The sequence below is a fragment of the Hevea brasiliensis genome, chromosome 10 (assembly GCF_030052815.1).
Source record: "Hevea brasiliensis isolate MT/VB/25A 57/8 chromosome 10, ASM3005281v1, whole genome shotgun sequence".
NCBI classification, from domain to species: domain Eukaryota; kingdom Viridiplantae; phylum Streptophyta; class Magnoliopsida; order Malpighiales; family Euphorbiaceae; genus Hevea; species Hevea brasiliensis.
This window is the reverse complement of record NC_079502.1, coordinates 38,187,361-38,475,718: the sequence shown is the minus strand read 5'-3', so window position 1 is coordinate 38,475,718 and position 288,358 is coordinate 38,187,361. Positions and strand designations below refer to the sequence as shown.

Here is a 288,358-nt window from a genome sequence, read left to right as displayed (position 1 = left end):
ATGCGATATATAAATCTTTTATTGACAGTTCACAAATCAAATGATTCACAATTCCATTTCATAATTTACAAAATTCACCAAACACAAATTTGATCTAGTAATTGAATAATACTGTTTTGCAAATCAATAACACAATTCGATCAAATAACTGGATAATATCGTTTTGCAAATCAATAACACAATTCGATCAAATAACTGAATAATACCGTTTTGCAAATCAATAACACAATTCGATCAAATAACTGAATAATACAATGTTGCCAATCGATAACATAATTTAGGCCATAACACAATTTTTCCACACATGCCGTGTTGTACACCACGACAAGACACACTCACCCCAATAATCAAAATCAATGAGGGAGGAAGCTAGCTGAATAATGAGTACTCATCCACACTCACCTCAGACTGGGAAGTCAATGAGGGAGGAACATAATCACACTCACCCCAGACTGATAAGTCAAAGAGGGAGGAATATATCAACAGTGTCATGCCAAATGTGAATCAAAACAATTTCAAATCACAATATTTCAGACAAACCATAATTCACATTTTATCTCAAAATTTCCATTTGCAAAGTTGGCAACACAGTAATTTCCAAATAATATTCCCAAAACCAAAGCAATCAAAAATTATTAATAACTCATTTCTCCAAATAAATTTGCTAGTAAAAGCAATGACTATAAAAGTATTGTGCACGGACACAATTTAAAACTATAATGTTCAATTAAATTTTTAAGTAGAAAATGAGAAGTCAAAATTATTGTGCACAAACACAATTTAAAACAATAACATATAAATAATCATAATTTATTTCAATTGAAAAATTCAAAAGAAATAACTATTGTGCACAAACACAATTTAAAATAATAACATAGAAATAATCATAATTTATTTCAATTGAAAAATTCAAAAGAAATAATTATTGTGCACAAACCTCTGATAACTGCCTCTTGGCTCTGACTCAGTATTTCCTTCCCCTCCCTGAGTCTTTGCAAACTGAGAAACACAATTTGAAGTGTTTCAGTACTCATTTAAACTGTCTCTAACGATAATGCTTGATAATTAATTCACTGAATTCATTTATTCGCTTAGTCTGTAACACCCCTAAGTTCGGTAGTGCGTTCTACTGTTCGGGTGACCAGTATTGTCCGGACAGCTAGGATGCCTAGAACTACACTTCAAAATGAGTGAGGAGACATAAAATAATGAAATACAAGAAAAGAAAATACAAGAAAAACAAAGGAAAAATAATAGCAAAGAAAGGTAACCAAGTTAAGCGAGCCGAGAACCCTAGCGATGGGTGACCGCACCAGGAAGTCACGGCGTGGACCGTTGACTAGCCCTGGACCGCGGGGAACCCTGGAAAATATTTTTAGGACTTAAAGAGACATCAATTGAAGTAGGAATATCATTAGAAATATCAAAGAAAAATTAAATTATTAGTACAAGGAAAAGTGAGAAATCGAAAAACAGACAAAACCCGGTGTTACCGAAAAATCGGGAATGCAACCCGAACAGGGGCATTATGGTTAATTAACATCCCGAATTATCTTTTGACCTAAATTTCCATTAAAAATAAATAATATTACACTTAGATAATAAAATGAAAAATTAATTTGGTGGTACCTAAAGTGAATAGCAAGAATTAAGGGTTTAATGTGGAATAAGTGGGAATTTAACTTATTAAATGATTAAATTGTGTGAGTGGGCCACTAATGAATAAACTAAAAGCAAAATGGGGCAGCTGTAATTCCATTACACCATCAGAAACTTCATCTTCTCCAAATCACCAAACCTTGCCGAAATGAATAATTAAAAGACCTCCATTGCCGTTTTCTCTCAAGCTCACCTAACCTCCTCATTTCACTTTCAATCATTTAGGGCTCTTCATTAAAGATTGTCTACATATCATAAGGAAGAGCTTGATACCAAAATCAAGAAGTTTAATCAAGGTTTAGCAAGTTCCAACCATAGGTAAGTTTACATTTTTGAATATTGCTTTGTTAAACTTTGTGTACATGTTATGGGTGTTGGATTTGTGAAGAAAATTTTCAAGTTTGAGGAGTTATTGATATGTCCATTTTGGACAGCCATGGAGTTATGTATTTAATGATTTATTATTACATATATTTGATGTAAATTCATGTTGAGTAGAGGGATTTAATATCCTAGTAAGTTATTTCCATGAAAATGTGGTGATTGTGCACTTAAATTGGAGATTGACGAATTGTGGGACACTTTGGCATTGTAGAACATTTCGGCAGCCTTGGGACACTTTGATAAATGTATGAGTTCATGAAGGTATTGGCAGAATATTGACATTGAGGATTGATGGATATGTATATAGGTTGGTTGTGTAAAGTGTATGTAAGAATGAGTAATGTTTAGGTGTATATGTGATTGTACTTAGACTTTGTAAATTTGAGTTTATTTGGTGTATTGAGGATGTGTGTAATCTGCCCAAAGTGACTTTAAAGTGAAGTGGTATATGGTTTTGGTAATGTACCAAAACAGAATTGGTAAGGGAAGTGGACATATAGTAAGGTGAATGTGTCATTGATGTATGTTTAAGCAAGGTAATTAAGGGCAGCATGCATTTTAACCTATAACTTTAAATGTGTAACTTCAATTGGTATGAGACCAATTGGAGGTGAAACTAGGCACAAAATGTGCCAACTTTCATTAAGAAAACATACCAAAATTCTGCTTGCAAGGTGACATGAAAAATGACCAATTCGGATTAAGTGCAATTGAAACCTGAAAACTGACCAATTTGGCAGCAGTTAGTGTTTAGGCCATAACTCACTCAAAACAGGTCCAATTGACCTGAAATTTTAACCATGAATAGTTAAGACCCATACCTATGAGTCTTATGAAGACACCAAAGCCCAGAAATGACCATAAGGAAGTCAAACAGCTTGCACAAGTTCAGGTCAAAAAATTGGCCGAACCAAAGTTGACCAAATTGACCTAAAATGACCTAATTTGATGCCATTTGACCAGCAATAGTAAAATGACCATAACTTGGTCTACATAACTCAGAATGACCTGAAATTTTGTCCCGCATGCAATAAGACATAGATCTACAAGTTTGTAGTTTTGACCGAAACCCGAAAACTGAGGGAACTAGGTCGTCCGACTAGGTCAAACTAGTATCCCGGAATCCAGCAAGTTGCATTAAAATGCACTAAACAAGGAAATGAGTTTGGTAAAATGTACCAACCCTAAAACCCTATCAAATGTGACATATTAATGACACAAAAACCTAATTTACCTAAAACGCATCGAAGGTCGGTATATTAGGTGATTAAGCAAATAATAGCCTTCAGTGAATTACTTATCGAACATTATCGTTAGAGACAATTTAATTTAGTACTGAAACACTTCAAATTGTGTTTCTCAGTTACCAAAGACTCAGGAAAAGGGAAGGAAACACTGAGTCCAGACTAGGAGACAGTCATCAGAGGTTTGTGCACAACTAGTTTTCAACTGATTTTACTCTGAATAAGATTTCATATGATTAATTGCATGTTATTGATTTAAATTGTATTTATGCACAACAGTATTTCTTTTGAATTTTTTAATTGAAATGAATTATGACTATTTGTACATTATTGTTTTAAATTGTGGAAATGTGTTTGAATGGATATTTATTGCTTGAAAAGCATTGTAAATGATTTGATGGATACTATTGATTGAAAAGCACTGTAAATGGTTTTTGTGGAAATTAAAGATAACTATGAATTGTGTTGTCATTTTGTGAATGAAATTATAACTTTGGAAATGTATTGGATTCTCACGAATCATTTGAATAAAATGTTTGGAATTGATTTTGTGTTCACACTTAGCATGACAGTATCATATCATTCCTTCTCCATTTATGGGGTTGTGATCATTTATTTTCCTTCTCCATTTATGGATTCGTGATCGTTTATTTTTCTCCCTCTCTGGTTTACCAGTTGTGGTGATCGGATGAGTACTCATTATATAGCTAGCTCCCTTCCTCATTGATTTCGATTAGTGGGGTTGTGGTTGCTTTGTCGTGGTGTACAACGCGGCATTGATCGGAAATTTGTGTCATGGCTTAAGTTGTGAATGAATTGGCAACACTGTTTTCTTAAATTATTCGACTAAATTGTGTTGTTATGCCATTTGGTAATTTGTGAAACGAAGTTTAAATTCTTATTGACATTTACTGTCTTTTGAATTTAACTATGTTTTGATTTCGGAGATTTATTGTGATATTGTGTTAAATTCCTTATGACAGTATTGTCTTGAATTTAACTATGGTTTTTAAATATCCACCATTTATTTGAATTATGAATTGTGATTTAAATTTGTATTTGGTTAATGTTGTGCACCACTGAGACATTGTCTCAGCGATAGTTTTTTATTGCTGTCGCAGGTAGACAGACAGACAGGGCAGCAGACTAGGCTACTATTACCTCCAGCGAGAGATTTTCGGGTATAACGAGTATACCACATTTTGTATTTTGTACGGTAATGTATGATCACTGTATGTACATATTGTTTTGGTTTTGAGCAGTTGTAAATTAAAATTGTACATTGACATTGTGAAGTAAATTATGAGTTATTTTGGCTTGTAAAAATTGTATTATATTTCTTTTATCTCAGTCTTTGAAAAATCACTGCAGATTTGAGTTGAGAAATATGTTGTGTTGAGAAAAATGTTGGATTTGAGATTTGAAAAATATATTGAAGTGCTTTTTACAGGTTTTCTGAAGAACTGTTTTATCCAAATTACAGATGGCACTCTGCCAAAATTTTTACAGAAATTCCAAATAAGTCAAATGTGTCAGTTCTATCACTTCAGTTAAAAAAAAGTTTTTAACACCTGTAAATAGTGCTCACCACTATAAAAGAAGTAAGAAAAGTTTTTAAAATCCCTTGTAGTGTATTTAATGGGTTATCGATGAGACGAGTTGGTAATTCATTAGGTATACTACGGGATCATGTTATGCCTTACAGAGGGGTAGGGTGTGACATGTTTTAGTGGTATCAGAGCTAGTTTTTAAATTCTATTTTCACATGTTATTTGAATATTCTTTCTTCATAGTACAACTGCTCAATATCATTGTTTGATACATACAATACATTACATTATAAATATGCACTAACGGGAGGAAATCTCCTTGTGTTATTTGTTTAGGAGGTCTAAGATCCTCGCATTGACTATGGAAGAGGGTGATCGTTCAGTCGATCAATCTATTGAGGCTGAGGTGCAAGGGGATGCCCCAGGCCTACATAATGTCAGTGGTTGATTGCACCACCGCAGCATCGCAGATTTCTGCTCGATTCGCTCAGATGGTCGCAATGTTTCAACAAATGGTCGGTAATGTACCCATCAAGTCCCAATATAGACACGATGGTACAACCACGCCTCCTACTAGCAAGATGACAAATTGATGAAGTATGGGGCTACAGAGTTTAAGGGGACAGTAGATCCTCTAGAAGCTGAACAATGGTTAGAGAGGATGGATAGGGTGTTCAAGAAGCTACATTGTACAGAGGAGCTCAGATTTGAATACTCAGTGTCCTTACTACAGGGGGATGCTTATGACTGGTGGAAAACCATTCCCCACAGTCTAGTAGAACCTGCAGTGCTAACATGGAATGACTTTCAGTGGAATTGCATGAAATATGTCCCTGATGCTTATGTAGACCAGAAGCTACAAGAATTCCTAAGTCTGAAACAGGGGAGCAGATCAGTGGCTGAGTATGAAAGCGAATTTTCCCGTCTGAGCCATTATGCAGTGAGTTTACTTTCTACCAGCAGGGAGAGATGCAAGAGGTTTGAAACCGGCTTGAAGCCCAGTATCAGACTACAAGTAGTCAGCTTCAAACACACTAACTTCTCTGAACTTATTTCTCAAGCTCTAGAGTTAGAAAGAATTGAGTCTGAAGCTGCTCCTGAGAAAAAGAAATCAGAGAAGACAGAGAAAGAGGGAAAATCAGTAGAACAGAGTTCCAGTGGTCCTACTGGAAAGAGGAAGAACTATGAGGGACATAGCAGAGGTGGCAAGAAGTCTGGTAGGGGAAGACATTCAGGATAGAAACCTCCTCTATCTGGTCAACAGAGTACCGGAGGTTCCTACCATTCCCGCCAATGTGAAAATTGTGGAAGATATCATGGTGGGATATGCTATAAGGCTATTGGAGCTTGTTATAACTGTGGAGGCACAGGACACTTTGCCAAGGACTGCACCAGTAGTCGTAGAGTTGGACCACCTCCTACTACTGGAGAAGGGTCAGTCCAAAGCCCTGTCACTAGAAGTTCACAACCACCCAGCAGAGGTAGAGGCAGGGGTAGAGGTAGCCCAGCAGGCAGCCAAGGTACAATGAAACATTCAGAGCAAGACAGTGCTCCGGTCAGAATCTATGCAATGACACGAGGGAAGAGGCCGAGACATCTGATGTTGTGGCTGGTACCTTCTCAACTTTTAACCAAGATGTGTTTGTGTTATTTGATCCGGGTTCTACCCATTCTTATGTGAGTGCTAGCATCATTGATTGCATTGCTATTCCATGTACAAAAATGGACTTTGAGGTCCTAGTAACAAGTTCCCTAGGACAGGAGGTCAGGGAAATAAATTTTGATGCATTAGTGATTAGTCCTTTAGGATAGGGATTGTGATAATAAGTGAAATTAGTTTTGGAAGAGTTTATCGGCGAAAAGTAATTCCTGACACACCATAAATTATAAAGCTAATTGGCGAGCCTATTTAATGTAAAGCAAGAGGACGTAAAAGTAAGTTCTGAGAATAGAATTGCTCTAGATGAAGGCAGAGATGTTACTGTTAGTAATTGTTAATGGATATTGTAATCAGAATAAGTTCGGATATCAGTGAATTCGAAAAGGATAAAGGATAAGATAGTTTGATCTATTGGGATGTATTGTAGTAACTATGCAATGTTCTTGATTGTTTATACTATAAACTGCGGATTATAGTACTAACTTGAGATTATTGTGTAGAGCTACGTACTACCTGATAGTACACCTAGATGAGGATAGTTGCCAACAGCATCTGTTTTTGTATAGTTATGCCAGGACATAATTTAATTGTTAGAAATAAGTTTGAAAATCCTACTTAGGGATCTAAAACTCAAAAGTTAAAATATCGAAAGGTTATAGTCCGGTACAAAAGAAAGTAAGTTATAAAATATTGACAGATAAAAAGAGTTATGGAAGTAGAGATTTGAATAGTTGATTCATATATAACAAAGAAATATTACGAATGTGAGGAAGACTATGGACCAGAACGGTCAGAGGACCAATGACTGATGAATGATTCTAACATGAACTCAAGGGTCATTCAAGAAGCAACGTGAACCGAAATATTAGACAGCATAATAGTAAGAGGAGATTGGTGTTATCCAAACAAATTAAACATTGTATTAGATTATTAAAAGTCTTATACAAATTTGAGAAAAAAAAAGATTATACGATCATATAGAAAGGAGAAAATAAATGTATGACTATTGTAAGATGGCTATTGGGTAAAATTTTGTGGACGAAATTTATTTAAGGGGGGGAGAATTGTAACACCCCTAAGTTCGGTAGTGCGTTCTACTGTTCCGGTGACCAGTGTTGTCCGGACAGCTAGGATGCCTAGAACTACACTTCAATATGAGTGAGGAGACATAAAATAATGAAATACAAGAAAAGGAAATACAAGAAAAACAAAGGAAAAATAATAGCAAAGAAAGGTAACCAAGTTAAGCGAGCCGAGAACCCTAGCGATGGGTGACCGCACCGGGAAGTCACGGCGTGGACCGTTGACTAGCCCTGGACCGTGGGGAACCCTGGAAAATATTTTTAGGACTTAAAGAGACATCAATTGAAGTAGGAATATCATTAGAAATATCAAAGAAAAATTAAATTATTAGTACAAAGAAAAGTGAGAAATCGAAAAACAGACAAAACCCGGTGTTACCGAAAAATCAGGAATGCAACCCGAACAGGGGCATTATGGTTAATCGACATCCCGAATTGTCTTTTGACCTAAATGTCCATTAAAAATAAATAATATTACACTTAGATAATAAAATGAAAAATTAATTTGGTGGTACCTAAAGTGAATAGCAAGAATTAAAGGTTTAATGTGGAATAGGTGGGAATTTAACTTATTAAATGATTAAATTGTGTGAGTGGGCCACTAATGAATAAACTAAAAGCAAAATGGGCAGTTGTAATTCCATTACACTATCAGAAACTTCATCTTCTCCAAATCACCAAACCTTGCCGAAATGAAGAATTAAAAGACCTCCATTGCCGTTTTCTCTCAAGCTCACCTAACCTCTTCATTTCACTTCCAATCATTTAGGGCTCTTCATTAAAGATTGTCTACACATCATAAGGAAGAGCTTGATACCAAAATCAAGAAGTTTAATCAAGGTTTAGTAAGTTCCAACCATAGATAAGTTTACATTTTTGAATATTGCTTTGTTAAACTTTGTGTACATATTATGGGTGTTGGATTTGTGAAGAAAATTTTCAAGTTTGAGGAGTTATTGATATGTCCATTTTTGACAGCCATGGAGTTATGTATTTAATGATTTATTATTACATATATTTGAAGTAAATTCATGTTGAGTAGAGGGATTTAATATCCTAGTAAGTTATTTCCATGAAAATGTGGTGATTGTGCACTTAAATTGGAGATTGACGAATTGTGGGACACTTTGGCATTGTAGAACATTTCGGCAGCCTTGGGACACTTTGCTAAATGTATGAGTTCATGAAGGTATTGGCAGAATATTGACATTGAGGATTGATGGATATGTATATAGGTTGGTTGTGTAAAGTGTATGTAAGAATGAGTAATGCTTAGGTGTATATGTGATTGTACTTAGACTTTGTAAATTTGAGTTTATTTGGTGTATTGAGGATGTGTGTAATCTGCCCAAAGTGACTTTAAAGTGAAGTGGTATATGGTTTTGGTAATGTACCAAAACAGAATTGGTAAGGAAAGTGGACATATAGTAAGGTGAATGTGTCATTGATGTATGTTTAAGCAAGGTAATTAAGGGCAGCATGCATTTTAACCTATAACTTTAAATGTGTAACTTCAATTGGTATGAGACCAATTGGAGGTGAAACTAGGCACAAAATGTGCCAACTTTCATTGAGAAAGCATACCAAAATTCTGCTTGCAAGGTGACATGAAAAATGACCAATTCGGATTAAGTGCAATTGAAACCTGAAAACTGACCAATTTGGCAGTAGTTAGTGTTTAGGCCATAACTCACTCAAAACAGGTCCAATTGACCTGAAATTTTAACCATGAATAGTTAAGACCCATACCTACAAGTCTTATGAAGACACGAAAGCCCAGAAATGACCATAAGTAAGTCAAACAGCTTGCAAAATTTCAGGTCCAAAAACTGGCCAAACCAAAGTTGACCAAATTGACCTAAAATGACCTAATTTGATGCCATTTGACCAGCAATAGTAAAATGACCATAACTTGGTCTACATAACTCAGAATGACCTGAAATTTTGTCCCGCGTGCAATAAGATATAAATCTACATGTTTGTAGTTTTGACCGAAACCCGAAAACTGAGGGAACTAGGTCGTCCGACTAGGTCAAACTAGTATCCCGGAATCCAGCAAGTTGCATTAAAATGCACTAAACAAGGAAATGAGTTTGGTAAAATGTACCAGCCCTAAAACCCTATCGAATGTGACATATTAAGGACACAAAAACCTAATTTACCTAAAACCCATCGAAGGTCGGTATATTAGGTGATTAAGCAAATAATAGCCTTCAGTGAATTACTTATCGAACATTATCGTTATAGACAATTTAATTTAGTACTGAAACACTTCAAATTGTGTTTCTCAGTTACCAAAGACTCAGGAAAAGGGAAGGAAACACTGAGTCCAGACCAGGAGACAGTCATCAGAGGTTTGTGCACAACTAGTTTTCAACTGATTTTACTCTGAATAAGATTTCATATGATTAATTGTATGTTATTGATTTAAATTGTGTTTGTGCACAACAGTATTTCTTTTGAATTTTTCAATTGAAATGAATTATGACTATTTGTACATTATTGTTTTAAATTGTGGAAATGTGTTTGAATGGATATTTATTGCTTGAAAAGCATTGTAAATGATTTGATGGATACTATTGATTGAAAAGCACTGTAAATGGTTTTTGTGGAAATTAAAGATAATTATGAATTGTGTTGTCATTTTGTGAATGAAATTATAACTTTGGAAATGTATTGGATTCTCACGAATCATTTGAATAAAATGTTTGGAATTGATTTTGTGTTCACACTTAGCATGACAGTATCATATCATTCCTTCTCCATTTATGGGGTTGTGATCGTTTATTTTTCTCCCTCTCTGGTTTACCAGTTGAGGTGATTGGATGAGTACTCATTATATAGCTAGCTCCCTTCCTCATTGATTTCGATTAGTGGGGTTGTGATTGCTTTGTCGTGGTGTACAACGCGGCATTGATCGGAAATTTGTGTCATGGCTTAAGTTGTGAATTAATTGGCAACACTGTATTCTTAAATTATTCGACTAAATTGTGTTGTTATGCGATTTGATAATTTGTGAAATGAAGTTTAAGTTCTTATTGACATTTACTGTCTTTTGAATTTAACTATATTTTGATTTCTGAGATTTATTGTGATATTGTGTTAAATTCCTTATGACAGTATTGTCTTGAATTTAACTATGGTTTTTAAATATCCACTATTTATTTGAATTATGAATTGTGATTTAAATTTATATTTGGTTAATGTTGTGCACCACTGAGACATTGTCTCAGCGATAGCTTTTTATTGCTGTCGCAGGTAGACAGATGCAGGCGTGCAGACTAGGCTACTATTACCTCCAGCGAGAGATTTTCAGGTATAACGAGTATACCACATTTTGTATTTTGTGCGGTAATGTATGATCACTGTATGTACATATTGTTTTGGTTTTGAGCAGTTGTAAATTAAAATTGTACATTGACATTGTGAAGTAAATTATGAGTTATTTTGGCTTGTAAAAATTGTATTATATTTCTTTTATCTCAGTCTTTGAAAAATCACTGCAGATTTGAGTTGAGAAATATGTTGTGTTGAGAAAAATGTTGGATTTGAGATTTGGAAAATATATTGAAGTGCTTTTTACAGGTTTTCTGAAGAACTGTTTTATCCAAATTACAGATGGCACTCTGCCAAAATTTTTACAGAAATTCCAAATAAGTCAAATGTGTCAGTTCTATCACTTCAGTTAAAAAAAGTTTTTAACACCTGTAAATAGTGCTCACCACTATAAAAGAAGTAAGAAAAGTTTTTAAAATCCCTTGTAGTGTATTTAATGGGTTATCAGTAGACGGAGTTGGTAATTCATTAGGTATACTATGGGATCATGTTATGCCTTACAGAGGGGTAGGGTGTGACATAGTCAACCTACTATGTCGACCCTTGGTACATTCTAGGTAATTTAGGTTTTAATGTCATTAATATGTCACATTCGATAGTCTTTTAGGGTTGGTACATGTTACCAAATTCATTTCCATGTATACTGCATTTTCTTGAGATTTGCTAGATTACGGGATACTAGTTTGACCTAGCCGGACGACTTAGTTCCCTCAGTTTTCGAGTTTCAGTCAAAACTACAAACTTGTAGATCTATGTCTTATTGCACGCAGGGCAAAATTTCAGGTCATTCTGAGTTATGTAGACCAAGTTATGATCATTTTACTATTGCTGGTCAAATTGCACCAAAATTGGTCATTTTAGGTCACTTTAAGTCATTTTAGGTTCGGCCAGTTTTTGGACACGAACTTGTGCAAGCTGTTTGACTTGCTTATGATCATTTATGGGCTTTGGTGTCTTCATAAGACTTGTAGATATGGGTTTTAAATATTCATGGTTAAAATATCAAGTCAATTAGACCTGTTTTGAGTGAGTTATGGCCTAAAAACTAACTGCTGCCCAAATGGTCAGTTTTTAGGCCTCAATTGCACTTAATCTGGATTTGGTCATTTTTCAAGCTACCTTGCAAGCAGAATTTTGGCAAGCTTCCTTCATGAAAGTTGGCACATTTTGTGCCTAGTTTCACCTCAAATTGGTCTCATACCAATTGGAGCCACACACTTAAAGTTATAGGCCTAAAACACAAACTGCCTTATTGAAATTCTTGCATACACATCAAGCATCACTTTTAACACTCACCAAACTTAACATTCAAACCAATTCTGGTTGTACCACAACCTAAACATAATTTATAACATATTATAGGTCATTTTTGCAGCTTACAATTACATTCAATGTCCACCAACAAGTGTAGAATTTGTCCAACTCAATTTATAACGATTCAATCACCAATTCATGCTCATTTACATGCCCCACTTCACACCACCATACATACACTCAAACTGCCATAACAACCAACAAATTTTAACATCATTATTCCATAAACCAAGCATGAATTCCAACATTCCTCAAGAGTTAACAAACTGCCACAATGGTACACTTACATCCCATTACTTTCCAAGCTTTAAATTTCATTTTACATTTACATATACTAAGTATACATCACCCAAATAATTTCCTACACACATATATATTTAATCAATCCTTTAATCTACCATTTAGAAGCAAGAATAAGCTGTCCTCAAAGTGTTTCCATGGCTGCCAAAAATACAGCTCTCCCTTTAAACATCAAACCTCAAAATTCTTTCCATAATTCAAGTACCCATAACATCCACACAAACTTTAATGAAGCAAGTATCAAAAATACATACTTACCACTTTTGAAATTCTTCAAAACCTCACCAAAACTTAAATTTCTTGCTGCCTATCTACTGCCCAAGTTGTATAGAACAACTTTAGTGAAGGACTCTTGAAGAAACTAGGGCTTGATCATGGAGGATTGAAGCTTCATGCATGAATGGCCATGGAGTTTTCTTTGGGATGCATTCGGCTGGTTCATTTGCTGGAGGTTGAAGATGATGTTCAGCTGTCCAAAGTGTCTTTTATAGGTGGTCCAAGCTGCCTTAGTGGAGCACTTAATTTATTTTAATGTTTAATTATTCAAACTTTCTCAATTTCCATTTTTATGCCCCAAACTTCCATCATTTATACTATGTACCACAATTTTAATTTTCATGACATTTTACAAATATAATATCATGTATTTTTAATGGACATTTAGGTCAAAAGACAACTCGGGGTGTCAAATGACCACAATGCCCCTGTTTGGGTTGCATTCCCAATTTTTCGATAACACCGGGTTTTGTCCGTTTTTCGATTTCTCACTTTTCTTTGTACTAATTAATTTATTTTTCTTTGATATTTCTAATGGTATTTGTACTTCAATAGGTGTCTATTTTAAGTCCTAAAAATATTTTTCAGGGTTCCCCGCGATCCAGGGCTAGTCAACGGTCCACGCCGTGACTTCCCAGTGCGGTCACCCATCGCTAGGGTTCTCGGCTCGCTTAACTTAGTTGCATTTCTTTTCTATTATTTTTCCTTTATTTATCTTGTATTTTCTTTTCTTGTATTTCATTATTTAATGTCTCCTCACTCATATCGAAGTATAGTTATAGGCATTCTAGCTGTCCAGACAACACTGGTCACCGGAACAGTAGAACGCACTACCGAACTTAGGGGTGTTACAATTCTTCCCCCCTTAAAATAAATTTCGTCCACGAAATTTTTCCCAATAGCCATCTTACAATAGTCATACGTTTATTTTTTTTCCTTTTTATACGATCGTATAATCTTCTTCTCCTCAAATTTGTATAAGACTTTTAACAATCTAATACAACGTTTAATTTGTTTGTATATCACCAATCTTTTCTTACTATTGTCCTGTCTAATATTTCAATTCATGTTCCTTCTTGAATGACCCTTGAGGTCATGTTAGAATCATTTATCTAGTCATTGGTCCTCTGACCATTCTAGTCCATAGTCTTCCTCACATTCGTAACATTTCTTTGTTATATTTGAACCAACTGTTCGAATTTTTACTTCCATAACTCTTTTTATTTGTCAATATTCTATAACTTACTTTCTTTTGTACTGAACTATAACCTTTCGATATTCTAACCTTTGAGTTTTAGATCCCTAAGTAGGATTTTCAAACTTATTTCTAACAATTAAATTCTGTCATGGCAAAACTATACCGAAACAGATGCCGTTGGCAACTATTCTTATCTAGGTGTACTATCGGGTAGTACGTAGCTCTACACAATAATCTTAAGCCAGTACTGTAATCTGCAGCTTACAGTATAAACATCAAGAACATTGCATAGTTACTACGATACATCCCAATAGATCAAATTTTTCTATCTTTTATCCTTTTCGAATTCACTAATATCCCGAACTTATTATGATTACAATATCCATTAACAATTACTAACAGTGACATCCTTGCCCTCATCTAGAGTAATTCCATTATTGCATCTTACTTTTACGTCCTCTTGCCTTACATTAAGTAGGCTCGCCAATTAGCTTTATAATTTATGGTGTGTTAGAAAATACTTTTCGCCAATAAACTCTTTCAAAACTAATTTCACTTATTATCACAATCCTTATTTTAAAGGGCTAATCACTAATGCATCAAAATTTATTCCCCTGTAAAGGAATAACAATAGAATATATAGTTCTAACACTAACATAAAAGTATGCAAACTCTAGGTCAAATAATACATATACAACTCAACTCAATTCAACTAAGCCTTTATCCCAAAAATTTGGGGTCGGCTATATGGATTCGCTTTTTCCACTCTGAACGATTTTGGGTTAAATCCTCAGAAATGTGTAATGCTTCTAAGTCATGCTGTACTACTCTCCTCCAAGTCAATTTAGGTCTACCCCTTTTTTTCTTTCTATCCTCTAGCCTAATGTGCTCTACTTGTCTAACTGGAGCCTCCGTATGTCTACGCTTCACATGACCAAACCACCTCAATCTACCTTTTCTCTATATATATATCTTAGTTACTATTGAGAAAGTACCAGCAATAATATCAAAAGTCTAAGTCTCTTCTCTCTGCCGTATAGCGTATACTCCAGCTGGAGCATCACCCTGTTCTGGCTGATTCACAGTACTCTGACTTCTAGGTGTACTACCCCTACCTCTACCTTTGCCTCTACTAACTGATGGTGAACTCTTTGGGGTAGAAACTTGGGTTGATCCCTTTGGTGTAGTAAATGATCCAAAACGACCTAGATTTACACAATCCCTAGCAAAATGGCCAGTCTCTCCACAGTTAAAACATGCCCCTACGGCTCTATAACATAGCCCACTATGTGGTTTACCACAAGTTTCACAAAGTCGATCTGACAGCGCATTCCTGGGTTTCTGTTGAGTTTGCTGATCGGATCGAGGTGGTTTCTGTCCAGAAGATCTATCTCTACCGGACTTCTTACTATCTCTATTGTATCCCCCAAAGTTTTTCCTCTTTCCAGTAAGACCACTAGAACTCTGTTCTACTGACTTTCCTTCTTTTTCTGTCTTCTCTGATTTCTTTTTCTCAGAAGCTGCTTCAGATTCAATTCTTTCTAATTCTAGTGCTTGAGAAATAAGTTCAGAGAAGTTGTTATGTTTGAATCCGACCACTTGTAATCTGATACTAGGCTTCAAGCCGGTTTCAAAACTCTTACATCTCTCCCTACTGGTAGAAAGTAGACTTACTGCATAATGGCTCAGGCGGAAAAATTCCCTTTCATATTCAGCCACCGATCTACTCCCCTGTTTCAGACTTAGGAACTCTTGCAGTTTCTGATCTACATAAGCATCAGGGACATATTTTTGTCTGAATTCCACAGAAAGTCACTCCAGTTAGCACTGCAGTTCTCTGGCTGTGGGGAATGGTTTTCCACCAATCATAAGCATCCCCCTATAGCAAAGATACTGAGTATTCAAATCTGAGCTCCTCTGTGTAGTGCAGTTTCTTGAATACCCTATCCATCCTTTCTAACCACTGTTCTGCCTCTAGAGGATCTACTGTCCCCTTGAACTCTGTAGCCCCCTATTTCATCAATTTGTCATACTGCCTTGCAGAAGACCGTGGTTGTACCACTGGTGTCTGTATTGGGACTTGAGTAGGCATGTTACCAGCCATTTGTTAGAACATTGCAGCCATCTGCTGAGTGAACTGAGCAGGGAAGCTGATGCTGCGGGGTCTTCTTTGAACCACTGACATTTTGTAGGGCAGGGCCATCCCCTTGCACCTCAGCCTCTATAGATTGATCGACTGAACGATCACCCTCTACCATAGTCAATGCGAGGATCTTAGACCTCCTGAACAATTAATACAAGGAGATTTCCTCCCGTTAGTGCATATTTATAATGTAATATACTGTATGTATCAAACAATGATATTGAGCAGTTGTACTATGAAGAAAGAATATTCAAATAACATGTGAAAACAGAATTTAAAAACTTTGCTCTGATACCACTAAAACATGTCACACCCTGCCCCTCTGTAAGGCATAACATGATCCCGTAGTATACCTAATGAATTACCAACTTCGCCTACTGATAACCCATTAAAACACTACAAGGGATTTTCAAAAACTTTTCTCACTTCTTTTACAGTGGTGAGCACTATTTACAGGTGTTAAAAACCTTTTTGAACTGAGGTGAATTAACTAACACATTTAGACTATTAGTAATTTCTGTAAAAAAATTTTGGCAGAGTGCCCTCCGTAATTTGGATAAAACAGTTCTTCAAAAACCTGTAAAAAGCACTTCAATATTTTTCTCAATCTCAAACTCTAGCATAATTCAACACAACATATTTCTCAACTCAAATCCATAGTAATTTTTCAAAGACTGAGATACAAGAAATATAATACAATTTTTACAAGTCAAAATAACTCATAATTTATTTTACAACTTTAATATACAATTTTATTTTACAACTGCTCAAAACCAAGAACAATATATACATACAGTGAACATACATTACAGTATAAAATGCAAAATGTGGTATACTCAATATACCCGATGATCTCTCAATGTAGTACTAGCAGCCTAGTCTGCTGCCCTATCAGTCAGTCTACCTGCGACAGCAATGAAAAGCTATCGCTGAGTAAAATTTACTCAGTGGTGCACAATAACAATTTGAAATGCGATATATAAATCTTTTATTGACAGTTCACAAATCAAATAATTCACAATTCCATTTCACAATTTACAAAATTCACCTAACACAAATTTGATCAAGTAATTGAATAATACCGTTTTGCAAATCAATAACACAATTCGATCAAATAACTGGATAATACCGTTTTGCAAATCAATAACACAATTCGATCAAATAACTGGATAATACCGTTTTGCAAATCAATAACACAATTCGATCAAATAACTGAATAATACCGTTTTGCAAATCAATAACACAATTCGATCAAATAACTGAATAATACAATGTTGCCAATCGATAACATAATTTAGGCCATAACACAATTTTTCCACACATGCCGTGTTGTACACCACGACAAGACACACTCACCCCAATAATCGAAATCAATGAGGGAGGAAGCTAGCTGAATAATGAGTACTCATCCACACTCACCTCAGACTGGGAAGTCAATGAGGGAGGAACATAATCACACTCACCCCAGACTGATAAGTCAAAGAGGGAGGAATATATCAACAGTGTCATGCCAAATGTGAATCAAAACAATTTCAAATCACAAAATTTCACACAAACCATAATTCACATTTTATCTCAAAATTTCCATTTGCAAAGTTGGCAACACAGTAATTTCCAAATAATATTCCCAAAACCAAAGCAATCAAAAATTATTAATAACTCATTTCTCCAAATAAATTTGCTAGTAAAAGCAATGACTATAAAAGTATTGTGCACGGACACAATTTAAAACTATAATGTTCAATTAAATTTTTAAGTAGAAAATGAGAAGTCAAAATTATTGTGCACAAACACAATTTAAAACAATAACATATAAATAATCATAATTTATTTCAATTGAAAAATTCAAAAGAAATAACTATTGTGCACAAACACAATTTAAAATAATAACATAGAAATAATCATAATTTATTTCAATTGAAAAATTCAAAAGAAATAATTATTGTGCACAAACCTCTGATAACTGTCTCTTGGATCTGACTCAGTGTTTCCTTCCCCTCCCTGAGTCTTTGCAAACTGAGAAACACAATTTAAAGTGTTTCAATACTCATTTAAACTGTCTCTAACGATAATGCTTGATAATTAATTCACTGAATTCATTTATTCGCTTAGTCAACCTACTATGTCGACCCTTGGTACATTCTAGGTAATTTAGGTTTTAATGTCATTAATATGTCACATTCGATAGTCTTTTAGGGTTGGTACATGTTACCAAATTCATTTCCATGTATACTGCATTTTCTTGAGATTTGCTGGATTCCGGGATACTAGTTTGACCTAGCCGGACGACCGAGTTCCCTCGGTTTTCGGGTTTCGGTCAAAACTACAAACTTGTAGATCTATGTCTTATTGCACGCGGGGCAGAATTTCAGGTCATTCTGAGTTATGTAGACCAAGTTATGGTCATTTTACTATTGCTGGTCAAATTGCACCAAAATTGGTCATTTTAGGTCACTTTAGGTCATTTTAGGTTCGGCCAGTTTTTGGACCCGAACTTGTGCAAGCTGTTTGACTTGCTTATGATCATTTCTGGGCTTTGGTGTCTTCATAAGACTTGTAGATATGGGTCTTAACTATTCATGGTTAAAATAGCAGGTCAATTGGACCTGTTTTGAGTGAGTTAAGGCCTAAACACTAACTGCTGCCCAAATGGTCAGTTTTCAGGCCTTAATTGCACTTAATCCGGATTTGGTCATTTTTCAAGCTACCTTGCAAGCAGAATTTTGGCAAGCTTCCTTCATGAAAGTTGGCACATTTTGTGCCTAGTTTCACCTCCAATTGGTCTCATACCAATTGGAGCCACACACTTAAAGTTATAAGCCTAAAACACAAACTGCCTTATTGAAATTCTTGCATACACATCAAGCATCACTTTTAACACTCACCAAACTTAACATTCAAACCCATTCTGGTTGTACCACAACCTAAACATAATTTATAACATATTATAGGTCATTTTGACAGCTTACAATTACATTCAATGTGCACCAACAAGTGCTGAATTTGTCCAACTCAATTTACAACAATTCAATCACCAATTCATGCTCATTTACATGCCCCACTTCACACCACCATACATACACTCAAACTACCATAACAACCAACAAATTTTAACATCATTATTCCATAAACCAAGCATGAATTCCAGCATTCCTCAAGAGTTAACAAACTGCCATAATGGTACACTTACATCCCATTACTTTCCAAGCTTTAAATTTCATTTTACATTTACATATACTAAGTATACATCACCCAAATAATTTCTTACACACATATACATTTAATCAATCCTTTAATCTACCATTTAGAAGCAAGAATAAGCTGTCCTCAAAGTGTTTCCATGGCTGCCAAAAATACAGCTCTCCCTTTAAACATCAAACCTCAAAATTCTTTCCACAATAACATCCACACAAACTTTAATGAAGCAAGCATCAAAAATACATACTTACCACTTTTGAAATTCTTCAAAACCTCACCAAAACTTAAATTTCTTGCTGCCTATCTACTACTCAAGTTGTATAGAACAACTTTAGTGAAGGACTCTTGAAGAAACTAGGGCTTGATCATGGAGGATTGAAGCTTCATGCATGAATGGCCATGGAGTTTTCTTTGGGATGCATTCGGCTGGTTCATTTGCTGGAGGTTGAAGATGATGTTTAGCTGTCCAAAGTGTCTTTTATAGGTGGTCCAAACTGCCTTAGTGGAGCACTTAATTTATTTTAATGTTTAATTATTCAAACTTTCTCAATTTCCATTTTTATGCCCCAAACTTCCATCATTTATACTATGTACCACAATTTTAATTTTCATGACATTTTACAAATATAATGTCATGTATTTTTAATGGACATTTAGGTCAAAAGACAACTCGAGGTGTCAAATGACCACAATGCCCCTGTTCGGGTTGCATTCCCAATTTTTCGGTAACACCGGGTTTTGTCCGTTTTTCGATTTCTCACCTTTCTTTGTACTAATTAATTAATTTTTCTTTGATATTTCTAATGGTATTTGTACTTCAATAGGTGTCTATTTAAGTCCTAAAAATATTTTTCAGGGTTCCCTGCGGTCCAGGGCTAGTCAATGGTCTACGCCGTGACTTCCCAGTGATGTCACCCATCGCTAGGGTTCTCGGCTCGCTTAACTTAGTTGCATTTCTTTACTATTATTTTTCCTTTATTTTTCTTGTATTTTCTTTTCTTGTATTTCATTATTTAATGTCGCCTCACTCATATCGAAGTGTAGTTCTAGGCATTCTAGCTGTCCGAACAACACTGGTCACCGGAACAGTAGAACGCACTACCGAACTTAGGGGCGTTACACCTATCTACATGCATTGCTGAGGAGGTGACAACCTTGAACGCTCTACAGATCGATCAGAACTCCAAAATCTCTGTTTAGTATTCGCTGGGCTTTAACTTCAGTACCTGCGCGAGGAAACAATTCCATCGCGCTAAGCATTGCTGCTTAGTGGTGCAATAATATAACAAGAAAATAAAATATACAAATAAAGAAAGAACTAAGCATAATTTGAATATTTAAGAATCAATTTAATTTAATACAATGTGTCTAATATTAATTATCTTTTGTTCTAATTTGTTCCGCTTTGGAAGCGTTTAATTCCGAAATTCACAGTGATAATGTACAATATACAAAATTAATAAAAATACTCAGTTTATATTCATATGGCAATAGAAGGTACATTTAAAATATTTAGTTAAGCTATACCTATTTTTGCAACTCTTTTATCATTTTACCTAACAATTTTTATGTGGTTTGGATCATTTCATAATTCTAACTAATTCTTTTGAAGTCTTATTAACTCATTTATTTGATTTCTAATAATTTTAATTACCAATAGTCTTAATTTATTTCAATAAATTACACTGCCCAAGTAACCTACGACAGGCTGACTAAACTGGATAATGGGTCGTTGGCACTGGACACCGCGGTGCCTCGGTTCGTCATACCATGGGACGCACAACGTCAACCACGTATGCAGTCAGTATGGCTAAAAAGCCATGATAATACATAATCGGGCATAAGAGCCATGAATACGGGCATAAGAGCCATGAATACGGGCATAAAGCCATGAATACAGGCATAAAGCCTTTTGCAGTACTGCTAAAACAATACCCTATTGGCATGCCAAACTATCCAATCTGACACACATGTCTAGGCAATACAAGGGCACACAATATCATTAAACATTAATATATTGTATTTTATGACTTTATTATTTCATGATAAATTTTATAATTTATACATTCATCATAATATTCATACATTCCTTACATCATTCATATTGATCACAATTCACAACAATGGTGTTCATATACCATTGTACTCAAAATATTTTTCCTTTCTCTTATAAAGAAAACTAATGTTCCATTCATATTTTCATGTGATTCATTTATTCATTACAATATTTATATAAATTCATAACTCATACAAGGTGTTATTATCTTATTTGTAATGGAAACATAAATCCTAATGTAAACCTCATCCCATTTATACTCAGCAATCCATCTAGGTTAATGTCAATTTCATATTCAAGTGGTATTACTTATGTTTTGTTAGACCTACTAGTAATGGAAATAAATCTTAACTATATACTCACATAACTTAAATGTTCATTAAGCCATTTAGATGAATTACTATTTCTATTCCAAATATTCCATGAATGTTTCATGGATTCCAAATTTCATACTTTAATTTCCTCTACCAATTTAGTTATTATACTTTGTGTCTTTGTATTACTATTTACATTACTATTCACTCAAATTGTTGACTTTTTAATACATAATAAATTTATTGAACCTAAGTTCACCAAGATACCACATTTTGCATTTTATTTTTGTTGGTAATGATTTCCAATACCATTTCAAAGCTTACCTTATGTTATTCAAAATTTTCAAATTTCATGCCCTAGGTTTACTATTCTATTAATCATTTTTGAAGTGAGAATTTGGAAAAATGTTCAACAAGAAAGTTGTTCCTTATTTTGTCTAGTTGAATTTCCTTTTTTGAATCACTCCATTTGGAGTTTTGTAGCTCAAGTTATGGCCTAAAAACCATGACTGGCCGGATTAGGCAGAACCCAAAATTCTGGGTAAAATTGTTTCTGCCAGATTTGGTAACTCAAGTTTGGTTGGCAATTTGACTAGGTTATGGTCATAATTTGGGTTAGGTTTCTTCATGAAAGTTGTTGGTCTATATCTCAACTTGTTTCTGGTAAAAGTTCAAGTCAATTGGACCTTGCTACATTGAGTTATGGCCAAATGACCAAATACTGTTTATTTGGTCATTTTGCCTAGGCAGATTGCAGGTCACCCGGATTAGGGTAAACTTTTGGTCAAGTTGGTTTGGTTTTCTGGGCATGGTTTCTTCACCAAAGTTGTGCCATTATGTGTCTAGTTTCACCTCCAATTTGTCTCATACCAATTGGAGTCACACAACCTCAGTTATAGGTCAAACAATACCCTGGACTCATAGGTCCAAATTTCTTGCATAAGAGAAGCACTCCCAATTTTCAATTTCACCCAACTTCCAAACTTCAATTCACATTTATAACACTTCTAATAGTCAATAATCAACCTCAACATCATCAAATTTAGGTCACAACACAAAATTCCATATTTGAGCAAACCCTAAATCAACTTGCATAAATTTTAAATTCCAAGAGAATTTCTAGCACTAACCTTATTCCTTAGCTTCACTCAACTTCAATTCAACCTTCTAATCAATCAAAAACTTGAAGCTCCTTCTTAGTCCACCTTGGCTGAAATTCCTCTTGCCCCAAACTCAATTTTTTTTTTTGGTTTTCTTGAGTGCTTTCTACTAATTAGGCTTTAGTTTAGGGTGGGCTATAATTTTTCCAAGAAAAAATTTGGTTGTGACTTAGGGTTTTAAACTTTAGATTTTAGGTTTTAATGGAAAATTTTAGAGAAGAAGGGAATAAGGCAAGTGGACAGGAAGAAGAAGGGAAAAAATGCAGATTTTTGTTCAATAATTAACCTATATAATAATTAAATATTTAATGGCAATATGGTAAATAAGTAGAATGTCAAATTTGAAATTATTTTGAAGTTTATAATCATTATAATTTGACTTTTCAATAATTATTTTTAATTTTCATAATTTCAATTAATTAAATTAATTTAGCTTCATTAAATTAATAATCATTATTTTTTGTCAATATTGGACCCTCAAATTTAATTGACCAAATTTTGCTGTTACCGAGTTATCGGTTTATCTTTCTTTCTTCTTTCTTTTACTCATTTTTAATTTAATTTTCATCAATATTTATTCCTACTTTATGTCATAATAATTATTTACTTAATTGGACAAGTTGGTCAAAAATCATCTCCGAAGACGAAATGACCAAAATGCCCTCAGTTTGGCTTAACAGACTAAAATTGTCTGTACCGATTGAAAATTTTTTCTAAACCTTTTCTTGGCATTCTAATGCCATAAAACCCTCAATGACTCTTCTCTGGAGTCCCAAAAATTATTTTATGAATTTTCTCCTGGGTCTAGGACTCCTAGTTGCGAGAACCGCAACTTCCCACTGGGTTACCCATCGCTGGGGCACAGGCTCATTTAACTTGGTTGTATTTTATTTCTAAAATTTTTCCTAAATTTTTCTTATTAATATTTGAGTTATTTATGACTCCTCACTCTAGTCTAATTATTTTTCCAGACGTTCTAGCTTTCCGGACCGACACCGGTCATCGGAACAGTAGAATGTACGTAATTGCTACAGTGAGGGTGTTACAATTCTTCCCCTCTAATTTAAATTTCGTCCTCGAAATTTACAAGGTGTTTTGGATTCTGAGATAATTCTTTTACCCTTCTATCGCTCCCTCTGTCTACTTCTTTTATATATATGGTACTATTTAGTTTTTTTGAATCTATCATTATACACTTGGCCATATCATAAGGGAAGGATACTTTACCTCAAATTCACATCTGGGGCTTCTTGCTCCTCTCCGGCTTGGGTGACATTAAGAAGTGGTGTTACTGTTGTACTTGGTCCTTCCACGACCTCTGTCTGGGTCCGTGGTAAATTCCTCTTTGGACAATCTTTCAGACGATGGTCTATGGCCCCACATCTATAACAGGCTCCAGTCAATCCCCTACATTCACCTTTATACCACTTGTTACAATGGCCACATTTTCTTGCTAGTCTTAGCGCACTCACTACTAGTGTTTCTGGTTGATCTCTTCTGGGTATAGGCCTGGGTCTGGATCTCCTACTTTGATCAGATGTCTGACTTAAATGTTCTCTCGGCCTCTTATTACTAGACTGTCCAAATCTCCTCTTTTGCTGATCACCACTCCTCTTTTGTTCCTCTTCATGAACACAGCTAATATATTTCTTTCTGAACTCTATCAGAAAGAATTCCCAAGTTACGTCAGCTGGTGGCACTACCTTGGTTATAACATCCCACCACCGATATGCAGCTTTTTGTAACAATGAAACTGCACACTCCAAACTCTGTTCTGGTGTGCAATGGAGCTACTGCAGGACTCTTTTAGTCCTTTCTAACCAATAATCAGCCGTTGCAGAATCGTCTTCCTTTCTACCATTGAAATCTACAGCTCCATATTTCCAAATTTTTCCTAGAGGTGATTTTCGTTGAGGCGGTGGTGCAATAACCCCAGTCATCTGTCGAAAGAATTCAGTTATCTGCTCAAACAAGGCCGGTTAGGGTTGTACAGGCACCTCTTGCACTGGTGAAGCAGGATCTCCCCGATTTCCAATATCACTCCCAGTCGAGATACGACTTACTACTTCTTCTTCCACTGCCCTCTGCGATTCTGAGTCCATACCTTAACCTAAAATAACCAAGAAAACAGATCTGCATTAGTGTCACCTCGACTCATATGAATGCAATGCATGTTATGCACACTATCCCCTTCCATCTATCTATGCCTAGGAATGCCTAAACCGTGCTCTGATACCAATAAATGTAACACCCCTCACCTGACTACAGTGTAGCCGAACAAAGCGTGCTACATTCGGTGCTGGAGCACCCTAGTGATATTGTCCGCTCTGGGCCGAAGCCTTCACGGTTTTAAAACGCGTCACTAGGGGTTACGAACCACCAACTTATAAACTCAGCATCTCTCCCGTGTTTTGCCGATGTGGGATTTGGCTAGGGTGTTACATTACATGTCATGTATCAAATAATATCTTAAACCTTTCTTTAGGTCCAGATTTAGTGTCATATATTCTCCTAGCAAATTGGCCAAGATGTGGCTACTGTTTGGCCATACATCCTTCATGGGAATTGTTCCTCTATGTGTTATCTTTGTTTTCCTTTTTGAATCATGTCATTTGGAGTTTTAGAGCTCAAGTTATGGTCAAATAACTAAAATGGGTCCTTAACTCACTCAAGTTCCAGAACCAGACAGATTCTGGAGTCAATTTTTTCCTAATTATTTATAGATGTTACAGCCACTTTTAGGCCTAATGTTCTTCATAAGACTTTTTACCCTATGTCTTATGATCACCCAAAATTTTGAATTACAATTTTTCAGATATTTTAGAATTAATTATAACAAATTAATTGGCCTGGACTCAGGTACCCTGTGTCTATAGGATTCCAAGTTCAGATCAGTGGCTTTGACTTCTATTTTAGGGTTCTTATGCTCATAATCTGAGGAAATTTTCTAAATCAATGTTGAAGCCCTATCTCTTAGGTTTCCAAAACAATTTGGCTCATCCCATTTGGGATTTTCTAGTGGAGATATGCTATAAATACTGTTATGGGGTCCAATGGTGGTTTAGTCGAATTTCAGATTTTAATGTGCTGAATTGTTCTAGCAATTTGGCCTAGTTCCCTTTAGTTCTAGGTTCTAGTCAAAACATCAATATTGTAGATCTATGTCTTATAAAAATTTTAGCATTGGTTTCATTGCATTTGAAATTTTGCAGACCAAATTATGGCATTTTTGCCAAAACTGGTCGGGTATGCCTAAGTTCAGAATTTCTGGGCCGTTTGGTTCTAGACAGCTTTGTTAACCAAAATTGAATTAGCAATTTGATTTGGTTAGAGGTAATTCTGAGTTCTATGTTCTTCATAAAAGTTGTGCTCCTATGTCTAACCTTTCCAATGGTTCAAGAATCAAGTCATTCTGATCTTTCTAGACTAAGTTATGGCCAATTGAACATTTACTATTCATTTGATCATTTTTCCAAGGCCAGCATTTGGTCACCCGAATTCAAGCAATCTTTAGGTTAGGTTAGGGACAGTTTTTAGGCATAGTCTCTTCATGAAAAATGGGGCATTATAACCTTAGTTTCATCTTTAATTGGCCTCATACCAATTGGAGCATCATAACTCTACTTATAGCTCAAAAACTACACTGGACTCATAGGTCCGAATTTCTGCATGAAAAATTAACACTCCCAAATTCAATTTCTCCAACTCCCAAACTTCAATTAGCATTCATAGCACTTCTAATAGGCAACAAGTCATCTCAACATTCTCAATTTCAAGTCATACACAAAATTCCCAATTGAGTCAAAACCCTAACTTCAATGTTCCCTACACATGCAATTTTCATCCAATTTGGTTTTTTACCATATTCAAACTCATCAACAACACTAATAAGCCAATTAATTTCATCAAAAATCTTCAAATCCCAACTCATTTCATGGCTGCCTAAATTTAGGGTTCCCATTTACCCAAGGTATTCTTTTTAATTTGATGAAATTTTGACTTAGTTTTGTATGTTAATAACTATAAAAGGAATAAGGAAAGTCATATAGTGCACTAACCTCTTTGGAGCCAAGTTTGGTTTTGACTAAACTTCAATTTTCCTTCACTTCTTGGCTACCCCTATCTTCCTCAAGGTGTGGGATTAATTATTTGTGAAGAGATTTAGGGTTTTGGGGTGAGAAAAGCATGGGAATTCAAGCTTGCTATTAAGAAAAATGGTGGAAGAAGATTACTCCCATGGTTCAGCCAAGATGAGAAAAATTGAAGAAGATGGTCTCTTTTTGGCCATTTAAGTTAATTTGTCTCATTTACATATGCTTGTCCAATTTTAATTAGGTAGAACTTTTAATGATGTCATTTTGACATCATGCTCATGTAATAATTCATTTATATTTTGATTTTCTTTCTTTTCTTTTCTTTTAATTTTTCCATTCCATAATTCATGATTTTAATTTATTTTATGTGTTTTAATCTCTCTCATTTTAATTGACATTTAGGTTGAAATTCAACTCTAGGGTTGAAATGACCAAAATTCCCTTCGTTATACTCATCGAGTTATTTTTGGTCTGTACCGATAAATAAATTCTCTTGAATTTTCTTTGGTATTTCTTATGTCATTTATGCCTTAGTAGACCTTTAATTAAGTCCCAAAATTATCTCCTAAGGTTCCTTGTAGGTCTGGGACCGGTAACTAACTTCGCAGTCGCTTCCTAGCAGCTTGGGGAAGAGAAAAGATTTTGGGGGACCTCATGCTCATAGGTATGACAGAAGCAAATCTTTAGGGCAGAAGCCACCAAGATTCAGTCAGCAGACAACTAGGAGTTCCTTCCCTATCGGTACCTATGGTGCTTATGATAAATTATATGGGGGTATTTGCTATAAGGCCATTGGAGCCTATTATAATTGTGGTAGAATCGGGCATTTCGCCAGAGGTTATACTAGAGCACGTCGACTTATGCCATATACTACACCAGAGGGATCATTCTAAGGCTCTGCCCCCAAAGGTTCATAGACAGTTAGTAGGGGTAGAGGCAGTGTTACTGGCAACCAAGGCAAAGTGAACCAGCCTGAGCAGAGTAATGCACCAGTCAGGGTGTACACCATCCGCCAAGGGGAAGAAGCAGAGACTTCAGATGTGATTGCCGCTACATTCTCAATTTTTTAGAGGAATAATTTTGTACTATTTGATTTCGGCTCTACTCATTTGCGTGCTAGTGCTAAAATTATGTGTTCTGCTGCTATTCCCTAGCATGGAAATGAATCTTGATGTGTTGGAGACTAGTCCGTTAGAATAAGAGCTATGATAATAAATGTGATTGGAATCAGTTTTGGAAGAATCTGTTAGGGAAAGGTATTTTTCTAGAATAAGTTTATGATATTAGTGGATTTGAGAAAGATAAAATATAGGAAAATTTGATCTATTGGGATATACCATAGTAACTATGCAATGTTCTTGATGTTTGTGCTGTAAGCTGCAGATTACAGTACCAACATGGGATTATTGTGTAGGGCTATATACTACCCAATAGTGTACCAAGATAAGAATAGTTGCAAATGGTTTCTGCTTTGGCACAGTTATGCCAGAATAGAGTTTTATGACTGGAAATGAGTTTGAAAATCCTAATTTGGGATTTAAAATCCTAGAACTAGAATATCAAAAGGTTATAGTTATAAGGTAGATAGAGTCACTAACTTAGTTATCTAGCACAAACTTAGTTATCTAGAGATCTCAGTATAGTCATAAATTAAGTCATAAATTAAAGGTAACACCTATACGGTAAAGCCATCCAGTCTTTGATATGGGGTTTTGCAGTTGTTTTGGTATTGCAATGGACCTTTTGCCTAAAGTTTGGTGAAAAATAGTATCTTATTGGTGTAGTAATAAGGTATAAGGTATGATTTTGTTCCCCTTGAAAGAGACAGGATGCTATGGATGATATTCACAACTCATAAAATAATGCTTTAAAGGATTTACAATATGAAAAAAGAGTAGATAGTTTTATACAGTTGTGGAAAGGCAGTAGATATAGTATTCTATTGCAGTCAGTTATACTACAAGAGTATAGTCATATTTTCTTACAAGAAATTGATGTGTACCACTAATAAAATGATTTATGAAATAATGTTCTAACTGAAATAGTAGTGTGATAGTAAAGAGTTGGCCCAGGTATTCCTTAGGGAGAGCATAATTGTCACTGTGAGGATCATAAGGATAAGATTATGATTGGTGCAAAACTTCGGAATGGTATGGGAAAAAGGAAAGTCCCGAAGACTTCCTTCTTAAGGTATTAGAGGATAGTTTATAGTTAAGTAAAAGGGGGAAGATAATGATTGCAAGTCAGTGAAAAATAAGTCCCAAAATATCGATAGATAACAGAAAATGAAGTAGTGAAAATTTGAACAGTTAGTTTAAATGTAATAAAGAGATGCCACGAATGTTAGTAGATGTGCTGACTAGAATGGTCAGAAGACTAATTTAGAGTAACATTGAAGTGTAGAGGATTTATTAGAGGTGACCTAGTTCCCTCGGTTTTCGGGTTCCAGTCAAAACTAAAAACTTGTAGATCTATGTCTTATGGAACGCGGGGCAAAATTTCAGGTCATTCTGAGTTATATAGACCAAGTTATGGTCATTTTACTATTGCTGGTCAAATTGCATCAAAATTGGTCACTTTAGGTCATTTTAGGTTCAGCCAGTTTTTGGACCCGAACTTGTGCAAGCTGCTTGACTTGCTTATGGTCATTTCTGGACTTTTGTGTCTTCATAAGACTTGTAGATATGGGTCTTAACTATTCATGGTTAAATTTCAGGTCAATTGGACCTGTTTTGAGTGAGTTATGGCCTAAAAACTAACTGCTGCCCAAATGGTCAATTTTCAGGCCTTATTTGCACTTAATCCGGATTTGGTCATTTTTCAAGCTACCTTGCAAGCAGAATTTTGGCATGCTTCCTTCATTAAAGTTGGCACATTTTGTGCCTAGTTTCACCTCCAATTGGTCTCATACCAATTGGATCCACACACTTAAAGTTCTAGGCCTAAAACTCAAACTGCCTTATTGAAATTCTTGTATACACATCAAGCATCACTTTTAACACTCACCAAACTTAACATTCAAGCCAATTCTGGTTGTACCATGACCTAAACATAATTCACAACACATTATAGGTTATTTTGACAGCTTACAATTACATTCAATGTGCACCAACAAGTGCAGAATTTGTCCAATTCAATTTACAACAATTCAATCACCAATTCATGCTCATTTACATGTCCCACTTCACACCACCATACATACACTCAAACTGCCATAACAACTAACACATTTTAACATCATTATTCCATAAACTAAGCATGAATTCCAGCATTCCTCAAGAGTTAGCAAACTGTCACAATGGTACACTTACATTCCATTACTTCCCAAGCTTTAAATCTCATTTTATATTTACATATACTAAGTATACATTACCCAAACAATTTCCTACACAATATACATTTAATCAATCATTTAATTCACCATTTACAAGCATAATTAAACTGCCTTCAAGGTGCTTCCATGGCTGCCAAAAGTGCACATTCCCATTCAACATCAAAACTCAAAAATTTCTCCATAAATCAAACACCCATAATATCCTTATAAACTTTAACAAAGCAATAATCAAAAACTCAAACTTACCTATTGTTGGGACTTGCTAAATCTTCACTAAAACTTCTTAATATTGGTATCTACTTCTTCCTTGTGAAGTGGGGATAAACTTTGATGAAGAAACCCAGATGTTTGGAGGTGAAATGAAGAGGATGATGAAGCTTGCATTACATGCGGCAATGGAGGTTTTAGGAGCTCTTCATCTACGACAATGGTGATTTCTAAAGTTGAAGATGAAGTTTTAGTGGAGCAATCTGCCCACTTAATACATATTATAATCCTTAGTGGTCCACTCACATAAAATCAATCATATTTTATGTTTTAAATGTGTTAATTACCTAAATTGAACCCCATTTTTGCTATTTATATTAGGTACCCCTAAATTAATTTTTCATTATATTTTCCAAGTGTAATATTATTTATTTTTAATGGACATTTAGGTCAAAAGACAATTCAGGATGTCAAATAACCACAATGCCCCTGTTCGGGTTGCATTCCCGATTTTTCGGTAACACCGGGTTTTGTCCGTTTTTCGATTTCTCACTTTTCTTTGTACTAATTATTTAATTTTTCTTTGATATTTTTAATGATATTTATACTTCAATAGGGGTCTATTTAAGTCCTAAAAATATTTTCCAGGGTTCCTCGCGATCTAGGGCTAGTCAACGGTCCACGCCGTGACTTCCCGGTGCGGTCACCCATCGCTAGGGTTCTCGGCTCACTTAACTTGACTATATTTTTTTGCTATTATTTTTTCTTTGTTTTTCTTGTATTTTATTATTTTATGTCTCCTCACTCATATCGAAGTGTAGTTCTAGGCATCCTAGCTGTCCGGACAACACTGATCATCGGAACAGTAGTACGCACTACCGAATATAGGGGTGTTACAATTCTCCCCCCTTTAAAATAAATTTTGTCTCAAAATTTTACCTGGCATTAGTCTCAGAACAGCTGTGCGTGCTGTCTTCTCATATCCTCTTCACGTTCCCAAGTAGCTTCCTGGCCTGACTGATGGTTCCACAGCACTTTAACCAGGTGTATCTGTTTATTCCTCAGCTGCTTCACCTCATATGCCAGAATTTTTATGGGTTCTTCCTCATATGAGAGGTCTGGATTTACCTCAATCTCTTCAACCGATAGTACATGAGATGGGTCAGATCTGTACCTCCTTAACATGGACACATGGAAGACACTGTGTATCCTTGCTAGCTCTGGAGGTAATGCCAACCGATATGCCAAAGGACCCACTCTTTCCAGAACCTCATATGGTCCGATGAAACGAGGACTCAGTTTTCCCTTTCTGCCAAATCTCATAATCCTCTTCCAAGGAGAAACTTTGAGGAATACCTTATCACCCACTGCATATTCAATATCTCTTCTCTTCAGATCAACATAGGACTTCTGACGGTCTGATGCAGCCTTGAGTCTATCTCTGATCAATCTGATCTTTTCCTCTGTCTGCTGAATAATCTCTGGCCCAACCATCTTCCTTTCACCTACTTCATCCCAACATAAGGGAGTTCTGCACTTTCTGTCATACAAAGCTTCATATGGAGGCATCCCAATGCTTGATTGGTAGCTGTTGTTATAAGCAAACTAAATCAAAGGCAAGTGTGTATCCCAACTACCTTCAAACTCAATCACACAAGCCCGTAGCATATCCTCCATTATCTGAATAACCCTCTCGATCGCCATGCGTCTGCGGAGTGGAATGTCTTTGAAGTTCAATTTAGTTCCTAGGGCTCTCTGAAGACTACCCCAGAATCTAAAAGTGAACCTAGGATCTCTGTCAGACACAATTGATACTGGCACTCCATGCAATTTTACAATCTCATATATGTACAATCTGGCCAATCTTTCTAGGCTATAGTCCATCCGAACTGGTAAAAAGTGAGCAGACTTGGTCAATCTGTCAATTATAACCCATACTGCATCATGATTACTCTGTGTTCTTGGAAGTCCTGTAACAAAATCCATAGTTATTCGTTCCCATTTCCACTCTGGTACTGACAAAGGATGTAACAAACCAACTGGAACTTGATGTTCTGCCTTTACTTGTTGACAAGTTAGGCACTTGGAAACAAATTCAGCTATATCTCTCTTCATACCCATCCACCAGTAATGCTCTTTCAACCCTCTGTACATTTTAGTTCCACCAGGGTGCATAGCAAAAGGAGACTCATGTGTTTCCTTCATAATGATCTGTCTCAAATCAGCATCATTAGGAACGCACATTCTGCCCTGATGTAGTAATAAACCATCATCTTTCACAGAAAATTCAGGTTTCTTGCCTCTGACTTCTCGCAAGAGCTTCGATATTTTTCATCACTCTGAGCAGCCATTCTGATCTGATAAATCAACACTGGCTGTACATGCCATGCAACTACTGTCTGTCCCTCATCATCAATCTCTAAACTTGCATGCTGGGCTTTCAATTCATATACCATGGACAAAGGAGAAACTCTGAGACTTGCCATAGTCTTGCGACTTAAGGCGTCAGCCACCACATTTGCTTTCCCTGGCTGATAGTCTATTAAGCAATCATAATCTTTAATGAGTTCTAACCATCTCCTCTGCCTCAAATTCAATTCCTTCTGGGTGCCCAAATACTTCAAGCTCTTGTGATCTGTGTAAATGTGGCATTTCTCTCCATACAAATAGTGTCTCCAGATCTTCAGAGCAAAAACAATAGCTGCTAGCTCCAGATCATGTGTTGGTTAGTTCCTCTCATGCGGTTTCAGCTGGCGTGATGCATAAGCAATGACATTCCGATCTTGCATCAGTACACAGCCTAACCCATTGTGAGAACCATCACTATAAACTGTGTATTCTTTACCCGGAGTAGGTAAAGTGAGGATTGGAGCTTCAATTAAACACCTCTTCAACTCATCAAAACTTTGCTGGTATTTATCTGTCCACTGAAATTTTACATCTTTCCGAAGCAGCTTAGTCAGTGGAGAAGATAACATAGAAAACCCCTTCACAAACCGACGGTAATATCCAGCTAAACCCAGAAAACTACGAATTTCTGTGATGTTCCTGGGCGGCTTCCAATTAAGGATAGCTTCTACCATGCTGGAATCTACCTTGATCCCTTCAGCTGACACAACATGTCCCAAAAAGGAGATTTCTTTCAGCCAAAATTCACATTTCGACAATTTGGCGTATAGCTGTTTCTCCCTTAAAGTCTACAGTACAATCCGCAGATGTCTATCATGCTCCTCTGCATTCCTCGAGTATATCAAAATGTCATCAATAAACACCACCACAAATTGGTCGAGATATGGTCTGAAGATAGTGTTCATCAGATCCATAAAAGCAGTTGGGGCATTTGTTAACCCGAATGGCATTACTAGAAACTCATAGTGGCCATAATGAGTTTTGAAAGCAGTTTTTGGAATACTCTGCTCTTGCACCTTCAACTGATAATAACCAGATCGCAAATCAATTTTGGAGAATACAGTTGCACCCTTCAACTGATCAAACAGATCATCAATGCGAGGCAACGGATATCTGTTCTTTATTATCACCTTATTCAACTGCCGGTAGTCAATGCATAAGCGGAGAGTACCATCCTTCTTCTTAACAAACAACACTGGTGCTCCCCAAGGTGACACACTAGGGCGGATGAAGCCCTTTTCAAGTAATTCTTGCAATTGTATCTTCAACTCCTTCAACTCACTGGTGCCATTACGTATGGCGTTATGGAGATTGGATCCACACTGCATAACATTAATTTCAACCGCACTTCTTCTCGGAGGTAATCACGCAATTCATCAGGAAACACATCTGGAAAGTCATGTACTATAGGGATGTCCTTCAATGCTGGACTCCCCACTTGGGTGTCTACCACATGTGCCAAGTAGGCTTCACACCCCTTTCTGATCATTTTTCTGGCTAGTGCAGCCGAAATGATGTTTGATGGCAACAATTGCCTCTCCCCATGTATTACGACATCAGTGTACTGAGGGAGACCAAAAGTGACTATCTTCAGCCTACAGTCAATCATAGCATGATGCCTAGCTAACCAATCCATGCCGAAGATGATATCATAATCTCTGAAGGGCATTTCAATGAAATCAGAAAGAAAAGTGTGTCCTTGGATCACCAAAGGACAATCCCTATACATTCTATTAACCTTGACCTCCTATCCTAGCGGACTTGTTACTAGCCCCTCAAAGTCCATTTTTGTACATGGAACAGCAATGCAATCAAAGATGCTAGCACTCACATAAGAATGGGTAGAACCCGGATCAAATAACACAAACACATCTTGATTAAAAGTTAAGAAGGTACCAGCCACAACATCAGATGTCTCGGCCTCTTCCCTCTGTCTCATTGCATAGACTCTGAATGGAGCACTATCTTGCTCTGAATGTTTCACTGTGCCTTGGCTGCCTGCTGGACTACCTCTACCCCTGCCTCTACCTCTGCTGGGTGGTTGTGAACTTCGGGTGACAGGGCTCTGAACTGACCCCTCTGCAGTAGTAGGAGGTGGTCCAACTCTGCGACTACTGGTGCAGTCCTTGGAAAAGTGTCCTGTGCCTCCACAGTTATAACAGGCTCCAATAGCCTTGTAGCATATCCCACCATGATTTCTTCCACAAGTTTCACATTGGCGGGGAGGGTAGGAACCTCTGGTACTCTACTGACCAGATAGGAGAGGCTTCTGTCCTGAATATCTTCCCCTACCAGACTTCTTGCCACCTCTGCCATGTCCCCCATGGTTCTTCCTCTTTTCAGTAGGACCACTGGAACTCTGTTCTACTGATTTTCCCTCTTTCTCTGTTTTCTCTAATTTCTTTTTCTCAGGAGCAGCTTCAAACTCAATTCTTTCCAACTCTAGGGCTTAAGAAACAAGTTCAGAGAAGTTAGTGTGTTTGAATCTGACTACTTGAAATCTGATACTGGGCTTCAAGCCAGTTTCAAACCTCTTGCATCTCTCCCTGCTGGTAGCAAGTAAACTTACTGCATAATGGCTTAGGCGGGAAAATTCTCTTCAGACTCACCACCGATCCGCCTGCTTTGAGACTTAGGAACTCTTGTAGCTTCGGTCTACATAAGCATCAGGACATACTTTTGTCCGAATTCCCGAGAAAGTCATTCCATGTTAACATGCAGCAGTTCTACTGCATCGTGGGGAATTATTTTCCACCAGTCATAAGCATCCCCCTATAGCAAAGATACTGAGTATTCAAATCTGAGTTCCTCTGTGTAATGCAGTTTCTTGAATACCCTATCCATCCTCTCTAACCACTGTTCAGCCTCTAGAGGATCTACTGTCCCCTTGAACTCTGTAGCCTCATATTTCATCAATTTGTCATACTGTCTAGCAGGAGACTGTGGTTGTACCATCGTGTGCAGTATTGGGACTTGAGTAGGCACATTACCACCATTTGTTGGAACATTGCGACCATCTGTTGAGCGAATCGAGTAGGAAATCGCAGATCTGCAGGGTGGTGCTCTTGAACCACCGACATTATGTAGGCACGGGCATCCCCTTGCACCTCAACCTCAATAGATTGATCGACTGAACGATCACCCTCTTCCATAGTCAATGCGAGGATTTTAGATCTCCTGAACAAATAACACAAGGAGATTTCCTCCCGTTAGTGCATATTTATAATGTAATATACTGTATGTATCAAACAATGATATTGAGCAGTTGTACTATGAAGAAAGAATATTCAAGTAACATGTGAAAATAGAATTTAAAAACTTTGCTCCGATACCACTAAAACATGTCACACCCTACCCCTCTGTAAGGCATAACATGATCCCGTAGAAAACCTAATGAATTACCAACTGCGTCTACTGATAACCCATTAAATACACTACAATGGATTTTAAAACTTTTCTTACTTTACTTTACAGTGGTGAGCATTAGTTACAGGTGTTAAAAACTTTTTGTGAACTGACTTGAAACAGTTAACACATTTAAACTATTAGTAATTTCTGTAAAAATTTTGGCAGAGTGCCATCTGTATTTTGGATAAAACAGTTCTTCAGAAAACCTGTAAAAAGCACTTCAATATATTTCTAAATCTCAACTCCAACATATTTCTCAACACAACATTTTTCTCAACTCAAATCCACAGTGATTTTTCAAAGACTGAGATACAAGAAATATAATACAATTTTTACAAGCCAAAATAACTCATAATTATTTTACAACTTCAATGTACAATTTTAATTTACAACTGCTCAAAACCAAAAACAACATGTACATACAGTGAACATACATTACAGTACAAAATGCAAAATGTGGTATACTCATTACACCCGATAACTCATTGGATGTACTAGCGACCTAGTCTCATCGTCTGTCTGCCTACTGCGACAAAGAATAAAGCTATCATTTGAGACAATGTCTCAGTGGTACACAACATTTACCAAATACAACTTTAAATCACAATTCATAAATCATATAAATAGTGGTTACTTAAAACCATAGTTAAATTCAAGACAATAAATGTCATAAGGAATTTAACACAATATCACATTAAATCTCAGTAATCAAAACATAGTTAAATTCAAAAGACAGTGAATGTCAATAAGCATTTAAACTCCATTTCACAATTTCACAATACATATCAATAAACCACACACAGCTTAATCATGTTCCAAAGTTCAATTCGTCCCAAAAGCCGATGGCTAATGAGGTATTCAATTCGTCCCAAAAGTCAATGACTAATGAGGAATAACATAGCTAGCTAGCAAAAATATGAGTACTCATCCAATTCGTCCTCAACAAGCACACACCTCAACACTTCAGCCAGAGAGGGAATTCAATTCGTCCCACTAGACAAGCTAGCGAGGAATACAATAAATATACATGATAGCTGTGGTTTCAAACCATTTCCAGTGCTTTTCAATCAATATGTATCCATCAATATCATTCAAACAATTTCTCACAATTTTAAACCATTTACAGTACTTTTCAAGCGATAAATATCCATTCAAACACATTTCCACAATTTAAAATAATAATGTACAAATAGTCATAATTCATTTCAATTGAAAAATTCAAAAGAAATAGTTGTTGTGCACAAACCTCTGATAACTGTCTCCTGGTCTTGACTCAGTGTTTCCTTCCCTTTTCCTGAGTCTTTGCTAACTAAGAAACACAATTTGAAGTGTTTCAGTACTTATTTAAACTGTCTCTAATGATAATGCTTGATAAGTAATTCACTGAATTCTAATATTTGCTTAGTCAACCTAATATGTCGACCCTCGATGCATTCTAGGTAAATTAGGTTTTAATGTTATTAATATGTCACATTCGATAGTATTTTAGGGTTGGTACATGTTACCAAGTTCATTTCCGTGTATACTGCATTTTCTTGCAATTTGCTAGATTCCGAGATACTAGTTTGACCTAGCCGGACGACCTAGTTCCCTCATCTTTCGGGTTCCAGTCAAAACTACAAACTTGTAGATCTATGTCTTATGGAACGCGGGACAAAATTTCAGGTCATTCTGAGTTATTTAGACCAAGTTATGGTTATTTTACTATTACTGGTCAAATTGCATCAAAATTGGTCACTTTAGGTCATTTTAGGTTCGGCTAGTTTTTGGACCCGAACTTGTGCAAGCTCTTTGACTTGCTTATGGTCATTTCTAGGCTTTTGTGTATTCATAAGACTTGTAGATATGGGTCTTAACTATTCATGGTTAAAATTTCAGGTCAATTGGACCTGTTTTGAGTGAGTTATGGCCTAAAAACTAACTGCTGCCCAAATGGTCAATTTTCAGGCCTTATTTGCACTTAATCCGGATTTGGTCATTTTTCAAGCTACCTTGCAAGCAGAATTTTGGCATGCTTCCTTCATTAAAGTTGGCACATTTTGTGCCTAGTTTCACCTCCAATTGGTCTCATACCAATTGGAGCCACACACTTAAAGTTCTAGGCCTAAAACTCAAACTGCCTTATTGAAATTCTTGTATACACATCAAGCATCACTTTTAACACTCACCAAACTTAACATTCAAACCAATTCTGGTTGTACCATGACCTAAACATAATTCACAACACATTATAGGTCATTTTGGCAGCTTAAAATTACATTCAATGTGCACCACAAGTGCAGAATTTGTCCAATTCAATTTACAACAATTCAATCACCAATTCATGCTCATTTACATGTCCCACTTCACACCACCATACATACACTCAAACTGCCATAACAACCAACACATTTTAACATCATTATTCCATAAACCAAGCATGAATTCCAGCATTCCTCAAGAGTTAGCAAACTGCCACAATGGTACACTTACATTCCATTACTTCCCAAGCTTTAAATCTCATTTTACATTTACATATACTAAGTATACATTACCCAAACAATTTCCTACACAATATATATTTAATCAATCATTTAATTCACCATTTACAAGCACAATTAAACTGCCTTCAAGGTGCTTCCATGGCTGCCAAAAGTGCACATTCCCATTCAACATCAAAACTCAAAAATTTCTCCATAAATCAAACACCCATAATATCCTTACAAACTTTAACAAAGCAATAATCAAAAACTCAAACTTACCTATTGTTGGGACTTGCTAAATCTTCACTAAAACTTCTTAATATTGGTATCTACTTCTTCCTTGTGAAGTGGAGATAAACTTTGATGAAGAAACCCAGATGTTTGGAGGTGAAATGAAGAGGATGATGAAGCTTGCATTACATGCGGCAATGGAGGTTTTGGGAGCTCTTCATCTACGGCAATGGTGATTTCTAAAGTTGAAGATGAAGTTTTAGTGGAGAAATCTGCCCACTTAAAACATATTATAATCCTTAGTGGTCCACTCACATAAAATCAATCATATTTTATGTTTTAAATGTGTTAATTACCTAAATTGAACCCCATTTTTGCTATTTATATTAGGTACCCCTAAATTAATTTTTCATTATATTTTCCAAGTGTAATATTATTTATTTTTAATGGACATTTAGGTCAAAAGACAATTCGGGATGTCAAATGACCACAATGCCCTGCTCGGTTGCATTCGATTTTTCAGAATAACTGGTTTTGTCCATTTTTCGATTTTTCACTTTTCTTTGTACTAATTATTTAATTTTTCTTTGATATTTCTAATGATATTTATACTTCAATAGGGGTCTATTTAAGTCCTAAAAATATTTTACAGGGTTCTCCGTGATCCAGGGCTGTCAACGGTCCACACCGTGACTTCGCGGTGCGGTCACCCATCGCTAGGGTTCTCGGCTCGCTTAACTTGATTATATTTCTTTGCTATTATTTTTCCTTTGTTTTTCTTCTATTTTCTTTTCTTGCATTTCATTATTTTATGTCTCCTCACTCATATCGAAGTGTAGTTCTAGGCATCCTAGCTGTCCGGACAACACTGGTTACCGGAACAGTAGTACGCACTACCGAATATAGGGGTGTTACAGGATTAAATAGGAGTAATGAAGCACAAATAGGTTAAACGAGCCTAAAGTGCTGATGATGGGTGACTGACTTAGGAAGTGACTGCGAGCTCAGTTGCTACCCTAAATTTGTGATGCCCCTTACCCGTTTACAGTGTAGCCAAGCAAGGTGTGCCACATTCGGTGCCGGAGCACCCTATCTTGTCTTTTCATGTTCATTGTAAATTTTTAAACTCCTTTTAATCATATTATCCATGTGTGGAAATTTTTTTTGTCACAATTTATTTCTGTGGAAACCAGTCCAAAGCCTCCTCTGTTTTATTAGCCTCTGACGGGTTCCACCATTCACCTGTTAACAAAATTATTATTCATTTGTATCATGTCAATCATAATTGCTTATGTAAATTTCCAAGAAAATAATATACATTTCATTATTGTGGAAATTTATATACAAAAATTTTCAAGTTTTATTTACAACTCAAAATATAATTACATGATGTTTATGTACAATAAACCAAAATACAAAATCTAACACAAGGGCCCTACCAATAAATTACAAATAGCTAAGGTGACTAGCAGACAGTGGTAGAACAACTATCTCAGACATTTGTTGTCTTTTGATGATCATTCATGTAAGCAGTACTGCAATATGTAGTTCCTAATTGGCATCCAAGTTGTATACATAAGTCTAAGTATACTTTGGGCAAATTAAACATTTTTACTTAATTTTGGACTTATTATTTCATGTCATGTATCATTATGTAATGGGAAATTAGGTTCCACTTGCACTTTCATGTAGTTTATGCATTAGGCAATTTATTAAGGTTAAGTCCCTACCATAAAATAAATTATTTCAATAACCTTTCTTTAGGTTCAGTTTCAGTGTCTTAACTTTAACTATGAATTTAATAAATTTGTGGCCACTATTTGGCCACACTTACTTCATGGAAATTGTTCCTCTATGTCTTGTCTTTGTTTTCTCTTTTAAACCATGTCTTTTGGAGTTTAAGAACTCAAGTTATGGCTAAATAACCACAACTAGTTCATTTCCCTATTTTGATTTCATAACTAGGTAGATTTTGGAGTTACACTTTACCTAATTAATTGGTTAGGTTGCAGCCACTTTTAGGCCTAGTGTTCTACATAGAAATTGTTACCCTATATCTTATGGTTACTCAGAATTTTCAATCACAATTTTTCAAGTTTTTTAAAATTATTTATAGCCAATTAACTGGCCTAAACTCGTGTACCCTATGCCAACAGGATTCCAGTTCAGGTTAGTGGTTTGGACTCAACTTTTAGGGTTCTTACATTCACAATTTGAGGAAGATTTCAAAAACAAAGTTATAGCCCTATTTCTTAGGTTTTCATAACAGTTTGGCTCATCCCAATTGAAGTTTCCTAGTGGGAGATATGCTCTAAAAACTGTTCTGGGGTCAAGTGATCAATTAGGCAATTTCCAAAATTTATATGCTGACTTGACCTAGTCAATTGACCTAGTTCCCTTGGCTTTTGGGTTTTTATCAAAACAGCAATATTATAGATTTATGTATTATGAAAATTTTGCCACTGTTTTCTTTCCATTTGGATTTTTTTAGACCAAATTATGGCCTTTTAACCAAAACTAGTCGGGTAGGCCTATGTCCCGCAAATTCTGGACAGTTTGGTTTTGGAGAGTTTTATGACTTAAATTGTGCAAGCAATTTGGTTTGGTTAGAGGCATTTTTGGGTTTTGAGATCTTCATAAAAGTTGTGCTCTTATGTCTAACCTTTCAAAAAGTATAAAAATCAGGTCATTTGGACCTTTCTAGAGGGAGTTATGGCTAAATAAACAAGTATTGTTCATTTGGTTATTTTTCTAGGTTTAGGATTTGGTAAGCCGGATTCAAACAGTATTTAGGTCAGTTTATGGACAGAATTTAGGCATGATTTCTTCATGAAAAATGGATTATTTTGGCCCTAGTTTTATTTTCAATTGGCCTCATACCAATTGGAGCAACATAAATTTAGTTATAGGTTAAAAACCACACTGGACTCAAAGAGTCCCACAACCTGCATAGAAAATACACTCCCAATTCATTTCCTCCAATCTCCCAAACTACAAATTGGCATTCATGGCACTTCTAAATATCATCAATTCATCTTAACAAAGTCAAATTCTAGCAATTACACAAAATCCCCAATTCTTGATCACAAACCCTAATTTCATTTATCCAATTTGTGTAAACTCAATTCATTCAACTTCTAAAGCATATCAACTTATCAAACATCATCATCGAACCAATTTTCATCAATTAAAAACATCAAACCTAAGGAATTGCATGGCTGCCAAAAATAGGAGTGATCATTCCCTTAGTGATTTCTTTCAATTTAATGAAATTCTAGCCTAATTTGGCATGCTTACTACACCTAAAAGTGGAAGGAGAAGTTATAGTGCACTAACCTCTTGTGACCCAACTTCAAGCTTCTGAAAACTTCAAATTTTACTAGTAGATTCTCCAAGGCTTAAAATTGAGTTTCAATGAAGGACTAAGAAATTTTATGGTAAGAATTGGTGGAATTTGAAGCTTAGAAGGAAGAGCATCAATGGAGGAAGTGAAGAGCATGGTTCGGCCAACTCTTGAAGAAGAAGAAGAAAACGATTTTTAATTAAATTTTGTCTCTATTTAACTCTCTCTTTATCTCTTATGATGGTTGTCAAACTTCCATTGGTCACAACTTTTATTTAAATTCATTTTATGACATCGTAATAGCTTATGTCATAAATAAATTTCCTTTTCTTTTCTTATTTCATCTTTTTCTTTCTTTTCTCATTTCCATACATAAATTCATAATTTTAATTTATTTTAATTATTTTATTCTCTCTTATTTTAATTTACATTTAGGTCAAAATTCAACTCTGGGATTGAAATGACCAAAATACCCTTCGTTATGCTTATAGGGTTATTTTTATCTATACCGATTAATAAATTTTCTTGAATTTTCTTTAATATTTTTAATATCATTTATACCTCAGTAAACCTTCAATTAAGTCCTAAAAATTATTTCCTAGGGTTCCTCACGGGTCTGGGGTCGGCAACTGTCTTCGCAGTCGCTTCCCAGTACGATCACCCATCACCATGATTCCGGCTCTTTAACTCATTAACATTTCATTTCTTATATTTTTTCTATAATTTTTCTTAACCTTTATTCCATCATTTTATATTTCCTCACCCTAGTTTAACTGTAGTTCCAGACATTCTGACTGTCCGAACAGACATTAGTCATCGAAACACTGAAATGTACGGACTACCCAGAGTGAGGGTGTTACAAAATTCATATGGAACCCCATGACATTTTTAATTGAGGGTTAATAGCGAAACTTTAGGGAACTAGAAAATTATGGAAATAAAAAGGGAATAAGTACGAATAAGAAAATCAAAACCTTAGGACTCATCGGGCATTATAGAAAAAGAAAGACTATAACCCGATGAAGGGCATTTTGGTCAATTTACTATGAGAGGTGACTATTGACCTAAATGTTCATTAAATTGTATGAGATTTAAAATATTGAAAAAGAATTAAAAATATAGAATGTGTATAGAAAGAAAAGAAAAGGGACTAAAAATCCAAATTCTAATTGATTTATGACATCATCATAACCTTAGCATGATACAATTAAAATTATAATCTTAATTATTTAAATTTTGGGGATAATTATCACCTTAAAAGACAAAAAATTAAACAAAAACAAATTGTCTTCTTCCTAGTATTGGCCAGCCATCCTCTCTTCTCTTTCATTTTTCTTCCATTATTAAGTTAACTCAAGCTCTAAAACTCCTATTTCTTCCATAAATCCCATACTAAACTAGTAGAAAACATCCAATTGATGCTAGATAGGAAGATCTAAACAAGAAGAAATAAGAAAATTGGGAGGAAATTGACGTTGGGAAACCATCAATAAAGGTAAGCACTCCTCCAATGATATTTAGTTATATACTCTTTGAATTGAAGTTGAATATGGGGATTTTGTTTGAAAATTATGAAAATGATGCATGAATCTTTATGTATGAATTTTGTCTAGCTTGAGGGAACTTAGGGTTTGAAGTGTTTGATGAGATTAATGATGAATTCTAGCTTGTATGAAGCTATATGTATATGATTGGAGTAGTGAGTTGCATGAATTTGCATGAATTGGGAATATGGAGAATTAGGGTTTGGTGAAAATTAGGGTTTTATAGTATGCTATGTAATTGATGTTATGAGGCCTAATTATGGTCATTTGGCATACTTTAGTTGAGAATTTATGTTGAATTAATGAAAGGAATTGATGGAATTGTAGCGTGTTGAATGGCCAGAATTCTGGACCCTTGACTCCAGCATGTTTGAATAAGTATAAGCTGAGCTACATAGCTCTAATTGGTATGAGGCCAATTGGAGACGAAACCTAAGACATAATTCTAGAAATGTTATGAAGACACCATGTCCAGAAACTGACCATAGGTTGCCCTAAATTTGGCTTGAATCCGGATTACAATTCTAGACCTAACAAAAAATGACCAAATGAATAGTACTTAGTAAATTAGGCGTAACTCACTCAAGAAAACTCTAAATTAGGTGATTAATGAACTAATGGAAACCTGAAACATTAGAGAACAATTCTTATGGAGACCATAGAGCCAAATTATGAACTTAAGTTGATCAAATTGCTAGACAAAATTGGTCTAACAAATCTGCCCTAATTTTGGAAATCCTGGACAATGAGCCATCCAACTAGTTTTGGCAAAATTACCATAACTTGGGTTACAAAAAGTGAAACTTAGGTAATTCTAAAGCCATAATTCTCATAAGAAATAGAACTTAAAATTTCATGTTTTGGCCAGAACCTAATTCTTAGAGTAAGATAGGGGAATTGTTGAGATAAGTTAGAAATCCTAAATCTAGAATTCCTGCTCCTTGGCAAATTTGCCCTATGACCTCTGAATTGCTATCAGGCCATAACTTCCTCTACAAAACTCCAATTGAGGTGATTTAAAAAGATTTGGAAAGCTAAGATAAAGACTTAAAACATTTTTTCGGGGACTAGTGCTAAATTATGGGCTTAAGATGCCTGACTCTGGAATGAAAAGTTAAGGTATAAATCTAGAAACCTGGAATCTCAGGATATGGCACTTGGAACAGTGTTTAGTAATTTGACCATAACTTGAGATCCAGATGTAACACCCTCCCCGTAGCAACTCCGTACATTCTACTGTTCCGGTGACCGGTGTCGGTCCGGACAGCTAGAACGTCCGGAAAAATATTTAAACTAAAGTCAGGAACCATAATTAACTCAAATATTAATAAGAAACATTTAGTAAAAATTTTAGAAATAAAATACAACCAAGTAAAACGAGCCGATGCCCAAGCGATGGGTAACCGGAGGGAAGTTGCGGTTTTCGCAACGAGGAGCCCTAGACCCGGGGGAAAAATTATAAAATAATTTTTGGGACTCCAGAGGAGGGTAATTGAGGTTCCTATGGCATTAGAATGCCAAGAAAATACCTAGAAAAATTTTTCAATCGGTACAGACAATTTTGACCCGTTAAGCCAAACGGAGGGCATTTTGGTCATTTCGCCTTCAGAGGTGATTTTTGGCCGACTTGTCCAGTTAAGTAAATAATTATTATGATCTAAAATATGAATAAATATTGTTGAAAATTGAATTGAAAATGATTAGAAAAGAAAAGGAAAGAAAAATCCATAAAAAGCAATTTATGACATCTTTATGATGTCACTTACAAGTCCCCACCAATTGCATTCAAACAAGCATTTTTAAAACACTTAAAAGAGACTAAAAAATGGACTAAAGGGAAAGAAAAACGTGAGCAGCAGCCATTCTTCTTCTTCTTCACCAAAACGTGACTTTCCCCTCCCTCCATTGATGAGCTTGGCAAGCTCATGAAGCCCTAAACTCCCACCATATTTCCTCAAGTTCTCAACACAAAAATTTATTCTAGAAGCTTGCTAAGGTGTTTGGGAGCAAAAGGGAGAAGAGAAATTAAAGTTGGCAAGCTTGGAGATTCTTCAAGTTGAGGTTAGTGCAACTATAAACATAAAACTCTTAAATTTCATGATTTTGGACTTGAAATTTAGTAAGACTTATAATTTAAATGAACAAAAACCTATGTGTATGAGCTCTTGAATGTTGGCTGCCCTAGAAAAGGAATATGTAGGAGTATTTGATGAGCTTAGAGTGAAATAGAAACCATGTTGAGGTTATAAACATATAAGCAATGCATTGGTAGTTACTAAGATACATGGCATAAACCATGAATTTGAATTAGGGTTTGGAAAGGTGAAAATGTGACTTGGCTTAGGAAATTATTAGAGATCATTTTAATGGTCAATTAGTGACCATTTTAGGTAATTTGAACAACAAATGGACAGAAAAATGAGATTGCAAAGTGAGGATTGCAGGCTGCCCTTGGACAGACATAGGGACTGAAAATTCAGTCCCTTTGCACTGCCATAACTTGGGCTGTGTTAGTCCAATTGATGTTTGGCCAATTGGACATGAAACTAGGCTTATAATGGCACATTTTTGCTGAAGAAACCATGCCCAAAAGACCAAAGCAAGAGGACCAAAACTTGGCCCCAATCCGGAACCCTGAAACTGCCTCTGCAGAATGGACAAAATGAACAGTAACTGTTCATTTGGCCATAACTCACTGTAGATTTGGTCAATTGGCCTGAAATTTTTACAGCAACAAGTTAAGACATAGACAAACAACTTTCATGAAGGAACATACCCCAAATTATGGCCAGAACCCATTCAACCAAGTGACTCAAGTTACTGTTCATGCACTGTAGATATGGTAATTTTCTGCAGAATGCATATCCGGACAGCTTGGGTTTTTGAGCCATATCTGGAGCTACAAAACTCCAAATGGAGTGATTCAAAAAAGTAAATTCAACTAGACAAAATAAGGAACAACTTTTATGTTTTACATTTCTTCAAATTCCAACAGTAACAGTGTCCAATGGAACAGTGAATTTGACTCACCAAAACTGAAAATTCTGCTTGTGTTGGTTTAAACTTAGAAATGGTATTAACACTTAATGCCAACAAGTTTTGAATGCCAAATGTGGTATATTGGGAGTGCCAAAGTCAATGTACATATTTTCTATCCAAAAGTCAACATTTTTGTTGACCAATGAGGTGAATAGTGACACCAAAACCAAAATTGGCAATTTTGCCAAAATGACCTAAGCTTTGAGAAAGTGACCAAAACCAACAAGTTTTGAATACAAAATGTGGTATGTTGGGAGTACTAAAACCAATGTACCTATTGTTTATGCAAAAGTCAACATTTTAGTTGACTAATGAAATGAATAGTGACATGAAAACTTGAAATTCAAAAATTGTGAAACTTAAAAGTGCAAAATGCCCTAGTAGGCCTAATGTGATTGGTTTGGATAGATTGGCATGCCAATAGGGTATTGTTTTAGCGATCTTGCAAAGGAAAGGCTTTATCCTGTATTCATGGCTTTATGCCCGTATTCATGGCTTTTATGCCAATTATGTGATATCATGGCTTTTAGCCATCGATCGCATCGTGGTTGGCGTTGCGTCCCATGGTATGCGCGGTGTCGGTGCCAACGACCGTTATCGATCGATCGTCAAAGATAGGTTACTTGGGCATGGAAAAGTATAACTTTAATTGAACTGATTGATAAAGAAAATACGAAAATTAAGTTTGGGAATGATTACGATAGAATACAAAGAAACTCAAGGTCATGAAGAAAATAAATAAACAAAATGCATGAAGAAGTTAATATCATAAAACGTAATTAGCCCTCGACTAAACATTAAGTTGGTAATTATTCAGTTCTTATGAACACAATGGCTAAGAAATTATGATTTTTATTTGCATATTATTTCTTTCTATTTTATTATTTGCACCACTAAGCTTTATGCTTAGCGCGTCGCTTTTGCAACGCGTAGGTACTGAAGATTGGACAGAGGGCCAGTAGACCACAGATTCGGTAAGACAGTTCACGCATAGTGTGCGTGTCACCTCGTGATGCATTGGTAGGATGCTAGATGTCATTTTAGTATTTTGTAATTGATTTTATTTTCTCATATGTATTTAAACTTATATAATATATTTTGATATTCATGTAAATAAGGTAAAGTGTGGTTGTAAATGGAAAAGTGAATGTTTATCTATGATATATGCATGGTATCATATGAGATGGATGAATGATTGAGAAATGAATGGTTGACAAATGTTGAGAACTGAAATTGAGAAATATTGATGAGATTTTGATATTGGAGTTTGGAAATGATTGAATGTGAATATTGGAAGTGTTTTTAACGAGTTCAGAAGCAGTTTCTCCATTTTTAGCCGGTACTCCGCCGGATTTTCTTTAAAATTTTCGGAACCTCAAATAAATTATAATTTCGATAAATGGCTTAAATAAATTATATTTCACAAGCTATATTCAAAAGGAAGAATAAAAATGAATTAAGATAAAATAGAGTGCTCGGCACACTGAGTGGCATAACTTGTTCTGCTTGTAGTCGGATAAGGGTGACACATTTAGTGGTATCAGAGCACGGTTTAGGCGTTTCTGGGCCTAGATTGAGTCCATACCATGCATTGCATTTGTAAGAGTCGAGGTGACACTAACGCAGATCTGTTTGTCTTTCTTATTTTGAATAGGATATGGACCCTTCATCTCAGAGAGCCGTTGAGGAGGAAGTGGAGAGTCATGCTCCACCTGCAGCAGCTGAGACTGGGGGCATCAGAGAATCTGGTCCGCCAGCTAAAGCAGAGCTTGCTCAGCCTCCACAGGCCATGTTTCAACAAATGGCCGACTTCTTTAGACAGATGGCTGGGGTAATGCCACCACCACCACCACCACCAGCTCCACAACAGAAATCACACCTGGAAAGGTTAAGAAAATTTGGGCGGTGGATTTCTATGGCAAGAGAGAAGATGATTACATTGCGGTAGAATTGGTTGAGCAGAGCAGACGAGTTCTAAAACAACTCCACTGCACTGAGCAAAATTTAGAGGCTGCCATATCTCTGTTGCAAGATGATGCTTATGAGTGGTGGGACACTGTGTCCAGTGAAGTGCAGCCAGAAGTTATGACATGGGACTTCTTTCTCTCCGAGTTTAAGAAGAAATATGTGGGTAGTGTATACCTGGAAGAGAGAAGAAGAGAATTCATTAACCTGAGGCAGAGAATATGAGAAGGAATTTGTCCGATTGAGCCGTTATGGAAGGGAGATAGTCCCTAATGAAGCTGAAAGGTGCAAGAGATTCGAAGAGGGACTAAATGACAACATCAAGATCCAGCTCACTGCCTTGGGAATCACAGATTTCACCAAGTTAGTGGAAGCTGCATTAAAAGTGGAGAAAGTGAGAATAAATGAACAAAATAGGAAAGATAGGCAGCGTAAGAGGAATTTGGATCGGATACAGTCAAGTATACCAACCGATAGTAAGAAGTTTAAGGGTCCTAGTTCACAAGATCAGACACAGGGCCATAGAGGCTAGATGGGAATATCTATAGCTAGTTCCCCGGGCACAATAACAAGGGGATTAACCCCAGTGCCTGAATGTATGCATTGTGGTAGAAGACACAGAGGGGAGTGTCATTGTTTAATCGAGAGTGTTTCAAGTGTGGGGCTACGGATCATTTCATAAGAGATTGCCCTCGGAGGAGTGGTTCAATAGCTCTGTACAAGTTCATAGACCTTCCCTGTAGTTCAAAGGGTAAAAGACCGGAGTAGAGCGGCTTGGTGACATTTCAAGATTATTTGAGACCGTTGAAAAGCCGAAGTTAGGGTGGCACCACAAGTATATGCAATGGAAGCTCGGGAAGAGCCAAACCTGGATAATCGATGAGGCAATACAAGGAAGTGAAGAAACAAGGAGGTAGTAACTCCCCGATTACTTAAGTCAGGTAAATTTCGAGGACGAAATTTAAATTAGAGGGGAAGAGTTGTAACACCCTCCCCGTAGCAACTCCGTACAGTCTACTGTTCTGGTGACCGGTGTCGGTCCGGACAGCTAGAACGTCCGGAAAAATATTTAAACTAAAGTCAGGAACCATAATTAACTCAAATATTAATAAGAAAAATTTAATAAAAATTTTAGAAATAAAATACAACCAAGTAAATCGAGCCGATGCCCAGTCGATTGGTAACCGGAGGTAAGTTGCGTTTTTCGCATCGAGTAGCCCTATACCCGGGTGATAAATTATAAAATAATTTTTGGGACTCCAGAGGATGGTAATTGAGGTTCCTATGGCATTAGAATGCCAAGAAAATACCTAGAAAAATTTTTCAATCGGTACAGACAATTTTGACCCGTTAAGCCAAACGGAGGGCATTTTGGTCATTTCGCCTTCAGAGGTGATTTTTGGCCGACTTGTCCAGTTAAGTAAATAATTATTATGATCTAAAATATGAATAAATATTGTTGAAAATTGAATTGAAAATGATTAGAAAAGAAAAGGAAAGAAAAATCCATAAAAAGCAATTTATGACATCTTTATGATGTCACTTACAAGTCCCCACCAATTGCATTCAAACAAGCATTTTTAAAACACTTAAAAGAGACTAAAAATGGACTAAAGGAAAGAAAAACGTGAGCAGCAGCCATTCTTCTTCTTCTTCACCAAAGCGTGACTTTCCCTCCCTCCATTGATGAGCTTGGCAAGCTCATGAAGCCCTAAACTCCCACCATATTTCCTCAAGTTCTCAACACAAAAATTTATTCTAGAAGCTTGCTAAGGTGTTTGGGAGCAAAGGGAGAAGAGAAATTAAAGTTGGCACGCTTGGAGATTCTTCAAGTTGAGGTTAGTGCAACTATAAACATAAAACTCTTAAATTTCATGATTTTGGACTTGAAATTTAGTAAGACTTATAATTTAAATGAACAAAACCTATGTGTATGAGCTCTTGAATGTTGGCTGCCCTAGAAAAGGAATATGTAGGAGTATTTGATGAGCTTAGAGTGAAATAGAAACCATGTTGAGGTTATAAACATATAAGCAATGCATTGGTAGTTACTAAGATACATGGCATAAACCATGAATTTGAATTAGGGTTTGGAAAGGTGAAAATGTGACTTGGCTTAGGAAATTATTAGAGATCATTTTAATGGTCAATTAGTGACCATTTTAGGTAATTTGAACAACAAATGGACAGAAAAATGAGATTGCAAAGTGAGGATTGCAGTGCCCTTGGACAGCATAGGGACTGAAAATTCAGTCCCTTTGCACTGCCATAACTTGGGCTGTGTTAGTCCAATTGATGTTTGGCCAATTGGACATGAAACTAGGCTTATAATGGCACATTTTTGCTGAAGAAACCATGCCCAAAAGACCAAAGCAAGAGGACCAAAACTTGGCCCCAATCCGGAACCCTGAAACTGCCTCTGCAGAATGGACAAAATGAACAGTAACTGTTCATTTGGCCATAACTCACTGTAGATTTGGTCAATTGGCCTGAAATTTTTACAGCAACAAGTTAAGACATAGACAAACAACTTTCATGAAGGAACATACCCCAAATTATGGCCAGAACCCATTCAACCAAGTGACTCAAGTTACTGTTCATGCACTGTAGATATGGTAAATTTCTGCAGAATGCATATCCGGACAGCTTGGGATTTTGAGCCATATCTGGAGCTACAAAACTCCAAATGGAGTGATTCAAAAAAGTAAATTCAACTAGACAAAATAAGGAACAACTTTTATGTTTTACATTTCTTCAAATTCCAACAGTAACAGTGTCCAATGGAACAGTGAATTTGACTCACCAAAACTGAAAATTCTGCTTGTGTTGGTTTAAACTTAGAAATGGTATTAACACTTAATGCCAACAAGTTTTGAATGCCAAATGTGGTATATTGGGAGTGCCAAAGTCAATGTACATATTTTCTATCCAAAAGTCAACATTTTTGTTGACCAATGAGGTGAATAGTGACACCAAAACCAAAAATTGGCAATTTTGCCAAAATGACCTAAGCTTTGAGAAAGTGACCAAAACCAACAAGTTTTGAATACAAAATGTGGTATGTTGGGAGTACTAAAACCAATGTACCTATTGTTTATGCAAAAGTCAACATTTTAGTTGACTAATGAAATGAATAGTGACATGAAAACTTGAAATTCAAAAATTGTGAAACTTAAAAGTGCAAAATGCCCTAGTAGGCCTAATGTGATTGGTTTGGATAGATTGGCATGCCAATAGGGTATTGTTTTAGCAGTACTGCAAAAGGAAAGGCTTTATCCCTGTATTCATGGCTTTATGCCCGTATTCATGGCTTTTATGCCAATTATGTGATATCATGGCTTTTTAGCCATGCATACGTGGTTGGCGTGCGTCCCATGGTATGACGCCCGAGGCACCGCGGTGTCGGTGCCAACGACGTTATCGATCGATCGTCAAAGATAGGTTACTTGGGCATGGAAAAGTATAACTATAATTGAACTGATTGTTAAAGAAAATACGAAAATTAAGTTTCAGGAATGATTACGATAGAATACAAAGAAACTCAAGGTCATGAAGAAAATAAATAAACAAAATGCATGAAGAAGTTAATATCATAAAACGTAATTAGCCCTCGACTAAACATTAAGTTGGTAATTATTCAGTTCTTATGAACACAATGGCTAAGAAATTATGATTTTTATTTGCATATTATTTCTTTCTATTTTATTATTTGCACCACTAAGCTTTATGCTTAGCGCGTCGCTTTTGCAACGCGTAGGTACTGAAGATTGGACAGAGGGCCAGTAGACCACAGATTCGGTAAGACAGTTCACGATCGCATAGTGTGCGTGTCACCTTGCATTGGTAGGATGCTAGATGTCATTTTTGTATTTTTTAATTTATTTTATTTTCTCATATGTATTTAAACTTATATAATATATTTTGATATTCATGTAAATAAGGTAAAGTGTGGTTGTAAATGGAAAAGTGAATGTTTATCTATGATATATGCATGGTATCATATGAGATGGATGAATGATTGAGAAATGAATGGTTGACAAATGTTGAGAACTGAAATTGAGAAATATTGATGAGATTTTGATATTGGAGTTTGGAAATGATTGAATGTGAATATTGGAAGTGTTTTTAACAGGTTCAAGAAGCAGTTTTCTCCATTTTTACTCATGGATTTTCTTTAAAATTTTCGGAACCTCAAATAAATTATAATTTCGATAAATGGCTTAAATAAATTATATTTCACAAGCTATATTCAAAAGGAAGAATAAAAATGAATTAAGATAAAATAGAGTGCTCGAGTGGCATAACTTGTTGTAGTCGGATAAGGGGTGTCACATTTAGTAAAGCGATCGATTTGAGTTGCATCGCCTCTAGAGGGCAAGATGGCCACCCATAGAGGGGCTTGAGTCGGGCCCACTAAGCGGGTGTGACAATAAAGGCGCTTTTTATTGTCGGCGATGCGACTCATCGCTAGTGGAGTTCAATCCTTCGCCCTGCAGAGCTAGGATTCGAACCCATATCACCTCACGGGTTTGCTTCGCCTCTTAGCTCTGCAGGGCGAAGGGATTGAACTCCACTAAAGCGGACAGTACCTTGTGAGTCGCATCGCCAGGCCTCTAGGGGGGTACGCCGGCAAGATGGCCACCCAATGAGGGGCTTGAGCTGGGGCCCGCTAAGCCGGGGTGTGACAATAAAAAGGCGCCTTTTTATTTCTCAATTGGTAAGAGGCGAAGCAAACCCGTGAGGTGATATGGGTTCGAATCCTAGCTCTGCAGGGCGAAGGGATTGAACTCCACTAAAGCGGACAGTACCTTGTGAGTCGCATCGCCAGGCCTCTAGGGGGGTACGCCGGCAAGATGGCCACCCAATGAGGGGCTTGAGCTGGGGCCCGCTAAGCCGGGGTGTGACACCAGAACTCCAAATTGAGTGATTCAAATTGAAAAATAAAACTAAGACATAGAGGAATAATTTTCATGAGGAACATTTTATCAAATTATAATTGGAACTAGGTTAAAATAGGGTTGCAATGTCAGGGTCCAAAACTGCCCTGGACCCAAAATACATTAAAATTTCAATGTCTACTTAGGGATGTATTAGGCATTTAGTTGATTAGTTATTGAAGATAATTGAAATGAGTATTGAAGCTTAGTAATTGTGTGATTTCAGAGGACAAAAAAACTTCGAAGGAAGGGAAGGATTAAGTCAAGAAAAGAAAAGTCAAAAAAGGTTTATGCACAACTAACCCTTTTTTATTTGTTTTTCACTTTGAAATTGACTTGAATAAGCCTATATGAATGAACTATGATTTTTATTGTAATGAGAACTTTAAATTGTTGAATGCAATTGTACGAATCAAATATGATTTTTCCTATGCATCTAAAGAATTATTTACATTGTTTTGAAGATTGTGAATTTGTGAAATGAATTTATATTATGGAAAGCCAGATGTTGGCCCTTAATTTCAATATAGCAAGGGGATGGGAGCAGTCCAGGAGGGACAAACAGCGTAAGAGGGGTTCTAGATAGGGCTAGTCTAGTACATCTGTTCCTGATAGTAAGAGGTCCAAGGATTCACAAGGCCAGGGCTAGACATAGAGGTCTCAATCTACTTAGAGGGGAGGTCAATCTAGAGTATCAATGGGGAGTTCTCCAGACACAGCAGTAGGGGGATTAGCCTTAATACCACTATGTACCCACAGTGAGAGGAGGCATTGAGGAGAGTGCCGACTGTTGATCGGGCGATGCTTCCGATTTGGAGCTACCGATCATTTTCTGCGAGATTGTCCCCACAGGAGTGTTTCCACTGCCCCATCACAAACTGAGAGATCTGCCCCCGCGGTCTAGAGAGGTAAACGACCTGCGAGGCCAAAAGTGGCAGGTACATCACAGAGACTTACTTCTGAGACTATTGAGCGGCCCGAAGCTGAAGTAGCACCCCGTGTATATGCTATAAGGGATCAAGAGGAGCCGAATCCAGATATTGAAGAGGCAACATGGAAAAGTGGAGAAGCAAGGAGATAGTAGTTCCTCGACTATTTACACCAGGTAAATTTTGAAGATGAAATTTTTATTGAGAGGGGAAGAATCGTAGCGCCCTCACTTTAGGTAGTTCGTATGTTCTATTGTTTCGATAACTAATGTTTGTTCGGACAGTCAGAATGTCTGGAACTACACTTAAACTAGAGTGAGGAGACATAAATTGATTGAATAAAGATCAAGAAAAATTAAAGAAAAATAAAAAAAAATGAAATGTCAATAGGTTAAAGGAACCGAGGTTTCGACGATGGGTAACCTTATCGGGAAGCGCCTATGAATACAGTTGCCAACTCCAGACTCATGGGGAAACCTTGGTGAGATAAATATTTAAGACTTAATTGAAGGATTTAAGAGGATTAATGACATTTAAAATATCAAGGGAATGCAAGAAAATTATTGCCAATCGGTAAAGACAAATTATGATCTAATGAAGGGCATTTTGGTCATTTCACATGAAGAGTTAATTTTTAGCCAAAATGTCAATTAAGTTAAGTGAAATTAATATAATAAATTATGAAAGAATTTAAATAAAAATTTAAAATGAAATATGTAATGGAAAGAATAAAAGAAAGAAAATGAAATTTTAATTGTTACTAATGACATAAGCATGACTTAGGGATGATTTAATTAAAATTTAAAAGCTAATTAAGTTAAGACATATATATAAACATAAGACAAACTAAATTAATTCATTCCTATCAAAAACAACTCCATCTTCCTCCTTCAATCAAGTTGGCCAAAACCCTCTCCTTGCCATCTTCCTCCATTTTTACTTGCTTAAGCTCATCAAACCCTAATTTCTTTCCATATTTTTTATAAGTCCCAACACTAAAAATTACCCTAGAACCTTGCTAAGGTGATTGGTAGCCAAGATAGTGAGGGAAACTTGAAGTTTACAAGCTTGGAAAACTTGCTAAGAAAGGTTAGTGCAATTTCTAGCTTTCTCTCTTCTTAAATTCTTGAAACTAGGTTGAAATTTTTTAGGATTGATTAAAATTTGAAGGAATTGATGCACAATTGAAACCCTTGAATTTCAGTCAATATTGATGGAGGGATGGATTGATATGTTTGAGGGCTTTAAGCTTGTTTATGTGTGTTGATGGATGTATATACATGATTTATAATGGAAGTTTGAGTGAATTGAATGAATTTGAGAAGATGACCAATTAAGGTTTGGAGAATTAGGGGATTTGGTGGTATGATGCATAAATAATGTTCTTGAAGTCAATTAGTAACCAATTAATGTGTTTTAATGGTGAATTGATGTGTTGGTTGGGATGAGATAATAAGTCAGAAGTGTTGCTTATGTACTGGATTTCTGGACCTCTGAGTCCAATGTGCTTACATGGTTATAAGTAAGGCTAGACAGCTCCAATTGGTGTGAGGCCTGTAACACCCCTATCTTCAGTAGTGCGTTCTACTGTTTAAGTGACCAGTGTTGTCCGGACAGCTAGGATGCCTAAAACTACACTTAGATATGGATGAGGAGACATAAAATAATGAAATACAAGAAAACAAAACACAAGAAAAATAAAGGAAAAATAATAGCAATGAAATGTAACCAAGTTAAACGAGCCGAGAACCCTAGCGTTGGGTGACCGCACCGGGAAGTTACGACGTGGACCGTTGACTAGCCCTGGACCGCGGGAAACCCTGGAAAATATTTTTAGGACTTAAATAAATGTCTATTGAAGCATAAATACCATTAGAAATATCAAATAAAAATTAATTAATTAGTACAAAGAAAAGTGAGAAATTGAGAAAACAACAAAAATGGATATTACCGAAAAATCGAAAATGCAACCCGAACAGGGGCATTGTGGTCATTTGACACCCCGAGTTGTCTTTTGACCTAAATTTTCATTAAAAATAAATAATATTACACTTAGAAAATGTCATGAAAAATTAAATTGGTGGTACCTAATTTAAATAGCAAAAGAATGGAAGTTAAATGGGGAATTTGAAATCTTTAGAATATTAAATACTTAAATCTCCACTTAGTGGTCCACTAACACCTAAAGTGGACCATTAATCTTCATTTTGGACAGCAGAAATTCACTTTCTTCAACCTCTCAAAACCCAGCCGAAAATGGAAGAGAGAAGAACCTCCATTGCCGTCCACCTTGAAGCTTCATGCAAGCATGATCCAACCATGGAAACCTCAAGCTCCCTTCACTAAAAGTTGTCCATACACCTTGGGCAGTAGATAGGCAGCAAGAAGATCAAGTTTAGACAAGGTTTTGAAGAGTTTCCAAAGTGGTAAGTAGGTATTTTTTATGCTTGCCTCATTAAAGTTTGTGTGGATGTTATGGGTAGTTGAATTGTGGAAAGATTTTTGGAGTTTGATGTTTTAAGGGAGATGTATATTTTTGGCAGCCATGGAAACTCCTTAAGAACAGTTTATCCTTGCATGTAAATGGTAGATTAAAGTGTTGACAAAGTGTTTATGTGTGTAAGAATGAATGAGGTGATGTATACTAAATGTATATGTGAATGTACACTTGACTTTGAAAGCTTGGAAAGTTAATTGAGAGAGATGTATGAATCGGCAATTTGAAGTGTGGACCAAAATATGTTTTTTTATGGTTTGGTTTATGAAATTATATGGTTGAAATATGGTGCTTGTTATGGCAGCTTGTGTATGTGTATAAGGGTGTGAATGTGGACATATAAATGAGCTAGGTTATGTGGCTAAATTATTTGTAATTTGAACTTGGAAAATTCTGGACTATAAGGTGCATATTGAGTATGATTACAAGCTACCAAAATGACCAACAATGTAAAGTAAAATGTGTTTAGGTTATGGTACAAAATAGAATTGGCATGAATGTATAACTTGGTAATGTTAAATGTGTCCTTTGATGGGTGATAAACAATGTGCAATAGGGCAGTGTGTGTTTTAGCTTAGAACCTTAAGTGTGTGACTCCAATTGATATGAGACCAATTTGAGGTGAAATTAGGCACAAAGAGTGCCAACTTTCATGAAGGAAGCTTACTAAAATTCTGCTTGGAAGGTAACTTGAAAAATGACCAAATCCGGATTAGTGCATTTAAGGCCTGAAAATTGACCATTTGGGCAGCAGTTAGTGTTTTGGCCATAACTCACTCAAAACAGGTCCAATTGACCTGAAATTTTTACCATGAATAGTTAAGACATATATCTGCAAGTCTTATGAAGACACCAAAGACCAAAAATGACCATAAGCAAGTCAAATAGCTTGCACAAGTTCGGGTCCAAAAATTGGCCGAACCAAAATTGACCTAAAATGACCTAAAGTGACCAATTTTGATACATTCTAACCAGCAATAGTAAAATGACTATAATTTGGTCTGCATAACTCAGAATGACCTGAAATTTTGCCCCGCGTGCAATAAGACATAGATCTACAAGTTTGGAGTTTTGACCGAAACCCAAAAACCGAGGGAACTAGGTCATCCGACTAGGTCAAATTGGTATACCGAAATCCGACAAATTGCAATAAAACGCAATATACATGGAAATGAATTTGGTAACATGTACCAATACTAAAAGGCTACAAATGTGACATATTGGTAATATTAAAACCTAATTCACCTAGATTGCATCGAGAGTTGACATCTTAGGTTGACTAAGGAAATAATAGAATTCAATAAATTAAGTATTAAGTCTTATTGTTAGAGACAATTTAAATGAGTACTGAAACACTTCAAATTGTGTGTTTCAGTTAGCAAAGACTTAGAGAAGGGGAAGGAAACACTGAGTCAGAGCCAAGAGACAGTTATCAGACGTTTGTGTACAATAGTTATTTCTTTTGAATTTTTCAATTGAAATAAATTATGACTATTTGTATATTATTGTTTTAAATTGTGGAAATTTGTTTGAATGGATACTTATTGCTTGAAAAGCATTGTAAATGGTTTGAAATTATGAGAAATTGTTTGAATGATATTTGATGGATACTTATGGATTGAAAAGCATTGTAAATGATTTAAAACCACAGTTATCATGTATATTGATTGAATTCCTCGCTAGCTTGTCTAGTGGGACGAATTGAATTCCCTCTCTGGCTGAAGTGTTGAGGTGTGTGCCTGTTGAGGATGAATAGAATGAGTACTCATATTTTTTCTAGCTAGCTATGTTATTCCTCATTAGCCCTCGGCTTTTGGGACGAATTGAATTCCTCATTAGCCATTGGCTTTTGGGATGAATTGAACTTTAAAACATGATTAAGCTGTGTGTGATTTATTGATATGTATTGTGAGATTGTGAAATGGAGTTTAAATTCTTATTAACATTCACTGTCTTTTGAATTTAACCATGTTTTGATCTATTAAGATTTATTGTGATATTGTGAAATGGAGTTTAAATTCTTTATGACATTCATTGTCTTTGAATTTAACTATGGTTTTAAGTATCCACTATTTATATGACTTGTGATTTATGATTTAAAGTTGTATTTTATTAATGTTGTGCACCACTGAGACATTGGCTCAGCGATAGCTTTTCATTGTTGTCGCAAGTAGACAGACTGACAGGGCAGCAGACTAGGTTGCTAGTGCTTCAGTGAGAGATCATCGGGTATATTGAGTATACCATATTCTGCATTTTGTATTGTAATGTATATTCACTGTATGTATATAGTGTTCTTGGTTTTGAGCAGTTGTAAATTAAAATTGTACATTGAAGTTGTAAAATAAATTATGAATTATTTTGGCTTGTAAAATTTATACTATATTTCTTTTATCTCAGCCTTTGGAAATATTGAAAAATTATTGTGGATTTGAGTTGAGAAACATATTGTGTTGATTAAATGTTGGAGTTTGAGATTGAGAAATATATTTGAAGTGCTTTTTACAGGTTTTTGAAGAACTGTTTTATTCAAAATACGGCTGGCACTCCGCCAAAATTTTTACAGAAATTACTAATAATTCAAATGTGTTAGCTGTTTGCTTCAGTTCAAAAAAATTTATAACACCTGTAAATAGTGCTCACCACTATAAAAAGAAGCAAGAAAAGTTTTAAAATCCCTTGTAGTGTATTTAATGGGTTATCAGTAGACGAAGTTGATAATTCATTAGGTATACTACGAGATCATGTTATGCCTCTCAGAGGGGTAGGGTGTGACAAGGCCAATTGCAGATGAAACTTGAGACCTAAAGCCAAAATTTTCATGAAGGAACCTAGCCCAAAAACTGCCCATAAAATGACCTAAAATTTGCTTGAATCTAGGTAACCACCTGCTAGACCTGGAAAAATGACAATATGAACAGTAAATGTGCAAATGGGCATAACTCACTCTAGGAAGGTCAGAATGACTTGATTCTTAAACCAATGGAAATGTTAGATATAGAAACACATTTTTCATGCGGAACACACAGCCCATTTCTGACCCTAACCTAACCAATTTTCTATACTAAATTAGGTTAACAATTCTGACCAGAACCAGAACCAGAACCTAACCTGAAATTCTAGACTTTGACTTACACAATCAGTTTTGCTAAAAATGCCATAACTCAGTCCACAAAACTGAAAATGCAGTGATTCCAAAGCTAAAATCTCCATAAGACTTAGAACTACAATTTTGGTGTTTTGACTAAAACCCAGAACCTAATGCAACTTGGAGAATTTGCTAGAACAAGTCAGTTCACCCAATTCTGAAAGTCATGAACTTGAATTAAATAGCCACTTGACCCCTGGATAGTAGTTTAATCATATCTCCCACTAGGAAACTCCAATTGAGATGGAAACCTAAGAAATAGGACTCCAACTTTTATTTAGAAACTTTTCTCAAATTTTGAGTGTAAGGACCCTAAAATGGGAATTGAAGACACTGACCTGAACCTGAAATCCTGAAGGCATAGAGTTTAGGAGTCCAGGTCAGTTAATTGGCTATAACTCACCTTACATAACCTAAAAAATTATGATTATTGAACTTGACTGACCCTAAGACATAGGAGAACAACTCATAGACATTAGGCCTAAATATGATTGCAACATGTCCAGCCATCAGGACAAAATTTAACTCTAGAATCTGCCTAGTTTTGGAACCATAAAGGGTCAATGAACTAGTCCTGGAAAATTGACCATAATTTAAGTTCTAAAACTCCAAATTGAGTGATTTAAAAAGAGAAATCAAAGTTTAAACATAGAGGAACAACTTCCAAGAAGGAAGTATAAATAGACCCTACATCTTAGCCAAATTGGCAGGCAAAGACAGGGGACAAAATCTGAACCTAAAGAAAGGTTCAAGGAATTATTTGATACATGATATAAAAATTACCTAAATGGTTTGCCAAATACATAAGTTACATGAAAGTGAGATTGGAACTTATTTTTCCATTACAAATGACATGAAATTGCTATAAAGCACTAATAGTGTATAAAATGAAATAATAAGTCTATAAGTACTTAATAACACTAATTTGCCCAAAGTATACTTAGACTTATGTATATAGCTTGGATCAATTGATATACTAATTAGGGACTACAGATTGCAGTATTGCCCACATGAATGATCATTGATAGACAATATCTGTCTAATATGGTTATTCCTCTGGCTTTATACCTGCCCGTTTGCCATTGTGCCTGATATGATTTCTGACTTTATGCTTGCCCGCTGGCCTTGTGCCTGACATGACAGATGTATACATGATAGATATACGGATATCTAACTAGTATACTCCCGTGTATCCAATCTTTATAGTCTGTTATAGGTTACTTGAGCAATGTTATGAATTTAATAACACTGAATATGGAATAAATGAACAGAAAAGATCATGATAAACTTATTTGCTCCCAAAGTTCAATAAACATGTAAATGACTCAAAATTCATGAAATCTGTATTTCTTTATGAAATTATACGTGGAATAATTATCCTTAATTATTTAGTTATTTTTACTTTAAATTATGCACCATTAAGCAATTCGCTTAGTGTGTTGGTTTTTCCATGCGTAGGTACTAGTTAGTAGGACCAGTCCAGACAGTGAGTTATAGCAGATTTGCAGTAGTGTAACATGTCACCTCAACAGTCTATTTTTGATAGGGCCCATGTGTATTTAGCTTTTGTATTTTGATCATTGTACATAAGTGAGTGATATAATTAAATTTTGAGATTGTATAATAGTTTGTAAATATTGTACATGATTTTATATGAATGAAATGAAATGTATTTGCTTGAAATGCATATGGGAGATTATATAAGTAAAATGATGATATGATCTGATACATGGAAAAATGAAATGGATATGAAACTGTTTTTAACAAGTGAATAATGGAACCCGCTAAACGCTAATAAAACAGAGGAGACTCTGTCCGATCTCCATAAAAATAAAATGTGATAAAAAAAATTTCAACACATGGGATAATATGAATAAATGGAATTTAAATTAATAATGTACACGACAAGACAAGATAGGGTGCTTCGGCACCAAATGTGGCACGCCTTGCTCGGCTACATTGTAGATCGGGTAAGGGGTGTCACAGCTATACAAATCAAAAGGTAGTTCAAATTCACAGTTCAAAACTCATTTTAAAAACATGCTCTGATACCACTAAAACATATCACACTTATCCTTTAGTAAGGCATAACATTACCTCATAGTACCTAATAAATTATCGAACTTCACTTACCGATAATCTATTAAATATACTACAAGGGGTTTTACGTATCAAATTCCTATTTAAGTTTGGCGTGGTGAGAAAAACAATGTTAAAATGTAATTGGTTCAAATTGATGTCATAAAATTTTATTTAGAATTAATTTGGTATTTTTAGAATTTTACAAAAATTTGGCATGGTGCTGGCTAAAAATGTAACAAAACAATTCTTCAAACCTGTGGAAAAACAAATTATAAAATCATAACATTCACAAACTGATCTCAATCAACCCAAATCATTTCTTTCTCATTCCACAAATACCAAGAAAATGTGCTCATCATATATATATATATATACAAATCAATTAAATATTCATATACAAATTTTACAACCAAAAGATATCAAAGTTTTATTACAATATCATTTATACAACTGCTATTCTATCTTTTGATACATAAGGACAACTTTACATCAAAAATTAATTATAAAGGGTATAACAAATATACTCGAGGATAGTCCAAAGCACTGCTCTCACTACTACTATAAGTAGCTCACTCTGCTACTTTATCTATTTCCTTACCTGTGACAGCATAAACAAGCTATCACTGAGTGGTGAACTCAACGGTGCACAACTTAAAATTTTAAAACTCAATATAAAACATAATTTACCAAAACTTAATCAATCATAATGTCAAACACATGTAAAATATTATAATATTTCTAAAACGAGAGAATCATTTAATAAAATCACATTTTATTCCAAACAATCATAAAACACAAGTTTGCTGAAAATCACACAATTTAGAACATGATATAAATTTCCAATTCATCCCAATAACCAAAGGCTAATGAGGAATATAAGGGCTAGCTAGCAAATATGAGTACTCATTCAATCTGTCCTCAATTGACAACACACCTCAACACTTTAGCCAAAGAGGGAAAACAAATCTAATTCATCTCACTAGGCAAGCTAGTGAGGAATACAAATCACATAGTCATATCAACTGTGGTTTCAAACCATATTCACAATCACATTTCATTCAAAATAAGTACCCAAAAGGGTTAGCAACATACAAATTCTCAAAATGTAAGGGGACAATTCAAACTCATTCATAATAACTCATTTTAAATTAAGTTCAAGTGAAAAACAAAGCAAATGATTAGTTGTGCACAAACCTCAAATGGATCTCTTTATTTGTCCTAAGCCTTCCCTTCTTTAGAAGTCTCTGTCTACTAAAATCACACAATTATCAAATTTTAATACTCATTCTAAGTCCCATTTACAGTTAACTAAATAAAATTCTAATGACTTCCCAAGTTGATTAAGGTTCCTAAACAAAGTATCAAATTTTAATACTCATTCAGGTCAGCCTTTTCATTTAACATTTAAGGATTTTGCATCCAGAATTTGATTAAGGTTCCTAAACAAAAGTTGGAGCTCTGATTCTTAGGTTTTCAGATCATTTGGGCTCATTCCATTTGAAATTTTCTATTGCAAGTTATAATATAATTATTGTCTTGGGGTCAAATGGCTACAATGATTCCAGTGCAGGAATTCCAGATTGGGAAGTCCTAACTTCTCCTAACAATTTCCCTAAGTTACTTTAGCATCTAAGTTCTTGTCAAAACACAAAAATTGTAGTTCTACGTGTTATGAACATTTTGGCTTTAGAATCACTACATTTGCAGTTTTGTAGCCTAAGTTATGATATTTTTGCCAAAATTGGTCGGATAGCCATTTGTCTAGGATTTCTAGGTTAGTCCAAAATCAGGCATTTTTTATGGACTAAATTTGCTTAGCAATTTGACCAAGTTAGAGTCATAATTTGGGTTTATGATCTTCATAAGAAATGTTCTACTATGTTTTACGTTTCCATTGGTTCAAGAATCACCTACTTTGGAAGTGTCTAGAGTGACTTATGCCTAATTGAAGATGTATTGTTCATTTAGTTATTTCTGGTCAGGTCTAGAACACAATTCCGGATTCAAGAAAAATTTAGGGCAACTTATGGTTAATTTTTGGACAAGGTCTCTTCATGAAATTTGTGGATTTAGGTCTTAAGTTTTATCTCTAATTAGTCTCACACTAATTGGAGCTATGTAGCTCAAATTATACCCAATCAAAGCTGCTGGACTCAAGGGTCCAGAATTCCAACAACTCACACACTATAATTCCATCAATTGCTTTCATTAATTCAACATCAATCCTTATCTCAAATATAACAAATGACCATAATTAAGCCTTATAACCATCAATGGCATAACCTAATATAAAAGCCCTAAATTTCATAAACCCTAAATTTTCCATCTTACTAATTCATACAAAGTCATGCAAGCTTAACACCTAATTCATGAATACCACTTCACATAAGCTCAATTTCATGCTTTATTCATTTAAAACACATCAACACCATAATTTCCAATTGCTGGCCGAAATTCCCTTTCCCCCATACAAGTATGATTTCTTTAATTTCTTAACTCGATTCTTCAAAATTAAACTTAATTTCAAGAAAGGAAGTAGAAAGAAGGCTAAGTAGTTCACTTACCTATAATGGAGTTCTTCCAATCTTCAAAATCTTTCACTTCCTTTGGTTATTTTTGCTCCTAAACTTCCAATCTAGGGCCACTTAGAAATTTTCTAGGGTTTGATCTTAAGAATTGTGAAAGAAATTTAAGCTTTTAAAGTTTAAATTTAGCTAACAATGGAGGAATTGAAAAGAGAGAGAGAGTGAGAGTGAAGAAAGGGCCGGTTGCCTTGGGAAGAAAATGGGTGTTTTTAATTAATTTTTTTGGTCTTTTAAGTTAATAATTATCCCCACAATCATAATTCAAAAATTAAAATTTTTAATTATGTCATGCTTGCATCATTGTGATGTCATAAATCCAATTTAAGTTTGAATTTCTTTTCTTTCATTTTCTTTCCCTTACACTTCTCTATACTTTTAATTACTTTTCATTATTTTAATCTCACACAATTTAATGGATATTTAGGTCAAAAGTCACCTCTTAAAGTGAATTGACCAAAATACCCCTCATCGGGTTATAGTGTATCATTTAATAATGCCCGATGAGTCCTTAAGTTCTAATTCACATATTTGAGCTCGTTCTCTTTTCTTGTAAATGGTTTTCACATTCCCAATAGGTTCGCAATTATTTCTTGACCTAGGATGTCATAGGGTCCCACACAAATTTAGGGTAGCAACTGAGCTCGCAGTCACTTTTCGGGTCGATCACCCATCATTGGGACCTCGGCTCATTTAACCGATTTAGGCTTTACTTAATTTATTTTCTTCCTACTATATTTGATCTTTATCAATTTTATTTAGAGTTTCTCTATATGATCTAAGTATAGTTCTAGACATTTTAACTGTTCGGACAGACCTTAGTCATTGGAACAGTATAATGTATGGACTACTTAATATAAGAGTTTTACAGGTTGTAAATTTTTTTCCATAAAAATACTCATCCAATTTTTAAAAGAAATTAGCAACCGAAGATTGGTTGCTAAAATCGATTATTAATTCGCTTATAAAAAGCACTACTTATTTTTTCTCCATTACTTATTTTCTTCACCATTACTTTTTTTTTTCTCTTTCTTCTATTTTCTCTCATTTTCTTCATCATCTTTTTTATTCTTATATATTTTATTCATAATCTTTTTCTTTCTAACATATTTTATTAATCATCTTTTTATTTCTCATTTATTTTTTATCATTTTTTTTCTCCTCTATTTTCTTATTTTTCATCTTTTTCTTTCTAATCAATTTTCTTTATTGTCTTTTTCTTATCATCTTTTTTCTTCTTTCATCATCTTTTTCTTTCTTATCTTTTTTATTTAATTTATTTTCCTTTAGCATAAAATAAAAATTTTTGTACAAATATATTTTTTGTTAGTGAATTATTTATAGTAGATGTCTTTTATGGAATGTGCTAGAATAAAAGAGGATATCGATTAGGCACATATAAGTGTTTAAAGATATGTATTAAGGAGCAACTACTATTGTGCGCACAGTGGGAGGGGACAAAAGATTTTGCGATCTCAATTAGATTACACCAAGGATTAGCTATAAGCCCTTACCTTTTTATATTAGTTTTAGATGAATTAACGAAACACATACAAGAGAGTATTCCTTGGTGCATGATGTTTGCGGATGATATTGTTCTGATAGATGAGATGTGAGAAGGAGACAATAGAAAGCTAGAGCTTTGGAGAAGTACTCTAGAGTCAAAGGGCTTTAAGTTAAGTAGTACGAAGACAGAATACATGCATTGCAAGCTCAGTGAAGGCAAAACTAGTGATAGGGAAGGAGTTAGTTTGGATGGAGTGGTACTGTTCCAAAATAATCACTTTAAATTTTTCAGCTTAGTCCTTCAAGTAGATGGGGGATGTGAGGAAGATGTTAATCATAGGATTAAAGCCAGATGGTTGAAGTGGAGACGTGCTACGGGAGTTTTATGTGATCGCAAGATTCCCAATAAATTGAAAGGAAAATTTTACCGTACAGATATACGACCGACTATGTTATATGGTAGTGAGTGTTGGGCACTGAAGGAGTCGTATGCGTCTAAGATAAAAGTTGCAGAGATGAGAATGTTAAGGTGGATGAGTGGCCATACTAGACTATATAAAGTCCGTAATGAGAGTATTAGAGAAAATATAGGAGTGGTGCCAATTGATGATAAGTTGAGAGAAGGAAGATTGAGGTGGTTTGTTCATGTGAAGCGTAGACATACGGAGGCTCCAGTTAGATAAGTAGAGCACATAAGGTTAGAGGATAGAAAGAAAAAAAAGGGGTAGACCTAAATTGACTTTGAGGAGAGTAGTACAACATGACCTAGAAACATTACATATTTCTGAGAATTTAACCTAAAATCGTTTAGAGTGGAGAAAGCTAATCCATATAACCGACTCTAAATTTTTGGGATAAAAGTTTAGTTGAGTTGACTGAATTATTTATAGTATTAATTTTTAGTAATTTTTTTTGTCATATATATATATATAAAATATTTTTTTAGTAATTTATCTTATAAATATCTTTTTATATTTAATTTTTTGTTAATATTTTTTTATAATAGTTATCATTTGTATTTTATAATATTTTTATATTAATTTTTTATTAATAATTTTTCATTAATTGTTTATTATTTTAGTAATTTTTTGAAAATTTTATTTATTAGAATTTTGTATTTATTACTTCAAAATTTAATTTTTTTAATAATTTTTTAAATTAGCAATCGATTTTTTTGTTGTTAAATTAGTTGTAAATAGTAACAATTTATAAAATAATTGTAAAATTATAAAATTAAAGACACAAATTTTTTTTTATAACTGATTATATTTTGATTACTAAATGCTACCATTTATTTTTTATAAAAAATTTTATTTTTTTAAATTTAATTAATCTACTAATCGATATATTTGTAATTGATTTAATTTTTAATTACTATTTATAATAAGCCTCGTTACAACTAATTGAATTGAAAACTAATCTAATTTTTTTTAGTTTAATGATTTGAATTATTAATACATTACAAGTTTGTTTCTACGATGTAAATATAATATTTATATTATTATAAAATAAAATTAATGTATTTTTAATATAACTATTTTCTTATTTATTAATTATATTAATAAACAAATATAAAAAAATACATCCAGCACTGTGCGGGGTTTAACGCTTTTTTTATTTCAGAAGAATACAATACAATTTAATCTTTTTTTATTTTTCTTAATTTTAAAAAATCCTAATTTTAAAGAAACAATTTTGAATTGTTTGAAATTGAAATTCAATTGAAATCAAATTCTGAATAGCTTCCGATCCGGAGTGGACCAAAATCTTTAAGAACCCAAAAACTACTACGAATTGATACCCTGTCATTTGATTCAAATCTCCAGGCCCAACGCAACCGAACCGAGCGAGCCCAGCACATCTTTATATCAGAAAGGACACTTCAGTAATTAGCTAAAACTCCCTCAAATCGGCGGGAAAAAAACCCTCTCGAAAATCACCAATTCCCAAGCGTATTTCCCCATTTCAAAAGCTTCTGAAATCCCCAAAATTCTCCATCACCGGCTATGATCAACGTCTTGAACGTCGCGGAGAAGCCGTCTGTGGCGAAATCGGTGGCCACCATACTCTCAAGGAACCAGCAGCATGGGATGAGAGTTAGGGACGGGCGGTCCCGCTACAACAAGATCTTCGAGTTCAACTACGTGATCAACGGGCAGCCATGCCATATGCTAGTGACTTCCGTCACTGGTCATCTCATGGAGCTCGAGTTCGAGGATCGCTTCCGCAAGTGGCATTCTTGCGATCCCACCGATCTCTACCATGCCCCCGTCCGTAAATTCGTTCCTGAGGTCTCTCTCTCTCTCTCTCTCTCTCTGTCTCCCTACACTTATATGAATATTAGTGAAACTAATTACTTAAAATGCATGCTCTTTTTCGGTTCAATGGTGAACTGTGTGATATATTATTTCAATTATGAGTTGGCATTGTGAAGTTTGAAGGGTTTTTATTTATATTCATATTCTTTACATAAGCAGTATAAATATAGTTTCACGACAGATTGATAATGATAATCTAATTATCTAAATTAACAATATTTGAACATTTGAAAAAGAGTTTTAAATATTTGAATAAAAGTGTAAAGACGAGCTTTATCCTTAGGAAGTTGTACAAACCATTTAACTTTGCTGTAGTTTTTTAAGGAGACAAACTTACATAGACTAAATTATAATTTTTCAAACTTTAAAGATTTATTTATATAAACTCTAAAGTTTTAACCATGCTTTTGTTAGAATTTATATAAATAAACTTTAGATTTTAAAAAATTATAAGTTAGTCTATGTAAGTTAAATGGTTTGTACACCTTCTGTTTATTTTTTATGACATGAGTTAGGATGCACCGTTGGAAATGATTTAACTAGTTTGGTTACAATTGTACAGGTGTCATTTCACAAATTCATTCAACAAAAATGGGAGCCATGTGGCTGTAGCCACTGTGATTGGTCACCTCTGTTGATTGCATTTATACTATCATTGTCATCACTGTTTCAGCTAGTGTTGTACCACTACATGGGTGTGGCCGCCACACCGTTGCTTTGTGTTGCCATTACTGAACCACCATCACCATCACCATCATGATTGCAGCCATGTGGTCAAGATTGTTGCTTTTGCCACCACCATCACTATAATCACGTGGCTACAATATATTGTTATCACTGAATGATAGAGCCATTAGTTAAAATTATAATACGTGATTAGGTATTGTTATCACTATCATAATGCTGTCACTGCTACTGCCAATATGCTGTCATTATTTAACCTTTCATTTTTTTTTTCTAAAATTTCCATTACCATCCTTGTTATCGTATTATCTATCATTTCATCAGCACTGCCACACTTATAGTGACATTGTCGTAACTATCCCCACTGCCAGGATCATAATGATGAATTGATACTATTATTGTCCTATTGTTGCTACAGTAATCACTATCATCACATCATCATTTTATTTTGCAATTCTTTTGTATTATCATCCAATCTATGGAACTTACAGATTTCATTACATGATCCAAATAGTGGAATATTTAAATCCCATCTTTTCATAAATTCAGTAAAAGTGAAAACTACTGCATACAAATGCACTATAAACAATATATGATTCAAATGAGTAAGGTAGTTGTCACCTTCAATGTGGGCCTTTTTTTTGATCCTGATGGTCAAGCAATACATGTTTTTCTATTATTCGCAAGTATGATTTGCTGAAATATCTCTTCAATTGGTTTTTGGGTAGGACAAGATAGATATCAAAAGGACATTGGAGGAGGAAGCAAGAAGGTGCCAGTGGCTTATTCTGTGGCTTGATTGTGATAGAGAGGGAGAAAACATTGCATTTGAAGTGATGGATGTTTGTGGAGCAGCAAATCGCCACCTTACTATATGGAGGGCTCGCTTTTCTGCATTAATTGACAGGTTTTAAAGGCTAATATTTCTTTTCTTGATTTATTTCATAAAGAGTTCATTTCTCCGTTATTGTCGTTCTGAGTTCATGTTTCCTTTATTGTCATTCTGACTTCATGTTTCCTGATGGTTGATTTTGTATATGCCAGGGAAATTCATGAGGCAGCCCAAAATCTTGTTTCTCCTAATCAGTGGTTTTCTGATGCTGTGGATGCTAGGCAAGTAAGTATTTTTCCTCGTCCAGTCTGAGGTCTTCCAATTTTGTTATGGTAAATATGAAGCTAGTTTTAATAACTTCCAGTATAAATTAGTACCACCTGAATGTGTAAAGATGTCCTTACCTGTTCACATATTTTCTGAATTCTATTTGAGGACTCACTTTATAAGATAAAAAACTATGGTAAACTGTGTTTCAATTTATTATTATTATTATTATTATTGATATTTTCTTTTGGTTACATCTACAAGGAACGAAATAGAATTTTTAATATTTTGCAGGAAATTGATCTCCGCATTGGTGCGTCTTTCACAAGGTTTCAAACCATGCTGCTGAGAGATAAGTTTGTTATTGGTTCTGCTCAAGATGACAGAAATCTTGTTCTAAGTTATGGGCCTTGTCAGGTGTGATTCTAGTTACAACTTAAAAATTATGCAAATATAACTAATATGAAATTGAAACTGGTCGTGCAGTGTTATGATTTAGTCATTCTGCTTCCTTTACAAATGTAGTTCCCTACGCTTGGCTTTATTGTCGAACGTTATTGGGAGATACAATCACATGAGCCAGAAGAGTTTTGGACTATTAATTGTTCTCACACAACAGATGAAGGCATTGCAACCTTCAGTTGGATGTAAACTGTGAAGGCTTGGTTCTTTGCATTTCCCTTTTGAGTTATAAAAGTTTTGCAATGAACTTTTACTAATAATTTAGTTTTTCAGGCGTGGACATCTTTTTGATTACACTTCTGCTGTTATACTTTATGAAATGTGTGTTCAGGAACCAGCTGCGACTGTAAGTCATGGAAATCATATGCTTTATATATTTCAAATTTTGATATGCTTCTTTTGAAGCTTGAATCTTTTATATTTCTATTACCCAATCAGGTAACAAAGGTTCATCAGCAGGAGAAGCGAAAGTACCCTCCGCATCCTCTGAGTACAATTGAGCTTGAAAAACGTGCCTCAAGATATTTCAGAATGAGTTCTGAACAGACCATGAAAGTAAAACAGCTGGATATAATACTTTTAGTGATACTTACCTGTACTTATTTACTCATTTTTTGTTTTAGATTTATTGGCTTGTTCTATTTGCTGTCATGATTTTTTCAAAAATTATATCCTTGCAATTACTTTGAAGTTACTGAGCTAATGATAAAGAATCTTTGAATTAAATGTTGAAGCAAAGAGTGATTTGATCATAATAGATGATAATGCACCTCAATGCTTCAGTTGCTTCAAAAATAGTCGGGGGAGTATATATTGTGCATTTTAAATTGCAATATCACTGTCATCTCTACTCACATATTTTTTTTCCCTCTGATTTCTTTATATGTACTTATGTAGCCCTTGTTCCCTTCTCTTTCTTTTATAATAGAGATATATTCTGTCATTTGACACACTTTTACAGATTGGAATTTTTTCAATCTCTAGACTCCTTTATTCTTTTGTTGTTTATAGGTGGCAGAAGATCTATACCAAGCTGGTTTCATTAGTTATCCTCGTACAGAGACCGATGGCTTCTCTAGCAGGACTGATTTGCATGTTGGTAGCTTTGGTTCTTATCATATGTTTGGTTTTGGTGATAATTTCTACTTATTTCATTATACCTCATACCTCAAAAGGAATTATTTTTTGAAAACTAGAATAGAAGGGGAAGAAACATATGAACTAAAGAAAATTAACTTCATAAGTGATGCACAGTACATGAAATAATTAGAGGACGTATAAATATTGTCACTGTAGTAGGCATTTAGCTATGCAAATGGTGTTATTCTCCCCCTTTTGTTGCAAGAAAATTGTTTCTGTGGTTTAAACTTTGATCTCTGGGTCATAAGAGAGCAAACTTAATGTTGCACTAGGGCTCATCCTTTAGTCATAATGTATGTGTGTGCGACTTAAAAATGTTTGGTAGTCTGAGGTTTGTCTCTTTCATGGAATCATATTTAACTCCTGTTTAGAATTTAAATCAAGTTGCTGTCAGAAGCCACTTAATATAACACGTGTGGTTCCTAACTGTTAGCAATTAGCATGAAAAATTGCAGTCCTTTCACTCTTTGATTTTCTTTTTCTTGGAGTTATCACTTATTTTCAGTTTTAGTCAGAAGCCACTTAGCATAACAAGTGAGGCACCTAACTATTAGCAATTAGCATGATAACTTGTTGTCCTTTCACTGTTACTTTGATTTTCTTTTGCTTGGAGTTATCACTTATTTTCAGTTTGTATGGACTGGAACTTCCTTCTGTCTGTTAGCATCACTTTTGAAACTGGAGGTGCAAATGACTTTTTTCCTGCTATTGACATTAATTCGTTTATACATCAGCATTCTTATACTGCTGTAAATAGTTTCTGAAGTAATTTCAGGATAGTGATTGTCCATCCTTTGTGGCATATATAGCGGAGGTAGCAGATTTGTTTTGTGAACCCTTAGGAATTTTCAGGGGATCTATTATAGGTCATTTGGATAGTAGTGAGTGAGTAAGCATGATGCTTAACCCCCAGTCTGTGCCCCTCCCAAATGAATATAAGGAGCTTTTGTTTTTATTTTTTATACATTTCTCAATGATCTATGTAATATGATGTAAAGTGTTTTTAGGATCAATGGAAAATGTTTTACTCTCTTTCTTTCGCTGCACACATGCACATAATATTCCATATATTTATTTAGACTAAGTTTTATTGTTTCTGTCAATAATATGCTCACATGAAATTAATTTTTTAATGAGAAACTTCTTGATTGTCTCTTTCCAACCTTAGTAGAACTTCATTTTTACCACAATGCCCTTTAGCCAATTGGGCAAAAGTGTAAGTTTCTCTAGTCCTTTAGGGTGTGCTTGGTTCAGTGGATTGGAGAACACAATTTCCCCATATAGGTACATTAGACCTCTGGTTAGCCATGCCTCTTGTAGGTTCATTTTAGGTTTAAAGGTTTTATGATTGGGTTTTAATTTCACATTTGTTCACTTTAATTTTAGTGCAATCGTTTAAAAATAATGTGGTCACTGAACTTCGTATCGTATCAGCAAAATTTCCTAATTTTAGGTTCTGTTTGGCATTTTTGTTCGATTTGCAGTTGGGAAAAAAAAAAAGATCACCTTGAATATATTAGTTAGATGTGATAAAAAAATGTTTTTAATTTGGATTTAGCATGTTTTAGCATTAGGAACTCTAAAACAACTAAACAACAATTTCAAGTTGCTTTTTTTTCTTTTCTTTTTTTTTATTTTTATTTTTTTCATTTAACATCTAAAAGAGTTCTTTTCCAATAAGGAGGTTTGTACCTCAATCCCAAATAAGCTCTTAGTTTTGTTTTAATAAGGTCATTGTTGCTGTGTTTCTGTAGATATTTTGTTAAATTTTTGATATGTTGACTAAGTTAAAAAGCCCTATAATCTATATTTAAAATTATAAAATAGTATAAAAATTTTAAAAATTTGGTTACAGTTCTATAGAAAACTAGCAATAATGGCCTTACTGAGATAAAAACAATGTTGAAAGGTTTGTTAATACCTATGAACTTAATGACTGCTGCTGAATCAATAATAATGACTACAAATGATTATCCTCCCAATTTTGTTATGAAATTCAAGCTTTAATAACTATCAAATATTTTGGTTATTGAAATTATTTAAGCCCTAATCCTTGATGATGTCTTTCAATTTTTCCATAAAGATGCTGTTCATAAATGCTAGTCTATTGCTCCATTAATATCTCCTCTTAGTTTATTGAAATGTTTTGTATGTTTTATATTTTTGGCAAATTAACAGTTAATGATCTTGTGCCTTATCATCTCTGCATTTTATTAATTTTCTAGCAGCAAATTTATGCATGCACCTTTTGTTTGTTTTTCAGCCACTATTGTTTTGACAAATTATTCTCTTAACCTGATGCAGACAATTGTGCGAGAACAACAGGAGCATCCGGTATGGGGTTCATATGCTCAACGACTCTTAGATCCTGGAACAGGATTATGGAGAAATCCCAGCAGTGGTGGACACGATGACAAAGCACATCCTCCCATTCATCCAACAAAGTTTTCTGCTGGTGAAATTGGATGGAGTCAAGATCATCATGTAAGTACAGTTGTTGTTACCACTCTTCAAGTATATTCTATATGTATTTTTTGGCAATTATTTTCTGGGTCCAAATTAAGGATTGTGGCCTTTATTGTGTTACTGAAATTGATACTTAAATTGTTTGTAGAGAGTGTATGAGTTGGTTGTTCGCCATTTTCTGGCATGTGTTTCTCAACCAGCTGTTGGGGCTGAAACTATTGTTGAAATTGATATTGCTGGTGAACAGTTTTCTGCATCAGGGAGGGTGATATTAGTTGTAAGTATCCTGAATCTTCTAAGATTCTTATAAGCTATGTCAAGTAATATATTTTTTTCCTCTTATTATTGATCATTAAACACAAATTTGCATTCCGTTTGGTGTCTAATTGTTGAAGTTCTTGAATATTTTTATAGAAATCTCTAGTCAACTTGAATTTATTTAATTTGTGGTTGGACTTATGACTTATCCTTATAAATGCTGTCCATGTGTCAATTATGATCAAATAATTCAAGAATTTAGTAGAGTTATTAGTCTGAAAGTTGCTTTCTTCCTCTTTCTTCCCACATAATGCTGAGTTATGCTTGGTTCTTTTATGACTACTAGTATTGAATAAAGTGGCTGATGCAAAACCAAAGTAGAGAAAGTGAGAGAAAGATTGAGGAGAGAAAAAGAAAAGACCATAGGAATGAGAAGAGAGGGACTGAGGGAAATTGGGAAGATGGATAAGAAAGAGCTGAATAGATTAGAGGAGGTAAAGGAAGAAAGGAGACAGAAGAGACGAAATCTGAAAAGGAGGAGAAAACTCAATATTCATTCAACTTTTATCTTAAAACTGAAGGAACATTTTATTAAATAATAGAACATGACTTCAAAGAATTTGTGGTTACCATAAAAAATTGACGCTAAATATTATAGGAAAGTACTTTAAAAGCATAAAGCTTTTGTAGATTTAAAGATTCATAGTTGTAAAAAAAATAAATTAATAGTTTGTGTTTGCAATCCTTGTGAATGGAAAATAATGTGAGGATCTCAATAAATTTGGTGAGATAAAAGTTGTCTAAAGTAGGGGAAGCTACAAAAAGGAACCAGGAGACATGGGGGAGTTGTTGGTAGTTGGAGAATGGGAAGAAGTGAGGAAAGTGGGGAGTTGTTGGTGCCTTAATAGAATTTTTGTAATTATTGGTGTAATGCCTGTTACTTCCAATAAGGTACCATTTCTTTGTGATTTGTGAATCAAAGACAGTGATTTGTGAATCAAAGACCTAAATAGCAAATATTGAATTGGTTGCCTATGTTCCTAATACATAATATTAATGCCTTATTTATAGAACCTATACATTGTCGAGATCAAACTTGTTGAGTCGAGTTGCTCGAGACTCGGTTTAATAAAAGTTTGGCTCAATTAGCTCTAGCATTATTTTTAATTTCGTTTAATGAACGATTTGAACTCAAGCTCAATAGTATTCGGCTCGTTATGATTCATGAGCCTGCTTTTTTACAGCTTCACAAGCTGGATCGTTTAAAGGCTCGTTAAACAAGCTCATTAATTAGGTTCATTCTCGTTAAATATGTTAGAGAGTGAGCTAATTAAAATTAAATAGGTTCGTGAGCTCGCATATTTGCAAATTTATTTATATTAATTATTGCACTTCCTAATGTTGTAAATATATTAATATTGTTTATAATTATTTTATAAAAGATTATATTAATAGCTATTATTTGAAAATATTATGAATTATTATGTGATTAAGTTATATAAAATATACTTGTTTATAATATAAGTTTAATTTTATATGAAAATAAAGTTATTTTTATATGATAAATAAATTTAAAATGTTTGATGATAATTTTTCTATATAATTTTTCAATATATATTTGGATTGTAAGAACATATTTAAATCATTTTACGTATATAATTTGAATAAAAATATGTAACCATAAAGTGATACATGACATTTGTTTATATTTAATTTTTTTCATTGATTATAGTATAAAGTACAACTAAAAGGGTTGTCATTTATTGTAAACAATAAACGTATAATTATATATGAACAAATTAGTGAACTAATATATTAGGTGTTTAAAATAATATATAATAATTAAATCAAATTTTACATAAAAAAGTAATTACACCTTTCTATTATGCCTTCATTTCCAATTTATCTACTATCCCAATACCTAAGACTGTAATAGAAGCAATGTCCTATCCTGGCTGGCTTAATGTTATGGTTGTGGAAATGACTACTTTTCATGCTAATGGTACTTGGGAGATAGTTCCACTACCACATGGTAAAACTATAGTTGGCTGATGATGGGCGTTTACAATTAAGGTACATCTTGATGGGAAGGTTGTTCATCTCAAAGCCCAACTTGTTGCAAAAGGGTATACTCAGGTATTTGGGTGAGATTATAGTGACAGCAAAAATTACATTTGTTCGCGTTCTTATATGTATGGCTATCATGTTTCGCTAGCCACTTCATTAATTGGACAAAAAATGCCTTATTACATGGAGAACTCGCCCAAGAAGTCTATATGGAGCAACCTTCAGGGTTTGTTACTTAGGGTGAGTTAGGCTTAGTTTATTGATTAAGTCGATCTCTTTATGGTTTAAAGTAGTCCCTAAAGGCATGGTTTGGTCTATTTAGTATTGTTATCTAGTAGCCTGAATAACAAGTGTGTTTATTTGATAGTTTATGTTGATGACATTGCCATAACAGGTGATGATCATGGATCTATTACTCAACTCAAATAGCATCTTGTCAATCATTTCTAGATAAAAAATTTGGGAAAACTTAAGTACTTTCTTGGCATTAAGATAGCATAGTTTAGCACTGGAATTGACATTTCACAGAAGAAGTATGCATTGCACATATTGGAAGAAACTAGTATGTTAGAATGCAAATGTGTTGGTACTCTCGTGGATCTAAATGTTAAACTTGTTTCTAAATAGAGGCAACCATTGAAAGGCCCTGGTCAATATTGAAACTTGTTAGCAAGCTTAACTACCTCACAATCACACATCTAGGCATTTTGTTTGCTATAAGTGTAGTTAGTCAGCTTTTTCAAGCTCCTTGTGATAGTCATGAAGTGCAGTAATTCACATTCTCAGATATATCAATGGAGCCTTAGGACGATTGTGATGTATAAAAGTAGAGGATACACACAAATTGGTGGGTACTTCGATGCATATTGAGTAGGTTCTTCCTTGGATAGATGATCTATTTCAAGGTATTGTATCCTAATTGGGGGAATCTAATATCTTGTAAAAGCAAAAAGCAAAATATATTGGCTAGATCAAGTGTTGAAGCAGAGTATCGAGCTATGGCCTTAGCCACTTGTAAGTTTATTTGGTTAAAGCTGCTTCATTAGGAGTTGAAATGTGTCGGAGACAAACAAATGAAGCGGATTTGTGACAATTAAGCAATGTTACTTATTGCCTCAAATATCATGTTTCATGAAAGAACGATACATATAGAGATAAGTTGTCACTTTATCGTGTAGATGATTGAATAAGGAAGCATTGCTACTAGTTTTGTCAACTCAAATGACCAGTTAGCAAACATTATTACTAAATCCCTTATAGTATTTATAATTGAGTATATCTGTAACAAGTTGGGTGCATACTACATATATGCTATAGCTTTGGGGAGGTGGGGAGGTGCTAAGATACTCTTTCAGATTGTGTCTTAGATTAGGAAGTTATATTGTAATTAGGCAGAGTAATTGTATGGAGTGGAAGCGACAGGGTTTGGTAATTAGGCAATTTTAATTTTAATCAATCTAGATGTCATGCAACACATGCAATCAATATCATTTCTATGTTAATTAATATGCCCAACATATAGTTATAACACTTGTGATCCCAATTGGCCTTTAAGCTTATTTTGCCATCAAGAGACTTAAAGATTAAGAACAACCCAAGAACCTAAGCATGGGTTGAGGGATTTCTTAATGGATGGGTAGCATAATCAAATTCCACCCTCCGGGAAGCTAGATCTCCATGTGTAGATCCTCTGGTCTGTTCACACGAATCATGTGATCTCAATTCAACCCTTGAACCACAGCAAACTCCTTGTGCTTCTCCCTTGTTTGGTCAACAATACACAAAAGGTAAGTGTAATGACCCAACTAGGGGGCTGATACCAGTGCTGGGGAATGGGTTAGTTTAAGGTTGCTAAAACCCATAATAAGTCTAAAACCTGGTAAAAACAACTCATAAGCAACTGCACTTCAACATTTTCATTAAAGCATAGAACATTTCTGTTATGGAAAGTCAATCACTATGTTATGGAAAGTCAATCACTATATTATTTCTCTGTATATTCTGTATTCTGTATTCCTATTTAGGATTTCCTATTTAGGATTTCTTATTTAGGATTTCTTCCTAATTAGTAGAACACAATTATAGGAATCAATTGTATATATATACCCATGTACAGATTAATTGAAATCAATAAGAATTATCTCTTTCTACATGGTATCAGAGCAGGTCATCAATCTAGGGTGACTATTTGTTCTCACTACCCAGCTCAGAATAGATCTTGGCCGCCGATCGGCCGTTTCGACCCCGATCAACATCTCCGGCGTCGCTTTAACCCCCTCATTCCACCACTGTGTGCTGTTGCCTGATTCAGTATACCATTAAAGGACTTCTGAGGTTTGGCTCTCAGATCCTATTTCGGTATTTGCTTGATTTGTGATTTTGGGTTATTTTGCTGCTATAAGCACTTTGAATTAGCGTTTCGGTTAGTTTTCTTTGTCTCAACAAATGGCAGACAATAAGAATGTTATTTCTGATGTGATTCCGGTGATGACTAAGATCACGGAACACAAACTTAATGGTTCGAATTACCTGGAGTGGAGTAAAGACTGTTAGGGTCTATTTGCGTAGCATTGATAAGGATGATCACCTTACTAAAGATTCACCCACTGATGATACACGACAAACTTGGTTAAGGGAGGATGCTTGGTTGTTTTTGCAGTTTCGGAACTCGATTCATAGTGAGGTAATTAGTTTAATTAATCACTGTGAATTTGTTAAGGAATTGATGGATTACTTAGATTTTCTGTATTTTGGTAAAGGGAATATCTTCCGTATTTATGATGTTTGTAAGGCATTCTACTGTGCTGAGAAAGAGGATAAGTCTCTCACGGCTTATTTTATGAATTTTAAACGGGTATATAAGGAACTTAATGTATTGTTGCCTTTTAGTCCTGATGTGAAAGTTCAAAGAGCCCAACGAGCAAGCTGTTATGAGTTTTCTTGCAGCCTTCCTTGATGTATGAGGCGCTAAATCTCGATTCTCTCGATTCGAGATTTTCTCTTTGCATAAAACGTTCACACGGGTCCTTCGTACAGAGAGTACTCAATCTTCACAGCCTGCCAGTAGTGCTCTTATTGGCCGTAATCCAAATGGACAACAGGGTAATAGAAGAGGAAGTAGAGGAGGAATTATAGGCAACAGAAATAATCAGCGTAATGGAGAGGCTAGTTCTAATAAGGACTCAAAAGGAGTCATTTGTTATTATTGCCATGAGCCTGGCCATACAAAATATAATTGTCCGCAACTTCAGAGGAAAAATCTACTGCATGCCTTGTGTCTTCTTCATCCAAATGGGTTATTGATTCTGGTGCGACAAATCACATGACAGGTAATTCTAGTCTTCTATCTGCTTTTCAGTCTAATCTCACTTCTTCTATTGTTACTTTAGCTGATGGTTCTACTTCTTGTGTCATGGGTTCTAGAATTGCAAACCCGACTTCATCAATTTCTTTGTCTTCTATTTTGTGTCTACCAAAATTCTTTTTTAATCTACTTTTTGTTAGTAGACTTACTCGTACCTTAAATTGTTCTGTTTCCTTTTTTCTTGACCAGTGTTTGTTTCAGGATCTTACGACGAAGCAGATTATTGGTAGAGGACGCGAGTCAGGTGGTCTCTACATTCTGGAAAATCATGAACCGCGGTCGCTTGTTTGCTCCAGTACTTTAACACCTCTTGAAGCTCATTGTAGATTGAGTCATCCTTCTTTGTCTATCATGAAGAAGCTGTGTTCTCAATTTCAATCTTTATCAGTACTAGAATGTGAGTCGTGTCAGTTTGCAAAACATCATCGTTGCCTTCTGTGTCTAGAGTCAATAAACTGGCTTCATTCTCTTTTTAGTTAGTTCATTCTGATGTTTGGGGTCCTTGTTCTGTTACATCTAAAACTGGATTTCGTTATTTTGTTACTTTTGTTGATGATTACTCTCGTGTTACCTGGTTATATTTAATGAAGAATCGTTCTGAGTTATTTTCTATCTTTTGCGCTTTTTGTAATGAAATCAAAACTCAATTTAATATTTCTGTGCGCATATTAAGAAGTGACAATGCCAAAGAATACTTTTCAGCACAATTTCAGCCTTTTATGACACAAAATGGCATTCTTCATCAGTTTTTCTGTGTAGATACCCCATTCCAAAATGGCGTGGCCGAAAGAAAAAATTGGCATCTTCTTGAGATAACTCGTGCTCTTCTTTTTTAGATGAAAGTACCTAAATATTTTTGGACGGATGCAGTTTCTACGACATGTTTTTTGATCAATCGTATGCCGTCTTCTGTCCTTAATGGGGATATTCCTTATACTTCTTTGTTTCCTACAAAATCTTTGTTCCCTGTTGAACTCCGTATTTTTGATTGTACCTGTTTTGTGCGTGATGTTCGTCCACAGATTACTAAATTGGATTCAAAATTTCTCAAATGTGTCTTCCTTGGGTACTCCCGGCTCCAAAAAGGGTACCGTTGTTTCTCTCCTACTCTTAATCGTTATCTTGTTTCTGCAGATGTCACATTTTTTGAGTCCACTCCATTTTTTCCTCCATCATCTGTGTATGAGAGTCAGGGGGAGGAGGATGATCTCTTAATATATACTGTCCAACCAATGTCTAGTCCTCTCCCATAGCCTGTTCCTTCTGTCTCTAGACCTACTCGACCTCCCGTTGTTCATGTTTATTCCAGGAGATTGGAGATTCCTGACTCAGATCCTCCACCAGCTACTTCGTTGGGAGATCCTGTACCTCATACTGATCATGATTCTGATCTAGACTTACCCATTGCTCTTCGTAAAGGTAAACATTCATGTACTTATCCTATCTCTTCTTTTGTTTCTTATAATCAATTGTCTTCTTGTTCTCGGTGTTTTGTTACTTCTTTAGACTCTGTTCCTATCTCTAATACTGTTGGTGAGGCACTGTCTCATCCTGGCTGGTGTGATGCTACGAAAGAGGAAATGGAGGCTTTAGATGCTAATGGTACATGTGAACTATTCCCTTTGCCCACTGGTAAGAAAGCTATTGGTTGCAAATGGATATTTACGGTAAAGGTAAATCCTGATGGTTCTGTGGCTAGGTTAAAAGTACGTCTTGTAGCAAAAGGATATGCTCAGACATATGGAGTTGATTACTCTGATACTTTTTCTCCTGTAGCTAAACTTACTTTTATTCGCTTGTTTATCTCTTTAGCAGCTACATATGATTGGCCCCTGCATCAATTGGATATCAAGAATGCTTTTCTTCATGGTGATCTTCAGGAGGAGGTGTATATGGAGCAACCACCTGGGTTTGTTGCTCAGGGGGAGTTAGGTAAAGTTTGTAGGCTTCAGAAGTCTCTTTATGGCTTGAAACAAAGTCCTAGGGCATGGTTTGAGAGATTCAGTGAAGCAGTACAAGAATTTGGTATTCAAAAGAGTAAGTGTGATCACTCAGTATTTTATAGGCAATCTGAGGCTGGTCTAATTCTCTTGGTAGTCTATGTGGATGACATTGTCATCACTGGGAGTGACTCTGCAGGTATTTCATCTCTTAAAATCTTCCTCCAAACTCAGTTTCAGATCAAAGACTTGGGATTGTTAAAGTATTTTTTGGGTATCAAAGTTATGAGAAGTAAGAAGGGTATTTTCTTGTCTCAAAGAAAATATATCCTCGATCTATTGACAGAGACAGGAAAATTAGGTGCTAAGCCTTGTAGCGCACCAATGGCTCCAACTTTACAACTGTTAGCAGGGGATAGTGAGTTGTTTGAAGATCCAGAGAGATACAGGAGATTGGTAGGAAAATTGAACTACTTTATAGTCATTCGTCCTGACATTGCTTATGCCGTTAGTGTGGTAAGTCAGTTATGTCTTCCCCAACTGTTACTTATTGGAAGCCTTGGAACAAATCTTGTGTTATCTGAAGGGCGCTCCAGGAAGAGGTTTGCTATATGGAAGAGGTTTGCTATAGATGTTAATCATGCTCAACTTGTTACAAATGTAGTCAATCCTAACTCCATTCAGAGCTTTTGTGAAAATATCTCCTAACTGCTCTCCAGTTTTGATGTGTCCTGTTGAGATGATCTGTTGTTGGATCTTTTCACGAACAAAGTGACAATCAATCTCAATATGTTTGGTCCGCTCATGAAACACCGGATTAGAAGCAATATGGAGAGCTGCTTGATTATCAGACCACAATTTCGCAGGCAGGGAGGTCTTAAAACCTGTTTCATTTAGTAATTGAAGTTTCTACTTTACCTCACATATTGATTGTGCCATGGCTCTGTATTCCGATTCAGCACTAGATCGAGAAACTACACTTTGCTTCTTGCTTCTCCAAGACATCAAATTTCCTCCAATAAAAACGCAATATCCAGTAGTTGACCTCCTGTCAACCTTAGATTCAGCCCAGTCGGCATCTGAAAAACATTCAACATTCAAATGCCCATGATTATCATATAACAAATATCTTCCTGGAGCGCCCTTCAGATAACACAAGATTTGTCCAAAGGCTTCTCAATGAGCAACAGTTGAGGAGGACATAAACTGACTTACCACACTAACGGCATAAGCAATGTTAGGACGAGTGACTGTAAGGTAGTTCAATTTTCCTATCAATTTCCTGTATCTCTTTGGATCTTCAAACAACTCACTATCCCCTGCTAACAGTTGTAAATTTAGAGTCATTGGTGCACTGTAAGGCTTAGCACTTAATTTTTCTGTCTTTGTTAATAGATCGAGGATATATTTTTTTTGAGATAAGAAAATACCCTTCTTACTTCTCATAACTTCAATACCGAACAAAATACTTTAACAATCTCAAGTCTTTGGTTTGAAACTGGGTTTGGAGGAAATGAAATAGCTGCAGAGTCTTTTCCAGTGATGATAATGTCATCCACATAGACTACTAGGAGAATTAGACCAGCCTCAGATTGCCTATAAAATATTGAGTGATCACACTTACTCTTTTGCATACCAAATTCCTGTACTGCTTCACTGAATCTCCCAAACCAGGCCCTAGGACTTTGTTTCAAGCCATAAAGAGACTTCTGAAGCCTACAAACTTTATCCAACTCCCCCTGAGCAACAAACCCAGGCGGTTGCTTCATATATACCTCCTCTTGAAGATCACCATGAAGGAAAGCATTCTTGATATCCAATTGGTGCAGGGGCCAATTATATGTAGCTGCTAAAGAGATAAACAAGTGAACAGAAGTAAGTTTAGTTACAGAAGAAAAAGTATAAGAGTAATCAACCCCATATGTCTAAGCATATTCTTTTACCACAAGGCGTGCTTTTAACTTAGTCACAGAACCATCAGGATTTACCTTTACTGTAAATACCCATTTGTAATCAATAACTTTCTTACCAGTGGGCAAAAGGCAACAGTTCCCATATACCATTAGCATCTAAAGCCTCCATTTTCTCTTGCATAGCAGCACACCAGCCAGGATGAGACAGTGTCTAACCAATAGTATTAGGGATAGGAACAGAGTCTAAAGAAGTAACAAAACACCGAGAACAAGAAGACAATTGATTATAAGAAACAAAAGAAGAGATAGGGTAAGTGCATGAACGCTTACCTTTACGAAGAGTGATAGGTAAGTCTAGGTCAGAGATCGTCCTCCTCCCCCTGACTCTCATACACAGATGATTGAGGAAAGAATGGAGTGGACTCAAAAAATGTGACATCTACAGAAACAAGATAACGATTAAGAGTAGAAGAGAAACAGCGGTACCCTTTTTGGAGGTGGGAGTACCCAAGGAAGACACATTTGAGAGACTTCGGATCCAATTTAGTAACTTGTGGACGAACATCAAGCACAAAACAGATACAATAAAAAATGCAGGGTTCAATAGGGAACACAGATTTTATAGGAAAAAAAGCATTATAAGGAATATCCTCATTAAGGACAGAAGACGGCATACGATTGATAAAAAAACATGCCGTAAAAACTGCATCTGCTCAAAAGTGTTTCGGAACTTTCATATGAAAAAGAAGAGCACGAGTTACTTAAGAAGATGTCGATTTTTTTTTTAGCCACGCCATTTTGGGATAGGGTATCAACACAGAAAGACTGATGAAGAATGCCATTTTGTCTCATATAAGATTGAAATTATGCTAAAAAATATTTTTTGACATTGTCACTTCTTAATATGCACACAAAAATATTAAATTAAGTTTTGATGTAATTACAAAAGGCACAAAAGATAGAAAACAACTAAGAACGATTCTTCATTAAATATAACCAGGTAATTTGAGAGTAATCATCAACAAAAGTAACAAAATAACGAAATTCAGTTTTAGAAGTAACAGAACAAGGACCCCAAACATCAGAATGAACTAACTCAAAAGGGGATAAGCCCGTTTATTGACTCTAGACACAGAAGGCAATCGACGATGTTTTGCAAACTGACGCGACTGACATTTTACTACTGATAAAGAATGTAACTGAGGACACAGCTTCTTTATGGTAAACAAAGAAGGATGACCCAATCTACAATGAGCTTCAAGAGGTGTTAAGGTACTGGAGCAAATAAGCGACCGTGATATATGATTTTCCAAAATGTAGAGACCACCTGACTCATGTCCTCTACCAATAATCTGTTTCGTCGTAAGATTCTGAAACAAACACTGATCAGGAAAAAAGAAAACAGAACAATTTAAGGTACGAGTAAGTTTATTAATAGAAAGTAGATTAAAAAAGAATTTTGGTAGATACAAAACAGATGAAAAAGAAATTGACGAAGTCGAGTTCGTAGTTCCAGAACCCATGACAGAAGAAGTAGAACCATCAGCTAGGAAGTGAGATTAGACTGAAAAGCAGATAGAAGACTAGAATTACCTGTCATGTAATCTGTCGCACCAGAATCAATAACCCATTTGGATGAGGAAGACGCAAGGCATGTAGTGGATTTACTTGACTCAGTGATCACGGTGACAAGGGAACTGATAGGATTTAGAGATGCCTGATATTGGAAAAACTGTGCAAAATCCTTTGCAGATACTAAAGCAGTTTTCTCAGAGGAAGATACTGTAGAATCCTCTGCTGCCATATTTGCCATCTGTGATTACTGATTTTTCCTCTGAAGTTATGGACAATTATATTTTGTATGGCCAGGCTTATGGCAATAATAACAAATGACTCCTCTTGAGTCCTGATTAGAACTAGCCTCCCCATTACGTTGATTACCTCTGTTGCCTGTAATTCCTCCTCTATTCCCTCTTCTATTACCTTGTTGTCCATTTGGATTACGGCTGATAAGAGCATTACTGGCAGGCTGTGAAGATTGAGTACTCTCTATTTGAAGGACCCGTGTGAATATTTCATGTAAAGAGGAAATCTTAGAACTGGAGAGAATTTGAGATTTAGTAGTCTCATACTTTGAAGGAAGGCCTGCAAGAAAACTCATAACAGTCAGTTGCTCCCGTTGGGCCTGCTAAACTTTTACATCAGAACTAAAAGGCAACAATACATTAAGTTCCTTGTATACCTGTTTACAATCCATAAAATAAGCTGTGAGAGACTTATCTTTCTCAGCACGGTAGAATGCATTATAAACATCATAAATATGGGAGATATTTCCTTTACCAGAATACAGAAAATCTAAGTAATCTATCAATTCCTTAACAAATTCACAGTGATTGATTAAACTTATTACCTCACTGTGAATCGAGTTCCGAAACTACAAAAACAATCGAGTATCCTCTGTAACACCCCTCACCCGACTACAGTGTAGCCGAACAAAGCGTGCTACATTCGGTGCCGGAGCACCCTAACTTATCTTACTTTATTTCTTTAAAAATTTTATTCTCGTTATATTTAATATTGATTATTTTTTGACGGAAAAACTAACGGAGTTTCTTCTATTTTATTTTCGTTTGACGTGTTTTACTATTCATCTGTTTGAAAATTCACCAATATTTTCTAAGTATAATCTCATCCATGCTCATATCATCATTTGAAAAATCATTATGTAATTTAAATTTATACTTATTTGTACAAATTCATTTATGTTCCATTCTTACAGCAAAATTCTCAAATTTGCTTTAATTTACATCATTTGCAATAATTAAATAAATCCTTAATTTACATGATATACAAATTAATTACAATTTACTAATTTACATGTCAATATAAAAAATAAATAACATACACAAAATATATGATATGCTTAATTTGAGCCCTATCTACATGCATTGCTGAGGAGGTGACAACCTTGAACGCTCTGCAGATCGATCAGAACTCCAAAATCTCTGTTTAGTATTCGCTGGGTTTTAACTTCAGTACCTGCGCGAGGAAACAATTCCATCGCGCTAAGCATTGCTGCTTAGTGGTGCAATAATATAACAAGGAAATAATATAGAAATAAAGATAAAAATAAAACATAATTCAAATAATTAAGATTTATTTATACTTCACATGCGGTTTCTAAAATTTAATATGTTTTATCTTAATTTAGTCTTCTTTGGAAGTGTTTATTTTGCCAATGTACAGTAATAATGTACAAAGAAAAATGATCTAAAAATGATAAATTTATGCTTATATTATTATGTAAGTCACATTTGCAATATTTATGTATGTTATAATTTTCTTTGCTAATCTTTTAGCATTTTCTCAATACTTTCTAGGTTATCTCAGATTATTTCATAATAAGTAAATTTTGATATCGGTCCAGTTCATTTCGATTCTTTGTAATAAATAATTATTCTAATTTATTTTAGGTCATCTTACTCATTTATTTTATTTAATTTCTAATATTTTAAATTGCTAATATTCTTAACTTATCTCAATAAATTTCACTGCCCAAGTAACCAATGACAAGCTGACTAAACTGGATAATGGGTCGTTGGCACTGGACACCGCGGTGCCTCGGGCCGTCATACCATGGGATGCAGAACGTCAACCACGTATGCAGTCCGTATGGCTAAAGAGCCATGATAACACATAATCGGGCATAAAAGCCATGAATGTTGGCATAATGCCATGAATGCGGGCTCAAAGCCATGAATACGGGCACAAAGCCTTTTGCAGTACTGCTAAAACAATACTCTATTGGCATGCCAAACTATTCAATCTGACACACATGTCCAGGCAATACAAGGGCATATAATATCATTAAATATTAATATATTGTGTTTTATGACTTTATTATTTCATGATAAATTTCATAATTTATACATTCATCATAATATTCATACATTCTTTACATCATTCATATTGATCATAATTCACAACAATGGTGTTCATATACCATTGTACTCAAAACATTTTTCCTTTCTCTTATAAAAAAAACTAATGTTCCATTCATATTTTCATGTGATTCATTTATTCATTACAATATTTATATGAATTCATAACTCATACAAGGTGTTATTATCTTATTTGTAATGGAAACATAAATCCTAATGTAAACCTCATCCTATTTATACTCAACAATCCATCTAGGTTAATGTCATTTCATATTCAAGTGGTATTACTTATGTTTTATTAGACCTACTAGTAATGGGAATAAATCCTAACTATATACTCACATAACTTAAATGTTCATTAAGTCATTCAGGTGAATTACTATTTCTATTCCAAGTAATCTATGAATGTTTCATGGATTCCAAATTTCATACCTTAATTTCCTCTACCAATTTAGTTATTATACTTTGTTTCTTTGTATTACTATTCACATTACTATTCACTCAAATTGTTGACTTTTTAATACATAATAAATTTATTGAACCTAAGTTCTCCAAGATACCACATTTTGCATTCAAAATTGTTGGTATTGGTTGCCAATACCATTTCCAAGCTTAATGTTAATTGGGCAAAATTTTCAGTTTTCATGCTTTGTCTTTACTGTTCCATTGGTCATTTTTGCAGTGGGAATTTAGCAAAATGATCAACATGAAAGTTATTTCTTATTTTGTCTAGTTGAATTTCTTTTTTTGAATCACTCAATTTGGAGTTTTGTAGCTCAAGTTATTGTCATTTTACCATAACTGGCCGGAGTGACCTGTACCCAGATTTTCTGGGCAATTTGGTTCTGTCAGATTTGGTGACCTAAGTTTGGTTGGCAATTTGACTAGGTTATGGTCAGAATTTGGATTTGTGTTCTTCATGAAAGTTGTTGGTCTATATCTCAGCTTGTTGCTGGTAAAATTTCAGGTCAATTGGACCTTTTTACACTGATTTATGGCCAAACGACCAAACACTGTTCATTTGGTCATTTTGCCCAGGCAGACTGCAGGTCACCCGGATTAGGGCAAACTTTTGGTCCACTTGGTTTGGTTTTCTGGGCATGGTTTCTTCAAAAAAGTTGTGCCATTATGTGTCTAGTTTCACCTCCAATTGGCCTCATACCAATTGGAGTCACACAACTTCAGTTATAGGTCAAACAATACCCTGGACTCATAGGTCCGAATTTCCTGCATAAGAGAAGCACTTCCAATTTTCAATTTCACCCAACTTTCAAACTTCAATTCACATTTATAGCACTTCTAATAGTCAATAATCAACCTCAACATCATCAAATTCAAGTCACAACACAAAATTCCATGTTTGAGCAAATCCTAAATCAACTTGCATAAATTTTAAATTCCAAGAGAATTTCTAGCACTAACCTTATGCCTTAGCTTCACTCAACTTCAATTCAACTTTCTAATCAATCAAAAACTTGAAGCTCCTTCTTGGTCCGCCTTGGCTGAAATTCCTCTTGCCCCAAACTCAATTTCTTTTGGTTTTCTTGAGTGCTTTCTACTAATTAGGCTTTAGTTTAGGGTGGGCTATAATTTTTCTAAGAAAAAAATTTGGTTGAGACTTAGGGTTTTAAGCTTTGGATTTTACGTTTTAACGGAAAATTTTAGAGAAAAAGGGAAGAAGGCAAGTGGACGGGAAGAAGAAGGGAAAAAGATGCAGATTTTTGTTCAATAATTAACCTATATAATAATTAAATATTTAATAGCAATATGGTAAATAAGTAGAATGGCAAATTTGAAATTATTTTGAAGTTTATAATCATTATAATTTGACTTTTCAAATAATTATTTTTAATTTTCATAATTTCAATTAATTAAATTAATTTAGTTTCATTAAATTAATAATCATCATTTTTGGTCAATATTGGACCCTCAAATTTAATTGACCAAATTTTGCTCTTACCGAGTTGTCGGTTTATCTTTCTTTCTTCTTTCTTTTACTCATTTTTAATTTAATTTTCATCAATATTTATTCCTATTTTATGTCATAATAATTCTTTACTTAATTGGACAAGTTGGTCAAAAATCATCTCCGAAGACGAAATGACCAAAATGCCCTCCGTTTGGCTTAACAGACTAAAATTGTCTGTACCGATTGAAAAATTTTTCTAAACATTTTCTTGGCATTCTAATGCCATAAAACCCTCAATGAATCTTCTCTGGAGTCTCAAAAATTATTTTATAATTTTTCCCTTGGGTCTAGGGCTCCTAGTTGCGATAACCGCAACTTCCCACTGGGTTACTCATCGCTAGGGCACCGGCTCATTTAACTTGGTTGTATTTTATTTCTAAAATTTTTCCTAAATTTTTCTTATTAATAGTTGAGTTAATTATGGTTCCTCATTTTAGTTTAAATATTTTTCCAGACGTTCTAGCTGCCCAGACCGACACCGGTCACCGGAACAGTAGAATGTGCGGAATTACTACAGTGAGGGTGTTACATCCTCCCTTAGCCAAGTTTGCCATGTATCATCAGTAGGTGTGGGTTTAGTAAAGTGATCATTCTTATCAATGCTACGCAAATAGACCGTAATAGTCTTACTCCACTCCAGGTAATTCGAACCATTAAATTTGTGTTTTGTGATCATAGTCATCACCGGAATCACATCAGAAATAATATTCTTATTGTCTGCCATTTGTTGAGACAAAAAAAACTAATCGAAACGCTAATCCAAAGTGCTTACCGCCGCAAAATAATCCAAAATCACAAATCAAGCAAATACCGAAATAGGATCTGAGAGCCAAACCTTAGAAGTCCTTGAATGGTGTACTGGATCAGGCAACAGCACATAGTGGTGGAATGAGGGTGGTGAGGCGATGTTGGCGATGCTGATCGGAGTAGAAACGGCCGGCTGATGCGCCTCCATGCGTCGGCGAGTGAAGAAATGGCGAGAACCTGAGTTGGGCGCTTGAGCCTCACGCGCTTGGATTCCGGCGATCGGATCAGAGGGGATGGCCTGTCGGCTGCCAAGGTCTCTCCTGAGCTGGGTGGTGAGAACAAATAGTCACTCTAGATAGATGACCTGCTCTGATACCATATAAAAAGAGATGATTCTACTTAATTTTAATTAATCTGTACATGGATATATATATACAATTGATTCCTATAATTGTGTTCTACTAATTAAGAAGAAATCCTAAATAAGAAATCTTAAATAGGAATACAGAATACAGAATATACAGAGAAATAATATAGTGATTGACTTTCCATAACAAATACATAATATGACCAATGTGCCTGGTTCATAAAGAAGCTGTTCGGGTCTTCCTCTATCATAAATAGTGAGCTAGGGACTTATTAGGCCTCACCTAATCTTACCGCATGATATCATGCATGATCATAAAATATTTATAACACATTCATATGATAGAAAAAATCAGTGGGTCATTTAACATCTATCGAGCATCAATAATTAATTATGCAATAATTTAGTATATTCGTGTTTTAAATACATGCAAAATCATGAAATGATGCATGTGAATGATTATGAATTTAGTTACAATTAATTAAAAAGATTATTATTATTAGGGTTAGTGTTACTCACCTCTCATACCTTATCAACACCAAAAACCAAATGGTAGCTATATCCTTAGTTGTAACTTTTCGGGTTCTTCACGTCTGATCCTATAAAAGACGGACTATAATGAGTTATTTGGATCTCTAATACTCTATAAACACATCATAACATCAATTCTACGTCATTTCTTTAATTGGGTTTTGGAGCCTTAAAATGAAAAAGGATAACGGGCATGTAGAAGCGACTTCAGCTGTCAAAGTGGAGAACTTCAGTTGCTTGAGTCCTAAACTTCAAATGTTCGAAGAAGCAGTAGCTACTTCGGTTGTCGAAACAATGGTTTTTAGCGGCCGAACATGGGAATTTTCAAAATTCTCAGTGTGCATTCTATTGCACTTAAACAAACTCAAACATAAACATTTCATTTCTCAAGCTCAAAACTCAAAATCAACCGTGCTCATAGACTTTAAAACAACAATTCACTCTAAGAAACTCAAAAATATCAACATGCATCCATAGATCTCTTAGCCTTTAATAATTCTTAATTCAAAAATCCTAAAAGAAAGAGAATTCCAACCCAAACAACTATTCCTTTGCTCATGGCTACAACTCATACACATAACCACGTAACAGAACTCAATGAAGATTGGAAACATTTACAAGTAAACCTCACGTGCAGACAAGAAAAACTTACCTTGAAACTTTAACTATATCCTTTGAGTTAAACCCTATTAGGATGGGTTCGAGTTTGAAGAATAGTATTTATTTCTGGTTCGAGTTTTATACTTTAGGTACCCGTAACCCGAACCTGCTTATGTAAATAAATAATTAAGTATAAATATTATATTTAATAATAATATTTATAAATTTTGAGAATATTATATTTAAAATAATTAGATTCTAAATATTTTTATAAGATTATTAATTTCTTAAAATATAAATTAATAATAAAAATATTTTTTCTATAAATTACTAATTACAAAAATATAAAATTAAATATATTCGGGTAATATTCGGTAATGCTAATCGGGTTTGGGGTGGATATGGGTAGTTTAAAATGAATTTTAATTAGGTCTGGGACAGATTCTGGTATTATAGTTATTGATTGGGTTAGGGATGGGGGAGGGTGATTTTCGTCGGTAACCTACCTATTATCATCCCTAGGCCTTGCTTTCAAACTTTATATTCTTCATAACATACAAGAATTATTCAACCTATGACCAAGTAATTGAGCGAGTTATTAGAATCATGATTTTTCTGCATGTTTGTGTTTGTGTTCATTTGACTCAAGATCTAATGCAATCAGGGGACATCCCTTATTAGTGCTTTGGGACAATTTCTATGATATTTCTCGCATAAATAAAGTATTTCATGTTTCATGTAAACCATATTTCTCCTTTTATTTAGTTTGATTTTGTAGTTATTTTATATTTGATTCAATTATATGTTTTTTGATCAGAAAAATTACTTGGATGTTTACCATTTTGAATCATGGGGTGGTTTAATGATTCCAACCTATCTTCAAGGCCAACAGGTTTGCGTCTTATTGTTAAATCATGATTGGTAAGCCTTTTTTTTTGATAGCTTCAGAAAATCTGTCTCTCTTATTTGAATTTGTTTCTGCATCATTATAGAAGGTGCTCTGTTGGAGTTGTGCTCTGTTAAGATATATACCATAAATAGCTAGGATATGTGTGTCTGTAGTGATTGTGTGAATATATTTAGGTGTTAGAATCGTGACTATAATTACATATTTAATTAGGATTATATTTCCTATTTAGTTGTCCTGTACAGATTATAAATTAACACCATTGGCTTGAAAGAATTATCAAGCTCTTTAATCATTCTCAATATTCTTCTTCTGTTCTGTTTTCTCACATGGTATCAGAGCCCTCGGTGGGTTTGATTTGAAATCTGAAACAAAGTCCTCATAGGGAGGAACTTGCCCTCTTTTTCTGATTACTTTCTGGGAGTCCGTGGCTGTCACAACCTAGCTTAGTGGATTACCCAGCCTAGGATCGCCCTCTCAACTGATCGCCGATGAAAGACTCCGGTACACGCGCCTTCACGCGCTTTTTCCCGTCGACTCGCTGGCCTCAGGCGACCTCAACCACGTTGGTCCTGCACCTGTTTTTCACTTTTTTGTCACTACCTCTTTGTACAGTAGGCTTGTCTGATGTATTTCTAAGCAATATTTCAGTGTGCTTCTCTTGCCAACATGTTTGAGATTGGGGAGTACTCCAATACAGCCTCCAACACAGGTTCTAAGATTCTCACACCCATATCCAACACAGGTTCTGAGATTCTCAAATCTATATTTTCTGCCATTGGTAATTTACCAGCTATTACGACTGTTAAATTAATAGGAAGTTAAAATTATACGTCGTGGGCTGCATCAGTGGAATTATGGTTTATGGGGCAAGGGTACGATGACCACTTGGTTAAAAATGCCATAGATATAGCATTAACAAATAGAGCTAATTGGACTAAGATTAATGCTCAATTATGTAGTCTCTTGTGACATTCTCTAAACCCAAAATTACTTAATATTTTTTAGTCTTGTAAAATCTGTTGCAAAGTCTGGGCTAAGGCGAAAACCTTATATACAAATGATGTGCAACGCATTTATAAGGTAGTATCAGATATGGTTAATTTGTAGCAAATTAACAAGATATGTTTAGTTATTTGGGATGGCTAGAATCACTGAAAGATGAATTTAATTCTATCATGTCATGTACTGATAATATTCTTGAGCAACAGCGTAATAGGTTCTTCATGGATTTGGCATTGATTGGGCTAAGACCTAACCTTGATTCTGTTAGAGACCAGATATTAATTAGTCCGATTATTCCCACTCTAGAGGATGTGTCTGCTAGGCTTCTACGCATCTCACTCAATAAGAATAATTTCTCCGGAATTGAATATTTAGTTTTATTTGCACAAAGTGGAAATCAACCGAGACAGGGTACTTATCAGAGAGGTAAGGGTAAAAGGCTCCATTGCACTTATTGTGATAAGAGTAATCACACTCGAGACACTTGTTGGGCCCTTCATGGTTTACCACCATGCCCCATGCAGTCAAATAATGTGGGCTGATCAACAGCTCATAGGGCTCAATCCGGTGAAAATTGCATTTTTCCATTACTTGATGGAAATGATCAAGTGTCAGATTCTATTCTATTAACTAGAGCTGATTACAAGGAGTATTTACAATATCAAACAGCCAAACAACAATCTTTTAGCATTGCTTATTCTGGTAATTCCTTTGCTTGTCTAACACAGTCTTCGCTCACTGGTGCATGGATCCTAGACTCTGGTGCATGGATCCTAGACTCTAGTGCTTCTGATCATATATCTGATAACAAAAGTCTTTTCTCATCTCTAATTTCTCCTCCGGTTTTGTCTAAAGTTACTTTAGCTAATGGTTCACAAACTTTAGTTAAGGGCATAGGAGAAGTAAAAATCTTTCCATCTATTCCTTTAACCACAGTTTTGTTCGCTCTAGAATGCCCATATAATTTAATCTCCATTAGTAAATTGATTAAAAATTTCAATTGTTCTGTCACCTTTATAGCTGACTCTGTTGTTGTGTAGGACCGGAGTACGGGGAAGATGATTGGAGTAGGATGTGAGTCACAAAGGTTGTACCATTTTTCTACTTCAAATTCTCCAGTTGCTCTTGCCTCCACCACTTCCGCTGATCTTCTTCACAATCGTCTGGGTCATTCGAGTCTTGTCAAATTGCAAAAATTAGTTCCTAGTCTTTTTAGTTTATCTCCTTTTGAATGTGAGTCTTGTCAACTTGGGAAACAAAGTCGTATTTCCTTTCCCAAGCGAGTCAATAATAGGGCTAAGTCCTTGTTTGAAATTGTCCATTCAGACATTTGGGATCCAAGTCGTGTCGGTACAACTTTGGGATTTCATTATTTTGTTACTTTTGTTGATGATTATTCTCGTTGCACTTGGTTATTTTTAATGAAGACTCGTTCTGAATTATTCTCTGTATTTCAAAAATTCTCTACTGATATACGTAATCAATTTGGTGTTTTTATTAAAATACTTCATAGTGACAATGCAAAAGAATATTTGTCTACTCCCTTTACTCATTTCTTATCTTCTCATGGTATTGCTCACCAAACTTCATGTGCTTATACCCCTCAACAAAATGGGGTTGCCAAACGAAAGATTTGTCATGTAGTTGAGACTGCCCGCACTTTACTCATTGACAATAATGTTCCTTTTCGTTTTTTGGGAGATGCTATTTTTACTGCTTGTTACTTAATTAACTTAATGCCTTCTTCTGTTTTGTAGAATCAAAGTCCTCATTCCATTTTGTTTCTCGACCAAGATGCTCATCAGTTGTCTCTGCGTGTATTTGGTTGTATTTGTTTTGTTCATGATCACACTCCTGACAAAGACAAACTTCAGCCCAAATCAATAAAATGTGTCTTTTTGGGATATTCTAGACTTCAAAAAGGTTACAAATGCTACAATCCACTTACAAATAAATACTTTGTGTTAGCTGATGTAACATTCTTTGAAACATCTCCCTTTTTTTCCTCTAACACCGCATTCAAGGTTTTTATTCCCACCGCGTTACCAGTTCCTACTTTTCTTCCACCACCAATCAGTCCATCACCTCTATATGTCTACTTACGTCGTCCTCATCCTCTCACTAGCACCATTGATGCTCCTTTGCTTGATACAGGTAGAACATCGGCTTGTGATGACTCTCGCCCTCCTCCATCTTCACATATTCCGGTCTCGTCTTCAACAAACGATGCTACTCTTCTCATTGCCATCCGAAAAGGTATTCGTTTGTCTCGAAATCCTCATCCTATTTATAATTTTGTGAGTTATCATCGTTTGTCTCCTTCCTACTATGCTTTTGTCACCACTTTGTCTAATGTATCTGTACCTAAGACTATTAGAGAAGCTTTGGAACATCTAGGATGGTGTAATGCAATGGTTGAAGAGATGACTGCTCTCCATAACAATGGCACTTGGGATTTGGTGCCACTACCGAAGGGAAAATCTACTGTTGGCCGTCGATGGGTTTATACAGTCAAGGTGGGGCCTGATGGCAAGATTGATAGACTTAAAGTTCGTCTTGTTGCAAAGGGCTATACTAAGATCTTTGGCCTCGATTACAGTGATACCTTCTCTCCTGTGGCTAAGATTGCCTCGGTTTGCCTTATTATTTTCTTAGCTGCCTTCCATCACTGGTCACTTCATCAACGGGATATCAAAAATGCCTTTTTACATGGCAAGCTAGCTGAGGAAGTTTATATGGAGCACTTAGGGGGAGTCTAGTTTGGTGTGTCGCCTATGACGTTCTTTATATGGCTTGAAACAATCTCCGAGAGCATGGTTTGGACGGCTCAGTACTGTAGTCCAATAATTTGGAATGTCTCGGAGTGAAGCTGACCATTCAGTATTTTTTCACCATAATGGCCATGATAAGTGCATTTAGCTCGTCGTTTATGTTGATGACATTGTTATTACAGGAAATGATCATGTTGGGATCTCAAAACTCAAACAACACTTGTCCAGTCATTTTAGACTAAGGATTTTGGGAAGCTAAAGTATTTCTTGGGAATTGAAGTTGCATAATCTAAGACAGGTATCACCATTTTTCAAAGAAAATATGCTTTGGATATACTGACAGAGATGGGCATGTTAGACTGTAGACACACAGATACTTATTTTGGATCCAAATGTCAAACTTGTTCTTCGACAGGGGGAGCCATTGGAGGATCCTGGTAAATACCGGAGATTGGTTGGAAAACTCAATTATCTTACAATCACACGTCTAGACATCTCATTTGTTGTAAGTGTGGTCAGTCAGTTCCTTCAAGCACCATGTAGTAGTCATTGGGATGTAGTTATTCGAATACTCAGATATATTGAAGGAGCTCCAGGACAAGGCCTATCATATGAAGATAGGGTCATTCACAAATTATTGGTTACTCAAGTGTAGATTGAGCAGGTTCTCCTTCAGACAGATGGTCTACTTCAGGATATTGCGTTATGATTGGAGGTAATTTGATTTCTTGGAAAAGTTAGAAGCAGAATATCGAGCTATGGCTTTGGCAACTTGTGAACTTATATGGTTGAAACAACTTCTCCAAGAGTTGAAGTATGGGGAACTTAAACAAATGCAACTAATATGTGACAATTAAGCTGCACTTCACATTGCCTCTAATCCAGTGTTTCATGAGAGAACGAAACATATAGAGGTGGATTGTCATTTCATCAGACAAAAGATTGAATTTGGGTGTATTGCCACTAGATTTGTTAGCTCAAATGACCAATTAGCAAATATCCTGACAAAATCTCTCAGAGGCTTTCAGATTGAATATATTTGTAACAAGCTTGGAGCATATAATTTGTACATTCCAGCTTGAGGGGGAGTGTTAAGATTTGTACCATAAATAGCTAGGATATGTGTATCTGTAGTGATTGTGTTAATATATTTAGGTGCTAGAATCGTGGCTATAATTACGTATTTAATTAGGATTGTATTTCCTATTTAGTTATCCTGTACAGATTATAAATCGACACTATTGGCTTGAGTGAATTATCAAGCTCTTCAATCATTTTCAATATTCTTATTCTATTCTATTTTCTCACATGCTCTGTGTTTTGCAGAGCTTTACTATGATTATTACAAGAATTATTTTGAGGAAATTGTTGGGTCTTTCTTATGATTGAATGCCTAAAGAAATTTCATGTGCAGGAAATATAATTATATACGGTGGTTATTTCTTATTGTAGCGGCACACTTGTTGGGCCAGAGTTCTCTTAATTTCATTTCGTTGTATTTCTTCTTATTCAGTAATACAAAGCTTTGTTGAGCAATTAACTTTACATTTTCTCTCTTTAATTTTTCTTTTCATTCTCCTAACTCTATTAGTGAAGCTCTCAAGTTTCACCGCCAACCTAAGAAGCAGCGATTTGTGCTTAACTCCTAAAGATTAGTGCCAGAAAAAGGAGTGTGTGAGGCTCACGCGCCAGCTTTCTCCTCAAGCTCTTGCTCCACGTGTTGGTGCATGAGGTCACCTTTGGCTACAATTTCTTGCTGAATTCTCTCCAATGAGGTCACTTGAGTTTGGTGACTTCATCCTGTTGCCCAATCTCACCTAAATCCAACTAGAGAGAGACCCTCCTTTAAACAGTAGTTGTTTATAATTATAAGAAAAAAAAAATTTGGGTTGTTGCTTTCTTTCATTACCTAAGTTCTTTAAACCTTTGGTTATTTTCTTGTAATTTAGGCCCAAACTTGAGCTTTTATGCTATTTGACTTGAGATTTTCTTTTCAAAGGTGGAGAACTTTACTTGAGATTGCTATTTTCTTTCTTCATTTTACCTTAATTTATTATCTTTATATAAATAAAAGGAAAAAAAGGAAGCTAGTAAGACAATTACCTTGGTTGGAGTTGACTATGAGCAATACTAATAGTATTAGTATACCAAACATCAGTCACCCTTGTCTCTGGTAAGTGCTTCATATTTTGGTAATTTCTTCCCTTGCCCTTCGAAAGGAAGTCATTCTTGTCACAACCCTCACCCCATCTATAATTTCTTTTTTGAGTTATCATTGTTTATCTCCTTCATATTAGTCTTTTATCTCCACTTTGTGTAATATCTCTATACCAAAGCTGTCAGTGAAGCGGTATCTCATCAATGGCTATGGAAATGATTACTCTCTATACTAGTAGAGTAAATTTCTTTTGATTGTTGTTGAGTCTATACATTCAAAGTTGCTCCTAATGGAAAAATTAATGGACTTCTTGTAGCCAAGAAATATACTCAAATATCTGGACTTGATTATGGTGTCATTTTTTCACTAATGGCTAAGATTGCTTCTGTTTATGTTACATGTGCCAACTCTAGTTTAATAATTAAAATAAATGATTGAAAGGTCAATTATTTTTAGACTCCACATTTTTTTTCTTGATTTTGACGTCGTCTTTTTTAGCTGCTCTTGTTCTTTTGCTAGGCTTCTCCTTCTTCTCCTCCTCCTTAAATCATTCCATCTTTTTAACTGTAATTTTTGATGATTTGCCGTTGCTTCATCTTTTTCTTGACTCCTCCTTATTCTTCCTATTCTCATCCTCCTTAAATCCTTGCCTTCTTTCCCTTTGATTTTTTATGATTTATGGTTCGCTCATTTCGGTAACTTAGATTGTGTACGCTAGCGAATGGGGACGCAAAAATCAAATCGCAGAACCTAGGGTGTTGTAGCAAATCTTACATGGCTAGATGACAAGTTAGCTAAGGATTTTTCAAACTCCCTTGTTTTGTATACAAGTTTCTGAGTCACATTCTTCAGTAATTCCAAATACTGTAGCATCCTCAAGTAATTCAGTTGCATTTCAAGGTACTGCAGCGCCCTCAAGTCCTTATTCAGTTGAATTGCGGTCATTATTGGATCAGTATCATGGGATTTTTGAGGATCCAAAAGGCTTGCCACCTTTCAGAAGTCACAACCATTCAATTCCCTTGGTACCTTCAGCATTACTTATCAATATCAGGCCTTATAGGTACCCAAATTTTCAGAAGATAGAAATAGAGAAACTTGTGGATGAAATGTTACAAAATGAGGTCATTCAGCCTAGCGCTAGTCCATATTCTTTTTCAGTACTACTTGTCAAGAAGAAAGATGGCTCTTGGAGATTTTGCATTGACTACAGGAAGTTGAATGATCTTACCATTAAAGACAAGTTCCTAATTCCTATTATAGATGATCTTCTAGATGAGCTTCATGGTGCTTCAATCTTTTCTAAGATTGATTTAAAGTTTGGATACCATTAGATTAGGATGAATCCTTATGATATTCACAAACAACTTTTAGAACACATCATGGGCATTATGAATTTACTGTCATGCCCTTTGGGCTAACAAATGCCTCTGCAACATTTCAAGCACTCATGAACCACATCTTTCAGCCTTATTTGAGGAAGTTTGTATTAGTGTTCTTTGATGATATTTTAATCTATAGCTCATCTTGGGAACAACATTTGCACCATTTGAAATTACTCTTTCAAGTTTTGTAGCAGCAACAATTGTTTGCAAAACTCAATAAATGTTCATTGGCAAGGCTGAAATTGATTATTTAGGCCCTATTGTATCAGGGGAAGGTGTAGCAACAGACATACCAAGGTTATAGCTGTTTTGTCTTGGCCAGTACAAACTTCAGTCAAAGAGTTGAGGAGTATTTTGGGATTAACTGGGTATTACAGAAAATTTGTTCAACACTATGGTATTATTAGTAAACCACTCATTAACATGCTTAAGAAAGATGCTTTTTCAGTGGGGTGAGACAGCTCAAAGAGCATTTGATCATCTCAGAATAGTCATGTCTCAAGCTCCAGTTCTAGCACTTCAAGATTTCAATAAACCTTTCATTGTTGAAATTGATGCTAGTGGGTCAAGTATGGGGGCAGTTTTGCAGCAGAATGGACATCCTATAGCCTTTATCTCTAAGGCTTTTGGTTCAAGAACTAAAGCACTGTCAGTCTATGAGAGCTGCTAGCCATTACTTTTGCTGTCTCTAAATGGAGACATTACCTAGAGCAGGGGCAATTCTTTATTAAGACTGACCATGAGAGTATTAAACATTTACTGGAGCAAAGGTTGCACACTAATTTGCAATTGAGGGGTGTTCCAAAATTATTGGGGTTGCAATATAAAATTATATATAGAAGGGGGGATTGATAACAAAGTTGCTTTTTCCTTATCAAGGAAACCTGTAGTGGATGGTCAACTTTATGCTTTACACTCTTCATTGCAGCCTACTTGGATGGCACAATTGATTCATAGCTATGAAGGGGATGTTAAAGCTGCTGAATTCATCTCTCATCTGTCAATAGATGAGCAAGCCCACCCTGATTATTCCTATAAAAATGGATTGCTATTCCATAAGGATAGGTTGTATGTGGGCAGCAATGGTAATTTGAGAGAGCCCACCCTGATTATTCCTATAAAAATGGATTGCTATTCCATAAGGATAGGTTGTATGTGGGCAGCAATGGTAATTTGAGAGAGCATTTGTTGGTTCTTTATCACAATTCTCATCTGGGAGGCCATTCTGGAATTAATGCTACTTTTTTCAGGTTGAGCAGACATTTTTACTGGCCTGGTATGTTGAAATCAGTGGTGGATTGGATTAAAAGCTGTGTTGTGCTAGGTGTAAAACAGAAGCATGTGTCTCTCCAGGGCTTTTACAACCTTTACCTATTCTAACTCAGGCATGGCGGCATGTTACAATGGATTTTGTGGAGCAACTACCAAAATCTCAAGGCAAGGATACAATTCTGGTGGTGATTTGCAGATTTTCAAAGTATGGGCACTTCATTCCATTACAACATCCTTTCACAGCCTCAACTATTGCTAAATTGTTTTTGGATACTATTTTTAAGCTCCATGGCCTTCCTATTTCTATTATCATTGATAGAGACAAGATTTTTACAAGTTTATTCTGGAAAGATTTGTTTAAAATGATGGGGACTAAGCTTGTTTATAGTACAGCCTATCATCCTCAGTTAGATGGCCAATTTGAGAGATTAAATCAGAGTATGGAAGGGTATTTGAGGTGTCTTTGTTATCAAGCACCTCATTCCTGGGTTAAATGGCTTCCTTTAGCTGAGTGGTGGTATAACACCAGCTATCATAGTGCCTTGAAGCTGTCTCCATTTGAAGCTTTATACGGTTACAAGCCAGCTCCATTGACTTTTCTGCCCCTTGAGAATACTTCAGTAGATGCAATGACTGATTTTTTGCAAGATAGACAACATACTGGTGTATTAGAGAAAAGGTAGGAGTGGTGCCAATTGAAGATAAGTTGAGAGAAGGGAGATTGAGGTGGTTTGGTCATGTGAGACGTAGACATACGGAGGCTCCAGTTAGACAAGTAGAGCACATTAGGCTAGAGGATAGAAAGAAAAAAAAGGAGTAGACCTAAATTGACTTGGAGGAGAGTAGTACAGCATGACTTAGAAGCATTACACATTTCTGAGGATTTAACCCAAAATCGTTCAGAGTGGAAAAAGCGAATCCATATAGCCGACCCCAAATTTTTGGGATAAAGGCTTAGTTGAGTTGAGTTGAGTTGAGACAACATATGTCTCAGCTTATTAGAGATAACTTGCTAGCAGCACAAAATAGAATGAAACAATATGCTAATAAAAAGAGATCAGAAAGAATTTTTGAAGTGGGGGATTGGGTGTATCTCAAATTACAACCCTAAAGCAGAGTTTTATAGCTTTAAGGAAAAACTTCAAGCTGGCAGCAAGGTATTATCGGCCTTTTCAGGTGGAAGCTAAAGTTAGTACTGTGGCTTACAAACTGAAACTAACGTTATCAGCCCTTCAGATAACACAAGATTTGTCCTAAGACTTTCCAATGAGCAACAGTTGGGGAAGACATAAACTGACTTTCCACACTAACGGCATAAGCAATGTTAGGACGAGTGACTGTAAGGTAGTTCAATTTTCCTACCAATCTCCTGTATTTCTTTGGATCTTCAAACAACTCACTATCCCCTGCTAACAGTTGTAAAGTTGGAGTTATTGGTGCACTACAAGACTTAGCACCTAATTTTCTTGTCTCTGTCAATAGATCGAGGACATATTTTCTTTGAGACAAGAAAATACCTTCTTACTTCTCATAATTTCGATACCCAAGAAATACTTTAACAATCCCAAGTATTTGGTCTAAAACTGGGTTTGGAGGAAGGTTTTAAGAGATGAAATACCTGCTGAGTCACTCCCAGCGATGACAATGTCATCCACATAGACTACCAAGAGAATTAGACCAGCCTCAGATTGCCTATAAAATACTGAGTGATCACACTTACTCTTTTGCAAACCAAAATCTTGTACTGCTTCACTGAATCTCCCAAACCATGCCTTAGGACTTTGTTTCAAGCCATAAAGAGAATTTCAAAGCCTACAAAATTTACCAAACTTCCCCTGAGCAATAAACCCAGGTGGTTGCTCCATATACACCTCCTCCTGAAGATCACCATGAAGGAAAGCATTCTTGATATCCAATTGATGCAGGGGCCAATCATATGTAGCTGCTAAAGACATAAACAAGCGAATAGAAGTAAGTTTAGCTATAGGAGAAAAAGTGTCAGAGTAATCAACCCCATATGTCTGAGCATATCCTTTTGCTACAAGGCGTGCTTTTAACCTAGCCACAGAACCATCAGGACTTACCTTTACTGTAAATATCCATTTCTAACCAATAGCTTTCTTACCAGTAGGCAAAGGCAACAGTTCTCATGTACCATTAGCATCTAAAGTCTCCATTTCCTCTTTCGTAGCAGCAAACTAGCCAGGATGAGACAGTGCCTCATCAACAGTATTAGGGATAGGAACAGAGTTTAAAGAAGTAACAAAACACCGAGATCAAGAAGACAATTGATTATAAGAAACAAAAGAAGAGATAGGGTAAGTACATGAACGTTTACCTTTACGAAGAGCAATGGGTAAGTCTAGATCAGAATCATGATTAGTATGAGGTACAAGATCTCCCAACGAAGTAGCTGGTGGAGGATCTGAGTCAGGAATCTCTAATCTCCTGAAATAAACATGAACAACGGGAGGTCGAGCAGGTCTAGAGACAGAAGGAACAGGCTGTGAGAGAGGACTAGACATTGGTTGGGCAGTATATATTAAGAGATCATCCTCCTCCCCCTGACTCTCATACATAGATGATTGAGGAAAAAATGGAGTGAACTCAAAAAATGTGACATCTGCAAAAACAAGATAACGATTAAGAGCAGGAGAGAAACAGCGATACTCTTTTTGGAGCCTGGAGTACCTAAGGAAGACACATTTGAAAGATTTTGGATCGAATTTGGTAACCTGTGGACGAACATCACGCACAAAATAGGTACAACAAAAAATACGGGGTTCAATAGGAAATAAAGATTTTGTAGGAAACAAAGTAGTATAAGGAATATCTCTATTAAGGACAGAAGACGGCATACGATTGATAAAAAAATATGCCGTAGAAACTGCATCCGCTCAAAAGTGTTTAGAAACTTTCATCTGAAAAAGAAGAGCATGAGTTACCTCAAGAAGATGCCGATTTTTTCTTTTGGCCACGCTATTTTGGGATGGGGTATCCACACAGGAAGACTGATGAAGAATGTCATTTTGTGTCATATAAGATTGAAATTGTGCTGAAAGGTATTCTTTGGCATTGTACTTCTTAATATGCGCACAGAAATATTAAATTGAGTTTTGATTTCATTACAAAAGGCACAAAAGACAGAAAACAACTCAGAACGATTCTTCATTAAATATAACTAGACAACACGAGAGTAATTATCAACAAAAGTAACAAAATAATGAAATCCAGTTTTAGAAGTAAGAGAACAAGGACCCCAAACATCAGAATGAATTAACTCAAAAGGGGATGAAGCCTATTTATTAACTCTAGACACAGAAGGCAAACGATGATGTTTTGCAAACTGACACGACTCATATTCTAGTATTGATAAAGACTGAAATTGAGGACACAACTTCTTCATAGTAGACAAAGAGGGATGACTCAATCTACAATGAGCTTCAAGAGGTGTTAAGGTACTGGAGCAAACAAGCGACCGCGGTACATGATTTTCCAAAATGTAGAGACCACCTGACTCGAGTCCTCTAACAATAATCTGCTTCGTCATAAGATCCTGAAACAAACATGGGTCAGGAAAAAAAGAAACAGAACAATTTAAGGTACGAGCAAGTTTACTAACAGAAAGTAGATTAAAAAAGAATTTTGATAGACAAAAAACAGAAGACAAAGAAATTGACGAAGTCGGGTTCGCAGTTCCAGAACCCATGACACAAGAAGTGGAACCATCAGCTAAAGTAACCGTAGAGGAAGTGAGATTAGACTGAAAAGTAGATAGAAGACTAGAATTACATATCATGTGATCTGTCGCACCAGAATCAATAACCCATTTGGATGAGGAAGACACAAGGCTTGTAGTGGATTTACCTGACTCAGTGATCGCAGTGACAGGGCAACTTGTAGGCTTTAGAGATACCTGATATTGGGAAAATTGTGCAAAATCCTTTGCAGATACTAAAATAGTTTTCTCAGAGAAAGATACTGTAGAATTCTCAGCTGCCATATTTGTCATCTGTGATCATTGATTTTTCCTCTGAAGTTGCGGACAATTATATTTTGTATGGTCAGGCTCATGGCAATAATAACAAATGACTCATCTTGAGTCCTGATTAGAGCTAGCCTCTCCATTACGCTGATTGTTTCTGTTGCCTGTAATTCCTCCTCTACTTCCTCTTCTATTACCCTGTTGTCCATTTGGATTACGGTTAATAAGAGCACTACTGGCAGGCTGTGAAGATTGGGTACTCTTTGAACGAAGAACCTGTATGAACGTTTCATTTAAAGAGGAAATCTCAGAACTGGCGAAAATTTGAGATTTAGCAGTCTCATACTCTGAAGGAAGGCCTGCAAGAAAACTCATAACAGCCAGTTGCTCCTGTTGGGCCTGCTGAACTTTCACATAAGGACTAAAAGGTAACGATACATTAAGTTCGTCATATACCTGTTTAAAATCCATAAATTAAGCCGTGACAGACTTATCCTTTTTCTCAGCACGGTAGAATGCCTTACAAACATCATAAATACGGAAGATACTCCCTTTACCAGAATAGAAAAAATCTAAGTAATCCATCAATTCCTTAACAAATTCACAGTGACTAATTAAACTAATTACCTCACTGTGAATCGAGTTCCGAAGCTTAAAAAACAACCGAGCATCCTCCCTTAGCCAAGTTTGTCGTGTATCATCAGTGGGTGGATCTTTAGTAAGGTGATCATCCTTATCAAAGCTACGCAAATAGACCCTAACAGTCTTACTCCACTCCAGGTAATTCGAACCATTAAGTTTGTGTTCTGTGATTTTAGTCATCACCGGAATCACATCAGAGATAACATTCTTATTGTCTGCCATTTGTTGAGACAAAGAAAACTAATCGAAACGCTAATCAAAGTGCTTATAGCAGCAAAATAACTCAAAATCACAAATCAAACAAATACCGAAATAGGATTTGAGAGCCAAATCTCAAAAGTCCTTTAATGGTGTACTGGATCAGGTAAGAGCACACAGTGGTGGAATGAGGGGGTTGAGGCGACGCCGGCGATGTTGATTGGGGTCGAAACGGCTGGTCGGCGGTCAATGTCTCTCCTGTGCTTGGTGGTGGGAGTAAATAGTCACCCTAGATAGATGACCTGCTCTGATACCATGTAGAAAGAGATGATTCTTCTTAATATCAATTAATCTATACATGGGTATATATATACAATTGATTCGTATAATTGTATTCTACTAATTAGGAAGAAATCCTAAATAGGAATACAGAATACAGAATATATAGAGAAATAATATAGTAATCGACTTTCCATAACAGGTTGGGCAGTATATATTAAGAGATCATCTTCCTCCCCCTGACTCTCATACACAGATGATTGAGGAAAAAATGGAGTGAACTCAAAAAATGTGACTTCTGCAGAAACAAGATAACGATTAAGGGCAGGAGAGAAACAGCGGTACCCTTTTTGGAGCCTGGAGTACCCAAGAAAGACACATTTGAGAGATTTTGGATCCAATTTAGTAACTTGTGGACGAACATCACGCATAAAACAGGTACAACAAAAAATACGGGGTTCAATAGGGAACAAAGATTTTGTAGGAAACAAAGCAGTATAAAAAATATTCCCATTAAGGACAGAAGACAGCATACGATTGATCAAAAAATATGCCGTAGAAACTGCAACTGCCCAAAAGTGTTTAGGAACTTTTATCTGAAAAAGAAGAGCATGAGTTACCTCAAGAAGAAGCCGATTTTTCTTTCGGCCACGCCATTTTGGGATGGGGTATCGACATAAGACTGATGAAGAATGTCATTTTGTGTCATATAAGACTGAAATTGTGCTGAAAAGTATTCTTTGACATTGTCACTTCTTAATATGCACACAGAAATATTAAATTGAGTTTTGATTTCCTTATAAAAGGCACAAAAGATAGAAAACAACTCAGAATGATTCTTCATTAAATATAATTAGGTAACACGAGAGTAATCATAAATAAAAGTAACAAAATAACGAAATCCAGTTTTAGAAGAAACAGAACAAGGACCCTAAACATCAGAATGAATTAATTCAAAAGGGAATGAAGCCCGTTTATTGACTCTAGACACAGAAGGCAAACGATGATATTTTGCAAACTGGCTGATTTTTTACTCTGAAGTTGCAGACAATTATATTTTGTATGGCCAGGCTCATGGCAATAATAACAAATGACTCCTCTTGAGTCTTGATTAGAACTTGCCTCTCCATTATGCTGATTACTTCTGTTGCCTGTAATTCCTCCTCTACTTCCTCTTCTATTATCCTGTTGTCCATTTGGATTACGCTAATAAGAGCACTACTGGCAGGTTGTGAAGATTGGGTACTCTCTGTACGAAGGACCCGTGTGAACGTTTCATGCAAAGAGGAAATCTCAGAACTGGAGAGAATATGAGATTTAGCAGTCTCATACTCTGAAGGAAGGCTCGCAAGAAAACTCATAACAGTCGGTTGCTCCCGTTGGGTCTGTTGAACTTTCACATCAGGACTAAAAGGCAACAATACATTAAGTTCCTCATATAGCCGTTTAAAATTCATAAAATAAGCTGTGAGAGACTTATCCTCTTTTTCAGCAAGGTAGAATGGCTTACAAACATCATAAATATGGGAGATATTCTCTTTACCAGAATACAGAAAATTTAAGTAATTCATCAATTCCTTAACAAATTCACAGTGAGTAATTAAACTAATTACCTCATTGTCAATTGAGTTCCAAAGTTACAAAAACAACCGACCATCCTCCCTTAGCCAAGCTTGTCGTGTATCATCAGTGGGTGGATCTTTAGTAAGGTGATCATCCTTATCAATGCTACGCAAATAGACCATAACAGTCTTACTCTACTCCAGGTAATTTGAATAATTAAGTTTGTGTTCTATGATCTTAATCATCACCGGAATCACATTAGAAATAACATTCTTATTGTCTGCCATTTGTTGAGACAAAGAAAACTAACCGAAACGCTAATCCAAAGTGCTTACAGTAGCAAAATAACTCAAAATCACAAATGAAGCAAATACCGAAATAGGGTCTGAGTGCCAAAGCTCAGAAGTCCTTTAATGGTATACTGGATTAGGCAACAGCACGCAGTGGTGGAATGAGGGGGTTGAGGCGACGTCGGTGATATTGATCGGAGTCGTTGGCGGCCAAGGTCTCTCCTGAGTTGGGTAGTGAGAACAAATAGTCATCCTAGATGGATGATCTGCTCTGATAACATGTAAAAAGAGATGATTCTCTTTAATTTCAATTAATCTGTATATGGGTATATATATACAATTGATTCTTATAATTGTGTTCTATTAATTAGGAAGAAATTCTAAATAAGAAATCCTAAATAGAAATACAGAATATACAGAGAAATAACATTGTGGTTGACTTTCCATAACAGTGCCCACAAATGCGTCCTTTAAAAAAACCTTGTTTTCCAGTTTTCTTAGAAACTTACTCTAGTTTTCCGCAAGTGAACAAGCCCAAAGACTTTCTGAACCAAAGTTACAATGAAATGGTGAACGCTGTAGAAAGAGATGATTCTCATTGATTTCAATTAATCTGTACATGGGTATATATATACAATTGATTCCTATAATTGTGTTCTACTAATTAGGAAGAAATCCTAAATAAGAAATCCTAAATAGGAGTACAAAATACAGAATATACAGAGAAATAATATAGTGATTGACTTTCCATAACTCTCCCCCTCAACTTGGAGCATAGATGTTAATCATACCCAACTTATTACAAATGTAGTCAATTCTAGCTCCATTTAGAGCTTTTGTGAAAATATCTCCTAACTGCTCTCCAGTTTTGATGTGTCCTGTTGAGATGATCTGTTGTTGGATCTTTTCACGAATAAAATGACAATCAATCTCAATATGTTTGGTCCGCTCATGAAACACCGGATTAGAAGCAATATGAAGAGCAGCTTGATTATCACACCACAATTTCGCAGGCAGGGAGGTCTTAAAACCTGTCTCATCTAGTAATTGAAGTATCAACATTACCTCACATACTGATTGTGCCATGGCTCTGTATTCGGATTCAGCACTAGATCGAGAAACTACACTCTGCTTCTTGCTTCTCCAAGACACTAAATTTCCTCCAATAAAAACGCAATATCCAGTAGTTGACCTTCTGTCAACGTTAGATCCAGCCCAGTCGGCATCTGAAAAACATTCAATATTCAAATGCCCATGATTACCATATAGCAAACCTCTTCCTGGAGCGCCCTTCAGATAACATAAGGTTTGTTCCAAGGCTTTCCAATGAGCAACAGTTGAAGAAGACATAAACTGACTTACCACACTAACGGCATAAGCAATGTCAGGACGAGTGACTGTAAGGTAGTTCAATTTTACTACCAATCTCCTGTATCTCTCTGGATCTTCAAACAACTCACTATCCCCTGCTAACAGTTGTAAAGTTGGAGTCATTGGTGCGCTACAAGGCTTAGCACCTAATTTTCTTGTCTCTGTCAATAGATCGAGGACATATTTTCTTTGAGACAAGAAAATACCTTCTTACTTCTCATAACTTCGATACCCAAGAAATACTTTAACAATCCCAAGTCTTTGGTTTGAAACTGAGTTTGGAGGAAGGTTTTAAGAGATGAAATACCTGCAGAGTCACTCCCAGTGATGACAATGTCATCCACATAGACTACCAAGAGAATTAGACCAGCCTCAGATTGCCTATAAAATACTGAGTGATCACACTTACTCTTTTGCATACAAATTCCTGTACTGCTTCACTGAATCTCCCAAACCATGCCCTAGGACTTTGTTTCAAGCCATAAAGAGACTTCCGAAACCTACAAACTTTACCCAACTCCCCCTGAGTAACAAACCCAGGTGGTTGCTCCATATACACCTCCTCCTTAAGATCACCATGAAGGAAAGCATTCTTGATATCCAATTGATGCAGGGGCCAATCATATGTAGCTGCTAAAGAGATAAATAAGCGAATAGAAGTAAGTTTAACTACAGGAGAAAAAGTATCAGAGTAATCAACCCCATATGTCTGAGCATATCCTTTTGCCACAAGGCGTGCTTTTAACCTAGCCATAGAACCGTCATGATTTACCTTTACTGTAAATACCCATTTGCAACCAATAGCTTTCTTACCAGTGAGGAAAGGCAATAGTTCCCATGTACCATTAGCATCCAAAGCCTCCATTTCCTCTTTCATAGCATCACACCAGCCAGGATGAGACAGTGCCTCACCAACAGTATTAGGGATAGGAACAGAGTCTAAAGAAGTAACAAAACACCGAGAACAAGAAGACAATTGATTATAAGAAACAAAAGAAGAGATAGGGTAAGTACATGAACGTTTACCTTTACGAAGAGCAATGGGTAAGTCTAGATCAGAATCATGATCGATGAGTCTGAGGATCTCCCAATGAAGTAGCTGGTGGAGGATGCGTGTCGGGAATCTCAATCTCTGGAATAAACATGAACAACGGGAGGTCGAGTAGGTCTAGAGACAGAAGGAACAGGCTGTGGGAGAGGACTAGACATTGGTTGGACAGTATATATTAAGAGATCATCCTCCTCCCCCTGACTCTCATACACAGATGATGGAGGAAAAAATGGAGTGAACTGAAAAAATGTGACATCTGCAGAAACAAGATAACGATTAAGAGTAGGAGAGAAACAACGGTACCCTTTTTGGAGCCGGGAGTACCCAAGGAAGACACATTTGAGAGATTTTGGATCCAGTTTAGTAACCTGTGGACGAACATCACGCACAAAACATGTACAACCAAAAATACGGGGTTCAATAGGGAATAAAGATTTTGTAGGAAACAAAGCAGTATAAGGAATATCCCCATTAAGGACAGAAGACGGCATACGATTGATCAAAAAACATGCCGTAGAAACTGCATCCGCCCAAAAGTGTTTAGGTACTTTCATCTGAAAAAGAAGAGCACGAGTTACCTCAAGAAGATGCTGATTTTTTCTTTCGGCCACACCATTTTGGGATAGGGTATCCACACAGGAAGACTGATGAAGAATGCCATTTTGTGTCATATAAGACTGAAATTGTGCTGGAAAAGTATTCTTTGGCCTTGTCACTTCTTAATATGCGCACAGAAATATTAAATTGAGTTTTGATTTCATTACAAAAGGCACAAAAGATAGAAAACAACTCAGAAAGATTCTTCATTAAATATAACCAGGTAACACGAGAGTAATCATCGACAAAAGTAACAAAATAACGAAATCCAGTTTTAGAAGTAACAGAACAAGGACCCCAAACATCAGAATGAACTAACTCAAAAGGGGATGAAGCCCGTTTATTGACTCTAGACACAGAAGGCAAACGATGATGTTTTGCAAATTGGCACGACTCACATTCTAGTATTGATAAAGACTGAAATTGAGGACACAGCTTCTTCATGGTAGACAAAGAAGGATGACCCAATCTACAATGAGCTTCAAGAGGTGTTAAGGTACTGGAGCAAACAAGCGACCGCGGTACATGATTTTCCAGAATGTAGAGACCACCTGACTCGCGTCCTCTACTAATAATCTGTTTCGTCGTAAGATCCTGAAACAAACACTGGTCAGGAAAAAAGGAAACAGAACAATTTAAGGTACGAGTAAGTTTACTAACAGAAAGTAGATTAAAAGAGAATTTTGGTAGACACAAAACAGAAGACAAAGAAATTGACGAAGTCGGGTTCGCAGTTCCAGAACCCATGACACAAGGAGTAGAACCATCAGCTAAAGTAACAGTAGAGGAAGTGAGATTAGACTGAAAAGCAGATAGAAGACTAGAATTACTTGTCATGTGATCTGTCGCACCAGAAGCAATAACCCATTTGGATGAGTAAGACACAAGGCATGTAGTGGATTTACTTGACTCAGCGATCGCCGTGACAGGGGAACTGGTAGGTTTTAGAGATGCCTGATACTGGGAAAATTGTGCAAAATCATCTGCAGATACCAAAATAGTTTTCTCAGAGGAAGATATTATAGAATTCTCTGCTGCCATATTTGCCATCTGTGATCTCTTATTTTTCTTCTGAAGTTGCGGACAATTATATTTTGTATGGTCAGGCTCGTGGCAATAATAACAATTGACTCCTCTTGAGTCCTGATTAGAACTAGCCTCTCCATTACGCTGATTACTTCTGATGCCTGTAATTCCTCCTCTACTTCCTCTTCTATTACCCTGTTGTCCATTTGGATTACGGCTAATAAGAGCACTACTGGCAGGCTGTGAAGATTGAGTACTCTCTGTACGAAGGACCCGTGTGAACGTTTCATGCAAAGAGGAAATCTCAGAACTGGAGAGAATATGAGATTTGGCAGTCTCATACTCTGAAGGAAGGCCTGCAAGAAAACTCATAACAGCCAGTTGCTCCCGTTGGGCTTGCTGAACTTTCACATCAGGACTAAAAGGCAACAATAAATTAAATTCCTCATATACCTGTTTAAAATCCATAAAATAAGCCGTGAGAGACTTATCCTCTTTCTCACCACGGTAGAATGCCTTACAAACATCATAAATACGGGAGATATTCCCTTTACCAGAATACAGAAAATCTAAGTAATCCATCAATTCCTTAACAAATTCACAGTGATTAATTAAACTAATTACCTGACTATGAATCGAGTTCCGAAGCTGCAAAAACAACCGAGCATCCTCCCTTAGCCAAGTTTGTCGTGTATCATTAGTGGGTGGATCTTTAGTAAGGTGATCATCCTTATCAATGCTACGCAAATAGACCCTAACAGTCTTACTCCACTCCAGGTAGTTCAAACCATTAAGTTTGTGTTCCGTGATCTTAGTCATCACCGGAATCACATCAGAAATAACATTCTTATTGTCTGCCATTTGTTGAGACAAAGAAAACTAACCGAAACGCTAATCCAAAGTGCTTATAGCAGCAAAATAATCCAAAATCACAAATCAAGCAAGTACCGAAATAGGATCTGAGAGCCAAACCTCAAAAGTCCTTTAATGGTGTACTGGATCAGGCAACAGCACACAGTGGTGGAATGAGGGGGTTGAGACAACGCCGGCGATGTTGATCGGGGTTGAAACGGCCGATCGGCGGCCAAGGTCTCTCCTGAGCTCGGTAGTGAGAACAAATAGTCACCTTAGATTGATGACCTGCTCTGATACCATGTAGAAAGAGATGATTCTCATTGATTTCAATTAATCTGTACATGGGTATATATATACAATTGATTCCTATAATTGTGTTCTACTAATTAGGAAGAAATCCTAAATAAGAAATCCTAAGTAGGAGTACAGAATACAGAATATACAGAGAAATAATATAGTGATTGACTTTCCATAACAAACGCAAACAACTGGGAACGTGAAAGTTAGGAATGTTTCAGAAAAAGAATTGGGACAGAAGCAGGGGCACACTGTTTGTAGTTGACGACTGCCATGATGTTGTTTAGTTTGATATTGTTTTTTATTTTTTTTTCCTTTTGTATTTTTCTTTCTTTTGGAATTATTTAAACAGATACCTCATACTTATTCTTTGATTTTTACTGATAATTAATCAGCAGCTCTCTCTCTCACTCTAATTATTTTATGGATAGAATTGATAGTTTATAGTGTACTTCAAATTTTTAAATTAGTATTTTGATTCTTTCACAGCATACTATAATGACTCTGATGGTACTGAATTATAGTGGTTTTTTGCTGTTCTAGATTTTGAAATTAGTATTTTTCTTTTGTAAAGTGAATTTCAAAACTAGAAGATATAACTTATCCTATGGTTTTGGAACTGTTGCAGTTTATCCCAACCACTCTAACTCTTGATTCAGGAGTTACTAGACCACCACCTCTTTTAAGTGAAGCTGACTTGCTTGGCTGTATGGACAAGGTGAGAAAATTAATTTTTGATGAGGTGTATGTTTTTCCTATTACCCTGTCTCTTTGGTTTATTAGTTAATATGGGCCTGTGTACTTATAAAAAGTGGATCTATTTTTGGTAATTTTTTCCTCAAACAGAAAACTATGTCGGCTAAAATGTAACAACCTTTGGCAATTGGGAAAAAGTTACCAAAATTAGTTGTGAATAGAATTGAAAAATGCGAACTTGTTTGGCATTTTTTATCATTAAGGCTAGGAAATAGAGACAAAATTGAAGGGTATTTTTTTTTTCCCTCTAATGCAAAACAAAAACTAGAAGCAGAAAAAATTGGAAATAGAAAACATAAAACAGTTCTATAAGTAAGCAGACCTTTTAGTTTCTTGGACACTGATTACTAACTTATCTCAACTAAGCCTAATATGGTTTTAAACTTTTTCCTTAGACGCTGATTATGATTTCAAATTTTGATTCCACCCCTTTTTCTTGTATTTATAAGGCTGGTATTGGTACGGATGCAACAATGCATGATCACATAAAGAAGTTGCTTGATCGATTCTATGCAACCAAGGACACAAGTACTCGTTTCTCACCAACTAATCTTGTAATTATCTTTGACTCTGGCTCTTAAATTATGTACATGCAATTGCACATTTTTTTTGTGTTTAAATTTCTTTATTTATTTTTTCTTTTACCTCTTTTTAAGTTGTATCTCCTTGAATTTCCTACCTTATGTATTTATGCATAGGGTGAAAGTACGACTTGGAGAAGAATATAAGCAAATTTAGGGAATGAATAGTTGCAAGGTTATCTAGATCTTTAAGATAACTCTTCTTATATGCATATAGTTGGTTTTGTTATAAAACGCTATTGTTTGCTCTATTGAATCAATTTATGGAAGTATGGTATTTATTGCTAACAGCTATAATGTATGTAATTCCTTTTTTTTGTCTTTAGTTATTTTGAAGATTCATTAGAAACTACCTCAATAGCAGTTAGGGATATGTGCAGAAGTAGGGCAGAAACATCTTTGAGAGTAGGTATCACTGAACATCGTGAGAATTTTGGTCTTGAACTAAGCCAATAATTTTGATTGCAGTCCAATTAGAGCAAGAACCATGACAAATTTGTCTCTCCATTGTTCTTGAGTAGTAAGATTATATATGACTGCAATGAAAGAGATAAATTTGTGAAAAATCTGTTTATTTCTGTATATACTTGACTAAATACATGACTCCTATTTATATACAAGAGTTAGACTCTAATTAGGCAACTAAGTTCTCCTAAATAGAATAGAAATACTAAACAGAATAGGAATACAACAAAATCACAATTAAATCTCCTACAAATCTGCTATATAATGTATGGGATTTCCAATGATCTCCATTAAGTTGGTTCATGTGTGTTGAACATGCCCAACTTGCACACAAGGGTATGAAATAAGTTACTGCTAAAGCCTTTAGGTGATGTTTGGTATGGTGTAATAAAAGTTGTAATATAATCGTGATTACATTGCATATTTGATTACGTTGCATATTTGATTACGTTGTTTGGTAATAAAAAAATTTTATGTAATGGAATGGCAATTGAGAAAACATTAGAGAATTTGTGAATAAAGAAGAGAAATTGTGATGGAAAAGATTGATTAATTCTGTCAAGCTTGGTATGAATTTATACATCTTTGTAGAACACAAATTAGGAAGACAATGATTCTAATTACATAATTACAGCTGACTATAATCTATAATTTAGCCTAAAATACAGTAGCTAAAAGAGGAACAAATCAAGACAATATCTTAACGCTCTCCCTCAAGCTGGAGCATATATGTCATAGGCTCCAAGCTTGTTGCAAATGTATTCAATTCGAGCACCTCGAAGGGGCTGAGTAAGGATGTATTCTTGCTGATCATTTGAATTAACAAAACTAGTAGTGATGCATCCTACTTCAATCTTCTGTCTAATAAGTTGAAAATTTACCTCTATATGTTTGGTTCTTTCATGAAAGACTGGATTAGAGGTGATATAAAGAGCAGCTTGATTGTCGCATATTAACTTCATTTGCTTAAATTCTCCATATCTTAATTCTTGAAGAAGATGTTTTAACTCGATCAATTCATAAGTAGCTAGGGCCATGGCTGGATATTCTGCTTTTGCATATCTTGAAGTAGATCGCCTATCCCTGCCCAATTTGTGTTAGATTATCCAACAACCTATCAGTGACTTTTGTCCTTATATAACAAACCTTGTGTTGGAGCTCTTTTAATAGACCTAATGACCATTATATGGAGCCTGGAGAAATTAATCGACGACACTCACAATAAATGAAATGTTTGGTTGTGCTATTGTAAGATAATTTAACTTTTCAACCAATCTCCGATATCTACCAGGATCTTCTAATGGCTCTCCTTGTCTGGGAACAAGTTTTGACATTTGGGTCCATAGGTATCTACACATTTGCAGTCTAGCATTCTTGTCTCTTCCAAAATATCTAGAGTATATTTCTTTTGAGAAATAATAATGCTTGTTTTGAGCTGGACTACCTCAATTTTGAGAAAATACTTCAATCTCCCCAGATCTTTAGTCTGAAAGTGGCCGAACAAATGTTGCTTGAGCTGACATATCCCGTCATGGTCATTACCTTTTATGATAATATCATCAACATATACTACAAGAAGAATACTTTTAGCATGCTCATCATGGCGAAAGAACACTGAATGATCAGTCTCACTTCGAGAAGAACGAATATCTTTCCGAACGACAATGGGAGAGTTGTCCTTTTTGTGGGGACATGACCAGTGTAGGAGATGGTGGTGAGGCAGGAGAGGAGTCACTTAGAAGAATACCTATATTATCTGCGAAAACAATATTTGTATGTAATCATGTGCTATAAAGTGTATGTAATCATGATTACTTGTTTTTATTTTTTTTTATTTATTGTTAATACTACTGCCACCACCACCACTTCAATCTTGTTATCACCACCGCCACCATCTTGTTACCATCATCATTATCACACCACCACCACCACCACTTAGCTACTGTTATCACCATTAAGCCCCCTGTCATCTTTACTATCACTTGGCTACTACCACCATCATTACTTCACCTTGCAACCACCGCCACTATCTCACTATAGCTGTTGCCACCACCACTACTCCTTGATTGTTACTCACTGTAACTATTATCACTTATTATTAATACTATAAATAAATTAAATATTAAAATAAAAATTATCATTACATTATACTACTTAGTTTTATTTTCAACCAAACGTGTGCATTATAATATTGATTGCATTGCATAATTAATTACATTGTATTATGTTATGCTTTACCAAGCATAACTTTAGTAAAAATATTGGCCAATTGCTCCTTTATGAAGTGTTGATCAATCTCTATATGGTTTGTTTGATTATGTTGTACTGGATTGTGTATTATATTGATAGCAGCTTTATTGTCATAGATAAGAATAAACTGGCAGTTTCTGACAACTTCATTTCCTCCATTAATTTTTGTAAGCATAATAATTCACAAAAGTCTTAGGCCATAGCCCTGTATTCAACTTTAGCATTGAATCTTGCAGTCATATTTTGTTTTTGGCTTCTTCAAGTGACTAGATTACCACTAGCAAAGGTGCAATAGCCTGATGTTGACCTCTTATCATCAGGAGTCCAGCAAAATTTACATCTATAAAGGCCTTTATCTGTGTTATGGAAAGTCAATCACTATATTATTTTTTTGTATATTCTGTATTCTGTATTTCTATTTAGGGTTTCTTATTTAGGATTTCTTCCTAATTAGTAGAACACAATTATATGAATTAATTGTATATATACACCCATGTACAGATTAATTGAAATTAAGGAGAATCATCTCTTTTTACATGGTATCAGAGCAGGTCATCTATCTAGGGTGACTATTTGTTCTCACCAACTAGCTCAGGAGAGACCTTGGCCGCTGACCGGCCGTTTCGACTTCGATCAACATCGCCGGCGTCGCCTCAACCCCCTCATTCCACCACTGTGTGCTGTTGCCTGATCCAGTATACCATTAAAGGACTTATGAGATTTGGCTCTTAGATCCGATTTTGGTATTTACTTGATTTGTGATTTTGGGTTATTTTGCTGCTTTAAGCACTTTGGATTTGCGTTTCGGTTAGTTTTCTTTGTCTCAACAAATAGCAGACAATAAGAATGTTATTTTTGATGTGATTCCGGTGATGATTAAGATGACGGAACACAAACTTAATGGATCGAATTATCTGGAGTGGAGTAAGACTGTTAGGGCCTATTTGCGTAGCATTGATAAGGATGATCACCTTACTAAAGATTCACCTACGGAGGATACATGACAAACTTGGCTAAGGGATGATGCTCGGTAGTTTTTGCAACTTCGGAACTCGATTCACAGTGAGGTAATTAGTTTAATTAATCACTGTGAATTTGTTAAGAAATCGATGGATTACTTAGATTTTCTGTATTCTGGTAAAGGGAATATCTCCCGTATTTATGATGTTTGTAAGGCATTCTACCGTGCTGAGAAAGAGGATAAGTCTCTCACGGCTTACTTTATGCATTTTAAACGGGTATATGAGGAACTTAATGTATAGTTGCCTTTTAATCCTGATGTGAAAGTTTAGCAGGCTCAACGGGAGCAACTGGCTGTTATGAGTTTTCTTGCAAGCCTTCCTTCAGAGTATGAGACTGCTAAATCTCAAATTCTCTCCAGTTCTGAGATTTTCTCTTTGCATGAAACGTTCACACGGGTCCTTCGTACAGAGAGTACCCAATCTTCACAGCCTGCCAGTAGTGCTCTTATTAGCCGTAATCCAAATGGACAACAGGGTAATAGAAGAGGAAGGAGAGGAGGAATTACAAGCAACAGAAGTAATCAGCGTAATCAGCGTAATGGGGAGGCTAGTTCTAATCAGGATTCAAGAGGAGTCATTTGTTATTATTACCATGAGCCTGGCCATACAAAATATAATTGTTTGCAACTTCAGAAGAAAAATCAGCGATCACAGATGGCAAATATGGCAGCAGAGGATTCTACAGTATCTTTCTCTGAGAAAACTATTTTGGTATCTGCAGAGGATTTTGCACAGTTTTCTCAGTATTAGGCATCTCTAAAGCCTACCAGTTCCCCTGTCACTGCTATCGCTGGGTCAGGTAAATCCACTACATGCCTTGTGTTCTCCTCATCCAAATGGATTATTGATTCTGGTGCGACAGATCACATTACAGGTAATTCTAGTCTTCTATCTGCTTTTCAGTCTAATATCACTTCCTCTACTATTACTTTAGTTGATTGTTTTACTTGTGTCATGGGTTCTGGAACTGCGAACCCGACTTTATCAATTTATTTGTCATCTGTTTTGTGTCTACCAAAATTCTCTTTTAATCTACTTTCTATTACTAAACTTACTCGTACCTTAAATTGTTCTGTTTCTATTTTTCCTGACCAGTGTTTGTTTTAGGATCTTACGACGAAGCAGATTATTGGAAGAGGACGGGAGTTAGGTGGTCTCTACATTCTGGAAAATTATGTACCACGGTCGCTTGTTTGCTCCACTACCTTAACACCTCTTGAAGCTCATTGTAAATTGGGCCATCCTTCTTTGTCAACCATGAAGAAGCTGTGTCCTCAGTTTCAGTCTTTATCAGTACTAGAAATGTGAGTCTGTGTCAGTTTGCAAAACATCATCGTTTGCCTTCTGTGTCTAAAGTCAATAAACGGACTTCATCCCCTTTTGAGTTAGTTCATTCTGATGTTTGGGATCCTTGTTCTGTTACTTCTAAAACTGGATTTCGTTATTTTGTTACTTTTGTTGATTATTCTCGTGTTACCTGGTTATATTTAATGAAGAATCGTTTTGAGTTGTTTTCTATCTTTTGTGCCTTTTGTAATGAAATCAAAACTCAATTTAATATTTCTGTGCGCATATTAAGAAGTGACAATGCCAAAGAATACTTTTTCAGCACAATTTCAGTCTTATATGACACAAAATGGCATTCTTCATCAGTCTTCCTGTGTGGATACTCCATCCCAAATTGGCGTGGCCGAAAGAAAAAATCGGCAACTTCTTGAGGTAACTCGTGCTCTTCTTTTTCAGATGAAAGTTCCTAAACATTTTTGAGCGGATCAGTTTCTACGGCATATTTTTTTATCAATCGTATGCTGTCTTCTGTCCTTAATGGGGATATTCCTTATACTGCTTTGTTTTCTATAAAATCTTTGTTCCCTGTTGAATTCCGTATTTTTTGTTGTACTTGTTTTGTGCGTGATATTCGTTCACAGGCTACTAAATTGGATTCAAAGTCTCTCAAATGTGTCTTCCTTGGGTACTCCCGGCTGCAAAAAGGGTACCACTGTTTCTCTCCTACTCTTAATCGTTATCTTGTTTCTGTAGATGTCACATTTTTTGAGTCCACTTCATTTTTTCCTCAATCAACTGTGTATGAGAGTCAGGGGAAGGAGGATGATCTCTTAATATATACTGTCCAACCAATGTCTAGTCCTCTCCCACAGCCTGTTCTTTCTGTCTCTAGACCTATTCGACCTCTCGTTGTTCATGTTTATTCCAGGAGATTGGAGATTCCTGACTCAGATCCTCTACCAGCTACTTCGTTGGGAGATCCTGTATCTCATACTGATCATGATTCTGATCTAGACTTACCCATTTGTTCTTCGTAAAGGTAAACGTTCATGTACTTACCCTATCTCTTCTTTTGTTTTTTATAATCAATTGTCTTCTTGTTCTCGGTATTTTGTTACTTCTTTAGACTCTGTTCCTATCCCTAATACTGTTGGTGAGGCATTGTCTCATCCTGGCTGGTGTGCTGCTATGAAAGAGGAAATGGAGGTTTTAAATGCTAATGGTACATGAGAATTGTTGCCTTTGCCCACTAGTAAGAAAACTATTGGATGCAAATGGGTATTTACAGTAAAGGTAAATCCTGATGCTTCTGTGGCTAGGTTAAAAGCACGCCTTGTAGTAAAAGGATATGCTCAGACATATGGGGTTGATTACTCTGACACCTTTTCTCCTGTAACTAAACTTACTTCTGTTCGCTTGTTTATCTTTTTAGCAGCCACATATGATTGGCCCCTGCAACAATTGGATATCAAGAATGCTTTCCTTCATGGTGATCTTCAGGAGGAGGTGTATATGGAGCAACCACCTGGGTTTGTTGTTCAGGGGGAGTTGGGTAAAGTTTGTAGGCTTCGGAAGTCTCTTTATGACTTGAAACAAAGTCTTGGGGCCTGGTTTGGGAGATTCAGTGAAGCAGTACAGGAATTTGGTATGCAAAAGATTAAGTGTGATCATTCAGTATTTTATAGGCAATCTGAGGCTGGTCTAGTTCTCCTAGTAGTCTATGTGGATGACATTGTCATCACTGGGAGTGACTCTGCAGGTATTTCATCTCTTAAAACCTTCCTCCAAACCCAGTTTCGGACCAAAGACTTAAGATTGATAAAGTATTTCTTGGGTATTGAAGTTATGAGAAGTAAGAAGGGTATTTTCTTGTCTCAAAGAAAATATATCCTCGATTTATTGACAGAGACAGGAAAATTAGGTGTTAAGCCTTGTGGTGCACCAATGACTTCAAATTTACAACTGTTAGCAGGGGATAGTGAGTTTGAAGATCCACAGAGATACAGGAGATTGGTTGAAAAGTTGAACTACCTTAGAGTCAGTCGTCCTGACATTGCTTACGCCGTTAGTGTGGTAAGTCAGTTTATGTCTTCCCCAACTGTTGCTCATTGGGAAGCCTTGGGACAAATCTTGTATTATCTGAAGGGCGCTCCAGGAAGAGGTTTGTTTTATGGTAATCATGGGCATTTGAATATTGAATGTTTTTCAGATGCTGACTGGGCTGGATCTAAGGTTGACAGGAGGTTAACTACTGGATATTGCGTTTTTGTTGGAGGAAATTTGGTATCTTGGAGAAGCAAGAAGCAGAGTGTAGTTTCTCGATCTAGTGCTGAATCTGAATACAGAGCCATGACACAATCAGTATGTGAGGTAATGTGGATGTTTCAATTACTAGATGAGACAGGTTTTAAGACCTCCCTGCCTGTGAAATTGTGGTGTGATAATCAAGCAGCTCTCCATATTGCTTCTAATCTGGTGTTTCATGAGCGGACCAAACATATTGAGATTGATTGTCACTTTTTTCGTGAAAAGATTCAACAACAGATCATCTCAATAGGACACATCAAAACTAGAGTGCAGTTAGGCGAAATTTTCACAAAAGCTCTGAGTGGAGCTAGGATTGACTACATTTGTAACAAGTTGGGTATGATTAACATCTATGCTCCAACTTGAGGGGGAGTGTTATGGAAAGTCAATCACTATATTATTTCTTTATATATTCTGCATTCTGTATTCCTATTTAGGATTTCTTATTTAAGATTTCTTCCTAATTAGTAGAACACAATTATAGGAATTAATTGTATATATATACCCATGTACAGATTAATTGAAATTAAGGAGAATCATCTCTTTCTACAATTTGAAGATGACTATGCTTCGAAAATAGAACTCCTTTTCCAGGTGTAGATCTAAAGTATGTTAAAATTTAGAACATAGCTTCTAAGTGGGTTTCACAAGGATCATGCATATATTAGCTTACTAGACATTAAGTGCATAGGTTATGTCTGGTCTAGCATGTGAAATATAAATCAATATGCCAAGTATCTTCTGATATCTCCCTAAATCTATTGTTTCCTTAACTCCTACCTAGAATCTGTGGTTAGCTTGAATAAGAGATTCTGCTGGTTCACAACTAAGCATACCAATTTTTTCCAAGAGATCCTGTATATACTTCTTTTGAATTATAAAGATCCGTCTATCTAATATGACAACCTTTATTACTGTTATCTGCTTATGTCTGTAATGTGCTTCTTTCAAACCCCGTGGGATTAAAACAGAAGAAACTAACAATACAAATGCTCTATAGGAGGGAGACAAGGACTCTAGGAAATGAAATTGGAAATAGGGTGCTTAGTACAATCCCTCACTCATTTTCTGAGAACAATGGGTACATCAAGATCATTGATAGATGAATTAGAAGAAGGGTTAGAATTCAGCATAGAATCAAGATTAGGATCATTAAGAGTTAAAGAAGGCGCGCATATTCTTCAATGTGTTTAGGAATTGATTGCAGTGATGCTAGTTGATCAGGAGTATCAAGCTCAATGGTTGTATCTATTTTGTTTCCCACCCCGCTCATTCTCCCTGGAGTTTGAGGAGATGGTTGGTTCTGGTTAGATGACTGATCATCGTTGGGTTGTGAGCCAATCCTAATAGCCTCCCCCTAAGAAGCAACAAAAATCGTTCTAATGAAGAATCGTTTTATGTTACATGGTTTTATTTAATGAAGAATCGTTCTAAATTATTTTCTATCTTTAATGCCTTTTGTTTTGAAATTAAAACTTAGTTTAATACTTTTATACGCATGTTAAGAAGTGATAATGTTAAATAATATTTTTCTGAGCACTTTCAGACTTGTATGACTCAAAATGGTATTCTTCACTAGTCATCTTATGTTGATACACCATCCCAAAATGGTATTGTTGAAAGGAAAAAATCGATATCTTCTTGATGCATCTAGAGCTCTTCTTTTCCAAGTGAAGGTTTCTAAATATTTTTGGGCTGATGCAGTCTCTATAGCATGTTTTCTTATTAATCGTTTGCCAACTTCTGTCCTTGATGGGGACATTCCTTATACTGTTTTGTTTTTGTCTAAATCTTTATTTCCTATTGAATCTCTTATTTTTGGCTGTACTTATTTTGTGCGTGATGCTCATCCACTGGTTTCTAAATTGGATCCAAAGTTTCTTAAATGTGTTTTCTTTGGATAATCTAAGCTCCAAAGAGGATACAGGTGTTCTTCTCCAACTCTAAATCATTGTATTGTTTCTGTTGATGTTACATCTTTTGAGTTTACTTTGTTCTTTCCTCATACATCTATGTGTGAGAATTAGGAGGGGGGGGGGGGGGGGGATGATCTTTTGGTATGCATTATCAAACAGAATCCTTTTCCCCACGCTCCTTTTGTCCCAGTCACAGTCAGACCTCCTGTATTTTATGTTTATTTAAGGAGATTGGAGACTCTAGACTTAGATTCCCCACCAGCTTCTTCATTGGAAGATCTGGTTACTACCACTGGTCATGATCTTGCTATAGATCTTCCTATTGCTCTTCACAAAGCTAAACGTATGTGTACTTACCCTATTTCCTCTTTTGTTTCTTATGATCGTTTGTTTTCTCCTTCTTGATATTTTGTTACTTTTTTAGATTCTATAATTATCTCTAAAATTGTTGTTGAGGCATTATCCCATTCTGGCTAGTGTGCCCCTATGAAAGAGGAAATGGAGGCCTTACATACAAATGGTATGTGGGAACTGGTGCCTTTGCCTAATGCTATTGATTGCTAATGGGTGTTTACAACAAAGATGAATCTTGATGGCTCTATAGCGAGATTAAAAGCACGTCTTGTGGTTAAAGTATATGTTCATACATATGGGGTTGATTACTGTGATACTTTTTCTCTTATAGCTAAACTAGCTTTAGTTCGGTTGCTTTCGCACCAATTAGATATGAAAAATGCCTTTCTTCATGGTGATCTTTAGCAGAAGGTGTGTATGGAGCAACTACTAGGATTTGTTGCTTAGGGGGAATTGAGTAAAGTTTGTAGACTTTGAAAGTCTCTTTATAGCCTAAAACAAAGTTCTCGGGCTTGGTTTAGGAGATTCACTGAAGCAGTATAGGATTTTGGCATGCAAAAGAGCAAGTGTAATCATTTAGTGTTCTATAGGCAATCTAAGGCTGGCCTAATTCTATTGGTAGTGTATGTTGACGATATTATTATTATCGGGAATGACTCTGCAGGTATTTTATCCCTTAAACATTTCCTTTAGACCCTGTTTCAGATAAAAGACTTCGGCTTACTTAAGTATTTTTTGGGTATTAAAGTTATGAGAATTAAGAGAGGTATCTTCTTAGCTCAGGAGAAGTATGTTGTTGATCTACTAGTAGAAATCGAGACATTAGGTGCTAAGCTTTGCAGTGCACCAATAATCCTAAATTTGCTACTTGTATTAGAGGATGGTAAGTTGTTTGAAGATCTAGAAAAGTGCAGGAGGTTGGTAGGTAAGTTAAACTATCTTACAGTAATTCGTTCTAATATTGCATATCCGATCAGTGTGGTGAGTTAGTTTATGTCTTACCCAACTATTGCTCATTGGAAAGTTTTGAGACAAATCTTGTGTTTTATTAAGGGAACTCCAGGACGAGGCTTATTATGTAGTAATGATGGGCATTTGAATGTTGAGTGTTTTTTATATGCTGATTGGGCAGGTTCTAAGGCCGATAGAAGGTCAACTGCTGAATATTGTCTTTGTTGGAGATAATTTGATGTGTTGGAGAAGTAAGAAGCAGAGCATAGTCTTAATCTAGTGTTGAATCAGAATACAGAGCTATAACACTTCAAAAGTTGATGAGCACTTCAAACTTAAAAGATTTTCTGGTTCTCTCTAATAGTCCCATATGTTAGCAATCATTGGTAAGAAAAAGAAAAAAGTTTGTTACTCTCCCCTTACAAACTTTAGGCCAACTTGTAAGTTCTACCCATAGACCTGTAATGCGATCCCTAACAAGGTACCCTAACAAACTTGTTATCACTGAAATGCCTTCTTCAACTATTATTTTCATCTTTTATGTTTAGAATATAGCTAATCTCATGAATGAAATTTTATTATGCAAGTCAATAGATGCAATTAGTTATATTGATTATATTCTAACATTGGTAAGCTATTTTTGAAACTTCTACGGTTGATGAGCATTCAATCATACTCATTTCTACTAGATGATATGGATATGTTGTCTACGGTTGATGAGCATTCAATCATACTCATTTCTACTAGATGATATGGATATGTTGTCTTACAAGCTTAAAACACTACTTTCTTCATTGATAACTTGTGTTTTATTCTATTTCTTTCACAATGCTTCATTTAAATTGTAGTTAGGATTTGTTAAGGTTCATTTTTAGTTGTTTCTTAATTATTCTTTCAAATTACAATGTAAATGAAGCCCACCTTTTTGGTAATTGTTAATTAGAGATAGCAAATTGCTATGATATGATTTCTTAGCTTTTCATTCAATCTTTTCTTTATTGATTATGAGTTTAACATAATTTCAGGGTAAAGCTCTAGTTATGGGATATGATGACATGGGGTAAGTAATTCACTTCATTTGGGAGTTTGGAATCTTTTTTCAATATTGGCCTTATATGGGTAGTTGATACCATACTTGTTACAGTTGTACATTAGGTTTTTTATTTGGTGACATATGTGGCGTGTTATATGTTCATACATAGTCAAATGGAATTACTTATATCAATTGTATTTTTTTTTTTAAATACCTAGTTATTTGAAATGTAGTTAATCAACCATTGTTGGTCCTGCTTAAAGCAGTAAGTATTGACGTGATCCTCCCTTAACTTCTTTGTAGCATGGAGCAACCACCATCTAGACTAGGAGCCATGCACTTGTGCTTAATAGTTCAGTAAATAGTTACTAAATTTCCTCCCTTCTGCTCCCTGATTGTACCACAAATTAGGACATGTGTCCAGTGCATTTCCACATAATAGAAGAACATGTTGCAATTTTCTCATTTTTCTTGGATAAATTTTAACAACTGTCCTTGAACTTATATAGTTGTAACAGTACAATCCTTTAACTTTAAAATGTAACATAAAACCCCTAAAATTTCAAATTTTGCACAGTAAAATCCCTCTTTCAATTATTGATTTTTCAGTTAGAAACTTATGTTAATAGTTCCCGCATGGCACTTAGTCAACATTTCTCTCTCCTCTCTTTGCAAAGTGTAAAATTATTCTCTTTACACATAAAAAATTATTCTGTCTATAGAGAGAAAAAAGATTCAATTTACACATGGCTTAAGAGAAAAAAGAGAAATACTGATTAAGCTCTATGCTGGAACTGTATAGGTTAGCATCTAATTGAAAAACAGGTAATTAGAGGTTAGAGGGATTTTATTGTGCAAAATTTGAAAGTTGATGAGGTTTTATGTTACATTTTTAAGTTGAGGGACTGTAACGTTACAACTAGATGAGTTCAGAGACAGTTGTCAAAATTTATGCCTCCTTTCTTCTCCTTTCTTCTTTACTATTCCCTCCGTCTCATGATTGGCTTCTATTTTCACACTGTTTAAAAAAATGCATTTAACATAGTTAAGGTAATAAATTTTGTTTAGTGTTTTCTTAATATGTCCTCCACTCATATTGTTGCATTAAAGCATTAAAAAAAATTAACTAACTCATATTATTGAATTATTCTTGAAACTAATGGATTTTATTTTTCAATGTATATTAAATAGTAGGCATATTAGTAAATTAATAAAGAAACTATTATTCTAAAGAAAGAAAGTGGCCTATAATACATATATTAGCTTTCCCTTTTTGTTTGTTTTATCAAAACCATATTTCTTGTTCATTATTTTCCCTATCATAAAGTTTTCAAGAACTCCATTTTAGAGGTCTAGATCATGCACCATTGCAAAAATAGAATGTGGGATAAGGAAACTTGTGATTGCAAAATAACTCCCGAAATAATAAAACCATTTTTTACTATCAATTATTGTACGACACCCTCCCCTTCTTGCAAAAAAACCCACCCTTTACTAGGTTTCTTATTGAACAATATTTTTCCAAACTCAACATGACATTCTAATATGCTTAATTTCATATGATTTGCAATGGTCTCCAAAGTAGATATACTTGTAATGGTGTTATTCATTATGGAATTTGTCTTTCTTAGGTATGAGCTTTGGAAGCCAAATCTTAGATCAATGATGGAGTTTGACATGAAACAAGTTAGCATGGGTTATAAAAGTAAGGCTGAAGTTTTGGAAACTTGCTTGCAGCAGATGAAAAGTTGTTTCTTAGATGTAAGTTGATATTAATTTTTTGCTTAGTGAAATATGGGGTCATGCCTTTTGTTTTCTCTACACAATTACTATGAAATTGTTTTCATAACTTTATTTTTATTTCGTTCTTGTTGAAATCAAGGGCTAACGAGTATGGATTAACAAACATGGAGATAGGCTTCAAATAGGGCTCTATCACCAAATGGTTGTTGACATAGATGTTTTAGGGAGGAAAATACCTTTTGTATATTCAATGTATATTGCTGTGTGCACTTCCTTCTATTTGTATACAAGAGTTCTTTCTCAAATGGAAACCTATATACAATAGGAAACTATTGTAACAAGAAAGAACATAAAACAAGAAATAAAAAAATTGCTAAATCCTACTATATAGGAATTTACAAGATTCCATCGCTCACTCTCAAGTTGGTTCATATATGTTACAAATGCCCAGCTTGTAAACTAGAGTATGAAATAATTTACTGCTTGAGCCTTTAGTGAACACGTTGGTCAATTGTTCCTTTGAAGTCACATGAGAGACACTCAATGACGCATCCACTATCTTCTCCTTTATGAAGTACCAATTAATCTCTATATGCTTGGTTTGATTATATTAGATTGGATTATGCACTATACTGATAACAACTTTGTTATCACGAAACAAGGACAAACTGTTTGCTTTCAATAGACTTATCTCTTTGATCAATTTTCGCAACCACAATAGCTCACAAGCATCTTGTGCCATGTGGTGTTGTTTGTAGAAAGAGATGATTCTCATTGATTTCAATTAATCTGTACATGGGTATATATATACAATTGATTCCTATAATTGTGTTCTACTAATTAGGAAGAAATCCTAAATAAGAAATCCTAAATAGGAATACAGAATACAAAATATACAGAGAAATAATATAGTGATTGACTTTCCATAACATAGTGATCGACTTTCCATAACACTCCCCCTCAAGTTGGAGCATAGATGTTAATCATGCCCAACTTGTTACAAATGTAGTCAATCCTAGCTCCATTCAGAGCTTTTGTGAAAATATCTCCTAACTGCTCTCCAGTTTTGATGTGTCCTCTTGAGATGATTTGTTGTTGAATCTTTTCACGAATAAAGTGACAATCAATCTCAATATGTTTGGTCCGCTTATGAAACACCGGATTAGAAGCAATATGAAGAGCAGCTTGATTATCACACCACAATTTCGCAGGCAAGGAGGTCTTAAAACCTATCTCATCTAGTAATTGAAGTATCCACATTACCTCACATACTGATTGTGCCATGGCTCTGTATTCGGATTCAACACTAGATCGAGAAACTACACTCTGCTTCTTGCTTCTTCAAGACACCAAATTTCCTCCAATAAAAACGCAATATCCAGTAGTTGACCTCCTGTCAACCTTAGATCCAGCCCAGTCGGCATCTGAAAAACATTCAAATGCCCATGATTACCATGTAGCAAATCTCTTCCTAGAGCACTCTTCAGATAACACAAGATTTGTTCCAAGGCTTCCCAATGAGCAACAGTTGGGGAAGACATAAACTGACTTACCACACTAACGGCATAAGCAATGTCAGGACGAGTGACTGTAAGGTAGTTCAATTTTCCTACCAATCTCCTGTATCTCTCTGGATTTTCAAACAACTCACTATCCCCTGCTAACAATTGTAAAGTTGGAGTCATTGGTGCGCTACAAGGCTTAGCACCTAATTTTCCTGTCTCTGTCAATAGATCGAGGACATATTTTCTTTGAGATAAGAAAATACCCTTCTTACTTCTCATAACTTCGATACCCAAAAAATACTTTAACAATCCCAAGTCTTTGGTCTGAAACTGAGTTTGGAGAAAGGTTTTAAGAGATGAAATACCTGCAGAGTCACTCCCAGTGATGACAATGTCATCCACATAGACTACCAAGAGAATTAGACCAGCCTCAGATTGCCTATAAAATACTGAGTGATCACACTTACTCTTTTGCATACCAAATTCCTGTACTACTTTACTGAATCTCCCAAACCATGCCCTGAGACTTTGTTTCAAGCCATAAAGAGACTTTCGAAGCCTACAAACTTTACCCAACTCCCCCTGAGCCACAAACCCAGGTGGTTGCTCCATATACACCTCCTCCTGAATATCACCATGAAGAAAAGCATTCTTAATATCTAATTGATGCAGGGGCCAATCATATGTAGCTGCTAGAGAGATAAACAAGCGAATAGAAGTAAGTTTAGCTACAGGAGAAAAAGTATCAGAGTAATCAACCCGATATGTCTGAGCATATCCTTTTGCTACTAGGCGTGCTTTTAACCTAGCCACAGAACCATCAGGATTTACCTTTACTGTATATACCCATTTGCAACCAATAGCTTTCTTACCAGTGGGCAAAGGCAATAGTTCCCATGTACCATTAGCATCTAAAGCCTCCATTTTCTCTTTCATAGCATCACACCAGTGATGAGACAAAGGCCTCATCAATGATTAGGGATAGGAACAGAGTCTAAAGAAGTAACAAAACACCGAGAACAAGAAGACAATTGATTATAAGAAACAAAAGAAGAGATAGGGTAAGTACATGGACGTTTACCTTTACGAAGAGCAATGGGTAAGTCTAGATCAGAATCATGATCAGTATGAGGTACATGGTCTCCCAACGAAGTAGCTGGTGGAGGATCTGAGTCAGGAATCTGCAATCTCCTGGAATAAATATGAACAACGGGAAGTTGAGTAGGTCTAGAGATAGAAGGAACAGGCTGCGGGAGAGGACTAGATATTGGTTGGATAGTATATATTAAGAGATCATCCTCCTCCCCCTGACTCTCATACACAGATGATGGAGGAAAAAATGGAGTGGACTCAAAAAATGTGACATCTGCAGAAATAAGATAACGATTAAGAGTAGGAGAGAAACAACGGTACCCTTTTTGGAGCCGGGAGTACCCAAGGAAGACACATTTGAGAGATTTTGGATCCAATTTAGTAACCTGTGGATGAACATCACGCACAAAACAGGTACAAAAAAAAAGGGGCTCAATAGGGAACAAAGATTTTGTAGGAAACAAAGTAGCATAAGGAATATCCCCATTAAGGACAGAAGACGGCATACGATTGATCAAAAAACATGCCGTGGAAACTGCATCCGCCCAAAAGTGTTTAGGTACTTTCATCTGAAAAAGAAGAGCACAAGTTACCTCAAGAAGATGACGATTTTTTCTTTTGGCCACGCCATTTTGGGATGGGATATTCACATAGAAAGACTGATGAAGAAAGCCATTTTGTGTCATATAAGGCTGAAATTGTGCTGAAAAGTATTCTTTGGCATTGTCACTTCTTAATATGCGCACAGAAATATTAAATTTAGTTTTGATTTCATTACAAAAGGCACAAAAGATAGAAAACAACTCAGAACGATTCTTCATTAAATATAACCAGGTAACACGAGAGTAATTATCAATAAAAGTAAAAAAATAACGAAATCCAGTTTTAGATGTAACAGAACAAGAACCCCAAACATCAGAATGAACTAACTCAAAAGGAGATGAAGCCCGTTTGTTGACTCTAGACACAGAAGGCAAACGATGATGTTTTGCAAACTGACACGACTCACATTCTAGTACTGATAAAGACTGAAATTGAGGACACAGCTTTTTCATGGTAGACAAAGAAGGATGACCCAATCTACAATGAGCTTCAAGAGGTGTTAAGGTACTGGAGCAAATAAGCGACCGCGGTACATGATTTTCCAGAATGTATAGACCACCTGACTCGCGTCCTCTACCAATAATCTGCTTCGTCGTAAGATCCTGAAACAAACACTGGTCAGGAAAAAAAGAAACAGAACAATTTAAGGTACGAGTAAGTTTACTAACAGAAAGTAGATTAAAAGAGAATTTTGGTAGAAACAAAACAGAAGACAAAGAAATTGATGAAGTCGGGTTCGCAGTTCCAGAACCCATGACACAAGGAGTAGAACCATCAGCTAAAGTAACAGTAGAGGAAGTGAGATTAGACTGAAAAGCAGATAGAAGACTAGAATTACCTGTCATGTGATCTGTTGCACCAGAATCAATAACCCACTTGGATGAAGAAGAAACAAGGCATGTAGTGGATTTACCTGACTCAGCGATCGCAGTGACAGGGGAACTGGTATGCTTTAAAGATGCTTGATACTGGGAAAATTGTGCAAAATCCTCTGCAGATACCAAAATAGTTTTCTCAGAGGAAGATACTGTAGAATTCTCTGCTGCCATATTTGCTATCTGTGATCGTTGATTTTTTTTCTGAAGTTGCGGACAATTATATTTTGTATGGCCAGGCTCATGGCAATAATAACAAATGACTCATCTTGAGTCCTAATTAGAACTAGCCTCTCCATTACGCTGATTACTTCTGTTGCCTGTAATTCCTCCTCTACTTCCTCTTCTATTACCCTGTTGTCCATTTGGATTACGGCTAATAAGAGCACTACTGGCAGGCTGTGAAGATTGAGTACTCTCTGTTCGAAGGACCCGTGTGAACGTTTCATACAAAGAGGAAATCTCAGAACTGGAGAGAATCTGAGATTTAGCAGTGTTATACTATGAAGGAAGGCCTGCAAGAAAACTCATAACAGCCAGTTGCTTCCGTTGGGCCTGCTGAACTTTCACATCAGGACTAAAAGGCAACAATACATTAAGTTCCTCATATACCCGTTTAAAATCCATAAAATAAGCCGTGAGAGACTTATCATTTTTCTCAGCACGGTAGAATGCCTTACAAACATCATAAATACGTGATATATTCCCTTTACCAGAATACAGAAAATCTAAGTAATCCATCAATTCCTTAACAAATTCACAGTGATTAATTAAACTAATTACCTGACTATGAATCGAGTTCCGAATCTGCAAAAACAACTGAGCATCCTCCCTTAGCCAAGTTTATCGTGTATCATCAGTGGGTGGATCTTTAGTAAGGTGATCATCCTTATCAATGCTACGCAAATAAACCCTAACAGTCTTACTCCACTCCAGGTAATTCGAACCATTAAGTTTGTGTTCCGTGATCTTAGTCATCACCGGAATCACATCAGAAATAACATTCTTATTGTCTGCCATTTGTTGAGACAAAGAAAACTAACCAAAACGCTAATCCAAAGTGCTTATAGCAGCAAAATAACCCAAAATCAGAAATCAAGCAAATACTGAAATAGGATCTGAGAGCCAAACCTCAGAAGTCCTTTAATGGTTATACTGGATCAGGCAACAGCACACAATGGTGGAATGAGGGGGTTGAGAAGACGCCGGCGTTGTTGATCGGGGTTGAAACGGCCGGTCGGCGGCCAAGGTCTCTCCTGAGCTGGGTAGTGAGAACAAATAGTCACCCTAGATTGATGACCTGCTCTGATACCATGTAGAAAGAGATGATTCTCATTGATTTCAATTAATCTGTACATGGGTATATATATACAATTGATTCCTATAATTGTGTTCTACTAATTAGGAAAAAATCCTAAATAAGAAATCCTAAATAGGAATACAAAATACAAAATATACAGAGAAATAATATAGTGATTGACTTTCCATAACATAGTGATCGACTTTCCATAACATTGTTAAAGTCTCTAAAATGCGCCGGGCGAGGCAAGACGATGCAGTGGCACCTCACTTGGCTAAGGCACACCTTAGCTTTCGAGAGGCGAGCGCACAGTGTGGAAAGGCAAGAGGCGATGCCTTCCTAAATTAATGAAACTTTCTTTTTTTTTTAATTTTTTTTTCAAACATCAACATGTTAAAAAGAACCCTACCTCTATTTCACACCATTGCACAGTAGGGAGAAAGGAATCAGAGCAAAATAGATATTCTTCTCTCGTCTTTCCTCTCTCTTTCTCTCCTCTTCTTCTTTCTTCTCTTTCTTTTCCCCATCTTTAATTCTTCTCTTCTCTAACAGTCGTCTGGCAACTCTCTTTTAGCACGTGCACATGAATTTTTTTTTTTTTAAATTTTTTTCCTGCTCCTCTCGTTCTTCTTTATTATTCTCTTCTTTTCTTCTCTCACGCATCTGTATGCAGTTCTAGATACACTTTGTGATATGTTGTCCTTTAGATTGAGATGTGTACGTGGATAGTATAAATAAAATAAGGCTTAATATATATATATATATATATATATATATATATATATATATATATATATATATATATAATATTTAGGCTATAGTGCCTCGCCTTGCCTCTAGCCTAAGGACATGGGGTACCCTGTTGCCTTAGTGTAGCCTCTCGATTTAATAACACTGGTGCCATGGCTTTGTATTCTGCTTTTGCATTGGATCTTACTATTACATTCTGCTTCTTACTTCTAAGTGACCAAATTGCTATCAACGAAGGTGCAATAACTTGATGTTAATCTTCTATCATCAAGAGATCCAGTTTAATCTGCATTTATAAATGCTTTTATTTGGAGGTGCCAAGTTTTGAAAACAGAAGTCCTTTTTCGGATGTAGATTTTAAATATTTCAAAATGTGGAAAAAAAAACTTCTAAGTGAGGTTTTCGATGATCATGTATATATTGGTTTACCAAACTCACACTATGTTTGGTCTAGTACGAGAAGGATGGATCAAGCTCTTAACCAGCCTCTAATACCTTCCTTGGTGAATCGACTCCCCAAGTCCTGTTTGTAGCTTGTGATTAGCTTCAATAGGAGATTCTGCAGTTTACAACTCAACATATCTGTTTCATCAAGGAGGTCCAACATTTACTTCCTTTGAGAGACGAAGATCCTCTTGTTTGATCTGACAACTTCTATCCCAAGAAAGTACTATTATATAACAAAGTCTTTAATCTCAAATTTCTGGGCCAAGTGCTCTTTTGGATGAGCAATCTTCTTTTTTATCATCTCTTGTCACAACCATATCATCAACATAGATAATAAGCAGTATGATTTTACCTCTATGGTGCCTCATAAGTAGGGTATGATCAGCATTGCTTTGATAGAAACTAAAGGAAATCTTGGCCTTGCTAAATTTGTCAAACTATACTCTTGGTGATTGCTTCAAAGCATATAATGCTTTTTTCAATCCACAAGGTTTTCCTTTGGGTATTTTATCCAACACTTGAAGAATTTCCATGTACACCTCTTCTTCTAGATCTCCATGCAAAAAAGCATTTAACATCAAATTGCTATAGGTCCCATTCAAGGTTTGTAGCACATGAGAACAAGATCTTGATAGTATTAATCTTTGCAACAAGAGCCAAAGTTCTTAATAATCTATCCCATATGTCTAAGTAAAGTCTTTTGTTGCTATTCTAGCCTTATAACTTTCAATGGAACGTTATGCTCTATGCTTTACAGTAAACACCCATTTGCATCCAATTTGTTTCTTCCACAAAGAAAGAGTAACAAGCTCTCATGTCTCATTTCTTGCCAAATCTTTCATTTCCTCTACAGTGGATACCTTAAATTTTGGATCAAGATATGCTTTCTTCCGATCCTATAGGATAGGGTAGTGAATATTTTTCTGTGTATTTTGTTGAATGAGATACAAGGTATTTATATACAAAAGATTATATAATTAAGTATTCTGAATCCTATAATTAAGTATTCTAATTGGAGTGATATCCCACTAATTATGCTAACTAATTGAGAAAGAATATTCTTTACATAAGTATAGGATTGACTTTCAATAACACTCCCCCTTAAGTTGGAGCATAGATATTAATGATCAACTTATTACAAATGTACTCAACCTGAGCCCTATTCAAAGTCTTTGTGAAGATATCTCCTAACTGCTCTCCGATTTTGACATACCTTGTTGAGATGATCTTCTGCTGAATCTTTTCTCGAAGGAAGTGACAATCAATTTCAATATGTTTAGCACGCTCATGAAACATTGGATTTGAGGTGATGTGGAGAGCAACTTGATTGTCACACCATAGTTTGGCAAGAGATGATGTCTCAAAATCCACTTCTTCCAATAACTGACGTGTCCACATTACACACAGCTTAGGCCATAGCTCGATATTCTGATTCAGCACTCGAACGAGAAACTACAGTTTGTTTCTTACTTATCAAAGATACTAAGTTTCCTCCAACAAAGATAAAATATCCTGTAATGGATCTCCTATCAATCTTTGAACTTACCCAATCTGCATCTGAAAAAAACTCAATATTTAAGTGCCCATGATTGCTATATAAGAGACCACGACTTGGAACACTCTTCAAATAACATAAAATTTGCCCCAAAGCTTTCAAATGGTTAATAGTAGGAGATGACATAAATTAAACTACAGTTTGTTTCTTACTTCTCCAAGATACTAAGTTTCCTCCAACAAAGATACAATATCCTGTAATGGATTTCCTATCAATCTTTGAACCTGCCCAATCTGCATCTGAAAAACACTCAATATTTAAGTGCTTATGATTGCTATATAAGAGACCACGACCTGGAGCACCCTTCAAGTAACATAAAATTTGCCTCAAAGCTTCCCAATGGTTTGTAGGAGAGGACATAAATTGACTTACAACACTAACTGAATATGCAATATCCGGACGAGTCACTGTGAGATAATTAAGTTTGCCAACTAATCGCCTATACATCTCAGGGTCCTTAAATAGTTCACCATCTCCTGTTGTGAGCTGAAGATTTGGAGTCATTGGTGCACTGCATGGTTTGACACTTATTTTTCCTGTTTCCGCCAATAAATCAAGGACATACTTTCTCTGAGATAGGAAGATGCCTTTCTTATACCTTGAAACTTCAATGCCTAAGAAATATTTCAACAAGCCCAAATCTTTTATTTGAAATTGAGTCTGAAGGAATGACTTAAGTAATGAAATGCCTGCAGAGTCATTTTCAGTAATAACAATATCATCAACATATACTATAAGTAAGATTAGTCCTGCTTTAGAGTGTTTATAAAACGCCGAATGATTGGACTTGCTTTTCTTCATAGCAAATTGCTGACTACCTCATTGAATTTGCCAAACCAAGCTCGAGCACTCTGTTTCAAGCCATAAAGGGATTTTCGGAGCCTGCAAACATTGCCTAACTCCCCCTGAGCAACAAAACTTGGTGGTTGCTCCATATAAAATATCTCCTGGAGATGACGATGAAGGAAAACATTTTTGATATCTAACTGATGTAAAGGCCAATCATATCTAGCTGCCAAAGAAACAAACAAGCTAACAAAAGCTAGTTTAGCAGCAGGAGAGAAATTGTCAGAGTAATCAGCGCTATAAGTATGAGCATATCCTTTAGCAATAAGGTGAGCCTTGAGACAAGCCACAGTACCATCGGAATTCACTTTGACTGTAAAAACCCATTTACATCCAATAGCTTTCTTATCCGGGGGCAGATGTGCCAATTCCCAAGTACCATTAGTATTTAAAGCCACCATTTCCTCTTCTATTGCAACACGCTAGCCAGGATGGGACAATGCTTCAGCAATAGTTTTAGGAATAGAAATAGTATCTAGAGAACTGATAAAACAACGAGATGATGGAGACAAGTGATCATAACATACAAAGGAAGAGATAGGATAAGTACATTGACATTTACCTTTGCGAAGAGCAATGGGAAGATGTAAGTCAGACTGAGGAGCAGTGGATGGAACTGGATCTTCTGACGAAGAAGCTGGTGGAGGATCTGAGTCAAGAGTCTCCAATCTCCTAGAATAAATATGAACAACAGGTGGGCGAGGGTGTTGAACCGGTGCTGGTGCAGGAGAATTATGAGGACCTGGGTGAGGACATGACACTGGATGGACAGAATAGACTAAGAGATCATCTTCTTCCCCCGGACTCTCTTAAATAGTTGAGGGAGGAAAGAATATAGTAGATTCAAAAAAGGTAACATCAGTAGGTACAATATAAGGATTAAGGGTTGGAGGAAAACATCTGTACCCTTTTTGAAGTCGAGAATATCCAAGGAAGCAGCACCTAAGAGACTTGGGATTCAGTTTAGTAGCTTGTGGACGAACATCTCGCACAGAATAAGTACTACCAAAGATTCGAGGTTCAATAGGAAACAAAGATTTAGAAGGAAACAAAATGATATAAGGAATGTCACTGTTAAGGACAGATGGTGACATACGATTAATCAGGAAACAAGCTGTAGAAACTGCATCAGTCCAAAACTGTTTAAAAACCTTCATTTCAAAAAGGAGTGCTCGTGCTACCTTAAGGAGATGTCTATTTTTTCTTTCAGCAATCCCATTCTGGGATGGAGTATCAACATAAGATGTCTGATGAAGAATGTCTTTTTGTGACATATAGGTTTGAAAATTGCCAGAAAGATGTTCCTTAGCATTATTGCTTCTCAATATATGCACAGACGTATTTAATTGATTTTGAATCTCAGCATAAAAGGCACAAAAAATAAAAAACAATTCCGAATGATTCTTCATTAAAAATAACCAAGTAACACGGGAATAATCATCAATAAGTGTAACAAAATACATGAATTCAGAGTTTGTGACCCCATACATCAAAATGAACTAACTCAAAATGGGAAAAAACCCGATGATGTTTGGTAAACTGACAAAGATTGAAGCTATGGACATAACTTCTTCAAGACAGATAAAGATGGATGTCCCAACCGACAATAGACTTTAATAGGAGTTAAAATATTGAAACACACAAGGGATCTTGGCACCTGTTTGTCAAGGACGTATAGGCCTCCAGACTCATATCCTCTACCAATAATCTGCTTCGTCGTAAGATCCTGAAACAAACAATGATCGGGAAAAAATGAGACACTACAATTTAAGACCCGAGTAAGTTTACTGACAGAGAGTAAATTAAAAGCGAATTTGGGTAGACACAAAACATATGATACAAAAATGGATGGTGTGAGATTTGCAATGCCAGAACCCAGGACATAAGACTTGGACCCATCGGCCTAAACAACAGAGGATGATGAGGTTGAAATGTAGACAAAAGATTAGAATTACCTGTCATGTAGTCTATAGTACCAGAATCAATGACCTATTTAGAAGAGACAAGACATGTAGTAGATTTACCTGACTCAGCAATTACAGTGACTGCGAACTAGAGGACTTTAGAGAGGCCTGATACTGTGAGAATTGTGCATATTCTTCAACGGATACCAAAACTGCTTTCTCAGAAGGAGCTACTGAAGAGGCTTCAACTACCATATTGGCTATCTGAGATAGTGGGTTCTTATTCTGAAGTTTCGGACAATAACTTTTTGTATGACCTGGCTCATGGCAATTGTAACATTCAATTTTTCTCGACCCACTACGCTGGTTACCCCTATTACCACTATAACCTCCTTTATGACATTGCCTGCCACTGTCAGTACGACTAACAAGAGCACTATTAACAGATTGGGAGAATTGGGGAGCTTCAGTACGAAGTACTCTTGAGAAAGTATCATGCAGAGATGAAATTTTAGAACCAGAAAGAATTTGAGATTTAACAGTCTCAAACTCTGAGGGAAGGCCTGCCAAAAAACTCATGACAGCCATTTGTCCTCGTTGAGTTTGTTGAACTTTCACATCAAGATTAAACGGCATTAAGACATTAAGTTCTTCATAGATCTTTTTAAAATCCATAAAATAGGCTGTAAGGGACCTATCTTGTTTCTCTGCACGATAAAATGCGTTACATACCTCATAAATACAAGAGATATTTCATTTACCCTATTATAAGAATTCTAAATAATCCATCAATTCTTTAACAAACTCACAGTAATTAATTAAGCTAATTATCTCACTGTTAATGGAATTGCGAATTTGTAGGAACAAACGAGCATCCTCCCTCATCCAAGTTTGCTTTGTATCATCAGTAGGTGGATCTTGGGTGAGATGATCATCCTTGTCGATATTTCGCAAATAAACTCGAACCGTCTTACTCCAATCCAGATAATTAGAATCATTAAGTTTGTGTTTCATGATTTTAGTCATCGTAGGAATCACATCAGCTATTACACTTTTACTTTCCGCCATTAAAAAAAATTTCACAGTAGCAAATCACAGAAATCTCCTTTCCCAAACCAATAAGCACAGTGCAAACACACCTCAACACACAATTTTAAAGCAGTTCAGTGTAACAAAAGCCAGAAACATACCAACAGTAGGTGGATCAAGACAAATCACCTCCACAAGGGCACCCTATGGCAAAACAACTAACAAGGATGCAGTATGCACCCAAGGCGAAGCCGGCGAGAACAATCGGAGTGGCAGAGGACGTCAGACGAGCCTCCACTCTCGAGCAAGTGGGACGGCGATAGGAGCTTGTACCGGCGCATGAGCCTCACTCGCCGGTCTTCTGGTAACTGGATTTTCTGGGTGAGGATGTTGGCAAGGGACCTTCCTTCCTAGGTGGGCAGTGGGACTTAAATGTCACTTTGAGATGGTGACCTAACTCCACAGTGATGCTTTTGATAAAAAAAAAGAAAATTCTTTTTTAACAAAGCTCTGATACCATGTAGTTAATATTTTCTGTGTATTTTGTTGAATGAGATACAAGGTATTTAAGGTATTTATATACAAGGATATAAATACCTCTTTGAGTATACCTTAACAATAAATAGAAAGAAGATTTGCTTAAATGTTAGATGAGTTACATTCCTCTTTCGGAGGTCCTTGAGTAGCTTGCTTGAATAATTTACAATAGATTCTTGATATCAGTTTCAAAATTTTAGTTAGTTCCATAGGCAAGTAGATATTAAATATTGTGGATTCAAATGTTAAATATTATGCTGTTTCTTGAATCTTAACTAAATTTCTTGTTTGAATTTTGCAGTTTTTAGTTCTTAGAGAAATTAAGATATTATGCTAAATTATTAATAATGTTTAATTAGTTGAATATTGTAGAAAGAGATGATTCTCCTTAATTTCAATTAATCTGTACATGGGTATATATATACAATTGATTTATATAATTGTGTTCTACTAATTAGGAAGAAATCCTAAATAAGAATTCCTAAATAGGAATACAGAATACAAAATATACAGAGAAATAATATAATGATTGACTTTCCATAACACTCCCCCTCAAGTTGGAGCATAGATGTTAATCATGCCCAACTTGTTACAAATGTGGTCAATCCTAGCTCCATTCAGAGCTTTTGTGAAAATGTCTCCTAATTGCTCTCCAGTTTTGATATATCCTGTTGAGATGATCTGTTGTTGAATCTTTTCACGAATAAAGTGACAATCAATCTCAATATGTTTGGTCCGCTCATGAAATACCGGATTAGAAGCAATATGGAGAGCAGTTTGATTATCACACCATCATTTCGCAGGCAGGGCGGTCTTAAAACCTGTCTCATATAGTAATTGAAGTATCCACATTACCTCACATACTGATTGTGCCATGGCTCTGTATTCGGATTCAGCACTAGATCGAGAAACTACACTCTGTTTCTTGCTTCTCCAAGACACCAAATTTCCTCCAACAAAAACGCAATATCCAGTAGTTGATCTCCTGCCAACCTTAGATCCAGCCCAGTCGGCATCTGAAAAACATTCAACATTCAATTGCCCATGATTACCATATAACAAACCTCTTCCTGGAGCTCCCTTTAGTTAACACAAGATTTGTCCCAAGGCTTCCTAATGAGCAACAGTTGGGGAAAACATAAACTGACTTACCACACTAACGGCATAAGCAATGTCAGGACGAGTAACTGTAAGGCAGTTCAATTTTCCTACCAATCTCCTGTATCTCTCTGGATCTTCAAATAACTCACTATCCTCTGCTAACAGTTGTAAATTTGGAGTCATTGGTGCACTACAAGGCTTAGCACCTAATTTTCCTGTTTCCGTCAATAGATCGAGGACATATTTTCTTTGAGACAAGAAAATACCCTTCTTACTTCTCATAACTTCAATACCCAAGAAATACTTTAATAATCCCAAGTCTTTGGTCTGAAACTGGGTTTGGAGGAAGGTTTTAAGAGATGAAATACCTGCAGAGTCACTCCCAGTGATGATAATGTCATCCACATAGACTACCAGGAGAATTAAACCAGCCTCAGATTGCCTATAAAATACTGAGTGATCACACTTACTCTTTTGCATACCAAATTCTGTCTTCTTCTGAATCTCCCAAACCAGGCCCTAGGACTTTGTTTCAAGCCATAAAGAGACTTCCGAAGCCTACAAACTTTATGGCTTGAAACAAAGTCCTAGGGCCTGGTTTGGGAGATTCAGTGAAGCAGTACAGGAATTTGGTTTGCAAAAGAGTAAGTGTGATCACTCAGTAGGTGGATCTTTAGTAAGGTGATCATCCTTATCAATGCTACGCAAATAGACCCTAACAGTCTTACTCCACTCCAGGTAATTCGAATCATTAAGTTTGTGTTCCGTGATCTTAGTCATCACCGGAATCACATCAGAAATAACATTCTTATTGTCTGCCATTTGTTGAGAAAGAAAACTAACCGAAACGATAATCCAAAGTGCTTACAGTAGCAAATAACCCAAAATCACAAATCAAGCAAATACTGAAATAGGATCTGAGAGCCAAACCTCAGAAGTCCTTTAATGGTGTACTGGATCAGGCAACAGCACACAGTGGTGGAATAAGGGATTGAGGCGACGCTGGCGATGTTGATCGGAGTCGAAAAGGCCGGTCGGCGGCCAAGGTCTCTCCTGAGCTGGGTGGTGAGAACAAATAGTCACCCTAGATAGATGACCTGCTCTGATACCATGTAGGAAGAGATGATTCTCCTTAATTTCAATTAATCTGTACATGGGTATATATATACAATTGATTTCTATAATTGTGTTCTACTAATTAGGAAGAAATCCTAAATAATAATTCCTAAATAGGAATACAGAATACAAAATATACAGAGAAATAATATAATGATTGACTTTCCATAACAAATATGTTAAATATAAATAGTGATTATTATTATTATTTGTGTTTGTCTTGACTTTTATTTTGAGACATTAAAAGACTAGTCAAGTACTCAAGTCTATATATATATATATATATATACACACACACACATACATACACACACACTAGTGTTTTAAACTATGACTGCGAGTAGTTTATTTTAATTTTAAATGGATTGCAAACTTAATTTTTTCTTGAATGCTAGTTATTATTATGCTTAATTTTTTGTTATTTGAAGTTGTCTCGTTTATTTTATTTTTTAAGATTTTTTTTTTTAATTTTTGCTCCTCACCTCACTCAGGCCTGCGCCTAGGCTGTAGGACCCTCTTGGGCAATTGGGCCGTTAATAACTATGCTAATTAGCTCTTATTGAATTCCCTAATAAAGCTTTAGGATTTGAGAAACCATCACCATCGTCCAACAAATACAAATGATCTGGAAATCTACCAGTGTCAATCATTTTCCCCATTTTCAATTCCTATAATATGCAATGAGTAGGGAAAAAATTAAATTTTGCAATTAATGGGCTATAGCAATAGAGCTAATAGACAATGTAGAAAGAGATGATTCTCCATAATTTCAATTAATCTGTACATGGGTATATATATACAATTGATTCCTATAATTGTGTTCTACTAATTAGGAAGAAATCCTAAATAGGAATATAGAATATACAGAGAAATAATATAGTGATTGACTTTCCATAACACTCCCCCTCAAGTTGGAGCATAGATGTTAATCATGCCCAACTTGTTACAAATGTAGCCAATCCTAGCTCCATTCAGAGCTTTTGTGAAAATTTCGCCTAACTACTCTCCAGTTTTGATGTGTCCTGTTGAGATGATCTGTTGTTGAATCTTTTCACGAATAAAGTGACAATCAATCTCAATATGTTTGGTCTGCTCATGAAACAACGGATTAGAAGCAATATGGAGAGCAGCTTGATTACCACACTACAATTTCGCAGGCAGGGAGGTCTTAAAACCTGTCTCATCTAGTAATTGAAGTATCCACATTACCTCACATACTGATTGTACCATGACTCTGTATTCGGATTCAGCACTAGATCGAGAAACTACACTCTGCTTCTTGCTTCTTCAAGACACCAAATTTCCTCCAATAAAAAACACAATATCTAGTGGTTGACCTCCTGTCAACCTTGGATCCAGCTCAGTCGGCATCTGAAAAACATTCAACATTCAAATGCCCATGATTATCTTATAGCAAACCTCTTCCTGGAGCGTCCTTCAGATAACACAAGATTTGTCCCAAGGCTTCCCAATTAGCAACAGTTGGGGAAGACATAAATTGACTTACCACACTAACGACATAAGTAATGTCAGGACGAGTGACTGTAAGGTAGTTCAATTTTCCTACCAATCTCCTGTATCTCTCTAGATCTTTAAACAACTCACTATCCCCTTCTAACAGTTGTAAAGTTGGAGTCATTAGTGCACTACAAGGCTTAGCACCTAATTTTCCTGTCTCTATCAATAGATTGAGAACATATTTTCTTTCAGATAAGAAAATACCTTTCTTACTTCTCATAACTTAGATACCCAAGAAATACTTTAATAATCCCAAGTCTTTGGTCTAAAACTGGGTTTGGAGGAAGGTTTTAAGAGATGAAATACCTGCAGAGTCACTCCTAGTGATGACAATGTCATCCACATAGACTACCAGGAGAATTAGACCAGCCTCAGATTGCCTCTAAAATATTGAGCGATCACACTTACTTTTTTGCATACCAAATTTCTGTACTGCTTCACTGAATCTCTCAAACCATGCCCTAGTTCTTTGTTTCAAGCCATAAAAAAACTTTCGAAGCCTACAAACTTTACCCAACTCCCCTTGAGCAACAAACCCAGGTGGTTGCTCAATATACGCATCCTCCTGAAGATCACCATGAAGGAAAGCATTCTTGATATCTAATTGATGCAGGGGCCAATCATATGTAGCTGCTAAAGAGATAAACAAGCAAATAGAAGTAAGTTTAGCTACAGAAGAAAAAGTGTCAGAGTAATCAACCTCATATGTCTGAGCATATCCTTTTGCTACAAGGCGTGCTTTTAACCTAGCCACAGAACCATTCGGATTTACCTTTACTGTAAATACCCATTTGCAACTGATAGCTTTCTTACCAGTGGGCAAAGGCAACAGTTCCCATGTACCATTAGCATCTAAAGCCTCCATTTCCTCTTTCATAGCAGCACACCAGCCAGGATGAGACAGTGCCTCACCAACAGTATTAGGGATAGGAACAGAGTTTAAAGAAGTAACAAAACACCGAGAACAAGAAGACAATTGATTATAAGAAACAAAAGAAGAGCAATGGGTAAGTACATGAATGTTTGCCTTTACGAGGAGCAATGGGTAAGTCTAGATCAGAATCATGATCAGTATGAAGTACAGAATGTCCCAACGAAGTAGCTGGTGGAGGATCTGAGTCAGGAATCTCCAATCTTCTGGAATAAATATGAACAACGGGAGGTCGAGTAGGTCTAGAGACACAAGGAACAGGCTGTGGGAGAGGACTAGACATTGGTTGGACAGTATATATTAAGGGATCATCCTTCTCCCCCTGACTCTCATACACAGATGATTGAGGAAAAAATAGAGTGGATTAAAAAAATGTGACATCTGCAGAAACAAGATAATGATTAAGAGTAGGAGAGAAATAACGGTACCCTTTTTGGAGCCGGGAGTACCTAAGGAAGACACATTTGAGAGATTTTGGATTCAATTTGGTAACCTGTGAACGAACATCACGCACAAAACAGGTACAACAAAAAATACGGGGTTCAATAGGGAATAAAGATTTTGTAGGAAACAAAGCAGTATAAGGAATATTCTCATTAAGGACAGAAGACGGCATGCGATTGATAAGAAAACATGCCGTAGAAACTGCATCCGCCTAAAAGTGTTTATGAACTTTCATTTTAAAAAAAAAGAGCACGAGTTACCTCAAAAAGATGCCGATTTTTTCTTTCGGTCACGCCATTTTGGGATGGGGTATCCACACAGGAAGACTGTTGAAGAATGCCATTTTGTGTCATATAACATTGAAATTGTGCTGAAAAGTATTCTTTGGCATTTTCACTTCTTAATATGCGCACAGAAATATTAAATTGAGTTTTGATTTCATTACAAAAGGCACAAAAGATAGAAAACAACTCAGAACGATTCTTCATTAAATATAACCAGGTAATATGAGAGTAATCATCAACAAAAGTAACAAAATAACAAAATCCAGTTTTAGAAGTAACAGAACAAGGACTCCAAACATCAGAATGAACTAACTCAAAAGGGGTTGAAGCCCGTTTATTGACTCTAGACACGAAAGGCAAACGATAATGTTTTGCAAACTGACACGACTCACATTTTAATACTGATAAAGACTGAAATTGAGGACACAGCTTCTTCATGGTAGACAAAGAGGGATGACCCAATCTACAATGAGCTTCAATAGGTGTTAAGGTACTGGAGCAAACAAGCGACCGCGGTACATGATTTTTCAGAATGTAGAGACCACCTGACTTGCATCCTCTACCAATAATCTGCTTCGTCGTAAGATCCTAAAACAAACACTGGTCAGGAAAAAAGGAAACAGAACAATTTAAGGTACGAGTAAGTTTACTAACAGAAAGTAGATTAAAAGAGAATTTTGGTAGACAAAGAAATTGACGAAGTCGGATTCGCAGTTTCAGAACCCATAACACAAGAAGTAGAACCATCAGCTAAGTAACAGTAGAGGAAGTGAGATTAGACTGAAAAGCAGATAGAAGACTAGAATTACTTGTCATGTGATCTGTCGCACCAAAATCAATAATCCATTTGGATGAGGAAGACACAAGGCATGTAGTGGATTTACTTGACTTAGCGATCGCAGTGACAGGGGAACTGGTGGGCTTTAGAGATGCCTGATACTGGGAAAATTGTGCAAAATCCTCTGCAGATACCAAAATAGTTTTCTCAGAGGAAGATACTGTAGAATTCTCTGCTGCCATATTTGCCATCTGTGATCGCTGATTTTTCCTCTGATGGTGCGGATAATTATATTTTGTATGGCCGGGCTCATGGCAATAATAACAAATGACTCCTCTTGAGTCCTGATTAGAACTAGCCTATCCATTACGTTGATTACTTCTGTTGCCTGTAATTCCTCTTCTACTTCCTCTTTTATTACCCTGTTGTCCATTTGGATTACGGCTAATAAGAGCACTACTAGCAGGCTGTGAACATTGGGTACTCTCTGTACGAAGAACCCGTGTGAACGTTTTATGCAAAGAGGGAATCTCAGAACTAGAGAGAATCTGAGATTTAGCAGTCTCATATTCTGAAGGAAGGCCTGCAAGAAAACTCATAACAGCTAGTTGCTCCCGTTGGGCTTGCTGAACTTTCACATCAAGACTAAAAGGCAACAATACATTAAGTTCCTCATATACCTGTTTAAAATCCATAAAATAAGCTGTGAGAGACTTATCCTCTTTTTCAGCACGGTAGAATGCCTTACAAACATCATAAAAATGGGAGATATTCTCTTTACCAGAATATAAAAAATCTAAGTAATCCATCAATTCCTTAATAAATTCACAGTGATTAATTAAACTAATTATTTCACTGTGAATCGAGTTCCGAAGCTGCAAAAACAACCGGGCAACAATACATTAAGTTCCTCATATACCCGTTTAAAATCCATAAAATAAGCTGTGAGAGACTTATCCTCTTTCTCAGCATGGTAGAATGCCTTACAAACATTATAAATACGGGAGATATTCCCTTTACCAAAATACAAAAAATCTAAGTAATCCATCAATTCCTTAATAAATTCACAGTGATTAATTAAACTAATTACTTTACTGTGAATCGAGTTCCGAAGCTGCAAAAACAACCGGGCATCCAACCTTAGCCAAGTTTGTCGTGTATCATCTGTGGGTGGATCTTTAGTAAGGTGATCATCCTTATCAATGCTACGCAAATAGACCCTAACAGTCTTACTCAACTCCAGGTAATTCGAACTATTAAGTTTGTGTTCCGTGATCTTAGTCATCACCGGAATCACATCAGAAATATCATTCTTATTGTCTGCCATTTGTTGAGACAAAGAAAACTAACCGAAACAGTAATCCAAAGTGCTTATAGCAGCAAAATAACCCAAAATCACAAATCAAGCAAATATCGAAATAGGATCTGAGAGCCAAACCTCAGAAGTCCTTTAATGGTGTACTGGATCAGCCAACAGCACACAGTGGTGGAATGAGTGGGTTGAGGCGACGCCGGCGATGTTGATCGGGGGTCAAAATGGCCGGTCGGCGGCCAAGGTCTCTCCTGAGCTGGGTGGTGAGAATAAATAGTCACCCTAGATAGATGGCCTGCTCTGATACCATGTAGAAAGAGTTGATTCTCCTTAATTTCAATTAATCTGTACATGGGTATATATATACAATTGATTCCTATAATTGTGTTCTACTAATTAGGAAGAAATCCTAAATAGGAATACAGAATACATAATATACAGAGAGATAATATGGTGATTGACTTTCCATAACATGTAGCAAACAGGAAACCCAAAAAGGCATTAGAGAAAAAAATGCAAACCAAGTTGGAGAAATAAGCAGGGCAGAAATGTGTTGTACAAGGAAGGCTGATAGAAAAGGAAAAATGGCTTGAAAAAAACCTAAAATATGGATTTGAAACCTATGCCTTAGAATCACCGGCAAGGCTTTGATACCATGTTGACAGACATTTTAAGGAGGAAAAAAACCTCTTATTTTCATTGTATATTGCTGTGTACACTTTTTCCTATTTATATGCAAGAGTTCTATCTCAAAAGGAAACATACTATATAGGAATATACGGGGTTTCAACAATGGCCTAAGCCATTTTGGTTTGATTTGCTAACACTTATATACCCTTTAACTTTCTTATACATTGCCGATGTGGGATTGTTCCCACAACTCATATTACAACACTTCTAAATTAATTGTTTTGGTCAAGGAATGCTTTTTTTTTTTTTTTTTTTTTTTTTTTAGCTGAACACATTCTTTTGTTCAGAAAGAAAAGTGCTTGAGTGAAATGCATGATAAAATAAATGTGATGAAAAGCAAAAAGTTTATTTATGCTATGTATAGCAGCTAACAAACGAGAATGCCAATTTCTACTTGATATTTTAGATTTGTACATGAGATTGACTTGCAAAATGATGTGTGAATTGTTGAATGCATTGCTGTTAACATTAAGTCCTTTCAAAAATGCGGAAGAATTTCTTACAGTTCGTTGACGAAAATGATGAGTTTGCTTCACAGCTTAATTGGATGCTTTTATAATCATGTTGTGCTTCTAAATTTTAAATTCTTTTGCACTTTAGTTATTTTCAAAATATTGTAGATAATATTTTTTTTGTACATATGGTTCGACATCATTTTTGTAATCTAACTCGCATTGTTTGTAGGCAAGGGAAAATAAAGTAAAACTCCTAGAAGCCATGGCTGTTTTCTTTGAGAGGTGAGTTCTTACATCTTCATATGCTTGTTTGATGAAATGGCATTGAATAAGAGGAGAACAAAATAGCTATTCCATGTTGAATTTCTAATGTTACAATATCATGTTTTCATTATGATGTCACGCATATTCTCTTTAATACAGATCGGATAGAATGAGTGGAAATGACCATCTTGTAGCTGTGGAAATTGTTCGGAAATGTGGACTTTGCCAAGAATCAAATATGGTGCTTAGACGAAATCGGGTAATAGTTTATTAATTTCACTATTTAATTGGTCAACACAATTGCTACTTTTAATTCCTTCTATTAGATCTTATCAAGCTTACTTGTATGCCAATTCAGAATTTAGTATATCTTCCTAATTGTAATAATGGCTTCTCTATTGGTTGGTACCTTTGCTCTTGCTTTTTCTCAACATACTATAGTAAGTAATTGTAACGGTCGAGCTGTAACCACTAGAGGAATTATCCGCTTTGGTCATAAGTCTCACAGTTTTGTTCCATAGGTGGAATGGATAACTTCCCAGGAGGTCACACATCCTAGGATTTCTCTCAAGCGAGCACGCTTAACCTTGGAATTCTTTCAATTTTCCAGGCCATTCCACCAAAAGGCGTATCTAATGATTAGTTCTCCCATATTATATATCATTACGTTTTGAACTCAAGACCATCTTCGTGCTTTGTCAATGTGGGATTTGCCTAAGAGACCTTTCTCCCTCCCTTTCGGGACTGAGCCTCCTCACTGGGGTTTGCCCTACCATCGCCCAAGAGGACATGCGAGCGGCTCCGATATCAATTGTAATGGTCGAGTTGTAACCACTAGAGGAATTGTCCGCTTTGGCCATAAGATTTACGATTTTGTCCCATAGGTGGAATGGAGAACTTTCCAGGAGATCACTCATCCTAGGATTTCCCATACGTGGTTTGAGCTAATGCTCAGTGAATGATAATTATAGCACACAACGGAATAGGAACAGGCAAACGCTTGATTAATTTCACAATAAATTTTCTATTCAATAAAATCATGCTCATGCTATCAAAATCATTAATAAAATAATTTCATAAAACATATATGTAAAAGAAATTCATTCAATAAAAATTTTATGGTACAGTATACCAGGGTGATGATACCCCACATCATCAAAGGCCAGATGATAAGCGTGCTATCAGATATTAGATACCTTCCTCCTCCTTCACAGATATCAATGCATATGATACTAATGCAAACCATAAATTGCAATGATTTATGACTCAATAGTGCAACCTAATACCGTGATAGTTCACATGGCGGGGCCAGATAGCAGATACAAATACTTGGTACAGGTATCAATTCAAAACAGAAAATCAATTTCTAAAAATCAATCAAAATCAACCCAAAGAATTTAGATAATGAACAATAACTGACAGTGTAATTCTAACAGTTTATTTCAACAATTTCAGAGAGTCAACAAGGTCAAATCAATCTCAAATCAATTCCACATAACACATCTGTAAATTCCACAATTAGATATCAATCAATATAAAAGACATTAAAAGCCTGTTCCTGGAATCTTAATGGCTTTAATGCAGAGATAATTGACAAAACCAATTATTTAATCAAAATCGGAATAAAATTCAATAATAAAATAAAACTTTAGAATATTACATGTAAAATAATTGTTAAAATATTGATTTAAAATTTCATTTAATAACAATTTTAATGCTAAGATATTTTAAAAGGGATCAAAACGGTGTCATGTACTATAATTATCACTCACCTAGAACGTCCAAGATAATGGTTATATTCAATAGAAGAGAAATAATTTCAACTGATAGATTGAATATTCGAATTTCCTATACACTCAAAATATAAAAGAAAAATATCAAATAACAATAAAATAAAATAATTTTAATATATATATATATATATATATATATATATAAAAGAGAAAATTTCGTTTTGGGTCCGTCCCTGCGTCCACCGAAAAATATATAATTTAGATTATATATAAGAGAGAATTTCGTCTGGTTTCGTCAGGATTGAAATGATTGAAATCTGGTTTCAACAAATATATATATATGACGAAACCAGATTTCATTCATTTCAATCCTGACGAAACCAGACGAAATTCTCTCTTATATATAATCTAAATTCAATGTTATTATCTTACAGTAATCATGATCAACCCAATTCAATACCAATAATAAAAAAAAATGAATTTCTAGAGTAGTTGTAACAAATTAAGGAGAGAAAATAAAATCAAATTCACTAGTTATTGAATAAAGAACGAGAACTTTTAGCTTGAAAACTGAATCGATATATACTAGAAGGAATAAAGAATGTGAATTATACTAGAAGGATTAGATCTTTAGAAGTAAAGGAAGCACTTAAGAGAATGAAAGTGGGTGTGGACCCGATGAAATACCAATTGAAGTGTGGAAGTGTTTAGGAGATATGGGAGTGGCATGGTTAACTAAATTATTTAATTAAACTCAAAGAAAATGCCTGATGAATGGAGGGGGAGCATTTTAGTATCTATTTTTAAAAATAAGGGAGACATACAGAGTTGCTCAAACTATAAGGGAATTAAACTCATGAGCCATACTATGAAGTTGTGGGAGAGAGTTGTGGAGCATCGACTACGTCATGATACTTCTATCTCTCTCAATCAATTTGGTTTCATGCTCGGTCGTTTCAACTGTGGAAGTGATCTTTCTCATTAGAAGCTTGATGGAGAAATATAGAGATGTGAAAAAAGATCTACACATGGTTTTTATTGATTTGGAGAAGGCTTATGATAGTGTTCCAAAAGATGTTTTATGGAATATGTTAGAACAAAGAGGGTATCTATTAGGTATATACAAGTGTTGAAAGATATGTATGAAGGAGCAACTACTATTGTGCGCACAGTAGAAGGGGACACAATAGATTTTCCTATCTCAATTGGATTACACCAAGGATCAGCCATAAGCCCTTACCTTTTTACATTAGTTTTAGATGAATTGATGAAACATATGCGAGAGAGTATTCCTTGGTGCATGATGTTTGCAGATGATATTGTTCTGATAGATGAGACGCGAGAAGGAGTCAATAGAAAGCTAGAACTTTGGAGAAATACTCTAGATTCAAAGGGTTTTAAGTTAAGTAGAACAAAGACAGAATACATGCACTGCAAGTTCAGCAAAGGCCAAACTGGTGATGGGGAAGGAGTTAGTTTGAATGGAGTGGTACTGTCCCAAAGTAATCACTTTAAATATCTAGGCTCAGTCCTTCAAGTAGATGGGGGATGTGAGGAGGATGTTAGTCATAGGATTAAGGTCGGATGGTTGAAGTGGAGACGTGCCACGGGAGTTTTATGTGATCGTAAGATTCTCAATAAGTTGAAAGGAAAATTTTACCATACAGCCATACGACTGGCTATGTTATATGGTAGTGAGTGTTGGGCATTGAAAGAGTCGTATGCGTCTAAGATAAGAGTTGCAGAGATGAGAATGTTAAGGTGAATGAGTGGCCATATTAGACTAGATAAAGTCCGTAATAAGAGTATTAGAGAAAAGGTAGGAGTGGTGCCAATTGAAGATAAGTTGAGAGAAGGGAGATTGAGGTGGTTTGGTGATGTGAGGCGTAGACATACGGAGGCTCCAGTTAGACAAGTAGAGCACATTTGGTTAGAGGATAGAAAGAAAAAAAGGGATAGACCTAAATTGACTTGGAGGAGAGTAGCATAACATGACCTAGAAGCATTAGACATTTTTTAGGATTTAGCCCAAAATCGTTTAGAATGGAGAAAGCGAATCCATATAGCTGACCCCAAATTTTTAGGATAAAGGCTTAATTGAGTTGAGTTGTTGTCTCTTCTTAATATGCGCACAGAAATATTAAATTGAATTTCGATTTCATTACAAAAGGCACAAAAGATATAAAAACAACTCCGAACTATTCTTCATTAAATATAATCAGGTAACACGAGAGTAATCATCAACAAAAATAACAAAATCCAGTTTTAGAAGTCACAGAACAAGGATCCCAAACATCAGAATGAACTAACTCAAAAGGGAATAAAGCTCGTTTATTGACTCTAGACACAGAAGGCAAACGATAATGTTTTGCAAACTGACACGACTCATATTCTAGTACTGATAAAGACTGAAACTGAGAACATAGCTTCTTCATGGTAGGCAAAGAAGGATGGCCTAATCTACATTGAGTTTCAAGAGGTGTTAAGGTACTAGAGCAAACAAGCGACCACGGTACATGATTTTCCAGAATGTAGAGACCAACTGACTCACGTCCTCTACTAATAATCTGCTTCGTCATAAGATCCTGAAACAAACATTAGCAGGAAAAAAGAAAACATAACAATTTAAGGTACAAGTAAGTTTACTAACAGAAAGTAGATTAAAAGAGAATTTTGATAGACACAAAACAGATGATAAAGAAATTGTTGAAGTCGGGTTCGCAGTTCCAGAACCCATGACACAAGAAGTAGAACTATCAGCTACGGTAACAGTAGAGGAAGTGAGATTAAACTGAAAAGTAGATAAAAAACTAGAATTACCTGTCATGTGATATATCGCACCAGAATCAATAACTCATTTGGATGAGGAAGATACAAGGCATGTAGTGGATTTACCTGACTCAGCGATTGCAGTGACAGGGGGAACTGGTAGGCTTTAGAGATGCCTAATACTGGGAAAACTGTACAAAATTCTCTGCAAATATCAAAACAGTTTTCTCAAAGGAAGATATTATAGAATCCTTTACTGCCATATTTGCCATATGTGATTGTTGATTTTTCCTCTGAAGTTGCGAACAATTATATTTTATATGGCTAGACTCATGGCAATAATAACAAATGACTTCTCTTGAGTCCTTATTAGAGCTAGCCTCCCCATTACGCTGATTACCTCTGTTGCCTGTAATTCCTCCTCTACTTCTTCTTCTATTACCCTGTTGTCCATTGGGATTATGGCTAATAAGAGCACTACTGGCAGGCTATGAAGATTGAGTACTCTCTGTATAAAGGACCCATGTGAATGTTTCATGCAAAGAAGAAATCTCAGAACTGGAGAGAATATGAGATTTAGCAGTCTCATACTCTGAAGGAAGGCATACAAAAAAACTCATAACAGCTAGTTGCTCCCATTGGACCTACTGAGCTTTCACATCAGAACTAAAAGGCAACAATACATTAAGTTCCTCATATACCCGTTTAAAATCCATTAAATAAGTCGTGAGAAACTTATCCTCTTTCTCAGCACGGTAGAATGCCTTACAAATATCGTAAATATGAGAGATATTTCCTTTACCAGAATACAGAAAATCTAAGTAATCCATCAATTTCTTAACAAATTCTCAGTGATTAATTAAACTAATTACCTCACTGTGAATCGAGTTTTGAAGCTGCAGAAACAACCGAGTATCCTCCCTTAGCCAAGTTTGCTGTGTATCATCAGTAGGTGGGTCTTTACTAAGGTGTTCATCCTTATCAATGCTACGCAAATAGACCCTAACAGTCTTACTTTACTCTAGGTAATTCGAACCATTAAGTTTATATTCCGTGATCTTAGTTATCACCGGAATCACATCAGAAATAATATTTTTATTGTCTGCTATTTGTTGAGACAAAGAAAACTAACCGAAATGCTAATCCAAAGTGCTTACAGTCGCAAAATAACCCAAAATCACAAATCAAGCAAATACCGAAATAGGATCTGAGAGCCAAACCTCAGAAGTCCTTGAATGGTGTCTTTGGATCGAACAACGACCGCAGTGGTGGAATGAGGGTAAGGCAAAGTGGCGATCTTGATCGGAGTAAAGCAGTGCGGACGCGCCTCCACACGCCGTTGAGTGAAGAAACGGCGAGAATCTAAGTTGGGCGCGTGAGCCTCACGCTTTTGGATTCTAGCGACCAGATCAGAGGGGACGGTCGGTCGGCGGCCAAGGTCTCTCCTGAGCTGGGTGGTGAGAACAAATAGTCACCCTAGATAGATGACCTTCTTTGATACCATATAGAAATAGATGATTATTGTTGATTTCAATTAATCTGTACATAGGTATATATGTAAAATTGATTCTTATAATTGTGTTCTACTAATTAGAAAGAAATGCTAAATAAAAAATCCTAAATAGGAATACAGAATACAAAATATATAGAGAAATAATATAGTGATTGACTTTCCATAACACTTTCTTTTTACCCAATTCTTCGAATATATTTTCGAATTATGCTTGAGGCTTTTGCAATCTCATTGCAATAATTAATTAAATTAATTAAGTCTTGATCATTTTGTTCTTATTGTGTGTGACTTCATAGGTTCATAACTAATTGGCAATGAAAATTATATTAGCTCTTTATGAATGGAATTCCTTCCATACCTAGAGTAAGATTTTCTTTCCATCTTTGGTTCTCATAAATCATAATTGACAGCTAGCATAGCGTATTATGGCTACCCAACTAGTAATAAATTAAATCATACATTTTTTAGTACTTTGATCATACATATCATGTGCTACAGTCTCTCGGTTACAAAGTTCCGACTAGGGTCACGGCTCATATCAAACCCTAATTATTTCGAATCACATGTCCTCATCTTATTTCAATATTTATTAATGAGACTTTTCTATCAGAAAGTCTTTTTTGACTTGTCCTAGCTAGGAACTTTACTCATCAACAACGATTTAAATAGTATAGGGTTCTATCCTTATTTACTCGGAGTAACAGATCTCATGTTAACTGAACACCTATCTCTATATGCAACTAGTTGAAGCTAATACACTGTACACCCATGCATAGTACAAGTATATAAGCAGTATCAAACTCGAACTACCTATATATGGGACGGTGTCATCTTAGGTTGAGAGATTATATGCATTATTATGATCTAGATGACAACATATTGATAAGAGTAAACTTCATATATATCATCTATGCACCAGTGGTTCGACTTACTTAACTTATAAGTGTCCACTGTGTTTATCCCAACGTCATAATGTCAGATGGCATTAGACTCACCATTCCACTTTCATTAGTATCTCATATTAATATGTGGAAACAAATAGAGGTGATAGTTTAGTTGGATAAATCATGTTCAACGAGGTATCCTCAACTGTGAACCAGCATTCATAGCACTTTTGCCAAATCATTCCGTCACTCATATTCTTAACGCCTTAAGAATAAAAATCTAACAAGCTACTAAAGGATCTTTTCATATAAAGCTAAATACAACTCAACTCAACTAAGCCTTTATCCCAAAAATTTGGGGTCGGCTATATGGATTCGCTTTTTCCACTCTGAACGATTTTGGGTTAAATCCTCAGAAATGTGTAATGCTTCTAAGTCATGCTGTACTACTCTCCTCCAAGTCAATTTAGGTCTACCCCTTTTTTTCTTTTTATCCTCTAGCCTAATGTGCTCTACTTGTCTAACTGGAGCCTCCGTATGTCTACGCTTCACATGACCAAACCACCTCAATCTCCCTTCTCTCAACTTATCTTCAATTGGCACCACTCCTACCTTTTCTCTAATACTTTCATTACGGACTTTATCTAGTCTAGTATGACCACTCATCCACCTTAAAATTCTCATCTCTGCAACTCTTATCTTAGATGCATACGACTCTTTCAGTGCCCAACACTCACTACCATATAGCATAGCCGGTCGTATGGTCATGCGGTAAAATTTTCCTTTTAATTTATTGGGAATCTTACGATCACATAAAACTCCCGTGGCACGTCTCCACTTCAACCATCGGCTTTAATCCTATGACTAACATCCTCCTCACATCCCCATCTACTTGAAGGATCGAGCCTAGATATTTAAAGTGATTACTTTGGGACAGTGCCACTCCATTCAAACTAACTCCTTCCCTATCACCGTTTGGCCTTCTTGAACTTGCAATGCATGTATTACATCTTCGTTCTACTTAACTTAAAACCCTTTGACTCTAGAGTACTTCTCCAAAGTTCTAGCTTCCTATTGACTCCTTCTCGTGTCTCATCTATCGAACAATATCATCCATAAACATCATGCACCAAGGAATACTCTCTTGTATATGTTTCGTCAGTTCATCTAAAACTAATGTAAAAGGTAAGGGCTTATGGCTGATCCTTGGTGTAATCCAATTGAGATCGGAAAATCTCTTGTGTCCCCTCACACTGTGCGCACAATAGTAGTTGCTCCTTCATACATATCTTTCAATACTTGTATGTACCTAATAGATACCCTCTTTTGTTCTAACGCATTCCATAAAACCTCTCTTGGAACACTATCATAAGCCTTCTCCAAATCAATAAAAACCATGTGTAGATCTTTCTTCCCATCTCTATATTTCTCCATCAAGCTTCTAATGAGAAAGATCGCTTCCATAGTTGAATGACCAGGCATGAAACCAAATTGATTGAGAGAGATAGAAGTATCATGACGTAGTCGATACTCCACAACTCTCTCCCACAACTTCATAGTATGGCTCATGAGTTTAATTCCCATATAGTTTGAGCAACTCTGTATGTCTCCCTTATTTTTAAAAATAGGTACTAAAATACTCTTCCTCCATTCATCAGGCATTTTCTTTGAGTTTAGAATCTTATTAAATAATTTAGTTAACCATGCCACTCCCATATCTCCCAAATACTTCCACACTTCAATTGGTATTTCATCGGGTCCACAGAGCTTTACCTACTTTCATTCTCTTAAGTGCTTCCTTTACTTCTAAAGATCTAATCCTTCTAGTATAATTTACATTCTTTTCTATTGTTCTATAATCTATATTCACGCTATTTCCATTTTGACTATTATTAAAGAGATCATTAAAATAATTTCTCCATCTTTCTTTAATGTCCTCATCTTTCACCAACACTTTTCCTTCTTTATCCTTAATGCACCTAACTTGATTGAGATCTTGACATTTCCTTTCTCTACTCCTTGCTAATCTATAAATATCTTTCTCCCTTCTTTAGTTCCAAGTTTCTCATATAACTTTTCAAAGGCACATGCTCTTGCTTGGCTAAGCGCCTTTTTGCCTCTTTCTTTACTATCTTGTCTTGTTCATATGCCTCATTATTATCACATTTAGGTAATTTCTTATACCATTCCCTTTTTCTCTTCACGCCTTTTGTACTTCCTCATTCCACCACCATCTCTCTTTTGAGGGTGGTCCATGTCCTTTAGACTCCCCAAGTACTTTTCTAGCTACTTCTCTAATCTTTGATGCCATCTGTATCCACATATCATTGGCCTCCATATCTAGCTTCCATACTTCAGACTCAAGAAGCTCATTTTGAACTTCACTTGCTTTACTCCTTTGAAATCCCACCACATGGTTCGAGCTACACTATTTCTTCTGACCTTACATGAATTGTTCCTAAACTTGACATCCAAGACCACCAACCTATGTTGACTTGTTAAAGCCTCTCTGGAATGACCTTGCAATCCTTGCATAGAGCTCTATTTGTCTTCCTGGTTAAGAGGAAGTCGATTTGACTTCTATGTTGCCCACTTTTGAAAGTCACTAAATGTGACTCTCTTTTTATAAAGTAGGTATTTGCTAGTATTAGGTCGTATGCCATAGCAAAATCCAGGATGCTTTTTTCCTTCCTCATTTATTTGCCAAAACCAAAACCTCCATGAACATTCTCATAACCTTGCCTATCACTTCCTACATGTCCATTCAAATCTCCACCAATGAAAACATTCTCTTCATTCGGTATGCTTTGCATTAAATCATCCATATCTTCCCAAAACCTTTGTTTACTCTCCTTTGTCTAGTCCTATTTGTGGGGCATAAACACTAACTATATTTATTGTTTCTCCGTCTAGTACTAGCTTTACTAGTATAATTCTATCTCCTACTCTTTTCACATTTACTCTGCGTCTTTCAATGTCTGTCTATGATTATACCCACTCGTTCTTGTTTCTCTCCTTTCCAGGTAAAACACAATTTGTAACCTGAATTACCCACTTCCTTACTTTTCTCTCCTACCCATTTAGTCTCCTGAATGCAAGCAATATTCACCCTTCTCCTTTCCAAGGTATCCACAAGCTCCATTAATTTTCCTGTAAGTGATCCAACATTCCAAGTACCAACCCTGATCCTCCTCATATCCTGCTCCTTCCTAATTGGTCTCCTTCTATGATATCTTCTATTATTTTCTATGTCTATCTTGTGTTCTGTTCCACTATTTGTTCTATTATCTGTCCTATGGACTAACTTCTTTACCCACACCCGTCCATGATGTGGGAACCCTTGCTCACTTAACACCACACCCGGGCGCCGGCATGGCGCGTCGCTTTCGGTGAACGCCCTACACCCTTGCATATTTATCACTACACCCGGGCTCCGATGTAGCGCGTCGTTAGTAGAGGACGCCCCAACGTTTATATCATTTGAATCCATATCATAGGGTGTGACGAAATTTTTACGCTGGTTGTCACCTACCGCAACCCTCCTCCTTTATCCGGGCTTGGGACCGGCTAAGCGCAAACTACTTAGGCGGAGTTCATATAAAGCTAAATAATTTAAATTAAATGAAAATTATATTGTCATTGATGGGAATAAATATTTACAAGATACAATTACATGTCGTGCTCTAGGACATGCTATTAATACTTAGAATCGAACATGAACTGAAATTTGGTTTCCTTTTCAATTCCAAAAAATGAAAGAACCAAAGTTCGGTTCTGTTTTCGGTTCTTACAAAGAACCGAACCGGAACTGGAACTGGAACTGCACACTCCTATCCATGACCACGATTTAAATCCATGCATGGACACATAATACTAATCAACTATTGCTTTTGAGTGTGATCCATTGTGATATAAAGCTTAGCACTGATAATTTCATTATCAAAATTCTCCTAATTTATTAGAAGTACGTTGTAATTACTATTACAGAACTCATTGAGAAATATGCCTAATAATAGCTACATTTTTATTTGCATAGATATTTTGAGTCTTTGGCTCTTAGTATTTTGCTAAAAATATCAAAATACTCCTATTATTGAGAATTTATTGAGACTAAAAGTTTCTCCTAAATATGTAGTTGTATATATCTCATAAAATAAAATCCCAAATAAAAAATCTTTCTTCTTTATTGGCTAGATGGTGGCCTGTAAACAACTTAGGAGGCCTTGCATTCCATCTGTTCAATGTCCAATTAAGTGACCAATACAATTAAAGGGATTGGCAAAGTTGAAATTAAGTGAAGTCAACTACATACTCAAGGGCTCTATTAAAAATCAATGCAATTAGAATTTATTGCGTGTCTGAGGTGCATTTTGTACAAGCAAGAAATTTGTATTTATAGTCCATGCTGCAGGTATATTCCTTCTAGTTTTATGTGTACTTGTAGATAATATTGCTTGGAGTGAGCTTCTTTATATAATAATTATCATTTTTAATCAGTTTGAGGGCTTTAACAATTTTATCTTTTCACTGATGTTATCATTGATATTTCAATTTTGAAATGTTTTATGAAATGCTACACCTTACTTGCAAGCATTTTATAATTTGTTCTCATTAGCATGCTTGCTTGAAACAGGATGGCAATTTCATGGTTGGATGCTTGGGGTTTCCTCAGGTTGGTATTCGAGTCCTTCAACCTGTAATTATATGCATTTAGCTTTATGGACAGGACATCATGTTTTGCCATCATTAAAATGTTATTTGGCACCATAGGAATTCTCATTGTATGAGATAATTGATTTAGCTATTGTTGTAATAGGATGAGGAGCTGTCTTGCAAACTGTGCTATTGTGGCACCTTTATTTGTGCAACTTTCAGTTCAGTTACTCGGCATAATGTGTGTATTGTTAAATTTATAGTATGGAAGCAGTTTAGCATTTAATATGTTGATCTTAAATCCTGATCATATTTATACACTTTTTTTTTAATCTTCATTATAATACATATATATTTTGCAAGTGAAATCACTTTCTAGCGGAGATGAGTTACCTGTAAATTTCTGTTCTCTCTTTTTTTAAAAAAAAAAAATAATAAAATAAAATTACAAGGCTTTTTAAATTGTTATTCTCAGTATGGTGACTTTAAGTTGTATGAGGCTAACTTTGTTATTTGTGATACAACATTTTTTTTTATAGTTATTTGGCTTTGGTCATAATTATTTTCAAAGTCCTTTTTATCTTTTCAGTGTAGGAATGCTATATGGCTTCCTGGACCTGTACTAGAGGCCACTGTAACCACCAACATTTGCAACAGTTGCACACCAGGTCTCTACTGACAATACTTGACTGCTTCATATATCACAGGTGGTTTAAAATAAGTTTTGCTTGATGCTTTATGCTGACTTATCCATAGTTGAGTGCGGGTGTACTCTTAAGGACAATTTACTTGTTCTCTCTTTTTAAGCAGGTGTTACTAAATTGTTGCAGTACCCGCAATCTCTATTTCTTTTTTCTTTTTTCTTTTTTATGTGAAAATGATAAAATACTGAGGTCTATATTTGGAGGGAACGTTATTCATCCAATTTGGAATGTAGAAAAATGTAGTGAAGATTTTCTAATAGACATGTTAATTGGATGGTTTATATAGCATTGATCTTAATAATAAATATCATGACACATGTCTCATAGCTTCATTGGTGTTCATTGACTTGAGCACTGGCTCTTTCACCTTATTTTTAGTGTTTGTGCAATATATGTTACCTTCATATTGTCTCGTGGATGTTATATTGTTTCTGCATAGTGATGTGTATTTTTCTTTGCTGGTTGAAATTTTGATTGTTCATTAAAGATGCGACTTTTCTTTTAGGTCCTGTTTACTTGATTCAATTTAAGTTTCGGCAGCTTGAAATACCACCAGGCTTCAATGTCAACCATTTAGGTAAGTGCTGTCCTGTGATATTTTCATAAACTGCTACACAACTTTTTGAAATATATAGACTGTTCTCCAGATATTGTGTTTTTGTATTTCATATTGAAATTTCAACTTAAAAGAATTTGGTTTCAGTTTTACTTCCAAATAATTCTTGTTCATTTATTGTTATGTGTTGGATGCAAAGCTATGTGATGATAATAAAAAAATTTATGAAAAGGAGGAACTGATGAAGTCTAGGTCAAAGGGAACTAAAATCACTTTTTTGTGAAGTAAAATAATTGAGCATGAATAGACACAAATGGAAGTGACTGATATTTTGACCACTGAGCATGAATTGGCATAAATCCATACTATTACAAGGAAAGTCAACTGTGTATTTTAAAAAGTACGAGATTGTAGGGATTTGTGTATATCTAGAAATAGAATTTGTAAATATCTCTAATTAGGAAGATTGTTTAGGAGAGCTATATATATATATATAGAGTTTATATAAGTACATATAAGAAGTACGAGATTGTTATTAATGAAATATGTAGAGTTTTTCTCCCAAAACTACATGGTATTAGAGCACATATTTCTCTAACCTTCGTAATCTTGAGAAACTTGGGAGTCCTCTGTTTAGGACTCTGTGTGTCCCTACCTACGCTAAACCTAGGTCACCTGTATAGGGTGACAATCTGAGTACACAACCTGCCCAAGGAGGAGCGCTGATGCTAGCTAGCTATTATTCAGTGTCCAGCCATCGGAGGAGCCTCCATTGTCCAGACACTGTCAAATCACGTGTCGGCGCATGATGTGTTTATCGGCAATGTTTTGTGCTCTAATCACCCTCCATGCAATTATATTGAAGTGGGGAGTCCAACCCAATGTCCTATCTCCTCATTTGACACCTCCTTGAAGGTACCCTTGTTTGACTTAGGCAATTATGCATTACCTAAAAATGATTTATATAGCATGTACTAATTTGTACATAAATATATGCATTAAATTCTTTGATATTATTTTCCAATTATCTATGTATTTACCTAAATTTATTAAAAAAATGTTCTAAGAATTAGAAAAAATAAAAAACAACTCACCTTTTGATGCTCTTGAACTCAAAACATTGTAGAGGATTGAAGTTGAAGGCTTTAACTTAAGTAGATTTTGATTGTGGGTATGGAAAAAAAATGTGAGAATGTGGAGTGTGGGAATTGAGAGAAAATTGCTAAGACTTGGGACTTAATAGAGTTGAGAATTTGAGAGCAAATGACTACTGAATGTGTGTGTTAGTACAAAATTGAAAAAGAAAAAGAGAGAGAGAGAAAGAGAATATATGCCTTTAACACAATATTTGAATAAGTCAAAGATGAGAGAATATAACCCCGCAGCAGCTCAGTCCCCTTTCACGTGAATGGAGCCAGCATGGAGGTGTAAGAGATATGAAAAAAAAAAGATTGTAATGTAGATTGGACAGTAACGGTGTTATGTAACGGCTGTAATAGTCAATAACGGTTACATAATAGCCGTAATGGCCATGGCAGCTGCAAATTTTAAACAACGTTATTTAATGGGTGTAACGGTAGTGGCTGCTTAAAAACCTGAACGGCCGTTTTTTGAAACCACCATGGGAGTATCAATAGGTGTACAGCCTAGCATGTCAGTTTCCTTCAATATATCCAATGCATATTTTCTTTGTAAAACAACAATACCATTGCCAGATTGAGCTATCTTAATGCTTAGAAAAAATTTTAGCTTCTCCAAATTTTTGTTTGAAAATGACTGGTCAGATGTTGTTTGAGTTGGGCAATGCCTTCATGATCATCGCCTATTATGACAATAGCATCAATATAAACTATCAAATAAATACATTTTCCATGAGAAGAATGTCGGTAGAAAACTGAATGGTCTACTTTACTTTGATGCATCCCAAATCATTGAACAACAGTACTAAATCGATCAAACCATGCTCTCGGGGATTGTTTCAAACCATAAAGAGACCAACATAGTCAACATACGATTCTAGACTCTCCCTGAGTAACAAATACTGGTGGTTGCTCCATATATACTTCTTCAACAAGTTTGCCATGTAAGAAGGTATTTTTAATGTCCAATTGATGAAGTGGCCAATGAAACATAGCTGTCATAGAGATAAGAAGACGGACAAAAGCAATCTTCACTACAGGAGAAAAAGTATCACCATAATCGTGGCCAAATATCCAAGTATAGCTTTTGGCAACCAGTCGAGCTTTGAGACGATCAATTTTCCCATCCAGTCCTATGTTAACTGTAAACACCCAATTGTAGTTTTGCCAATGTGGTAAGGAAATTATCTCTCAAGTACCATTATCATGAAGGGTAGTTATAGTTATTTCCTCAATCATAGCTTGTCGCCAACCATTATGAGACATTGCTTCTGCCACAGTCTTAGGTATTGGGACAGTGGATATGAAGGTGACAAACAATGATAACTCAACAAATTATAAATGGGATGAGAATTGCAACAGGATCAAGTATTTTTCGAAGGGCAATAAGAAGGGTAGCATCATTAATAAGGGCTCGGTCGGTGCAGGAGATGGTGTTGGAGCAGGCAATGAGTCACTGAAAGTGGTGTGTGGACCAGTATCATAAGAAGAAACATCAATTGGGTTAGGCAGAGAATTTAATTGAGGTCGTCTTGAGTAAACCTGAAGTGGAGGAGAGGACTTTTGGTTAGGAAGAATAGGAACAGCAAGAGCTATGGAAATGGAAGTGTAGTTAACGGTATTTGGTGAAAAATATGGAGAAGTCTCAAAAAAGGTTACATCTACTAAAACAAAATAATTATTGGTAGTTGGATCATAGAATTTGTAGCCTTTTTAAAGACGAGAGTACAATAAAAAAACACATTTGATAGATTTTGGTCGAAGTTTGTCTTTTCCTGGAGTGAGATTGTGAACAGAACTGGTACAACCAAATATACGCAACCAAAGAAGAAAAGGATTTTAGTCTGGATAGAAAACTGAATGAGAACTCTGATGCTGCAAAAGTAAAAGAAGGCTTGCAATTAATCAAATAGCAAGCAGTAAGGGCAGTATCCCCCCAAAAACAAAAGGTACATGATAACGAAGGAGCAAATTACGAGCTGTATCAATTAGATGTGTATTTTTACGCTCAACTACTCCATTTTATTGAGAAGTATGGGCGCAAAAAGACTGATGAATGATACCCTGAGAAGACATAAAGGTTTGAAAAGGTGGAGAAAAATATTCTCGTGCATTATCACTATACAACAGTTTAATAGAAATACCAAATTGAGTACGTATGTTAGCACAAAATTTTTGAAAGATAGAGAATAACTCAGAACGATTCTTCATTAAAAATAACCAAGTGCAACGAGAATTGTCATTAATAAAGGTGAAAAAATAATGAAAACCCAAAGTTGAACTGACTCGACTTGGACCCCATATACTGAATGAACAATGCCAAACATGGATGCAGCTTGATTATTAATTCTTTTTGAAAAAGAAGAATGAGTTTGTTTGCCAAGTTAATAAGACTCACAATTTAAAGAGGATAAGTGGGAAAGAGAAGGAATCAGTTTTTGGAGTTTGGAGATATTTGGGTGACAGATGATTATGAAGAAGATCAAGAGTGACATTAGATGTAACGATAGACTTTGAGTTGGAGAGATGATATAGTCCTTGTGGCTTACAACCTACGCCAATCACTTTTCCTGTAATCAATAGAAAAGGTTACAGAACAATTTAGTTATTTAGTTAGCTTACTAATGGATATTATATGGACATTCGAGCATACATAAAATTGAATTTAAAGGTAAGGAAGGAAGAGGGTGAGCCTTACCTATTCCTTTAACTAAAGTTTTTGATCCATTAGCTAGGGTAACATCAGCATAGTTTGAAGAAAAATTAAGAATAGAGAAAAGCGTTTGGTTACCAGAAATGTGATATGAGGCACCAGAATAAAAAATCCATAACTCATTAGATGAAGACTGTGTCAAATGAGCAAATATATTACCTTGTTTGATTGTAGTGATAGTAGATGAGGACAATGTCTGCTGTTTTGTTGCTTGGTACTGTAGATACTTATCGTAAGCAGCCTAATCAGCACTTTTTTTAGGCCTTTTTTTTTCTTTTTTAGTAAATCTTCAAAAGTGTCGAAGGCCCAAGAGACCAGGGGTGCTTGATCTTAGAAGACCCAAAGGCAAAGAACCACTTGGACCGCTTGGCTCCAGTGAGTTCCAGCGAGAAGGGATGTTGGAAAACTTGTCATGCGCTAGTGCATGTATCGGTGTTGGAACAGCTGTGGCGCCATGTGATGACTGACGGCTAGGATTCCGATGCCAGAATTCTAGGTTTTGACTCTTCGACAGTCAAGGAATTGATTTGGATTGGTGGTGTAGTCCATATCCCTTTGGCAAATGATGAACTAAGAACAACAATGTTTTTTTTTTTTTTTTTTTTTTTTTTTTTTTTAATTAGTAGGGACAGAAAAGAAAAGCAGCACAGTAAAGAAAAATTAGGCTTTGATACAATGAGAATTTAGAGAAATAGAAAAGAAGAAAGAAAAGTGATTTTATGGAAAAATTAGCTTTGATTATTTCTCAAGCTATGATTGTATATATATATACACAATTAGTCTCCTACTAGGGAAGGAGCACACAAGTTTAGTAATCAAAGGATTCCTTGATTATAGGGATTTACATTAATCTAATCTATGCATTCCTATTCTAACAATTTATTTATATGCACATCAATAAATGAAAGGGGCATCATTCCTCAGAAATTTTAAGTTCTTTTACTCTAACATTGTTAGAGGATGTTCTATATGGTAATAGAAAGGTTTTTAAGGTTTAAAAGCTATGATTTTTTTTTTTAGAAGGTTTTGAAAACCTCTAAAAACCTTAATTTTCCAACCCACCAAACTGTAGGTTGAGAAGATTTTTTCTTCAAAACTCTAAATACTTTCAAAAACCTTTACTTTCTCTCAATATATATATATATATATATATATATATATATATATATATATATATATATAAGTTCAAAAACTATGAATAACCTTACTTTAACGGGCCCTAATAAGGCATAATCAAATCTTCCTAATCTAATGCATGATTGTAGGCATAATTATAGGTATCTTTCTTTACATATCTTTACATATCTTTACCTTATATAACAATTTGTTGTAGCTACATTACTTTGTTTTTGAGGATCAAGTTGTTTTATTTTTGACAACTTTCTCTCAATTTGTCATCTTAATGCTGCTCCCAACTCCTTATTATGTTTTTACTTTATGTCTATTATTTTTTATTCTATTGTCTGTGTTTTGCATCATCTTTTTTTTTTTTTCCTTGTGTATTCATTTTGTTCTATTAGGTACATACAAGTGTTGAAAGATATGTATGAAGGAGCAACTTCCATTGTGCGCACAGTGGGAGGGGACACAAGAGATCTTCTGATCTCAATTGGATTACACCAAGGATCAGCCATAAGCCCTTACCTTTTTACATTAGTTTTAGATAAATTGACGAAATATATACAAGAGAGTATTCCTTGATGCATGATGTTTGCGGATGATATTGTTCTGATAGATGAGACAGAAGAAGGAGTCAATAGAAAGCTAGAACTTTGGATAAGTACTCTAGAGTCAAAGGGTTTTAAGTTAAATAGAATGAAGACAGAATACATGCATTGTAAGTTCAGTGAAGGCCAAATTGGTGATAGGGAAGGAGTTAGTTTGAATGGAGTGGTACTGTCCCAAAGTAACCACTTTAAATATCTAGGCTCAGTCCTTCAAGTAGATGGGGGATGTGAGGAGGATGTTAGTCATAGGATTAAAGCCGGATGGTTGAAGTGGAGGCGTGCCACGGGAGTTTTATGTGATCTTAAGATTCCCAATAAGTTGAAAGGAAAATTTTACCGTACAGCCATACGACCGGCTATGTTACATGGTAGTGAGTGTTGAGCACTGAAAGAGTCATATGCGTCTAAGATAAGAGTTGCCGAGATGAGAATGTTAAGGTGGATGAATGGCCATATTAGACTAGATAAAGTCCGTAATGAGAGTATTAGAGAAAAGGTAGGAGTGGTGCCAATTGAAGATAACTTGAGAGAAGGGAGATTGAGGTGGTTTGGTCATGTGAAGTATAGACATACGGAGGCTCCAATTAGACAAGTAAAGCACATTAGGTTAGAGGATAGAAAGAAAAAAAGGGGTAAACCTAAATTGACTTGGAGGAGAGTAGTACAACATGACCTAGAAGCATTACACATTTCTGAGGATTTAACCCAAAATCGTTTAAAGTGGAGAAAGCGAATACATATAGCCGACCCCAAATTTTTGGGATAAAGGCTTAGTTGAGTTAAGTTGAGTTGAGTTGTGTATTCATTTTGTTCAGATCAACACATTTGCACTTTCACATATTATTGTTGTATGTTACTTGTTAGTTGCAGGGATATTTTTCATACAATTTAGTTTGTGCAATTCGCCTATTGAATTTCTTTCACATGGTAATCAGGTTGCATTGGTGGCTGTGATGAGACTCTAAGACAGTTGATAGAGATATGCGGAACTGGTTCCCGCGTACAAGGTCCGTATATATGCTTATCATGAGTAATTTCCAAGTGTAGGATTACTGTTGACTCTATAAATAAATTGTTATTTTGTAATTCCGTTGTACTATATTTATAAGAATTGTTATTTTGTTATTAATAAATTTAATAAAGGTATTTCAATATGTTAGAATCCCTTAATTAGTGTAAATCCCTTAATTAGTGTAAATTAGCTGTAAAGTATAATATAATTAAGAATCATTGTATTTATTAGTTTTCTATTTAGTCCTAACCTTTGTATATAAATTAGAATTCTTGTAAATCATTTTTGTATGAAGAAATGTAAAAGAAATTCTCTAAATTCTCTGTCTTCTATATGGTATCAGAGCTGTGCCAAAATTTTTTAGTGTGAACAGTGTAGTTCTAGGTTTTTTTTGTGAGTCAAGCTTCTACGTTGTTCTAGGAAGAGAGGTGACTGTCACCACTCGCTTGAGGAGGAAGGACACTAGACGATCGGCCTACGCTCGAAGTCCCGTCGTCGTCTGGTTAAGAGCGTGAGCTCTCGCGCATCTAGAAGCCTCGCGTCATTCTTTATGCACCGGCACGTGCACCCTTTTTCCGACGACCTTCCCTGTCTGGCGCACCTCTGACCAACGTGTTTCCACAATTAGTTTGTACATTTATTTTTTTGGTACCTTCTATTGCCCAGTTTCTTGGTTTCTGCCTTAGTACCTATTCCTTTAATTGAAAAATGACCGATGGAAAGAACGAAACCTCTGAAACAAAGGCTGAATTTGTTGGTGATAATCCCTCTTTACAAATTAGTCCTGTAAAGTTGGATGGAACTAATTATTTGGCATGGTCTATATCCTGCCTACTGTTCATTTAGGCTAGTGGACTGCAGGAGTATATCACTGGAGATAAGAAAAACCAGAAAGTGCTAGTTCTGCCTACAATCAGTGGGAGTCGGAGAACTCTCTTGTTATGTCATGGCTCATCAATTCTATGCAACCTCATATAGCTCGTTGGTATTTACTATTGGACAGTGCAGCTACCATTTGGAGTGTTGTTTCTCAGACTTATTCTCAAGTTGGGAATGATGCACAAGTTTATGAGCTTAGGAACAAGGTTCGTGGAATAAAATAAGGTGAGTTGACTGTTCCTCAGTATTATGCGGAATTGAGTGGTCTATGGCAAGAGTTGGATTTCTATCGGGACTTTCAGGCTTCATGTCTGGCTGATGCAGTTAAGTTCCAAAAATTGATTGAAAAAAAAGCGCATATATGATTTTTTTTGCTGGGCTAAATGTGGAGTATGATCAGATTTGGGTCCAAGTACTTGGTAAGGATCTTTTGCCCACCTTAAGGCAGACATATTCTTATGTTCAGCAGGAGGAGAGCAGGAGTGTCATGATCAATTCTATAGCTGTTGATAAAGCTAGGTTGACTGCTAACTCCTTACGAGAACATTCACATGGTCCATCAGATAAGAATCACTGGCATTGTGACAACTGTGGGAAATTTCGGAACACCAAAGAACAATATTGAAAGCTTCATGGCCGCTCGACTAAAAGGGCGTAGAGGAAAAAGGATGAGCTCTGTGAGATCACAAGCAAATGTATCTGAGGCTGTGAGTGTTTCTGAAGATACTGCTATCACTGGGATGTTTTCCACTGAAGAGGTATAGACTCTAAGGTGATTCCTGTTACAGCTTGAATCACAGTTCACGACAGTTGCCTCTTCTAACTTCGTCAACTCAGGTAATGCTTTTCTTGCCAATCATAATAATTCATTTTGGGTTATAGATTCTGGAGCAAACAAACATATGACAGGCTCTTCGAATAATTCATATCCTATTCTCCATGTTCAGGCAAAGAAAAAGTCCGCACTGCGGATGGATCCTTATCTAATGTTTCTGGAACAGGTTCTATTAAATGCACTCCTACTATAAGTCTTAGTTCTGTCTTACATGTGCTTAACTTTCCCATTAATCTTCTGTCTGTCAATTCTATCACAAAAGCTCTCAATTACAAAATTGAATTTTTTCCCACTCACTGTGTATTTTAGGAATTGATAATAGGGAGAACGATTGGCAGTGGTAGACTGCAAGATGGGCCATATTTATTGAATAATTGTGTTGATCAGGCCATGCTGGGACAATCTATGGGTGCTGAGGAAGAAATTATCCAGTGGCATAGGAGACTTGGACATCCTTCATTTACTGTTTTGGAGAAACTTTATCCTCTTTTGTTTAAACAATGCAAAACTGAATTGTTAGTATGTGATGCTTGTGAGTTTGCCAAACATGCTAGACAATCTTATCCTGCAATAAATAATAAGCTTCAGTTCCTTTTATAACTATCCATTCTGATGTGTGGGGGCCTACTCAAACTGTGCCTTTATCGGGTTATAGATGGTTTGTGGCCTTTATTGATTGTTGCAGTAGGTTAACTTGGGTATATCTGATGAAAGAGAAAAATGAAGCATATTCATGTTTTTAGCAGTTTCACAAAATGATTAGCATCCAGTTTGATGCTCATGTTAAAATATTGAGAACTGATAATGGCACAGAGTATATGAATGGAGTTTTTTAGTAATATTTGAAGTCACATGAAATTTTGCATCAGACTAGTTGTGTTAACACTAGTTTTCAAAATGGAGTGTCTGAGAGAAAAAATAGACACTTACTTGAGGTTGATAGGTCTCTTATGTTTACAATGAATATTCTCAAACCTTACTAGGAGGATGCTATTCTTTCTACTGCATATCTTATTAACAGGATGCCACTCCGAACTTTAGAAGTTAAGAGTCCTTTAAAGGTTTTGCAAGGTAAAAATTCATATACTGTTCCTCTAAAGGTCTTTGGTTGTGTTTGCTTTGTTCATCAGTCTAATAGGGGGAAGTTAGAACCTTGAGTCCTCAAGTGTGTCTTTGTTGGTTATTCCAGTACTTAGAAGGGGTATAGGCGTTATCACCCTCCAATATTTTGTAAGCATGGATGTTACCTTTAGGGAATCTGAATCTTATTTTCATCCACCTCTTCAGGGGGAGCATAGGAAGGAAGAAGAGGTGTCTTTCCCTTCTTCTTTGTCTTCTCTTAACTTTCAACTTTAAAGAGAAAATCTGGATTTAAAGCTTATACCTAATAATGATACTCAAGGGGAGTCACCTAAATCTTGAGGGAGACTAAATAGATCAGATTTGAGAATCTATACTTGGTGGAACAAGACAGATATAGCCATCGAGCAGGAGACTGCTGATCAATTGGAATCTCTGGATTCAATTCCTGAACATCCTGAGGTATGTGATGAGTCTCCTTTGGTTCCTGAAGAGTCTAATTTTAATTCTCAGTCTACTTTTCCTTCTTCTGATAATGATCTTGATATTTCTATTGCTCTCAGAAAAGGTGTTAGAACTTGTACTAAACATTCCATCTCTAACTTCATTTCCTATGAGTCTTTGTCTCCATCCTATAGAGCCTTCCTGCCTAATAATGATAGGAAAAATCTCTGTGTTAGAGATTTTAAAATTAGCAATAGTTCAGTGCTCCAACAACTAAGATGCTTATATTTTGATTTTACCAAACGTTGACCTTGCTGTTGGATGTCAAAAAATTATCAGTTTATCTTCAAAAACAAAACACCTCTCAATTCTCATCTCCAATTTCAACCTTTAACGGCTTACGTCAGTTTAACAGAAGGTTGAGATAAAGGATTATGCTTCAACAATAACAAACAATGTGAATATAGTCACAAATGCAAGCTCTTCCTAATTGAGTGAAGATGACGCTGAAGAAGAACTCATGTTGCAGGATTTGGAGATACAATTTGTGGACAAAAGAAATTCTTTTAGGGAGAAATGCTACGAGCAAGAGTGGTCTCAATTTACTGTTCGTGGACAATTTTCATCCCTTCATGCTGCATTATGAATTTAAGACTTTGCTATATTTTGAATAAATATGTGGGTTTACAGTCTATAGTGGAGTCTTGGTTGCAAGTGGAATTTGCAAGTGTTTTATGAGTTTAATTCTTATTGCTAGAGTCTGTTATCAAATTGCTCTAGTTGTTGCTGCATTGTAGGCAAAAGTACCTCCACATTGTTGATGGGGTATTTGGGTAAGGAGTAGTGTAAATATTATATTAAGGAATGGGGAAGAAAAGAAGTTTTATCCATAATTTAAATTATAGTCTTTTGCGGTTTGTTTAAGTAAACCACTGTTGTTTTCATTTCACATTAACCAAAATAGCACTGTGATAGGCAAAAGCACTTGCATCTAACATAAAACTCTAAATACATTTAAACGTGTCTTGTAGCCAGAGGTCGAGCACCAAATGCAACCCCCAGCAACCTCCAACAAAATAACATTAGGGATGGTACTTGCATTCACTGTGAACAAATAGGACATGCTTCAAATAACTGCCCTTCACAGCTTTCAGATTCTCGACATGCTCGGTCCAATGGAATGAGTCAACAAACAGGTACTGCTGTAACTTGACTTTTAAGATATTCTTAAGAAATGTTTATTTTTTTCTGTTGAATTAATCAGTTAAAACATTCTTCAGTGAGATATGACATAATGTTAAATATGGTAGTAGACCTCTTCAAATTTTAGTGTTAAATGACTTATTTTAAATGAGGGTTGTTCTGTCTTTTTTTTTTTTTTTATTTACGGTCAACAAGTCGCATTGCGTGATTGGTGCTTCTCACAAAGCATGGTAACTGAAAGTAATCTCAAAAGCTTATGATCTCTATCAGTTGGAAGATTGTGTTTATGTAGCAAGTGTGATGAAAGGCGCTGATATTTGAGGGAATTTTATGTGTATTTCTCAATGATAAAAATGATATACGTGGGACCTATTTATATACCACAAATCAGACCCAAATAAGAAGTTAATTACAAAAGAGCTAATTACAATAGGAAAATACAATTAATGTCTAATAGTCTGTATTTCTAAAATCAAGGGATTCCAACACTCTCCTTCAAGTTCGTTCTTATATATTACACATGTCCAACTTGCAAACCAAAGTATGGAATACTTTGCTGCTTAGACCCTTTGTAAATACATTAGCCAACTGCTCCTTTAAAGTCACAGATAATAAACAATCTACAATCTCCTCCTTTATGATCCTATCATCTTGAACTGGATTGTGGACAATATTAATAGCAATTTTGTTGTCATAAAACAAAGGTAAACTATTGAGTTTAAATTGAGTTTAAATCTCAGCACAAAAGGTACAAAAAATAGAAAATAATTTTGAACGATCCTTCATTAAAAATAACTAAGTAACATGAGAATAATTATGAACAAATGTAATAAAATACTTGAATCGGGGGTTTAAAATAACAGAACATCACCCCAAACATCAGAATAAACTAATTCAAAAGGGGACAAAACCCGTTTATTGACTCGAGATACTTTAGGCAAACGTTGGTGTTTGGCAAACTAACATAACTCACAATCTAAAACTAACAAAGACTGAAATTGTGGACATAACTTCAAGACAGATAAGGAAGGATGTCCCAACCGACAATGGACTTCAATAGGAGTTAGATTACCGGAACACATGAGTTCTTGGCACCTTTTTGTTGGGGATGTAGACTCGTATCCCCTATCAATAATTTGCTTCGTTATAAGATCCTGGAACAAACAATGATCAAGAAAATTTGAGACACTACAGTTTAGGAGTTGAGTAAGTTTACTAACAAAGAGTAAATTAAAGGCAAAATTGGGTGGACACAAAAATGAAAGGTGTGATATTTGCAACTCCAGAACTAATGACACAAGACTTAGACCCATCAGCCAAAACAACAAATGATGATGAGTTTGAAAGTTAGACAAAAGGCTAAAATTACCTGTCATGTGGTCTGTAGCACCAAAATTAATAATCCACTTGGAGGACACAGGGTATTTAGTAGATTTACTTGACTTAGCTATTGCAGTGACTGCGAAACTAGTAGACTTTAGAGATGCCTGATACTGAGAGAACTGTGCATATTCTTCAGCAGACACTAAAATTGCTTTCTCAGAAGGAGCTACTGAAGAGTCATCAATTGGCACGTTGGCCATCTGAGATCATTGGTTCTTATTCTGAAGCTTCGGATAATATCTTTTTGTATGACCTGGCTCATGGCAATAATAACATTCAATTCCTTTTGAGTCTTGATTAGGGGCAACCTCCCTACCACGCTGGTTACCCTTATTGCCACTGTACTCTCCTTTATTGTCTCCTCTATTACTTTGTCTTCCATTGTCATTATGACTAACAAAAGCACTATTAATAGACTGAGCGAATTGGGGAGCTTTTGTACCGATTACTCTTAAGAAAGTATCATATAGAGATGAAATTTTAAAACCAGAAAGAATTTGAGATTTGGCAGTCTCAAACACTAGGGGATGACCCTGCTAAAAAACTCATGACAGTCATTTATTCTCGTTGAGCTTGCTGGACTTTCACATCAAGACTAAACGGCATTAAGACATTAAGTTCCTCATAGATTCTTTTAAAATCCATAAAATAGGTTGTGAGGGACCTATCTTGTTTCTCTACATTTTATCTCTGCATGATAAAATACTTTACATACTTCATAAATACGAGAGATATTTTCTTTACCCGAATATAAGAATTCTAAATAATCCATCAACTTTTTAACAAACTCACGTGAGTAATTAGGCTAATTATCTCATTGTTAATGGAATTTCGAATTTGCAAGAATAAACAACCATCTTTCCTCATCCAAGTTTGCTTTGTATAGAGATCATCCTTATCGATACTCCGCAAATAAACCCGAGCAGTCTTACTCCATTCCAAATAATTAGAACCATTAAGTTTGTGTTCCATGATTTTAGTCATCATAGGAATCACATCAGTTACTACACTTTTGCTTTGCAGCCATTTTAAAAAGAGACGTTGAGCAACAAGCCAAAAAAAAATAAAAAAAACTCACGGCAGCAAGTCACAGAAATCTCTTACCCAAACTAATAGGCACACCTCTATAGACAGCGAAAACGCCTTAAGACACAATTTTAAAGTAGATGAGTGTAACAAAAGCAAGAGATATACTTGGCAGTAGGTGGACCAAGACAAATCACCTCCACAAGAGCACCCTATGACAAAATAGCTAATAAGGATGCAGTGTACACCCCAACGCAACACTGGCGAGAGCTATTGGAACGGCAGATGATGGCAGACATGCCTCCACGCATCGACGAGTGGGACGGCAGCAGCAGCTTATAACGGCTTGTGAGATACACTCGTTGACCTTCTGATGGCTAGACTTTCTGGGTGAGGTCGCCAGCAGATAGCCGTCCTTCTTGGGTGGGCAGTAAGATCCAAATGTCACCTTGAGATGGTGACCTAACACCACAGTAGTGGCTCTAAATATTGAGTAGGTCTGGTTCTCTAAAACACAAAAAAAAAAAAAAAAAAAAAAATTCCTTTTCCTACATGGCTCTGATAGCATGTGGTAAATATTTTCATGTATTATATTGAATAAGATATAAGGTATTTATATATGAAGGATCCTATAATTAAGTATTCTAATTAGGAAGATATCCCAATATCTAAGCTAACTTATTAAGAAATAATAGCATTTACATAATTATAGGATTGACTTCCTATAACACTTCTTAAGTTGATTGATTTCCTAACTCTTGCTTGCAGTTTATGATTAGTTTTAATAGGAGATTCTGTAATTCTTCAAGGAGGTCTAAAATATACTTTATTTGAGAAATTAAGATTCTTTGTCTATTCTGGCACCCTTTATCCCAAGGAAATACTTAATCTACCCAAGTCTTTAATCTCAAACTCCTGGGCCAAGAGTTCTTTCAGATGGGCAATCTCCTCCTTATCATCTCTTGTCATAACTCAACTCAACTCAATTCAACTAAGCCTTTATTCCAAAAATTATTGGGGTCGGCTATATAGATTCTCTTTCTCCACTCTAAACGATTTTGGGTCAAATCTTTAGAAATGTGTAATACTTCTAGGTCATGTTGTACTACTCTCCTCTAAGTCAGTTTAGGTCTACCCCTTTTTTTCTTTCTATCCTCTAATATAATGTGCTCTACTTGTTTAACCGGAGCCTCCGTATGTCTATACTTCACATGACCAAACTACCTCAATCTCTCTTCTCTCAATTTATCCTCAATTGGCACCACTCTTATTTTTTCTTTAATACTCTCATTACGAACTTTATCTAGTCTAGTATGGCCACTCATCCACCTTAACATTCTCATTTTTGCAACTCTCATCTTAGACATATACAACTCATTCGTTGCCCAACACTCACTACCATACAACATGGCCGGTCGTATGGTTGTACGGTAAAGTTTTCCTTTCAACTTATTGGGAATCTTGCGATCACATAAAACTCCCGTGGCACGTCTTCGCTTCAACTATCCGACTTTAATCCTATGACTAACATCTTCTTCACATCCCCTATTTACTTGAAAGATTGAACAGAGATATTTAAAGTGATTACTTTGGGGCTGTAGAAAGAGATGATTCTCATTGATTTCAATTAATCTGTACATGGGTATATATATATATACAATTGATTCCTATAATTGTGTTCTACTAATTAGGAAGAAATCCTAAATAAGAAATCCTAAATAGGAATACAAAATACAAAATATACAGAGAAATAATATAGTGATTGACTTTCCATAACATAGTGATTGACTTTCCATAACACTCCCCCTCAAGTTGGAGCATAGATGTTAATCATGCCCAACTTGTTACAAATGTAGTCAATTCTAGCTCTATTCAGAGCTTTTGTGAAAATATCTCCTAACTGCTCTCCAGTTTTGATGTGTCCTGTTGAGATGATCTGTTGTTGAATCTTTTCACGAATAAAGTGACAATCAATCTCAATATGTTTGGTCCGCTCATGAAACACCGGATTAGAAGCAATATGAAGAGCAGCTTGATTATCACACCACATTTTCGCGGGCAGGGAGGTCTTAAAACCTGTCTCATCTAGTAATTGAAGTATCCACATTACCTCACATACTGATTGTGCCATGGCTCTGTATTCGGATTCAGCACTAGATCAAGAAACTACACTCTGCTTCTTGCTTCTCCAAGACACCAAATTTCCTCCAATAAAAACATAATATCCAGTAGTTGACCTCCTATCAACCTTAGATCCAGCCCAGTCGGCATCTGAAAAACATTCAACATTCAAATGCCCATGATTACCATATAGCAAACCTCTTCCTGGAGCGCCCTTCAGATAACACAAGATTTGTTCCAAGGCTTCCCAATGAGCAACAGTTGGGGAAGACATAAATTGACTTACCACACTAACGGCATAAGCAATGTCAGGACGAGTGACTGTAAGGTAGTTCAATTTTCCTATCAATCTCCTGTATCTCTCTGGATCTTCAAACAACTCACTATCCCCTGCTAACAATTGTAAAGTTGGAGTCATTGGTGCGCTACAAGGCTTAGCACCTAATTTTCCTATCTCTGTCAATAGATCGAGGACATTTTTTTTGAGACAAGAAAATACCCTTCTTACTTCTCATAACTTCGATACCCAAGAAATACTTTAACAATCCCAAGTCTTTGGTCTGAAACTGAGTTTGGAGGAAGGTTTTAAAAGATGAAATACCTGCAGAGTCACTCCCAGTGATGACAATGTCATCCACATAGACTACTAAGAGAATTAGACCAGCCTCAGATTGCCTATAAAATACTGAGTGATCACACTTACTCTTTTGCATACCAAATTCCTGTACTACTTCACTGAATCTCCCAAACCATGCCCTAGGACTTTGTTTCAAGCCATAAAGAGACTTTCGAAGCCTACAAACCTTACCCAACTCCCCCTGAGCAACAAACCCAGGTGGTTGCTCCATATACACCTCCTCTTGAAGATCACCATGAAGGAAAGCATTCTTGATATCCAATTGATGCAGGGGCCAATCATATGTAGCTGCTAAAGAGATAAAAAAGCGAATAGAAGTAAGTTTAGCTACAGGAGAAAAAGGATCAGAGTAATCAACCCCATATGTCTGAGCATATCTTTTTGCTACAAGGCGTGCTTTTAACCTAGCCACAGAACCATCAGGATTTACCTTTACTGTATATACCCATTTGCAACAAATAGCTTTCTTACCAGTGGGCAAAGGCAATAGTTCCCATGTACCATTAGCATCTAAAGCCTCCATTTCCTCTTTCATAGCATCACACCAGCCAAGATGAGATAGTGCCTCATCAACAGTATTAAGGATAGGAACAGAGTCTAAAGAAGTAACAAAACACCGAGAACAAGAAGACAATTGATTATAAGAAACAAAAGAAGAGATAGGGTAAGTACATGAACGTTTACCTTTACGAAGAGCAATGGGTAAGTCTAGATCAGAATCATGATCAGTATGAGGTACAGGATCTCCCAACGAAGTAGCTGGTGGAGGATCTGAGTCAGGAATCTCCAATCTCCTGGAATAAACATGAACAACGGGAGGTCGAGTAGGTCTAGAGACAGAAGGAACAGGCTATGGGAGAGGACTAGACATTGGTTGGATAGTATATATTAAGAGATCATCCTCCTCCCCCTGACTCTCATACACAGATGATGGAGGAAAAAATGGAGTGGACTCAAAAAATGTGACATCTGCATAAACAAGATAACGATTAAGAGTAGGAGAGAAACAACGGTACCCTTTTTGGAGTCGGGAGTACCCAAGGAAGACACATTTGAGAGATTTTGGATCCAATTTAGTAATCTGTGGACGAACATCACGCACAAAACAGGTACAACAAAAAATACGGGGTTCAATAGGGAACAAAGATTTTGTAGGAAACAAAGTAGTATAAGGAATATCCCCATTAAGGACAGAAGACGGCATACGATTGATCAAAAAATATGTCGTAGAAACTGCATCCGCCCAAAAGTGTTTAGGTACTTTCATCTGAAAAAGAAGAGCACGAGTTACCTCAAGAAGATGACGATTTTTTCTTTCGGCCACGCCATTTTGGGATGGGATATCCACACAGGAAGACTGATGAAGAATGCCATTTTGTGTCATATAAGGCTGAAATTGTGCTGAAAAGTATTCTTTGACATTGTCACTTCTTAATATGCGCACAGAAATATTAAATTGAGTTTTGATTTCATTACAAAAAGCACAAAAGATAGAAAACAACTCAGAACGATTCTTCATTAAATATAACCAGGTAACACGAGAGTAATCATCAACAAAAGTAACAAAATAACGAAATCCAGTTTTAGATGTAACAGAACAAGGACCCCAAACATCAGAATGAACTAACTCAAAAGGAGATGAAGCCCGTTTATTGACTCTAGACACAGAAGGCAAACGATGATGTTTTGCAAACTGACACGACTCACATTCTAGTACTGATAAAGACTGAAATTGAGGACACAGCTTCTTCATGGTAGACAAAGAAAGATGACCCAATCTACAATGAGCTTCAAGAGGTGTTAAGGTACTAGAGCAAACAAGCGACCGCGGTACATGATTTTCCAGAATGTAGAGACCACCTGACTCGCGTCCTCTACCAATAATCTGCTTCGTCGTAAGATCCTGAAACAAACACTGGTCAGGAAAGAAGGAAACAGAACAATTTAAGGTACGAGTAAGTTTACTAACAGAAAGTAGATTAAAAGAGAATTTTGGTAGACATAAAACAGAAAACAAAGAAATTGACGAAGTCGGGTTCGCAGTTCCAGAACCTATGACACAAGAAGTAGAACCATTAGCTAAAGTAACAGTAGAGGAAGTGAGATTAGACTGAAAAGCAGATAGAAGACTAGAATTACCTGTCATGTGATCTGTCGCACCAGAATCAATAACCCATTTGGATGAAGAAGACATAAGGCATGTAGTGGATTTACCTGACTCAGCGATCGCAGTGACAGGGGAACTGGTAGGCTTTAGAGATGCCTGATACTGGGAAAATTATGCAAAATCCTCTGCAGATACCAAAATAGTTTTCTCAAAGGAAGATACTGTAGAATTTTCTGCTGCCATATTTGCCATCTGTGATCGCTGATTTTTTCTCTGAAGTTGCGGACAATTATATTTTGTATGGCCAGGCTCATGGCAATAATAACAAATGACTCCTCTTGAGTCCTGATTAGAACTAGCCTCTCCATTACGCTGATTACATTGCTGGTGTAATTCCTCCTCTACTTCCTCTTCTATTACCCTGTTGTCCATTTGGATTACGGCTAATAAGAGCACTACTGGCAGGCTGTGAAGATTGAGTACTCTCTGTACGAAGGACCCGTGTGAACGTTTCATGCAAAGAGGAAATCTCAGAACTGGAGAGGATCTGAGATTTAGTAGTCTCATACTCTGAAGGAAGGCCTGCAAGAAAACTCATAACAGCCAGTTGCTCCCGTTAGGCCTGCTGAACTTTCACATCAGGACTAGGCAACAATACATTAAGTTCCTCATATACCCGTTTAAAATCCATAAAATAAGCCGTGAGAGACTTATCCTCTTTCTCAGCACGGTAGAATGCCTTACAAACATCATAAATACGGGAGATATTCCCTTTACCAGAATACAGAAAATCTAAGTAATCCATCAATTCCTTAACAAATTCACAGTGATTAATTAAACTAATTACCTCACTATGAATCGAGTTCCGAAGCTGCAAAAACAACCGAGCATCCTCCCTTAGCTAAGTTTGTCGTGTATCATCAGTGGGCGGATCTTTAGTAAGGTGATCATCCTTATCAATGCTACGCAAATAGACCCTAACAGTCTTACTCCGCTCCAAGTAATTCGAACCATTATGTTTGTGTTCCGTTATCTTAGTCATCACCGGAATCACATCAGAAATAACATTCTTATTGTCTGCCATTTGTTGAGACAAAGAAAACTAACCGAAACGCTAATCCAAAGTGCTTATAGCAGCAAAATAACCCAAAATCACAAATCAAGCAAATACCAAAATAGGATCTGAGAGCCAAACCTCAGAAGTCCTTTAATGGTTATACTGGATCAGGCAACAGCACACAGTGGTGGAATGAGGGGGTTGAGACGACGCCGGTGATATTGATCGGGGTTGAAACGGCCGGTCGGCGACTAAGGTCTCTCTTGAGCTGGGTAGTGAGAACAAATAGTCACCCTAGATTGATGACCTGCTCTGATACCATGTAGAAAGAGATGATTCTCATTGATTTCAATTAATCTGTACATGGGTATATATATATACAATTGATTCCTATAATTGTGTTCTACTAATTAGGAAGAAATCCTAAATAAGAAATCCTAAATAGGAATACAGAATACAAAATATACAGAGAAATAATATAGTGATCGACTTTCCATAACATAGTGATTGACTTTCCATAACAGGGGCAATACCACTCCATCCAAACTAACTCATTCCCTATCACCAGTTCGGCCGTTACTGAATTTGCAATGCATAAATAATGCCTCTTCAGTATTTCATAACTAGAGTATGATCCACATTACTTTGATGGTATCCAAAGACGATCATGGCCTTATTGAATCTGTAAACCCATTCTCTGGGTGACTTGTTTAGATTATACAAAGCCTTCTTTAGCTTGTAAACTTTCCCTTTGGTTCTATCATCATCAAACCTTGAGGGAATTTCCATGTACATCTCCTTTTCTAAGTCTTCTTGCAGGAAAGCATTTTTTACATCGAATTGTTGTAAATCCCATTCAACATTTGTTGCACATAACAATAAGATTTTGATAGTATTAATCCTTACGATAGGGGCAAAAGTCTCCTAATTATTCAGCCTATATGTTTGAGTGAAATATTTGGCCATTAACTTGGCCTTGTATCCTTTAATGGAACCATCTGCCTTATGTTTTACTATGAACACCCACTTGTGTCCCACTGGTCTCTTTCCCAACGTAAAAGAAGCAAGATCCCATGTCTCATTTTTTAACAAAGCTCTTATTTCCTCTATCATAGTTGTCTTCCATTTGATTCAAGACATACTTTCTTCCAATATTATGGGATAGAAACAGAGAAGACAAAAGGCTCTATAGAAAAGAGACAATGAGTTATGGGAAATAATTTGAAATGCTAAGTATAGTAATGGGAACATCGAGATCATCAATAGTAGCGTTAGAATTAAACTTATAAACATAATTAGGATTATTAGGAATTAAACTTATAAACACTCACTACCTAACTTAAAGAGTCCTAATTAACATTAATTCCCTAAGGGAATTCAGCATCAACATAATTTAAAGAGATAATTAAAAAAAAAATAATCCTAACTAGATTACAAGTCTTTGTCCATTAGCCCACCAACAAAGCAGCCTATGTATTAGAGTCACACGACTGAATTAAATTAATTAACTTGGGCTGCTTTGTGCCTTCATCCATCCATATTTGCTGGTCCTTTAAGCCCTTAGTTGAGTTCGACCCAAGTTGACATGTAACATGGTTTTGTGCCTACATCTGAACTTGGGCTTTCAATTGTTTCAGCTTGGATCTTGTGATTGGCCCATTATTTATCATTGGGAAATCATTCAAAACTTCATAATGGGCTGGCTGAACGTCCTCTTGTCATGGTCCATTAGATCTGCCTTTGATCATGCATCATTCCCCCTCTCCTCAAAAGCATTTGCCTTGGAATGTAAATCTGCATCATCAAAAGGGGACAAATAAGAAACATTAAATGTTGCACTAACATTATAATCATCTGGCAAATCGATTTTGTAAGCATTGTCATTAATCTTTTCCAACACTTTGAATGGACCATCTCCTCTAGCATCCAGCTTTAACTTTCTTTTGGATGGAAACCTTTTTTTTGTGCAAGTGTAACCAAATCCAATCACCAGGTTCAAATTGAATTTGGTGCCTCCCTTGGTTTCTATATTGCGCAATCCTTCCATTCTTTCTTTCAATCTATACTCGTGCTTTCTCATGAATTTCCTTCACTAGATCAGTCTTTTTCTGCCCATCTAAATTAGTAATCTCATGCAATGATAAATGCAACAAATCCAAAGGCGTTAGTAGATTAAAACCATAGACAATTTCAAAAGGTGAAAACCCGTGAGAAGAATGCACAGTACAGTTATATGCAAATTCAACAAATGGCAAGCATTCCTCCCATGATTGAATGTTACTCTTCACCATTGTCCTTAATAAGGCTCCTAAAGTTTGGTTTACCACTTCAATTTGCCCATCCGTTTGAGGGTGACAAGTTGTAGAGAAAAGCAGCTTAGTACCCAATTTAGCCCATAAAACATGCCAAAAGTGACTTAAAAATTTGACATCCCTATCACTAACAATAGTTTTAGGTATGCCATGCAATTTAACCACATGATCAAAGAACAAATTGGCAATATTAGTAGTATCATCGGTCTTATGGCATGCAATAAAGTGTGCCATCTTAGAAAATCTATCTACTACTACAAATATAGCATCACAACCCTTTTTTGTCCTATGCAGCCCTAATACAAAGTCCACACTCAAATCAACCCAGAGATGTGTTGGGACAGGAAGTGGCGTGTATAATCCATGTGGTTGTGCTTTCGATTTAGCTTGCCTTTGAGATAGTGCATCAGCAACCATGTTTTCCTTACCTTTCTTGTATTGAATCACATAGGGGAATGATTCAATAAATTCAACCCATTTAGCATGCCTTCTATTCAGCCTACTTTGACTCTTGAGATGTCTCAATGAATCATGATCAGTATGGATGACAAACTCTTTGAGCAGCAAGTAGTGTTGCCATGTTTCCAAAGCACGCACCAAGGCATATAATTCTTTGTTATAGGTCGAGTAATTTAGTTGTGCCCCACGCAATTTCTCAATAAAATATGCAACTAGTCTCTTATCCTATACCAAAAAAACGCCAATACCTTTCCCAGAAGCATCACATTCAATCTCAAAAGTTTTATTAAAATCAGGCAACAGCAACAAAGGTGCAAAACAAAGTTTTTCTTTAAGTGCATTAAATGAATTTTCTTGTTCTTTACCCCATTTAAAACTTACATCTTTCTTCATTATTTCAGTTAAGGGTGCGACAATAGTACTAAAATCTCTAACAAATCTTCTGTAAAAGCTTGCTAGACCATGAAAGTTTCTTACCTCCCTTACATTCTTAGGAACAGGCCATTCTTTAATTGCTTTTATCTTTTCCTCATCAACTCTTATTCCTCTAGAACTAACCTTATAACCAAGAAAGATTACTTCATCCATGCAAAAAGTGCACATATCAATGTTAGCAAACAATTTCGCCTCTCTCTCAATGCATCAAGTACAGTCTTTAAATGCTCAATATGCTCATCCATTTTTTTGCTATAAATCAATATATCATCAAAGTACACTACAATAAATTTTCCAATGAAATTGCGCAGGACATGATTCATTAGCCTCATGAATGTGCTAGGTGCATTAGTTAGGCCAAAAGGCATTACCATCCATTCATATAATCCGAATTTAGTTTTAAATGCAGTTTTCCACTCATCACCTATCTTAATTCAAATTTAATTGTATCCACTTTTAAGGTCAATTTTAGTGAATATGCAAGCACCATTTAATTCATCAAGCATGTCATCAAGTCTGGGAATGGGGTGTCGGTACTTTACCGTAATCTTGTTGACAACTCTACAATCAACACATCCTCCAAAAACCATCCTTTTTAGGTACCAAAAGAATTGGTATAGCGCATGGGCTCAAGCTCTCCCTTATGTGCCCTTTTGCTAATATCTCATCTATTTGCCTTTCTAATTCCTTTGTTTCCTCTGGATTGCTTCTATAAGCTGATCTATTGGGAATTGCAGCTCCAGGAACAAGATCAATTTGGTGCTCAATACCTCTAATTGGTGGCAAGCCTGGTGGCAAATCATCAGGAAATATGTCCTGATAATCTTGCATCAAAGAAACAACACTTGTAGGCAAATGTTTGGGTAAGTCATTAGCAGTAAGAAGATTTTCTTTGAACCTAATTACAATCAATGCCTTTCTACAATTATAAGCCCTCATTAAATCTTTTTCTTTTGCGTAAAAACTCCCCTTCTTCTCTCTATTTTCAATAGGGCCGAATTCACTGGCTCCATTCTCTCTCTTTTGATTTTCGTCTTTCCCCTCTCTTTCACTCTTTTTCTTGCCACTCGAATTTTCACTCTTGATTTTTTTTTCTTTTCGGCCTCACACTTCTCTAGCTCATCATAGGATTGTTTGACTCGCAACTGGTCCTCCATCACTTGCTTTGGTGTCAAGGGAATTGGTATGTGCTTTCTCCCATCTTTCTCAAAAGTATACCTATTCAGGTATTCATCATGATGTGCCTTTCTATCAAATTGCCATGGCCTACCAAATAGTATATGGCTTGCATGCGTGGAAATAGCATCACATATTACTTCATCACTATATCGCCCAATGCTAAACATCAATCTAACCTGCCTTGTCACCTTCAATTCACTTCCATTGTTCAGCCATTGCAATCTGTATGGATGTGGATACTTCATGGTTGGTAATTTCTGTTTATCAACAAGCAAGTTACTTGCCACGTTCACACAGCTACCTCCAATTATCAAACCACAACCCTTTCCATCAACAATTGCACGAGTATGAAAGATATTCTCTTTGAGCTCGCACACCATCATCATCATCTTTAACCTGTGAATTCAAAACCCTGCGAGATACATGCAACTCAACATTAGCAAGTGTTTCAACATCACTACAATCTTTGAGAGAGGGCATCTCATCACTACTTTCCCTTTCACTCTTAGTTAGCACTTCACCATCAATCATAACCATAGTCCTTTTGTTTGGACATTGAGAAGCAATATGCCCAAATCCCAAACACTTGAAACATTTGATATTTCTATCTTTGGTAGAAACATCTTTGTTTTTTTCATTGTTACTCCTTTGGGTTTTAGTTTTATCATCCTTTTGAGTTGGGGTAGCCTTTGTTATTCGTTGATTCAACCTTTGATTTGTTGAAAGGTTGATTCGATCTCCATGATTGATTGACTGAATATGTAGTGGTTTTCTCCTTCCTTTTGAGTTGGTTTTCCACCTTGATATAATGATGCAGCTCCACAATGTTAGCTATATCTCTATTCATTCCAGTTGGAAACCACGCCATTGTAGCCTCCCTATCTTCCTCTACATTGGCTTATATCATCGCGATTTCCATCTCTTTGAAATATTCCTCCAAGCTTTTGCTCCCTTGCGTTAGATCTTGCAATTTAACATGTAAATCACGGAAATAATGTGAGGGTACAAAATGCTTTCTCATCACTTTCTTCATCTTTTCCCATGTTCTAATGGGTCTTTGTCCAACTCTTCTTCTAGTGGTGATTAGTTGATCCCACCTAACCAAGGCATAGTCACAAAACTCCACAGCAACTAGTTTCACCTTCTTTTCTTCAGAATAATTATGACACTCAAAGATAAGTTCCACCTTCCTCTCCCACTCCATATATGCATCAGGATCGTTTTTCCCATAGAATGCGGGAATCTTCATCTTAATACTGCCAAGATTTTTGTCTTTATCAAACTTGGACTTGCGCTCATCATTTAGAGCAACGGTAACATTATCATTTACATCCTCCTCTTCATCACTTGAGCTATCTTCCAAGGTTTGAGTGGCTAGTCAATTGGAATTGGACGTGCCTCTATGCGCCCTACTTTGCAAATTTGAAATTTGTACTTGTTATGTCTCTAACCTTTCATTAATAGCATCAAACTTCATATTTATTTGCTTTATTTGCATATGCATGGCTTTCATGAACAGTTTCAGATCTGGAGCAGTCGTTTCACTCTCTTGTGTATCCATGATTTCTAATTTGGAACAAATAAAACAAAGAAAATCTCACAAGTAATAAGCTCGTGTTTCACTTAATTGGCTTTTACCCTCAATTGAACTCACCACTCAGCCTTTTACCTCTCAAGCTTTCTTTTGTGTTTTATACGTTTGGTAATCAATTACCCACACAAGAAAATGCAAAGAACTTAATATTTGCAAATCCTAAAAATTAACGAACACAATGATATGTGCACACTTAGATGAAAGAATTAAGCATGCAAGATTTCAGTTTTAAATTATTAAGCAACAAAACAAATTGGTCACTTAATTCGATGTATGGGATGCAAATCAGGCTAAAAACAAGAAAAGAAAACTGTATGCAATAAAAGAAACACTCACCAATGCCAATTAATGCAAATTAATTAGATTAAATTCAAACCAAACAATTCAAGTTGATATGAATTTATTGTGTGCGAATTGGTTCAGGTTTGTATTGATGCAATCAGAATAAGAATTGGACGATAATTTGCAAATTGATTCAATGCCCAATCACAAATCATGCAATAATTATAATCTGACGTATGTGCACAATTAATGGAAACAAACAATCTTGAATCCAAAGAAGTCAGAATATATGAATCTTGATTCAATATGAATCTTGAATTGAATCACAAGAATTGGCACAATCTTGAATTTCAAAGAATTACGCAGATTGCAAAGCTTGATCTTTGAATTTTCGAATTTTTTTTTTATCTAATATAGATAAATTGAATAAAAAGAACAAGAACAGAAACTTAATGAAAAGCAGCACAAAAATTAAGGAATTGATGGAGATCAATTCGCACACACACAAGATAACAAGAAAATGCAAGAACACAAGGTGAACAACATAAATTTGAAAAAGGAACAAAAATTACAATTAGAAGGGATACGTAATTACTTGATTCTTGAGCCAAAGCTCTGATACCAAGATGATGCAGCTCAAGATCTTTACTCAAGATAGCCGAATCAGCCTTTGTTATTCTTGCCCCTGCTTCAAATGCCTCAAGTAATTGATTGGTTTGTTAATTCACCTTAATTGGCTTAACCTAATTGATTATAAGGCATTCTAAATCTTAACCCCAATTTAGTAGCAATTAAGAACGAATTAAATAGGAAACTGAATTGTTAACTTAAGATTAAAATCTAAGTAAACAATTAACTACCTTAGCATAAAATTAAAAAAAGCTATTAACTCACCTTAATCTGAAAATTTATCAAAGGAAAAAACTCAAATCTCAAGTTTGATCTTTATGGAGTTCGGCTAATGCATGTTTATAGGGGTTAGAATTCATATTTCTCCCTTTACAAAGAGTCCTAATGATAGAATAATTCCTATATAAGTTGATTAAGTCAAACCAACCAGAACAAAATCCTAAAGATTAAGGAAACTTGTAAAACTAATCTTAATTTAAAGAGTCCTAATTAACATTAATTCCCTAAGGGAATTCGGCATCAACATAATTTAAAGAGATAATTAAAGAACTAGATTACAAGTCTTTGTCCATTGGCCCACCAACAAACAAGGCTATGTATTAGGCCCACACGGCTCAATTAAATTAATTAACTTGGGCTGCTTTGTGCCTACTGCTTTTTGCCTTCATCCATCCATGTTTGCTAGTCCTTTAAACCCTTAGTTGAGTTCGACCCAAGTTGGTATGTAACATGGTTTTGTGCATATATCTGAACTTGGGCTTTCAATTATTTCAGCTTGAATCTTATGATTGGCCCATTATATATCATTGGAAAATCATTCAAAACTTCATAATGGGCTAGCTGAAACTCCTCTTGTGCAGGATCTGCCTTTGATCTTGCATTATAATCGTACAAGTTCAAGGACAATTGTTGAAATTAAACTCTTTGGTGGAATAATATAAGAATTATGACCTTACAATTTTTCTGTGATGGCTGCCGTTATAATTAGAGTTATTCTTGAAATTGATTTTTGCTATTATCTTGCTCTCTGTGATGCAGGGGAATCTTCAGTTTCATGTGGGACATGTGGAGAACCATGCTTTTTGCGTACAGCTAATACAGCAAATAACAGGGGAAGAAAGTTCTACTCATGTCCATCGCAAGGATGCAACTTCTTTGTGTATGTAAAACCATAGTCTAATTTGATATTTCTCATAATTATTCTAGAAAAGCTGCCCAATTAGAATCAGCTAAGTGTATTTTATCTGCTATTTTCTTCATAGAAAAACAAATAAATGAAATAAAATAAGGATTTTTAGATTCAAATTAAAATTGGAATGCAGCAAACAGATCTGAATACAAAAACAAGCCCACCTGTAGTGTTAAAGCCTTCATATAACTAGATTTTATTTAATGCAGATGGGAGGATAGCTTGAATAATGGCACCAATGGAAGAAATGCTCCCTACAGAAATGTTAGCAACTCGGCATCTAATCCTAGCAGAAGGGGTGGCCGTAGCAGAGGTGCACGGGGCGGTGGGACTTTTGTATCAGCCACTGGTGATCCCATATCTGGCAGAAGGTGTTACATATGCGGTGATCGATCTCACTTTGCAAATGCCTGTCCAATCTAAAAACATGCTGTTATGAAAGAAAAATTGGTTCTGTACCTCCAGCGTTTCTGTCTATTTAACTCCATATCATAAATTGGAAGGTTACATATTCTCTTTTTGGCAGGTTGATGAGCCTTGATCAAACTTCTTGTGTAGTTAGTGCAAAATCATGAGCCCTTTGTCGTTATCTTAGGTTTTTCAATGCATAGAACTCATTTATTAACTTTTTTTTCTTAGCTTTCTGATCTCTTGCTTTGTATAATTTTAAGATTTGAGAGAGTTATTTCTTTGTTAAAAGTAGGTTGAGAAGATGGGTTAAAAAAAAAAAAATCTAGTAACTCGACAATTTTAGCACAGTTGAGTCTATTTTAACGGGGAGAATGACTGATGTCGTGACGGTAACATATCAAGAGAGGAGGGAACAAGAAGGGATTTCTCATAAAGTTTGATAGAAAGAGCGAATCTAGAGCCAGGCTGCAAAATCCAAGTTCAGATCAATGATTTTGGTGGCAAAGTTGACATTACAAACGCAATGAATAGCAATAAATTCTGCTTCGTTTCAGTAAGTGAATCGTCGTTTCAGTTGAATGTTGACATTTCAAAGCTTAAAACCGATCATTGTGTATCAAGAAAATGATCCTTGTATTCTATAATCAGTAAGGAAATTGATCAATACCCCCTCTAGCTGCGTATATCTCTTCAGATTTTATTTCAAAAACAAGAACAGGCTAACCTTAATCATAACGGTGCGTATAGGATGAAGGTTCCCGATGTCCTCAATCTCAACCAATTAAATGCTAAAATTGTTTGAATGGAATTAACTCTTGTATTGAATTATCTAATATATATATAAAATAAAAAATTATAATTATCATATTGAATTCTTATTTTCTCATGAAATTAATTTTACTTAATTTACATATATGAAAAACACTTTTTGTTCTGTACGTGAGAATTAGATTGTGAGCTTGTTAAGAATGTGTGATCTCAATTGTAAATGTGGTTATGCCAATTTAACTTTCAATCAGAAAAATTGGTGGAAAATAAAGGGCTAAATTTTCTATTGGGCTCTCTTACTCTATAAGTATGCGCTTCGTTAGGATCTTTAATTGTTTAGTTTTGAAAATTGTGATAAAGAAGTTGGACGCTAGAAAAATTAAAGAATTGCTTGTGCATTGAAATGTAAATTTACACTTGAAAAAAAGTAAAGGTTGATCATTGTGAAAAATGTAAATATTTGTATCAAAAAGTAAATTGATCACTAAATTGAAAAATAAACTGATTGCTCGGGAAAATTAAACGTGCAAATTAAATGTGCAAAAAAAATATAAATTGATCGCTTTACAAAAAAATTAAACTGATAGCTGATTAAAATGTAAATATGTGCAAGAAATGTAAATTGAGTATTTTGAAAAATTAAAAGGTTGATTGCTTGAATAGAAACATTTGCAAGAAAATTAAATTGATTGTTGAAAATTAATTGGCTAATTGTTGAAATGTAAATTTTTGCAACTAAAGTGTGGCATTGGAAATTAAAAACAGCTTGACAGAAAAATTATAAATTGCATTGAAAGATGAAGAATTTGCTTACATGAATTGAAATATTTAATAGTAGTATGCCCTAGAGTATATCATTGTATTATATCATATAAATATTAATTCCTATTTAATAGCAATTATTCTTTCCATTTATATTCGAATGATTTGAATTTAATTGAAAAGGTTTATTAATATCTTGTTAGATATTCTATTCTTAAGTTGTTAAAAATATGAGTGACAGAACATTCTAGCACAAATATTATAAATTTGGTTCACAATCTAAGAAATTTCATTGGATATAACATATTCGAAAAGATTGTCATCTATGTTTGTTTCTATGGATTAGTATGAGATACTAATGGGATGGAATTGTGAGTCTCATGCCATATAACAAATATGATAGGCACTTATAAGATAAGTAGGTTGAACCAGTGACACAAGATGACTTGTACATGAAGTTTACTCTTGTCAATACAAAGTCATTTAGATCATATAGAGTACATATAGTCCCTTGACCTGAGATAATATAGTTATCTTATATATAGGTAGTTTGAGTTTGATACTGCTTTCATATGGGTATATAGGTATGTATTAACTCTGACTAGTTATATATGGAGATAGATGTTAGTCAAGATGGAATCCATTACCTTAAGTAAATAGGGATAAAGTCCTATGTCCATTTGATTGTTCTTGATGAATTCAAGTTCCTGGCTAAGACAGATAGACTTAAAGTTAGAGAACAGTTTTTGATAGAAAAGTCTTATTAATCAAGAATTAGAATGAAAAGAGGATATATGATTCTAAGCAAAAGAGTTTGACATAAAACCATGACTCTAGTTGGAATCGGGATTTTGTAACAAAGAGATTCTAGTGCATGATGCGTATGATCAAGGTTCATAAATTGGACAATTAAGTCAGAACTAATTGGGTAATCATGGTATATCATGCTATATGTCAACCATAATTTATGAGAACTTAAATAAAAAGGTAATTTCATTTTAAGTTTGGAATGATTCTAATAATGTTAAGGAGTTAATATTATTCTCATTATCATTTAGTAATGAACCTAGTATGTCACATGCATAAGAACAACTTGATCATAGCAAGATTAATTTGATTAATTAATTAAATGATTTAATTAATTAATTTAATTAATAAATTTAGTTTGTAATTAGATTACAAAGTTCATAACATGACTTGAAACTAAATTTACTAATGAAAGTGTTCAAGTAAATATTTAAAGTGTTTAAATATAAACTTTAAGAATTAAGCTTATCGAAGAAATGGAAAATTATGGACTTGGTCAAAATTTATACAAGTTTGACTTATCAAATTTTGACAATTTGACCATGTTGACTTGGTAAAAAATGGGAGCAAAATCTAATTTTGAGTTTGATTCTAAGCTAAAGAGTTTGACATGAAATCATGACTCTAGTTGGAATCGAGATTTTATAACAGAGAGATTCTAGTACATGATACATATGATGAAGGTTCATAAATTGGAAAATTAAGTCAGAACTAATTGGGTAATCATGGTACATTATGCTAGATGTCAATCATGATTTATGAGAACTTAAATGGAAAGGAAATTTCATTATAAGTTTGAAATGGTTCCAATAATGTTAAGGAGTTAATATTATTCTCATTGCCATTTAATAATGAACCTAGTAAGTCACATGCATAAATGCTCTTGAAAGGAAACCTCCATGGCCGAAGCTCCAAGCTCCATCCCTTCATCTCCAAGCCAATTTTCTTACATTTTCCTTCACTAAAGTTGTTCTACACAACTTGGGCAGTAGATAGGCAGCAAGAATATCAAGTTTTGGTGAGGTTTTGAAGAATTTCAAAAGTGGTAAGTATGTATTTTTTATTATTGTTTCATTAAACTTTGAATGGGTGTTGTGGGTAGTTGAATTGTGAAAGGATTTTTGAAGTTTGATGAGTTAAGGGAGAGGTATATTTTTGGCAGCCATGGAACTTCAATAAGAGCAGTTTATCCTTGATGTAAATGGTAGATTAAAGTGTTGATGTAAGTATTTTTGTGTGTAGGAATAAATTGGATAATGTATACTAAATGTATGTGTGATAGTACACTTGATTTTGGAAGCTTGGAAGCTAATTGGAGAAATTTACAAATCGGCAACTTGAAGTGTAAATCAAAATATGTTGTTTCATGGTTTGGTTTATGGAATATATTGTTGAATTATGGTGCTTGTTATGGCAGCATGTATATGTGTACAATGGTTTGAATATGGACATGTAAATGAGCTATGTCATGTGGTTACATTATTTATAATTAGACTTGGAAAATTCTGTACTATAATGTACATATTGAGAATGGTTATAAGCTACCAAAATGACCAAAAATGAGTTGGTAATTGTGTTTATGTTATGGTACAAACCAAAAATGGCATGAAGGAAATAACTTGGTAAGCATAGGATGTGTAATTGATGAGTGGTGAACAATATACAACAGGGCAGTGTATGTTTTGGCTTAGAACCTTGAGTGTGTGAGTCCAATTGGTATGAGACCAATTGGAGGTAAAACTAGGCACAAAAAGTGCCAACTTTCATGAAGGAAGCTTACCAAAATTCTGCTTGGAAGGTGACTTGAAAAATGACCAAATCCAGATTAGTGTTTTAAAAGCCTGAAAATTGACCATTTGGGCAGCAGTTAGTTTTTTGGCCATAACTCACTCAAAACAGGTCCAATTGACCTGAAATTTTTACCATGAATAGTTTAGACATATATTTACAATTCTTATGAAGACACCAAAGCACAGAAATGGCCAGAACCAAGTCAAATAGTTTGCACAAGTTTAGGTCCAAAAACTGGCTAAACCAAAAGTGACCTAAAGCTACCATTTTGGTACATTCTGTCCAGCATTGGAAAATTGGCCATAACTTGGTCTACACAACTCAGAATGACTTAAAATTTTTTCCCGCGTGCAATAAGACATAGACCTACAAGTTTGTAGTTTTGACCGAAACCCTAAAACCGAGGAAACTAGGTTATCCGGCTAGGTCAAATTAGTATACCGGAATTCGACAAATTGCAATAAAATGCACTATACATGAAAATGAATTGGGTAACATGTACCAATACTAAAAGGCTACAAATGTGACATATTGGTAACATTAAAACCTAATTCACCTAGAGTGCATCGAGAGTCAACATCTTAGGTTGACTAAGGAAATAATAGAATTCAATAAGTTAATTATTAAGTTTTATTCTTAGAGACAGTTTAAATGAGTACTGAAACACTTCAAATTGTGTGTTTCAGTTAGCAAAGACTCAGGGAAGGGGAAGGAAATACTGAGTCAGAGCCAAGAGACAGTTATCAAAGGTTTGTGCACAACAGTTATTTCTTTTGAATTTTTCAATTGAAATAAATTATGACTATTTGTATATTATTATTTTAAATTGTGAAAATTTGTTTGAATGATATTTGATGGATACTTATTGATTGAAATGCATTGTAAATGGTTTGAAATCACAGCTATCATTTATATTGATTGAATTCCTCGCTAGCTTGTCTAGTGGGATGAATTGAATTCCCTCTCTGGCTGAAGTGTTGAGGTGTGTGCCTGTTGAGGACGAATAGAATGAGTACTCATATTATTGCTAGCTAGCTATGTTATTCCTCACTAGCCATCGGCTTTTGGGATGAATTAGACTTTGGAACATGATTAAGTTGTGTGTATGATTTGTTGATATTTATTGTGATATTGTGAAATGGAGTTTAAATTCTTATTGACATTCACTGTCTTTGAATTTAACTATGGTTTTAAGTATCCACTATTTATATGACTTATGATTTGTGATTTAAAATTGTATTTAGTTAATGTTGTGCACCACTGAGATAATGGCTCCGCGATAGCTTTTCATTGCTATCGCAAGTAGACAGACTGACAGGACAGTAGATTAGGCTGCTAGTACTACATTAAGAGATCATCGGGTATATTGAGTATACTGTATTTTGCACTTTGTATTGTAATGTATATTCACTGTATGTATATAGTGTTCTTGGTTTTGAGCAGTTGTAAATTAAAATTGTACATTGAAATTGTAAAATAAATTGTAAATTATTTTGGTTTGTAAATATTGTGATATATATTTCTTTTATCTCAACATTTGAAAATACTGAAAAATTATTGTTGGAGTTTGAGATTGAGAAATATATTTGAAGTGCTTTTTACAGATTTTGAAGAACTGTTTTATTCAAAATACAGATGGCATTCTGCCAAAATTTTTACAGAAATTACTAATAATTCAAATGTGTTAGCTATTTCACTTCAGTTAAAAATTTTTTTAACACCTGTAAATAGTGCTCACTACTGTAAAAAGAAGTAAGAAAAGTTTTAAAATCCCTTGTAGTGTATTTAATGGGTTATCAGTAGACGAAGTTGGTAATTCATTAGGTATACTACGGGATCATATTATGCCTTACAGAGGGGTAGGGTGTGACATGTTTTAGTGGTATCAGAGCTGGTTTTTAAATTCTGTTTTCACCTGTAATTTGAATATTCTTTCTTCATAGTACAATTGCTCAATGTCATTGTTTGATACATACAGTATATTACATTATAAATATGCACTAATAGGAGAAAATCTCCTTGTGTTATTTGATCCGGGTTCTACCCATTCTTATGTGAGTGCTAGCATCATTGATTGCGTTGCTGTTCCATGCACAAAAATGGACTTTAAGGTGCTAGTAACAAGTCCGCTAGGATAATAGGTCAGGGTTACGAGGTCATGGACACACTTTTCTGTCTGATCTCATTGAAATGCCCTTCAGAGATTATGATATCATCTTAGGCATGGATTGGTTAGCCAGGCATCACGCCATGATTGACTGAGGCGAAGACGATCGATTTTGGTCTCCTTAGTACGATGATGTGGTAATACATGGGAGAGGTAGCTATTGCCATCAAACATCATTTAATTTGTACTAGCGGAAAAATGATCAGAAAGGGGTGTGAAGCATACTTGGCACATGTGGTAGACACCCAAGTGGGGAGTCCAGCATTGAGGGACATCCCTACAGTATATGACTTTCCAGAAGTGTTTCCTGATGAATTGCCAAGATTACCTCCAGAAAGAGAGGTACAGTTTGAAATTAATGTTATGCTTGGTGTGGATCCAATCTCCATAACACCATACAGAATGGCACCAGCAAAGTTGAAAGAGTTGAAGGCACAATTGCAAGAACTACTTGAAAAGGGCTTCATCCGCCCTAGTGTGTCACCTTGGGGAGCACCAGTGTTGTTTGTTAAGAAGAAGGATGGCACTTTTCGCTTATGTATTGACTACTGACAGTTGAATAAGGTGACAATAAAGAACAGATATCCATTGCCTCGCATTGATGATCTGTTTGATCAGTTGAAGGGTGCAGCTGTATTCTCCAAAATTGATTTGCAATCTAGTTATTATCCGTTGAAAGTGCAAGAGCAGAGTATTCCAAAAACTGCTTTCAGAACTCAGTATGGACACTATGAGTTTATTGATGACATGTTGATATATTCGAGGAATGCAGAGGAGCATGACAGACATCTGTGGATTGTACTGCAGACTCTAAGAGAGAAACAACTATACCCCAAATTGTCAAAATGTGAATTTTGGCTAAAAGAAATCTCTTTCTTGGGACATGTTGTGCCAGTTGAAGGGATCAAGGTAGATTCCAGCAATGTAGAAGCTATCCTTAATTGGAAGCCGCTCAGGAATATCACAGAAATTCACAATTTTCTGGGTTTAGCTGGATATTACTGTCGATTTGTGAAAGGGTTTTCTATGTTATCTTCTCCACTGACCAAGCTACTTCAGAAAGATGTAAAATTTCAGTGGACAGATAAATATCAGCAGAGTTTTGATGAGTTGAAGAGGTGTTTAACTGAAGCTCCAGTCCTTACTTTACCTACTCCGGGTAAAGAATACACAGTTTATAGTGATACTTCTCACAATGGGTTAGGCTGTGTACTGATGCAAGATCGAAATGTCATTACTTATGCATCACGCCAGCTGAAACCACATGAGAGGAACTACCTAACACATGATTTGGAGCTAGCAGCTATTGTTTTTGCTCTAAAGATCTGGAGACACTATTTGTATGGGGAGAAATATTACATTTACACAGATCACAGGAGCTTGAAGTACTTAGGCACCCAAAAGGAATTGAATTTGAGGTAAATGAGATGGTTAGAACTGATTAAAGACTATGATTGCTTAATAGACTATCAGCCAGGGAAAGCAAATGTGGTGGCTGACGCCTTAAGTCGCAAGACTATGGCAAGTCTCAGAGTTTCTCCTTTGTCCATGGTACATGAGTTGAAAACACAGCATGCCAGTTTAGAGATTGATGATGAGGGACAGACAGTAGTTGCATGGCATGTACAGCCAGTGTTGATTGATCAGATTAGAATGGCTGCTCATAATGATGATAAATATTAGAAGCTACTGAAAGAAGTCCAGCAGGGCAAGAAACCTGAATTCTCTATGAGAGATGATGGTTTATTACTACATCAGGGCAGAATGTGCATTCCTAATGATGTGGAATTGAGACAGATCATTATGAAGGAAGCACATGAGTCTCCTTTTATTATACACCCTGGTGGAACTAAAATGTACAGAGGGCTGAAAGAGCGTTACTGGTGGATGGGTATGAAGAGGGATATAGTTGAATTTGTTTCCAAATGCCTAACTTGTCAGCAAGTAAAAGCAGAACATCAAGTTTCAGCTATTTTGTTACATCCATTGCCAGTACCAGAGTGGAAATGGGAACGGATAACTATGGATTTTGTTATGGGACTTCCGAGGACACAGAATAGTCATGATGTAGTATGGGTTATAGTTGACAGACTGACCAAGTTCGCTCACTTTTTGCCAGTCCGAAGGACTATAGCCAGGAGAGATTGGCCAGATTGTACATATATGACATTGTAAAATTGCATGGAGTGCCAGTACCAATTGTATCTGATAGAGATCATAGGTTCACTTCTAGATTCTGGGGTAGTCTTCAGAGAGCCCTAGGAACTAGATTGAACTTCAGCACAGCATTCCACCCACAGACAGATGGCCAATCTGAGAGGATAATTCAGATATTAGAGGATATGCTACGGGCTTGTGTGATTAAATTTGAAGGTAGTTGGGATACACACTTGCCGTTGATTGAGTTTGCTTACAACAACAGCTACCAATCAAGCATTGGGATGCCTCCATATGAAGCTTTGTATGGCAGGAAATGTCCTTCCCTATGTTGGGATGAAGTAAGTGAAAGAAAGATGATTCGACCTGAAATTGTTCAGCAGACAGAGGAAAAGATTATATTGATTAGAGATAGACTCAAGGCAGCATCAGACCATTAGAAGTCCTATGTTGATCTGAAGAGAAGAGATATTGAATATGCAGTAGGTGATAAGGTATTCCTCAAAGTTTCTCCTTGGAAGAGGATTATGAGATTTGGCAGAAAGGAGAAATTGAGTCCTCATTTCATCGGACCATATGAGGTTCTGGAAAGAGTGGGTCCTTTGGCATATCGGCTAGCATTACCTCCAGAGCTAGAAAGGATACACAGTGTCTTCCATGTGTCCATATTAAGGAGGTACAGATCTGACCCATCTCATATACTATCAGTTAAAGAGATTGAGGTAAATCCATACCTCTCATATGATGAAGAATCCATAGAAATTCTAGCATATGAGGTGAAGCAGCTGAGGAATAAACAGATACACCTGGTTAAAGTATTGTGAAACCATCATTCAGGCTAGGAAGCTACTTGGGAGCGTGAAGAGGATATGAGGAGAAAACACCCACAGCTGTTCAGAGACTAATGCCAGGTAAAATTTCAAGATGGAATTTATTTTAAGGGGGGGGGAGAATTGTAACACCCCTATATTCGATAGTGCGTTCTACTGTTCTAGTGACCAGCGTTGTCCGAACAGCTAGAATGCCTAGAACTACACTTAGATATGGGTGGGAAGACATAAAATAACAAAATACAAGAAAAGAAAATACAAGAAAAATAAAAGAAAAATAATAGCAATGAAATGTAACCAAGTTAAACGAGCCGAGAACCCTAGCGATGGGTGACCACACCAGGAAGCTGCGGCGTGGACCGTTGACTAGCCCTGGACCGCGGGGAACCCTGGAAAATATTTTTAAGACATAATTAAAGACCTATTGAAGTATAAATATCATTAGAAATATCAAAGAAAAATTAATTAATTAGTACAAAGAAAAACGAAAAATCGAGAAAACGACAAAACTCGGTGTTATCGAAAAATCGGGAATACAATCCAAACAGGGGCACTATGGTCATTTGACACCCCGAGTTGTCTTTTGACCTAAATGTCCATTAAAAATAAATGATATTACACTTGCAAAATGTCATGAAAAATTAAATTGGTGGTACATAAATTAAATAGCAAAAGATAAGAGTTAAATGTGATAATTTGGGAACTTTAGAATAAACAAACATTTAAATGGTGATGGTGCTTGTCACACCTTACCCCTCTGTAAGACATAACATGATCCCGTAGAATACCTAATGAACTACCACACTTCACCTACCGATAACTCATTAAGTACCGTAAAAGGGATTTTAAAACAAATTTTCTTACTTTTTATAAGTGGTGAGCATTTCTAAATAGATATTAAAACATTTAATTAAAGTTGGAAGCTAGTTAAAATTTTTTGCCCATTTTATTTTTTCACAAATTTTATAAAAATTTCGATAGAGTACCGTCTGTATTTTGAGAAAAGAGTTCTTCAAATACCTGTAAAAAAGCACTTCCAATAATTTTTTTCAACAATTTCTTCAAATTCACAATCATCTCAATCAATTTTAACACATTTATCAACTTCCAAAAAATCAAATCCACCATTTACAATATCCAACAATTATCAAATACCATTAATGAATTTCATTCAATTCAAAATAAAATACTACCATTCATATTTCATTAATGACGAAGTAATTTATATGCATCATTGCAAAAATTTACATTAAAAGAAATTCAAACTAAATTTTATCACAAACTTTATACAAACTTTGTACAAGCTGCTCAAGACCAACTTTACATGTCCATACAATTACGTGCAATACATACATCAAAATAAATATTTACAGTCAAGGTATAAATTATACCCGGTAGCTTCAAGCAGATAGATCCTCAATCCTCAGCAGCTCAGTCTGCTGCTCTTCTAGTCTCTAAATCTGCGACAGCAATAATAGCTATCGCTGAGTACTAGGACTCAGTGGTGCACAACATACAAAAATAATCTTTATGCAGAATTTAAATCACATTTATTCAAAAATTGGACCGAACATGGGAATTAAATACAAAACATGAAATATGAGATTTTAATCCAAACAAGTTCATTTCAAAGTATCAAAACACATTTTATAAAACCCACAGTTATGTCACGCCATTCGAAACAAATATAATCTCAATAGCCAGAGGCTAAGTAGAAGTCACATCACAAGGCTAGCTAGCTCAAATATATGGATATCCATTCAATTTCTTCTTCTACTGGCACACACCTCTACACTTCAGCCAGAGAAGGAATCAAAATTCGAAACTGATTATCCCCACTAGTCATGCTAGTGAGGTGTTCAAATACATGGTCATGACACTGTGGTTTCAAAACTTATCTTAACAATTTACTAAACATTGCCATTTCAAATATACACAATAACTTTCAACAATTAAAATCAAAGCATCACAAATAATGTCACAATTCACTATTTCAAATTATGCAAAATAATATGCAGAAAATAATTTACAGAAATTATACGTTGTGCACAAACCTTAAGCGAGTCGCCTCTTGGCCTTGACTCGATTCCTCGAGTTCCTTTCCGGTGTTCTTTTCCACTGAAACACACAGTTTCACATTGTTTTAGCACCATAACTTAACATAAATCCAAAAATAAATATAATTTCACTTTTACCTAGCTCTAATGTGCTAAACTCGACGTTCTTTAAATTTTGTGTTTCGGGATTACTATTCACTATACTATTCAAGTCAATTTATTGACTTTCTAAGGCTTAATAGGTGTGAGAATTCCAACTTCACCCACATATCACATTTTGGTCACTAAATTTGTTGGTTTTGGTTGTTTACTCAAATTCTAAGTCTTTTAGGCAAATTTGCAAATTTTCAGTTTTGGTATCTTAAGTTGCACTGTTCCATTGGTCACTTTACTGTTAGAATTTGGCAAAACTTTCTTCATAGAAAATGTTCCTTATTGTCTTAAGTTTATTCTCCTTTTTTAATCACTCCAATTGGAGTTTTGTAGCTCAAGTTATAGCCATTTGAACCATGGCTGCCGGATTGGACTTCACTCAGTTTTTCTAGGCAAATTTTGGTTCTGGCAGTTTTAGGTCACCAATTTTGGGTAGCCAAATGACTTGGTTAATTGCATAATTTGGATTTATGTTCCTCATGAAAGTTTTAGGTCTATATCTCTTCTGTCCACTGGTAAAAGTTCAGGTCATTTAGACCTGCCTAGCTCAAGTTATGGCCAAATGAACAAACACTATTCATTTGGTCAGTTTGCGCAGGGCAGACTGAGAATTTCCGAATTTAGTCAATTTGTTCACTAGGTTTTGGTCACTTTTTGGGCATGCTTCCAAAATGAAAAATGTGTCATTTTATGTCTACTTTCATTCCCAATTGGTCTCATACCAATTGGACTTGTAAATTTTCAGTTTTGGTTCCTCATAGGGACCTTGGTCCTACTGCTAGCAGCATGACCACATTGAATCTGAATTTAACCTTAACTCCAACACTTCCAACACACTTCATTTGGTCACAAATGACCATTTTTCACTTCAAACTAGATCAAATACATCATTTCACCATTTCTCCAAAATTTTGCCTCTAAACCCTAAGTGCCAAGCCCTAACCACACTAATTCATTGCATTTAACTAATTCAAGACATTTAATCATAATCATTCAACACCAATAAGCTCACATACACCTTTAAATTCACCAAGTTCATGCATACATATATCAAACCCTAGTTCATCAAAATTTAGGTTTGGTCCTCCACAAATATTTTCTTTTGATTTCTTTAGTTTCTAAGTTACTTTAAGCATATTTGCATAAAATTTAAAGAAATAATTTAGAGTTTATTACTAACCTTTGTGTAGCAATTTCTAACTCCCCTTTTCTCCAATTTGCTTTCTATTTCTTGCTCCTTTACACTCCTCAAGATGCAAGGATGAGGTTTAAGTTGATAATTTAGGGAAATTAGGGTTTAATTAGTGGATTCAAAAGCTTGAGTGCAAGCTTCTATGGAGGTTTAGAAATGGAGAGGGAGAGAGAGATGGGAGACGGCTTGAAGAAGGAAGACCAACTTTTTTTTTCTTTTCTTTTCTTTGTCTTTTGTCTTATGGAAGACCAAAAAATCAAATTAATTAAATTTATTAAAAATAATATTTATGGCATCATGCATGATGTCATGCATGATGTCATCTTCCTTCACTTTTTTATTTTCTTTTTTTTTTCCATTTATTTTTCTATTAGTTCTTTAATTTATTTCCCGACTCCGAAATTTTCTTTTCTCCTATTTTTTTGACAGTTAGGTCAGGAGTCATCTCTTGGGGTCAATCCACCAAATTGCCCCTCGCCAATTTAACCCGGTTTGCAAATAATTCAATATTTCTTCCGGCTCCCTAACCTAATTATTTAACTAGCTTAACAATTCTTTTTCATGATTTTCTCTTTTCCACTGTGTTCGTAATGGTCCTAAGGACAGCAGCATCACATTTTAAGGTTCAAAATTTGAGTTTAAATCGACTTCGCAGTCGTTCCTGAGAAGGTCACCCATCGCTGTGACTCTCGGCTTGTTTAACTTCTTATGTTCTGTTTTTCTTATTTATACTTAACTAATTGACAATTACTAATTATTTGTGTTTATGGCTTCTCTAGTTGTCTTAAGTGTGGTTCTAATCCCTTTAATTGTCCGGACAGACTTCGATCACCAGAATAGTGAAATATACCATGCTATGCAAATAGGGGTGTTACAATTCTCCCTTCTTTAAAATAAATTTCTTCTCAAAATTTTACCTGGTATTAATCTCTGAACAGCTGTGGGTGCTGTCTCCTCATGTCCTCCTCTCGTTCCCAAGTAGCCTCCTGGCCCGAATGATGGTTCCACAGCACTTTTACCAACGGTATCTGCTTATTCCGTAGCTGCTTCACCTCTATGGGTTCTTCTTTATATGTGAGGTCTAGATTCACTTTAATTTCCTCTACTGGTAGTACATGAGATGGGTCTGATCGATACCTCCTCAACATAGATACATGAAAGACGTTATGTATCTTCTCCAAATCTGGAGGTAGCGCCAAACGATATGCCAAAGGACCCACTCTTTCCAGAACCTCATATGGCCCAATGAAATGAGGACTCAGTTTCCCCTTCCTACCGAATCTCATAATTTTCTTCCAAGGAGAAATCTTGAGGAATACTTTCTCACCCACTGCATACTCAATATCCCTTCTCTTTAAATCAATGTAGGACTTCTGACGGTCTAATGCAGTCTTAAGTCGATCTCTGATCACCTTGATCTTCTCTTCAGTTTGCTGAACAATTTCAAGTCCAATCATCTTTCTTTCACCCACGTCATCCCAACACAATGGGGTTCTACATTTTCTGCCATACAAAGCTTCATATGGAGGCATCCCAATGCTTGATTGGTAGTTGTTGTTGTAAGCAAACTCAATCAAAGGCAAGTGTGTGTCCCGACTGCCCTCAAACTCAATCACACAAGCCCGTAGCATGTCCTCTAAGATCTGAATTACCCTCTCAGATTGGCCATCTGTCTATGGGTGGGATGCAGTACTGAAGTTCAATCTAGTTCCTAGGACTCTCTAAAGACTACCCCAGAATCTAGAAGTGAACCTAGGATCTCTGTCTGATATGATGGATACTGGCACTCCATGTAGTCTCAAAATCTCATCAATGTACAACTTGGCCAATCTTTCTAAACTGTAGTCCATCCGGACTGGCAAAAAATAAGCAGACTTGGTCAATCTGTCAACAATGTCCCAAACTGCATCATGACTCTTCTATGTCCTTGGAAGTCCCATCACAAAATCCATCGTTATTCTTTCCCATTTCCATTTCGGTACTGGTAGTGGATGTAACAACCCAGCGGGTACTTGATGCTCTGCCTTTACTTGTTGAAAAGTTAGGCATTTAGAAACAAACTCTGCCACATCTCTTTTCATACCCATCCACCACTAATGCTCCTTTAGCCCTCTATACATTTTTATGCCACTAGGGTGCATGGCAAAAGGAGACTCATGTGCTTCCTTCAAAATAATATGCCTCAAATCAACATCATTAGGAACACACATTCTGCCTTGGTGTAGCAGTAGACCATCATCTCTAACTGAGAACTCATGTTTTTTGCCCTGTTTGACTTCTTCCAATAGCTTCTGATAACTTTCATCATTCTGAGCAGCCATTCTGATCTGTTCAATCAACACTGGCTGTACATGCCATGCAACTACTGTCTGCCCATGATCATTAATCTCTAAGCTGGTATGCAATGATCTTAACTCATGTACCATAGACAAAGGAGTAACTCATAGACTTGCCATAATCTTACGACTTAAGGCATCAGCCACAACATTAGCTTTCTCTAGCTGATAGTCTATCAGATAATCATAGTCTTTTATCAACTCTAACCATCTCCTTTGTCTCAAATTCAACTCTTTCTACGTGCCCAAATACTTCAAACTCTTATGATCTGTGTAGATGTAGCACTTCTCCATTTCCAAATAGTGTCTCCAGATCTTAAGAGCAAACACAATAACTGCAAGCTCCAAGTCATGTGTCGGATAATTCCTCTCATGCGATTTTAGCTGGCGTGATGCATAGGCAATGACATTTCGATCTTGCATAAATACACAGCCTAACCCATTGTGAGAAGCATCACTATAAACTGTGTATTCTTTACAGGTAGGTAAAGTCGGATGAGCTTGATCAAACATTTCTTCAATTCATTAAAACTCTGTTGGCATTTATCTGTCCACTAAAATTTCACATCTTTTTTAAGCAGCTTGGTCAATTGAGAGGCCAACATGAAGAATTCCTTCACAAATCGACAGTAGTATCCAGCTAAACCCAGAAAACTACGAATCTCTGTGATATTTCTGGGTGGTCTCCAAATAAGGACAGCTCCTATCTTACTTGGATCTACCTTGATGCCTTCTTCTGATACTATATGCCCCAAGAAAGATATTTCTTTCAGCCAAAATTCACACTTCGACAATTTGGCATATAGCTGTTTCTCCCTCAAAGTCTGCAGTATAATCTGCAGATGTCTATCATGCTCTTCTGCATTCCTCGAATAGAACAATTTATCATCAATAAATACCACAACAAACTGATCGAGGTATGGTCTGAAGATAGTGTTCATCAGATCCATAAAAGCAGCCAGAGCATTAGTCAACCCGAATGGCATGACCAAGAACTCATAATGGCCATAGCGGGTTCTAAAGGCAGTTTTAGAAATACTATGCTCTTGTACTTTCAGCTGATAATAACCTGATCTCAGGTCAATTTTGGAGAACACAGCTGCACCCCTCAACTGATCAAATAAGTCATCAATGCGAGGCAATGGATATCTATTCTTTATTGTCACCTTATTCAACTACTGATAGTCAATGCATAACCGGAGAGTGCCATCCTTCTTCTTTACAAACAACACTGGCGCTCCCCAAGGTGACACACTAGGGCGGATAAAGCCCTTATCAAGCAACTCTTACAACTGCACTTTCAACTCTTTCAATTCTGCAGCTGCCACTCTATATGGTGTTATAGAGATTGGGTCCACACCAGGCATAACATCAATCTCAAACTGCACCTCTCTTTCTAGAGGTAATCCTGGCAATTCATCAGGAAACACATCCGGAAAGTCACATACGATGAGGATGTCCTCGTCTTTGGACTCCCCACTTGGGTGTCTATCACATGTGCCAAGTGTGCTTTACACCCCTTTCTGATCATTCTTCTAGCTAGTGCAGCTGAAATGATGTTTGATGGCAGTAAATGCCTCTCCCCATGTATTACTACATCACCATACAGAGGGAGACCAAAAGTGATTATCTTCAGTCTACAGTCAATCATGGCGTGATGCCTGGCTAACCAATCCATGCCCAAGATAATATCATAATCTCTGAAGGGCATTTCAATCAAATCTGACAGAAAAACATGTCCTTGGATCACCAAAGGACAGTCTCTATAAATTTTGTTGACCCGGACCTCTTGTCCTAACGGACTAGTTACTAGCACTTCAAAACCCATTTGGACACATGGAACAACAAGTGAACTAACTATGCTAGCACTAACATATGAGTGGGTTGAACCCGGATCAAATAACACAAATACTTCTTGATCAGATATAGAGAATGTACCAGCTACAACATTAGAAGTCTCAACCTCTTCTCGCTATCTCATTGTGTAGACTCTGGCTGAAGCACTTCCTTGTGCTGACTGACCAATAGTGCCCTGATTGCCAGAAGCAGTGCCTCTACCTCTGCCTCTTCCTCTGCCAACTGATTGTGAACCTCTGGGAGCAGGACTCTGAATAGATCCTTCGGTAGTAGTAGGAGCTGGACCACATTTAGGAGCACCAGTGCAGTCTTTAGCTAGATGACCCTTGCCTCCACAGTTAAAACAGGCTCCAGTGGCCCAATAACATTCTCCTCCATGAATCTTGCCACAAGTCTCATAGGGGCGGGCAGGATATGAACCCCTGTTTGACTGCTGACCAGACCTAGGGGGTCTATGTCCAGAAAATCTGCCCCTTCTAAATCTTCCACCTCGACCCCTGCTGGGTCCACTAAATTTCTTCTTCTTTCCAGAGGTACCACTAGAACTTTGTTCAATTGATTTTTCCCCCTTATCTTTATGTGATTTTTTAACTTTTTCTGATTTTTCTTTTGTTGGGATCGCTTCTGATTCAACCCTTTCTAACTCGAGTGCTTGAGACATGAGTTCTGAAAAATTGCAGTGTCTGAATCCCACTACTTGCATTCTCAAGCTGGGCTTCAAACCAGTCTCAAATCTCTTGCATCTTACCTTGCTGGTAGAAAGGAGACTCCCAGCATAATGACTTAAGCGGGAGAACTCCCTCTAATACTCTGCCACTGATCGGTTCCCTTGTTTCAAACTAAAAAATTCTTGCAATTTCTGATCAACATATGCATCTTGGATGTATTTCTGTCTGAATTCTCTGATGAAGTCATCCCAGGTCAGTATTGGTGGTTTAGCTAAGCTGTGGGGGATGGTCTTCCACCAATCATACGCATCCCCTTGCAGTAGCGACACAGAATCAAACTTCAGTTCATCTTGGCAGTGCAGCTTCTTAAATACTCTATCCATCCTTTTAAGCCATTGCTCTGCCTCTAAAAGGTCCACTATAACCTTAAATTCTATAGCCCCATACTTCAATAACTTATCATATTGTCTGGCTGGAGGCAGTGGTTGTGCCACAAGTGTCTGGGGTGGAGCTTGAGCAGGCATAACCCTAGCCATTTATTGAAACATCGCAGCCATCTACTGTGCGAACTGTGCAGAAAACTGCGGCATTTGCGGGGCTGGTGCTACTGATCCACTAACATTCTGTAGAGTTGGGGCTTCCCCTTGTGCCTCAGCTTTAACAGATTGCTCGACTGAGCGATCCCCTTCTTCCATTTCAATCTGAAGTTAGGGTATCTCCTGAATAAATAACACAAGGAGATTTCCCTCCGTTAGTTCATATTTATGATGTAATGCACTGTATATAACAAATATGGACATTGAGCAGTTGTACTTAACAAGGAAAGACACAAATTCTCATGTTAAAACATACTTCAAAAATTTTGCTCTGATACCACTAAAACATGTCACACCTTACCCCTCTGTAAGGCATAACATGATCCCATAGAATACCTAATGAACTACCGTACTTCACCTACTGATAACTCATTAAGTACCCTACAAGGGATTTTAAAACAAATTTTCTTACTTTTTATAAGTGGTGAGCATTTCTAAATAGATATTAAAACATTTAATTAAAGTTGGAAACTAGTTAAAATTTTTGGCCCATTTTATTTTTCCGCAAATTTTATAAAAATTTTGGTAGAGTGCCGTCTGCATTTTGAGAAAAGAGTTCTTCAAATACCTGTAAAAAAGCACTTCCAATAATTTTTCTTAACAACTTCTTCAAATTCACAATCATCTCAATCAATTTCAACATATTTATCAACTTCCAAAAAATCAAATCCACCATTTACAATATCCAACAATTATCAAATACCATTAATGAATTTCGTTCAATTCAGAATAAAATACTACCATTCATATTTCATTAATGACGAAGTAATTTATATACATCATTGCAAAAATTTACATTAAAAGAAATTCAAACTAAATTTTATTACAAACTTTATAAAAACTTTGTACAAGCTGCTCAAGACCAACTTTACATGTCTATACATTTACGTGTAATACATACATCAAAATAAATATTTACAGTCAATGTATAAATTATACCCGATAGCTTTAAGCAGATAGATCCTCAATCCTCAGCAGCTCAGTCTGCTGCTCCTCTAGTCTCTAAATCTGCGACAGCAATAACAGCTATCACTGAGTACTAGGACTCAGTAGTGCACAACATACTAAAATAATCTTTATGCAGAATTTAAATCACATTTATTCAAAAATTGGACCGAATATGAGAATTAAATACAAAACATGAAATATGAGATTTTAATCCAAACAAGTTCATTTCAAAGTATCAAAACACATTTCATAAAACCCACAGTTATATCATGCCATTTGAAACAAATATAATCTCAATAGCCAGAGGCTAAGAAGAAGTCACTTCACAAGGCTAGCTAGCTCAAATATATGGATATCCATTCAATTTCTTCTTCTATTGGCACACAACTCAACACTTCAGCTAGAAAAGGAATCAAAATTCAAAACTGGTTACCCCCACTAGTCATGCTAGTGAGGTGTTCAAATATATGGTCATGACACTGTGGTTTCAAAACTTATCTTAACAATTTACTAAACATTGCCATTTCAAATATACACAATAACTTTCAACAATTAAAATCAAAGCATCATAAATAATGTCACAATTCACTATTTCAAATTATTCAAAACAATATGCAAAAAATAATGTACAGAAATTATACGTTGTGCATAAACTGTAACACCCTCCCTGTAGCAATTTCGTACATTCTACTGTTCCGGTGATCAGTGTCGGTCCAGACAGCTAGAATGTCTGGAAAAATATTTAAACTAAAGTGAGAAACTATAATTAACTCAAATACTAATAAGGAAAATTTAGGAAAAATTTTAGAAATAAAATACAACCAAGTTAAATGAGCCGGTGCCCCAGCGATGGGTAACCTAGTGAGAATTTGTGGTTCTCGCAACTAGGAGCCCTAGACCCGGGGGGAAAATTATAAAATAATTTTTGGGACTCCAGAGAAGGGTCATTGAGGTTCCTATGGCATTATAATGCCAAGAAAATATTTAGGAAAAATTTTCAATCGGTACAGACAATTTTGGCCCGTTAAGCCAAACGGAGGGCATTTTGGTCATTTCGCCTTCAGAGGTGATTTTTGGCCTACTTGTCCAGTTAAGTAAATAATTATTATGACATAAAATGTGAATAAATATTACTAAAAATTGAATTGAAAATTAGTAGAAAAGAAAAGAAAAGAAAATGAATTAAATGGGAATTTATGACATCACATGATGTCATTAGTGTGCCTTCACCCAACCCAATGTTGACACATAGCATAATTATATTTAAAAGAGACAAATGGGCTGAAAAATGAGAGAAAAACCAGAATTCCCTTTCTTCTTCATTTCCTTGCCGTAAACCATTCTTTCCTAACCTCCATGGATAAGCTTTTTCAAGCTTGATTTTCCCTAGCTTCCACACCATAAAAGCCCTAGTTGTCTTCACAAAAAATTCACCCCACACCTTGAGGAAGCTTTGGGCAACAAAATTTTGAAGAAAAATTAAAGTTTTGGTTGGCTTGGATTTGAGCTAAAAGAGGTTAGTGACTTAAACTTAAATTTCACTTTAAATTCATGTTTAATAATTATGAATGAGTGCAAATGATAAGGAAATTGATGGAGTACCATTTGCATGTAAACCCTAAGTTTTGGCAGCCTTGGTTGGGCAATATTGTGATGATTTTAATGAAGTTAAAAAGGGTAGTATGGCTGCCCACAATATGTCTCTTTTATGTGGATTGATGAAATGCAATCCTAGTGCATGGCTTGAAATGTTGAGTTAGGGTTTGGAGTGGAGAAATGGGACTTTGACCATGTGATAATGAAAATGGGTATTAATGGTCAATTAGTGACCATTTAGTTCTGTTTAAACAAAAAATGAAGTGTGTTGAGGGATGGGATTTAGGTTTAGTGTGGCTGCCATAGGTGACCAGCAGAATTGGACATGAGTCCAGCAGGTTTGGGCAGCCATAACTTGAATTGTAGAGGTTCAATTGGTGTTTGGCCAATTGGAAATGAAATTAGACACATAATGGCACAAATTTGGTGAAGAAACCATGTCCATAAGACCAAACCAAGTGGACCAAAAACTTGCCCCAATCCGGGTGACCTGCAGTCTGTTTCTGCAGAATGATCAAATGAATAGTATTTGGTCATTTAGCCATAACTCAGTGTAGAATGGTCCAATTGACCTGAAATTTTACCCACAACAAGCTGAGATATAGGCCAACAATTTTTATGAAGAAACCTAACTCAAATTATGACCAGAACCTATCCAACAAGTGAGTTGAAGTCACTGTTCACTGCACTGTAGATATGGTCAGTCCAGAAAAATTTTAATCTGGCCAGTTGTGGTTTTTGGACCATAACTTGAGCTAAAAAACTCCAAATGGAGTGATTCAAAAAATAAAATTCAACTAGACAAAATAAGGAACAACTTTCATGTTTATCATTTTTCCAAATTCCCACTACAACAGTAACTAATGGAACAGTAAACCCAAAGCTTGAAAACTAAAAATTCTGTCCAATTCACATTAAGCTTAGAGATGGTATTGGCAACCAATACCAACAAGTTTAAAATGCAAAATGTGGTATGTTGATGATATTTAAACTAATTTACCTATTGCCAATGCAAAAGTCAACATTTTGGTTGACCAATGAAATGAATAGTAATCATAAAAATTCAATTTTAAAGAATTACATAAATAAAAAGTGTTAAATGCCCTAGTAGGCCTAATGTGATTGGTTTGGATAGGTTGGCATGCCAACAGGGTTCTGTTAGCAGTACTGCATATGGTTTCATGCCATTCTGTATTTCATGGCTTTCCATGCCATTCTATGATATAATAGCCTTTGGCTATGATATTGAGTTGTTATGCTCGGGTTTAATCCCCGATAATTATTACAGCTTATTAATCGCATTACATTGCTGCAGGAGACACTATGTGACCGATTGTGTGATGGTCCGAGGTACTTAGTACCCGATGCGGTTACCCATTTATCCAGTCCAGTCAACTAGTATAGGTTACTCGGGCAATATTAATAAATCTTACCAAACTTTAATCGAATAATATTGCAATAAATATTTGAAATTAACTCTACCAAAAATGTAAACATACATTCTGCATACATGTTATTATTTTATTTTATTTTATTTTATATTATCACCACTAAGAAGAATTGCTTAGCGCTTCGCTTTTGCCACGCACGGGTACTGGAGACATAGCTGGGGAGTCCAGCAGACCTCATACAGGGTGAGTTTTCAGATCTACACTCAGAGTTCAAAGTCACCTCACAAATTGCAGTGCATTGGTAGGACATTGGGCTACCTAAGTCTTTTGTATTTGTAAACTTTTGTTATGTATATTATAAACTCATGTAATCATATTTTTGCTGTAATTACCTATGAGCTGTGTTCAGAAATAAATATGAGTATTTCTCATTGAATTGGGTGTGATATGAGATGAATGTGAATTTTGAGATACTGAATTGATTTGAGAAATTGTTGAAAAATGTTGGTGGTTGACTGAGATTGAGATTATAATTATATTGGAAGTGTTTTTAAACAGGTTGAGAAGAACTGTTTTCCAATTTATAGCCGGCACTCTGCCGGATTTTCTATAAAATTTACGGAAAAATTTAGATTTATCAAAAATTTATAAATAAATGAATAAAAATGGATTAATTGAAAATGAAACATGAATTGGTGTTCCGACACACTGAGTGGCATAACTTGCTCGGCTACACTGTAGACGGGTAATGGGTGTCACATAAACCTTAAGCGAGTCGCCTCTTGGTCTTGACTTGATTCCTCGGGTTCCTTCCTAGTGTTCTTTTCCACTGAAACACATAGTTTCATAGTGTTTCAGTACCATAACTTAACATAAATCCAAAAATAAATATAATTTCACTTTTACCTAGCTCTAATGTGCTAAACTCGACGTTCTTTAAATTTTGTGTTTCGGGGTTACTATTTATTACACTATTCAAGTCAATTTGTTGACTTTCTAAGGCTTAATAGGTATGGGAATTCCAACTTCACCCACATACCACATTTTGGTCACTAAGTTTGTTGGTTTTGGTTGTTTACTCAAATTCTAAGTCTTTTAGGCAAATTTGCAAATTTTCAGTTTTGGTATCTTAAGTTGCACTGTTCCATTGGTCACTTTAATGTTAGAATTTGGCAAAACTTTCTTCATAGAAAATGTTCCTTATTGTCTTATGTTTATTCTTCTTTTTGAATCACTCCAATTGGAGTTTTTTAGCTCAAGTTATAGCCATTTGAACCTAGGCTACCGGATTGGACTTAACCCAGATTTTCTGGGCAAATTTTGGTTCTGGCAGTTTTTGGTCACCAACTTGGGGTGGCCAAATGACTTGGTTAATGGCATAATGTGGATTTGTGTTCTTCATGAAAGTTTTAGGTCTATATCTCATCTGTCCACTAGTCAAATTTCAGGTCATTTAGACTTTCCTAGCTCAAGTTATGGCCAAATGAACAAACACTGTTCATTTAGTCAGTTTGTACAGGGTAGACTGAGAATTTCCAGATTTGGTCAATTTGTTCACTAGGTTTTGGTCACTTTTTAGGCATGCTTCCTGAATGAAAAATGTGTCATTTTATGTCTATTTTCATTCCCAATTGGTCTCATACCAATTGGACTTGTAAATTTTCAGTTTTGATCCCTCAAAGGGACCTTGGTCCTGCTGCCAGCAGCATGACCACATTAAATCCGAATTTAACCTTAACTCCAACACTTCCAACACACTTCATTTGGTCACAAAGGACCATTTTTCACTTCAAACTAGATCAAATACATCATTTCAGCATTTCTCCAAATTTTTGCCTCTAAACCCTAAGTGCCAAACCCTAACCACACTAATTCATTGCATTTAACTAATTCAAGACATTTAATCATAATCATTCAACACCAATAAGCTCACATACACCTTTAAATACACCAAGTTCATGCATACATATATCAAACCCTAGTTGACCGAAATTTAGGTTTGGTCCTCCACAAATGTTTTCTTTTGATTTCTTTAGTTTCTAAGTTACTTTAAGCATATTTGCATGAAATTTAAAGAAATAATTTAGAGTTTATTACTAACCTTTGTGTAGCAATTTTTAACTCCCCTTTCCTCCAATTTGCTTTCTATTTCTTGCTCCTCTACACTCTTCAAGATGCAAGGATGATGTTTAAGTTGATAATTTAGGAATATTAGGGTTTAATTAGTGGATTCAAAAGCTTTAGTGCAAGCTTCCATGGAGGTTTAGAAATGGAGAGGGAGAGAGAGATGGGAGACGGCTTGAAGAAGGAAGACCAACTTTTTTTTTTCTTTTCTTTTCTTTATGTCTTTTGTCTTATGGAAGACCAAAAAATCAAATTAATTAAATTTATTAATTATAATATTTATGGCATTATGCATGATGTCATGCATGATGTCATCTTCCTTCACTTTTTCATTTTTTTTTTCATTTATTTTTCTATTAGTTCTTTAATTTATTTCTCGACTCTAAAATTTTCTTTTCTCCTATTTTATTTGACAGTTAGGTCAGGAGTCAGCTCTCGGGGTCAATTGACCAAATTGCCCCTCGCCAGTTCAACCCGGTTTGCAAATAATTCAATATTTTTTCCGGCTCCCTGACCTAATTATTTAATTGGCTTAACAATTCTTTTTCATGATTTTCTCTTTTCCACTGTGTTCGTAATGGTCCTAAGGACCGCAGCTTCACATTTTATGGCTCGAAATTTGAGTTTAAATCGACTTCACAGTCGTTCTCGAGAAGGTCACCCATCGTTGTGACTCTCGGCTCGTTTAACTTCTTATGTTATGTTTTTCTTATTTATACTTAACTAATTGACAATTACTAATTATTTGTGTTTATGGCTTCTCTAGTTGTCTTAAGTGTGGTTCTAATCCCTTTAATTGTCCGGACCGACTCCGGTCACCGAAATAGTGAAATATACCAAGCTATGCAAATAGGGGTGTTACAGTGCTCCACTAATTCCACTTAAGTGGACCACTAAGCATTATTTTGGACAGAAAACTTCATCTTCTCCTACCTCCCAAAACCAGCCGAAATGCTCTTGAAAGGAAACCTCCATGGCCGAAGCTCCAAGCTCCATGCAAGCTCCATCCTTCATCTCCAAGCCAATTTTCTTACATTTTGCTTCACTAATTCTACACAACTTGGGCAGTAGATAGGTAGCAAGAAAATCAAGTTTTGGCGAGGTTTTGAAGAATTTCAAAAGTGGTAAGTATGTATTTTTTATTATTATTTCATTAAACTTTGAATGGGTATTGTGGGTAGTTAAATTGTGAAAGGATTTTTGAAGTTTGATGAATTAAGGGAGAGGTACCTTTTTGGCAGCCATGGAACTTCAATAAGAGTAGTTTATCCTTTCATGTAAATGGTAGATTAAAGTGTTGATGTAAGTGTTTTTGTGTGTAGGAATAAATTGGATAATATATACTAAATGTTTGTGTGATAGTACACTTGATTTTGGAAGCTTGGAAGCTAATTGGAGAAATTTACAAATCGGTAACTTAAAGTGTAAATCAAAATATGTTGTTTCATGGTTTGATTTATGGAATTATATTGTTGAATTATGGTGCTTGTTATGGCAACATGTATATGTGTACAAAGGTTTGAATATGGACATGTAAATGAGCAATGTCATGTGGTTAAATTATTTGTAATTGGACTTGGAAAATTTTGTACTATAATGTGCATATTGAGAATGGTTATAAGCTACCAAAATGACCAAAAATGAGCTGGTAATTGTGTTTATATTATGGTACAAACTAGAAATGGCATGAAGGAAATAACTTGGTAAGCATAGGATGTGTAATTGATGAGTGGTGAATAATATACAATAGGGCAGTGTATGTTTTGGCTTAGAACCTTGAGTGTGTGACTCCAATTGGTATGAGACCAATTGGAGGTGAAACTAGGCACAAAAAGTGCCAACTTTCATGAAGGAAGCTTATCAAAATTCTGCTTGGAAGGTGACTTGAAAAATGACCAAATCCGGATTAGTGTTTTAAAAGCCTGAAAACTGACCATTTGGATAGCAGTTAGTGTTTTGTCCATAATTCACACAAACAGGTCCAATTGACCTGAAAATTTTATCATGAATAGTTTAGACATATATCTACAATTCTTATGAAGATACCAAAGCCCAGAAATGGCCAGAACCAAGTCAAATAGCTTGCACAAAATCAGGTCCAAAAATTGGCCGAACCAAAAGTGACCTAAAGCTACCATCTTGGTACATTCTGTCCAGCATTGGTAAATTGACCATAACTTGGTCTACACAACTCAGAATGACCTGAAATTTTACCCCGCATGCAATAAGACATAGACCTACAAGTTTGTATTTTTGACCAAAAACTGAAAACAGAGGGAACTAGGTCATCTGGCTAGGTCAAATTAGTATACCGGAATTTGACAAATTGCAATAAAATGCACTATACATGAAAATGAATTGGGCAACATGTACCAATACTAAAAGGCTACAAATGTGACATATTGGTAACATTAAAACCTAATTCACCTAGAGTGCATCGAGGGTTAACATCTTAGGTTGACTAAGGAAATAATAGAATTCAATAAGTTAATTATTAAGCTTTATTCTTAGAAACAGTTTAAATGAGTACTGAAATACTTCAAATTGTGTGTTTCAGTTAGCAAAGACTCAGAGAAGGGGAAGAAATCACTGAGTCAGAGCCAAGAGACAGTTATCAGAGGTTTGTGCACAACAGTGATTTCTTTTGAATTTTTCAATTGAAATAAATTATGACTATTTGTATATTATTATTTTAAATTGTGAAAATTTGTTTGAATGATATTTGATGGGTACTTATTGATTGAAAAGCATTGTAAATGGTTTGAAACCACACCTATCATGTATATTGATTGAATTCCTCACTAGCTTGTCTAGTGGGATGAATTGAATTCCCTCTCTGGCTAAAGTGTTGAGGTGTGTGCCTGTTGAGGACGAATAGAATGAGTACTCATATTATTGCTAGCTAGCTATGTTATTCCTCACTAGCCATTGGCTTTTGGGATGAATTGAACTCCTCATTAGCCATCGGCTTTTGGGATGAATTGGACTTCGGAACATGATTAAGCTGTGTGTATGATTTGTTGATATTTATTGTGATATTGTGAATTGGAGTTTAAATTTTTGTTGACATTCACTGTCATTGAATTTAACTATGGTTTTAAGTATCCACTATTTATATGACTTGTGATTTAAAGTTGTATTTGGTTAATGTTGTGCACCACTGAGATAATGGCTCAGCGATAGCTTTTCATTGCTGCCGCAGGTAGACAGACTGACAGGGCAGCAGACTAGACTGCTAGTACTACATTAAGAGATCATCGGGTATATTGAGTATACCGTATTTTGCATTTTGTATTATAATGTATGTTCATTGTATGTATATAGTGTTCTTGGTTTTGAGCAGTTGTAAATTAAAATTATACATTGAAGTTGTAAAATAAATTATAAATTATTTTGGTTTGTAAATATTGTGATATATATTTCTTTTATCTCAGCCTTTGAAAATACTGAAAAATTATTATTGGAGTTTGAGATTGAGAAATATATTTGAAGTGCTTTTTACAGGTATTTAAAGAACTATTTTATTCAAAATATAGATGGCATTCCGTCAAAATTTTTTCAGAAATTACTAATAATTCAAATGTGTTAGCTGTTTCACTTCAGTTCAAAAAATTTTTTAACACCTGTAAATAGTGCTCACCACTGTAAAAAGAAGTAAGAAAAGTTTTAAAATCCCTTATAGTGTATTTAATGGGTTATCAGTAGACGAAGTTGGTAATTCATTAGGTATACTACGGGATCATGTTATGCCTTACAGAGGGGTAGAGTGTGACAAGTTGAATGAGATTTGGACACTAAAAAGGAAATTAACATAAATATAAAAAAAGAAAAGAGAAGATATTTTTTATCTTCTTCTTCCTTCTTTGTGCCATCCATCTCTCCCACAAAAGAAAGAAAATATCTTCTTCTTCCTTGCTTGATTCAAGGGTGTTAAGAGTTAAAACACTTGAATTAGTCTTAGAAAAAGTGTTTCTCTCCACTTCCACATACATAAGATCAAGAAATTCTTCTCCTAATCTCCCTTCTATTTTGGGCGAACCAAAGGGAGAACCAAAGGAGGAATTTTTCTTGGATCAAGGTTGTTTGATCAAGGGCCTTGTGTAGATAAGCTAGAGAGTCAACACTTGGTGGCTTCACTCCCCGAATTAGGTGGTTAGAATTTGATTCTGTGCCTTGTTGGGTAAGTTTTTCTCTAAATCCCTAACTTTGATAATTTGGGGATTTTGTTTTCTAATGACAAATTAGGCATGTTAGCAATTGATTATGACCAAAACTATGTGTTTTGTAATAATATAAAGTTTTTATGCATGTTGCATGAAACCTAGAGCTATAAATTTTAAAATTGCTAACTTAGCACCTTATGTAACACTCTCATACTAAGTAGTTTCGTACATTCTACTATTTCGGTGACCAATGTCCAGTCAAACGGTTAGAGTGTAACACCCTCATAATAAGCAGTCCTGTGCATTCCACTGTTCCGGTGATCAATGTCTGTCCGGACAGTTAGAATGTCTAGAGTTAAAATTAAATCGCATAGGGAAGTTATAAATAACATTGATAAAGATTAAATGAAGGTGGACAAAAATAGAAAAAATTAAGCACAATTGGGTTAAATGAGTCGAGGTCCCAATAATGGGTGATCGACTCGGGAAGTAACTGCAAGTTCAATTGTTACTGTAACATCCTCATTTTAGCTAGTCCGTACAGTCTACTGTTCCGGTGACCAGTGTCGGTCCGGACAGCTAGAAAATCCGAAAAAATATTTAAAGTAAAGTGAGGAACCATAATTAACTCAAATATTAATAAGAAAAATTTAGTAAAAATTTTAGAAATAAAATATAACCAAGTTAAATGAGCCGGTGCCCTAGTGATGAGTAACCTAGTGAGAAGTTGCGGTTCTCACAACTAGGAGCCCTAGACCCCAGGGGAAAAATTATAAAATAATTATTGGGACTCCAGAGAAGGGTCATTGAGGTTCCTATAGCATTAGAATGCCAAGAAAATACTTAGAAAAATTTTTCAATCGGGACAGATAATTTTAGTCTGTTAAGCCAAATGGAGGGCATTTTGGTCATTTCGCCTTCAGAGGTGATTTTTAGCCGACTTGTCTAGTTAAGTAAATAATTATTATGACACAAAATATGAATAAATATTGCTAAAAATTAAATTGAAATTTGGTAGAAAAGAAAAGAAAGAAAAAGGAGTTAAATTGGGAGTTATGATGTCATGCTTATGTAATTAGGAGTTTCCACCCAATCACCACTTAACAAAATGACTAAAGAGATAAAAGGGACACAAAATAAGATAAAAGCAAAGAAAAAAAATTCCAGCAGCCATTTTCTTTCCAAAACCAACGGGAATATTAGAGAAAGAGAAAGAGAAAGAGAAGAGAAACTCCATGGGAGCTTAGGAAAGCTTGAGATAGCCCATTAAACCTCCTTGAAACTCATCTTGATCTTCACAAAAAAATATTTCTACACTTTGGGCAAGCTAAATACAGCAAAAGGAAGAAGAAAGGAGGAGCTTTGATAAGTTTGAAATTCATTCCATTAGAGGTTAGTAACTTAAACTCATATTTCTCATCAAATTTATGTTGAATAAGTATAATTAAGTGCAAAATTGCAAAGAAATTTGCTACATATCTTGTGTATGCCCATCCCAAAATTTTGGGCAGCCTTGAACCTAGTAGATTTTTGAAGATTTTTTAGAGATAAATTTTAAGTTGGCTGCCTTTAACATCAATACAATGCTTGGGACAATAGAAGGTATGTAAATGCATGACTTGAGATATTAGGGTTAGGGTTTGGGCATAAATTGGAGACTTTAATCATTTAATGGTGAAATTAAGTTTTAAATGGTTAATTATTGACCATTTGGCTGTGTGTAACTTAGAAATGAAGTGGTTTATGTAGTGGGAATTGAGATTGGTGTGGCTGCCCACACTAAAATGAATCCTTGGACCTAGAGGAAGTGTTTGGCAGCCAAGAGAGTACAAGGAAAGTGAAGTTAAGCTTGGAGAAATTCTGCCACTTAAAGGTTAGTGCACATATGTATTTAAAACTCATTAATTCCATGTTAGAAATGTGTAATAGGTAAGAAATTGTGAAATAAATGAACCAAACCCATGTGTATGTGTACATGAATTTTCGGTAGCCCTAGGAAGGAATGAGTTTGATTGTATTAATGGACTTAGAGTGAATTGGAGATTATGTTTAAAGTGTATACATATATATATATAGAGAATGAAAGAGTAAATTAGGGAAATTGTGAAAACTTTGAAATTTAGCTAGGGTTTAGGAATGAAAATTTGACTTGGCTTATGAATTGGTTAAAGAACATTATAATGGTCAATTAGTGACCATTTGAGGTATGTTGACCATAAATTGGACTGAAAAATGGCATGGCAAAGTGGAATGGTAGGCTGCCTAAAGACAGCAGCATGATGGCAGAGATTTCAGTCCACTTGGACTGCCATATCCTTGGCTGTGTTAGTCCAATTGGTGTTTGGCAAATTGGACATTAAACTAGGCTTATAATGGCACATTTTTGCTGAAGAAACCATGCCCAAAAGACCAAAGCAAGAGGACCAAAATTTGGCCCCAATCCGGATACCCTGCAACCAGCACCTGCAGAAATGACCAAATGAACAGTTGGCCATAACTCACTGTAGAATGGTCAAATTAACCTGAAATTTTTACAGCAACAAGATAGGATATAGACAAACAACTTTCATGAAGAACATTACCCCAAATTATGCCATTAACCCATTCAAATTATTGGGCAAAGTTAAGTTATCAAACCTGCAACTCTGCAGATTTTCACTTGAGCAGTAATGTTTGGATGGCCATAACTCTCTCTAGAAAACTCGGATTTAGGCGATTCTTGAACCGATGGAAACCTAAGGTATGGTAGAACATTTCATAAGAAGAAAGTTAGACCAAATTATGAACTTAACTTGATCAAATTACTGACCAAAGTTGGATAAAAAATTTGCCAGACCCAAAATCTCAGCATGAACAGTACACGTGAACAGTAAACTTATTTTGGCCATAACTTGAGCTACAAAACTCCAAATGGAGTGATTCAAAAAAAGAAATTCAACTAGACAAAATAAGAAACAACTTTCATGTTTACCATTTCCTCAAATTCCCACTATAACAGTGCTTAATGGAATAGTAAATTTAAGCTTCAAAAACTGAAAATTTTGTTTCCCTTGGTTTAAGCCTAGAAATGGTAATAGTGATCACTTCCAACAAGTTTTAAATGAAAAATGTGGTATGTTTGAAGTGCCAAAGCCAATGTACCTACTTTCTATGCAAAAGTAAACTTTTTTTGTTGACTAATAAAGTGAATAGTGACACCAAAACTTGAAATTCAAAAATGTGAAACTTAAAAATGCAAAATGCCCTAGTAGGCCTAATGTGATTGGTTTGGATAGTTTGGCATGCCAATAGGGTATTGTTTTAGCAGTACTGCGAAAGGCTTTATGCCTGTGTTCAGGGTTTTATGCCCGTATTCATGGCTTTTATGCCCGATTATGTGATATCATGGCTTTTTAGCCATACTGACTACATACATGGTTGACGTTCTGCGTCCCATGGTATGACGGCCCGAGACACCGCGGTGTCCAGTGCCAACGACCCGTTATCCAGTCCAGTCGTTCAGTATAGGTTACTTGGGCATGGAAAAGTATAACTGTAATTGAACTGATTGTTAAAGAAAATACAAAAATTAAATATCAGGAATGATTATGATAGAATACAAAGAAACTCAAGATCATGAAGAAAATAATTAACAAAATGCATGAAGAAGTTAATATCATAAAACGTAATTAGGCCTCGACTAAACATTAAGTTGGTAATTATTCAGTTCTTATGAACACAATGGCTAAGAAATTATGATTTTTATTAGCATATTATATTTTCTTGTATTATTGGCACCACTAAGCTTTATGCTTAGCGCGTCGCTTTTGCAACGCGTAGTGCGAAGATTTGGACAGAGGGCCCAGTAGACCACAGATTCGGTAAGGCAGTTCACAGTTCTGCATAGTGTCCGTGTCACCTCAACTTCTGCAGTGCATTGGTAGGACACTAGGTGTCATTTTGGCATTTTGTAACTAAATTTTTATTTTCTCATATGTATTTGGATCTATGTAATGTATTTTGATGTTCATGTACATAATGAAAGTTATGCTCATGATTGCAAATTTGAGCATTTATTTATTGTTTGTATATGAGTATTATGAAAAATGGATGTTTGAGAAATGAAAAGGTTGTTGAGAACTGAAATTGAGAAATGAATGGTTGAAAAATGTTGAGATTTTCAATAATTGGAGTTTGAGATGATGAGACATGAATGTTGGAAGTGTTTTTCACAGGTTCCGAAGAACTGTTTTCTCCATTTTTAGCCGGTACTCTGCCGGATTTTCTTTAAAATTTTGGGAACCTCAAATAAATAATAATTTCGATAAATGGTTTAAAATGAATTATATTTCACAAGTTATGTTCAAAACTATGATAAAAATGAATTAAGATAAAATAGAGTGCTCCGGCACACTGAGTGGCATAACTTGCTCAGCTACACTGTAGCCGAGTAAGGGGTGTCACAAGCTAAGTCGAACCTGTGTGATATACCCACAGTGAGAGACTTTCCAGATGTGTTTCCTGAAGAGTTGCCTAGTTTACTACCAGAAAGGGAAGTCGAGTTTGCTATTGAGGTAATGCCGGGTACAGCACCCATTTCCATTGCTCCTTATAGGATGGCACCCACTGAATTGAGGGAGTTGAAAACTCAGTTGCAAGAGTTGCTTGATAAGGGGTTCATACGCCCCAGTGTGTCACCATGGGGAGCTCCGGTGCTATTTGTGAAGAAGAAGGATGAAAACTTGAGATTGTGTATTGATTACCGGCAGTTGAACAAAGTGACTGTGAAGAACAAATATTCATTGCCCAGAATCGACGATCTGTTTGATCAGTTGAAAGGAGCTGGTGTATTTTCAAAAATTGATCTTAGATCAGGGTATCATCAGTTGAGGGTAAGGATGCGGATGTGTCAAAAACTGCATTCAGAACCCGGTATGGGCACTATGAATTTCTAGTGATGCCGTTTGGGTTAACAAATGCACCGGCAGCATTTATGGACCGTATGAACCGTATCTTCCATTCATACTTAGATCGGTTTGTAGTGGTTTTTATTGATGATATTCTGGTGTATTCCAAGACCAGGGAAGAACATGATGAACATTTGAGGATTGTTCTACAACCCCTGCGAGAAAAGAAGCTGTATGCTAAGTTGTCCAAGTGTGACTTCTGGATGAGTGAGATCTCTTTTCTTGGACACATAGTATCAGCTGAGGGGATTAAAGTGGATCCCAAAAAGATAGAAGCAATGATAGAATGGAAGCCTCCCAGAAATACAACTGAGGTCAGAAGTTTCTTGGGGCTAGCTGGGTATTACAGAAGATTTGTGAAGGGGTTCTCTCTTATAGCTGCTCTAATGACCAAGTTGTTGCACAAGAATGTGAAATTTGGCTGGAACGACAAGTACCAAGCTAGTTTTGAGAGGCTGAAGGCTATGTTGACAGAAGCACCAGTGTAAACACAGCCAATGTCGGGAAAAGACTTTGTGGTTTGCAGTGATGCCTCACATAATGGGCTAGGGTGTGTATTGATGCAAGAGGGGAAAGTGGTCGCCTATGCTTCCAGGCAGTTAAGACCACATGAACAGAACTACCCTACTCATGACCTGGAGTTAGCAGCAATTATCTTCGCACTAAAGATATGGATGCATTATTTATATGGTGAAAAATGGTACATCTATACGGACCGCAAGAGCCTAAAATACTTGCCAACCCAGAAGGAGCTCAACCTCAGGCAGAGGCGATGGATTGAGTTCCTGAAGGACTATGATTGTGTGATTGATTATCATCCTAGGAAGGCAAATGTAGTTGCTGATGCTTTAAGCAGGAAGTCCATCATAGCTTTAAGATCACTAAATGCCCATCTGTCCTTAGCTCAAGATGGAGCCATTTTGGCTGAGTTGCAAGTGAGGCCAACCCTGCTACAGCAGATACAAGATGGGCAGAGGGCAGATGAAAAATTAATGGCCATTGTGGGTAAAATTCAAGAGGGAAAGGAGACTGATTATGAGGTGAAAGCAGATGGGTGTTTATACTACAGAGGAAGAGTGTGTGTACCAGATGATGGGGAACTGAAGACTAGTATTCTGAAAGAAGCACGCACTAGTGTTTATGCTATGCACCCGGGAAGCATAAAAATGTATAATGACTTGAAGCCTCATTATTGGTGGCCTGGTATGAAGAGGGATATAACTGACTATGTGACTAAGTGTTTGACATGTCAGAAAGTTAAAGCAGAACATCAAGTTCCATCAGGATTGCTACAGCCTATAAGCATGCCTGAATGGAAATGGGACCGGGTCACTATGGATTTTGTTAGTGGTCCACCTCTCACCTAAAGGAAGCATGATGCAGTGTGGGTGATAGTGGATAGATTGACGAAATCAGCACATTTTCTGCCAGTTAGGACTGACTACTCAGTGGAGAAGCTAGCACAATTGTATATCTGTGAGATAGTTAGACTACATGGAATCCCACTTTCCATCATATCTGACTGAGATCCAAAGTTTACATCGAGATTCTGGAAAAAGTTGCAAGATGCCTTGGGCACACAACTTCATTTTAGCACAGCTTTTCATCCCCAGATGGATGGACAGCCAGAACAAGTAATCCAGGTAAACCTAAGAACTAATTGAATTTTCATAATTAATAAATTGAAATGATATTAAGAAATGTCAATTATGTGATAGATCCTGGAGGATATGCTAAGGAGTTGTGTCATTGAGTTTGAGGGGAGTTGGGATAGATACCTCCCACTGGCAGAATTTGCCTATAACAATAGCTACCAAGCTAGCATTCAAATGGCTCCGTATGAAGCACTGTATGGGAGGAAATGTAGAACCCTAGTGTGTTGGACTGAATTGGGCGAAGACAAGCTGGTAGGACCAGACCTGGTGAAACAGACTGAGGAGAAAGTGAAGATAATCAAAGCTAACCTGAAGATTGCCTCAGATAGACAAAAGTCTTATGCCGACCTGAAGAGAAAAGAGATAGAGTATGCAGTTGGCAATAAAGTGTTTCTCAAAGTCTCACCGTGGAAGAAAGTACTGAGGTTTGGAAGAAAGGGTAAGTTAAGTCCTTGGTTCATTGGCCTATATGAAGTCACTGAACGTGTGGGACCAGTGGCCTATCGGCTAGCTTTACCACCAGAACTGGATAAAATTCATAATGTATTCCATGTTTCTATGCTGAGAAGATATCGCTCAGATCCTTCACATGTCATTTCCATGGAAGAGATTGAGATCCAACCGGACTTGACATACATAGAAGAACCTATACAGATCCTAGCTCGGGAAGTGAAGGAACTGAGAAATAAACAAATTCCACTGGTGAAAGTGCTTTGGAGGCACCACAACACTGAAGAGGCAACTTGGGAAAGTGAAGAGATAATGAGGCAACAGTTCCCTCAACTATTTGCATCAGGTAAATTTCGAGGATGAAATTTTTCTTAGAGGGGAAGAGTTATAACATCCTCATTTTAGCTAGTCCGTACAGTCTACTGTTCCAGTGATGAGTGTCTGTCCGGACAGCTAGAACATCCGGATAAATATTTAAACTAAAGTGAGGAACCATAATTAACTCAAATATTAATAAGAAAAATTTAGTAAAAATTTTAGAAATAAAATACAACCATGTTAAATGAGCCGGTGCCCTAGTGATGGGTAACCTAGTGAGAAGTTGCGATTCTCGCAATTAGGAGCCCTAGACCCAGGGGAAAAATTATAAAATAATTATTGGGACTCCAGAGAAGGGTCATTGAGGTTCCTATGGCATTAGAATGCCAAGAAAATACTTAGAAAAATTTTTCAATCGATACAGACAATTTTAGTCTGTTAAGCCAAACGGAGGGCATTTTGGTCATTTCGCCTTCAGAGGTGATTTTTGGCCGACTTGTCTAGTTAAGTAAATAATTATTATGACACAAAATATGAATAAATATTGCTAAAAATTAAATTAAAATTTGGTAGAAAAGAAAAGAAAGAAAAAGGAGTTAAATTGGGAGTTATGATGTCATGCTTATGTAATTAGGAGCTTCCACCCAATCACCACTTAACAAAATGACTAAAGAGATAAAAGGGACACAAAATAAGATAAAAACAAAGAAAAAAATTCCATCAGCCATTTTCTTTCCAAAACCAACGGGAATATTAGAGAAAGAGAAAGAGAAAGAGAAGAGAAACTCTATGGGAGCTTAGGAAAGCTTGAGATAACCCATTAAACCTCCTTGAAACTCATCTTGGTCTTCACAAAAAATTATTTCTACACTTTGGGCAAGCTAAATACAGCAAAAGGAAGAAGAAAGGAGGAGCTTTGATAATTTTGAAATTCATTCGATTAGAGTTTAGTGACTTAAACTCATATTTCTCATCAAATTTATGTTGAATAAGTATAAGTAAGTGCAAAATTGCAAAGAAATTTGCTACATATCTTGTGTATGCCCATCCCAAAATTTTGGCAGCCTTGAACCTAGTAGATTTTTGAAGATTTCTTAGAGATAAATTTTAAGTTGGCTGCCTTTAACATCAATACAGTGCTTGGGACAATAGAAGGTATGTAAATGCATGACTTAAGATATTAGGGTTAGGGTTTGGGCATAAATTGGAGACTTTAATCATTTAATGGTGAAATTAAGTTTTAAATGGTTAATTATTGACCATTTGGCTGTGTGTAACTTAGAAATGAAGTGGTTTATGTAGTGGGAATTGAGATTGGTGTGGCTGCCCATAGTGACCTACAGAATTGGACATGAGTCCAGCAGGTTTGGGCAGCCATAACTTAAATTGTATAGGTTTAATTGGTGCAAAGCCAATTGGATATGGAACTAGACACATAATGGCACAACTTTGGTGAAGAAACCATGCCCATAAAACCAAACCAAGTGGATCAAAAGCTTACCTTAATCCGGGTGACCTGCAGTCTGATTCTGCAGAATGACCAAATGAATAGTATTTGTTCATTTGGTCATAACTCAATGTAGAAAGGTCCAATTGACCTGAAATTTTACCAACAATAAGATAAGATATAGAGAAACAACTTTAATGAAGAAATCTACCCCAAATTATGACCAGAACCTATCCAACAAGGGAGTTGCAGTCACTGTTCATTGCATTGTAGATATGGTTAGTCCAGAAAAATTTCAATCCGGCTAGTTGTGGTTTTTGGACCATAACTTGAGCTAAAAAACTCCAAATGGAGTGATTCAAAAAAATAAATTCAACTAGACAAAATAAGGAACAACTTTCAAGTTGATCATTTTGCCAAATTCCCACTGCAAAAATAACCAATAGAACAGTAAAAATAAGGTATGAAAACTGAAATTTCTGCTCAATTAACTTTAAGCTTAGAAATGGTATTGGCAACCAATACCAACAAATTTTGAATGCAAAATGTGATATGTTGAGAGTATTAAAACCAATGTACCTATTGTCTATACAAAAGTTAACATTTTGGTTGACTAATGAAGTGAATAGTAATACCAAAACTTGAAATTCAAAAATTGTAAAACTTAAAAGTGTAAAATGCCCTAGTATACCTAACAAGATTGGTTTGGATAGCTTGGCATGCCAATAGGGTTCTGTTAGCAGTACTGCAAATGGCTTCATGCCATTCTGTGTTTTATGGCTTTCCCATGCCATTCTGTGACATAATAGCCTTTGGCTATGTTATTTAAGATGTTATAATTGGGTTTTCACCCTGATGATTATTACAGCTTATTAGCTATTCTGTTGAACACCGGGAGACACAATGTGACCGATGGTGTGATGGTCTGAGGTACTTAGTACCCAGTGCCAGTTTACCCATTTATCCTGTCAGTCAACTAGTATGGGTTACTCGGGCAATGATAATAAACCTTACAAAATTTTAAATGGATAATACTGCAATTAATAGCAGAAATTAAGTCTACTAAAAAAAAATGTAAACATACATTCTACATATTTATTTTTATTTCATTTTATTTTATTTTATGTTGTCACCACTAAGCAGAATTGCTTAGCGCGTCGCCTTTGGCATGCGCAAGTACTGGAGACCTAGCTGGGGAGCCTAGCAGACACCAGACAGGGTGAGCCTACAGAGCTGCATCAGGAGTTCAGAGTCACCTCACATCTGCATTGCATATGGTAGGACATTAGGACTATAGGTGGCCCTTTTGTATTTTGCATTTTGTATTAGTTTGATTGTAACTATAAACTCTTGTAATTATGTATTAATGTAAATATATAAAATTTCATATCATTGAAATTTTCTGCATAATGTATATTGATAAATTAAAAGTTGAGAAATATTTATGAATATGCTTCAAATGATGAAGTGAACAGAAAAGTTTTGAAAATAGCATTGTGATTTGAGATTGACATTTTGAGATTGACTTGAATGTGTATAATGGAGTTTGGATTTGGAAATTATTTTGGAAGTGTTTTTAAACAGGTTCAGAAGAACTGTTTTTCCAATTTATAGCCGGCACTCTGCCGGATTTTCTATAAAATTTGCGGATAAATTCAGATTTATCAAAATTGAAAATAAATGAATTAAAAAGGGATAAATTGCAATAGAAATATAAATTGGTGCTCCGGCACACTAAGTGGCATAACTTGCTCGGCTACACTGTAGACGGGTAAGGGGTGTCACAGTTACCATAAATTCGTATGGGACCCCATGACACCCTAGGTCAAGGAATGATTGTGAAACCATTGGGAACCAGAAAATCATGGAAATAAAAAGAAAACAAGCTTAAATAAGTGAATCAGAACTTAGGGAGTAATCAAGCACTATTAGAAAGATGGATTGAAATCGATGTGGGGCATTTTGGTCAATTCACCCTTAGAGATGACTTTTGACCTACTTGTCCATTAAAATATGCGAAATTAAAATAATAAAAAAGAATTAAAAATGAAGAGATGTGCAGTAAAAAGAAAATGAAAGGAAGGAATTCAAATTTTAAATTGGAATTATGACATAAGCATGAGGTAAGCATGACATAATTAAAATTAAATTAATTTTGGATAAATGTAAATAGGATAAGTTGAAAATTAAAAAGCAAAATCAAATCATCTTCTTCCCATAAACCAGCCGGCCACCCATTCTTCCTCTCACCTCCATTTTCAAGCTTCTTCACGCTTGATTTCTCATCTTTTATCCATAAAATTGCCCACGAAATTAGAAGAAACCTTTAAATTAAGCTTCAAGGTGAAGATTAGAAGAGAGTAATTCAAGAATTAAGCGAGGGAAGTTGAAGATTGAAAAGCTCCATAGAAGTAAGTCTCTTTTTTCTAACTTAACTTAGTGTATACTTATAGAAATGATGTTGAATAAGTGGGAATTACATGAAAAATTGAAACATGCTTGATTATGGATGTGTGAATTTCAGCCAGCCGTGGGACCTTAGGGTTTTGATGTGTTCAATTTAAATTAAACATGAACTTGAACTTAAATGAAATGGTATATGTGATTGGTGAAGTGAATTTGCATGGATTAGGAAGAAGTGAGTTAGGGTTTTGGCAGAAATTAGGGTTTGGTGGAATATTGACTAATTAATGGTTAAAGGCCTAATTATTGTCATTTGGTATATTTTGAATGGAGAAGTGATGTGAATGGATGAATGGAATTGAGAAATTCATGATTGTTGAATTGCTGGATTTTTAGACCTCTGAGTCTAGTATGCTTTTATGGTTATAAGTAAAGCTAGACAGCTCCAATTGGTGTGAGGCCAATTGGAGATGAAACTTAAGACCGAAAGACACATTTTTTATGAAGAAACCTTAACCAAAAACAGATCATAAGTTGGTCTAAAATTTGCTTGAATTTGGAATTGGTGTTTTAGACCTATCCAGAATTGACCGAATGAGCAGTAAATATTCAATTAGGCATAACTCACACTAGGAAGTTCCAAATGACCAGATTCTTGAACCTATGAAAATCAATTAGAACATTTTTCATGAAGATCATAAACCCAAATAATGACCCTAAGTTGGTCAATTTGCTAGGCGAAGTTAGTCCCTCAAATCTGCCAGAACCAAACCTAACCTAGAAATCTTGGACAAATGGCTATCCAACCAGTTTTTGCAAAAATGCCAGAACTTGGGCTACAAAACTGCAAAGGCTGTGATTCTAAAGCCAAAATGTTCATAACATATAGAATTACAATTTTTGTGTTTTGACCAGAACCTAGATCCTAAAGTAACTTAGGGAAATTGTTAAGAAAATTCAGGACTTCCCAATCTGGAATTCCTGTACTGGAATCATTTTAGCCATTTGACCCCAGGACAGTAATTAGACCATAACATTCACTAGAAAATTCCAAATAGGATGATACAAAATGATATGAAAATCTAAGACTAAGGGCTACAACTTTGGTTAAGAAACCTTACCCAAATTTTGAGGATAAGAACCTCAATTATGAAATGCAAAACACTGACCTGAACCTGAAATCCTGATGCACAGTTTTTATGAGTCCAGATCAGTTAAATTGCTATAACTTACCATACATAACTTGAAAATTTATGATTTTGAGCTTGTGTGACCAGGACACATAGGGGAACAACTCATATGAAGAACATTAGGCCAAAATATGATTGTAGCTGGTCCAATTGGCTGGAAAATTTGAGGTTCTAGAATCTGCCAGGTTCTAGAACAGCAAAAGGTCAGTGAGCCTGTCTTGATTAATTGACTATAACTAGAGCTACAAAACTCCAAATGGAGTGATTCAAATTGGAAAATAAAACTAAGACATTGAGGTACAATTTTCATGAAGAACACCTCATCAAATTATGACTAGAACTAGGTTGAAATTGGGTTCAATATTTAGGGCATAAATCTATCCAGAACCCAACCTCTTTGAGATTGCTTAAGTAACTTAGGCATTCATTAGGCATTTAATTAATTGACTATTACTGGTACTTAAATTGAGTATTGAGACATCTCCATTGTATGTTTCCAGTGGAAAAGGAGCCTCCTAAGGAAAGGGAAAATTGAACTAAGTGAGAAGAGGCTAAAGAGGTTTGTGCACAAGTAATACTATCTATTTGTTTTTCAAATTGAAATTGGTTTGAATGAGTTGTGTGAATGATTTGTGACTCTTATTGCATTGAAAATCTTAATTTGAGAGATTATGTCCCCTTTTGGGTAATTGCTTTGAATGAAATATGATTTTGAGTTGACAGCTATATTTGATGAATGGAAAATTATTTGAATATGTTTTGAAACCACAGTTGACATGACTATGTGATTTGTATTCCTCTCTAGCTTGCCTAGTGAGATAAATTTGAATTGTTTTCCCTCTCTGGCTGAAGTGTTAAGGTGTGTTGCCAGTTAAGGATTAATTGAATGAATACTCATATATGTGCTAGCTGGCCCTTGTATTCCCCATTAGCCTTTGGTTATTGAGATAAATTGGATAATTGTGTCATGTTCTAAACTATGTAGTTTTCAAAAAATTGTGTTTTATGATTGTTGGAATAAAATTTGCTTTTATTAAAGGATTCTCTTGTTTTAGAAATGTTGTGAGATTTTACATGTGTTTGATATTATAATTGATTAAGTTTTAGTAAATTATGATTTGAATTGAGCTTTAAATTTTTAAGTTGTACACCACTGAGTGTTTGCTTAGTGATAGCTGTTTCATGCTATCACAGGTAAGGAAAAGGAAAGAGCTGCAGAGTGAGCAGTTCTATAAAAATCTTTGTAATGTGATTTTAGTCACTCTAATTAATGTAAATTTTGTAATATCAACTTTGATATCTCAATGAATGCAAAAATTTAAATTTCTTTTTGGAATTCTGCAATTGATGAATTGTGTTTTGTGATGAAATTATTGAGACTGGAATGAAATGTTTCAATGTTGAATTGAGTTGAAATGTGAATTATATATTATTATAAATTGTTTTTACAGGTTTTGAAGAACTATTTTCTAAATTTTTAGCCGTCACTCTGCCGATTTTGTAAAAATTTTAAAACTGCTAAATAAATTCTAAATGAATTGTATGGTATATACCTAATCTAAAGTTATTTTAATAACTTTTTCATCCTGATTTTAATTTAAATAAGAAATTGATTTGTTTTAAAATCCCTTGTAGTATATTTAATGAGTTATCGGTAGGCGAAGTTTGGTAATTCATTAGAAATATTACGGGATCATGTCATGTCTCATGGGGGGGTAAGGTGTGACATATTTTAGTGGTATCAGAGCTAAAATTTTAAGCATATTTTATACTGTAAATTTGAATATTTTTCTTGATAAGTATAACTATTCAATGTCATTAATTGATACATTTAGTGCATTGCATCATGAATATGACCTAATGGAAGGAAATCTCCTTGTGTTGTTTATTCAAGAGATTGAATACCCTTTGATTGAAATGGAAGAAGGAGATTGCTCAATAGAGCAGTCAGTTGCGACTGAGGCACAGGGGGAAGCCCCAGCTCCTCAAAATGCCAGAGGGTCAGCTGCACCAGCCCCACCTATGCAGCAATTTCCTGCACAATTCGCCCAATAAATGGCTGCTCTGTTTCAACAAATGGCTGAAAATATGCCAGTCTAAGCCTCAATGTAAGCATCTATAATACAACCATCACCTCCAGCCAGACAATATGATAAGCTTAAGTATGAGGCAACAGAGTTTAAATGAACCATGGATCCACTGGAAGCTGAACAGTGGCTGGAAAGGATGGAGAGGGCATTCAAGAAACTGCACTACACTGATGAATTGAAGTTTGAATACTTGGTCTCACTACTGCATGGGGATCATCCCCTATAGTTTGGTGGAACCCCCAGTGTTAACTTGGGACCACTTTCTTAGAGAGTTCAGACAGAAATACGTCTCAGACACTTATGTGGATATAAAGTTACAGGAGTTTCTGAGTCTAAAACAGGGGAACCGATCAGTGGCAGAGTATGAGAGGGAATTTTCCCATTTAAGCCACTATGTCGAGAGCCTACTCACCACTAGTAGAAATAGATGCAAAAGATTTGAGTCTGGTTTGAGGCCTAGCCTGAGATTGTAAGTGGTCAAATTTTGGCATGACAATTTCTCTGAATTGATATCTCAAGCCCTAGAGTTAGAGAATAGAATCAGAAGGGGCATTAGAGAAAGAAAAGACAGAAAAAGATAAAAGTAGAAAAACAACGGGTCAGAGTTCCAGTGGAAATTCTAGTAAAAGGAAGAATTTTAGGGGACAGAGTGGCAGAAAATCTGGTAGGGGAAGGTTTTCAGGAAAGAGACCGCCTAGATCCGATCAGCAGACGACCAGGAGATCCTTCCCTCCCCGTCCTTATGAAACATGTGGCAAGACCCATGGAGGGGTATGCTACAAGGCCATTGGTGCTTGTTACAATTGTGGTGGTGCGGGGTACTTTGCTAAAGATTGTACTAGTGCCCGTAGATCTAGGCCACCTACTATTATAGGTGAAGGATTTGTTCAAGGTTTTGCCACCAGAGGTTCACAGTAAGCCAGTAGAGGTAGAGGTAAAGGCAGAGGTAGGGTCAACACTTCTGGCAGCCAAAGCAAGGTAGTGCTCCAGTAAAAGTATACAATATGCTCCAGAGGGAGGAAGCTGAGACTTCATATATGGTTGCTAGTAATTTCTCTATCTTTAGTAGAGATGTATATGTGTTATTTGATCTCGGCTCTACACATTTGTATGCTAGTGCTAGTGTTGTTTGCTTTGCTATTACACCTTGCTTAAAAATGGATTTTGATGTGCTAGTGACCAGCCCATTGGGCTAGGAGGTTAAGGTAAATAGGTTGTATAAGGATTGTCCTTTGGTGATCTAAGGACATACTTTTTTTCTGATTTGATTGAAATGCCCTTTAGAGATTATGATATCATCTTAGGCATGGATTGGTTAGCCAAACATCATGCCATGATTGACTGCAGACTGAAGACAATCACTTTTGGTTTCCCTCAGTATGGTGATATGGTAATACATGGGGAGAGGCAATTATTGCCATCAAACCTCATTTCGGCTGCACTTGCTAGAAGGATGATTAGAAAGGGGTGTGAAGCATACTTGGCACTTGTGACAGACACCCAAGTGGGGAGTCTAGGGCTGAAGGATATCCCTACAGTATGTGATTTTCTGGATGTTTTTCCTGAAGAGTTGCTAGGATTACCTCCGGAAAGAGAGGTGCAGTTTGAAATAGAGGTTATGCCTGGTGTGGAACCAATCTCCATCACTCCATACAGAATGGCACCTGCTGAGTTAAAAGAGTTGAAGGTGCAGTCATAGGAATTACTTAATAAAGGCTTCATTCCCCTCAACATGTCACCTTAGGGAACACTAGTTTTGTTTGTTAAAAAGAAGGATGGTACTCTTCGTCTGTGTATCGACTACAGACAGTTGAATAAGGTGACAATAAAGAATAAATATCCACTGTCTTGAATAGATGATTTGTTTGATCAGTTGAAGGATGCAGCTGTGTTCTCCAAAATTGACTTGAGATAAGGTTATTATTAGTTAAGGGTGCAAAAGCAGAGCATTCCAAAAACTGCCTTCAGGGGTATGGCCATTATGAGTTCTTAGTAATGCCATTCGGGTTGACTAATGCTCCAGCTACTTTTATTGACTTGATGAACACTATCTTCAAGCCATATCTTGACTAGTTTGTTGTGGTATTTATTGATGGTATTCTGGTATACTCAAAGAATGCAGAGAAGCATGATAAGCACCTGAGGATTGTATGGCAAACTTTAAGGGAGAAATGGTTGTATGCCATATTGTCAAAATGTGAATTTTGGCTAAAAGAAATTGCTTTCTTAGGACACATAGTATCAGCTGAGGGTATCAAGGTAGATCCCAGCAAGGTAGAGGCTATTCTGAATTGGAAGCCGCCCAAAAATGTCACCGAAGTTCGCAGTTTTCTAGGGTTAGCTGGGCATTACTATTGTTTTGTGAAATGATTCTCCATGCTAGCATCTCCACTGACCCAGCTACTCAGAAAGATGTGAAATTTCAATGGACTGATAAATGTCAACAGAGTTTTGATGAATTGAAGAAATATTTAACTGAAGCTCCAGTCCTGACTTTACCTACTCCGCTTAAAGAGTATATTGTATACAGTGATGCTTCTCACAATGGGTTAGGCTGTGCGCTGATGCAAGATAGAAATGTTATTGCATATGCTTCACGCCAACTAAAACCCCATGAGAGGAATTATCCTACACATGACTTGGTACTAGCTGTTATGGTATTTGCTCTGAAGATCTAGAGACATTACTTGTATGGGGAGAAGTGTTACATCTACACAGATCACAAGAGCTTGAAATATTTGGGCACACAGAAAGAGTTAAATTTGTGGTAGAGGAGGTGGTTAGAGCCGATAAAAGATTACGATTGTCTGATTGACTATCAGCCTAGGAAAGCAAATGTTATTGCTGATGTCTTAAGTCACAAGACCATGGCTAGTTTGAAAGTATCACCTTTGTCCATGGTGTATGAGTTGAGGGCATTGTATGCTAATATGAAAATTGATGATGAGGAGCGAATGATAGCTACTTGGCAAGTGACGCCAATGCTGATTGATCAGATTAAAACAGCTGCTCAAAATGATGAAAAGCATTTGAAATTGATGGAAGAGGCTTTGGATAGCAAGAAACCTAGATTTTCAGTGAATGAGGATGGCTTACTATTATACCAGGGTAGAATGTGCATTCTAAATGATGTGGAATTGAGGCAAATCATCTTAAAGGAAGCACATGACTCACCTTTTGCAATGCACTCTGGTGGGACCGAAATGTATAGAATGGTCAAGGAGCACTATTGGTGGATGGGTATGAAGAAAGATATTACAGAGTATGTTTCTAAATGCCTAACTTATCAGCAAGTGAAGGCAGAATACCAAGTGCCAACTAGTTTGCTACAACCATTATCAAATCTCAAGTGGAAATGGGAACGGATTACGATGAATTTTGTGATGGGACTTCCTAGAACATAGAAGAATCATGATGCAGTTTGGGTCATTGTGATTGACCAAGTCTGCACATTTTCTGCCAATGAGAATGGACTACAGCCTGGACAGATTGTCTAAACTGTATATTGATGAGATAGTGAGGCTACATGGAGTGCCAATGTCCATTGTGTCAGATAGAGATCCAAGGTTCACTTCTAGATTCTGGAGTAGTCTCCAAAAAGCCCTAGGAACTAGATTGAACTTCAGCACTGCATTTCATCCACAGATAGATGGCTAGTCTGACAGAGTAATTCAAATTTTGGAGGACATGCTTTAGGCTTATGTGATTGAATTTGAAGGAAGTTGGAATACATACTTGCCCTTGATTGAATTTGCCTACAACAACAGTTATCAGTCAAGCATTGGGATGCCTCCATATGAAGCTTTGTATGGCAGGAAGTCTAGAAATCCCTTGTGTTGGGATGAAATGGGCGAGAGAAAGTTGATTGGCCTAGAAATTATACAGCAGACTGAGGAGAAAATTAAGAATATTTGAGATAGACTCAAGACTGCATCAGATTGTTAGAAGTCCTACATTGATCTGAAGAGAAGAGATATTGAGTATGCAGTGGGTGAAAAGGTATTCCTGAAAGTTTTCCCTCGGAAGAAAATTATGAGGTTTGGCAAAAAGGGGAAATTGAGTCATCATTTCATTAGGCCATATAAGGTTCTGGAAAAAGTGGGCCCTCTTACATACAGACTTGCATTACCTCCAGAGTTGGAGAAGATTCACAATGTCTTCCATGTGTCCATGTTAAGGATATATCGATCAGACTCCTCACACATCTTACCAGTAGAGGAGATTGAAGTGAATCCAGACCTTACTTATGATGAAGAGCCCATAAAGATCTTGGCACATTAGGCGAAGCAGTTGAGGAACAAGCAGATACCATTAGTCAAGGTGCTGTGGAACCATCATTCAGGCTAGGAGGCTACATGGGAGCGCGAGGAGGACATGAGGAGACAGTACCCATAACTATTCAGAGACTGATACTAGGTAAAATTTCAAGACAAAATTTTCTTTTAAGGATGGGAGAATTGTAACACCCTCATAATAAGTAGTCCTGTGTGTTCCACTGTTCTCTTGATCAATATCTGTCCGGATAGTTAGAATGTCTAGAGTTAAACTTAAATCACATAGAGAAGTTATAAATAACATTGATAAAGATTAAATGAAGGTGGATAAAAATAGAAAAAAATGAAGCACAATTGGGTTAAATGAGCCGAGGTCAAGGGATAATTACGAAACCATTGGGAACAAGAAAATCATGGAAATAAAAAGAGAACAAGCTTAAATAAGTGAATCAGAATTTAAGGAGTAATCAAGCACTATTAAAAAGATGGATTAAAACCAATAAGGCGCATTTTGGTCAATTCACCCTTAGAGGTGACTTTTGACCTACTTGTCCATTAAAATGTGTGAAATTAAAATAATGAAAAAGAATTAAAAATGAAGAGATGTGTAGTAAAAAGAAAATGAAAGGAAGGAATTAAAATTTTAAATTGGAATTATGACATAAGCATGAGGTAAGCATGACATAATTAAAATTAAATTAATTTTGGATAAATATAAATAGTATAAGTTGAAAATTAAAAAGCAAAATCAAATCATCTTCTTCCCATAAAACCAGCTGGCCACCCATTCTTCCTGTCACATAAAATTGCCCCCAAAATTAGAAAAAAACCTTCAAATTAAGCTTCAAGGTGAAGATTAGAAGAGAGTAATTCAAGAATTAAGTGAGAGAAGTTGAAGATTGAAAAGCTCCATAGAGGTAAATCTCTCTCTTCTAACTTAACTTAGTGTATACTTATAGAAATGATGTTGAATAAGTGAGAATTACATGAAAATTTGAAAAATCATGCTTGATTATGGATGTATGAATTTTAGCTAGCCATGGGACCTTAGGGTTTTGATGTGTTCAATTTAAATTGTACATGAATTTGAACTTAAAAGAAATGGTATATGTGATTGGTGAAGTGAATTTGCATGGATTAGGAAGAAGAGAGTTAGGGTTTTGGTGGAAATTAGGGTTTGATGGAATGTTAACTAATTAATGGTTAAAAGCCTAATTATTGTCATTTGGTGTCTTTTGAATGGAGAAGTGATGTGAATGGATGAATGGAATTGAGAAATTCATGGTTGCTGAATTGCTGGATTTTTGGACCTCTAGGTCCAGTGTGCTTTTATGGTTATAAGTAGAGCTAGACAGCTTCAATTGGTGTAAAGCAAAATGGAGATAAAACTTAAGACTTAAAGCCACATTTTTATGAAGAAATCTTTCCCAAAAACTGACCATAAGTTGGTCTAAAATTTGCATGAATTAGAATTGGTGTTCTGGACCTGTCCAGAATTGACCAAATGAGCAGTAAATATTCAATTAGGTATAACTCACACTAGGAAGCTCCAAATGACCTGATTCTTGAACCTATGAAAAGTTTAGACTCATTAGAACATTTTTTATGAAGATCATAAACTCAAATAATGACCATAAGTTGGTTGAATTGCTAGGTCAAGTTAGTCCCTCAAATCTGCTAGAACCAAACCTAACCTAGAAATCTTGGACAAATAGCCATCCTACCAGTTTTTGTAAAAATGCCATAACTTGGGCTAAAAAACTGCAAATGCAGTGATTCCAAAGCTAAACTGTTCATAACACATAGAATTACAATTTTTGTGTTTTGACTAGAACCCAGATCCTAAAGTAACTTAGGGAAATTGTTAAGAAAAATCAGGACTTCCCAATATGGAATTCCTATACTAGAATCAATTTAGCCATTTGACCCTAGGATAGTAATTAGATCATAACATTCACTAGAAAATTCCAAATAGGATGAGCCAAAATGATATGAAAACCTAAGACTAAGGGCTACAACTTTGGTTTAGAAACCTTACCCAAATTCTGAGGATAAGGACCTCAAATGTGAAATGCAAAACACTGACCTGAACTTGAAATCCTGATGCACATGGTTTATGAGTCCAGATCAGTTAAATTGCTATAACTCACCATACAAAACTTGAAAATTTATAATTTTGAACCTGTGTGACTAGGACACATAGGGGAACAACTCATATGAAGAACATTAGGCCAAAATATGATTGTAGGTGGTCCAATTGCCTGGACAAAGTGAAGTTCCAGAATCTGCCAGGTTCTGGAACAACAAAGGGTTAGTGAAAGAGTCTTGATTAATTGACTATAACTTGAGCTAAAAAACTCCGAATGCAGTAATTCAAATTGGAAAATGAAATTAAGACATAGAGGTACAATTTTCATGGAGAACACCTCATCAAATTATGACTAGAACTAGGTTTAAATTGGGTTCAATTTTCAAGGAACAAATCTGTCTAGAACCCAAACTCTTTGAGATTGCTTAAGTAACTTAGGAATTCATTAGGCATTTAACTAATTGACTATTACTGGTAGTTAAATTGAGTATTGAGACATCTCCATTATATATTTCTAGTGGAAAAGAAGCCTCCTAAGGAGAGGGAAAGTTGAACTAAGTGAAAATAGGATAAAGAGGTTTGTGCACAACTAATACTATCTCTTTGTTTTTCAAATTGAAATTGGTTTAAATGAGTTGTGTGAATGATTTATGACTCTTATTGCATTGAAAATCTTAATTTGAGAGATTATGTATTGTTAACCCCTTTTGGGTAATTGCTTTAAATGGAATATGATTTTGAGTTGATAACTACATTTGATGAATGGAAAATTGATTGAATATGGCTTGAAACCACAGTTGACATGACTATGTGATTTATATTCCTCACTAGCTTGCCTGACGAGATGAATTAGATTTATTTTCCCTCTCTGGCTAAAGTGTTGAGGTGTGTTACCAATTGAGGACAAATTGAATGAGTACTCATATATATGCTAGCCCTTGTATTCCCCATTAGCCTTTGGTTATTGGTTGTGTAAAGTGTATGTAAGAATTAGAAATGTTTATGTGTATATGTGGTTGTATTTGGACTTTGTGAATTAGAGTTTCATTTGGTGTGTTGAGGATATTTGTATTCTGCCCAAAATGACTTTAAGGTAAGGTGGTAAATGGTTTTGGTAATGTACCAAAACAGAATGGGGTTGAGAGGTGGATTTGTAGCAAGGTAAATGTATAATGAATAGATGGTTAAGCAATGTAATTAAGGGCAGTGTGCATTTTAGCCTATAACTCTAAATATGTAACTCCAATGGGTATGAGACCAATTGGAGGTGAAACTAGGCACAAAATGTGCCAACTTTCATGAAGGAAACATACCAAAATTCTGCTTGCAAGGTGACTTGAAAAATGACCAAATCCGGATTAAGTACAATTGAGACCTGAAAATTTACCAATTGGGCAGCAGTTAGTATTTAGACCATAACTCACTCAAAACAGGTCCAATTAACCTGAAATTTTAACCATGAATAGTTAAGACCCATACCTACAAGTCTCATGAAGACACCAAAGCCCAGAAATGACCATAAGCAAGTCAAAAGCTTGCACAAGTTCGGGTCCAAAAACTGGCCGAACCAAAGTTGACCAAATTTGACCTAAAATGACCTAATTTGATGCCATTTGACCAGCAATAGTAAAATGACCATAGCTTGGTCTACATAACTCAGAATGACCTAAAATTTTGCCCCGCGTTCCATAATACCTAGATCTACAAGTTTGTAGTTTTGACCGAAACTCGAAAACTGTGGGAACTAGGTCTTCCGGCTAGGTCAAACTAGTATACCGGAATCCAGCAAGTTGCAATAAAATGCACTAAAAAAGGAAATGAAATTGGTAACGTGTACCAACCCTAAAACACTATCGAATGTGACATATTAGTGACACTAAAACCTAATTTACCTGGAACGCATCGAGGGTCGGTATATTAGGTGATTAAGCAAATAATAGCTTTCAGTGAATTACTTATCAAGCATCATCGATAGAGACAATTTAATTTAGTACTAAAACACTTCAAATTGTGTTTCTCAGTTACCAAAGACTCAGGAAAAGGGAAGGAAACACTGAGTCCAGACCAGGAGACAGTCATCAGAGGTTTGTGCACAACAACTATTTCTTTTGAATTTTTCAATTGAAATGAATTATGACTATTTGTACATTATTGTTTTAAATTGTAGAAATGTGTTTGAATGGATATTTATTGCTTAAAAAGCATTGTAAATGGTTTGAAACTGTGAGAAATTGTTTGAATGATATTGATGGATACTTATTGATTGAAAAGCATTGGAAATGGTTTGAAACCACAGCTATCATGTATATTGATTGGTGTTGAGGTGTGTGCCTGTTGAGGACGAATTGGATGAGTATTCATATTTTTGCTAGCTAGCTATGTTATTCCTCATTAGTCATCGACTTTTGGGACGAATTGAATACCTCATTAGCCATTGGCTTTTGGAACGAATTGAACCTTAGAACATGATTTAAGCTGTGTGTGATTTATTGATATGTATTGTGAGATTGTGAAATGAATTTAAACTCTTATTGACATATACTGTCTTTTGAATTCAACCATGATCTGACTTATTGAAATTTATTGTGATATTGAGAAATGGAGTTTAAATTCTTGTTGACAATTACTGTCTTGAAATTAACTATGGTTTTAAGTATCCACTATTTGTATGATTTATGAATTGTGATTTAAAGATGTATTTGGTTAATGTTGTGCACCACTGAGACATTGTCCTAGCGATAGCTTGTTATTGCTGTCGCAGGTAGATAGACAGACAGGGCAGCAGACTAGGCTGCTAGTACCTCCAGCGAGAGATTACCGGGTATAATGAGTATACCAGCATTTTGCATTTTGTACTGTAATGTATGACCACTGTATGTACATATTGTTTTTGGTTTTGAGCAGTTGTAAATTAAAATTTTACATTGAAGTTGTAAAGTGAATTATGAGTTATTTTGACTTGTAAAAATTGTATTATATTTCTTTTATCTCAGTCTTTGAAAAATCACTGTGGATTTGAGTTGATAAATATGTTGTGTTGAGAAATATGTTGAAGTTGAGATTTGGAAAAATATTGAAGTGCTTTTTACAGGTTTTTCTGAAGAACTGTTTAATCCAAAATACAGATGACACTCTGCCAAAATTTTTATAGAAATTCCAAATAATTCAAATATGTTAGTTCTATCACTTCAATTCAAAAAGGTTTTTAATACCTGTAAATAGTGCTCACCATTGTAAAAGAAGTAAGAAAAGTTTTTAAAATCCCTTGTAGTGTATTTAATGGGTTATCAGTAGACGGAGTTGGTAATTCATTAGGTATACTACGGGATCATGTTATGCCTTACAGAGGGGTAGGGTGTGACATGTTTTAAGTGGTATCAGAACACAGTTTTTAAATTCTGTTTTCACCTGTTATTTGAATATTCTTTCTTCATAGTACAACTGCTCAATATCATTGTTTGATACATACAGTACATTACATTATAAATATGCACTAACGGGAGGAAATCTCCTTGTGTTATTGTTCAGGAGATCTAAAATCCTCGCATTGACTATGGAAGAGGGTGATCGTTCAGTCGATCAATCTATTGAGGCTGAGGTGCAAGGGGATGCCCCAGGCCTACACAATGTCAGTGGTTTAGCAACACCCATGATCTGCGATTTCTGCTCGATTCGCTCGTGAGATGGCTGCAATGTTCCAACAAATGGCTGGTAAAGTGCCTACTCAAGTCCCAATACAGACACCAGTGGTACAACCACAATCTCCTACTAGGCAGTATGATAAATTGATGAAATATGGGGCTATAGAGTTTAAGGGGACAGTAGATCCTCTAGAAGCTGAACAATGGTTAGAAAGGATGGATAGGGTATTCAAGAAACTGCATTGCACAGAGGAGCTCAGATTCGAATACTCTGTATCTTTGTTACAGGGGGATGCTTATGACTGGTGGAAAACCATTCCCCACAGTCTGGTAGAACCTGCAGTGCTAACATGGAATGACTTTCTCAGGGAATTCAGACAGAAATATGTCCCTGATGCTTATGTAGACCAGAAGTTACAAGAATTCCTAAGTCTGAAACAGGGAAACAGATCAGTGGCTGAGTATGAAAGAGAATTTTCCCGCCTGAGCCATTATGCAGTGAGTTTACTTTCTACCAGCAGGGAGAGATGCAAGAGGTTTGAAACTGGCTTGAAGCCCAGTATCAGATTACAAGTAGTCGGCTTCAAACACACTAACTTCTCTGAACTTATTTCTCAAGCTCTAGAGTTAGAAAGAATTGAGTCTGAAGCTGCTCCTGAGAAAAAGAAATCAGAGAAGACAGAGAAAGAGGGAAAATCTGTAGAACAGAGTTCCAGTGGTCCTACTGGAAAGAGGAAGAACTATGGAGGAAACAGCAGAGGTGGCAAGAAATCTGGTAGGGGAAGATATTCAGGACAAAAGCCTCCCCTATCTGGTCAGCAGAGTACCAGAGGTTCCTACCCTCCCCGCTAATGTGAGACATGTGGTAGAAATCATAGTGGGATCTGCTACAAGGCTATTGGAGCCTGTTATAACTGTGGAGGCACAGGACACTTTGCCAAGGACTACACCAGTAGTCGCAGGGTTGGACCACCTCCTACTACTGCAGAAGGGTCAGTTCAGAGCCCTGTCACCAGAAGTTCACAACCACCCAGCAGAGGTAGAGGTAGGGGTAGAGGTAGCCCAGCAGGTAGCCAAGGCACAGTGAAACAATCAGAGCAAGACAGTGCTCCAGTCAGAATGTATGCAATGATACAGAGGGAAGAGGCCGAGACATTTGATGTTGTTGCTGGTACCTTCTCAACTTTTAATCAGAATGTGTTTTTGTTATTTGACTCGGGTTCTACCCATTCTTATGTGAGTGCTAGCATCATTGATTGCATTGTTGTTCCATGTATACAAATGGACTTTGAGGTGCTAGTAACAAGTCCACTAGGACAGGAAGTCAGGGTTAATAGAATGTATAGAGATTGTCCTTTGATGATCCAAGGACACACTTTCCTATCTGATTTCATTGAAATGCCCTTCAGAGATTATGATATCATCTTGGGCATGGATTGGTTAGCTAGGCATCATGCCATGATTGACTGTAGGCTGAAGACAGTCACTTTTGGCCTTCCTCGATCTGATGATGTGGTAATACATGGGGAAAGCGATTATTGCCATCAAACATCATTTAATTTGCACTAGCCAGAAAGATGATCAGAAAGGGGTGTGAAGCCTACTTGGCACATGTGGTAGACACCCAAGTGGGGAGTCCAGCATTGAAGGACATCCCTACAGTACATGACTTTCCAGATGTGTTTCCTAATGAATTGCCAGGATTACCTCCAGAAAGAGAAGTGCAGTTTGAAATTAATGTTATGCCTGGTGTGAAACCAATCTCCATAATGCCATACAGAATGGCACCAGTAGAGTTGAAGGAGTTGAAGATACAATTGCAAGAACTACTTGAAAAGGGCTTCATCCGCCCTAGTGTGTCACCTTGGGGAGCACCAGTGTTGTTTGTTAAGAAGAAGGATGGTACTCTCCGCTTATGTATAGATTATCGGCAGTTGAATAAGGTGACAATAAAGAACAGATATCCATTGCCTCGCATTGATGATCTGTTTGATCAGTTGAAGGGTGCAGCTGTATTCTCCAAAATTGATCTGCGATCTGGTTGTTATCAGTTGAAGGTGCAAGAGCAGAGTATTCCAAAAACTGCTTTCAGAACTCGGTATGGCCACTATGAGTTTCTAGTAATGCCATTCGGGTTAACAAATGCTCCAACTGCTTTTATGGATTTGATGAACACTATCTTCAGACCATATCTTGATCAATTCGTGGTGGTGTTTATTGATGACATTTTGATATATTCAAGGAATGCAGAGGAGCATGACAGACATCTGCAGATTGTGTTGAAGACTTTAAGGGAGAAACAGCTATACGCCAAATTGTCGAAATGTGAATTTTGGCTGAAAGAAATCTCCTTTTTGGGACATGTTGTGTCAGCTGAAGGGATCAAGATAGATTCCAGCAAGGTAGAAGCTATCCTTAATTGGAAGCCGGGAACATCACGAGTAAATTTTTGGGTCTAGCTGGATATTACCGTCGGTTTGTGAAGGGGTTTTCTATGTTATCTTCTCCACTGACCAAACTGCTTCAGAAAGATGTAAAATTTCAGTGGACTGATAAATGCCAGCAAAGTTTTGATGAGTTGAAGAGGTGTTTGACTGAAGCTCCAGTTCTCACTTTACCTACTCCGGGTAAAGAATACACAGTTTATAGTGATGCTTCTCACAATGGGCTAGGTTGTGTACTGATGCAAGATCGGAATGTCATTGCTTATGCATCACGCCAGCTGAAACCGCATGAGAGGAACTATCCAACACATGATCTGGAGCTAGCAGCTATTGTTTTTGCTCTGAAGATCTGGAGACACTATTTGTATGGAGAGAAATGCTACATTTACACAGATCACAAGAGCTTGAAGTACTTAGGCACCCAGAAGGAATTAAATTTGAGGCAGAGGAGATGGTTAGAACTCATCAAAGATTATGATTGCTTAATAGACTATCAGCCAGGGAAAGCAAATGTGGTGGCTGACGCCTTAAGTCGCAAGACTATGGCAAGTCTCAGAGTTTCTCCTTTGTCCATGGTATGTGAATTGAAAGCACAGCATGCCAGTTTAGAGATTGATGATGAGGGACAAACAGTAGTTGCTTGGCATGTACAACCAGTGTTGATTGATCAGATTAGAATGGTTGCCCAGAGTGATGAAAAATATCAGAAGCTACTGAAAGAAGTCCAGCAGGGCAAGAAACCTAAATTCTCTGTGAGAGATGATGGTTTATTGCTACATCAGGGCATAATGTGCGTTCCTAGTGATGTGGAATTGAGGCAAATTATTATGAAGGAAGCACATGAGTCTCCTTTTGCTATGCACCCTGGTGGAACTAAAATGTACAGAGGGCTAAAAAAGCATTACTGGTGGATGGGCATGAAGAGGGATATAGCTGAGTTTGTTTCCAAATGCCTAACTTGTCAGCAAGTAAAGGCAGAACATCAAGTTCCAGCTGGTTTGTTACATACTTTGTCAGTACCAGAGTGGAAATGGGAACGAATAACTATGGATTTTATTACAGGACTTCCAAGGACACAGAGTAGTCATGATGCAGTATGGGTTATAGTTGACAGATTGACCAAGTCTGCTCACTTTTTGCCAGTTCGGATGGACTATAGCCTAGAAAGATTGGCCAGATTGTACATATATGAGATTGTAAAATTGCATGGAGTGCCAGTATCAATTGTATCTGACAGAGATCCTAGGTTCACTTATAGATTCTGGGGTAGTCTTCAGAGAGCCCTAGGAACTAGATTGAACTTCAGCACAGCATTCCACCAACAGACAGATGGCCAGTCTGAGAGGGTTATTCAGATACTGGAGGATATGCTACGAGCTTGTGTGATTGAATTTGAAGGTAGTTGGGATACACACTTGCCTTTGATTGAGTTTGCTTATAACAACAGCTACCAATTAAGCATTGGGATGCCTCCATATGAAGCATTGTATGGCAGGAAGTGCATAACTCCCTTATGTTGGGATGAAGTAGGTGAAAGGAAGATGATTGGGCCAGAAATTGTTCAGTAAACAAAGGAAAAGATCAGATTAATTAGAGATAGACTCAAGGCTGCATCAGACCGTCAGAAGTCCTATGTTGATCTGAAGAGAAGAGATATTGAGTATGCAGTGGGTGATAAAGTATTCCTCAAAGTTTCTCCTTGGAAGAGGATTATGAGATTTGGCAGAAAGGGGAAACTGAGTCCTCATTTCATCGGACCATATGAGGTTCTGGAAAGAGTGGGTCCTTTGGCATATCGGTTGGCATTACCTCCAGGGCTAGCAAGGATACATAGTGTCTTCCATGCGTCCATGTTAAGGAGGTACAGATCTGACCCATCTCATGTACTATCAGTTGAAGAGATTGAAGTAAATCCAGACCTCTCATATGAGGAAGAACCCATAAAAATTCTGGCATATGAGGTGAAGCAGCTGAGGAACAAACAGATACACTTGGTTAAAGTGCTGTGGAACCATCATTCAGGCCAGGAAGCTACTTGGGAACGTGAAGAGGATATGAGGAGACAGCACCCACAGCTGTTCAGAGACTAATGCCAGGTAAAATTTCGAGATGAAATTTATTTTAAGGGGGGGAGAATTGTAACACCCCTAAGTTCGGTAGTGCATTCTACTGTTCCGGTGACCATTGTTGTCCGGACCGCTAGGATGCCTAGAACTACACTTTGATATGAGGGAGGAGACATAAAATAATGAAATACAAGAAATGAAAATACAAGAAAAACAAATGAAAAATAATAGCACAGAAAGGTAATCAAGTTAAGCGAGCCGAGAACCCTAGCGATGGGTGATCGCATCGGGAAGTCACGGCGTGGACCGTTGACTAGCCCTGGACTGCAGGGAACCCTAGCCAATATTTTTAGGACTTAAAGAGACATCAATTGAAGTAGAAATATCATTAGAAATATCAAAGAAAAATTAATTAATTAGTACAAAGAAAAGTGAGAAATCGAAAAACGGACAAAACCCGGTGTTACCAAAAAATCGGGAATGCAACCCGAACAGGGGCATTATGGTCATTTGACATCCCGAATTGTCTTTTGACCTAAATGTCCATTAAAAATAAATAATATTACACTTGGAAAATAAAATGAAAAATTAAACTGGTGGCATCTAAAGTAAATAGCAAAAATGAAGGGTTTAATGTGAAATAAATGGGAGTTAAACTTATTATATGATTTAAATTGTGTGAGTGGACCACTAGGGATTAAATTAAAAACTAAATGGCAGGTGTAAGTCCATAATACAAGCTGAAATCTTCATCTTCTCCATTTCCCTCAACCTTTCCGAAATGAAGAAAGATAAAACCTCCATTGCCGTTTGCATGAAGCTCCATTAATCTCCTCATTTCACTTCCAATCATCTAGGTTTCTTCATTAAAAATTGTCCCCACATCACAAGGAAGAGCTTGATACCAATATTAAGAAGTTTTAGTGAAGATTAAACAAGTCCCAATAATAGGTAAGTTTGAGATTTTGAATATTGCTTTATTAAACTTTGTATACATGTTATGGGTGTGTGCTTTGTGAAGGGATTTTTAAGTTTTGAGAAGTTCTTGATATATCCAGTTTGGACAGCCATGGAGTTGTATATTTGATGATTTATTCTTACATTTATTTGATGGGAAATTATTTTGAGTAGGGTGATTAATGTGACACCCCGTACCCGTGTACAGTATACCCGAGTAAGTAATGTCACACGGTATACCGGCACACTCTAATATACCTTAATTAATTTTCATCATAACTTTGAATATAACTTGTAAAATATAACTCATTTAAGTCATTTATTGAAATCATAATTTATTTGAGGTTTCCGAAAATTTTAAAGAAAATCCGGCAGAGTACCGGCTAAAAATGGAGAAAACAGTTCTTCGGAACCTGTGAAAAACACTTCCAATAAACAAATTCATTCATTCTCAACTCCAATATCATCACAAAACTCAATATCAAGATCTCAACATTTCAATTTCAATTCTCATTCATCCATCACATGTGATGATCACATATAAATCACAAATAAACATTTACTTTTCCATTCACAAATACAATTTTCATAATTTACATAAACATCAATATACATTACACAAGTTTAATTTCATATGAGAAAATCAAAATTAATTACAGAATGCCAAAATGACACCTAGTGTCCTAGCAATGCACTGCAGAAGTTGAGGTGACACGGACACTGTGCAGAACTGCAGGATAGACTCACCCAGTCTGCGGTCTACTGGGCTCACGATCTGTATCTCCAGTACCTACGCGTGGCAAAAGCAACGCGCTAAGCAATAATGCTTAGTGGTACAATAATAAAATAAAAGAAAATAGCAAGAAAACAAATATGTAGTGAATGTGTATGATTCATTTGTTTAGTATGGGTATATACATTAATTCATTAACTTTGTTCACTTTCATTCATTTGGTTGCCCAAGTAACCTACACTAGACGACTGGACTGGATAAACGGGTAAACTGGCACTGGGTACCTAGTACCTCGGGCCGTCACACCATCGGTCACATATGCATCTCCCGGTGTGCAACAGCGGCTAACAAGTCAGAAATACATCAGGCACAATGCCAAATCTCAATACAAGGTCAGAATGGCTAAAAGCCATAGAATCACGGAATGGCATGTTGCCATGTGCAGTACTGCTAACTGAACCCTATTGGCATGCCAAACTATCCAAACCAATCTTGTTAGGTATACTAGGGCATTTGAAACTTTTAAATTCTTCAATCTTTGAATTTCAAATTTCGGTGTCACTATTCACCTCTTTGGTCAACTAATATGTTGACTTTTAGGTAGAAATTAGGTACATTGGTTTTGGCACTCCCAACATACCACATTTTGCCTTTAAAACTTGTTGGAATTGGTCACCATTACCATTTCTAACTTAAAACCAAGAGGGCAGAAAATTTCAGTTTTTGAAGCATATGTTTACTGTTCCATTAAATACTGTTGCAGTGGGAATTTGAAGAAATGACAAACATGAAAGTTGTTCCTTATTTTTTCTAGTTGAATTTACTTTTTTGAATCACTCCATTTGGAGTTTTGTAGCTCCAGATATGGCTCAAAAACCACAGTTGGCCGGATTGCCAATCTGCAGAATTGACCATATCTACAGTAACATGAATAGTGACTGTGATTGCATTTTTGAATTGGTTCTGGCCATAATTTGGGGTAGGTTTCTTCATGAAAGTTGTTTTTCTATGTCTTAACTTGTTGCTGTAAAAATTTCAGGTCAATTGACCAAATCTACAGTGAGTTATGGCCAAATGAACAGTTACTGTTCATTTGGTCATTCTGCAGAATCAGTTGCAGGGTATCCCCATTGGGGCCAAGTTTTGGTCCTCTTGCTTTGGTCTTTTGGGCATGGTTTCTTCAGCAAAAATGTGCCATTATAAGCCTAGTTTCATGTCCAATTGGCCAAACACCAATTGGACCAACACAGCCAAAGTTATGGCTGTGTAATTGGACTGAAATCTCAGTCACCATTACTGCTGTCCCTAGGCAGCATAGTCATTCTCTTTGCCAAGCTATTTTTCAGTCCATATTATGGTCAACATACCTCAAATGGTCACTAATTGACCATTAGAGTGTTCTTTAACAGTTTCATAAGCCAAGTAAATTTTTACTTCTCAAAACCCTAATGTCCAATTCAATTTACCCATAAACCTCAATTAGCACACTAGTTCAACATCCATGCATATTCATACCTTAAACATCATTTCTAGCCACTCTAAATTCATTAAAACAATCAAACTCATCCTTCCTTAGGGCTGCCGAAAATTGAAGATACCCTAACATATATGATTTACTTCAAATTCTTACAATTTCTTAACTTAAAGTGATGCTCTAACAAGGATTAAAAGAGTGAGAGTGAAAGTATAGCACTAACCTTTAAGTGGCAGAATTTTCAGCCACCCAAACTCCTTTCTTTCTTCCTCTTTTGGCTGCCTAAAGCTTCCTTAGGGTGTGTAGATAAATTTTAGTGAAGATGACTTAGGGTTTTGGGGTGAGGTTTGAGAGGTTTTTCAAGCTTGAAAATGAAGAAAATGGAGGTTTAGGGCAATCAAGGTTTCGGCTGGCTTTTTGGGGAGGGAGATGGCTGCTGCAATTTTTGTTATTTTAGTCTTCTTTTAGTCTCTTTTATTTGTTAGTCAAATAGTTACTTAATTGTGATTGGTTGGTAATTTTAAATGACATCACTATGATGTCACAAATTGCTTTATTTTGATTTTTCTTTTCTTTTCATCACTACTCAATTTCAATTAAATTTTTAGTAATGTTTCTTCATATTTTATGTCATATTAATTATTTACTTAGCTGGACAAGTCGGCCAAAAATCACCTCTGAAGGCGAAATGACCAAAATGCCCTCCGTTTGGCTCAACGGGCCAAAATTGTCTGTACCGATTGAAAAATTTTTTCTAGGTATTTTCTTGGCTTTCTAATGCCATAGGAACCTCAGTAATCCTTCTATGGAGTCCCAAAAATTATTTTATAATTTTTCCCCCGGGTCTAGGGCTCCTCGTTGTGAGAACCGCAACTTCCCTCTGGTTACCCATCGCTTGGGCACCGGCTCGTTTAACTCGGTTGTATTTTATTTCTAAAATTTTTACCAAATTTTTCTTATTAATATTTGAGTTAATTATGGTTCCTGACTTTAGTTTAAATATTTTTTCGGACGTTCTAGCTGTCCGGACTGACACCGGTCACCGGAACAGTAGAATGTACGGAGTTGCTACCGGGAGGGTGTTACAATTAATGTCCTAGTAAGTTAATTCCATGTATATATGTGGTGATTGTGCAATTGGGATGGAAGTTGACGAATTATGGGATACTTTGGCATTGTGGAGCATTTCGGCAGCTTTGGGACTCCTTAATGAATGTTTGAATTCATGGAGATATTGGATAAATTGTGATATTGAGGATTGATGAATATGTATGTAAATTGGTTGTGTAAAGTGTATGTAAGAATTAGAAATGTTTATGTGTATATGTGGTTGTATTTGGACTTTGTGAATTAGAGTTTCATTTGGTGTGTTGAGGATATTTGTATTCTGCCCAAAATGACTTTAAGGTAAGGTGGTAAATGGTTTTGGTAATGTACCAAAACAGAATGGGGTTGAGAGGTGGATTTGTAGCAAGGTAAATGTGTAATGAATAGATGGTTAAGCAATGTAATTAAGGGCAGTGTGCATTTTAGCCTATAACTCTAAATATGTAACTCCAATGGGTATGAGACCAATTAGAGGTGAAACTAGGCACAAAATGTGCCAACTTTCATGAAGGAAACATACCAAAATTTTGCTTGCAAGGTGACTTGAAAAATGACCAAATCCGGATTAAGTACAATTGAGACCTGAAAATTTACCAATTGGGTAGCAGTTAGTATTTAGGCCATAACTCACTCAAAATAGGTCCAATTGACCTGAAATTTTAACCATGAATAGTTAAGACCCATACCTACAAGTCTCATGAAGACACCAAAGCCCAGAAATGACCATAAGCAAGTCAAACAGCTTGCACCAAAGTTGACCAAATTTGACCTAAAATGACCTAATTTGATGCCATTTGACCAGCAATAGTAAAATGACCATAACTTGGTCTACATAACTCAGAATGACCTAAAATTTTGCCCCACGTTCCATAAGACATAGATCTACAAGTTTGTACTTTTGACCAAAACCCGAAAACTGAGGGAACTAGGTCTTCCGGCTAGGTCAAACTAGTATATCGGAATCCAGCAAGTTGCAATAAAATGCACTAAAAAAGGAAATGAAATTGGTAACGTGTACCAACCCTAAAACACTATCGAATGTGACATATTAGTGACACTAGAACCTAATTTACCTAGAACGCATCGAGGGTCGGTATATTAGGTGATTAAGCAAATAATGGCTTTCAGTGAATTACTTATCAAGCATTATCGATAGAGACAATTTAATTTAGTACTGAAACACTTCAAATTGTGTTTCTCAGTTACCAAAGACTCAGGAAAAGGGAAGGAAACACTGAGTTCAGACCAGGAGACAGTCATCAGAGGTTTGTGCACAACAACTATTTCTTTTGAATTTTTCAATTGAAATGAATTGTGACTATTTGTACATTATTGTTTTAAATTGTGGAAATGTGTTTGAATAGATATTTATTGCTTGAAAAGAATTGTAAATGGTTTGAAACTGTGAGAAATTATTTGAATGATATTGATGGATACTTATTGATTGAAAAGCATTGGAAATGGTTTGAAACCACAGCTATCATGTATATTGATTGGTGTTGAGGTGTGTGCCTGTTGAGGATGAATTGGATGAGTACTCATATTTTTGCTAGCTAGCTATGTTATTCCTCATTAATCATCGACTTTTGGGACGAATTGAATACCTCATTAGCCATCGGCTTTTGGGACGAATTGAACCATGGAACATGATTTAAGTTGTGTGTGATTTATTGATATGTATTGTGAGATTGTGAAATGAATTTAAACTCTTATTGACATATACTGTCTTTTGAATTCAACCATGATCTGACTTATTAAAATTTATTGTGATATTGAGAAATGGAGTTTAAATTCTTGTTGACAATTACTATCTTGAAATTAACTATGGTTTTAAGTATCCACTATTTGTATGATTTATGAATTGTGATTTAAAGATGTATTTGGTTAATGTTGTGCACCACTAAGACATTGTCCTAGAGATAGCTTTTTATTGCTGTCGCAGGTAGACAGACAGACAGGGCAGCAGACTAGGCTGCTAGTACCTCCAGCGAGAGATTACCGAGTATAATGAGTATACCAACATTTTGCATTTTGTACTATAATGTATGACCACTGTATGTACATATTGTTTTTTGTTTTGAGCAGTTGTAAATTAAAATTGTACATTGAAGTTGTAAAGTGAATTATGAGTTATTTTGACTTGTAAAAATTGTATTATATTTCTTTTATCTCAGTCTTTGAAAAATCACTGTGGATTTGAGTTGATAAATATGTTGTGTTGAGAAATATGTTGAAGTTGAGATTTGGAAAAATATTGAAGTGCTTTTTATAGGTTTTCTGAAGAACTGTTTAATCCAAAGTACAGATGGCACTCTGCTAAAATTTTTACAGAAATTCCAAATAATTCAAATATGTTAGTTCTATCACTTCAATTCAAAAAGGTTTTTAATACCTGTAAATAGTGCTCACCACTGTAAAAGAAGTAAGAAAAGTTTTTAAAATCCCTTATAGTGTATTTAATGGGTTATCAGTAGACGGAGTTGGTAATTCATTAGGTATACTACAGGATCATGTTATGCCTTAAAGAGGGGTAGGGTGTGACAGATTTTATATTTGTTGGCATTGGTTGCCAATTTCAATTTAAGGCTCATTAGAAGTTATTTCAAATTTTCAGATTTGGTCACTTATGTTTACTGTTCCATTAGACCAATCTACTGTGGGAATTTGGCTAAACTTTCTCCATAAAAGTTGTTCCTTAATGTGTCTAATTTAATTTCCTTTTTGAATCACTCCATTTTGAGTTTTGTAGCTCAAGTTATGGCATTTTTACCATAGCTGGCCGGATTGGTCCATTCCCAGATTTTCTGGCAAATTTGGTTTTGGCAGTTTTGACAACCTAAATTTAGTTAGCGATTTGAATTGGTTAGGGTCAAAATTTGGATTTCTATTCTTCATGAAAGTTGTTCTACTATGTCTAAACTTTCCATGGGTTGAAGAATCAGGTCATTTGGACCTCTCTACACAAAGTTATGGCTATTTGAACAAACAATATTCATTTGGTCATTTTCCAGGTCCAAATTTTTGGTTACTAGGATTTAGGCAAATTTTAGGTCACTTTTGGTTGTTTTTCTGGGCAGGGTCTCTTCATAAAAAATGTGGCATTATGTCCCTAGTTTCACCTTCAATTAGCCTTATACCAATTGAAGCTACAAAAGTCAACTTATTACTGCCCAAACACATTGGACTTAAGTCCAAAATTTATAGCACCTAGGGCAGCTTGAACTTTTTACCATTCAATGCCACAATTCACTCCAAATTAATCGATTCACCTCAAATGGTCACTAATTGGCCATTAGAACACCAATTCACCATTAATTTAGCAAAACCCTAATTTAGTTCAAACCCTAATTCTCAATTTCTCTATTTTACACCACACATGAAAATCAAAGTTCTAATACATGTATTCTCATTCATGGCCATCACTACACACTTAAATTCCATTAAAATTCATCCAATCCATCTTTAATTCATGGCTGCCAAAAATTTAGGGAAAGTTTAACATTCACAATTTGTTTCAATTTCTACAATTTCTCACTTAATTCATGATCCTAACATAGGATATAAAGAGAGAGAGAAATGAATTGGCACTAACCTCTTGAAGCAAGATTCTAGGATTTCCAAATCTTTAATTTCTCTTTGTTTCATGGCAGCCAAAAAATTCTACAAGGTGTGGGTTCAATTTTTAGTGAAGACAACTATGGGTTTTGGGGTGAAAAGCATGAGGAAATCAAGCTTTGTGAAATAAAAATGGTGGAAGGGACTCAAGGTGGTTCGGCCAAGCATCAAAAGGAAGAAGAAGAAACTGATTTTTATTTTAATTACTCTCTTTTTATCCTTTTTAGTTAAGCTTATCTAGTTTTGATTGGTTGAGAGATTTTTAATTGCATCATCATTATGTCATTATTTGATTTTAAACTTTTTATTTGTTTTATTTTCTTTCTTTTCTTATTTCTATTTCCATTTAAATTTATATCAATATTTATTCATATTTTATTATATATACCTCACTTACTTAAATGGATAAGTTGGTTAAAAATCATATCTAAAGGTGAAATGACCAAAATACCCTTTATTTTGTTTAATGAGCTAAAATTATCTATACTGATTTACATAATTTCCTTGTATTTTCTTAGCAATCTATTGTCATTTAAACCTCAATAATCCTTCACTTGAGTCTCAAAAATTATTTCATAGGGTTTTCACAGGGTTAATTGTCTTCACAGTCGCTTCCCGTTAGAGTTACCCATCGTTGTAGCTTCGGCTCAGTTAATTTTGTTGCATTTCTTTTCTTAAAATTTTCCTTAATTTTTATTATCATTATTTGGATTATTTATGACTCATCACTCTAGTTTAAATATAGTTTCAGACATTCTAATTATTCGGATAGACGTTAGTCACCGAAACAGTAGAATGTATGGACTACCTAAAGTGAGGGCATTACAAGAAGCGACTGTGAGTTCAATTGCAACCCTAATTTTGAAAGGAATCTTATAGAGACCTCAATAGAAGATTAATTCAGAAATTATTAGGAATTTGGAGACCAAAAAAATAAAAAGGGAAGAAGCACAAATAGGTGAATCAAAACCTAAGGACTCGATGGGTATTATGAAAAAAGATAGACTATAACCCGATGAAGGGCATTTTGGTCAATTCACTCCTAAAGTTGACTTTTGACCTAAATGTCCATTAAAATCAGTAAGATTAAAACCTTAGAAGTGAATTAAATTAGTGAAGATACATAGGAAAATTAAATAAGGACATATATGGAATTAATGGAATTGTTAAAAATTATAATAATTAAAATTAAAATTAATTATTTTATATAGAGATAAGAGACAAAACTAATTAAAAAGAAAACCAAAAATTCATCTTTTTCCCCATTGTTGGCTGACTCTCTCCTTCTCTCTTCCTTCCTCCATTGTTAACCATTTTAAGCTCTAAATTACTTGAAAATCTTCCATAAATCTCATAGCTCTTCAAGAGAAAAATTGATTTTGGACCTTGATTAGAAGATTGGAAGCAAAAGGAAGCCAAGAAATTGAAAGAGTGGAAGATTGTCTTAGTGAGGTAAGTCATCCTTCTAGCTTAATTCATTGTGTATGCATTGAATTAAGTTTAATTATAGGAAATTACATGAAAGATGATGAAAATCATGCTTGAAAGGTGGGAATATGAATTTCAGCTAGAATAAGGGAGAGAGAGTTTTGATGATTTGATGCAATTAAATGTGATATCTAAGGTTGAATAATGATATATGCATGGAATATGTAGTTGAAATTGATTGGAATTGTTGGAATAGGAAGATATGGAAATAGGGTTTTGGAAAATTAGGGTTTTATGGTATGTTGTCCAATTGATGTTTATAAGGTCAGATTATGGTCATTTGGTGTGTTTTGGTTGAGAATGAAGTTGAATTGATGAAGGAATTAGTGATAATGCAATTAAACATTTGGTGCTGGAATCTGGACACTTGAGTCTAGTGTGTTTAGAAGCTCATAAATTGAGTTACACAACTCCAATTGGTGTGAAACCAATTGAAAATAAAACCTAAGACATAATGCTCCAACTTTCATGTTGGACAATTGCCTAGAAAATGACCATAGGATACGTAAATTAGGCTTGAATCTGGGTTACCAATTCTGAACCTGGAGAAAAAGACCATATGATAGTACTTATTCAATTAGGCATAACTCACTCTAGAAAACTTCAATTTAGGTGATTCTTGAACCTATGGAATCTTGATGCATAGAAGAATAGTTCTTATGATGACTATGAAACCAAATTATGACCCTGGCTTGATCAAATTGGTAGACAAATTTAGTATAGCAAATCTGACCTGATTCCGGACTGAACCTGGAAAATGTGAAGGAATAGGCATCCGACTAGTTTTGGAAAAATTGCCATAACTCAAGCTATACAATAGCAAATTAGGCGATTCTAAAGCTAAAATACTCATAAGACATAGAACTATAAATTTCATCTTTTGACCTGAACCCAGTTCTCAAGGCAAAGTAGAGGAAATGTTGAGGTAATTCAGGAATGCCAAATCTAGAATTCTTGCAGTGTAGTCAATTTTCCTTGTGACTTCTGAATGGTTATCAGGCCATAACTTTCCTTACAAAACTCCAATTGAAGTGATTCAAAATGATTTGGAAACTTAAGACAAAGGCTTAAAACATTGTTTCAGGGACCTAGTCCAAATTCAGAACATAAGATGCTTATAAATGGAATGCAAAATTAAGGTAAAAATCTAGAAAACGTAGAGTTGCAGGGTAAGATACCTGGAACAATGTTTAGTAAATTGACTATAACTAGAGCTACAGAACTCCAAATTGAGTGATTCAAAAAGGAAAATAAAACTAAGACATAGAAGAACAATGTTTATTAAGATCGTTTTCCCAAATTATGAATGAAACTAGGTTAGAATTGGGTTCTAAGGTCAGGTCTTGAATCTGCCCTAAACCCAGAAACTTTTAAATTTCATGGTAACTTAGGGAATTATTTAATTAGTTATTGGTTATAGTTAGAAAGAGTATTGAGACATTGCACTTGTGTAATTTCAATAGAAAAAGAGCCTTCTAAGGAAGGGAAGGACTAAGTCAAGAAAAGAAAATTCAAAGAAGGTTCGTGCACAATTAGCTTTTTCCTTTATTTTTAAAATTGTAATTGATTTGTGTGAGCTTTATATAAATGAGTTATGATTTTCCTTTGCATTTGAGAACTTTAGATTGTGAAATGAACTTATATTATGGAAAGATGGATGTTGGCTATCAATTTTATTGTATCAAGTGGGTGAGCCGGTTTTGAATGCTTTTAGAAGTGTTTTGAGAAATTATGTGTTACCAACCCAAGAAAGGGAATTTGATAAATGGAATGTAATTATTTAATTTACAATGTGATTATTTTAATTTGTTTTGAAATCACAGTTGGCATGGTAATTTGATTTGTGTCCCTCATTATTTGAGGTGAGATTTATTATGTTTTCCCCCTCTCTGGCTTGCCAGTTGAGGTTGAGTTCGGATGAGTACTCATATTGCTAGCTAGTCACCTCCCTTATTAATTTTGATTAGTGAGGTTGTAGATTGCTTTGTCATGGTGTACAACACGGCATTGACTGAAAATTTTGTGTCATGGCCCTAACTGTGTGATTGTTGGCAACACTATTGATTTGTAAATGCTTTGAATAAATGTGATTAAAATAAATGATTTTTGTGATTGAAAATTATAACATGGGTTTTATAACTTATGGAAAATTTGGATATTTCAAATTCTTTGCTATGCATTGATAAAGCATGTTTTATATTAAGTTTAAAAATTATAGTTATGCAACACTGAGTTTAATGCTCAGCGATAGTTGTTTCATGCAGTCACAAGTAAATGAAAGGATAACGCTGTAGACTGAGAAGCAGCAGAGCATCATTTTGATTTGACTCTGGGTATATATTAGGTATTCTCTTTTGTAATTTCATTTTGGATGTATTGTAGCTATATATATGTATGTAAGATAATGAGCAGTTTGTACATAAACTTTGTAATATTATTTTTTCATTTCAGCTTCATGTAAATTTTTGTAATATTAATTTTATTACTTTCAATGAATGTAAATTTGTAGTTAAACATTTCTTTTGAGATGTAAATAAAGAAGTAATATTCTTTTGGTCTTGAATGAATGAAAATGAATGATTTGAGCTTCATTTGAATTCAATTTATGCATGATATTATTAACAGGTTGTTTTCAATAGGTTTTAAATTTTGATTTATTGAAATTACAACCGCCACCACACTGATTTTTCGTAGAAATTTTCTTGATTTTTAAAAATATTTAATTTATTTCTTAATTAAAATGTATTGGATTTATTTAAAATCTCTTGTAGTATATTTAATGATTTATTGGAAGGTGAAGTTCAGTATATTAGGTGTACTACGAGATCATGTTATACCTTACAGAGGAGTAAGGTGTGACATGTTTTAGTGGTATCAGAGCATATTTTTAATATAAGTTTTGAACTGTGAATTTGAAATTATTTCTGATAAGTACAATTGCTCAAATGTCATTGATTGATACATATGGTGCATTACATCATGAATATGGACTAATGGGGAGAAATCTCCTTGTGTTGATTGTCCAAGGAATATAATTCTTAGTGAATAGAAATGGAAGAAGGCGATAACACAGTAGAGCAGTCGGTTGCAGCTGTGGCACAGGGAGAGGCCCCAGCTCCTTAGAATGCCGGTGGGCCAGTTGCACCAGTCCCACCTTTATAGTTCCCTGCCCAGATTGCACAATAAATGGCTGCATTCTTTCAGCAGATGGTTGGAAATGTACAAGCACAAGTGCTTGTATAACCCCAACCTCCAGTCAGACAATATGAAAAATTAATGAAGTATGAAGTAGCAAAGTTTAAGGGCACAGTAGACCCATTAGAAGCTAAGCAGTGGTTAGAATGGATGGAGATGTTCTTCAAGAAACTACAATGCACAGATGCACTGAAATTCGAGTATTCAATTTCTTTATTATATGGGGATGCTTATGAATGGTGGAAGACCATTCCTCACAGTTTGGTAGAGCCTCCAGTCTTGACCTGGGAAGACTTCCTTAGATAATTTTGGTAGAAATATGTCCCTGATACGTATGTTGACATGAAGTTACAAGAGTTCCTGAGTTTGAAGAAAGGGGACAGAACTATAGCTGAGTATGAGAGAGAATTTTTCTGCTTAAGCCACTATGCAAGGAGTCTGCTTGCTACTAGCATGAACAGATGCAAGAGGTTTGAATAGGGTTTGTGACCTAGCCTAAGATTGCAAGTAGTTGGGTTTTGGCATGAAAACTTCTCAGAACTGATATCCCAAGCTCTGGAATTAGAAAGAATAGAATTGAAAGGGGCAACTGAGAAGGGAATAGGAGAAAAGTAGAAAAGTGGGAAGACTTTTGGTCAAGCTTCAAGTAGTGGTTCAGGAAAGCAAAAACATTTTGGGGGACCTAGTACTCGTAGATTTGGTAAAGGGAGATCCTCAGGACAGAGACCACTAAGATCTACTCAGCAAACACCCAGAGGAGCATTATCAGTTCGTCTCTGTAAGACTTGTGGTAAGACACATGGATATGCTATAAGGCCATAGGTGCCTACTACAATTGTGGTAGAATGGGATATTTTGCTAAGGATTGCACCAATGCCCGTAGATTTGGGCCACCTACCACAACTGAAGGATCAGTCAAAAGTTCTACCCAGAGAGGTTCACAATCAGTCAGCAGAGGCAGAGGCAGGGGCAGTACTTTTGGTAGTCAGGTTTCAGTGAACCAACTAGAGCTTAGTGGTGCACCAGCCAGAATATACACTATGCGCCAGAGGGAAGAGGCTAAAACTTCAAATGTTGTTGCTGTTACTTTTTCCATCTTTGATAGAGATGTTTATGTACTATTTGATCTTGGTTCTACACATTCGTATGCTAGTGCTAGAATTGTGTGTTCTACTGCCATTCCCAGCATGAAAATGGACTTTGATGTATTGGTGACTAGTCCCTTAGGACAAGAAGTTAGGGTGAACAGATTATATACGGATTGTCCATTGATAATCCAAGGACATACATTCTTGTCTGATTTGATTGAAATGCCCTTTAGAGATTATGATATTATCTTGGTCATGGATTGGCTAGCCCGACATTATGCAATGATTGACTATAGACTGAAGACAATCACTTTTGATCTTTCTAAGTATGCAGACATAGTGATACATGGGGAGAGGTAGTTATTGTCTTCATATCTCATTTCAGCTGTACTCACTAGAAAGATGATTCCGAAGGGGTGTGAAGCTTATTTGGCTCATGTGATAGACGCCCAACTGGAAAGTCCAAATTTGAAGGATATTCCTATAGTGTGTGATTTTCTAGATGTTTTTCCTGAAGAGTTGCCAAGATTGTGTAACACCCCTATATTCGGTAGTGCGTTCTACTATTTTGGTGACCGGTGTCTGTCCGGACAACTAGGATGCCTGGAATTATACTTAAATGTTAGTGAAGAGAAATAAGGTAATGAAATACAAAAGAGAAAAATACAAGAAAAACAAAGAAAAAATAAGAGCAATGAAATGTGATTAAGTTAAATGAGCAAAAAACCGTAGTGAGGGTGACTGCACCGGGAAGTTGCGACGAGGACCGTTGACTAGCCTTGGACTGGAGAACCCTGGAAAATATTTTTAAGACTTAAATAAACATTTATTGAAGTATAACTGACTTAGAAAATGTCAAAAAAAAATTAATAAATTAGTACAAAGAAAAACAAAAAATCGAGAAACTGACAAAAATCGGTGTTACCAAAAAATTCAAAATGCAACCCGAAGAGGGGCATTTTGGTTATTTGACACCCCAAGTTGTCTTTTGACCTAAATTTTCATTAAAATAAATGATATTAAACTTTGAAAATGTCATGAAAATTAAAAGTGTAGTACCTAAAATAAATAGTGAAAGAAATGGTGACCAAATTACAAATTTAAGAAACTTTGGATAATTAATTCTTTAATCCAAGTTAGTGCTCCACTAACTCATAATTTGGGACACCTTTAAAAGCCATTTGGGATAGAAAATGCCATCATCTTCAACCTCCTCTCATCCAACCGAATTGATCCATCATGAAAGCTCCATTGCCGCACCATTTTCCAAGCTTCATGCACTTCCATTCAAGCCCTCCTTTCCACTAGTTTCCTTCATTAATCTTTGCCTACTCAACTTGGGCAGCATTTTGGACCAAGAAGGGAGAGATTTGAAGAGGTTTGACAAGTTCCACTTGAGGTACATGTCCATTTCTTCATCCTTTCTTTGTTAAAGCTTGTGTGGGTGTTGTGGTGAGTTGATTTATGGAGAAACTTTGAAGTTTTAATGAGTTATTGGAAGGTACTGTTTTTGGCAGCCATGGAATATCAAGGTTAATGAATTGTTTCTACGTGTAAATGGTAGTTTGAGGTATTAATTTAAGTGCTTAAATGTATAGGAGTTGATTTCCATGTATATAGTTTGAATTGTAAGTTATAAATTGAAAATGGAAATTTAATGTGAATGTGTTACTTGGGCAGCCTCATGATGAAGATTTAAAGTGTTTAAATTCATGAAAAGGTTATTAAATTATAGTACGAAAAGTGGCAACATATGTGTATGATTTAGTAGAGAATAAATGTGTAATTTGATGATGGAAGTTATGTGTAATAATTAGGAGTGTCTATGTGTATATATTGTTGGTTTTGGACTTTGTGAATTATGATTTCATTTGGTGTATTGTGAAGTTGTTATATTCTACCCAAGTTGACCTAAATGTGATGTGTTGAGTGATTATGGTTAGTACCAATTCAGAATTTGGTAGAGAAGTGAACTTATAACAAGGTTAATGTGTGTTTGGATTGGTGTTTGAGAGGTATGTAAAGGGCAGTATGCAAATGAGCCTATAACCCTAATTGTGTGACTCCAATTGGTATGAGGCCAATTGGAGGTGAAACTAGGCACAAAATGTGCCAATGAAAGCCTATCTAAATTCTGTCCAGAAAGTGACATGAGAATTGACCAAATCCGGATTAGTGACATTGCAAACCTGAAAACTGACCATTTGAATAGCAGATAGTATTTTGGCCATAACTCACTCAAAATAAGTCCAAATGACCTAAAATTTATACCATGGAAATCTTAGACATAGATCTACAACTCTTATGAAGACACAAAAACCCAGAAATAACCACAAGAAAGTCAAAATGCTTGCACAAGTTCGGGTATAAAAACTGCCAAAATCGAAAATGACCTAAAAATGACCTAAGTTTGCCATTTTAGTGCAATCTATCCAGAAATAGTAAAATGACTCTAACTTGGTCTAGTAAACTCCAAATGACCTAAAATTTATGGAAAAAGTTCACTAAGACATAGACCTACAAGTTTGTAATTCGAACCAGAACCTGAAAACTGAGGAAACTAGGTCATCCGGCTAGGTCAAAATAGCATACTAAAATCTGATAAATTGCAATAAAATGCAATAAGCTTTAAAATGAAATTGGTAACATATACCAACACTTGAGAACTATAAAATGTGACATATTGGTAACATTAAAATTAATTCACCTAGTGTGCATTAAAGGTCAACATTATAGGTTGACTAATGAAAGGAGTAGTATCAATAAAATTTAATTAGGGAACCTTATGATTAGAAACAATTTAACTGAGTACTGATACACTTTAAATTGTGTGTTTCAGTTGAAAAAGATATTAAAGAGCATAAGGAACATTGAGTCAAGGCCAAGAGGCAACTCATCCGAGGTCTGTGCATAATACTTTTTATATTCACTGCTTTTACTAGAAACTATATTTGGAGAAATAAGTTATGAATAATTTTTTATTGTTTTGGCTTTGGGAATTTTATTTGAGAATTATTGTATTGCCTACTTTGTAAATGAAAATTTTGAGATAAAATGCTTTTAGTGGTATCAGAGCAAAGTAGGGACGGTGATACGTAATGCCTACGATTCCTAGAAACTCTCACATGTGAACTGTGGCGAAGCGTGACTCTCTACCCAGGAGCTTACAGGGACGGCGATACGTAACACCTGCAAGTGCTCTGATAGGTACACTATATTCCTCCTCTATTTATGGGGTGAGTATGACTATATTCCTTACTCTTTGACTTGCCAGTCTGAGGTGAGTATGGATGAGTTCTCATTAGCTAGCTAGCCACCTCTCTCATTGATTTCGATTAGTGGGGTGAGTTTGCGTTGTCGTGGTGTACAACATGGCATGTTCGGAAAAGTTTGTGTCATAACCTAAGTTGTGTTATTGATTGGCAACACTGTGTTATTCAATTATTTGATCAAATTTATATTATATGAGCTTTGAAAAATTGTGAATTGTTTGAATTGTAAATTGTCAATAAAAGTTTTATATACCACATTTTAAATTATTATTATACACCACTGAGTAAATTTTACTCAGCGATAGCTTTTTCATTGCTGTCGCAGGTAGACAGATAGACAAAGTAGCAGAGTAGGCTGCTTGTGCTACACTTTAGGATTTTGTCAGGTATATTGAGTATACCACCTTTTTGTAATTTTTGTTGTAATGTATGTGCACTGTATGTATATATTGTACTTGGTCTTGAGCAGTTGTAAAATAAAGTTGTAAATTATTTTGGCCTGTCAAAATGTTATATTACAATTTTCTTATTTTAGCTTTTGAAATACTCATTTATTTTGCACTTTATCTTTGGAATTACTGAAAATGATATTGAATTGAGTTTGAACGGTGTTGAGGACACTGATTTGAATTAAGCCATATTGGAGTTTGGGATTGAACAAATATATTGGAAGTGCTTTTTACAGGTTTTTGAAGAACTATTTTGCTCTAAATACAGATAGCACTCTGCCAAAATTTTTATAGAAATTACTGATACTTCAGATTTGTTATTTGGTTTCACTTTAGTTAAAAAACTTTTAACACCTGTTAAAAGTACTCACCACTGTAAAAAGAAATAAGAAAAGGTTTAAAATCCCTTGTAGTGTATTTAATGGATTATCAGTAGACGAAGTTTGATAATTCATTAGGTATACTACGGGATCATGTTACATCTTACAGAGGCGTAGGGTGTGACAGATTGCCTCCGGAAAGAGAGGTGCAGTTTGATATTGAGGTGATTCCTAGTGTGGAGCCAATCTCTGTTACTCCTTATAGAATGGCACCTACTGAGTTAAAAGAGTTGAAGGTGCAATTATAAGAGTTGCTAGATAAGGGTTTCATTCACCCTAGTGTATCACCTTGGGGAGCACCAGTGTTATTTGTCAAAAAGAAGGATGGTACTCTCCGTCTATGCATCGACTATAGACAGTTGAACAAGGTGACCATAGAGAATAGATATCCTTTGCCACAGATAGATGATTTGTTCATTCAGCTGAAAGATGCAACTGTATTCTTCAAGATAGATTTGAGATCGGGATACTACCAGTTGAGGGTGTAGGAGCAGAGTATTCCTAAAACTACTTTCAGAACTCGGTATGAATAGTATGAATTTCTGGTGATGCCATTCGGGTTGACTAATGCTTCGACTGCTTTTATGGACCTGATGAACACTATCTTCAGGCCATATCTAGATCAATTTATTGTGGTGTTCACTGATGACAATTTGGTGTATTCGAAGAATGCAGAAGAGCATGATAGGCACTTGAGAATTGTGTTGCAGACTTTGAGGGAGAAATAGTTGTATGCCAAACTATCTAAATGTGAGTTTTGGCTAAAGGAGATTGCCTTTTTGGGGCATATTGTATCAACAGAGAGTATCAAGGTGGATCCCAGTAAGGTTGAAGCTATCCTTAATTGGAAGCCACTCAGAAATGTCATTGAAGTTCGTAGTTTCCTAGCTTTGGCTGGTTATTACCGTAGATTTGTAAAGGGATTCTCCATGTTGGCATCTCCACTGACTAATTTACTATGAAAAGATGTGAAATTTCAGTGGATTGAGTAGTGTCAAAAGAGTTTTGATGAGTTGAAATGGTGTTTGACTGAAGCTCTAATCTTGACTTTACCTATACCAGATAAAAAGTACACCATATATAGTGATGCTTCTCACAATGGTTTAGGCTATGTGTTGATGGAAGATAGAAATGTCATTACCTATGCTTCACGCCAGCTTAAACCACATGAGAGGAATTATCCTACTCATGACTTGGTGCTAGCAGCAATTGTATTTGCCATGAATGTAACACTCCCATACTAAGTAGTCTATACATTCTACTATTTTGGTGACTAGCATCCATTCGGAAAGTCAGGATCTTTAGAACTATATTTATGCCATCTAGAAAAGTCATAAATAAAAATTAATAGAAATTATATGAAGGTGAAATGGAAATAAAAAAAATAAAGTATAATCAGTTAAATGAGCCGAACTGGGAAGTGACTGCTAGTTTAGTTGCTGCCCTTATTTCATATGGAACCCTAGGACACCCCAGGCCTAAGGATAATTGCGAAACTAATGGTATTATGTAAACCACAGAAAAGAATAGAGAACAAGCTCAAATAATTGAATTCGAGTTTAGGAAGTAACTCAGTGCTACCAGAAAAACTGAACAGACCAATAAAGGGCAATTTGGTTAATTCAATCTTAGAGGTGACTCTTGGCCTAAATGTCCATTAAAATGTAGGAAATTAAAATTATGAAAAATAGATTAAAAGTGAGGAGGTGTATGGAAGAAATGAAGAAGAAAAGAAAAATTCAATATTTAAAATGATTATGACATCACCCATATGCAAGCATGACATAATTAAAAAAATTATATTTTTAATTTATGAAAATTATATCATTAAAATAAGACAAAAAAAATTAAAAACACAAATTGGGCCTTCTTCTTCAAGCTAGCCGAATTCTCTCTCTCTCCTCCTTACAAATTGTAACATCCTCACTTTAGCTAGTTGGTACAGTCTACTGTTCTAGTGACCAATGTCCGTCCAAGCAGCTAGAATGTTTGAAATTATAAATAGACTAGAGTGAGAAGTTATGATGAAACTAAATAATTCTCATAAAAATCAAGGAAAAATTTTTAGAAACGAAATACACTAAGGTTAAACGAGTCGAAACACTAGGGATGAGTAACCCAAAGGAGAAGTGACAGTGAAGGCCGTTAGTAATCCTAGACCTAGGGGAAAAATTATAAAATAATTATTGGGACTCTAGAGAAGGGTCATTGAGTTTCTCATGGCATTAGAATGCCAAGAAAATACTTAGAAAAATTTTTCTATTGATACACACAATTTTGGCTTATTAAGCCAAACGGAGGGCATTTTGGTCATTTCGTCTTTAGAGATGATTTTGCACCAACTTGTCCAGTTAAATAAATAATTTGTATAACATAAAATATGAATAAATGTTGTTAAAAATTTATTTGAAATTAAATAGACAAGAAATAGAGAGAAAATGAAAGAAAATGGCATTATGACATCATAATGATGTCATTAAAAAATTCTCCCAACCAATCTAATATTGACACATGGCATAATCTTACTTAAAAGAGACAAAATGGGCTGAAAAATGAAAAAAATCAAAACTCTCTTCTCCTTTCTTCTTCTTGCCGTCACCCCTACCCATCATACCCAACCTTAGCAAGCTTTTTCAAGCTTGATTTCCCTATCTTCTACCCAACAAAACCCTAACCTAGCAACACAAAATAGTGTTTTTACACCTTGGAAAGTCTTTTGGGAGCAAAAAGAAAAGGGAAAGAGGAACCCTAGCAAATGGGAAATCACACTCCATAGAGGTTTGTGACCTAACTTTGAATTTCACTTTAAATTCATGTTAAGGACTTTGAATGAGTGTAAATTACAAAGAAAAATTGTTGAATACCATTTGTATGCCAACTCAAAATTTTGGCAGCCTTAGTTGGGGTATGCTTGTGATGAGTTTTGTGGAGCTAACATGCTAGTATGGCTGCCCTTAATGTGCATCTCTTAAGTAGATTGATGAAATGCAATGATAATGCATGATTTGTAATGTTTGAGTTAGGGTTTAGGGAGGAAAATGAGACTTTGGTCATGTGATGATGAAAGTAGGTTTTAATGGTCAATTAGTGACCATTTGGTTCTGTTTAAATAAAAAATGAAGTGAATTGTGTAGTGGGATTGGAGTTTGGTGTGACTGCCCTTGGTGACCTGCAAGACTGGGCATGAGTCCAGCAGGTTTGGGTAGCAATAACTGGAATTGTAGAGGTTCAATTGGTGCAAGGCCAATTGGACATGAAACTAGACACATAATGGCACAACTTTGGTGAAGAAACCATGCCCAGAAAACCAAATCAAGTTGACCAAAAGATTGCCCTAATCCGGGTGACCTGCATTCTGCCTGGGCAAAATGACTAAATAAACAGTGTTTGGTCATTTGGCAATAACTCAGTGTAGAAAGGTCCAATTGATCTGAAATTTTACCAGCAATAAGATGAGATATAGATCTACAAATTTTATGGAGAAACATAACCCAAATTATGACCATAACATATTCAAAAGTGACCTAAAGTCACTGCTCCTAACACTATTGATTTGGTCAGTCCAGAAATTCTGGAAAAATCATAATCCGGCCAGTTGTGGTTTTTGGGCCATAACTTAAGCTAGAAAACTCCAAATGGAGTGATTCAAAAAAGGAAATGCAACTAGACAAAATAAGGAACAACTTTCATGTTGATTATTTTGCCAAATTCCCACTGCAACAAACAAAGCATGAAAACTGAAAATTCTGTCCAATTAACATTAAGTTTAGAAATGGTATGGGCAATCAATACCAATAAATTTAGAATGCAAAATGTGGTATGTTGGGAGTATTAGAACTAATATACCTATTTTCTTTGAAAAAATCAACATTTTAGTTTACTAATGAATGGAATAGTAATACTAAAACTTGAATTTCAAAAATTGGGAAACTTAAAGGTGTAAAATGCCCTAGTATACCTAGCTAGATTGGTTTGGATAGGTTGGCATGCCAATAGGATTATGTTAGCAGTACTGCATATGGCTTCATGCCATTCTGTGTTTCATGGCTTCCTATGCTATTCTGTGACATAATAGCCTTTGTCTATGTTATTTGAGTTGTTACACTCGGGTTTTATCCTTGATAATTATTAAAGCGTATTAGCTATTCTATTACACACCGGGAGACACAATGTGACCGATGGTGTGATGGTCCGAGGTACTTAGTACCCAGTGCCAGTTTACCCGTTTATCTAGTCCAGTTGACTAGTATGGGTTACTCGGGCAATGATAATAAACCTTGCCAAATTTTAATCGAATAATACTGCAAATAATATCAGAAATTAAGTCTACCCAACAATGAAATCATACATTCTGCATACTTATTTTTATTTTTATTTTATTTTATTTTATATTGTCACCACTAAGCAGAATTGCTTAGAGCATCACTTTTGCCACACGCAGGTACTGGAGACCTAGCTGGGGAGCCCAGTAGACATCAAACCGGGTGAGCCTTCAAATCTGCATCCGGAGTCCAGAGTCACCTCATATCAGCATAATGGTAGGACATGGTAGGACATTGTATTTTATTTTATCTGCAGTGCACATGGTAGGACATTAGGACTTTGGGGTAGCATTTTTGTATTTTGCATTTTGTATTAGTTCTGGATTGTAACTATAAACTCTTGTAATTATGTAATAATATAAATATATGAAGTTTCATGTTATTGAAATTTTCTGTATAATGTATGTTGATAAATGAAATGTTGAGAAATATTTATGAATATGCTTCAAGTGGTGATGTGAACAGAAATATTCTGAGAATAGTATTGAGATTTTGAGATTGATTTGAAATGTGTATAATGGAGTTTGGATTTGGAAATTATATTGGAAGTGTTTTTAAACAGGTTCAGAAGAACTGTTTTTCCAATTTACAGCTGGCACTCTACCGAATTTTCTATAAAAATTTCGAAAAAATGCAGATTTATCAAAAATTGTAAATAAATGAATTAAAAGAGATAAATTGTAATTAAAATACAAATTGGTGCTCTGGCACACTGAATGGCATAACTTGCTCGGCTACACTGTAGACGGGTAAGGGGTGTCACACAAATCCTCTATTAATGGTTATTTCAAGCTTCCTAAACTCAAATTTCACTTTACAAATTTTATAATTTTCAACAAAAACTTTCTAATTACCCTTGGTTAGGAAGATTGAAAGGAAGAATTTCAAAGAAGAGTGAAAGATTTATGGAGAAACCTTGCCCAAAAACTGGCCATAAGTTAGTCTAAAATTAGATTGAATCTGGAACTGGTGCCCTGATTCTGGGCAGAATTGATCAAATGAATAGTGCATGTTCAAATGATCATAACTTTGTGTAGAGAGGTCCAAATGACCTGATTTTTAAACCATTGGAAATCTTAGACATATTAGAACAACTTTAATGAAGAACAAAAACCCAAAATTTGACCATAACCTAGTCAAATTGCTAACTAAAATTAGGTTACCAAAACTGCTAGAACAAGAATTTGCCCATAAAATCTGGAAATGACTAAACCGGCCAGTTATGGTAAAAATGCGATAACTTGAGCTACAAAACTCTAAATAGAGTTATTCAAAAAGGGAATTAAAGTAGAGACATTAAGGAACAACTTTGATGAAGAAAGTTTAGCCAAATTCCCATTGTAGATTGGTCCAATGGAACAGTAAACATTAGAGACAAAAAACTAAAATTTTGAAATTTCTCTTAGGAAGGCTTGAATTGTAATTGGCAACCAATGCCAACGAAATTGTGACCCAAAATGTGGTAGGACAATGTGTTTAGAATTTGTATACCTATTAATTATGAAAAGTCAACATTTTGAATGAATAGTAATATGAATAGTGATTATAATAATATCAAATGCAAAGAACTCAATCCTTATGAGAATTTATAAGTAAAATTAAGTATGCAAAATTCAATTATTATATTAATTAGTAGAAATGATTTGGATGGATATTAAAACACTTTAATTATGTGTTTTAGTTGGTAAGGAGCCATCCAAGGAAGGAGGAAAGGTTGGATCAAGTCAAGACTAGTTAAAGAGGTTTGTGCACAACAACTAAATCTCTTTTGTTTTTCAAATTGAATTTGGTATTGAATGAGTTGTAAAAATAGTTTATGGTCTTTATTATATTGTTGAATACTTTGATTGACAAAAATTATGTATTACTAGCCCAATTTTGGAAAATTATTTGAATAAAATACGAATGTGAATTGATGAATATTTTGATGCTTGGAAAATTCTTGAAATGATTTGAAACCACAGTTGTCATGACTATATGTTTGAATTTCTCACTATCTTGCCTAGTGGGACGAATTGGATTTGTAACACCCCTATGTTCGGTAGTGCATTCTATTATTCCGGTGATCAGTGTTGTCCGGACAGCTAGGATGCCTAGAACTACATTTAAAAGTAGTGAGGAGACATAAAATAATGAAATACAAGAAAAGAAAATACAAGAAAAATAAAGGAAAAATAATAGCAATGAAATGAAACTAAGTTAAACGTGCTAGCACCGCAGCGATGGGTGACCGCACAGGAAAGTTACGGCGCAGGCAATAGCCGACCCTAGGACTGCAGGGAACCCTCAGAATTTAGTTTCGAGACATAATTAAAGACTTATTGAAGTATAAATTTCATTAGAAATATCAAAGAAAAATTAATTAATTAGTACAAAGAAAAATGAGAAATCGAGAAAACGACAAAACTCGGTGTTACCGAAAAATCGGGAATGCGACCTGAATAGGGGCATTATGGTCAATTGACACCCCGAGTTGCCTTTTGACCTAACTGTCCAATAAAATAAATAGTATTTAAATTTGGGGACCCCATTAAAAAGGAAATTAAATGTGTAATGGAATTTAGAGAAATGTGGGGATTAAATGCAATTATGAAGACTTTAAACTATAATAAGGTTAAAATAGACTAGTGGAGCACTATGGACACCTTAAAAAATTATTAAGGAAAAGATTAGTGGACCACTAACCATTTCATCTTCTTCTCCCACAAATCCCTCAAAGTTGCCGAACCCATTTTCCTCTCAAAACTCCATGGGACTCCATGGCCAAAGCTTAACCAAGCTCCATGCAACTATGATTTAGCCATATTTTTTACTAGGTTCCTTCACTAAACCTTACCTACACACCTTGGGCAGCAATAAGGGAACAAGAAAGATAAGTTTTGGTGAGGTTTTGAAGAAGTCCAAAAGAGGTAAGTGGTTATTTTCAATCCTTGTTTCATTAAAAGTATAACTAAGGTTGTGGGTAGTTGAATTATGGAAGAAGTTTGAGGTTTGATGAATTATTGGAGTTGAGCCATTTCGGCAGCCATGGGACCTCACCATGTACAACTTATCTTTGCATGTAAATGGTTGTTTGAGATGTTGATTTAAATATTTAATTGTATTGAAGTTGAATTCCATGTGTGAAGTTTGAATGTTAAGCTTGAAAAGAGAAAATGGAAGTGGATGTGTATGTGTAAATTTTTTGCAGCCTCATGATGAAGATTGAAGTGTTTAAGTTCATGAAATATTTTTGAAATATTGTACAAAAAATGGCAGGATATATGTGTGTGGATAATAGTGATAAGGTAGGCAAATTGTTAATGGAAGTATGTGTGATAATTAGAAGTATTTATGTGTATATATTGTTGGGATTGAACTTTGTGAATTGTGACTGCATTTGGTGTATTTTAAAGTAGTTATATTCTGTCCAAGTTGACCTATAATGTAGAGAATTGAATGGTTTTGGTTAGTGCCAAATGCAGAATGGTATGAGAAGTGAAAATGTAATTGGTAAACATGTGTTTGGTTTGGTGTTTGAAAAGTATGTAGAGGGCAGTGTGCAAATGGACCTATAACCCTAAGTGTGTGGCTCCAATTGGTATGAGGCCAATTGGAGGTGAAACTAGGCACAAAATGTGCCAACTTTCATGAAGAAAGCCTGCCTAATTCTGTCCAGAAAGTGACTTGAAAAATGACCAAATCCGAATTAGTGACTTGAAAGCCTGAAAATTTACCATTTGGGCAGCAGTTAGTGTTTTGGCTATAACTCACTCAAAACAGGTCCAAATGACCTGAAATTTTTACCATGAATAGATTAGACCTAGAGATACAACTCTTATGAGGACACCAAAACTCAAAAATGACTATAAGCAAGTCAAATAGCTTGCACAACTTCGGGTATAAAAATTGCTAGAACCAGAAATGACCTAAAGTTACCATTTTAGTGCAATCTGTCCAGCTTTGGCAAATTGACCATATCTTGGTCTATACAACTCAGAATGACCTGAAATTTTACCCCGCGTGCAATAAGACATAGATCTACAATTTTACTTCTTTGACCAGAAGCTAAAAACCAAGAGAAATAGGACTTTAAGCTAGACCAATCTAGCACACAAAAATTGAGAACTTGACATTTACATACAATGATGCTTGAAATAATTTGGCAATGAATGCCAACTTGTAAAAATGGTAAGTTGCACTATAGTGGTAGCATATTGAAATGCAAAATGTCACATATTGGTAATATTAAACCTAATTCACTTAGAGTGCATCGAGGGTCAACATTATAGGTTGACTAAGGAAAATAATAGAATTCAATAAATTAATTATTAAGCCTTATTGTTAGAGACAGTTTAAATGAGTACTGAAACACTTCAAATTGTGTGTTTCAGTTAGCAAAGACTCAGGGAAGGGGAAGAAAACACTGAGTCAGGGCCAAGAGGCATTTATCAGAGGTTTGTGCACTACAGTTATTTCTTTTGAATTTTTCAATTGAAATAAATTATGACTTTTTGTCTGTTATTGTTTAAATTGTGGAAAATTGTTTGAATAATATTTGATGGATACTTATTACTTGAAAAACATTGCAAATGGTATGAAACCACAGCTATCATGTATATTGATTGAATTCCTCGCTAGTTTATCTAGTGGGACGAATTGACTTTGAATTCCCTCTTTGGCTGAAGTTTTGAGGTGTGTACTTGTTGAGAACGAATAGGATGAGTACTCATATTATTGCTAGCTAGCTATGTTATTCCTCACTAGCCATCGGCTTTTGGGACGAATTGGACTATGGAACCATGATTAAGTTATGTGTATAATTTATTGATAATTATTGTGATATTGTGAAATGGAGTTTAAATTCTTTATGAAATTCTTTGTCTTTTGAATTTAACTATGATTTTAAGTATCCATAGTTTGTATGATTTATGGCTTATGGTTTTAAATTGTACTTTCTTAATGTTGTGCACCATTGAGACATTGGCTCAGTGATAGCTTTTTCATTACTGTCACAGGTAGACAAACAGACAGAGCAGCAGAGTAGGCTGCTTGTGCCACATTTTGAGATTTCGCCAGGTATATCGAGTATACCATATTGTGTAGTTTTTGTTGTAATGTATGTGCACTGTATGCATATATTGTACTTGGTCTTGAGCAGTTGCAAACTAAAATTGTAAACTATTTTGGCGTATAAAAGTATTGTGATATATTTATCTTATCTTAGCTTTTAGAAACAATGGAAAATTGATTGTTGAACTGAGTTGATAAATGTTGAGAAATTTATTGTCTTGAACTGTTATTGGAGTTTGGGATTGAACAAATTATTGGAAGTGCTTTTTACAAGTTTTTGAAGAACTATTTTATTCAAAATACAGATAGCACTTTGCCAAAATTTTTATAAAAATTATTAATACTTCAAATGTATTATTTGGTTTCACTTCAGTTAAAAACTTTTTTAACACCTGTCAATAGTGCTCACCACTGTAAAAAGAAGTAAGAAAAGTTTTAAAATCCCTTGTAGTGTATTTAATGGTTATCAGTAGACGAAGTTTGATAATTTATTAGGTATACTATGGGATCATGTTATGCCTTACGGAGGGGTAGGGTGTGACAGGATTGTATTCCCTCTTTGGCTAAAGTGTTGAGGTGTGTGCCAGCTGAGGATGAATTGAATGAGTACTCATATATATATATATATATATATATAGATATATATGCTAGCTAGCCTTTGCATTCCCCATTAGCCTTTGGTTATTGGGACGAATTGGATAATCGTGTCATGATCAAAACTGTGTGACTTTTCAGAATTTTTGTTCTATGATTTATGGAATACAACTTGGTTTATTTAAGAAATTTTCTTGCTTTAAAAATAAAGCATGAATTTATATGTGTTAATATTTAAATTGATTTAATTTACGAAATTGTGATTATGTTAATGTGTAAGTTATTATTTTCTTTAAGTTATGCACCACTGAGTCTTTGGCTTAGCGATAGCTTGTTTATGCTGTCACAAGTAAAGAGACAGATAAAGTAGCAGAGTAGGCTACTGGTGATGTGGGGTGATCAGTATTTTGGAGTCATTACCGGGTATATAGATTATACCCTTGTAAATTTTCTTTTAATGTATATGTATCTGTGTGTATGTACATAATAGACTTAAGCAGTTGAATAAAGATTTTTGAAATTTTATTTTTGATCAGTGTAAATATTTGTAATGTAAACCTATTATTTCTTGTTAATGAAATGCTTAAGTTTCTTTTTGAATTTTTTAAATAATGAATTGCTTGAAATTGTGTTATTGAGATTGAATTGTATTGAAAATATTGGATTTGTGGTTAAGAAACATATATTGGGAGTGTTTTAACAGGTTTTTGAAGAACTGTTTTCTCAAATTATAGATGGAACTCTGCCAAAATTTTTGTAAAATTTTTGAAATTCCGAATTAATAAAAAATTTGGCTCATGACATAAACCTTAAGTAAAGGCTTTTAATAACATTACCTTACAATTTAAAATGAATAGAGATTGGCTTAAAATCCCTTGTAGTATATGTAATGGTTTATCGGTAGGCAAAGTTCGGTAATTCATTAGGTATACTACGGAATCATGTTATGCCTTCCAGAGGGTTAAGGTGTGACATGTTTTAGTGATATCAGAACTTGTTTTTAAGGCATGTTTTGAATTGTGAATTTGAATATTTTCTTTGATAAGTACAACTGCTCAATGTCATTGATTAATACATATGGTGCATTACATTATAAATATGAATTAACGGAGGGAAATCTCCTTGTGTTGTTTATTCAGGAGATAAAATATCCTCTAATTGAATATGGAGGAAGGAGATCGCTCAGTTGAGCAATCAGTTAAGGCTGAGGCACAGGGAGAAGCCCCAAGTCTTCAGAATGCTAGTGGGTCAGCTGCACCAACCCCTCCCATGCAGTAATTCCCTGCACAGTTTGCCAAATAAATGGCTGCTTTGTTCCAAAAATTGGCTAGGAACATGCCAACCCAAGCCCCAATTCAAGCACCAGTAGTTCAACCACAGCCTCCAACCAGGCAGTATGACAAGTTGATCAAACATAGGGCTATTGAGTTTAAGGGTACAGTGAACCCTTTGGAAGCAGAGAAATGGTTAGAAAGAATGGAAAGGGTGTTTAAAAAGCTACATTGCAAGGAAGAATTAAAGTTTGAGTACTCAATCTCACTACCACAGGGGGATGCGTATGATTAGTGAAAAACCATCCCCCATAGTTTGGTGGAACCCCCAGTGTTGACATGGGATGACTTCCTCATAGAGTTCAGACAGAAATACATCCCCGACACTTATGTAGACATGAAGCTGCAAGAACTTTTAAGTCTGAAATAGGGGAACCGAATAGTGGCAGAGTATGAAAGGGAATTCTCCTGCCTGAGCCACTATGCGGGGAGCTTACTCACTACCAGTAGAGAAAGATGTAAACGGTTTGAGACCGGGTTGAAGCCTAGTTTGAGAATGCAAGTGGTTGGATTTCGGTATGATAACTTTTTTGAACTGATATCTCAAGCCCTAGAGTTAGAAAGGGTAGAATCAGAAGGGGCACCCATGAGAGAGAAGAAAAAAAAAGAGAAGAGTGAGAAGTCAGTGGATCAGAGTTCCAGTGGTAATACTGGTAAGAGGACAAACTTCGGGGGACAGAGTAGAAAAAAATTTGGTAGGGGAAGATTTTCGGGACAGAAATCACCTCGATCTGGTCAGTAGACGACCACGAGTTCTCTCTCTCCCCATCCATGTGAGACATGTGGTAAGAACCACAAAGGAGTATGTTACAAAGCCATCGAAGCCTGCTTTAATTGTGGTGGTACAGGACATTTTGTGAAGAATTGTATCATTCCTTGCAGATCTGGGCCACCTACCACCACTGAAGGGTCAGTCCAAGGTTCTGCTACAAGAGGTTCATAGCTAACTAGTAGAGAAAGAGGCAGAGGTAAGGGCAGTACCTCAGGCAGTCAAGGTATAGTTAATCAGTTAGAGCAAGGTAGTGCTCCAGCCAAAGTATACACTATGTGGCAGAGAGAAGAGGAGAAACATCTGATATTGTAGCTGGTACATTCTCTATCTTTGAACAAGATGTGTATCTACTATTTGATCCCAAATGTACTCATTCTTATGTTAGTGCTAGCATCACTTGTTTTATTGTTGTCCCTTATGTGAAAATGGATTTTGAGGTGCTAGTAACTAGTCCGTTAGGACAAGAGGTTAGGGTAATAGAATGTATAAGGATTGTCCTTTGGTGATCCAAAGACACACTTTTCTATTCGATTTGATAGAAATGCCCTTCAGAGATTATGATATCATCTTGGGCATAGATTGGTTAGCCAAGCATCATGCTATGATTGACTGTACACTGAAGACAATCACTTTTGGTCTTCTTCAGTATGGTGATGTGGTAATACATGGGGAAAGATAGTTATTGCCATCAAATCTCATTTCAGCTGCACTTGCTAGAAAAATGATTCGGAAGGGGTGTGAAGCATATTTGGCCCACGTGATAGACACCCAAGTAGGGAGTCCAGCATTGAGGAACATTCCTATCGTATGTAATTTTCTGGACATGTTTCCTGAAGAATTATCAGGGTCACCTCCGAAAAGAGAAGTGCAGTTTGAAATAGAGGTTGTGCCTGGTGTAGACCCAATCTCCATTACCCCTTATAGAATGGCACCTGCTGAGTTGAAGGAGTTGAAGGTGCAGTTACAAGAATTGCTTAACAAGGGCTTCATTCGCCCTAGCGTGTCACCTTGGGGAGCACCAGTTCTATTTGTCAAGAAGAAAGATGGTACTCTTCATCTGTGTATCAACTACAGACAGTTGAATAAGGTGACTATAAAGAATAGATATCTGCTGCCTCGCATAGGTGGCTTGTTTGATCAGTTGAAGTGTAACGCCCTCACTTTAGACAGTCCGTACATTCTACTATTCCGGCAACAGATGTCTGTTCGGAGGTCAGAATGTCTGAAACTATATTTAAACTAGAGTGAGAAGTCATAAATAACTCAAATAATGATAAGAAAAATTAAGAAAAAATTTAAGAAATAAAATATAACAAAGTTAAATGAGCCGTAGCTCCAGCGATGGGTAAACTACCGGGAAGCTACTGTGAAAACAATTAGCTACCCTAGACCCATAAAGAAGCCCTGTGAAATAATTTTTAGGACTCCAGAGAAGAGTTATTGAGAGTTTGATGGCAATAGAATGCCAAGGAAATGCTCAGAGAATTTTCTAAATCGGTACAGACAACTTTAGCTCAAAAAGCTAAACGAAGGGCATTTTGGTCATTTCACCTTCAGAGATGATTATTGACCAACTTATCTATTTAAGTAAGTGAATTATATGACATAAAATATAAATAAATATTGCTAAAAATTTAGTTAAAAATGAATAGAAAAGGAAAGAAATAAAAAAAAGAAATTAAATTGATTTATTACCTAAGCATGACATGGGATGATGTCATTAAAAATTTTCTAACTAATCAAAATGCAATAAGCTCTCTTAAAATAATTAAAAGAGATAAAGACCAAGAAAAAAAAAAATCATTTCTCCTTCTTCCTTCTTCAGCTTGCCGAACCAGCTCTCTTGATGTTCCACCATTGCCATTTCAACAAAGCTCCAATTTCCATCTTAAATCACCATAAAACCCTATCTGATCTTCACTAAATTTAATCTTTATCGCTTGGGTAAACTTGAGGCAGCAAAAAGAAGAGGAAATAAAGAAAGTTTAGCAAGTTGGAATTTGCTTATTAAGAGGTTTGTGTCCAAACTTTCATCTCTCTCTCTTAATTCTTGTTTAGGGACATGATTTAAGTTGAATTTGTAAGAAAATAGAATGAAATTTATATGTATGTACCCCCCAAGATTTCGGCAGCTGTGGGATTGTTAGGGTTTTGATGATTAGTTAAATTGTAAATGGAGTTTGGAGACCCCTTGACATGAATTTAATACTTAGAGCATTAAATTGGAATTTGGGAATTAAGGTTTTGAGCAAAATTAGGATTTTGCTCATGTCAAGGTGAATGAACATTTTAATGGTTAATTAGTGACCATTTGGTAAGGTTTGACCACAAAATGAAGTGAATTGCGGCATTTGATTGGGGAATTGGTAGGCTGCCTTGTGGTTGTGAATTTGGACCCTTGGAGTCCAGTGTGTTTGGGCAACCCTAATTAGAATTGTGTGTCCAATTGGTACAAGGCCAAGTGGGAGTGAAACTAGACACATAATGACACATTTTTTATGAAGAGATCCTACCCAGAAAACCAACTTTGGATGACTTAAAAATTGACCAAATCTGGGTAACCAATTCTTAACCTCGTAAAAGTGACCAAAAGAATAGTATTTGTTTATTTAGCCATAACTTTGTGTAGAAATGTCTAATTGACATGATTTTTATGTCAATGGAAAGCTTAGACAATTTAGAACAACTTTCATGAGGAATATAAACCAAAATTCTAACTATAACCTAATGAAATTGTCCACCAAAGTTAGGACACCAAAACTGCCAAAACAAATTTCTGCCCAGAAATTCTAGGTAATGGCCAATCCGACCAGCCATGGGAAAAAATGGCATAACTTGAGCTAAAAAACTCCAAATGGAGTGATTCAAAAAAGGAATTAAAGAAGGCACAATAAGGAATAACTTTGATGAAGAGGGTATAGCCAAATTTTTACTGTAGATAGGCCTAATAGAACAATGAACTTAGGTAACCCAAAATTGAAAATTTATGATAATGTCCATTGGGCTTGGAATTGAATTTGGCAACCAAGGCCAACACATATAATATTCAAAATGTGGTATGTTGGTGTCATTAGAACTAACATACCCATTGATTATGAAAAGGTCAATATTTTGGTTGACTAGCAAGATGAATAGTAACTCCTAAATATCAAATGTAATGAATTACACAAATAACTTTGTAATATGCCCTAGTATGCCTAGTATGATTGGTTTGGATAGGTTGGCATGCCAATAGGGTTCTGATAGCAGTACTGCATATGACATTATGCCATTCTGTGATTTATGGCATTTCCTGCCATTCTGTGATATTATGGCCTTGGCCTTGTGCCCGATGCTTATTACGGCTTATTAGTTGTTCTGTTACACATGTGGAGACACTTTGTGACCGATGGTGTGATGGCCTGAGGTACTTGGTACTCAGTGCTAGTTTACTTGTTTATCCAATCCAGTCGACTGATATAGGTTACTTGGGTAACCAAATTAAGTCTTAACAAATTATTACCAAGTAATGAACATAAAAGTACTAAATACATAAAAATATTAATAATTACCAAAGATTTTAGTTTGCATGAAATAGCAACATAATATCTGTATATTTATTTATTTGGTTTATTTTTATTTTATATGGCACCACTAAGCTGTATTGCTTAGTGCATTGCTGTTTGCCACACGTAGGTACTGGAGACAGTAATAGAGAGCCCAGCAGACTTCAGACTGGGTGAGATTATAGATCTACATGAGTCCAGAGTCACCTCCATTACAGTGCATCCTTGGTAGGACCCTTAGGCATCTTTTGGATTTTGTATTTTGCATTTTGTAATAAATATTAGTTTTTGTTATGGTAAATATAAACTCATGTAATTATATGATGATGTAAGCATCTGTAAATTTTATTACTTAATAAAACTTGAGTATTTCTCCATAAAATTGTGTTTAATTATGATATGAATAAAATTATAAAATTTTGTTGAAATGTTGAGATTTTGAGAAATATTATGATTTTGTTGATGGATATTGGAGTTGATGATATGAACAATATACTGGGAGTATTTTTAACAGGTTCAGAAGAACTATTTTTCCAATTTATAGCCGGCACTCTACCGGATTTTCTGTAAAATTTACAGAAATCCTAAATTAATCAAAATTTCAATGAATGACATAAATGTTAGAAATTTCACCTAAAAAAAAGCTTTTTAATAAATAATATAAGAATTGGAAATTGTAATAAAATAAGATATTGTGTTTAATTATGATATGAATGAAATTATAAAATTTTGTTGAAATATTGAGATTTTTGAGAAATATTATGATTTTGTTGATGGATATTGCAGTTGATGATATGAACAATATGTTGGGAGTATTTTTAACAGGTTCAGAAGAACTGTTTTTCCAATTTATAGCTGGCACTCTGCCAGATTTTCTGTAAAATTTACAAAAATCCTGAATTAATCAAAATTTCAACAAATGACATAAATGTTAGAAATTTCACCTAAAAAAAAGCTTTTTAATAAATAATATAAGAATTGGAAATTGTAATAAGATAAGATAAAATGCTCTGGCACTCTGTGTGACATGTCTTGCTCGACTATACTATAGACGGGTAAGAGGTGTCATATGAAGGGTGCAGCTGTGTTCTCCAAAATTGATTTAAGATTGGGCTATTATCAGTTGAAGGTGCAAGAGCAGAGCATTCCAAAAACTACTTTTAGAACTCGATATGGCCACTATGAGTTTTTGGTTATGCCATTCGGGTTAACTAATACTCTAGCTGCTTTTATGGACCTGATGAACACTATATTCAGGCCATATTTAGATTAGTTTGTTATGGTGTTTATTGATGACATCTTGGTGTATTCAAAGAATGCAGAGGAGCATGATAGGCACATGAGGATTGTGTTATAGACCCTAAGGGAGAAATAGTTGTATGCCAAGTTATCGAAGTGTGAATTTTGGCTGAAAGAAATTGCTTTCTTGGGGCATTTTGTGTCAGTTGAAGGCATTAAGGTAGACCCCAACAAGGTAGAAGCTATCCTTAATTGGAAGCCACCCAGAAATATTGCAGAAGTTTGCAGTTTTCTGGGTTTAGCTAGTTACTACCGCCGCTTTATAAAGGGGTTTTCTATGTTAGCATCTCCATTGACCAAGCTGCTTCGGAAAGATGTAAAATTTTAATGGACTGATAAATGCTAGCATAGCTTTGATGAGTTGAAGAGATATTTGACTGAAGCTCGAGTCCTAACTTTACCTACACCGGGTAAAGAATATGCTATTTATAGTGATGCTTCTCACAATGGGCTAGGCTGTGTACTGATGCAAGACTGAAATGTCATTGCTTATGCATCTCGTCAGTTGAAAACCCATGAGAGAAACTATCCTACACATGACTTGGAGCTTGCTGCTATTATATTTGCTCTGAAGATCTGGAGACACTATTTGTATAGTGAGAAATGCTATATCTACACAGATCACAAGAGCTTGAAGTATTTGGGCACACAAAAGAGCTGAATTTGAGGCAGAGGAGATGGTTGGAACTGATTAAAGACTAAAATGCTTGATAGATTATCAGCCAGGAAAAGCAAATGTAGTAGCCGATGCCTTAAGTCGCAAGACTATGGCTAGTTTAAATGTTTCTCCTTTATCCATGTTACACGAGTTGAGGACATTACATGCTAATCTGGAGATAGATAATGAGGGACAAATGATAGTTACCTAGTAAGTAAAGCTAATGTTGACTGATCAGATAAAAACGATAGCATTGAATGATGAAAAGTATGTGAAATTGATGGAGGAAGCTCGGGATGGCAAGAAACCTAAATTTTCAATGAATGGTGATGGTTTACTATCACAACAGGGCAGAGTGTGCATTCCAAATGATGTGGAATTGAGGCAAATCATTATGAAGGAAGCACATGACTCTCTTTTTGCTATGCACCTTGGTGGGATTAAAATTTATATAATGGTAAAGGAGCACTATTGGTGGATGGGTATGAAGAAGGATATAGTTGAGTATGTTGCCAAATGCCTGACTTGTTAGCAAGTAAAGGCAGAACACCAAGTGCCAGCTGGTTTGCTATAGCCATTGCCAATTTTCGAGTGGAATTGGGAACAAATCACTATGGATTTTGTAATGGGACTTCCTAGAACACAGAAGAACCATGATATAGTATGGGTCATTGTGGATAGATTGACCAAATCTGCTCACTTTCTGCCAATGAAGATGGACTATAGCCTCGACAGATTGGCTAAACTGTACATTGATGAGATTGTGAGACTTCATAGAGTGCCAGTATCGATTATGTCAGATAGAGATCCAAGATTCACTTTTAGATTCTGGGATAGTTTGTAAAATGCCTTGAGAACTAGATTAAACTTCAACACTGCATTCCACCCATAGACAGATGGCCAGTCTGAAAGGGTAATTCAGATCTTGGAGGATATACTACAGGCTTGTGTGATTGAGTTTGAAGGTAGTTGTGACACGTACTTACCTTTGATAGAATTTGCTTACAATAATAGTGATCAATCAAGCATTGGGATGCCTCCATAAGAAGCTTTGTATGGCAGGAAGTGCAGAACTCCTTTGTGTTGGGATGAAGTAGGTGAAAGGAAACTGATTGGCCCAGAAATTGTTCAACAGATAGAGAAGAAGATTAAGCTTATCAGAGATAAAGTCAAGGCTGCATCAGACCATCAAAAGTCCTATATTGATATGAAAAGAAGAGACATTGAGTATGCAGTAGGTGATAAGGTATTCCTCAAGGTTTCTCCTTGGAAGAAAATTATAAAATTTGGCAGAAAGGGAAAACTGAGTCCTCGCTTCATTGGGTCGTATGACGTTCTAGAAAGAGTGGGTCTTTTGGCATATAGATTGGCACTACCTATAGAGTTAGAAAGGATACATAATTTCTTCCATATCTATGCTGACGAGGTACATATCAGACCCATCTCATGTTTTACCAGTAGAAGAAATTGAAGTGCATCTAGACCTCACTTATGAGGAAGAGCCTATAAAAATTCTGGCACATGAGGTGAAACAGCTGAGGAACAAGCAAATACCACTGGTTAAGGTGCTGTGGAACCATCATTCCGGCCAGGAGGCCACTTGGGAGCGCGAGGAGAATATGAGGAGACAATACCCACAGCTGTTCAGAGACTAAAACCAGGTAAAATTTTGGGACAAAATTTATTTAAGAGGGGGAGAATTATAACACCCCCATACTAAGTAGTTTATACATTCTACTGTTTCGGTGACTAGTATATGTCCGGACAGTCAGCATGTTTAGAACTGTATTTATGCCATCTAGAAAAGTCATAAATAAAAATTAATAGAAATTATATGAAGGTGAAATGGAAATAAGAAAAATAAAGTATAATAAGTTAAATGAGTCGGCGATGGGTGACCGAGTTGGGAAGTGACTGCGAGTTTAGTTGCTGCCCTAATTTCATGAGGAACCCTAGGATACCCCAGGCCTAAGGACAATTGCGAAGCTAATAGTATTATGAAAACCACAAAAAAGAATAGAGAACAAGCTCAAATAATTAAATCAGAGTTTAGGAAGTAACTCAGTGCTACTAAAAAAATCAACCAGACAAATAAAGGGCAATTTGGTCAATTCACCCTTAGAGGTGACTCTTGGCCTAAATGTTCATTAAAATGTAGGAAATTAAAATTATGAAAAATAGATTAAAAGTGAAGAGATGTATGGAAGAAATGAAGAAGAAAAGAAAATTTTAATATTTAAAATGATTATGACATCACCCAAACGCAAGCATGACTTAATTAATAAAATTATATTTTTAATTTATGAAAATTAAGGGATAAATATCATAAAAATAAGACAAAAAAAATTAAAAACACAAATTGGGTCTTCTTCTTTAAGCTAACCGAATTCTCTCTCTCTCTACCTTACAAATCCTCCATTAATGGTTATTTCAAGCTCCCTAAACTCAAATTTCACTTCACAAATTTTAGAGTTTTCAACAAAAACTTGCTAACTACCCTTGGTTAGGAAGATTGAGAGGAAGAATTTCTAAGAAGAGTGAAAGATTTGAAGAGTTGAAAGGAGTTAATAGAGGTAAGTCTCTTTCTCCTAAGTTAAATTGATTATTACTTATGGAAATGTTGAGAGCAAGTAGAAATTCACTTAAAAATTGAAAAATTATGCATGTTGGAAAGAGATGAAATTTTGGCCAGCCATGAAACTCTAGGGTTTTGAAGTGTTTCAATCTAATTAAACATGAATTTGAACTTGTTGGGAGTAGTAGACATGATTGAGATAGTTAGTATGCATGATTGGTGACAATTGGAAAAATTAGGGTGTATGATGATTAGGGTTTTGGGGTAAATTAGGGATTTTTGAGAATTGATGACCAATTGATGTTTTGATGCTTAATTTTGGTCATTTGGTATGCTTATAATTGTAATTGATTATTGGAATTGAGATAAGTTATGAATGTTGAATGGTTGAATTCTGGACTAATGAGTCCAGCTAGGTTAATAAGCCATAAGTTGAATTGTGTTGTTCCAATTGATGTGAGGCCAATTGAAGATAAAATTAGGGTCATAATGCTACATTTTTTTATGGAGAAACCTTGCCCAAAAACTGGCCATAAGTTAGTCTAAAATTAGATTGAATCTGGAACTGGTACCCTGATTCTGGGCAGAATTAACCAAATAAACAGTACATGTTCAAATGGTTATAACTTTGTGTAGAGAGATCCAAATGACCTAATTTTTAAACCATTGGAAATCCTAGACATATTAGAACAACTTTAATGAAGAACAGAAACTCAAATTCTGACCATAACCTAGTCAAATTGCTAACCAAAGTTAGGTCACTAAAACTGCCAGAGCTAGAATTTGCCTAGAAAATCTGGAAATGACCAAACCGGCTAGTTAAGGTAAAAATGCTATAACTTGAGCTACAAAACTCCAAATGGAGTGATTCAAAAAGGGAATTAAAGTAGAGATATTAAGGAACAACTTTGATGAAGAAAGTTTAGCCAAATTCTTACTGTAGATTAGTCCAATGGAATAGTAAACATTAGAGACAAAAAAAATAAAATTTTGAAATTTCTCTTAGGAAGGCTTAAATTATAATTGGCAACTAATGCCAACAAAATTGTGACCCAAAATGTGATAGGACCATGTGTTTAGAATTTGATACCTATTAATTCTGAAAAAGTCAATATTTTAAATGAATAGTAATGTAAATAGTAACTACAATAATATCAAATGCAAAGAACTCAATCCTTATAAGAATTTATAAGTAAAATTAAGTATGTAAATTTCAGTTGTTGGATTAATTAGTGAAATGATTTGGATGGACATTGAAATACTTTAATTATGTGTTTTAGTTGGTAAGGAGCTATCCAAGGAAGGAGGAAAGGTTGGATCAAGTCAAGACTAGTTAAAGAGGTTTGTGCATAACAACTGAATCTCTTTTGTTTTTCAAATTGAATTTGGTATTGAATGAGTTGTGAAAATAGTTTATGGTCTTTATTGTATTATTGAATACTTTGATTGATAAAAAATTATGTATTGCTAGCCCAATTTTGGGAAATTATTTGAATGAGATAAGAATGTGAATTGATGAATATTTTGATGCTTAGAAAATTATTGAAATGGTTTGAAACCATAGTTGTCATGACTATATGTTTGAATTCCTCACTAGCTTGCCTAGTGGGACGAATTGGATTGTATTCCCTCTCTGGCTGAAGTGTTGAGGTGTGTGCCAGCTGAGGACGAATTGAATGAGTACTTATATATATATATATATATATATATATATATATATATATATATATATATATATATGTGCTAGCTAGCCTTTGCATTCCTCATTAGCCTTTGGTTATTGGGACAAATTGGATAATCGTGTCATGATCAAAACTGTGTGACTTTTCATAATTTTTGTTTTATGATTTATGGAATAAAATTTGGTTTATTTAAGAAATTTTCCAGCTTTAAAAATAAAGCATGAATTTATATGTGTTAATATTTCAATTGATTTAATTTACAAAATTCTGATTATGTTAACGTGTGAGTTATTATTTTCTTTAAGTTGTGCACCACTAAGTCTTTGGCTCAGCGATAGTTTGTTTATGTTGTCGCAGGTAAAGAGACAAATAAAGCAGCAAAGTAGGCTGCTGGTGACATGGGGTGAGTAGTAATTTGGAGTCGCTACCGTGTATATAGATTATACCCTTGTAAATTTTCTTTTAATGTATATGTATCTATGTGTATGTACATAATAGACTTGAGCAGTTATATAAAGATTTTTGGAATTTTATTTTTGATCAGTGTAAATATTTGTAATGTAAACCTGTTATTTCTTATTAATGAAATGCTTAAGTTTCTTTTTGAATTTTTCAAAT

The 288,358-nt window shown here is 35.7% G+C and overlaps 1 protein-coding gene across 6 annotated transcripts; it reads left to right on the top strand.

Moving 5' to 3' along the window:
* The first annotated feature begins 68,481 nt into the window (after positions 1–68,481).
* On the top strand, positions 68,482–190,990 carry LOC110636028 (DNA topoisomerase 3-alpha). 6 transcript variants are annotated; one of them, XM_021785540.2, is made up of 24 exons: positions 68,483–68,882; positions 70,322–70,500; positions 70,638–70,710; positions 70,987–71,109; positions 71,218–71,339; positions 71,428–71,500; positions 71,593–71,709; positions 72,166–72,249; positions 74,599–74,778; positions 74,909–75,037; positions 93,275–93,349; positions 114,738–114,827; positions 115,315–115,419; positions 127,024–127,058; positions 128,663–128,792; positions 150,076–150,128; positions 150,270–150,369; positions 161,643–161,681; positions 162,252–162,330; positions 162,872–162,943; positions 169,437–169,508; positions 173,783–173,947; positions 190,215–190,335; positions 190,575–190,990. In XM_021785540.2, the coding sequence occupies exons 1-24, from the start codon at positions 68,598–68,600 to the stop codon at positions 190,786–190,788; spliced, it is 2,715 nt and encodes a 904-aa protein (XP_021641232.1). In that variant the 5' UTR covers positions 68,483–68,597; the 3' UTR covers positions 190,789–190,990. The 6 variants fall into 6 exon arrangements, 5 of the variants coding, with proteins under 5 accessions (XP_021641237.1, XP_021641232.1, XP_021641234.1 ...); XR_002491269.2 differs by lacking the exon at positions 190,575–190,990 and having other exon boundaries at positions 68,482–68,882; positions 173,787–173,947; XM_021785545.2 differs by lacking the exon at positions 173,783–173,947 and having other exon boundaries at positions 68,482–68,882.
* The last annotated feature ends 97,368 nt before the right edge of the window (positions 190,991–288,358 follow it).

Excerpts from the sequence above, each read along its gene's own strand:
- LOC110636028 (XM_021785540.2), top strand. The coding sequence starts at position 68,598 with ATGATCAACGTCTTGAACGTCGCGGAGAAGCCGTCTGTGGCGAAATCG. Across the intron at positions 74,779-74,908 it reads GATGGAGTCAAGATCATCAT|AGAGTGTATGAGTTGGTTGT; the intron begins GTAAGTACAGTT and ends AATTGTTTGTAG. Across the intron at positions 161,682-162,251 it reads GATGCTTGGGGTTTCCTCAG|TGTAGGAATGCTATATGGCT; the intron begins GTTGGTATTCGA and ends TTATCTTTTCAG.